Source organism: Bombyx mandarina, chromosome 01 (genome assembly GCF_030267445.1).
Source record: "Bombyx mandarina strain Sakado chromosome 01, ASM3026744v2".
Lineage (NCBI taxonomy): Eukaryota > Metazoa > Arthropoda > Insecta > Lepidoptera > Bombycidae > Bombyx > Bombyx mandarina.
In genome coordinates this window covers 2383895-2632582 of record NC_143208.1, presented here as the reverse complement: position 1 = coordinate 2632582, position 248688 = coordinate 2383895, and the positions used below count along the sequence as shown (strand labels likewise).

At 36.8% G+C, this 248688-nt stretch overlaps 8 protein-coding genes and 3 long non-coding RNA genes across 20 annotated transcripts; 5 read left to right on the top strand and 6 right to left on the bottom strand.

Moving 5' to 3' along the window:
• Positions 1-30222: 30222 nt before the first annotated feature.
• Positions 30223-65312, bottom strand: LanB2 (laminin subunit gamma-1). The gene is made up of 29 exons (XM_028179674.2): positions 65124-65312; positions 59625-59743; positions 59176-59324; positions 58940-59057; positions 57943-58126; positions 57206-57411; positions 56747-56850; positions 54287-54472; positions 51591-51816; positions 50386-50600; positions 49790-50004; positions 49305-49668; positions 48918-49103; positions 48324-48521; positions 47313-47482; positions 46579-46703; positions 45887-46042; positions 43495-43615; positions 42935-43119; positions 42212-42329; positions 41504-41745; positions 40797-41001; positions 39603-39840; positions 37995-38197; positions 37096-37177; positions 36264-36352; positions 33348-33477; positions 32368-32461; positions 30223-31537 (listed from the first exon to the last, which is right to left on the bottom strand). Exons 1-29 carry the CDS (start codon positions 65250-65252, stop codon positions 31387-31389), a joined length of 4908 nt encoding a protein of 1635 aa, XP_028035475.2. The 5' UTR covers positions 65253-65312; the 3' UTR covers positions 30223-31386.
• A 4179-nt stretch (positions 65313-69491) lies between these two features.
• Positions 69492-70858, top strand: LOC149503449 (uncharacterized). Of its 2 annotated transcripts, none has more exons than XR_016323018.1 (2): positions 69492-70338; positions 70448-70858. It is a non-coding gene; the product is annotated as an uncharacterized LOC149503449 (long non-coding RNA). The 2 variants fall into 2 exon arrangements; XR_016323016.1 differs by having other exon boundaries at positions 69492-70343.
• LOC149503448 (uncharacterized) lies at positions 70856-72454 on the bottom strand. 2 transcript variants are annotated; one of them, XR_016323015.1, is made up of 3 exons: positions 71888-72454; positions 71494-71645; positions 70856-71133 (listed from the first exon to the last, which is right to left on the bottom strand). It is a non-coding gene; the product is annotated as an uncharacterized LOC149503448 (long non-coding RNA). The 2 variants fall into 2 exon arrangements; XR_016323014.1 differs by lacking the exon at positions 71888-72454 and having other exon boundaries at positions 71494-71881.
• A 14086-nt stretch (positions 72455-86540) lies between these two features.
• Positions 86541-96311, top strand: Tmc (Transmembrane channel-like). The gene is made up of 12 exons (XM_028177697.2): positions 86541-86712; positions 88114-88285; positions 88793-88937; positions 90261-90365; positions 90963-91151; positions 91945-92177; positions 92493-92684; positions 92868-93116; positions 93198-94551; positions 94630-95226; positions 95296-95509; positions 95574-96311. Exons 1-12 carry the CDS (start codon positions 86631-86633, stop codon positions 96269-96271), a joined length of 4230 nt encoding a protein of 1409 aa, XP_028033498.2. The 5' UTR covers positions 86541-86630; the 3' UTR covers positions 96272-96311.
• A 1608-nt stretch (positions 96312-97919) lies between these two features.
• LanA (laminin subunit alpha) lies at positions 97920-166114 on the top strand. The gene is made up of 62 exons (XM_089727102.1): positions 97920-98156; positions 105975-106121; positions 112304-112431; positions 112657-112765; positions 113304-113474; positions 114493-114709; positions 115145-115354; positions 116270-116463; positions 116951-117026; positions 117751-117888; positions 118561-118672; positions 119597-119772; positions 120870-121046; positions 122652-122774; positions 123125-123283; positions 123994-124247; positions 124917-125053; positions 126367-126505; positions 127075-127263; positions 127950-128306; positions 129229-129381; positions 130120-130294; positions 130581-130741; positions 131783-131942; positions 132475-132708; positions 133257-133419; positions 134165-134327; positions 134827-134949; positions 139010-139184; positions 139846-139957; positions 140106-140297; positions 140730-140955; positions 141769-141896; positions 142783-142907; positions 143733-143906; positions 144605-144806; positions 145356-145435; positions 147748-147856; positions 147935-148295; positions 148361-148580; positions 149064-149173; positions 149438-149559; positions 149696-149969; positions 150224-150385; positions 151110-151297; positions 152089-152285; positions 152693-152826; positions 154509-154706; positions 154954-155102; positions 155508-155786; positions 155903-156116; positions 156269-156592; positions 157644-157827; positions 158025-158163; positions 160362-160594; positions 161607-161711; positions 162038-162259; positions 162708-162886; positions 163227-163466; positions 164070-164231; positions 164871-165102; positions 165598-166114. The coding sequence occupies exons 1-62, from the start codon at positions 97956-97958 to the stop codon at positions 165858-165860; spliced, it is 11160 nt and encodes a 3719-aa protein (XP_089583228.1). The 5' UTR covers positions 97920-97955; the 3' UTR covers positions 165861-166114.
• Positions 146210-159563, bottom strand: LOC114246654 (uncharacterized). Of its 3 annotated transcripts, XR_016323012.1 has the most exons (5): positions 159424-159438; positions 158774-159015; positions 155900-156053; positions 152116-155118; positions 146210-151295 (listed from the first exon to the last, which is right to left on the bottom strand). It is a non-coding gene; the product is annotated as an uncharacterized LOC114246654 (long non-coding RNA). The 3 variants fall into 3 exon arrangements; XR_003624837.2 differs by lacking the exon at positions 158774-159015 and having other exon boundaries at positions 159424-159563; XR_016323013.1 differs by lacking the exons at positions 158774-159015; positions 159424-159438 and adding an exon at positions 158091-158233.
• A 77-nt stretch (positions 166115-166191) lies between the features above and the next one.
• LOC114246531 (uncharacterized) lies at positions 166192-189316 on the bottom strand. Of its 3 annotated transcripts, none has more exons than XM_028179096.2 (11): positions 188917-189316; positions 183484-183603; positions 182621-182838; positions 179283-179491; positions 178713-178827; positions 177125-177339; positions 175871-176063; positions 173631-173717; positions 171306-171419; positions 169729-169920; positions 166192-169199 (listed from the first exon to the last, which is right to left on the bottom strand). In XM_028179096.2, exons 1-11 carry the CDS (start codon positions 188992-188994, stop codon positions 169190-169192), a joined length of 1551 nt encoding a protein of 516 aa, XP_028034897.2. In that variant the 5' UTR covers positions 188995-189316; the 3' UTR covers positions 166192-169189. The 3 variants fall into 3 exon arrangements, with proteins under 3 accessions (XP_028034897.2, XP_089583220.1, XP_028034906.2); XM_089727094.1 differs by lacking the exon at positions 188917-189316 and adding an exon at positions 184526-184883; XM_028179105.2 differs by lacking the exon at positions 173631-173717.
• Positions 189317-193058: 3742 nt separating this feature from the next.
• Deaf1 (deformed epidermal autoregulatory factor 1) lies at positions 193059-204046 on the top strand. 4 transcript variants are annotated; one of them, XM_028179154.2, is made up of 5 exons: positions 193059-193952; positions 194078-194317; positions 198445-198680; positions 198822-199016; positions 202742-204046. In XM_028179154.2, the coding sequence occupies exons 1-4, from the start codon at positions 193241-193243 to the stop codon at positions 199011-199013; spliced, it is 1380 nt and encodes a 459-aa protein (XP_028034955.2). In that variant the 5' UTR covers positions 193059-193240; the 3' UTR covers positions 199014-199016; positions 202742-204046. The 4 variants fall into 4 exon arrangements, with proteins under 4 accessions (XP_028034955.2, XP_089583215.1, XP_028034938.2 ...); XM_089727089.1 differs by having other exon boundaries at positions 193066-193952; positions 198448-198680; XM_028179137.2 differs by having other exon boundaries at positions 193066-193952; positions 198445-198686.
• Positions 204047-216231: 12185 nt separating this feature from the next.
• Positions 216232-219891, bottom strand: LOC114242163 (copia protein). The gene is made up of 2 exons (XM_089736055.1): positions 219559-219891; positions 216232-219461 (listed from the first exon to the last, which is right to left on the bottom strand). The coding sequence occupies exon 2, from the start codon at positions 219091-219093 to the stop codon at positions 216232-216234; it is 2862 nt and encodes a 953-aa protein (XP_089592181.1). The 5' UTR covers positions 219094-219461; positions 219559-219891.
• A 4217-nt stretch (positions 219892-224108) lies between these two features.
• On the bottom strand, positions 224109-231778 carry LOC114246583 (enkurin). The gene is made up of 4 exons (XM_028179179.2): positions 231540-231778; positions 228611-228898; positions 227111-227327; positions 224109-224313 (listed from the first exon to the last, which is right to left on the bottom strand). Exons 1-4 carry the CDS (start codon positions 231623-231625, stop codon positions 224143-224145), a joined length of 762 nt encoding a protein of 253 aa, XP_028034980.1. The 5' UTR covers positions 231626-231778; the 3' UTR covers positions 224109-224142.
• A 236-nt stretch (positions 231779-232014) lies between these two features.
• On the top strand, positions 232015-245282 carry LOC114246458 (pyruvate dehydrogenase phosphatase regulatory subunit, mitochondrial). Its single transcript, XM_028178979.2, is given in 17 exon segments — positions 232015-232386; positions 233077-233289; positions 233365-233528; positions 233630-233763; positions 233838-233940; positions 234045-234146; positions 234455-234627; positions 239107-239299; positions 239809-239958; positions 240290-240444; positions 241708-241856; positions 242966-243263; positions 243715-243894; positions 244192-244309; positions 244312-244391; positions 244811-244917; positions 245110-245282. Coding segments are annotated over 17 exon segments (2703 nt in total). The 5' UTR covers positions 232015-232135; the 3' UTR covers positions 245243-245282.
• The last annotated feature ends 3406 nt before the right edge of the window (positions 245283-248688 follow it).

The window sequence follows — 248688 nt, the reverse complement described above, 5'->3', positions numbered from 1 at the left end:
ACAAACAGCATGTAGATAAGCGATAAATACTTGTATTTCCCATCCAGCCAAATAATTCAACTAAACACAATGTTCGATGAACTTATCCTCATTTCGAACTATTTATTACTAGCGGCCCGCTCCGGCTTCGCTCGGGTCTTTAACAATAATTTCAAAATAAAAAATTATAATGCACACGCAATATTTTTTTTTTTTTTTAATTTTAATGAACCTTTATTTTCATTTAAATAATATTTGTTTTTATCTATTTTTTTATAATTTTTATATTATTATTAATTTTCTAATTTTCCTAACATTATTGGAACTTTAGTAAGAATCCGTAATTAAAAAAACTTCCAAACCGTGAACGAATTGTTCAAATCGGTTCAGTAGTTTCGGAGCCTATTCAATACAAACAAACAAATCTTTCCTCTTTATAATATTAGTATAGAAGTATAGATTTACAGTATTAGTATTATCGAGATAATTTTAGTGCCAAGTATTCAGGCCATTCTTCGTTTGCCTGGTCCGTATAATTGAGGGATTACTCTTACCGTAATGCCGCTGATGCTACTTCAGGAATGCGGCGCAGAGCTTCAGGCTACAGAGTGTTACTTGTGCACAGATATCTTTCATCAAACTTCCTAAATCATAGATAAGCTTTCGTATCCTTAATATGAAAGAAAATCCAATAACGGCGTGGGCTATTATTATTATTATTATTATGTATCATTATTTCAGTTTTTTTTTTATTGCTTAGATGGGTGGACGAGCTCACAGCACACCTGGTGTTAAGTGGTTACTGGAGCCCATAGACATCCACAACGTAAATGCGCCACCCACCTTGAGGTATAAGTTCTAAGGTCTCAAGTATAGTTACAACGGCTGCCCCACCCTTCAAACCGAAACGCATTACTGCTTCACGGCAGAAACAGGCAGGGTGGTGGTACCCACCCGCGCGGACTCACAAGAGGTCCTACCACCAGTAAAAATCAGTAAATAAACCATAACATTTTATTAATAAGTATTACTTATAATCTATATTAGTAACGTAAAAACCTAACCTAATGCTATTCACACGCCCACGCCATTAGCCTAGCACACTTCAGGTGTCGTGTCTGCGTTTTGACTTGACGCACTCCAGAGCTGATTCTAACTCGCTAATTGAACAATATCACGGCCTTACCGCAACTTAGAATTCAGAATTATATCAAGGAAAGAAGTCAGTCGAATCAAAATAGGCAAAGACCTCTCCATTTATTAACATATTAGTGTCAACTTTTTTGTCATACGATTACACCTAAATCTTATTTCCGATGGCAAAAGGGTAGTTGATCCGAAGCGTTGGCTATGCAATAAATTACATTTTAAATATTCCAATTTTGATAATATATCGAAAATATAAAAAAAGAGCTTGTCCAAAATTTCTATAAAAAAAAAAAACATTTTATATCGTCATTCGTTTAAATACGATACATATGTATATATGAATACAACAGAACATAAAATTCACTATGAAATATAAAATTCACTGTACCTAACTAAGTTGTTTTGGGCTTTATGGGGAATAGAAAATAAAAAGGGACAAGTTTCAACTCATGAAACAAAAACATAAAATACGTGATGTTTAAAGTTTGGACTTAAAAGCAAATAAACTTGTTACGTAAATAAACTTTACTGCCATCTTCAGAATTGAGTTTGTCCACATATCCATTATATTCATCCTTAGTAATGTTCTCTGTCATCTAAATATTTCTGCTTTGACAGCTTACACAGCTTTGTAATCTATACTAATATTATAAAGAGGAAAGATTTGTTTATTTGTTTGTATTGAATAGGCTCCGAAACTACTGAACCGATTGAAAAATTCTTTCACTGTTGAAAAGCTACGCTATCTCCGGGTGACATAGGCTATATTTATTATATTTTCAAAAAAATTAGGGATCCTCACTGAAACTCCAATAATGTAACCCAATGTGTAAAAAAATTACCTAAAATTCTTTACATCGCATGCGCTACTTCCTAAGCGAAGCCGGGGTAAATAATAAATCGGTAAACTATAGATTGTGTTTAACAACTCGATAAACTCTATATTGTGAATATGTTTCATAGCTGTTTCATCTCTTTTTTAACTCTTTGACTGCTGTGTAGGTCACCGATGCCTCCCGGTGGCGCACTGAAGTAATTATGTCGATCTCTGTTATTAAGGCGCTACGATTACTTTAGACTATCTAGTAGACTCTGGAAAAAACGAATTCGAAGATACTGAGAATGAATCTATTTCTAAGAGACCTAAAAGACTAAAACATTTGTGGATTGGTAAGAATGGAACGTATGAAAAGAGTGTGAAACGGAGCGTGAGAGAAAACCGAAAGAAAGAGAGAAGAGAATGACAGAGGAAAGGAAAATGGCGAAGACGGTTGAAAATAGAGAAAGACGTAATAAAAGTGTTAATTATTATTTATTACTTTATTAGAAGAATTTGGAACAGTGGAAGTTTTTTTATTTTATGCGCTGCGATTCCTATTCTACATACATTAAAAAGCAGACAAAGTTACACAATCCAGACGCGTTAGTAAGAGAAATCTACATACATAATTACTTCACTGCGCCACGTAGGGCACGGGGACCTATAAAGCAGTCGAATGGTTAAGAGACGCTTTTATCAGATCAATACGTTTGTTTGTGTGTCACGGAATTATTGAACGTCATTTTCGCCCACATCAAGACTTCCGATAAACTTAAAAATTTGCACATGTCTCATGGACCGATGAAACAATAACTTCAGTATCGACAGTTTAATTTTTTTTTTTTTTATCTTTGTTTGTCTGCAATCGGCTATATAGCCATAATCAGGTGTGTTCCAAGCAATTCGAGTTGTGGATGACATTGCATTAAATGTCATCAATTACAGCAGTAAATTAAATTTTTTTGGTCTAAATCTAACATTTGCCATCTCTGCCAACCACGGTCGATGTGCAGTATTTATCGTCGGGTAGGTACTGTAATTCTTTTGTCGGTGTGTTTAATAGTGAACTCTTCCTAAGCAGCCAGACCGATTTTGATGTAGTTTTTGTGTGTGCTCCAGTAGAATTTGACAATGTTTTAGATACACAATGCGGTATTGTAATAAAAACAAAAATCAATAAAATGCTCTTCAAAACGGTACGTATTGTTACAGTTTATTTAAAAAAGTTTGTAATTTATATCTGGATAAAAGAGCTGTGTGCAGGAGACAACGTCTGTCAGATCCCCTAGTTAATGTTTAATACAAAATGACCTTTCCACAAGCAAAGTAAGATGAAGAATCTCTCGAGTACGAAGTCTCTAAATAGATAGATAGTGGGATAATTTAATTGGGTAGCCGGGACTGTCCGACAATAAAATGTGTAGTCGGTAACCGCTCGAACACGGACTTACAACGTTATTTGCTTGTCTTGTAATTTATTTTCAGCACCTTAAATACGCAGGGAAGATAATGTATGGCTATATACTTGCAGTTTACTTGTTGATTTTAGAAGGAAATTCGTTACTCTCAAGATTGTAATGCTTACCTTAACTGTAGCTTAAACAGTGAATACGTAACATAGATTTGGGACTGCCGTCACAATATTGAACAGATTTATACCGCGTATTACAGGAATATGCGATATATATGCGATACTTTAAGACAAATCTTTTTTTGTATAGTAACTAGCGACATCTTGTAGCAGATGCCCCTAAACATATATGTTGTTAAAGCTAAGGCATTTAATTATTGTATATCTAAATACAGAAAATAAAAATTAAGAAACCATACAAGTCTTTATTTGTTACAGGCAAATTGACTAAATTTTATCAATTTGTGTTTTTTGAATGTTTACAAAATGCTTCTTTAAAATTACAGTACCATTTACAGGAGCGATGAGAAACTAATCGAAGTGAAGCCATCTAGTGGCCGACGCCCGTAAAAATTTTTGGTGAGTGCTTGAGTTGCTTATCTATAACTAATCTATAGCGTACAAAATAATAACGTCCGGCAGCAGAAATTTTGTAAAAAAACTGAGATAAACTACTGATCAACTTTGAAATTAACAAAACTGTGACCAAAACGAGAACATAGAATATTGTGAAACCGAACAAGTTACGTTCTAAGGACAGGTCAGTATTTTCCCAGGAGACGTGTGACGTATAGTCCAAGGCGGCACTAACTCAGACCGGTAACCGACTGCACGACACGATGCACGCGAATACTTGTGGAAGCCATTCCATTGGACCTACTTGAAGTGGGTGTTTTAATTGATTTTCAAACTGACGGTAGAGCGAACTGTGGGTCCACGTGGATTGGTTAATTTGCGTTCTATTTGTATAATACAAAACTTAGACCACATGTCTCAAGGTGGCTGTATTTAAGTTCCCTGTGCCATAGAGCCAAAAAAAGCCTCTGTCGTGGTCGTTTAGAAACAAACGATCAGTGACAAGTATCCTTGGTTAATTCGCGTTCTATTCGTATGATACAAAACTTAGACCTCAATGTGAGTTGGCTGTATACACGTTCTCTGTGCCATAGAGCCAAAAAAAAAACTCTGTCGTGGTCGTCTAGAACAAACGATCAGAGACAAGTGTCTTAACTTTTTTAACATATTTTTTTTGCTTATGTCAATTCTAATTGCATGAAGTTACAGTTTAAAATAACGTACCTATACAATGCAGTGTGTAAATATATAAATATTGTTCTAATATACACACAATCGAGTTTCACAATCAAAGTCTATTCGTATGTGAAACTAATTAATTTGCTTTTGTTTGTATTAAAATTCGATTGGGTAAGTGCCGTCGGCGTTTAACTTTTGTGTTTGTACACTCTTAATTCTACAGGGCAACGCAAATATTGATCGTACACGAGCAAATGTTGCACTGTACACAAATCCGCAATGTCATATCGATTGTAACCGAGCTTATACTCAATTAAAATTACATTTAAAAAAAAAAAGAACGAATTCAAAAATGATTATTGACTGATCCAATTAGTCTAATGCGCTTGATAAGTTTTACATCTGGGCATTCCGCACAGAAGTACACCGAAATTTAACATATATATATAAGTATATAACATTTAGCAAATTTTAATGTATTTCGCTATCCACGCAATGTAATTCAATTTTAAGAACAGTTGACGCGCGGCATGTCATTTTCAAAGTACGACGGTGTACATTTTGGTTAGCTTGAGCCTTGAGAGGCTATTTCAGCTTTACCGTAACATGTAGGTGAGCTCACGGAGCTCAAACCGGAAGGGTTGCTAACACTGGCCCTAGCAAGAGCAGTGCGTCACTGAATCTACCACCGGATCGAAAACGCAACCCACTGCGAAGATCCGGCGAGAAACTCAGTGGGCTGTGTTATGGGTTAATTCACTCGTCAAGTCCTTCGTCGCAAGCGACGGGTTCGACGAGGACGGTGACCGGATGGTTAGCTAAAGAATATTGTTTGCACGAGTAGGTATGTTAAGGTTGTGTTTTATTCCGACTTATGCTGCGAGAACTATCACTTTACACCCACTACAATTTCGAATGTAAAATAACAAGATTTATATTTATTAGCACGTTATTTTTATTTTCACTTGGAACTGATAATGAAAGCTAATATTAACAAAAGCATCGTTTAAAATCATAATTAGTATTTTAAGCCTATTTTTAGGCTAATGTTACACTGAATGATTTGACATGTTCACAAATATATTTTTTTCTTCTTGATATTGTCATTTAATATAAACCTGAAATCTATCAAAGTACGTCTATGAAGCCAATTTCGTATGGACACATACCACCTCCTGTGAAGAAATCCTGTGTTTCTATTTGACGGGTAAGGCCGAATAACTCCATTTGTTGTCCGGGAGCAAAAACGGATAGCGACACAACTAGAACATTCTCGACTATCCTGGAACACTGTGCCTGACATAGGTGATGTGAAACCAGTTCTATTCAAACCAAAGTGACGGACGAATCTCCTTGGTAAGACGAAATAGCGAATTGTGATAGTGAAGTCTACCTTAATTGTCGTAATAATTAAATTTAGTTTTAACTATTAATATAATACAGTAATCTATACAATACTAATCTTATACCTTTAAACGAGCAATTCTTGTATATATATATATATATAATCTGAATCTCGGAAACGGCTCCAGTGATTTTCATAAAATTTAGTATACAGGGGATTTCGGGGGCGATAAATCGATCTAGCTACGATTTATTTTCAGAAAATGTTGTTTTATTCGTGTTTTCAATAATCAACTCTTCCCGACATCTATTGGTGAATAATAATACTATTTTTCTTAATTGAGGGCAACTAACCGCTTTAAAGACACAACAAGATGGCGTTATAAAAAAAAAACCATCCTCTATTGTAATAATATTATACTAAATCATTAATAAATATATTAGTACATATTTCGGTGAAGAGCCTTTATTTATTCTGAACGCCAGCGCGTAACAGGACAAAAACTTTGGATCCGTACGTTAGAGTTGGCAACAAATCTTTCCAGATAATTTAACAGGAGATATATTTTATTCCTTATTATGGAGTTATTATGGAGATAGTATCGGAGTTTGTTTATAAAATTATCGATAGGTAGACCGTCACCAAGGTTTTGGTAATATGTAATAGTATATAATACATAGGATGTAATATTTAGTTTTACGTGAAGAATTAAAAAAAATTGATGTTGTTAATGAAGTGATTTAATTCAAATTCAAATTCAAATTCAAAATCATTTATTTCAACTTGGATGCCATCAAAAACACACTTGTTGAATGTCAAAATGTAAAAGAAAATGCTAACTCTACCACCGGTTCCAAAAAAAGCCACAGTCCTGAGAAGAACCGGCGAAACAAACTCAGCGGGCTTTTTTTTTTTTTTTTGTATTTTCTCAACTATTTTCTTTTTTTTTTTTTTAAACAAGAAAACATATTACAGTATACGAAAAAACAAGTCAAAAAAATACAATTCAAATAAATAATAATAATAATGAAAAATGAAAAGGCCAGGAGCGAACGCCTCATTCCCACGTAGTGCCATCTAGTAAAAAATCCTTAACTTTATAATATGCCTTGTTGCACAAACGTTCCTTGACAGTTTTCTTAAATCTATGAACAGGTAGTAGTTGAACGTTTTGTGGGATCTTGTTGAAAAGTTGTACACCCAGCCCCCTGAAAGAGTTGCTTATTTTCTTAATTCGAGCCGCCGGCAACGCAAGCCTATGTTTGTTCCTAGTGTTCACATTATGCAAATTATTATATTGATATATTAATTAACATCTCCGTATAATTACTTTTTCAGTTTTAACACGCTTTCAATAGCTTCGAAGAACTTCAAGACATCAAGATTAAGTAGAAAATGTAGCGCACGCATCAACACAGAACGCCAATGCAACAATTTTATTACTTAGTTCTAATAAAAGAAAATCAGCAAATAATAGAATTTATGTAATTATTGGTAGTAAAGTTTAAAACACTTATAAAACTTACTCAACTAAATATAATTAAAGGTACAAAAATAGATTCAATCACAGAAATAATCCTAATATTCCCAATGATAATTACCTAACGCATTCTTAGGTTTCATACTTCATTGATTCTTCCGCCTTTCATATGATTGACATCCATATTATGCCATAGACAATAAATGAGATCATAAAAATTTTCCATGTAAACTTAATAAATAAATTAGAAATCAATAAAACCTATTTCAATTTTCAAATAAAACCTCTTTACTTAAGTTTTTTTTTTTCATGAACACAACGTGTATAAATACTTCCTTAGACGAAGCCGGTACTGTTTAAACAAGTTGGGGTCGATCGGCTCCCTAATATCGGATGCGGAGGCTTGCATTGTACCACACAAACAATATTTGACTAATCTTGGATGTTAGCTCAGTGTTCTAATTGGATGTACCAATTGTTTGATTTGATTGAGTTTGCTAATGGCAACCAATTTGGCCTCGGGCTATGTGGTCCCGATCGCGTGTATGTGGGTAAAAATGTACTCGAGGGGTGAAAGGATTGGTTTGATTTAAGTGACATTTTTGCAACTTTACAGGAGAGTCATTTAAAGTTTAAAATTTTAGAAAAAATATCATCACAAAAAACATCTTCAGCTGTTTGAATGGGGTAAAAATATAGGAAGTTCAATTAAAAGCATCAAATTGTTGATACTAATGCCAAATAAAATGTGGCTTGTGATTGCAAAGATAAACGTCGCGTATTAAGCGAAATTTCGCTTAAACCAAATAGTCTATCATCACCCGACAATATTTAAGCTGAATACATTTTTAAGCGATTTTAAAGGCATAGCTGTTTTTCAGTTGGATTTGCTGCGGCCTGAAAATTGTCACGTACCCAATAGTTCTTGGATCGTAGTTTTTAAGCTATTGCATAGCTTTCGTCGCGCGCTTTGAGCGTGGCAACCGAATTAAGAAATTCCGTAACGAAAATAAAACCTAACACCCCCACTCCGCCTACTATGTAGCTCATGTTCAACACATTCGCACGTTGCGCTTGTGTAGTGTTTGTGAATAAGCGCGCGGCGTGACGTCGCACCGCATGCGCATCATGAAAATCTCCCCACCTCTCTTTCGCGCGGTCTAGCTTATGAGTGTGAAGGGGACAGTTCGCTTTTGTTAATGTTTATAAATATAACGTAGTCTTATTTTATTATTGTTTTAATATTTATAATTGCACAAGCTAATAAAAAATCTATGCAATAGCTTTACCGCGGCAGTTCCCGAGTGCCACACGTTTTTATTCTGAGTGATGGTATTCTAAGAGCATGCACGGGCTGGCGCTATGGCCCTATATGTTTCGGTCATAGAACAATAACGTGGTACTTTTTAACCGCTTATTTATCTGGTGTTAAGTGGTTATCGGAGCTTATAAACATCATAGCTTGAATGTCGCCATCCGCCTTCAAACATGAGTTCGAAGTCTTAATTGTATTAGATAAAAGCTGTTTCATATTTCAAAGCTTGTCCACTTCGAGGTCGTTATGGGTTATGGAGGCGCAAATCGCCCTACTATCAGTTAAACTTACAAGTTTAAGTCTGAAGCATAGGCGTTAATCCGCTATGTTAATCGGTTAATCCGGTATCCGGTTAATACGTCTCAAGGTGGACTCACGGTCTGTTGTCTATTGGCTTCGATAGCAATCAGACAGCTCAACATCAAGTATACCCTAAGCTCGACTGCTTGGACACAACTGTAAAAATACCAGATCAGGTAAGGAGATAAAATAATAAGAATAAAATAACCGTTGGTGGTAGTCTGTACCATGCGGTCCATGCCACCCACGATCGAATGAACACAGTGGAGGAACGTCACATGTGGTCGCAACCCTCAGTAGTGAACGATATAGAAGAAGAAGAAAGGATATAAAGGCGATTAGATTTTTATTAAATCCCATCGATTCTCTAAGCGAAATGATATATTTAACGTCATACCATATCAAAAAGGTGTTTAGGGCAATCCTAAACATAAAATGTCATATGATTGTTTTTAAATACGGGAACACACTAATAAGTATGGCAACACAGTTAGTTGCAGTTAGTTGCACGAAAATTCTGGACAGACGTGCACGTGTTGTACATCAAGAAATAAAAATCCTTCGCTCTGAATCTACTTTTTATTGAAGCTAGCACACAAAAATGCAGTCCACGCTCTAAACAAAATATACTAATAAACTTAAGTCATACGTCAAAGGGAAATTGTAAGCTGCGAGTGTTACTGTATAATGAATTTTATTTCATTTACGTAGCCTTGATGTTTAATTTAAATTTGAAACAAAGTAATGCACTTTCTAAGATTATCCTTTACGACAACTTAAGCACTAGCTTCTTTAGATTGAGTCTATCTAATAAAACTGTTCATTTTATTACGGTAATGGTAGTCTTCAAAGCGTGATAGAATGCGCGTGGGTAGTTTTCGTTGCGATTTACTATATTATTCTGAATTATTTTTTAATAAAAGAATAATAAGTGTCAAAATAATACAATCATGACCATTTGAAACGTAATTTATGAATGACTGGCAATAATAAATTCAATTCAATTTTATTTTAAATGTGGAATTCAACTTTCAAAATCAGTCATAATTGTCATATAAAGTGAAACTTTTTTTATTACATTGTTTCAAACTTTTCCGTCTGTGTGTTGCATGTCGCGTGACGGCCGGCCACGGAGTAGGGATAAAGTGAAACGCGCTCGTGAGAGCAGCCAAGGCCAATATGGCGGCGCCTATAGTTCGCAGCAGCTGACCGTGTAGTGTATAGACAATTACTCATTTGTGCCAGTGCTCCACGCTATTTTGTTTGTTTTTGTCAGTGTTTAATGTAAATGTTGTTTATCAGAGTTAAATGTCTATAATGTGAAAATAAGTTTCACTTTTACCGTGGTTTCATAAAACCACACAATCCGTTTTTTTGTTAATTAGTGTTTTGTTTTCACTACATTAGTATATTTTTCATGTAATAAATACAAGTAATTATGGAATAGGAGTTCCGTCGCTTTAGCCATTGATATATAAAAACGATAACCTATAAAAATTTATACATCAATGGCTCACAATATTAACGACGTGTACGGAGCGAACACTACAAACCGATGCACGACTTGTTTATTGAACGTTTCCGACACGGAGTCTAAAAATGAACGCCGTGGTCCGCCCAAAATCAAGTCAACAACGACGAATTAAAGGTGGTAATGGAAGCTGGCGACACTCAATCTACCGCTGAGTTTGCAGCAGCTTTCAACGTTAGCATCAAATAAAATTTTGGTCCATTTGCGTCTAATTGGCAAGACAAACAAACTTGATAAGTGGGTGCCGCACAAACTGAACGATCGCCAGTGCGTTTTTTTTTTTTCCTACCTAAGCTGATAGCCTTGAGGGACTATTTCAGCGTAACTAGTAGGTGAGCTCACGGGGCTCAAACCTGATGACGTTGCTAACACGAACCCTAGCAAGAGCCGTGCTTCGCAGAATCTACCACCGGATCGGAATCGCGACCCACTGAGAAGATCCGGCGAGAAACTCATTAGGCTGTTTCTGAGGGTTAATTTACTCGTCGAGCCCTTAGTCGCAAGCGACGGGTTCGACGAGATCGATGACCGGTGCTGGAGGTACCTAAAAGCACCGTTAGTACGTCGGGAGGAAGACCAGTGCGACGAACGCGTTAAGGTATGCAAGTTAACAGTGTGCTTAGTATTAGTTTTTAACGTTCTCGATAGCGTAAAAGTGAACTCAGATTTGTATGCAGTTGGAACAGCGCCCCTAGCGGCAAACGTAGGCAAACGTTCCAATTCCATACAAAATTGAGGTAACTTTTACGCGATCGAGAACTTTAAAAAACTCGCACTAACCACACAGATACGGAAACGAAGTGATTTTGAGCCTCGTTTTTATCACTTGCGATGAAAAATGAATTAATGTTGATAATGCTAAATTGTCATCATGCTGGTTAGACCCAATTTTTTTTCGGGGCGGGGGCCGAACCTCCTACGAGGTCCCCGCGCCTAGGGGGCTCGCTGGGTATGTGAAACTCAACGATCTGCAGGTGTTGAGAGCAGACCGCGGGCCCAAGGAATTTTAGGGCCCACCCACTAAACGACTCCCCTGCACTCTTACACCCGACGTCCGATCTCCGTCCGGGGTAAAAACCCGGTCAGAGTAGGGGGGTTACCGCGGTCAACACTACAACCAGACACGCGGATGTTGGTTAGACCCTAGCTTAGCAACTACGCAATGCCCAAAGCTGGATGAGAGAAGCCGAGAATCTTGCTCAGTGACGTGCAATTTAAGCAATAGAGGCCCATGTGAACTGCTATAGGCTGATGACAATGATGATGATGAATACCCCAAGTAATAACTTACTTATCAAATGGCACGAGCATGGCATGTGAACCTGTGCTAGAGAAACTGGCCACATTGCTAGAGAATCTCTAACTAACCTTGGTTAATAGCTCCTCCCCACTGCTCGTATACAACAACCCTCGACCTCATACGACGCAACCTATGGTCTTTACCACAGAGCTAGACTTGGTAGTTTTGCGTTATTATACTTATATGTGCAAAATTATAATTTTCGTAATTACTGGCGGTGGCACGTCTTGTAAGCCTGCAGTGGCTATTATCAGCACCCTGACTATTTCAGCCAAGAAGCAGTAATGCATTCCGATTTGGAGGATAGGGTAGCCATTTTACATTAAAAACAGAGATCTTAGAACTCAGTCTCAAGGTGAGCAGCGGCGTTTAAGTTGTTGATGTCTATGGGCACCATGGTGACCCCTTAACACTAGGTGGGCCGTGAGCTTGTCAAAAAATCTGAGCAATAAAAAATAAAAATTATTATAATTAAATAATTGAAAAATTACCAGAGATGCATCGATATCGTATGGCCATATTTCGGTATATATTTATTTTAACTTTCTATTGTATACTTAACTGCCACTTTATATGTAAAGACGTAATGTATTCTTCGCTTTTTACGTTTTTTGGCGACACAACAAGTGCTAAATATTTTCTAACGACTTCAATTAATTTACGTACCTCTTTAAAACTTAGACAACATCCCTGTGTGTCAGTTTTAAATATATTAAATCGTTCGGAAAGGCGAGCTGTAAGTAACGGCAGTACCCCATTTGGGACCGCTTTATAGCGTAATGAATAATACAACGAGTATTACCATTTGATTCACTTAAATCGTACGATTTTCGTTTAATCTATTGTACATTAATACACGTGAAGTAAAAACTTTGTGCCCCTTTTTATGAAAATTGCGCGGACGGAGGAGTATGAAATTTCCCACACTTATAGAGAATGTAGGGAACGAGTGCAGAATGGTAATATTTTTTTATAATTATACATAAAAAATACATCATATCAATAAAAAAAAATTACACACACTACCATCATATATTTAACACACAAAAACGCGCATACATGCCCTTTTGTTTATTGTTAAAGTCTTTGGTCCAATTGAGAATAGATATTAATATTGTTTGTCTTTAATATTACTTCTCTATAGGCCTTGGCGCAATTTGTGATTATAGAAGTAAAGTATTTGACAATAGAACCATAAAAATGTTCAAACTTATAATTTAATTTAATAATTATGATCGAACTTCGACTATTGGGCGACCACTACTGTTTATAATTACACAAATATTTACAGCTAAATTTGGGTATCTTGCATATCCAACCGCCTAAAAGCATGAAGCTGCCTCAGCGGGAATAGTAGCCAATATATTTCTGTTTGCTACATGTAAAAATTGCTGTACGTAAGATTCATAGCTCGACGCGTGTCTCCTTTTTGCCATTATTTGCGCATTTTTTTTTGGCTAGAATTAATCTTAATCGTAACCATCGTGCAGAAATAACAAAAAAAAGGTCTTCATTCCCCAGTACAGATACCGAAAAGAATATGGTGCATTCGAAGACACCTACACTCCGCATTGGGTCGAGACGGGTTGAAGAAGAAAATCTTAATGATACGTTATTGTTTTGTTCACTATTGAATAATTAAATAGAACATACAACATTTGGATTGGAGCCTGGCAAAACATATTTTTGTTAGGTATTAATTCTGCTCGACAGTCTCTGTGGTAGCTAAAGTGAATGCATCAATACTGGCTACAGTTGTAATATTGTCTACAGGTTTAACGTTCTTCCAATACAGTTGTGTGCGTGAGATGTATCGTAGTTAATAGAATTATATTTTTTAACTCGTTATAAAATCCAAGTTTTTATGTGTAAATAGTTGCAAACCTCTTTGAAGTATACGAAGCGTCTCAAAATAGTAAAACATAGCTACAGTACCTAGTTAAGTAGTAGAATAGCCTTAAGACAGTTAGTTCGAAAATGGCTTACTACACATATAGATATGTAGGTTCTATATTTTGTTGTGTATATAAACTCGAGTTAAGAAATAAAATTACATTGACATTACAATGATAAACTGGCCATATTTCACGATGTGTAGTGGCCGAAACGCAATGTATTTAACAATAATAATGATTTACTGGCTCCCAAGTCAGATTTAAGGTTCCCCAGGCGTGGTGGACGCCCCAAGCGGTTACAATTGATTTATTTATAGAACCCGGCTTCCAGTACCTGGTATGCCACTTAGTTGGCTAAACCGATTTTCATTTGATATTTCCTTTTGTTTACGTTAGGACGCCATGATCGATGATAGGTCTTTAAAGTATGATAAATTCACGCTCTATTTGTTACGTGTTAGCTGATACACAGCAAAACCTAAGTACGACTGTGTTCATTTTATTTTTATTACTTAAGTGGGTGGACGAGCTCACAGCCCACCTGGTGTTAAGTGGTTACTGGAGCCCATAGACATCTAATCAACGTAAATGCACCACTCACCTTGAGATATAAGCTCCAAGCTCTTAGTATAGTTACAACGGCTGCCGCCCCAACCTTCAAACCGAAACGCATTACTGCTCCACGGCAGAAATATGCAGGGTGATGGTACCTACCCGTGCGGAATAACAAGAGGTCCTACCACCAGTAAAGATTGAGATGAAGATCTTTTTTTTTAATGTGTTTGTTTATTTATTTATATCAAGACTATTTTTTTTTCAGTCCGCTCACGTCCACTGCTGGACATACGGCTCCCTCAAGGTTTGCCATTATAACCATAATAACACAAAAAATAATTAATAGATACTTAACATTAATAGTTCTAATGAGTTAGTGGCAAAAATAAACTTTCTTACTAAAACAATGGAAGCTCTAATATTTTAAACATTAACAGAATTAACCTATACCTTAAATAATCCAACATTATTTATAATTATTTTTTTCACATTTTCTTAGTAAACAAATTAAATAACAAAAATACTTATTTACTTCGTCTACTAAAGGTAACAACAAATAATATGGTTGCTTTAAAAAGAGTTGTAGATACTTTTATTAGTACTAGTTGTCCTTTACAATATCGACAGTCTTTAGTTTCACAAACAATTAGTGATGAACTTAACGGAGCTGTTACATCGATAGATCAATCGCGTACTTGACACGATCATTTATTATTAAAACCGAAACTCGTCATGAATAATATTATTAAATAAAGAATAAAACGTGTATTGAATTAACGGAAATTGACTAGTAATCCAATTTTAGAAATAAAAGCATTGTGTCCATATTGACAGCACTATTATTTTTCTGCAAAGCGAATTTTGGTGCATTTTTTTGATGGAATATGAATATCATTAGATCAATACAGTTTTCTTTATCTATAATTAAATTAAAAAACGTTTGTAGATTTTTATTTCTGAATAAATGTTAATCTTATTACGGTCTATTTATTACTTTTATTACCTCATTTATTACCTTTTATGGAACAAAAAAATAACAGTTAGCATGAACATGGATCGAGAAATAATAAAATATGTAGTTTAAAAACCAACATAACACGTTTAAATATCAAATCGAAGTAACAATTAATTTTTTTTTTTTTAAATCTTTCAGCCATGATTGGGATATTAGATTTCGTTTCTACCTCTTCGATATTCAAATGAAGTTATGAAATGGTTGTACTGTCATCGGTTCTTGATGCTAATTTTCAAGTTAAGCGGTACCTATTAAAGTCGGTAAAAATGCACAAAGATTTCATTACATACAAACAATCATCATATGCACATACCAAGCCCATAAAAGCAAGTTAAATTAAAACCGAAATGAGCGGGAAAAAACCATTTAGTGCTTTAACCAGGGCAGCCATTGCCACAGCCAATTGCGACAGTGAGGAATATTAATAGTTAGAATTTATTAGAAATAGTTTTTATTTGACATCAAATAGTGTAGTAACAGAAATGATTCATTCAGAGAATCTAGTCTTTAAATCGCAGTTCTGGAGTCTATCGACCGCGCCCAGCCTCCGGCCCTACGGTCATAAAACTTTCACGACCTTCCCTATTACCGGTTTTTTTGGTTCATGTGAATACTAAAGCGAGCTTTCCAGTGATTTCAGAACTTTGCCTACTTCGCGCCACGGTACTTTGTTTTGACTTAATAAAACTAAGAAAACCGTTTTATTTTTTAAACAAAATTCCAATTCTTAAATTACACATTTTACCTAAATGGCACGTGAGCGATAGTTGTGATTATATCCGCGGAACTTTCCGTGAGTATTGGTATTTTTAATTTTCACATGGTTCAAATAAAATCAAATCAAATAATTTTTTTTTTCAACATAAATGAAAGTATACACGACTTGTTAAACGTCAAAAAGAATTACCGCCAATTCACAAAAACTAGGCTCCGTCCTGAGAAGAAGTGGCAAGAAACTTAGCGGGCATGTTTTTTTTTAAATATTAGAATATTTTTTTAAAATATTAGATTTCTTTAAATATACATCAGGTTTCAGATGAGGTTCAGTATCTTCTGGAAGGTGTAACGAAATTGGTTCTTACAGTAACGAAACACTATTCCAACCCAGGTGAAACTATAGGTCTATAAAGTACAGAAGCCTGCACCTCCAGGCCGAGACCTTGAAGTACCAGGTTGTTCAATTTAACTCGTATGAAGGCCGTTTAGACTAGTGATAAACTTCACCTCAGGGATTGCTGGGAACCTCTGGGTCTGAGGAGTTGGGTTACCTCTGTATTTTGTATCGTGTCCGTGTTCCACGAGGAGTGAACTAAAGGATTTTGAAGTCTTCATGGCTTAAACGATAAGACTCTTAATGCATTCGTTTCATATTCTTCCTCGAATGGATTTTCAAGGAATCCTTCGCAGTAAGTGCACGTAACTACGCCGGCATGGTTATTGTCCATGTCGGACAAACGGTGACATCTTACCAAATGTCCCGTAGGCTCATCTATCGACCTTGAGGAATCTGTCGATATTTACTAGATTTTGTTGTTATCTACACTTCACTGATCTTGAATAAAACGTAAGTCATGTTGTATGCAGTGAAAGTAATATGTCCTGATATAAAAGGCCTGCTATATGCTCAGTGTATATATACATATATGAAAAGCTATAATCATTAAACCTAATTTTTTTTTAGGATTGACTATAAAATAATGAATTGAAAAAAAACATGTGTAAATGCAATGAATGTGTATAGAAAATCATCTGTGCCGATAACTTTCGCAAATGATGTTTAAATATTTCAATGTGGAACGGAATATGGACAAGAAGAGAAACCAGTAGAGTTATTTATTTATTGAGCGGAAATTTTAAAATTTCATTTATATACTCAACCAAAGAACCATTCAATTTCTTAATCCAATATCATAAACATTTCGGCATTACGAAAAAAAAAAAAACTGATTAAAAAGCCCAAAGTAATGAAACCGAGCATAAATTCGACAATTTTCGCACGAACGAACATCGTTCCCTACCTAATTTGAGGCTTTAAAAAAATTAATTAGTCCGTGCCTCATAGCTGAGACGAAGCAGGAAAATTTTAACGGCTCCCAACTGACAAGCTTTATTTTACGCGGCGTCTACTATTCCTATCTGCAGGCGTTAATACTTAACATTAAATAATGTAGGTACTAATAATTCATTCCACCATTAATTTTGTGGGCTTAAGAGAGGATAGCTTCTTATCTTCAATGTGTATTATGGGCATCCATAAACAACAATGTGTTCAGGTATTTAATTAATTCAATGCTATGAGATCTACAAACCAGACAAAGATTATAATTAATGGTTCTGAGTAATTTAGCGCCAATTGAACTTTTTTTTTTTTTCATTTAATCTATTGTCAAAATATTTATAAATGTCAAAATACTTTATTTAAACAGCTGTCTATATTCATTATGATTTATGATGACATTCTCCGATATCCCTGCTGCGATGGCGCGCCTTTTGTTTGAGGGTCGTGACCACCTCCATCGATGGCTTTGGTCTGCACGAAGTTGTGCTATCACATCCTGTCTTCGACTATTCAGAGAGCATCGTAGACGGTGGAATGAAGGGCAGTGCGAAACTGGTCAGACCAATGCATTCGACTGCGCCCCAGCGATATTTTCCTTCCACTTTGTCAGTAATCAATATACATATAATAATTATATAGGATGGAGCGCCTGGTGACGGCGTTGTTTTTAAAAATGATGACGTCCTTCTCTTCGTTGTTATCATTGCCTTCCACAGTGACAGTAAAACTTACTTTTCCAAATAATTCCGTTTATAGAATTTCACGTGTACAACAATAATAACAGAGAGCTCCACATCGTTCGGCTGCTCAAACCGGAATGTGTTGTGCGACAATAGCAACTCGTGTTTAAAGTAGAACAGTGGGGGTAGTTTGTTCTAGAGGTTAGTCTTTCAACAGTTACCTTTAACTAATCATAGTTAAGTAAATAGTAGTGCTGCACTGACATACATACATATTATTATATGATACGCTAAATAAAGTATTCAATCGGTCTAAAAGATGGAACATCATCTGGTGAGATAAATGGCCGAATCTCCATGGGCTCCAAAACGACCTAACATATGGTGTGCCGTGGCCCCGTTCACTCGAATATGACAGGGCTCTGAAACTGCGATACTCTAAGACAAATATTTGTTTGTATGCATAACTAGTGGCATCTTGTAGCGAATGCCCCTAAACATATATGTTGGTAAAGTTAAGTCATTTAATTATTGCATAGCTAAACAAAGAAAAAAAAACATACAAGTCTTTATTTGTTATAAAAAAATTACAAAATCCTTCATTAAAAATAAAACATAGGATAGGTAATATGCTTCTGCCATCTACAGGAGCAATGAGAAACTAATTGAAACGAAGCCATCTAGTAGCCGACGCCCGTAAACATTTTTGTTGAGTCCTTGAATTGCTCATCTATTACTAATTCATTTATGTGTATTATCTATGGCATATGAAACAAAAAAGTCAACAAACCCTGAAGTATGCGCAGTCGTGGGCCGGCCCATAAGACTGCTAAGTTTAATTACATAATGAAATCTGGATATGTTTATATTACCAACAATGCATAAGATTTTTGTAGTAAAGAATTAAATTTAAGAGAAAAAAACGCCACTAAATAGCCTGCAGCATTTCACAGCTCCAGTGAGAATCAACTCTAAACGTCATAAAAATGTTCGTAAAATGAACCGTCGAAAAGATTTTCATTCTGACAACTCGTCTATATATATTTTTTTCTTCTTTTTAATTGAACTTCTTACAAGTGGAGGGAAGTTTTTAATTAGTCACCCTGTACAATTTTCTGTTGGATAAAAAATGAATGCACACTTTCTTTTTCCTAAATTTTATGTGCTACAAGTAAACGCATATTATTATGTAAAAAAAAAACCATGTTTATTAAAGTATACAAATATGATTAAGTCATCATATATTTGAACATCCAATAGCACTCATTGTCCACTTAAATTATTAACTTTTCTTTCCGAGCAGGCGGCCAAACCTCCTTCGAGGTATCCGCGCCTAGGGGGCACGCGGAGTATTTGGGACTTGACTTGACTTAAATTAGCGAAAATAAACAGATGGTCTGTAATGGCACATATTGTTTTAGGCTCTTAAAGCACCATTAGGCTACCTAAAAGCCACCTATAGTTGTTATATCGACGTCAGAATATCAAACAAACTGCTTTTAATAACTTGACGGAATCGGACAAAGCAACGTAGCCATTCATTGTTCTTCAAATATAACAAGTTCACAGTAAGTAAGGCCATACAAATTTGTAAATCTATATCCAACCTGCAAAATGGTCAAGAGAAAATATATTTTCACCATACCATCTGAACCTACCTGATTTACCACTAAGTATTTTTTTACAAATTAATTACTGTAAGAACTGGGAACCCTCTTAAAATGTATCTATCTATCTATCTATCTATATATTAATTAAAGTCGATGTGTGTATGTGTGACTCTAAAACAGCTGGACAGATTTCAATGAAGTTTTCAGGATATAGTAATTTTTTTTCAGATTGGCCTAGCGTTTATTGCTGTGAGGGTTGGTAGCGATCAGATCAGAGATCGGCCAGCGAAACGGGCTATTCAGTTCTTACAATAACAAAACAATAGATTAAATGTAATAACATGAATCGTCAGTGATTTTGATCACATTTCGATCATTGTGCCAACGCTAAAAATGTTAAGGCTTTTAAAATAGTGTTCGCGCAATGTTCTTCAAATATCCCGTCATATTAGCTTTAAGATAAGTTAACGGGAATAGAGGAAGTTAGATAAGAAATGAAATGTAATTGCTACTAAATTAGAAATAGAGGCAGTAACCGGGGTAGTGACTTCCATACCTAATAGCTTTTATCATCATTCAATCATTCATCCAACAGAAATATTTACGTGCAACTTGATTTTTTTATTGTTTAAATTAATTCAGTATTATTTTAGCTGAAAAATGACGTTCTGAGTTATAACTGATTCGATGGTGCTATAGTTAGCGACCCTGACTCTTGCGTCAAGGGTCGTGGGTTCGATTCCCACATACCTATACATTTAAACGTATATAAGTACGTTTGTCAGTCTCAACAATAACACAGGGAACTCTAATTTGTGGTTGGGTGATACTGTGCCTGGTTTAAACTCAGTTATTTATTTATTTAATATTATTATTTATATTACGAAAAGCATATTAAAAAATACGTGCAAAGCCCAATTGTATTGCGAATCAACGATTGTACCGTATGGTTAAAACCACTTTTACAGTTTAATTTTAATTTTAAGTTGTTTACGTCGAAATATCGAAGACTTTACAGTTTTCCTTTTACAGTTTTTATGCGTCGACATCTGAATACTGTGCTAACTTCTGTCTACTTTTGCATAAAAATATTTCATGCGTAACTTGACTGTGTAAATGTAAATTTACTACACATTAATCTGTAAACAAAAGCAAATCATAGTCATTTAAAAAAGTTGAATTACGAGGGGACCTGATATCAGCTTTAAACAAAAGGCTTTAGAAAATGCAAGGCTCTTATGAGTATCTTATTAGAACGATTGTTTTGTTTGAAATTTAAAATATCTATCCAACATTTTTTTTTTTTAAAACATTATTGCTAGAAGGGCATTTCTAAACTGTATTATAACTCCCGTAAACAACTTCCATCCCAGAGCTGCAGTAAATTGAAAAAGCACTAAAAATATATTCACTTTAACGTACCTACTTTCACCAAGCTGTCTTCCTAGGATTTCCCACACAGCTTAAAAGGCCAAACCCGAAAGCTCTCCATCCAGCCCGCCCGAGGGCCACATCCATAATCTGATATAGGATTTCGGCCAATTTCACCTCACACTTAATTCGTTCAGGGAGTTAGTTTTGTACGAACGTAATTAAGGAAAGTTTTTGGATTAAGCGCCTTGTTTTTCCACTCGCAACGACCAGTTTATTTCGACCCCAGAGCCCGCTCCGCGCTACCTTAAAATTCGGACAGATGAAGAGGGGCCTGTTTTGTAATTAAAGCTCAAACGGGAGTGGGCGATGCTGCCAACATTTTTCGGCCACTTATTTAGTTTTAGTTTAGCGAGTCATTTCGAAAACTCGACGCCCCCAGACGGTGAGATATCAGGTAATTTCGTTGTTGTAAATTTGTTTTGTTGGCTCGTTTCCGCGGTGCTGAGTTTTGTCTTGTTAACCTAGATTTTTAACACGACTTTTTTCGTGGTAAAATTAAAGCAAAAGTTGTACGAACAAAATTAATATAACTATTTTGCTATTCGATCTAAAGTTGGGAGTTTATGTTAGATCTAATGAATCATTGTACGAGACGTATTTGTCTATAATAGAATATAATATACTCGCTTGAATTGAACTCATAATCTTTTTTTTTTGAAGCACAAGTTTTGAGAAGCAATTGTTGTATAAAAACAATCGCTATCACATCGACACAAGAACGTCTGTAAACGTTTATCTGGCCACCTTTAAGCGCAACAACAGAATGGAACCCCATTTACTTGTATGTATGTATGTATACAAAGGGTAGGGAAAAGCGTTACTTTTCAAAAAAAACAAAAGAAAATTCAGCGGAATGCTCGCCATAAATTGTACGACTCGCGGGACTACTACGTTTGCATACCACCCGACAATACTGTGACCATACGTTTTGTATAATATAAACTATGGAAATTTAGGAAATAGTAGATGATTTTCAAATTCCTTACGTTTTTTTATTAAAATTACTTACATGTTTTTTTTTTCTCATGTGACGTTTACTACACTTTGTATTTGTAATTGCTTCCGATCAAAACATGTTATTTGTCGACGTATGAATATTGTGGTAAGTTATAATGCGAATGATGACTCGCAAAAATCGAACAAAATACTATATTATTTTTTCTAAGCATGAAGACAAAAATTGTTTTTAATCTTTGACGTTTAGTTAATTTATTTGTCCCACTGGATAGGTAACCTGATATATATTATATTATGTAAGTTAAGTATACGTACAAACATATAGTTTGAATAGTATAATAAATACAGTCAGTACATTTAACTGATTACATAAAGGAAACTATAAATCAAATAAATTTTTTTGATTCAAGTTTATAACGGCTAAATAAACAAAATCTTTGTTAATAAGGTAAAGTTCGATGAGCAAACTTATCTATGATTAGTCTGTGCGAACTGATATATGTCAGAATATAATGTTAATTTGAAAATTATAAAATACGATTGAACTACTAAATTGTTTCTAATTATGCACGTCCTAACAGGTTATGGGCCCAGGACGTTTGCAGAAAGTGAAATAGAAATGATTTAACGATTAATTGTTTTAATAGGCGTAATCCGTTGTGTCAATTATTTCCTGATTTTTTGAAGTTGAAGAAACTACAAAATGACTTCTAATATTAAGATTGATCGACTTACGGGTGATAACTATGACACCTGGAAGATTCACATGCGAGCTATTCTGAAGAAGAATGATTTGTGGGAATACGTATCAGGAAAAATACCTAAACCAATACATTCAGATTCTAAATATTCTGAATGGAATAAAATGGACGGAAAAGCCGAATCGGACATATTATTAGCTGTCAGTCCGAGCGAGTTAATTGCACTGGATGGTTTAGACTCCTCTAAAGCAATATGGGACAAGTTGAAATCTATGTATGAGTCAAGCGGGCCAGCGCGAAAAGCGTCATTACTAAAGAGACTTGTATTAAACCGTATGCCAGAAGATGGAGACATACGAAAACATATTTCTGATTTTTTCGACTGTGTTAAAAAGCTTAAAGAAATCGGATTGATAGTGATAGATGAGTTGCTTGCTATTTTATTACTTTATAGTTTACCGGATTCGTTCTCAATGTTTCGAACAGCAATGGAATCGCGTGATGATTTACCATCAACTGATGTACTGAAAGTGAAGATTATCGAGGATTATGAAGGTCGGAAGAGTAAGATAATAGACCAGAGGGCTATGTTCGTCAAGCGTATCAACATTAAATCAAATGCCAACCCGAAGAAGAACTTCGAACAGCACACAAATAAAAACATTGAGTGCTATCGTTGCGGTCGTCTTGGGCATATGGCGAGAGAGTGCAGAACTAAAAACGTGAGTAAGCTTAAACAAAGCTCACATAAAGCAGAATGTAATAGTGATGATGAGCACAAGACAAATATGTTAGTAAGTACCACCAAAGAGGTGATGATAGCCGAGCAGAGAGCTCCTGTATGGTGTATTGACAGTGGATGTACGGGACATATGTGTAACAACAAACAATTGATTAAAGATTTTACTCGAGTTGATACAGACTTGAATTTGGCTAATGGTAAAACTACAAAAATTAGCGGCTCAGGAAAAGTCAGTATTATGGTAGACACAGGCAGCGAAAAGCGCCATGTTGATATTAAAAAAGTGTTCTACGTGTCGGATCTACGAACCAATTTATTATCAGTTGCGAAGATTACAGATCACGGGTTTGAAGTTCGCTTCAATAAAAAATATGCAATTGTCATAGATGACAATAATAAGGTTCATATGCGAGCGGATCGAGTTGGTAACTTATACCACGTTCGAATGAGCCAAGATGATGTCAATAATGTTGAAATGGTGAAAAAACCTATAGATATGTGGCACGAGCGCCTCGGCCATCTTAACGAGCGTGATTTGAAGGCAATGGCGAAAAATGGCCTTGTCCATGGCCTATCATTGAAGGACAACGAAAAATTGTCAGAGTGTGAAATATGTATAAGTGAAAAACAGACATGCACGCCTTTTTCTAAAGGAAGCGAAGATCGTACAAGTGAACTATTGGAGATCGTGCATACTGATGTGTGCGGACCAATGAGACAACAGTCTATGGGCGGTAAAAAGTATTTTGTCACGTTCATCGACGACAAATCAAGATGGTGTGAAGTATACTTTATTGCTAATAAAAGCGACGTACTTCAAGTTTTCAAAGATTACAAGGCTTACGTGGAAAAATTGACAGGAAAGAAGATAAAAAATCTACAATCCGATAACGGTCGAGAATACATTAACAAAGACTTTGATGATTTCTTGAAAAAAGAAGGAATAAGACGGAGGTTGACGGCACCTTATACGCCTCAGCAGAACGGGATTTCGGAGAGAAAGAACAGGACACTGCTAGAGATGGCCCGTTGTATGATGCGTCAGGCGGGAAGCCCTCCTGTTTTTTGGGCTGAAGCAATTAATACTGCTAATTACATAAGGAACCGGTGCCCAACTGCAGCTCTTGATGGTCAAATACCATTTACCCTGTGGAAAAGAAAGAAACCTACCGTAATCTACATGCGCTTGTTTGGATCGAAAGCGTATTATAAAAACAAAGGAACGCAGAAGGGAAAATTCGAATCAAGTTCAGAGCTTGGAATATTTATGGGCTATGATACTGAGTCTAAAGCTTACAGAATACATGATCCTAAGACTAGAAGGATCGTCATTTCTCGCGATGTGAAGTTTATGAACGAGACAGCATTCTGTCATGAGTATAAAGAAATACGAAATGATGAAGAAGAGAGTTTTGATGATTCGAAGATAGTCGTTGAATTGAAAGGACATGATCAGAAGAAGGAAGATCGAAAAACAAACCCCATGAGAGGGAGAGGAAGACCAAGGATAGTTCGTACTGGCTTAGTGGGAAGACCGCGCAAAGAGTATAAACCAGCTACTAACAGTACAGAGAGTGAAACTGAATCGGAGTATGAAGTAGATAATGAAGAAACGACAGCTGGAATTGCGATTATGGAACCTAAAACATGGAAAGAAATAGAAAAGACTGATGACGAACCTGAATGGCGAAGGGCTTTAGAAGACGAGTATTTGGCACAATTAAAGAATGTTACATGGGAAATAGTCCCACGACCGAAAAATAGAAAAGTGATTGGTAGCAGATTTGTATTTCAAACAAAGAATACAGGGAAGAAAGTACGGCTTGTTGCAAAGGGATGTTCTCAAAGGCCAGGGGAGGATTTTTCCGAAACCTTTTCTCCTGTTGTAAGGTCTTCATCTGTGAGACTCATAGCTGCAGTGTCAGCTGAGTTAGGATTAGAGATGCATCAAATGGATGTAGTAACAGCTTACTTGAATGGTACTCTCGAAGAAGATGTATTCATGGAAATACCAGATAAACTATCAGATGTCTTAGAAAGTGTACTAGCAAACCAAAATATTGGATCAAAAAGGAATATTATAAGAGATAAGAATATACTTCATACAGCTAAACGCTGGAACGAATCATTGAATGAGTGTGAGAATAATGTGTGTTTGTTAAAGAAGTCTTTGTATGGTTTACGTCAATCAGGATTACAGTGGCATAAAAAGTTAGTAGGAAGTTTGAAGAATATTGGTTTTGAAGCATTACCACAAGAACCTTGTGTGTTTGTTGCGCAAAGGGATGAAAAAATGATGTTAATTGCTATTTATGTAGATGACATTATCCTAGCTACTAATGATGAGGTGTGGTTGCATGATGTTAAGCGTCAGTTATCTAATTCCTTTGAAATGAAGGATATGGGCAAAATCAGTACTTGTTTGGGTATCGAATTTTCACGTGATAAGGAGCATAGAGTGTATTTAAAGCAAGGTGCGTATATAGATAAAGTATTAGAGCGTTATGGTATGAGTGATTGTAAACCTATATCAACACCTATGGATGTGAACGTTAAACTAGAAAAACCCAACAGTGTAAACAATGATGTTATGAGTCAGTACCCTTACCAGAACCTTATAGGTGCCCTTATGTATTTGGCTGTATCTACCAGACCGGATATAGCTTATACTGTAAATTATTTAAGCCAATTTAACACTAATTATGATGTACAGCATTGGAAGGCAGCTAAGCGAGTGTTGAGGTATTTGAAAGGTACATCAACTTTCGGCTTAATGTATGAAAGGACAGGTGTACCATTGTTTGGTGTAGTTGATGCAGACTGGGGTGCAAATACGATCGATCGAAGGTCATATTCCGGTTTTGCATTTATTTTAGCAGGTGCCCCAATTACCTGGGAAGCACGAAAACAGCGTACCGTTGCATTATCGAGCACAGAAGCCGAGTACTTGGCGCTTTCTGAAGCAACTAAGGAAGCTATGTATCTCAGAAATGTGGTAAATAATATTGGTGTAAAATGTGGTTGTGTGACATTATTTAATGACAACCAGGGTGCTATGAAGCTTGCACAGAGTAGAAGCTATCATTCTCGCACTAAGCATATTGATGTTAGACACAATTTTGTTCGAGATATGTGTGAACAGAGTGTGATTGATTTGAAATACTTGAGTACAGACAAAATGCCTGCTGATATTTTGACCAAGGGCTTGTGTGGGACGAAGCATTATGAATGCATGAACAATTTAGGAATAATGGAATAATCATAATTGTCTGTGATGTCTGTAGTTAAGAGCTCACGACTTTGAGGGGAGGTGTTAATAAGGTAAAGTTCGATGAGCAAACTTATCTATGATTAGTCTGTGCGAACTGATATATGTCAGAATATAATGTTAATTTGAAAATTATAAAATACGATTGAACTACTAAATTGTTTCTAATTATGCACGTCCTAACAATCTTCATCTAGTATTTCGATCTAATTTCACTTATTTTCAATTTTAAAATCATCGTAAATCATATTCACCCAACGTTCGTCAACAGAACACAGAGGTATAAAACTATACGTAACGCACACACGTGTCGCTGTTAGGGCCGCGCCGCACTAGCAGTCTTCCCCGCCCAGCCCCGTATACATGATTTCCCGTGGCACAGCCCTAGATGAGCTGGCACTTAAGACCGTATTGTTCCTTTGTTTTTAAGAACGTGAGCCGGTTTATAAAAATACACATTGAATATTTCGCGAATGTACGCCTGTCGTTTTGACTATGATATTTCTATGCCGAACGTTGAATTATTAAAAAATATTTTTTTTTTTTTTTAGTTTTCTACGACCTTCTGCTGCCTTGTAATCTAGTAATTAACAACACCATGTTAAAATCAAAAGATGAAATCAATAGGCGTATGAAATAATTAACTATGAAAAAGAGAATTAATTTAAATTTGTTAAAAGATTTTTTATTTTTTATTGCTTCGATGGGTGGACGAGCTCACAGCCCACCTGGTGTCAAGTGGTTACTGGAGCCCATAGACATCTACGACGTAAATGGGCCACCCACCTTGATATATAAGTTCTAAGGTCGCAGTATAGTTACAACGGCTGCCCTATCCTTCAAAACGAAACGCATTACTGCTTCACGGCAGAAATAGGCAGAGTGCTGGTACTTACCCGTGTCCGTGCAAGAGGTCCTGCCACCAGTAAAACCAGATTTCAGTGATGCAAGCGCTAGTTACACAGGAATTGTTGCTAGAAACGAAAGGCGACGCTCTATCGCTTTTCAACTAAGTTCATGTGCCATATCACGTAAAAAATATGTAGTATTAAAATATGTTACAAATCTCTGTGCAAAATTTCATACATATCTCTGAACACATTGACTGCCACGTAGGTCAAGCGTGCCCTACGCGGCGCACTGAAATAATCGTGTCGATTTCTGTTACTAAGCGCCTGGATTACCTATAATCGCCTTCTTTTGTATGTTAATGTGTCTTTTAGGTCACTTAGAAATAGATTCATTCTCGGTATCTTCAGATTCGTCTTTCCCAGAATCTACTAGAAATTCTGGCACCTTAGTAAGAAGATCGAAGATAGAAATCGACATAATTACTTCAGTGCGCCGCGTAGATCACCGGCGACCTACATTACAGTCAATAGAGTAAGATCCCAGGGCCCCCAGACGTCACGTATTTTCTGACGAACGAAATGTGGCCGATTGCGTAGTGTTAGTATGTACTAAGAACGCATGCCTACCTACTACCTTGCTTCGACGGCCAATTTTCAGGTACTCAAGGTACATAAAATCATTACCTACTTAACGTAAATTCTGAAAGCTGGCGTGATTGAGTAAAAAACATATTATACAGAATTTTAACATTTATTAAACTCGTATGAGTGTTAGACTTTAGATTGATCAATAGATGGTAAATTTTGTTTTCGATGTTAGAATGATTTAGAATTTAGAAATGAAAAAACATAAATAGATTGCATGAAGCGTGAAAAACTTACAAGGGTGTTAAGTGGTTATCGGAGTCCATGGATAAAGTCGTTTGACTGCTTCACAGAAGAAATACGCAAGATGTGATGAATGACGCGCTCACTATTCGTGAGTTCGTCATCATCTTTCGATCACACCACAACCCCACTTCCCGTAAAACAATTTGGCCACGGGCCTCTATGTGCAAGTGAACAATAAATAAAGCGTTTTACTATGTATAAAACATGGGTAAACAGTCTAATATGACCCCCAGTTTTGCATATCTGAAATCAGTGTTTCTCCATAAACTAATACATTTAGACGACTTCGTGTCTAAAAATCTCATTTATCAAGGAATTACCTTTTTCTCCTACCTACGCCGAAAGTTTTTTTTTTCCTCCTCCCGCTGTATAGGGAAGAAAGTGTAACTTACCTCCCGGGGTACAGACAAGTGCGCATGCGCGTTAGTGTCTACGTCTGCTCTCACGCACCTAAAACTCTCCGCCATTGTTGTGCTCGAGTAATTTACAATATTGTGCTTAGTGTAAAAGTGAAATAAACAAAAGGCAATAAAATTTAATAGTGAAGTATTAAACAAAGATGAGTCATTCATCAGTTCATCAGACAGTTCTTATTCAATTAGTAGTACATAGTTTATTTAAAAATTAAAAAACAGTTAAATATTTTTTTTATGAGTACGGGGAGGCGGGGATCCCCCGGCTCGGTACTCCACGAACTTTCGGCCTGGTAGGAGAAAAAATAGTATGTGCACCGCGGGAAAAAAATAGGACATCTCATCCACTTTTTTTTTCAATTTTAAACGCGGGAGTAAATATCCTACTTTTCTCCCTTGGTGCAAAATGTACCTACTATTTTTGACTTATCTAAAGGGTGGATGCCGGATTTGAAGTTGATGCTGTGGGCTTCAAGGACTTCTTGTTATCTAATGGACTGAGTTGTCTGCTTATCGGCAGGAATAAGAATAGTTAGGTATCATGTTCGAGAAAAACGAAGTTTTCTACAATTTTATAAACGCCACGGAAACATATTTTAGCTCCACTGAGACTCGAGTATGTTGGTGAGGGAATATAATTGAATATGCAATTTCGAAAAGGGCACATCTCTGAAAATGTAAAATGTTCAGGAAATGAAAAATACTGATTATTTTCTAAAGCAGTGTAAAATTTAGAATATTAACTTTTGAAATATATTTTAGTGTTAATTAGCGATTGAAAATTACTGGAATTATTATAAAATGGGTGTAGGTAAGCCTCAAAACTACGTGTATATGAAAAAATGTATTTGACAAAATATGCGATATGTGCCCTTTTCGAAATTGCATATTCAATTGAATACGTCAGAAGCGGTTCTAATAAAGTTGATTTAGTTTGAGTGACTTCGTGAAGGCCTTTGGCAGATTGGTCATAAATCGCACATTGCTTCTAACCCAACCTAAATACATTGCCAAACTCATTACTTAGATCTTTAATGTATTTATTATTATTTATTTATTTTTCTGTTGTTTCGTTTGTAGGCAGACGAGCATACGGCCCACCTCATGGGGAGTGGTTACCATCGCCCATGGACTTCAAAAACGCCAGGGGCAGAGCCAAGCCCCTGTCTACCGTAAACTTACTTTAAACACTGTTACATCACTGTAATTAATTTATCTATCATATATAAAAACTTGTCTAAATAAACTTCTAAAATAAAACATCAGACATAATCCATGTTATTTAATACAAATAAATAAGCTACAATAAAATTATTGTTATTTTACTCACAATTACATATCTACTTTAAGTAAATAAAAAATAATTACAAGAATAATATTGAAAAACACACGCACACGTCTCTTCTGTTTTCTTTGGTTAAAATTTATAAAAGAAATTAATTAAATTTAATAGATACTTTATTTCATTATAAAGAACTTAACGTAGACGTAAATTGTGGTCATTGTGATGAGAATATTTACAATACATACTCAACACAATCACGAAAATTTGTTAACATACCTCAATTTTCCATTCCATAGCTACTATTTATTTAAAGTTGGAATAAACTTGGCAATTATGGAACGCAATAGATATATTTCGGTACTACTAAAATATTTCAAACAAAAATCATTCAGATTTCATTGATTTCGTGATAAGTACATTTTATAGCAATATGTGTTCTCAAAAACGCGAATTACAATTTCATGTCTACTAATCGTTATTATCATTTATTGACTGTATTTATTAAATGGTTGTACGTTAATATCATTCATAATAATATATTATTTATTATATAGGTATCTTGAAATCTAAGTACAGAAATGCAAAGTATAAATGCAATATAAAAATACAGTTTAATTAGATTATGTTTGTTTTCAATAAATCTATCGTTATATTGATCCGTTTCAATCCAATATTCATATCAAAATTTGCACAACAAAGAAAAAAAATATTAAGAAAATTTATTGCTTCTTATTTATAATTAATAAGTTTCTAGCCTCATTTTTACATTTAAGTCTATTATATCTAAAGTAATTAAGGCACGTAAAGTGTGAGCAATGCTGGGTGAATCGTGGAATATTCTAGAGCATTCTAGAACATACGAAGGTTTCAATGATTAATGGAGAAATTTAAACTTTCACAAAAAAAAAATCGGTAAACTTGATATTCATTTATTCTCCTTACATAACAAATAGCCCCTTCGTATAAAACATAAGGAAAATTCGCGTAATGCACTCCATTTATCAGCGAATATCCTTAATCGTATTACAAGATGCAACTCGAAACTTTAGGATGGAACTCAATAAATACACAATCCATTATTTACAGATGATTATTGATGATTTAAAAAAAAAAGTCACACCCGTCGCAGTGCTCTGTTAATTCCATCTACCTATAATTGGCCGACCTGCTCGGTCCTTCGGTGGGCTCCAGTACGATCCGCTTGAAGCATCCATCTGGAAGCTGTTCAAGGATGCCCTTGACGTTCTCAACTTCAGACCGAAGGAGGTCGTGCTCGTCTTGATATTCTTTCATCCATCTGGAATTGTTGAACACAATAAATACGACTTTTTTTGTGTATTAATCAACATACTTAATTACTATCTATCGAGAAACTTGTTCAGGGTAGGGTCAATGGAAAGAGATCTCGTGGATGAACCCCCATGCGTTGAAAGACCTTACTGAAACCCCACTTAACGAGTACGTGCGCCGGGCCTCGGTTCGTGGACTATGGAAAACATCTGTCAAGGCTTTAATAAGCAAGAATTCCACATGACCACTACTGCTCTGCCAAGAGCAACCAATTATGATGATGATGACCTCATGAGCCATCCGGTATTCCACGGTTACAGAGCCCATGGACAAAACCTCCTAAAGTGGGACTGAGGTCTAAAAACGACTGCCCTTACTTCTAAAACACAATTTACATCGCAAGTTCATGAGGTAGTATTGTAGGTACTTACAATAAAAACTCACAATTCGTCCTACCCTCAATATTTACTTAACTTAGATACACTTAGAAGTTTTAGATACACTATTTTTCTATTAATTTTCAGGGATAGTACGAATTTAAGTATTTATTCGTTTGAAATTAACATAAATAGATTGTAAAATAAATTTACATTAAAAAATTTTATTGTACATTTCAATAAACAATTTTTCTTTTGAAATCTCATGTTATTGGAATTGGAAAAACTGAAGGAATATTTGATTCCCTATTATTTAGATAATAAATAGCCTTTAAGCTTAATAATCGTTTAGCTTTTAGAAGCTAGAAACAAATTATATGATAAAAACAACAATAATAAGCCACGATTAAAACTAAAAATCAGTGCCAGTACAGTTTTTTATATAATAAATACAATTTACCTCTGATGATTATTCTTGGCTTCTGTCAACGTTTTTATTTTCCCATCAAGATCTACACCTCTCAGTGCTTTTTCGGCACTGTCCAAGCTTTCCTCTGTAAAGAAATAATTCATAATTTAGATTAGATATTATGCACTTAATAAAACTTAACACATGACAAGGAAAATAAAAATAGGGTAAACTTTAAAATGAACATATAAAAGTGCTACAATTGACGACTCTATAGCGTAGAGCGATCTCCTCTCGGTAACCATATATGTTTCGGACAATGGACTGTATTTTGTGTTAGGTCGCTGGCCAGCGTCAATAAAACTTCATTTAGAAATAAGGCTTTTATTTCTTTTGGTACACAAGACACGTACTAAGTACGACCAGAGATTTTGTACAACTACTACGACTAGTGTTGCCATACTAGAAATTTTATATTTAAATTTAAAAAAATGTTATATTTATGATTGCCCTAAACTGCTGCAAAGCAAATATGATATTGCGTTATTATTATATTATTGATAGTGCAGCTTCACAACACGCCGCGCCGATGACAACAGTGATGCCAACTAATAAAGTCAATTTCTTCAGCCAGTAGAAGACGACATCCATTCCCAAAACAACTATTGCAAGGTTGTAACATTAATATTGATTCAGATTTTCAGTCTGTCTTCAAGGTTTGACACTATTGATTGATTGATTGACAATTTTTTTTTATTGCTTAGATAGGTGGACGAGCTCACAGCCCACCTGGTGTTAAGTGGTTACTGGAGCCCAGAGACATCTACAACGTAAATGCTGCAACCCACCTTGGGATTCTAAGGTATTAGTATAGTTACAACGGATGCCCCACCTTTCAAACTCAAACACATTACTGCTTCACGGCAGAAACGGACAGGGTGGTGGTACCTACCCGCGCGGACTCACAAAAGGTCCAGCCACCAGTAAAAAAATAATATTAGTTAGAATGGTGAATTAACTCCGATACATACTTAATCTGTCCAATGCTTCATCGTCGAGCGTTGGGAGATTCTGCAGCTCATCCATAATGACCTTCAGATCCTCAAGACCTTTGGTGACTTGTTTCTCAGCTTCCCGAGCGTCGATATTCGCCTGACCAACCTGTTTTTAAAATAAATTTAATCTATACATATAAAAATGAATTGGTGTTCGTTAGTTTCGCTAAAACTCGAGAACAGCTGGACCGATTTGGCTAATTTTGGTCTTGAATTATTTGTCGAAGTCCAGAGAAGGTTTAAAAGGTAGATAAATATAAAAATTCTCGGAATTAAATAAGGTTTAGGTCTTTTATTTATCGATTGAGGCACTACGAAGTCTGCCGGGTCAGCTAGTGTACAATAAATATAATTAGCAACCAACACTTGTAATTTAGACTGTCCAATACCTAATAACTTTGGATAACTTTTTAAAGTATTTTATCACGATAGTATGATATAAGTTAGTTAGTATGATATTAGTTAAGCTATTCTGTTTCCTACTATGTAATGAAATTTAATTTTTTGTCTTTTTTTAGGATATCACACATCACATTTCTCGGATTGAATTCTTTATTACGAATTCCATTAACAGGCCAACAAAACCACGCATTCGCTACAGACTTTCCTACGAGGGCTGCACTAAAAGTATCGGGAATGGAATATTTCCACTGTTCCTGTCATATTAAAATATTTTTAAGTGAAAACTCCTTGGTTTTAAAAATCGAATACCATTTATTTATTTAAAAAAAGATTCTCGGTCTTGTCACGAGGTTTTGTCAAACTTGTTTAGTCGTTGAGAAAATGGAATTGACCCGAGAAAATTCAAGAGCGATGATTTATTATGACTTTCGAAGTGGTTTAACACAAAAACAGTGTGTTGACCGGATGATTTCTGCATTTGGTGATGAAGCCCCATCCAAAACCACAATTTATCGCTGGTTTGCTGAGTTTCAACGTGGACGTGTCAAGCTCAGTGATGATCCCCGTCAAGGTCGTCCAAAAACTGCAGTCACCCAAGAAAACGTTGATGCTGTGCGTAAGCTGATTGAAGAAGATCGACATGTGACATACCGCGAAATTCAGGCAACTTTAGACATTGGCATGAGTCAAATACAAATAATCTTGCATGAACAATTAGGTGTAAAAAAGTTGTTTTCCCGGTGGATACCGCATTCGCTCTGTGAAGAGCAAAAAGCGGCTCGCGTTACTTGGTGCGTCAGAACTCTCAAAAGATTCCACGCAGGATCCTCAAATGCTGTATACAACATTGTATCAGGTGACGAATTCTCGATATACGCGTACGAACCCGAAACAAAAAACCAGTCACGAGTTTGGGTGTTCGAAAATGAGTTAAAGCCAACAAAAACTGTTCGTTCACGGAGTGTTGCAAAAAAAATGGTGGCCACGTTTGTCTCCAAAACCGGCCATGTTACGACTATTCCTCTTGAGGGACAAAGAACGGTTAATGCAGAATGGTATGCTAGCATTTGTTTGCCACAGGTCGTTTCTGAACTCCGTAAAGAGAACTGCAACCGCCGCATCATCCTCCATCACGACAATGCGAGTTCTCACATAGCGCACAGAACAAAAGAGTTTTTAGAGCAAGAAAACGTACAATTATTAGACCATCCGCCGTACAGCTCCGACCTAAGCCCTAATGATTTCTATACTTTCCCTAAACTAAAGAATAAATTGCGTGGACAGAGATTTTCATCACCTGAAGAAGCTGTGGACGCCTACAAAACGGCCATTTTGGAGACCCCAACTTCCGAATGGAATGGTTGCTTCAATGATTGGTTCCATCGTATGGAAAAATGTGTCAAATTTCGCGGAGAATACTTCGAAAAGCAATTTTCAGTGCCGCCTAGGTATACGTATAGGATATAAAGAAACCAATGAAACATAAATACAGCCCATTGCGTTTCTCGTCGTATCTTCTCAGCGGGTCGCGATTCCGATCGGTGGTAGATTCAGCTAAGCACTGCTCTTGCTAGGCCTAGTGTTAGCAATTCTCTCAAGTTGAGCCCGTGAGCTCACCTACCCAGCGAATAGGTAGGGGAAAAATACCTAAATAACAATAAGTATTTGCTACCATCGCTCCACCATCATTAGACACGAAATTAAAACCCCAGCTAAAATCTCTAAAAGTTTCAAGTGGAGTATGTAATTAGTTATTTAATTATTAATTTGTTTTGTATTTAAAAATTATAACATACCTAAAATGTTAGAACCCTGTCATCATACGACCGACTATTAGAACTAGGAGAATGTTTAAATAAAATTAACTATTATTGATATCATGGAACCTTCTGAGAATAGAAGAACACAACACTTTTATATTTTGCTACATTGGAACTTCACCCGGAATATAAGGGGTGAGATTCATAATACACAAGTCTTTGGAGGGTGCCTTTACCCAGACCGGGATTTCTTGTTAACTTATAATTATTTTAATATACGTAATTATATTACTAACATAATTTAAGCTAACTTGCTAACAAAAGTCATGTTTGTTGTTTAATGTAATACTAGATGATGACCGAGCTTTGCTCATTTTTTTTTTGATAACGCCATCTTGTTATGTCTTTAAAGCGGTTAGTTGCCCTCAATTAAGAAAAATAGTATTATTATTCGCCAATAGATGTCGGGAAGAGTCATAAAGTTGATTATCGATAAACACGAATAAAACAACATTTTCTGAAAATAAATCGTAGCTAGATCGATTTATCGCCCCCGAAATCCCCTGTATATTAAATTTTATGAAAATCGTTGGAGTCGTTTCCGAGATTCATATTATATATATATACAAGAATTGCTCGTTTAAAGGTATAAGATTATAATCCACTTAAGATTGTAAAACCAGAAATAAAAGTGTTATTATTATTATTATTTTATGTAATTTGTATGTACCTTCATTTTTGCGTCACGCGTTAGCTGCATGTTGTCGGCTGCTTTTTTCTCCAACTCCTCGATCTGTTTCTCCGTACCTCGCACACGAGCTGTTACGATAGAATCCAAATTTTATAACACATATTCGTATTCGTTAAACTACGCCGGGAAGCCAGATAATGAAACTGTCTTATAACAAACGTGAGACAATATAGATTTAAATATTATTTCCAAGCGCTAAGAGTTATTTTGTAAATTAAAATTCGTTTGATAGCTGAGAAAAGTACCATCAAGTTGCCCATTGTAGAGGAAATGGAGAATGTTTTAGTCCATCAAACCTATTTTTTCTGTTTCATGTTTAATTAATGACCCCGGCACAAATATTTTTACAATATTCGATGAGTTTAACGGGCCCCAATTCGTGATCGTTCATAGATTATGACAAGAATCGAATGCCTTCTAAAATTGCAAGGCTTATGACGGAGCTCATTTATGTTTGAAACATAATAAAGGAAAAGACGATTTCTTTGTGACGTTCAAAATATATAAAATCAGGTTTGAAGGACCATAGTGTATTTTTTGTGGTTAAATGATATATTTACAAAACTGTGAAATTTTGAAAGTTTTTCAGTAAGGCTTGAGAGTAAGTTAACTAAACTTCAAGCGGCAACCCTTTTTGAACTTTATTCGGAACTTAGTTAGGAGTAAGGTAAAAGGCAACGCAATATTTAAATTTATCTTCAACTTTCTCTATAATCATTATTTCTTAAATCTGAGCTACATATATATTTTTATTATATATCTATATTAGAATATTTCCAATTAATATTACATAACATTATTTAATACTTACTAATCAGTTTGTCTGACTCGTCTCTCAAGTTCACAGCTTTTGCTTTGGCAGCGGACGCTTTCTTCTTGATTTCGTGGGCGGCCTTTTAAAAACAAACAGAAAAACATGTATTTGTTTTAATTTATGACGTTTTGTTGCTTCGAATGTGTTGAATGTTCACTTTGAGACATGAGGAACGATTGTCTTTTTTAGGATGGAACCTTTACTGGCAGTTCGAAGGCCGTTCCAACTTCCAACTTCTGATGGTAGTACCTCTTGTGAGTCCGTACGGGTAGGTACCACTGTGCTATATTTATTTATGTTTATGTAGCCGTCCAAATATTGTGAGCGAGTATTAAACAAGTGATAGTGTTTTGTGGACACGTACTTTTATAAGGACAATACAGACAATACTGACGTGCTGTAGGCACACCACCACCCTGTCTATTTATGCCGTGGAGCAGTAATGCGTTTCGGTTTAAAGGGCGGCTCAGCCGTTGTGACGGCCGCTTAACATTACAATTTGAAGAGCCCGCTGAGGTTCTAGCTGGATCCTATTATCAAATCCCGATTCTGATCCGGCAGGACATGCATTCGATACGTGGCGTACAGCTGTTAGCAGATCCCTACCATCCATGATGAGCCCGTGCTCACTCACCTGTCCTTTACTTTTATTGCTTAGATGGGCGGACGAGCTCACAGCCCACCTGGTGTTAAATGGTTACTGGAGCCCATAGACATCTACAACGTAAATGCGCCATTCACCTTGAGATATGAGTTCTTAGGTCTCAGTATAGTTACCGCCGCTGCCCAGCCCTTCAAACCGAAACGCATTACTGCTTCACGGCAGAAATAGGCAAGGCGGTGGTACCTACCAGTGCGGACTCACAACAGGTCCTACCACCAGTAAAAGGCAATACCTCAGAAGCTTTGTCGGCATATTCCTTTTGCGCCTGCTGCGCCAAGTCCCTGGCCTCCTTGGCCTTGTCACTGGCGGCGACCAGCTCCTCGGTGATGCTGTTGATGCTCTCCTCGGCCGCCGCTACCTTCTCTTGGACAGCCGGCACGTCCATCGTGGCTTGGATCGCTTGCTTGTGCGACTCAGTCACTTGATCACTGAACTCTGTTCGTGAATGATATCGTAAAATCGTGACGGGTTTTTATAAAAAGGCAATTTATAATTAAAAGCCAGAGATCGTGTGCGAAGAATTTCGGATTCCAGCACGCGGAAAGTGGTAACCTATGGCTAAGCTGACGTAGATTAAAAGCTAACATTTCATTGTGTTTGTAAAATGATTACGAAGCTTATTAGCTGTTTTTGGTAGTCCAAGGTGGGTTTTGTCATAGTACTACGAATTTACGATAGATGGCGTACCTATGGTTTCAATAAATGTGTATGATAAATTAATTTAGCGTTAATCACACGAATACTACAATATAAAATAGATTTCTTTCGAGTAGATGCTGTTTCGATTTCGTAAAATTATTGTTTGTCATGCACACTTAAACTCTGACGTCACAATTCATTTTACGCCTAAATAAGTTATTTTCCAAATTCCCATGAAGGAGTACAGAGAGACGTATCATAAAACAAAATCATGTATTAAGATCCGGCTGCGACAAATCGACAATAGATGGAACATCGGAAACAAATTAGAACAGCGCCCCTAGCGGCAAACTAAGGGAAGCTGTTCCAACTCCATACAAATTTGAGTTAACTTATGCGATCGAGAAGTTACAAAACACGCACTAAGCACACTGGTAGTCGTAAAATAACTATAGTAGAATTATTTTGTCCGTGCAGTTTGGATCATAAATAATCTATTGAAGCTATTTCGCTCTCTATTCCACTCACGAGCCTTATAATATAAGGACGGGCATAGTGATGCGCATTATTGTTTTCGATAAGCGTTATCGATAGTGTATTTAGTTTTGTCATTTTGTGGGTTAGTGATAAAAATTAAAGAAAAAATCACTAATCGAACACTTACACCACATATCGCCGCAGCAAGTTAACGAGAACGGCAGAAATTAACACTTTGTAACCTTTCGGGATCTATTCTCATTTCAGTGAAAATTTTTAACACATTGTTGATGATAGCACGTGCTTGTGCTGGTATATTTTTGCCAACAAGCAAAATATTTAAATAAATTCTGCCGTTTTGGTACAAAACAAAGGAGTAGCCATTGTGTCACTAAAGAAACTCAGAGAGAGAATGCACAACATCACATTTCTCTTCAACATATGTACTATAATTTGCAGGTAGGTACAACAAATGACTCATAACATAACAATGTCTCACCACCCTTCGTATACCACCCCGCCGCCGTGTACCTGCCTTCGATGACTCATTTGTTTTTATCGATAATGGCGTTGCGCCCGCGCAACATGCTCACCGCCCTAGCCGGGCTATGTTTTATGACCCAAACTGCACGGACAAAATAATTCTACTATAGTCAGCCTGCCTTTTGACAATATTTGGAATAGAATGAAATACTGCAGAGCTGCAACCGATGCCGATATTTACCTTTCAAAGTCTTGTAAATCTCATTTGCAGCTGTCAACGTGGCTTTCGTGAGTTCCACGTCGTTCTTAGCTTGTGCCTGCAGCTCATCCAGCTTAGCGAGGAGATCGTTGAGCTCCTCCTGCCTGTCGTGACCTTGTTCCAGCAAGTCCCGACCGCGCCTTATGCCCTCCTCTAAATTGTGAAGGGTGTCTTCGTTCTCAGCTATCAAACGGTCCAGCTCTGCCGATTTCTCATCAATCTGTAACGAGAAGTGAGACATGCGCTAATTTTCAAAAGGTATTAAAGGTTTCATATTAGCCAATGCTCTAAGCCCAGTTATTTGGTGAGTTCTAAGGACTGTTGTCAAAGTATAATTTTTATAATCATTAAAACTGACCGACTGACTCGGTAGTTACCGGCCCTGACTGTTTGTGTCGTGGGTTCGATTCACGGATTCGCAAACATCCGTTTTTTTTTATTGCTTAGATGGATGGACGAGGTCACAGCCCACCTGATGTTATGTGGTTCCTGGAGCCCATAGACATCTACAAAGTAAATGCGCCACCCACTTTGAGATATAAGTTCTAAAGTCTCAGTATAGTTACAACGGCTGCCCCACCCTTCAAACCGAAACGCATTACTGCTTCACGGCAGAAATAGGCGGGGCGGTGGTACCTACCCGTGCGGACTCACAAGAGGTCCTACCACCAGTAATTACGCAAATTATAATTTTGCGGGTTTGATTTTTAGTACACGATGTTATTCCTTCACCGTGGAAGTCAATCGTGAACATTTCTTGAGTACGTATTTCATTAGAAAAATTGGTACCCGCCTGCGACATTCGAACACCGGTGCATCGCTACACACGAATGCACCGAACGTCTTATCCTTTAGCCACGATGACTGTATTTTATTAAAATAACTAGCGGTCCGCCCCGGCTTCGCTCCGGTGGCTGCCACCCTGCACGCGATATTTTAGGTAATTTTTTACACCTTGGCTTACATTATTGGAAATTAGTAAGGATTCCTAATATAATTCGAGTATATCCTATGTCACCCGGGGATAGTGTAGCTTGTCAAAAGTGAAAGAAATTTTCGAATTCAAGTCAATCGTGAAGAGTACCTCCGGGACCACTAGTATACATAAAGATTAATCAATCTCTGTTATCCATAACAAAGGGAATCCTAAATTGGGACTAAATGGTGTATTTATACCGTTCTATTCATCTCCATTGAGTCTTCGTGAAGCTTGTTGAGCTTGATGTCGGGCAGCAGCGTGGTGTTGACCTCCGCGTACAGACCTAAAGCTTCGTCATACACAGCTCTGGCTCTCTTTAAAGCTTGATCGGCAAGCTCTGTCATACTGTTCAGTTTTCCCGAAGCCGCATTCAGTTCGTTCGTTAGGATCTGAACCTCGTTACTGTGAATTCAAATTTAAAATATCATGTTTACCTACTTATTATGTATGGAGCCCATAGACATCTACAACGTAAATGCCGTGACCTACCTTGAGATTTGAGTTTACAGCACAACGGTTGTCCCACCCTTTAAGTCGAAACGCATTACTGCTTCACGGCAGAAATAGGCAGTTATGTATACATCTATACATATAAGTAAAATTGGAATATCTGTTTGTAATATTGAAATAACTAATTTTTAAAATACGCATATTAATGTAATATTATATACGCTACGGTACACCAAAATAACATTTTTCACAATTTTGTCGTCTGTCTTTTCAATCCGGCTAATCTCTGGAACGGCTGGACCGATTTTAACGAGACTTTCACTGATAGGTAGCTGATGATATAAGGAGTAACTAAGGCTACTTTTTTTAGACCAGCTTCACCCCGCGGCCTCACTGCGGGGAGAAGCTAGTTATATATCTGTTAGCATTCATACTGTTCATGTACCATTATTACCTGATATTGGCTTGTTTATTGATGCCATCTTTGGCGATCTTGTTTGCGACAAGCGAAGAGTTGAAGGCCTTGTCCGCTATGTCTCTGATGTTCCTTGCTTCGTTCTCTAACTTCTCAGCGAGGAGCCTGGACTCCTTGGCGAGCGCTGACATGTCCACGGACTGCTTGCCAAACTGGTCTGATCTGTTGCGTGCTTTCGCTAACGCTGCAGCTCCTTCCCCGTCCAAGTACTCCAGAGCGCTCTGTTTGAGGAGAGATGTACATTCTATGAATTGCCTTTGCTTGTAGCTTGTAAGGTTGTAGATGTATGGAATTAAGATTGTAAAAGTGAAACTGTATATAGCTTGGTAATACAATCATTGATATAAAAACAATCTTATTATTAATTCATTGCTTACGATGCATTATACCTATATCTATGAAGTAAATTAATTAAAACTTTATTACTAATATTAATAAATGTAACAGTCCTCTCGCCAAAAAAGTACTAATAGAAATTAGGTATATAAGATTTCGAAATGAAAATGGAAACTGTATCTTGGTTATATTGTGGGTGGAATTAATGGTATTTCAAACTTGGAAGCAGCTGAATTTTAGAGAGCAAAAACTCTTTTTATTTATTAAATTATCCAAGGTAACTGTAACAAAAGGTACCGAAAGATATATTTTTTTAAATTATAATTATTAAGTTAGTGAAAGATTTATTACATTGATTTCCTTCTGGGCGGCCTCTATAGTGCCCTCGGCTTTGGAAACATTTCCTTTGCTCTTCTCAACAGCTTCGTTGCCGTCAAAACTCTCGTCTTCAATTTTGAAGAGCATGTTTCTGAAAGAAAAAAAATATACATTTCAAAAACTTATTTTGAGCCACGGCTAGAAACATAAAGTGTTTTTAAATATAAGCATACTAGTATCATTCGTTGTAATGAATATAAACACCGATTACAACAAACCTGTAACTCAATCCATTGGCCTGTCCGAACAAGTTGGCCCCTACTAACGCTAATATAATGCGCCTAAGGCAGAACTTAGGGTTAGATATACCCAATTAGATATGCGGTTAGATATACCGTCTGAACCGGGAGCCTTGCGAGGATGTAGCTCTTTAATTTGTTCGCAGATGTGTCACGAACAACGCTCGGCCGAAAAAAGGCCTGGCGATTGAGTGGTCGACGAGCACGTCCGCACGTGAGGGGTGCTTCTATTAGAATGAAGCTTGTACGTGCAACTTAAATGAGGCTGGTATTTTCAGATAATTTGAGGCCAATGGAACACAGGCCAATGAGTAGTACGAGAGGTGACAGAATCACAAGATTTCTTTATTTTATGAAAAAAGGATTACTGTTGGCCCGAAGGCCTTTTCCAATCCAAACCAAAATCCACGTGAAGTCCCCTAAAGTAAGTTAGTTTTTTTGTATTCATTGTAAATACCTAATGTCGGCTAGTCTGTCAGCCAGTTCAGCCAAATTGTCGGTGAGGCTGGAGCCCCCTGTGTTGCCAAGGCCTATTTGCGCTTCCTGAGATAAACTCTCTATCTCGGCTCTGACACGCTGCAGTTCATTATCGAAGTCAGCGTTTTCCACCACCGTTGGAGCCTTTGATATTTTAGCCAAAATCTAAAAAATTAAAATTAAAATTAATTGTCTTCTGTTCTTAATTCGTTTGGTTTCAATCGACTTGTAAAGCTATGTACTACTATTACGCTTACTATTAAGTTTATAATACCATCAGTAGTATTTTTTATTTTATTTCTGACTAATACCCTCAAAACAGAACAGTCAGCAAGATTGTGGTGGTTTAGTATTGGTTTTGTATTTCTATCGCAAAGCAGTTATACGTGCCGATTCGAATGGTGAGATAGTCGTCATGAGGTCTATTGAGGATTAGGCCTCATGTCTCAAGAAGGGTTTCGAAATTTATTTATGAAATCTAGTAAATTATCGACACGGTACAAAATGCTTTAATGAAAATTTTAAACTATTTGTTTTTACCTCATCAAGCTCTTGCAGCTCACGTCTGTGCTGATTGACAGCATCGAGAACCAAATTGTAGCAAGGGGGACAGTCCTCACAACCCTGGCCGTCGAGACGACGCTTCTTATTCTCCATACATCTGAAATTTGCAACAATATACACTATGAATGTAGCTCAAAGATAATAAGGGGCGCCGTAGGGCATCCCGGAGCAGCCGGGGCCAAGGACAGATGCATATGTGACCTGATTGGTTCATCTTCGGTTCCCTGACTTTTAATTGTACGACGAAAACAATTTTTATTCTTAGCAACAAGTACCCACGATTTATATTGATTTAACTTATCGCAGTTCGGTGGGTATATTTTGGAACGATATTTTTTTAAGTTATACTTCTTTAGCGCGTTATGAAAAATTGATGAGAGTGAAAATTTACGATGCGTGCGCACCGTGACACAAAATTAACAGAATGAAGTTGCCCACTAAATCGGTCATTACAATACGACCGACGTAACTTGGCGAGTCTGAATATAGCCGCAGGTGAACTTTCGCGCATGTACACTCGTAAAAAAAAGTGTTATTAACATTCATTTTTTAGTAATATAAATGACAAAATTATTATTTAATATAATTCATACTAAATATTATTAAATTATTAACGTTAAATATTTATTATTAATTAATTAATATTTAAAAAAAAAATTAATAAAAATAAAGTATATCTTCTTACGCGCTTACAGAAATACACGCAGAATTTTGGTTTTATTACGTACCTACTATTTGTTCTAGTTTCATTTGTTATCTAGCAGACTATTGAATGATCTTGTCGTGTTAAAAAAGTGAAGTTCAATAGGGAGTGAGTGACCTCTCGCATCAAGCTTTGAAGTACAAAGTGTCGACATTCAATATTATTTTATTTCACTGCCATCTAGTGACGAACTGTTAAAGCATTTCGAAAACTTTTGATGCTATTTTTGTTTAAAATAATTTATAGAAGAGCTCTTACGTCGTATTGAATACAAGTTTAAATGAGGATTTGATGCAACATTTAATTCAAACCTACTATAATAGATGACTCTGCGACCCATTTTTTATTTATTTATTATAGCACCATCTAGTGAAAAGGATTTGACAGCTCTTACAAAATATATTTAGTGCATTTTATTTCAAATATTGAAATACAGCCACGCTCTCCTGCGGCTTATAGGTATAGGATTCCCCTAGAAAACCCAAAAAAAACATTAAAACAAAGCATATTTTGAAAATAAAATCAATTTAACCAAACCATTATCTAGCGATACCCCGTCATTCATTTGGCAAATTGATTTACCAGATTTTTTGTCTAATCGTTATAAATAGCTTTACAAACTAAACTTATGCTTATATTGTTTGGGATGGTATAGACACGTGATGAGACGAAATAACAATGAGGTTGTTAAGAGAATTTTAACTATGAATCTTTATAGTCGGATTTTTAATTAGACGAAGCCAGCTGACAGTAGCTAATGTCACTTTGTGAAATAATGTTGCTATATTTAAAGTAATAGTGATGCGTTCAGTTCTCGTTCAATCACATAAATGAACAATGAGTGTGAAGAGTTACTCATTAATTTCAAACTATAAAAGAATATTATTTATATTTTACAATAAAATTGTATTAAAGTGATCCAATATAATAATATGTTACTAGTAGTATGTAACTACAATCAGTTTTTTTTGTTTTCATTACCTATGTACCTATAATTGTTATATTTTATACATCTATAGTTTCAACTATATGATGCATTGGAAATAGGACAGTCTTACAAGCTTCCTCGCAATGTTTTTCTTAATGTTTAAAACACTCGGTATTCAGTACAGGTAGATACCATAGGAACATAATGTTTCGTCGAAAACTCGTTGGTATGTACAAAGCACGGCTAAAATTCGAACCCCGTGCCCGATATCGGCAGTTCGGCACACTAACTATTCACTAGACAATCGAGGCAATTTCATTAATTCAGGAGTTTTTTCAATCGTTCACTTTGTCACAACACTATTTTTATTTCATCAAAAACTGACAACACAGTAAACGTCAGTTTACTTCGTCTAATTAAAAATCCGACTATAGACTTTAGAGGAAGAATTAGACCTGAGTTGATGGATTGCGTGAAAGACGATATGTGTAAGATAGGAGTGAGCGAAGAAATGGTATATGATAGAGGAGTATGGAAGGAGAAAACATGTTGCGCTGACCCCAGAGCACTGATAATACACATTTCATTTCATACCAGAACAAACATAAATGCAATTTCTGTAGCCAGTAAACAATCTTTGACGACTCCACGTACAGTCCATTAGACCACCAGTTTGTTGACTAAATCCTAAACATTTTTAAGACCCCAATACTACTACTAATATTACTACTACTCACCTGTCACAGCGGCGTCCTTCAACGTTTTCCTGGCAGGTACACTGCCCGGAGACGTCGCACTGGTAGTTGGTGGAACCCCACTCATCACAGTCGCAACCCTTGCATCCCTCCACTGAGAAACCGTAGTGGTAGTCACGGCAGCGATCGCAGTGCTTCCTATTAACGCATAACTTGTAATGAAGGTTACGCACATATCTTGATTGTGTACAGCACGAAGACATTTAGACATGATATCGAAATGTCAATGGTTTAATTTGACGGTTTTTTTAGGGATTTTTTAGGGAAAGAGCTCGGAGAAGGTGAAGGAGAAGGTACCTTCTTTTCAAGTCTAGTAACAATGCGTACGCTAGTCGTGGAAGGGTCAATGATATATGAACACAAAATAATTGAGGAAACAGTCACGACTACTGACACTTGTCAGTATGTGTTTTTTTACGTAACTTTTAATTAATTATGCATTCATTTTCGTATTGTTTATTTCTAAACGCTTTTTATTTATTTTGTATTGCATTGTTAAGTGAAGAAGCTCACGGCTCGCTTGATATTGAATTTGACTTGAGACACGAGCTCAAAGATTCATTAGGTTTGCGCAATAGCTGTCGTACTCTTCGCCTTGGAGCAAACGATTCATCTCGGTGTGCAAATAGGCAAGACCGGACCTACCCGTTTCTTTATAGGCTTTATAGGCTCACCCATCGATTCCTGGTTTGCAGTAGCACTGCCCCGTGCGCGGATGACAGGTGCTGTTGTAAGAACCCTCGAGATTACAGTCGCAGGGCTTGCAGCCATCGCCGGAGAAGATGTTATAGTAGCCGTCCTGTTGCGTAATTGATAGCATAAGAAATCGTCGTGCCCTAAAGGATAAGACGTTCGGTGCATTCGTATCTAGCGATGGAACGGTATTCGAATCCCGCAGACGGGTACCAATTTTTGTAATGTAATACGTACTTAACAAATATTCACGATTGACTTCCACGGTGAAGGAATAACATAGTGTAATAAAAATCAAACCCGCAAAATTATAATTTGCGCAATTATTGGTGGTAGGACCTCTTGTGAATCCGCACGGGTAGGTACCACCACCCTGCCTATTTCTGCCGTGAAGCAGTAATGCGTTTCGGTTTGAAAGGTTACTGGAGCTCATAGATATCTACAGCGTAAATGCGCCACCCACCTTGAGATATAAGTTCTAAAGTCTCAAGTATAGTTATACAACGGCTGCCCCACCGTTCAAACCGAAACGCATTACAGCTTCACGGCAGAAATAGGCAGAGTGGTGGTACCTACCCGTGCGGACTGAAGAGGTCCTACCACAAATTCTCAAATTTTACCACAAAACGCTGTCAACTCTGAATTTATTTACAAACACAATGTTTATTGGACACAGCATACTCTTAAGGTTGCCGACAGCATCGCTCGTACTTACTTCACACTTATCGCAGTTTTTGCCGATAACGTGAGGTCGGCAGGTGCAGTATCCTGTAAGTCCGTCACATAGAGGAGGTCCCTCAGGACTCTCTACCGTCCCGCCTTCGTGACACTCGCAGGGCTGGCAATCGCCCTTCTGTTTAGGATCCAATGCGTCACCATAGTAACCTATAACAGAAAAATAATTAAATTAAAATAAACTCATTTGCTACCGTATTATTGTAAAATTAGATAGAAACTTTTAATCTACGAATTCACTCTAAAGATAAGTGATAAATTAATGAAATGATTATAATAGAGATGTGACATTAAAATATTCTGATCTTATTTATTAATCAGAAAAATATCGAAATTTCATGATACTTATTCAATGTGAATACTCGTAAATTCATCAAAACGAATAAAAATTTTGTGATGTAAGTAACAGTCACCACAGCTAATTTTTATGATTTACTTTACATTTATCATCCTACAAAAAGAGGTGGTAATTATTTTTTGTAAGTTATTTTAGATCCGATTGGTAGTGATATTTTATTAGTATTCTTTTCTTACTTTTTCCTAGAATTTTAAAATATTACGGACGGTTATAAATTTTTGTAGTCAAAATTTGCTTGATTTTATATATCTTTAACATACTATGTGTTTTTTTTTTACTTCCTGTTGTATTATCCTTAAGTGGTTATACTAGATTCTTCGAACAAGTAGGTGAGTTCACGGGGTTCTACTGACGACGTTGCTAACACTGGCCCTGGCAACAGCAGGGCTTCGCAGAATCTATCACCGGATCGGAAACGTGACCCACTGAGAAGATCCGGCGAGAAACTCAGTGGGCTGTGTCTGTGGGTTAATTTACTCACCGAGCCCTTCGACGTGTAATATGTGGTAATAAACAAGATAAGCAGGCAAGTTGTCAGAGGTCGCAGGGACACGTCAAATGTACGTTCAACACTAGACAAAAAGATTGAGTGACCTCTGTTCTAATCAATAAGCAAATCACTTGAATGCTCACCACTGAGGCATTTGTCGCAGTGCTGCCCGGCCGTGTTGTAGATGCACTTGAGACACTCCCCGGTGGTTCGGTTGCAGTTGCCGACAGCATTGAGGTCGACGTTCCCGTTACACTGACATTCCTCGCATTGCATCTGAGGCCCGAACTGCCCGTTAGGATCGCCGAAGTGCCCGTCGGCGCAAACCTCGCACCTCGGTCCTGTGAAACGATTTCCCATGAATATTCGAGAAACTTCCAGCACAATACCATGTAATTTGATTTTCAAATTGCTGTAACCAATTATTGAATTCAAATATGTTTTTTTTATTGCTTAGATATGTGGACGATCTCACGACTCACCTGTAGCTAAGTAATTGCCGGAGCCTATAGACATCTACAACGTAAATGTCGCCACTCACCTTGAGATATGATTTCTAAGATCTGTTTTTATAGTACAACGGCTGCCATACGCTTCAAACCGAATCGCATTACTGTTTCACGGCAAAAATAGGCAGGGTGGTGGTGGTACTTATCCGTGCGGACTTACAAGACGTCCTACAACCAGTAACCAGCTTACAAGCTCAGTTAAAACACTGTGCCTTTTAAAATCCTTACCAGCGTAACCGTCGGGACAGTCAGTGCACACGATGCTCTGGTCCATGAGTTGGATGCAACCACTGTCCTTCGGACAGGGACAAGGCTTGCAGTCGTCTGGAGTTCCAGCGATAGCATTCCCGTAGAAACCTTTCGCGCAGAGCTCACAGTTGCTACCAGTCGTGTTGTGCTTACAGATACAGAATCCTGAAAGATTAACCATTAATGACTCTTAAAGTATATATAAAACGAAATTATCATTCGACTACCGAAAACTAAGGTGCCTCTCTAATGAAGGTAGGTCCTAATAGGCAACAAAACAAAACACCAACGCGACGAAAAAGCAAAAAAAAAAGGGTAAGAATAATATAAATCGAAAAGAAGTGCAAATAAATGCCAATAACTCACCAGTCGCGGTGTCACAAATATGGGCATGTCCGTTACAATCGCAAGGTATGCAAGTCGAGTACGGTCCGCCGTTGGCAGGCTCGTGCTTGAACCCTGGTGCGCACTCTTCACAGTAGTCCCCAACATAGGCTTTGGGACACGAGCATTTCTCCACCCAGTTAGCTGGAGCCGCCCCTTTCTCCCTGCCAATCTTCGCCGTTTCCAACTTGAAGTTGATCAGGTACCCGACACCGCCTTTGTTGTATGTTCCCCTGATTTTGATTGCCGTCAAATTCTGAAGGATCGACATGAACTCATAGTTCGAAAGCGTCGGAGACCAGCCGTAGCGAGGGTCTTCCTGCAGTCTGAACGTATACTCTTGAGGCTAGAACAAGCGACACGAATACCTGAATAACAATTATTCGGAGAACATCAAAATAATCGCATTTGCCGCTTATTTGCTATTCGCACTCGCACCATCTTTCAATGAGAACTTTACTACTTACTTGATCAGTGGGTTCTGGATTGTTCTGTCCGTAAATGTTCATTGAAATAGAAGTCCGTGCGCCCTCGAGGATAATGTCCTGAGCAGATGGATAGCCACTATGTTCGCCTAATTTCAGCGAAAATTTCATATCGTGGTTGTACGATGGCCGCTGATCACCAAGGAATTGATTCGGCGCGAGGAAATAAACGATCTCAGTATTCTTTGACACGACCGCTGAAAAAAACACCCCCATTAAGGCTAATGCACCTAAGGTTTCTTCTTATTATTATTATTTACTAGGTGTACCCGTCCGGGCATTTAAAATTAACATTATTATTTCTCACCCCCACAAAGATTCTCATCATTAACGCCTCCGCAACTGGTGTAGGGAGTCCAACACTCATATAAATATTAGCCTATCCATTAAGTACATGTATTTTCTACATGGATACCCAGTTTTAAGTCAATCGGATGCACGGTTCAGTAGTTAAAACGGAACATCCGTAAAAACCACTGTAGATTTATATATATTAGTATAGATTAATCACAAATTGGTACCAAAACAGACAAATTCGTTTAAATTTTCAAAAATAAACCTAACAGACTAGCAATTACCTATATTCTGCGTATTAGCATTAAACTGCAATTGTGCCGGTTTGCCTGTTTCATCAACAGCATCCCACTTCTCCGAGTCTCGAATGAAATGAGCGCTGATATCGTGAACCTGGTATTTCGGAGCTGAACTGCACTGGGACGAATGGCCGAAGCAGAAGCAGGGTGTGCATCCAAACTCGTTCTGTAAATCTAGATTGAAGAAGCCGGGCTTGCACCTAGAATGATAGTGATTCTTGATTTACAAGTTGGGTCAAAGCTATTTTAAAATATTTATGAGGTGATTTATATAGTCCGATGAGTATTATAGTCTTATAGTGTAAGTTGACTTACAAAATAATATGTGCGTATTGTGTTGCTTTTGTTTTGTTGTAACTTAAATTTATAAATTTCTCTTCTTGTTCACTTTCTACTTAGGTATATGTGATTTTGATTGTGGAAACATAGTTGGTTGTTGTTTTAGCTATTTTTTTAAATATATATATTATATGTTTGTATTGTACTGTTTGTTTCCCAAATAAATAAATAAATAAAATAATCAGAAACAGGATCTACCATTTTAGTGCTTTCAAAGTTACAAGCACGCGATATGTTTGTAGTCAATCATTATACTTAAATACAATTTCCGTCACCTTTAGCTTGGTTCTATCTATCTATCAGCCCACAGACATCCACTGCTGGACATAGGTCTCCCCCAAGCCTCGCCACAACGACCGGTCCTGCGCTGCTTACATCCAGCGGATCCCCGCGAACCTCAACAATTCGTCAGTCATTTTGTACTGGTGGTAGAACCTCTTGTGAGTCCGCACGGGTAGGTATCACCACCCTGCCTATTTCGGCCGTGAAGCAGTAATGCGTTTCGGTTTGAAGGGTGGGGCAGCCGTTGTAACCATACTGAAACCTTAGAACTTATATCTCAAGGTGGGTGGCGCATTTACGTTGTAGATTTCTATGGGATCCAGTTATCACTTACCACCAGGTGGGATGTGAGCTCGTCCAGTCATCCACGCAAAAAAAAAAACTTGTAGGAGGCCTACCCATGCTACGTCTTCCAGTACGCGGTCGCCACTCAAGAACTTTTCAGCCCCAACGGCGATCCGTTCTACGAGCAATGTGTCCTGCCCACTGCCACTTCAACATTGCAATCCTTAGCCTAGTTCTTTGTAATTCGTAATCAAATAAGCAGGGTATATAAAAACAAGTCTTACTCCCGACAGCGTCTGCCCTCGACGTTCTGTTTGCACAGACAGACACCGGTCTGCGGGTCGCACTGGGGGGTGTTGCCGTACGACCCGGACTCGTTACACCCGCAAGGCTTGCATCCTTGGTTCGTGAACTCGTAATGATTCGGCGCACAGGCGTCACACTTGTCCCCTGTCACTCCGGGCTTGCATTGGCACTTGCCTTCCGCATTACATTGGAGGCTTCGAGAACCTAAGCAATGAATTGAACAAAATCTTATTTGATTGGTAAAAACGTCAAGAATCAGTCCCATAATGCAATGAAGAAAGCATTTTATTTAGCTAAATATAACATTCAATTAATGTTTATTTTGCGAAAAACTACCCTCTTAATCGATAACAATTAGTATATTTATCAAATTTTTTTTATTTATTTAGTTTACTTCAGATTTTGCATCCATATTACATTTATTAACATTTCATAAGTATAGCAGAATTAAATAAAAACAATAACTACAATTTCGGAAAGAGAAACAGTGGTAATAATAATAAAACAAAAAATAAAAATGAAAGTCAGAACTACCTTAACCTAATACTGGTTTGGACCATAGACCTATATAGTAGGGACACGACATATTGTTCTATACGTACAATTGCTTATATAAATAGCACCCATTTTGAAGGCACACACATAAACATATATCTATCTCGTTCTTACTCAGCACTTTAGCTCGCAGGAAAACAATATAACAGTATTTCAGTGCGTACATAAAATGAAACATGAATATACGTAAATGTCTCCGTCTCCGTCTAATGAGGCCGAAAATCCGCCATGTTTAGCGCGCCAAATGTCATTGTCACGTCAGTTCGGCCGTCTGTTTTGGGTTGTACATTATTTATTGACTTTGATATCGATTTAATATGATTGCTTATATAAAATTTCTAATTTTATCATGCTTAAAACATACAAAAATAATAATTAAAACATATTTTATAGGATCTCAAGAAGGTCGATGCCCCAAAACTATTATCTATATATATTTAAATTCATTATGGAGCCCTCATCCGAAACATAGATTATACACTTAATAATATATTTGAATCCGAAATATCGGACACCATTTTTCGGTCGGAATCTATTCATCATGACACTAATCATAAAAACCTCTTTAAAATATGTCATCAAAATATATTTAGACATTCTGTTTAGATATTTCGGGAAAAAGGCTACCGACAAAATCTCTTCGGAACTATTTAAATAAAATAGTTTTATTCCGCAGTGAGTAAAACACTATTGTAAATTCGTTAAATATTTAATAATTAAGTGATTTTAGAGAGGAAGTCATAAGGAATTACGTTTTTAATAATGAATAAATGTTCTGTAGGTGTTTTTTTTTCACGCGGTCCCTTGATAAGTTTAAAATTTGAATCACTGTCAAGTGAGAGTGATTCAAATGGTGCGGTGCACCTTCCTTGAGGTGCACTGCGGTAGTCTGTTACGGACTTTAGAGTCAGCAAAACAATTAAAATAGATTGTAATAGTTTAAGAAAAACACGTACTCAAAATACGATAACATTCAGCATGCTAAAAATGGGCCGATGGCACTGTACTTTTTTTTTTTTTATTGCTTAGATGGGTGGACGAGCTCACAGCCCACCTGGTGTTAAGTGGTTACTGGAGCCCATACACATCCACAACGTAAATGCGCCACCTACCTTGAGATACAAGTTCTAAAGTTTCCCGTATAGTTACAACGGCTGCCCCACCCTTCAAACCGAAACGCATTACTGCTTCACGGCAGAAATAGGCAGGGTGGTGGTACCCACCCGCGCGGACTCACAAGAGGTCCTACCACCAGTAATTACGCAAATTATAATTTTGCGGGTTTCATTTTTATTACACGATGTTATTCCTTCACCGTGGAAGTCAATCGTGAACATTTGTTGAGTACGTATTTCATTAGAAAAATTGGTACCCGCCTGCGGGATTCGAACGCCGGTGCATCGCTCAACACGAATGCACCGGACGTCTTATCCGTTAGGCCACGACGACTTATGTTTTGCGGCAAACGACAACTTTATAAAATCAGTGTAGCAAATTTAAAAAATCGTCATATCGTTTACTTGGAAAATTTGAAGCACGAACTCGTCTTAGATTTCATATAATATCTAAATCACATCATCTTTGCAAATAACAATATACTTAATTCCTATTAAAGTATAAATTCTACAAATACATTCATACTCAACAATATTTAAAATAAAATAAGCCAAGAACGTTTATCGATAAAACCTACTAACATTAAAATCTTCTGGGCAGCACTAAAACCGCCATGTTTTGTGGCCAGATGACGTCATAGTGGCACGAATTTTTTGTGACGTTTCATTTCCATAGGTTTCCTACTTCAGTGGTTTGGACCCAGAGTGTTCTTTCTTTCTTTCTCTCTCTCTCTCTCTCTCTCTCTCTCTCTCTCTCTCTCTCTCTCTCTCTCTCTCTCTCTCTCTCTCTCTCTCTCTCTCTCTCTCTCTCTCTCTCTCTCTCTCTCTCTCTCTCTCTCTCTCTCTCTCTATCTATCTATCTATTCGCGCATTCGCAAACATTCCCGACGCACCGCAGTAACGCGGCAGCCACACAATAATATGACGTTTTTATATTTATTTCACCAAATCTCTTACTTTTTACTATCAGTCCAATAACTAGTTGTTCTCATTAGAATGTTTACCGGTAGGGTTACAGTTGCAAGGCAAACAGATGTCTTCGGTACTCTGGTAGAAGTTCTCCCTGCACCTCTCGCAGTTGGGGCCGTCTCGGTTGTCACTGCACTCGAGACAGTGCCCTCCGTGTCCGGTCCTTTCGTACAACTCTTTGTCGAAGTAGCATTTGTTCGAGAAACCGTTGCAGTTGCACGCTGAGGGAGATTATCACACGTCACTTATATATGTAATAAATCTATAATAAATTATGATAAAACAAGTTTCACTTTTCAGCAAACCATATGCCCAAAATTTTATGTTTACGGTGTGCAAATTTAAACATTCTTATAACTAGGATGGCAAAAATTAAAATTGACATATCAAAAAAAAACAAATGGCGCCAAGTCGTCAAAACGCGAAAAAATATCTGCCTTTCAAAATTCAAGGTGATATATAGTATCGAATGTTTCAAATTATAATTAGTTTTAATAAAATTTATTCATATATATATCTAAGAATATAATCTCAAGAAACAGAGAAAAGACTACAGTCGCGTTCGTATAAAAATGATTGTGTGAATGAATGAATGCTATGTGATAGCTAGACGTAGAAGCCCATTTTCGAAAAAATTTCGGGCATTTTCCCGAGAATATAGCACCGTCATTTAATGAGTGTTAAATCAATAAAATTATTACATAGCGACCTCCAAATGAGCTACTAAATGTCATGAAAAAAAACTTTCAACTAAAAAAATATTTACAAAATTTTTATGTCTTATATAATCATACTATTTTTAACATCTACAATTGAAAACGTCTTGTAAAAATTACTCCAGATTTGGTTCTTTGTTAACGTATATACGATAGCGGTGCTGCATTGGTTCGATGGCATTAAAACGTCCATTACGTTCGCTCTTTGAAGGGATTCTCCTCCAGGAACCCCTATATATTTACGCTTTAAGCTGAACTAAGCAATTCGCAAAGAAAAACAAATTTCGCCATGCCAAACAATCGCATAATTAAACTTAAGCTTATTCAGAGTTTTAACTGTTTATTGATTGAAATAATACTACAAATATTATAAAAAATATATAAAATTATAAAAAAAGTTTTTTTTTTTTTATATATAGGCAATCAAAACATTTCTCAACAAACAAAGCAATAGCTATCACTAAAATACTAGCAAAGAGGGGAGAATTTACAAAATTCAAAACTTAAAGATAAGTGGAGAGGAAAATCGCTAAAAATGCACATTAACTTAATATTCCGTTAAACTTAAGGGGTAAGGACCACGACGTATCAACGCTCATGCAGTGAAGTATCTATGTTGCGGTGTGACTGAGTGAAAAATAACATTAAGACTTTTAATATTTACAATTACAAATGTACAAGTACAAATACGTAATAGATGCTAAACACCCTCACAAAAATCTATTCGTATTTAGCTAGAAAAATATTTAAGCGGGAAATAAAAGAACGTATATTTTTTAATAAACAGTAATGATTTGATAATCTTCGCATTTAAATAGCGAAATGGAAAACCGGTGGTGTCTTTTATTATTAATCATTGAAATTCGTAAAAGAAAGTTAAGGGTTATGAGAACGAGCCAATTATCATAATTTAATGAGTAACGACCATTAATTGTTCTTCATACAAGTCTAGGTAGGTAATTAAATTCATATCGATGTATTTAATTAACAAAATTGTGTATTCAAGTAACTAACGGTAGGCAGCGGCTTGGCTCTGCCCCTGGCATTGCTGAAGTCCATGGGCGACGGTAACCACTCACCATCAGGTGGGCCGTATGCTCGTCTGCCTACAAGGGCAATAAAAAAAAAAAAAAGAAAACTACCAACACTACGAGAAAAGTGACCTAAACTCAAACTACATTTTTTTAATGCAGCGATTTCATTATAGCATATTATTTTGGAATAAACCTACAAAAAAAAAGGTAATAAAAAAGTGGCATAACTAAAGCACTCCACAAAAACATACAGCAAAACAAATGTAATGATGTGAAGCAACATTATTCATCATTCAGATTTGTGAATCGGACGAATGAATGAATGATAGAATGAAAATTCTTTATTGCACAAAATGGGGTACAAAGGCGAACTTAACGCCATGCAGGCATTCTCATCCAGTTAACCCTCGTTGATGAAGTGAAAGATTGAAAAAGTTCGTAGCTGTGATGAAGTTAATACATGGCGATAATTTAAAGAACTAACATGAGTAAAATGAACACTAGGTTATAAATTACATTGCCAAAACAAATACATAGATACATACATACAAATATACATACAAAGATAAATAGATAAGAAATACAAATATCAAATAAAATAAATTATATAAACCACAACATACTAATACAAAACAATCAAGCTATCTGTGTTTTGAAAAAGAGATCATGTGCTTGGACATGGACGACTAATAAGTACTTTTATTTTATTTTTATTGCTTAGACGGGATTAACATTTGAGACTAACCCTTGCACTCATGCACGTTGGTAGATGAAGCACGTCCCCACGGCGCGTCATTATAGAAATCTAAGCAACGTTCACATTCGCGTCCAGCAGTGTTATGTTCGCATCTGGAAGCCAAATTTATACCAACTATATAATCGTTAAACAATTACTAATTATTTTTTTTTGCTTTGATGTGTGGACGAGCCTTGTGTTAAGTGGTTACTGGAACCCATAGACATTTACAACGTAGTTGCGCCACCCACCTTGAGATATAAGTTCTAAGGTCTCAAGTATAGTTCAATAAAGGATTAAGTAAATGTAACACCAAAAGAAGAAACTAACAAACGGTGACGTCATACAGGCGGCTGTTCGTAAGCCGAGCTAAATCCTTATGGAACATGAAAAAGAACCCACTTAATGTGGGATAAGGACAAGAAGAATAAATAGAAGAGAAATAAATAAACCATTTCTCCATCATACCGGCACGATCTGGTCTTTGTTCCGTCAGGCTGCTGTTGAGAATCGCACACTGATGCGTGGCCGTTGCATTTGCACCTGGCGCCCACAGCCACGTCAGCAATAGCGTACCAATACGATTGTAGGACCTGGACGTCCCCGAAGATCTCGTCACCGAAGGTATTGAGGCGGTCGAGGGAGATACGCAGGTCGGTCGCCGTCACCCAGTCCTGTGAATTGAAATACACAATGATGCCTTAATATCTCTTGTATCATCTAAGGCTGATTTTTTTTTAGTAAATATTATCATCTCAAGACTTTCTATAATTAAATCGGTAGATAAAATTTAAATATAACGGGTATTAATCAAATAAAAGATTCTTCTAAGAGATATTCTTGTAAATCTAATCGTTATTATATTTGGCATATAGCATAATATGCTATAATCAATAGATTTTGGTTATAGGTATTTTAAATGTCAGAGAGTAAGTTCAGATTTAAATGAGTTAAGATATACATTATTTATTCATCATTAGATACTGTATGTACACTTTTGCTGAACACTGATTTACAAGGTTATTTACAATATTTAATGCGACTATATTTGTTGACGCATTGTCTGCGACTGATTTCGTAATACATTGTAACCTTACTATATAGATGCATAATAAGCTTAGCTTACTCGTAGCTCCAGCCGGCACAGTTACATTAGAAAAATTTTCAACAATTTCGATTTAAAATTAGCATTTCAATAATTATACCTGTAATTCGGGACTGCTGTCGAACGTATATGCCGAAGGTCGTCCCTCCAGCGTCGAGAACGGCACGTTGCCTCCGGATAACGGAGATATATCTGAATATTCGCTGGTACAAAGGGCTCTAGTTTCCGCACCTAATTCAGCACTTTTTTGTTCTTCAACTCCGTAAGTTTCTCGACATGAGGCACTACAGAAATAAATACGCACTTTAAATTTGTTGTAAGTATTAACCAATTTGTATACAGAAACCTTGAACCTGAAGATTTTGTTTGTTTGAACTCGCTAATCTCAGGAACTACTGGTCCGACTTGAAAAATTCTTTCAGTATCAGATAGCTCATATATTGAGGAAGGCTATAGGCTCACGCATATAACATCACGCTAAGAATAATAGGGCTAATAGGACCAAAATCTGGGTATTTTTCCTTTTTGAGAGCTTAAGCTATATGTAGCTATACGCCAAAGTAACTATCCCACGCGGATGAAGTCGCGGGCAAAAGCTAGTTCTTAATAGTACTTATGCCCTTCTTTGTTATCTTGTCCCTCCAAAGTACCCTTTCTCCTGCCGCACCCTTATTTCCCTCTTTTTTTACTGGTGGGGCGTGTTGTGCAACAGCCTGAATACAACTATCCTATGTAAGCAGACATTCGTTCTCGTTTGAAGAGTGGGGCAAACTTATACTGTGCTGTATAAATTAACTTCACAAGCATTTAATGATTACACCAAATGGAAGTCAAATAGTTATATCCCTGTATCTTGCATAGAATAACAAAAATAGCGTTAATTTAATTTACTTACATTTACATTTTTAATCTATTGTCACACTGGCGAAATATGAAATATAATTAAGAAAATTCGATTAAGATCATTTCACAGATTCACCTCGAGTTACGGCTTCTTTTTGGGACTGGTAGTATAGTTTATATGAACATTTAATAATTTAAAAAGTGTACCTAACAATGAGACACAAGCTGAAACAAAACCTATTGATTTGATTTACCTGAAATATTGGAATGGCTCCCAAACTTTGTCTTCGTTAGTCTTCTTGTAAATTGCAAAACTTTGAGGTCGAGGCGAATAAAACACTATCCGGACATATGTAATATCATACGCTTTGCCTGTTGATAACGAAATAAATAATTTTTATTTTATTTTTTTTCTTTAGATTAGTAGTAACTTTCTAATTAAAATTTATTCATGATTAGTTTATATTTCCCGTAGAATTCGCAAACTTACCCAAATGTAGGGTCAAATTCACTTGATTAGGGTACTGGATGCCTTCCTTCATTGTCTCCGACTGCCACCAAGTCTGGTTGTCCTGCTCGTGATGAAGGTCGGTTAAGTAATAGCTGGAGAACTGTCCTGGTTGACAGTAGTCACAGGACCTGAAAAATTTCAAATAATTTTGACTCGCTCCGAAGTGAAAATCTCTCTCGCTCCAAATTTTATAGAACAAAAGAATATAGCTCAATAGTTTCATGAAAAAGATATGCCTTTAAAGTTACTTTAGAAAGCTTAACGGTTGCTTTCTTATTTGTTTAGCATTTGTAAATAGTTCAAGTTGACGCTGATGAGATATTTTAGAGCCAGCTCTGGTGTTCATCCGATCACCGTCCTCGCCGAACCGGTCGCTTGTGACGAAGGGCTCGACGAGTAAATTAACCCACAGACACAGCCCACCGTACCTTGTAGACGTCCCAGCTGATGTCTGTATACAGTATAACTTTACTCCGTTGTCTCCACAGGTGTTGGTCGCCTCCATCTGGACCAAATAGGCGGCGTTCTCGAACTCTGGTATGCATCTCTGTTTCAAAAGATAACTTGTAATTAATACGGTATCTTATGCATTTAGCCACTTCGACAAAGCGGCACGACACGAGAACCCTCTCATCGTTCCCGCGGACAGAATGGAAAGCAGTCGACGTCGCCCAAAACACGTCATTTCGGATCCTCCCGATCCACTAACGGTGCTTTTAGGTACGCCAAGCACCGGTCATAATTCTCGTCGAACCCGTCACTTGCGATGAAGGGCTCGACGAGTAAATTAACCCTCAGACACGGCCCACTGAGTTTCCCGCCGGATCTTCTCAGTGGGTCGCGTTTCCGATCCGGTGGTAGATTCTGCGAAGCACTGCTCTTGCTAACGCCAATGTTAGCAACACATCCGGCTTGAGCCCCGAGAGCTCACCTACCCGCTAGTGTAACGCTGATATCGCCTCTCAAGGCTATCTATCAGCATAGGTAGGAAAAAAAATGTATTTGATAAATAATAATTCGAAAACGTACATTTATTGTGTTAAGTCTCACATACGACACTTGAATGAATGCTTCGAATGAAAATATGCAAGATTCTCAATACTGCATGACGAATGTACTCAAACGAAGACATATCAATTATATAGGTATAAAAGACAATCCTATCGAATCAGCGAAAAGTATCAGCGATCTTATAAGAAAACAATGAATTAAAAAAAACTACTAAAAAACACGGTTTTATAGAAAATCCCAGTAAAAGATAGAAAATAAATTTATTGTAAAAAAATCGTGGGGTCCATGGTGTCAATAGTTATAAATATTTTATTGACAGATATGAGTAGAAGGATTAACATTTGGATAATTTATCTTAAAAAAAGCACTCCACGCTACTTTTACAATAAATTTATTATTTATTTTTTATTGAGTTTTCTATTAAAGTGTGTTTTTTAGTTTTTATTTAAGCTATTATATATTTTTTATTTTTTAGTTTAAGTAGCAATATATATAATTAATTATTCACATTCAAGCAAATACAATAGTTTCCAATTTGCTAAGTGAATAAAAGAAGGCACTGAAATAAATTTGTTGTTTTGACTGAAGGGCGCAAATAACGGATCTAACTGCTTATAAGTCATCAGCTCATCAGTCCTTGATAAGTATGCCAAATTTCAAGTTAATCCAACGTTTTGAAGGAGTTAAAATGATTTATAAAGATTACGTTACATACTAACCTACGTATGAAATTAATAAAAGCGCATTAGAAATAAACGCTTCTTTAGTTTCTTTTTGCATAGATCGATAAACAAGCTCACGGTCTATGTGATTTTAAGCGGTGACTGGAGTAGACCTCACAACGTTACAGCCGCCACGTCCCTTGAGACATAAGAATTCAGTTGTGCTGTCTTACCGGTCCTATTTCAGCTTTCGAGAAGTAAAGTTGGTCTACCTTTTGACAGAGATGGATAGGACGATGGATTGAAGGGATAACACTAAGCGCTCCCGACAGAAAATTTACAATTTACAAAATTAACAATTTAAATTGGGAGTCGATTATTTTTTAGGCAACTTTATTCTACAACTAATCAAGACCATTCATAATTTCCACGATGAAAGAATCACACGGTTGTAACTTTGCAAATTGTTTGAATTAGTGCTAGAATTTGCATACTAAAGATAGAGGCCAGGAAGAATAGCAAGAAAAAGGAGATCAATAATAATAGTAGAATGTTACAATCTCTTTTGTTGCAAGGAAATTCTCGATGAAAATTTTGTTAATCACATCTAAAATTTTACTGGTAGTAGGATCTCTTGTGAGTCCGCACGGGTAGACACCACTGCCTATTTCTGCCGTGAAACAGTAAGGCGTTTCGGTTTGAAGGGCGGGGCAGCCGTTGTACTGTTATAAGTGAGACCTTACAACTCATATCTCAAGGTCGGTGGCGGCCAGTAACCACTTAACACCAGGTGGGCCGTTAGCTCGTCCACCCAACTAAGCAATAAAGAAAAATGTATATCAACTACATATCCATCTATAAAATGATACTTCACGATTCATGTTATAAACAATATACCTATATGGATGATGAACTAAATACCTACATGTTGATAATAATCTATCAATCTATCTACTAATCATTTCGTATTGTAAGCACACGATGCATCGTATTGCTTGTAAAGAGTTCTGAGAATTTTTAAATTAACCTACGAACGAATAGAAATAGACAAGAAGTGTTCTTAGTATTCGCATTAGGTAGTGTTTATATGAAAAATAAATTGTCTTTGCAATCCTAATAGTGATTATAAAAAAAAAGTTTCTAATGTTATCATTAGAAGCATCATTGTAGCGTTTTCTTTGGGTTTTCGAGTCGTAGCTATAATTAAAATTTGTTTTACGATTGTCCGTGACCAGGAAAACCGTAAAGTGACCGAAACTTCGGAAATATAATGATGATTCTCGTCGATAATTCTCGTCGTCAGGTCGGAAGAGTTGGAACGTTTGCCTACGTTTTTCGCAAGGGGCGCTGTTCCAACTGCATACAAATTTGAGTTAACTTTTACGCTATCGAGAACGTTAAAAAACTCGCACTAAGCAAACAAGAGTATTCGTTTCCGTTGTTTTTTTTTTAAATGAAATGTCTTATTTTTAGTAAAGCGAAGGGTATCTACAGAACGTACAGCCAAGCATAACAACCGAGACTTGCGGACAGCCCCCCGACCGGTGTGAACGTCCTAACTAACGCAGCAACTAAATATAGAAGCACTATTTTGGCGGCAAAACTACCATCTGGAATTGACGAGAACGAGCTTCCTTGTTGTCGATGCGTTTTTATTACAACAACACGGATTAAGATATTGATTAGTAACAAGTATTAAATAAAGGAATGTTTAAGAAGGAAATGTTTAAATAAGTATGTTTCGAGTACCCTATGCTTTATCGCTTTGATTAAATTACATCTCGTCTTTCATATCCTTTGACTTTATTGATAGCAATAAGAACACTCACTAAAAATAGGGTCAACATTTTTAATTCACAACCTAGATTACGGTCAAATTTCATGTTCGGTATACATAGTTGGAAGAGGACTTGACGTAACGAAAAATTCATTACCTACCATTTATCAATATATTAATACGTAAAGAAAAAACTTTGAACCCCTTTTTACGAAAATTGCGCGGACGGAGGAGTATGAAATTTCCCACACTTATAAAGAATAATAGAGAAGGAGTGCAGAATGTTAATTATTTTTAATTATACACAAAAAATACATTAAATCAATAAAACAAACATAACACACACTACCCTGTATTTGACACACACACGCATGCATACTATTTGTTTATTGTCAATCTTTTCTTATTGCTTATAGTATGTGGTCAAATTGAGGATAGATTAATTATGGTTTGTCTTTATTAATATTTGTCTAAAGTGTAGTCTTGGCAAAATCTGTGATTAAAGAAGTATAAATAGTCTTTGACAACAGAATCATAACAGTGTACAACTTATAATTTCGATTAATTATAAGTTGTACGAATTTCGACTACTGGGGGACCACTGGTTTATCATTAAATGACGTCATCGTAGCCTTTTCCAAACGACTAGTTGGTCGTAGCCTAAGAGTTTCTGCGACAATTCTTCTATGAACGAGATTTGCAAAGAGTCTTGGGTGGTATGCAGCGACTTGATTGTGCCCCTGATTATCAGAGACACGATGACTGTTTTGCTTTTTATAAAAGCATTGCGATAGACCGCACACAGCCGATAGACGTATGCGTGGACGCATCTAGCAGCAAGACCGATGATTCCTATTAAAATATAGTACTTTAAATGGAACACACCTATGACGTAAATAAATTTCGTCTTCGCGATATCGCGCTTGCTTTATTAAAGACTGGAAACGTTAAATATTTCGAGTAACGTTCACGTAACGTTAAAAACTTTCATTTATCTCATTGGGTGGTCTCTGATATCGATATCCGCTTGATATTATATTATTATTGCGATCAATATATAATTGCTACAATCTGGTCAACTGACAAAAGACGTTATCGTCCCGCCCTAGACCCTAGATTAGTTTCTTTAGGTTAATTTTCGTTACTTCACAGCCAATCATAAAATAAAATTTATAGTAGAGGATTGAAAAGCAATTGTTAAAAATTAAAACAAATCCTAAAACGTAATCTTTCGCAATTTCGGACATTAATTATTCTACAGTGCGACAATTAAGTTCTCGTATAATTGTAACGGATGCGAACTGATAAGTGTTCCGTTGGCCTCCCGATAACGTCCACAAGCGAGGGAGTAAACGAACTCATTACATATCAATGGACTTACAAATATTTTTGATAACCTCCGCGATTATCAACCAAAAAATGTATGGATGGCAACAATAACTAAGTTTAAAATATTAAATGGTTATGGAGCGAAAAGTTACTCCGGCGATGGCGAATGAAAATGAAGCCTGCGGGTGCGCACAAGTAGATAATAAAGAAGACGTTGTGATATAAGCATACTTTTTTTTGTACGTTCTATAAAACAAACACCAAAGATGTGTTCACGAATCGAACTATTACGCGCCTAATTTGCGGGTTCAATCACTTTGCAGGGTAACTGCAGAGCCGCACTTGGGCAGCGGTGATTACAAATAAAATTCCCCGCGTCAATTTAATATCCTCGTGGCTGAAAATTTTAAATATTGAACGTAATACTGTTGATTCTTTTAATCAATACGAGTATATTATAATATTTTCCTCATAATGCTCATACTAGTTAAAACTTTTAACTAAAGTTGATGATAAAATATGATAAAATTGAACTAAAATGTTTACTTAATGTATAAATAATAATTATTCGTTTATATGTTAAAAAATTTGCTTGATATAAAATTCTCTATTTCTTTATATTATCTATTTCTCTATATTATTATAATATGCGGTTAAATTCTTGAATTTTAAATTTTAAATAAGCACAGTGCTTAACTTTTTCAGAAATTCAAATTGTGTATTTATAAATTAACCTATAACTTTTAAATTTAGTAAATGTACGTGCACTATTTAAAAGCATTGGAACGAAAAAATCAAAAGCGAACGATTACGTCACTTAAATAAAGCTCACCTGACAACTTTAACTAAAGCTCTATAAAATGCGTTAGTTACAGTAAAAGACTGGTCCAAAATCTAAGCCCTTAATTCAATTAGAAAGCAAAGAATACCTACTTAAACACATGATATATAAATCTAGATATCATTGGTTGATAGGCGTTTTACGTTATAACTATGAAATGATATACATAAGCTTGCATTCCGAGACTACAACGGAATCTGAGTTCGGCCGCGTTTGCCTCGAACCAAGTAAGACAGCAAACAAAAACAAACGCTTAGCACACGGAGCGACGACCACAAGTATAAATGTAAAAGCTCTGACCACTTACTTGAGGTTTTCCATCGGATTTATAACAAGAGGCTCGTTTAGAGCCGACCCTCGGCGTTTGGTAATAATTCTGAGCCACGGCTACGCTCAAGATACTGAGCAAATATGTGTAAATGAGCGGCCGCGCCATTTTGTCGGAGCGCGTGGAGTCGACGTCGATTCACACGCTCGTCGGCCAAGCACTAACGCTCCGAGCGTTTCACAACACTGGCGCAAAGAGTAAGTCAGCGCGCAGTAGGAGCTGTGCTCTCATTTGTCTCTCAGAAGCAAACGCTTCGTATAAACATACTGTAATTGCATTGTAAACCCTAGTTAAGGTTACGCTGAAATAGCCTCTCAAGACCCTCAGCTTAGGTAGGAAAAAAAACTGTTAACGTAATGAGATAGTACACTCACAGGGCGTTTATTGTGTTATAATAGGATTTATTACAAAACTTTATTGTTTTTTTTTAAACTATTAATGGAATACTTTATCGTGTGATTTAATTTATGTTTTGCAAAGGTTTTTTTCATTGCATAGATTGGTGGATGGACCCCATAGATATCTACAACGTAAATGCCGCCACCCATATTGAGATATGAGTTCTAAAGTCTCAGTAAAGTTAAAATGGTTGCCCCACCCTTCAAGCCGAAACGCATTACTGGCCGATTACTGAAATAGGCCGGATGGTGCTACCTAAAATTAAAAGCCTTACTTACGTTACGTTGCCTTCATTAATAATTATTAATTCGCGACGCTTGGTATATAAAATATGTTTGTGTTCAAAACGCATTTTACAACTATTAGCATACAATTTTCGAACAAAATTATATTAATGAAAGCTTAGAAATAATGAAACATGGATTTTTAAATAAAGCAATTAACGCAAATTAAAGCAAAAAATAATAAAAAAAATATTAAATAAAACAATGAACCCCCGATGAGCAGTGAGCTTGTTCACGCGTCTATGCCATAGAGTAGAATAATAATATGAAACGAAAATTCACATTTTAATTTGATTTGGTTATCACTAATTGAGTTTTAGTTTAAATAATTTTATTTTATAGGTAAATAAAAAAAGATCTATGATAATTTACCAAAGTTAATAATCGAAAGCCTTCGAGGGTTAAAAACACATTATTAAACATAAATAAATATATAAAAACAGCTTGTGCACCACCCAGAACACGATCATGAACGTTGGTAATGTACAAGAAACCTGTGAGGTCGAATTATGAAAGCACACAAACAACATAATTCTCAACCATAAGAAGAGTATTTGGATAGACGTTGCCTAACATGCAATATTATTACTAATGTTATTACTATTTCTATATATATTTAAAATCTTATTAATTATACAATATTTTTAAAATATATATTAAAATAACAATTTTCTAAATACACTTTATTAGAATAGATTGCCGCTGATGGCGGTGTCACAACACAATCCACCAATAGTTAAGACTCCAGAGTGAGAAACCTCCTCACAATACGCGCGATATCGAGGATAACTACTGCCTTCTCTATCAAGCCCCTAACCCACCTGGATAACGAAAGTTTGTTAAGGTTGTTCGAAACTTTGCCATTTCCTATTACTATTACTAATATTATTGCTAATATTATTCAAGTAACATAAGTAGATCAGTTATTTTGTTTTTAATTATGTTGCTCGAATTACACAGTCAGATCTGGATTTATTCTATGCCAGTCGGACAGACGTGGCCCCTTACCGACCTTTTTTTGTAGACAAACCTGAAAAGGCCTGCGCTTTTGTTTTCTGTTAGAACGCCAACTCGACTTTTCGACGAAAAAACCGACGAACCGTATAAAGGATCAGACATTTACAAATTATTATTTTTGTGTTAATCTGCCGCCTGTTTCGTTTATCGACTGTCAAAGATATAGTACAAGAACTGTTCTATTGAGGGGATTTTTATTTTCGTTGGCGACGGTGTGCTTAAAGCGATGATGCGTCACAGAATATTTTGTACATGACAAGAAAACGGTACTCACTGGCTTTGATAATGAGCAACTAAACTAAAAAAAAATATAATGAATTAAAATTAGAAAATTAATTTTCACGTGTTTTCATTATTTGGCGCACGGCTAATCTAGTATTAACTATTATTATATATTAGCTACTGACCATCGCTCTGCATAGTTATCACAGTGTGAACGAATCCTTGAGGTCGATGTTTCAATGTTGCATAACGACTTTCCACCGTTCAAATCGAAATGTATCGTGAGTGTCGGCAGCTTTAGGCATGGCGGTATCTAATGATACAAGTGCAGGAATTTTACATTATAATCGAAGTGTTCAACTATAGATGTTTGCCGGATGTGATTATAATAAATTCGTAATTTACTGATTAGCAATAAAACGTGAAAGAAAGTTATCTCTATTTGTTATAATGGAAACATTGTAACAAATGAGTATTACGTCTGGAACAACTCATATTGAGACTGGCACTTCAAAGTTGAACTGTCTACTAATGTACATACGTCATACTTAACGATTAATTGAAGTTTTATTTCAAACAACAGTGGTTGATTGAAGAATTCAACGAATGCGACAGAAGTTTATAATTGATGTCGCAAATACCTTTCTTTTTTGTTCTTTGTTGTTTTTTAGGAGGAAATCGCCGGACTTCCGCCCTCCACTGGGGATAGAGGGCGAAGCATGTCAGAGTCGAATTGACTAAAGAATCCTGTCGCTCAACAACCAACGTCCAAACCTCGCATGAGACAGAACTCATGAAGAGGCAAAGGGAGGAAAGTGAAGCGTTTAGTGCGGAGCACATCTCTCCCATTACTCTCCCCCTCGGGACGCCGGACTGGCGGTCGTCGGCGCCACGACCACCAAATTTATTCTGTTAAATTGCTTTTAAAATAATTTACGGAACAAAACCTATGCTGATTTATAAAACTTATAGCTGCTTTCCCATGGAAATAAATTTTTGAAATATATAATTTACATATAAGATTATGAGTGTATACATATAAGAACATATTGATCGAAACCAAAAAAATGTTTAGAGTAAAAGAAATGATGTATGAAGAAGTGGAAGAAGAAACCATATAATATTAGAAAAAAAGCTTAAAATTAGCTTAAAATTATTGTGAGCATGTGTTAATTAGTTACACGTGTACATTGTATCGAAAATAAATCGTGCTCTGTCGCATCCAGCGTGCGACTTCTATTTCTATATACACTAGTTCATGTTGCTATCCACTAGTTTATAAAATTGTTCAAATGAGGCATAAGCGCAGCTATTTAATGATCGTTTGTATTTACATGCGATAGGATAGCGACAGTTTCTATTTAGTGATATACAGGTGAGTGTGTCCACAAAATAACTATAATTATTCAACTAAAATCGATGTGTTGGTTAACAATAAAAAATATAGGAAATCGTTTTCTTCATTATACTCTTCGGGTCTAAAACATTGAATTGTATAGTTTAATTAAGATTAAGAAATAGTATTTATTACACGTGAATTAAGTTCTCATTATATTTTATATACATTTATTACAAACACATTAATTATAAAATATTTAAGATGATTGAAAAATGCTTTTTTCGGATTTTCAAATATAAACTTTCCAATACATATTTCAAATATATTACTGTTTTTTGAAAACACAAAATCTAAGTTAAACTTAATAATCAATGAATGCAAATTGACGAATAGAATATTTTTTTTACTTTATCAAACTACACTAATTTAGTTTTCCCGTAAATCGCAGTGCTATCTGTCGAATGTAGATTACTTCCTTTGCCTAGCGAGCACATGACTAAGCCTCTGTGTAACCGAGTGCATTAGGTCACGACTACACTTGTTTCATTCACACTCAAACATTCGTCTCTCTCGCACGGGAGCTTTGAGCTTCCCGTGACTTGTTCGACCTGATACAAAAGATCTTGCGACTATCCGGAAAAAAATACACACTGCTTAATAGATAAGCGAGGCTCCTGAAATATTTTATTGTAATGTTTTTTTTTTACCAAAAACAAAAGCGGCGTCAAACGTATTTGAGTTTATAATATCGGAGTGTTTTTATTGAAATTACAATTTAATCAGTTCAGTTTCAGTTTATCTCATTGTATTTTACTTGTAATGTCTATAACTCCTAATAATTGCTGCATTGCCTATTTATGTTTGTTTGTCGAAGTATTAGTCAAAAATTACTAGCTGAGCAAAATTTTAGTGACATCGAAGGAATATTTTTTTCGGTGATTAAATTTATCACAACTATTCACAACTATATATAGGTCTGCGCTAACTGCGTATAATTCTAATATCACAGTATCATGTATATTAATTACATTTCTAAGATTTAATTGTAGCTTAATGCATAGGTATATTATAGGCAGATATAGAGTCTACTTACGGCCGTTTTCAATAACGTATCTGAGTTTTCGGATAGATAGCTATCTCCGAATATCAGCAAGAGCGTATCTATCCTTAGTTTGCGTTTCACAATCACGGATAAGTGCTATCTCTCTTTAACCAACAGTAGATAGCTTCTTCCCTCCGATTTATCCGAGCCTCTTGATACGTTTCGTTCTACTACAAATACGAAACAACATCAGGATCAAGACTTATTTTATTTTATTCTAAATTATAACTATAATTTAACCAGCATATTGTAGACTATCATAAACACATTTGTTTATAACAAAAAGTAATAAAAACATATGTAGATTTTTTTAAATTGGACGTATTGCTATTTTTATCCTAGTCGAAATTATGAAACGAAACGTTTTGACAGTCCGTTTGCCAATAAGCAGTGATCAGTTTCATTTGTTTGTTTTTCTATTGTTTACCTACTATATTAGATGATGACTTACCTCCAAAACGCTTTAAAACTTTCGTTTATAATTCTAAGTGTGTTTATAATTAAAGAGCTACAGTGAAATAAAATGAATTCTGTAAGTATCTATGAACTACATTGATAATAATAATTTTACTTTGAAAACTTTGAGTTCAAGTTTAGAAAATATATCTTTTTCAGTCAAGAAAGGCAGCAGCCATGACAAAAGATGAGACGATGATTCTAGCAGAACTTGTGGCGGCGAAAAAACATTTCAATAATAAGGCAACAAATGCCACAAAAACCCTTGTAAATGATTTTAATTCGTCGATTCGTCGTTTCCCACGAACTCCATCGCAGCTTCGACTAAAATGGGAAAACTTAAAGAACGCTACGGCAACATAAGAAACAACCTTGGTAAGGTTAGTTTAATTAGTTGATTGTTTGTCTCTAATAACACATTGATAAACATGATTTTTTCTTCAGGTTGCCGTAGTATTTGAAATAATTATGCTCTTTGTTACAGGCTGGAGGTGGTAAGGATTGCAGATGAAATTTTGGATAAAGCATGCACATTGTTGTAGGTCACATATAATATTTTTAACACTTTTACAGCCAAGCGGAAACAAGATGGAAGAAAAGAAATGCAAGGCTAGCATAGGGACAATGCATTAGCAGAATATCTAATAGCAAAAAAGAGACTTGACTTGGAAAATAAAGAAAAGGAGATTGTTGTAGCAAAAGTTAAGTTATATTTAGATAATTTAAAAAAATAAAAATTACTTAAAAGGAATATTAAATTTCATAAATTAAGTAGGCAATAATAATTTTATGTTAGATAGTTTTTTAAGTATATGTACAAATTCTAAATTAAATATCTTGCATGTACTAACTACCATGTAATTATCATTTTGGAAAATAAAAAATAGTCAAATTATCTTTGGAGTTTATTTTATAAATTATCTTTGGAAGCAATTATTTATAAGTACATAGTTGTATTTCAGATGTAAGTTTTGAAAAATTGTTACGAACAATTATATTATTTTCCTGTAATGTATCTGCGACTGAAATTTCTGATTCTAATTCTTCTAAATTCATACTTCTGACGATATTATGCAGCATGGCAGCTATAATAACAGCTTGCATATTTTCTAGTTTTAATCTACTTTTCAATGATATACAGGGAGTCTTCTTTTACAAACACCAATGCATCTGAAAATTATACATTATTCGCTTAAATTATTTTACAATACAGTATAACAAGCTCTTAACTAAAAAAAACAGATTACCTCTCTATAGTATTTCTTGTTTTAATATGTGATTCATTTTAAATCGTTCCGATTGAGTATGTGGGTTAATTAATCACGTTAAAAGATAGGGTTGTGGGGATAGCCTCTATCGGCAAGCAAATAGCAATTTCCAAGTCCACCTTGTTATCAATGTTCTCTTGATATGTAGATAATTTATTATAATAGTGTAATATTAAATTCATATAAACACCTAAATATATAATATAAATAAATAAAAATATAATAATAATAATATAAATAAGGTAATATAAATAAGAAATACCTTTTCAATCGGAATGGTTAATTATAGTTGTATCATGAGTAGACCCAGGCCATCAAGCAACAACATTTTGAAACATCAATGATGCATTGCACACAAATTACACATTCAAAATACTCTTTTTCTATTTCTAAATTCCTCTCCTATATTTGAATCTGTAACACAAATATAAAATGTAGAGGTATCAGTGTGTAATAAGAATGAAGGTAAATAGCCTACCAGGTTATTGTATTAGTATATGAATGTCATTTAGGGCACCATGGGAATCCAGCAGTATTATAGAATTCCTGTTGAGTGTGATTTTGTAACACAACAAAAATTAGGTATAATTTTGCTATTGCTATAAACAAATATAAGTTGTAATAACGAGTACTTTTATAGTTAAAATTTATCTTACCTTTTTGACGTTACACTCAAATATGGTCTCATTAAATTAATCAATTCATTCACAACACCTTTGCTCAGAAATCTATAGTCAAATTCGTAATTATTGATCTTCGTCATGTAATTCAGACGATCTTTATTTTCCTAACCATATGATATCGGCCTCACTATCACTATCTGCATCACAATCCATTATCATTTGAAATAATTCCATATCACTATCATCACTGCTACAATATGCCAATATGAAGAGAAACAATTATTAAATTATAGCGATTTACTTTCGAAAGATAAACATGTAACCGGCCGATTTTGACAGATAAGCGAATGCCCATACTAGAGATAGCGCCGCCTACCGGAGAGTTACTTAAAACTCATATTGAAACGGAAGTAAGCACGATTTGTATGAGCGTTCTATCTTTAGCAGGCTATCCGTCCTCCCGACGATGGATAGATAAATCCGATAGGAACTGCTGCCCGTCGATAGGTTATTGGAACGTAAGTAAGGACAAAAATATAGATTTGTCTATCTTTAGTAACCGAAACTAGGGATAGATAGGTTATTGAAAACGGCCGTTAGAGACATAGTTTTGTGTTCCACGTTGTATGCAATTCTATGTCTATACAAAGAAATAAAATTGGAGTGTCTGTTTGTAGTAATAAAATAACCACTTTTTACTAAATTCGTAAGTAGGTATGTATTTATTTTATTTTTTTAAAAAGAATCACACCACGTTAACTGGTCCCGTGCTAAGTTCGCAAAGAACTTGTGTTAGGGTAAAAGATAACGGAAATAAATGTAAGAATTTTATTATACACATACATATTATATATATAATATACATCCATAACCCTGGAAAATACATTATATATCTATCATACAAACATCTTCCCTTGGCGGGATTCGAACCCGCGACCCCCTTGTGTAGTGACCATGTCACTTACCACTGCACCAGACGGTCGTTAAATGTATACAAAGTACATATACCAAAAAACATTTTTTTTTTGTCTGTATGTCTGTTTGTCTGTCTGTCAGTTTGTTCCGGCTAATCGCTGGAACGGCTGGACCGATTTTAACGGGACTTTCACTGATAGGTAGCTGATGTTATAAGGAGTAACTTAGGTTATTTTTAGACTAGCTTCGCCCCGCAGCGTTACCCGCGGTACGACAATAACCGCGGGTAACATCGCGGGACTCAGCAAGTATTACATAAAAACAAAATCAGTTCTAATCATAACCTTCAATAACTGCCCTTCAAATTTATCACTACGTTTTTTCAGTAATCGTCAACTACAAAATGATTATTAAATTACCGAATTTATAGTATTTGACTATTGCGTGATGTTTTTTAATTATTATTTATATTAGTTTAAATTTTGGTATTATTCTTATTGCATTGCCTATACACACACACACACACACACACACACACACACATATATATTTATATATATAATGAAGGTTTTGATTAGAACTAATTTTGTTTTTATCTAATACAGAATTGCGTACAACGATTACTGTTAGGTTTTTATTAGAACATCTATAACACATTCTGTAGTATCACAATACAATAGCGTTTCGTACCCTGAGATATGACGTGGACGATTCAACTGTTACCTTTCAACTTGAAAATAGAATTGTGCACACATTTGTTCTTCCTCTATCGTCTGGGAACATGTGCTAAGTACGTGCGTACCTAGATGTGGAATCTGCCAGAATAGCTCAGAACGAAATAGTTGCATAACTCTAAACGAATTATTATTATTCGTCGAAAGATTTTTTTTATATATTTATATTATTTAATACAAAAGGCCTCTAAATATAAACAAAGGTGTTCTTTTAATTTTACCGGAGCCTTCAGAATTGAACTTTTTTTTTCTTTTTTTTCTACCTTTTCGCTGGTAGCCTAAGGGGCTATTCCAGCTACGCCCGGACGGGGTAGGTGAGCTCACGGGCTCAACCTGAGAGAATTTGCTAACACTAGCCCCAGGAAGAGTAGTGCATCGCTGCTTCCGGTGCTACCACCGGTTCGAAATCGCGACTCAGTGAGAAGATCCGGCGAGAAACTCAGTAGGCTGTGTCTATAGCTTAGTTCGCTCGTCGAACTCTTCGTCATAATCGACGAGTTCGACGAGCAAGTACCTGAAAGCACCAAGAGTGAATCCGGGGAACCGACAAGATATGTATTATGTTTCGGGCGACGATGACTTTGCGTTGCCCCATCGCGGTCGTATAAGGGAATCGAACCTCAAGATGTAATAGCCGCTACCTTTTCCTCGAGACACGAAATTGAATTCTCAATTTTCTTGTAACTGTAACGAATATATCATATTTTTAACTACCCAAAACCATATCAATCTAAAACCATATCTTATGTATGAAAGTAAGTAATATTATGAATCAACTAGCCGTATGTACTCGCCTACTTCGCTGGGCATTTAAAATTAACATTATTATGTATTGTCATTATTATTAGGGAGGCCAAGACTCATATAAATATTAGCCTCTCCATTAAGTACATGTATTTTCTACATGGATACCAAGTTTCAAGTCAATCGGATGCATGGTTCAGTAGTCATAACGGAACATCCGTAAAAACCACTGTAGATTTGTATATTAGTATAGATATGTCATTCTAAACAAATATTTATTATATCAAAAAAGATACACAAGTCTGTGTGCTAATTATTATTGTCTAAGCAAAATTCATTAAACATTAACCGAAAACGTGGTCTGCAGATGTTTAGATTACGTAATTCTAAAACTAGTGTTTTTTTTAATAGCTAAGCTGGGCAATCGAGGAGAACTCAGAGCTCATGTGATTTTTAGCGGATTTTGGACCCTATTGCCTTCGCAATTTGAATGTCGCTGCTCAACTTGAAACTCGATGTCGAAATCACATATGTATAGTATAACGAGTGTACCATCCTTTAAGCCTTAAACCCATTCTCACGGATCGCTTGGAACCTCTAGGTCTGCGGAAGGACTTTATTTCTCTCTACATTTTGTACAATTTGTTCCATAGGAAGTGCTCTGAGGAATTGCTTGAGATGATCCTATCATCTCGTTTTTACTACATCTCGAGTTCATCCATATTACCTATAGCCACTGCGTCCATCCAAATCCGGCGTTGTAATGAGCTCTCCTCCATGATATTTCCCGAGCGCAATGACATGTCTTTCTTCAGACGAGGCTTGTGGAAAGTACTTAACGGTAGGCAGCGGCTTGACTCTTCCCCTGGCATTTCTGACGTCCATGCGCGGCGGTAGCCATTCACCATCAGGTGGGCCGTATGCTCGTCTGCAAGGGCACAGGGGAATGGCAATACAAGGGCAATAAAAAAAAGCTACAAAGCATAATTACTCCGAATATATGACAGCGGGATACTCATGCGGGTTCGAAATCCAAATACGCCTATATCATAATATCGATACACACGTTAGCTTTTTATGCTTGAGAGATTACTGGTGGCCCGGAAGCCTTTTCAGTTTCACTAGGACAAGTGGGCAAGCAAAGGCTGTGCCAAGAGGGGTGGGATTTGCTAACAGTTGCCCGAGCGCCTCTAAGAAGACCTAACAACTCAAGAGCAGCTGCTTCGCGAATGAATCTACTACCGGATCGGAAACTCGGCGGACTAACGCATGAGGTAGCTTGCACGTCGAACTCTTTGCCGAGTTCTACGAGTAACGTTAGCTACTAACGAACTAACATAAGAAACTAACTCAATATATCTATTAAAATATTCTAAAGCGCGCAGTTTTAGCCATTCCTCTTTTAATGATTTCATTAAACACAATCTCCGTTCTCGAGAAAGTTAAAACAAAAGATTAAAGTGTTAACGTCAACAGAGGTCCTTGAACCCGATTATCAGCTCGTGGCACCCGAAAATACTTCCGTCCTATCTATATTTAGGAACATCATCAAAAGATACAGTTTTATGTATGTAGGTCTTAATTCGATAAAATTCTCGGGAATTCATTCTCACGTGATTAGCAGACGTATCTTTATCGCTGCGTTCTGATCGGGCTGAATTCGATTACAAACAAAAATTAACCGCCTTGCTTAGCTCTTAAGGAATATAATAGGAAATCAGTAGTTAATGAAAATGCATTTTCAACTGTTTGTCTTGTCGATTCGAGGAAATATTTACTTTGCAATTGTACTTGTGCTTGTTGGACAACGAAAGTGGCGGATGAAAGGCGATTGCATGCAGCAGAGATGCGAATGTTGCGATGGATGTGTGGAGTAACGAGAATGGATAGAATACGGAATGAATATGTTAGAGGAAGTCTGAAAGTGGCACCTGTGACAGAGAAGCTGAGGAGTACACGTTTGGGTTGGTATGGACATGTGATGAGACGGAATGAAAATGAGGTTGTTAAGAGAGTGTTAACTATGAATGTGGAAGGATTTAGAGGAAGAGGTAGACCTAAGAAGAAATGGATGGATTGTGTGAAAGACGATATGGGTAGGAGGGGAGTGAGCGAAGAAATGGTATATGATAGAAGAGTATGGAAGGAGAAAACATGTTGCGCCGACCCCAGGTGACTGGGAGAAGGGCAGGATAATGATGATTTACTTTGCAATTGTCCGGTGCTTATTCGTCCACGGTATCTAACAGGAGTCTTAATAGGCGCCTGCTTTAAAACCTAGGTATTTAAAGTTGATTTTAAAGTTTCTAGACGCAAACCAGATTTTAATTCGATCTAAGTGGATAGAGCTGTAAGTTGAGCCGCGTCGTCTCACCCCTTTTAACAGCCGCCGCGCATTTTCCACTCACTAATTACTACTGGACCTGTTGCTAAACTGCCACAACTCAGGAAATCACAAAATTTTCGTTGTTTTTGTCTTCGGATTACATGTGAGAATACTCGGGGTATTAAGTTGTTGAACTGAATTGAACACAAAAGAAAAGACTATTGTGTATTTAAAATAAATAAATAAAACATACTCCCCGTACATATTGACAATACGGCACATTTACGTAAGTCTCATTAGGAAGGCCCAAATTTATTTGTGATGTGATTTTGTGTAGCGGATATCATGAACAGAATTTCTTTAAAGAACACGTCAATATTTTACCGAAATAGGTAATAATATATGAGAGAAAAGCATAGGTGCATGAATGGAAAAAGAGGACATTTTGCGCCGACCCACATGATGTCAGATAAGGACCAGAAGACGAATAAGGAATAAACATTTTACTGTCTATATAGCGACATGCAAAGCTACATCTAAAAACGATCAAACTTAGTTTCCTTTTAACAACAGAGTAAGTAAATGTTATTTCAACCTTCACAGAAATACGTCCTCGATTTAATGAATAATCTACAACAAAAAGGATTGTATTACACGCCACGTTAATCAAATTAATAGTTCGGATAATTCGTGATATTATCACGGTATGGTCCCCGAGGTACGAGCCTCCTTGTATAAAACGCGACAATTCGAATTATTGTAGTTGTGCTGTTCTCCCTGAGGGTGTAGTCACACGCGACTGCCATTCAGCTCTCAGCACCAGTTGCTGTGGCAGTTTGGATGTGTCCACCGGTCCTGACACACCATGGACGCTAAGGTATTCCTAACTAGTTAATAAAGTGACAAGTTAATAGGCAAAAACTTAATGGGACTTGTTTTGAATTTTGAAATCGTAATCAGCTTCCTGTTCTTTTAAGCAAATCTACTACTGTCTTCATTGATAGCCGAAATTCTAATATACAGATTATCGGAATACAATTTTATACATTGTTTTAATGTGACAATTCATCGGAGGGATGTTCGCGTGACTTAATGAAAAAATAAAAAATAAACGATGCAATACAACAATTTTTCGTTTTTATATAATACATCACAGGCGTCCTTAAAATTATTATACAATGCTGTTTAAGTATTTCAAAGGCACCCTTTTATTGGTGAATTTAGTCGAAGATAAAATAATTTCGGGTAAACGTTATCTTTACTCAGACACGCTATTTTTTACAGTTTTTAAAGACAGCAAACACGGAAGTAAACGCTGTGAATAATAATAATAATCCTAATAATAATATAAAGTTAGTATTCCATGAACAAATATGCCGATTTTTTTTTTATTGCCTAGGTGTGTGGACGAGCTCACAGCCCACCCGGTGTTAAGTGGTTACTGGAACCCATAGACATCTACAACGTAAACGCGCCACACACCTCGAGATAGAAGTTCTAAGGTCTCAGTATAGTTACAACGGCTGCCCCACCCTTCAAACTGAAACGCATTACTGCTTCACGGCAGAAATAGGCGGGGCGGTGGTACCTACCCGTGCGGACTCACAAGAGGTCCTACCACCAGTAATAACAACGATTGTATTATCAGTTGGGTATTAATAAACTAACAGTATTTAAACCGACAAAACTAAAAGGTACCGTATACCTTAGTGCGCTCTTTTTCTTAAGTTTCACTGACTGCTGTTGATTAAGCCGTATTGATGGTTTTGAATAAAATTTATTTAGTTGCTATGTAAATATCAACTTTGTTTCACTTAATCCTTATGAAGATTTTCCATTACAGGGCAAAGAGCGTGGTATTCTGAAGCTGGAGGCTCGGCCGAAGCTCTCAGGCGAAGCCAAAATGGAGTTGACACCAATGGTAATTCCATTACATTATTTTTTCATAGTACAAATTGCGTATTTAATTGAGTTAACAATAAACATGTACGAGTATGATTCTCAACTAATATTTCAATTAGGAATAACAATCTGGCCTGCCCGATAATTCAGGACTTTTAACAAACAAATTTAGGCTACGATCTTTCTTCACTCTTCTATCTTCTATCTACTATCTTTAATCACTTACAGCTTTTATTTATTTTAATTGATGATATTTAAATGGTAATTTTAATAATATATACATGATTCTATGTACATTTATGGAGTGGCTTTTGAAATGAACGATTTTAATTAATGATTAATAAGAGAGATGCCGTGTCTGGATCTCGTAACGTGAGCATTGGCGGGAAGATATGCTCAACAAACATATTAATAACCACAAGCCCACTGAGGTTCTCGCCGGATCTTCTCAATAGGTCGCGATTCCAATCCGGTGGTAGGTTCAGCGAAGCACTGCTCTTGCTAGGGCTAGTGTTGGCAAATTCTCTCAGGTTGAGCCCGTGAGCTCACCTACCCATCCGCGCGTGGCTGGAATAGCCCCCTAAACTGCCGGCGAATAGGTAGGGAAAATAAAATAATTCATCGACAATCCGCCGAAAAGAGAACTTCTTTTTTCTCCACCTTATCCCACCAGGTGGGATAAGGTCGTGCCGACAACTATTTATTCTCTTCCGTTCTCTTCTATCAGCCGTCATCTCAACACTCACTCCTCTTTCTCTCATGTCGTCATTCACACGAATGAACGACTTATGAATACTTAACATGATCCAAGACTGCATGTATCTTGATACACTTTGACTGGAGTTTTCATTCCTTATTCACAAAAATTTAGTTTTGTGACTCCTTGATAAGACACGCCCCAACAAACCATCACTGACGCAGGATGATGACCACGTTGTACCTTTCCGACCACTTGAGTAGCTTCTTTATAACTGTGAGCGTACACTTTATCACTTTGCTTATTGTAGTGTTCTTCAATCGTGAACATTTTTTCATTGGTAAAGTGGATATTTCTGTGCCTTTCACCTGCGTATAGCGACAGAAGGCGTGTTGATCGATCCACTCTTTTTAATTGTAAAGATTGATTTACCTGTATATCGACGATAAGCATCGAGCTTCGGGTCTTGTTTTATAAAACGCGACAGAGTTCTAGCAGAAATCTTCGTTTCTCGCGATAACATTTTTTACTTCCTGATGGGGTTTCGACGAATTCTAGCTTTATCAGCATTAACAGTCTTTGTAGTTCTAACAACGCGCGGCCGCCCCGATCTTTTCTGATCTTCGACAGACGAAGTGTTGTTACATCTGTTGATAGTACGATATATGAACATCCAGCTGATAATAAGCTTTTGAAGTGTCTGAAATATGACCGACGGCTCCATACCCACTTTGTGCAAGGCGATCACTGTAATCCTATTTTCTTTAACGCCCCTTTTCATATTGTAATCTGATAATGAACACCAAGAAATATTTGAAACGGCGCGAAATCGAAAGAAGTTTTTAAAATAATATACGTTTTCCAAATTCAAAATATAAATAAAAGTTGAAAAAAAAATTTTTTTTATGTAGCAGTATTTATGACGATTCTAGTTATTTACGTAATATATTTTGGGGCAATAAAATTGAAAGAATAAAGAAGAAGAAGAAAAAAGTTGTGACCTCGACATAAGATAAGACTCATTCAGCTTATTGTATCTGCTAGCTCTTTTAAGCTTACAACACGTGAGCCAATGCGTCTATCAACTCTAATGAGAATTCAAGATACATACGTCATCTCACTACCTAAAATTACCGATACACAATTACCGAATCGCTTAAGCAAACACTGTGTTTTCGGGGCTGGTGTTATTTTTTTAAATCATAATGCATTAATTACGAGCCAATAGGCGCGGCGGGGTGCCGCTAATTGACGAAATGTAACACTAGCTTTACGTAACCTGAAAATTGAATGACCTTTAGCAATGGGTACGTACAGAATCATATTTTATTAGGTACATACATATCGACGCTTGAAAGGCAAACGTGACTAAGCGACAATAACTGCTTTGTATATAAATGATAGGCAATAACCATATTCGATGCGCAAAAAATATATATTTCTAGGTCTATTAAATTTATTTCAATCCTACAGCTAGATTCGTTAAAATAGATTTTTTTTCAGGTATTTCAACTTTAATTTATTCTACTGTAAAGTTCACGCATTGCCGCTTAGTCACGTTTGCCTTTCAAGCGTCGATATACATTTTCCTTGATCTAGATCGGTACAAGTAAAACGTACAGAGCAAACAAAAAAATATACATACATATATTATGAAGATAAATAATTTTAATTTGCATTACTCTTAAAGAGAAATTGCAATGGGAAATATGTATAATACGTAAATGAATTAAAGACTTTCTATCTATTGTGGATGTGAAATAATATTATCTTTTTTTTACAACTTTCAAAATTGTCAAACATAATTACTTTGTAGTTATGAACTCGTTAAATTCAAATCATTATATGTATTACTTATATTACTTTCTTTTTTTTTTTTTTAAAACACTTCTGGTTATAGTAAGCATCTGAAATGTCGCGAAATAAAAACGAGATTTATTTAAAATTGATTATGGGCGAATATTATAGAAAAGTCAGTAGGTAAGTAGTTAGATACCCTAGCCGAAAGCCGAATCATAGACGAAAGGCAAACTTCAACTTCTAAACTAGGCCAACTCTCCTTCTGAAGCCAGGCTCGCCTCACAGTTGATAGTCACCCCGTTAGTTAGCTCAGACAAATTCTGACATTCAAATTAGATTAATTTAGGATTTTGAAAGTTTTAAATAATTTGTTTAATCTATCGACCCTATGCGCGCTTATTATTAACCAATCTCATTACCAACAATTCAGTTACGTATAAGTGAAAATTTGTCATATGATCTCTAGTTTACGAATATGTACCTATATATTAAGTATTTATTGCTACAGATCTGCCAAATTCATAAATATACGAAAATAATAGACGAACATAAGGCCCGCTTGATAATGAGCGTTCGCTAATGTTAATGGACATTAGGAATGCCATAGGCAAAGCCAAACGTCTTCCCACCGAAGCTTGCAAAAAAGCTTGGTAAAACATAAATAATTATGATCGATCGTATTTAATGATGACATTTAAGGAATCAGTAACACAACAGTAAAAACAACAAATTTTGTTTTCAGAAAAAAATTACGTTTTTAAATTTAAAGTTGGCAAGCCGCTAACCTTTTTTTAATTAATATAAATAACGTTTAAGTTATTTAAAACAAGATAAATTTGTAGAAATCTGTCGTTAATTAAAATGCTGCAACCTAACGCTGGGGGTGGAGTGCTAATCACGAAATGAGTGCATAGGGATGTCGCACGCACCAAATAAAAATTTAAATCCACTGAATTTCTTTTACATTTATTACGCTATAAAAGTATTAACATTATAAAGAAACGAAACCTATTACGTACATGTATTTGCATTTGGGGAAAAGTTTATTTAAAAAAATATAATGATTTTCCTGCCCTTTCTATTTAGGATTAGGATTTCCTCAGTAATTTTATCAAGAAATCTATCCATGGCTCGTTTCGGTGAAATAAAACACGAAAATATATGTCGGTGGTTGGGTTCAACATATCAGCACGAATTCAGAGAATTTAACCAGGCGAGTGCTCGGAATCACTTTAATAATTTCAGCAGGCACTCTCATACAAAATAAATAAATAATAATAGTAAAAATCCGCTGAATGTATGCTGCGCAAGACCGGTTATCGTGTGAGAGGCTCGACGAGTGAAGTAACCCACAGACACAGCCCACTGAGTTTCTCACCGGATCTTCTCAGTAGGTTGCGTTCCGATCCGGTGGTAAATTCTGCGAAGGAAATTCATTTGACCAATGCTTGAGGTACCTAAAAGCACCATTAATGGATCGGGAGGAACCGAAATGACTTGCTTAGGGCGACATCGACTGTTTACCATTCGATCCACAGGGTCGGGTACGAAAACGCATAAAAAATCTAGTGTCCTCACCAATTAAGTGAGTGAATAGAAATTTTAGGAACTATCGCTAGACAGCAACTTAGCTGTGCTTCTAACATCGCTGACGTCCATGTGCGACGGTAACCAATTACCATTAAATAAATCTTATGTTCGTCTCGTTCAGTGGGAATAATTTTTTTTTTTTTTTCGTTTTCATAATTTATGAATTATATTTAATTTTTAATACGCTCTTATTAGCTTCAGATGTATGTATATATGTTTGTAACGGAATCTTTGAACATGATTTTGACCCTGAACTTTTGACCCCGATTTTGAACTCGAAATTTGGTATACTTATTAAGAAACAATGAAGATACCAAATTAAAAAAAAAAATTATAAAAGTGAAATTCAACTAAAAAATGAAAAATAAATAATAGTTTAAAAAACTAACAAAATACGCTTTTATAGAAAATCCAACTAAAAAATAGAAAATAAATTTGAATTAAAAATAGTGTAAGAAAAAAATATTTTATTGTAAAAAAGCGTGGGGTGCATGGTATAAGTTAAAATATTATATTAATATAGTAAATAAAATAAAATAATAAAATATTATATTATTTAATATTCAAAATTTTCTTTACTGTCAACCCTGTCTGTTCCTTCAAGTTAATCAGCGTCAAAGTCACTGAATCTCTATGTCGATGACGTCTTGTCACGACATTCCAATGCTATTGAAGATTCTAATTTAATTTTCAATTCAAAAACAACACGTTTCAACATGGGGCCGTCCATTTTATGCCCTCATTCATGTTGTCGTGTAATAACCTTTTACGAGTAATATCAAGTAACGCACCTTTCTATCTGGACGTCTATGCCGAAGAAAATTATTATATTAATAATTTATGTATCTTAATTGGTGCTAGATTTATAACCTCACACCTATAGGTACCACGATCCTGCTTGATTCCGTTTCGGTTCCCACTGCGAAGCAGTTACGTGTTCCGGATTAAAGGGTAGGATAGTCGTTATATAATTCAATCCAGACTTTAATCTCAAGATGGGCGGTGATATTTCATAACATGTTGTTAACTTAGGTTTCTGGTAACTAGCTACCAAAAGAAATTCCGTGGGCTCATTCACTCATCTAAGCAATACAGTATTCTATAGCGGTAGACCCATCCTTCAAACCTCAATCCATGATTCTTATTTGCCTTTTTTAATATTTGCTGGTGGTAGGACGTCTTGTGAGTCCGCACGGGTAGGTACCACCACTCTGCTTATTTCTGCCGTGAAGTAGTAATGCGTTTCAGTTTGAAGGGTGGGGTAGCCGTTGTAACTATACTGAGACCTTAGAACTCATATCTCAAGGTTGATGACGCCATTTAGGTAGTAGATGTCTATGGGCTCCGGTAATCATTTAACACCAGGTGGGCTGTGAGCTCGTCCAACCATAAAAGCAATAAAAAATAAAAAAAATCTTAACCACATGACATTAGCATTTAGGGGTTATTCTGGCTTCGCCTTGATAAGTAAGTAGGTGATGAGCTCCTGGAGCTCAGCTTAAATAAGATGCTAACCAGTCCATACCAATCCCATTAAATTTAAAATTTTCTACAAACATTAATTAGCGCTAGTGACTAAGAGTAGCATTGTCTGCAACAATATTTAAAATTTCCCATTCGAATCACAGCAACATAACAAAATATTACGCATTTAATGAAAATAATCAAAGAATTACACGAAATAGCTTTTATTGGCACGAGTCAGGACAAAGATGAACGTTTCGCGTGAATAAGTCTATTATATCATTAGGTAATATGAATTACAGAAGCGCACGCGGACAGCTAATTTGACTGTCTCTAAAAAAAATTTCAGAGACACGTTTCGTTTTTTTTTTTTTTTATATTGGATATTTTTTTTAGCAACGTGTTAAATACTGTACTATGTAATGTAAATACTATGTATCTATTATTTCAAGTAAGATAGATATGCCGGCTAAAGGCTGTGCTGCCTTTATTCGAGATCACGAAATTAACGGCAATTTTGTGGTCTTTGTCATCTCACTTATCATCCCATTTTCGTAAGGAAGAACTTTAAAAAAAAAAGTTTGCGTTCTTAAATATTAATAGTGTACATGGTATGAATTTTAGTTTTCTAAAATCATAAAATTAAATTAATATTTAGATAAACAATTTGAATAAATCAATTTTGATAAGAAAATCATAAAAAGATAGCCAGATTCTGAGACTTTAAAAAAATTGAAAACGTTATACCTAAACTGGCCATGATAAAGTAAATATGAATACATTATTTTAAAAGAAAAAAATATGTATCCTTCGTACTGCGTCAACACATCCAGTTGATTTGATATGCGACCCTGGACTGGGACCAATAAAAAAATAAGTCAAAATGAAAATTAAAACTTTTTTCAAACTAACATACTGGCCACAGATTAAAAATCAGTATAATAGAAATGTATAAAACCTGCTCTGAAAAATTAACTTTTTTATCTGTGCCTTAAAATCAAATTATGTTTTTAAAAATAAAACTGTCCATTTCAATCAATTTCGACCGCGTCTGTACGAAAGTTGAAGTTATTTCTTACCGCACCTCCCAATAACAAGCCGCCCTGTATATTAATTTACGATCCTAAGGCTCACCTCATAATAACCGCTATAAAAACATATTTTTTATCGTAGCCCGGAATATGAAACATATTTATAACTAGGCTATTTAGTTCGAAATGTCATTAAACAATTATCTTGTAAAAGTACAATGATAATTAGGAATTCTTAATTCAAATGTGACAGTTGTAATAGATTATTTTTTTCTTTTGATGACGGGATGCAATGCGTGACAAAAATCAGTTTGTATTAAGTTCAGTTCGCAAAGCACCTGATCGGTGTCGTAAATCGCTTAATTTATTGTGTGGTGTGCGGCGAGCCTTGTTTGACTTCAGTCGATACTTGATAAGCCATAGCACAGTCTGATTGCTGTTCCCCCGATCACAGGACGGACAGGATCGGTCAGTGCTCACGAAAATATATATTTTTTTACATAGAAAAAAAATCTTAGAATATTAGTTGATAGTTTCAAATAATAATAAAAAAATTGGTTTCTCCGAAAAAGAAATTCTTAATATTCGAATTGTTATGCAGTCCTGAATTTTTTTTAATTTTCACGGAGGTATCGTATCAAAAAATTCCCTTGGCTCCAATTGCTAATTTTCCATTCAAGGAATCCATCCAATCCGATTAAAGTGTTAATTCGTAGCATTCGTAATCACATAAATTGCTAGTTTTGGTGCTTATTTAGGAAATGGAAACACGCAATATAAAAACGTACAGTGGTAATTAAAATCTGACATCAAAAATAAATGGAAATAATTACGGTCCTTTGAAAATTTCTTTAAGTAATGAAAGTTAAATTGAACAAACAAAAACATTAGTGTATTATTCGCCGCGGGGTGTCTTGTGTCATCATTATTATTAATTAGACCTGCTAGAAAAATATAGAAAAAACCCATGTGCTTCAGAAATGTCACTTTAAAGACTCAAACACCCAAGCTAGACGATTAATTTTAAATTTTAAATTATTAAAACAAGGCCCGGTAATGTAATAAATTAAATAAGAATTTATTTCAATCTGATAGAAACTATCTGATCTGATCTGAATGATCTGAAGAATCTGATACAGGTTATTGATGTCTTTACTCTGTTTTTATTAATTTATTTAATAACGACTCATACAGATCGTCTACTTAATTTTATGCTTCTAATCATTTTTCTGTGAGTAGATACCAAGGATCTTGACAATATTTCTCAGTAATTACTACACTTTATAAATTTTTGTCCAGAAAAATCCAACAATGGTTTAAATAAATAAATACATAATGATAATAATATTTTTTAATACATATTTTATTTTATAGAATGAACTAGATAGAATAGATTACATGTATAGAACAATTATCAGGTAAAAAACGCAATACTTAACTATATTTAGTTATGTAAGTTGTAATAACTGTTTACATTCTACGGATTACTTTTCAGGTTTCGTCTGATCATCCTCCGACCTCGCCGCAGCCTTCAATAGACCGGTTATCGGTGACGTGGGCGGACCCTGGTAACATGACATCCTCGGGAGTTAACCTATTCCATCTGCCCTCAGAGACACCCATCACTGAGGTTAGGTTTTCGCCAACAGGTGGAGGTGAGTATAATGAGTTATCAAATGATGTTTCAAATCCTGCCTTATATTTTTTAGTCCTTATTTAGTATAGATTGTTTCGAAAAGTCTTGTTAACCTGACTCTTTGCTATATGAGCCTTGATGTTTAAGCAGTTGTTTTGATGGTTTAAATAAAGAAAATAAATATTAGCACTACATTGAAGACTATAAAATGGTTACTGTTTTTTTTTAATTTCATCCTCCCATTTCGTTTTAAGTATGGCTTTTACTGTCTCATAAACTATAATGCGGTTTATTATGAGAGCATCGTAATTGTTAAAAATTATAGACTGGGAATATAATTAGCGATGTTCGAAGGAAAGGGATAAGCTGCCGTCGGACTTGTTTATTACCGCGGCTCGATCAAAGAAACGCTGCATATTACCTACATCTTTGAAAATATTACAAGCTGTTCATATAGCACGATAGCTTGATTTAAAAAAAAAACGGTATTTTTGAGACAGTTAATGTCGATTCCTTTCGTACTTAACCCTAACCCTCAATTTCCCGCGTATTTATCTGTGTTTAACAAAGTACACTTATTGAAGATTTTTGCCTCTATTATTTTATTAATTTTTTTATTAAATTTTCAAGTTCATTTTCGAGCTTTCATTATTTTGTTTTAAGTACAATTCTATGCTTTAAAGTAAATCTTTCATTCAGAAGAATGAGACGGATATTTTAATGCATTATGGTTTTTTTTAACGTAGCAAATGTAAATTCATTCCCGTGGCATTGCTTAAAGTAGACTTTCACGAAGAAAAATACTATTATGATCATATATTACTGCACTAACCCATGTAATGAAATACTTACATTGAAAACATCAGTTCAGAATACACAAAAACTCATATACTGAAGAAAAATATATCAAACAAAGAAAAATGAAAATGCAATGCAATTTGGCCAATTTCATTTGCACTGTTATTACTATTGTTTTTTAAACTTTTCACAATACATTCACATTTAATAAATATTTTATAGTGCCTTCTTTAAATCACATCACATTTATATTTGAATGTGTTTCCGTTTTGTTCCTGGAGGCCTTATTTTTCACTTAAAAACTCGACCGACTAAAATTCTTTGACAAACTGTCAGTATTTGTCGCAATTGTGCTCTAAGCCAGACTTGAATTTATTATTTATTGAAGAATTCGCGTCTGCTCAGGCTTTTTGATTTATGAAATCTGTGATGGAGAATTTATAGATATATTTCTAGAATGTATAGCCGTTACTATTATTATTATTTATTATTATTATTACTTTGAAAGTGATTTTGTGTAACAATTTAACAAATTCTATAGTGTAAATTTCACATAATTGAACAAGGCCTTTATCGTCTGTGTGTTTATCAAGCAACATAACGTCTAAACTGTCTCTCACAGACGGCTCTGATGATGAGACTTATTCCGCGAGCCTGAGCGCAGTACTACGGCAGCGCCGCGCCAGCGTGAGGAGGTCACGTAAGGGTCGCACCAGGAGACCATCGTCACCATTCATGAACGACGAGAGCAGGCCGCGGCGACGGTCTTCTGTTTTCACCACCAGCTCTGGGGAGTAAGGGAATTCTGATTGCGTCTCGCACAACAATTTAAGACCCTCATAATGGAATTTTACAGTTTTTTTCTTCTTTTTTTTTATTCCTTAGATGGGTGGACGAGCTCACAGCCCACCTGTTGTTAAGTGGTTACTGAAGCCCATAGACATCCACAACGTAAACATCCTTTACTGGTGGTAGGACCTCTTGTGAGTCCGCACGGGTAGGTACCACTACCCCGACTATTTCTGCCGTGAAGCAGTAATGCGTTTCGGTTTGAAGTAAAAAGGACGTGGAAAAACAAAGCTGATATTTTTATAAACAATTTTCAATTTCTACAACTAACATAACTTGAAAAAATATACTCTGGTGCTCTTAAAGCAATAGTTGCTAATGCGAATCTTCCGGATGAATCGTTACCACAAATAAGTTTTCACATCCAACAACTATATCTTCACTACTTGCTTCTAGGCATAAACTCACTCTATCGGTATATTATAATAGTAAAAATATTTTTTCTATCCCAGCACGGCTATTTCTATGGAAGAAGTGCAGCAAACGATCGTAACCCAGGAGCAGATCTTCGAGAACATTCATCTGCATAAAGAAGTGTTAGGCTCGGTGAAGCAACAACCATTGGGCATGAGACGAAAACTTAAGATTGTACACCAGGTATCCCTTAGTTTACTGGCCTCCGCTATTTAAGGCCAATCAGCGCAAAAGTATGACGTATAATGGAATTTATTTAAAATATAATAAATTTGGATGCAAAACCGGCCTATCCATAGTTTCACCCATAGATAACAGCTAGTTTTGTAAACATTATTTTTCCGCGTATTCTTTTTTTGCCAACTCAAATTCATTCAAACCTGATTGCCTACATACTAACTACGGTAAGCTTTTTTTTTCCACAGGAGAAAATCGCCGGATCCCCACCCGCGCGGCAGGTGGGGTATGTGGGAGTTGAACCTCACTAAAAACTCCTGCCGCTCACAACCGGCGCCCTACCTCGGACCGGGCCGGTGCCCAGTCGGGGCTATTGAAACGGCGGGACAGGGTTGACGCAGAGCACATTACATCCATCCCACCGTCCCACGGACGCCGGACCGGTGGCCGCCAGCGACACGACCACCGGTTCCCTCGTTCAGCGGGCCGAGAGCCCGCTTTGATGGCGCCGCGTTACACCTTCCCCCAGAGCGGTCGGGGGAACGCGGTCTACCATCACCCGGCTTCCTATTGCGGGTGGGCGTGCAAAGCACGCCACCCCACGTCTGGGTCTCTCCCCGCACAAAACGGGTGGGACCCCTAGCTCTTAGGGGGCCAGGTCACGGATACGACCCCGGTCCCGACCCCCTGCTCGGCGGCGGCGCGTTTCTGCGTAGTGAGGAGAGCTTTCCCTCACTCGCCCCGCCGCCTCCTTCTGCGAGATGGTGCACTCGCAGAAGTCGAGCATAGCCTTCCATGACTCATCGCTGCCAAGCATCGACGCCACGACGCCAGGCAGCGACAAGTCAAGTCCTATCTTTGCGACCAGGACACGGCGCTGCACCTCCCAAGCGGGGCAGACAGCGAGCGTATGCTCCGCCGTGTCCAGGTCGTGTCCACAATGGTGACACCTCGTCGTCGGCTCGGCCCCTATCCGGCGCAGGTACTTCCCGAAGCATCCGTGCCCGGTCAGCACCTGCACCAGACGAAAGGTGAGACGGCCCTCGCCACGATTCACCCAGTCATCAAAGGCCGGGTAAACCGCCTCGACGGTCCGTAGCCCCCACGTGGGGTTGGCCAATCGCCTCGACCACGACTCGAGCACGGACCGCCGAGAATGGGCCTTCCGCGCCCGCAACTATGGTAAGCTTAGGCCACTTTTGCGCTGCCGGCCTCGTTTGTACATACTCTGAAACTTAGATTGGAACAAATCTGGAAATTTTACTAGTTCAAGCTGACTTTCTTCGTTTGTTTTAATATTAATCATTTGAAGTCGTGCCCTCATTTTAGGCTAAAACGTACATCAAACGACACGAAGGCCAACTTCAGGAGCGTTTGGCGCAGTCCAAGTGTACAAAGGATATTTACGCCAGGTTCAATATACTTATGGCTGCGGTGAGTTATAGAAATTTGAAAAATTGATATTAAAGAAATTACAGTGATATTAGGAATACAAAATTTTGGGTAGATTTAAGTCCACAAAATTATTTTTAGGAACTTTGGGAGTGACTTTAAAGCAATTTTAAAACAAATGTTAGTAGGTCATCATATGAGCCTGCATGCATAGGTGGTATACCACCCTGCCTACTTCTGAATAAATTCGTGAATCATTAATGCGTTGCAGCTTGAAGGGTGAAGCAGTCGCTCTACTGTAAAAACTAAGACTTAGAACTCAGGTCTCAAGGTGATTGGCAGCATTTAGATTGTTGATATTATGATATATGGTTACCACTTAACGCAAGGTCACCTGAGTGCGAGTTCGTCTATCGATAACAAAAAAATACCTTTTAATATAAAGACTAAATTTGTATGCCGTTGGAATTGTTGCATTCGTTACTGCTAGGGGTTCCAACTACATGCAAATGTGAGTTAACTTTTACGTTATCGAGAACAAAAAAAAAACTCGCACTAAGAACATTGTAGCCTCTTCCACTATAATAGTGGAGATAACTTTATTAGAACAAGACCGTTCTTGCGTTTGTTTACTTTTAGAAATGGCAACAAGTGAAACGTGAAGCCGCAAATACTTCGAATCTACTAATTCCCTGGGAATTACGGATCAAAGAAATCGAATCGCATTTTGGTTCGGTGGTCGCATCATACTTCACGTTCCTCCGCTGGTTGTTTTGGGTTAACCTTGTCATCGGATTCATTCTGCTCGTCTTTGTTATAGTCCCAGAGGTAGGTTCCGTTATCTCCTTGTTTATGTCGCGAATCAAAATATCTGTTTGCTTAGTACGGTGCTTAAATTTATTACATAAATCCGGTAGCTGAATCAATATGTCAGAAAATAAAGCAATACACTACGAAATATATCTATCAAGAATTGTAAAGACACAGACGGACATATGGAATTGCAATTTTATCTGGTTTTGAATGCAAGCAAACGTTTAACACATTTAATGCCAACTACGCGGCGTCCTAAAGGATCGGGAGGCCGAACACACGACGCGACGCCGTGGCATGATCAATTTGTTAAAATTAATAGCGCGAACCCTAATCCAACATTTGATATTATAAGATCGGTACTTTATGTTTATGACCATGTACTTCATGCAAAGTTATCGCAGCGGTACTGGTTTTATCGTAAAAAAAGTAAATTTTTACCAGAATCTAATGAGCACTATAATCTATATCTATAATTTATAGTAAATTTTACATATAGCCCAATAACAGCATTACACACCAGTTTTTTTGTTGATGCTTAGATGTGTGGACGAGCTCACAGCCCACCTGGTGTTAAGTGGTTACTGGAGTCCATAAACATCTACAACGTACCTAAATGCGCCACCCACCTTGAAATATAGTTCTAAGGTATCAGCATAGTTACAACGGCTACTCCACCCTTCAAACCGAAACGCATTGCTGCTTCACGGTAGAAATAGGTGGGGCTGTGGTACCTACCCGTGCGGGCTAATAAGAGGTCCTACCACCAGTAAATAGTAAGGAGTTACAAATCGCCATATTCTTCTAGTATCTAACAGCCGATCCTCTGCAAGACGGCGAAAGGAAGATAATAATGGAGGACGAAATACGCAATTCTACGAAGCTGTTGACCCTTTGGGAGTTCGAAGGTGTACTGAAATACTCTCCAATATTCTACGGCTATTACAGCAACCTGGAACGACCACAGTACAGGATGCCGCTCGCCTATTTCCTGACCGGCCTCGTTGTTTACATTTATAGCTTCGTCGCTATTCTTAGAAAGTGAGTTCGAAATCAACCGTTGTTGTACAAGTTTCAATAATTCTAAATCATGCGACACGATAATTTGAATGGTTCCAAAAAAAAAGCATTGAAACTAAAATTCCTGAAAAAAAAAACGGGACTAAGACAAAAATTCAATTTCGTAATATAGTTAAATGATGATTTAATAAATAAAAAGTAGGTCGCAAATCCATATAACCTTTGAAGGGAGTAGCGGGCAGTGTATATAAACGAAACAACTGCAATAGATCTCCAACTATTTTCTCACCTACCCATATATAATATTTAAAAAAAACATTATTGCATGTTTTTTAGAATGGCAGAAAATTCTCGAATGTCTAAATTATCAGAGAAAGAAGACGAATGCATATTCTCGTGGAAGCTATTCACTGGATGGGATTTCATGATAGGCAACACAGAGACAGCACACAATCGCATAGCATCGATCATACTCGGTTTCAAAGAAGCGTTACTTGAAGAAGCTGAGAAGAAGAAAGACTTGCGAAAGTAAGAAACATAAGCTGAGTAACAACTAGTTTTTAACTTGCTTTTACGAACTCTAGATCAGTCTCTTTCGTGAGCATAACTGTATTTATATTTGAGCACTATCACTGACACTATAACTGACTTTCAAAGAAAAATGAAAATATTTATTTATATTAAATAACTCGTGCCTGAATTCGGTTGTAGCTGGCGCATTATATCTCTTCGTGTCTTCGTCAATCTGTGTGTGATCATCCTACTTGCTGTGTCTGCATACGCGGTAGTCTATGTTGTGACGGGCTCTGATAACAACCAGAAAGTTCGCAGCTGGTGGTGCGAGAATAAGACCACGATAGTCGTCACTGGTATCTCGATTACGTTTCCGGTTTTCTTCGAGCTACTTGGTTTCTTGGAGCATTACCACCCGAGGAAGCAGCTCAGGTTACAATTGGCAAGGTTAAAACTTATCGTCATTGTCACTTATCATGATTGCACACCTAGTTAACAATATTTTAAATTATTAATTTTCCTTTCCAGAATAATGCTGCTTAATTTGCTGAATTTGTATTCTTTGATTTTTGCCTTGTTCAACAAAATCGATGGCATGAGCAAAGATCTAGACTCCTTACAGCCGAAGTTGGACATGAATGCGACAGCTTTTCCCGAAATACTACTGAATATGACTGAAGTATTAGCCACCAATATGCCTAGCGAATGCTTTGAAGAAAGAATTATATGTGGCTCATGTAATATGGAGATAACGTTTCAATTTAGTATAATGAATGACACAGATTCGCCGTTGCACATATACAAAAGTAAAACCAAAGCTACTAGACAAGAGCGTGCAATAATATTAAAAAATATATATGCAAATGAAAACGAAAGCATTAAAGATGAAACTGCCATAGACGAAGCAGATGCTGAATATTCGACAGAATCACAATTTTCGAGTTCTGCTACAGAAAACGAATATTCCATTTCAACCGACATGCAGAATGGATCCGAAACAACGGTACTCGAGAGTATATTATTACATAGAAAACAACTACAAAATTTACATAAAATAATACTAATGATACCACCGGTTGTAGTCAATAAGCCAAATCAAACTTCAGATATCGATTACAATGAATATGAGGAAGCAAACTCGGAATCATCTTCAGTTGAGAACATGAAAACAATAACAGATACCGTGAGTACTGAATCGTTTCTCTCGTCAACAGAAAGCTTAGAAACGGAAATTACAAAAGAAATTAAAACTATAGATTTCGAAACAACTACATCGACATCTATTACAAGTGACGTGACATATGACCCGAGTACCGATTCAGAACTAACACCAAGCACACCCGATGGAATTACCGACACAACAACAAGCTTTGATGATGTAACATCAAGTACATTAGATTTTAGTAGTAAAGATATGTCGGGCATCATCACAGAGAGCGTGGAGGTTGATACTACTACTCAAGTAAAGAAATTAATTGACGATTTTACAACTAATATATACATATCAACTGAACCATTCACACCTACAGAAATAAGCGAAACAACAACATATAAGGATGTAGAAAACGTCTATGTATATCCTAACATTGATATGGTTTTCAACTGCACAGTCAATTGTGGAGGTCTTAACGTTACTCAAGTCACCTATATATCTAACTTTACGATAGTAGAGAGAATTTGTTACGTAACCAAATGCCAATATAGTACGCTAAACTATTTGCGAGACAATCAGATTAATATGACCATCGTAGACATGGTGTATACCGATCAAAACAATAGAAAGGTTTATAACTTGACAAAGGACACAAAAAAGAAATTATTGAAACTGTGTTGGGAAACCATGTTCGGACAAGAACTCGTTAAATTAACTATGATGGATTTAGTGAGTAATTTTACAAATTGGACTTTAATTTTTATATCAAAAAGAAAAAAAGTTCAAGCTTTTATTTTACTATTTCAGGTATTTGTACTTTTGAGTGCTTTATTTATGGACTTCTTTCGGGCACTGTTTGTGCGATATATGAATCGCTGCTGGTGCTGGGATTTGGAGAAAAAGTTTCCGGAGTATGGGGACTTTAAGATCGCCGAGAATATTTTACATTTAATAAATAATCAAGGAATGGTTTGGATGGGAATGTTCTTTTCACCCGGTCTTGTGGTTCTGAACGTAGTAAAATTGATGATCATGATGTACTTACGTTCGTGGGCTGTTATGACCTGCAATGTGCCCCACGAAGTCGTATTCAGAGTTTCAAAGAGCAACAATTTCTATTTGGCCTTACTGTTAACCATGTTGTTTCTTTGTGTTCTACCAGTCGGCTACGCTATTGTTTGGGTGAAACCGTCTTGGCATTGTGGGCCTTTCTCTGAATATGATAGGATTTCCGAAATCCTAACCAAAAAAATAAAAAAAAAGCTACCAACTACATTAAACTTTGCATTACAATATATAGCATCTCCAGCAATCGTCATACCTTTATTGGTTCTCTTAATTCTTATAATTTATTACTTGATATCGCTAACTAACTCTTTGAGGGAAGCCAATAACGATTTAAAGGCAAGTTCATATCTATTCACATAAATTTGTAAGTTTTTAACGGCTTTTATTAAGTTTAAAAATTCACAGATTCAACTTCGCCGTGAACGAACCGAGGAGCGAAGAAAAATGTTCCAACTGGCCGATACAAGAAGACGCGCTGGGTCATCAGCAATGGATAATACTCCTTTTGCTCGATGGAAGAAGGCTCTACCGTCATTGCCATTTAGCAAATCCATCGATTCCGACGATCGTAAAGCATCAACTGGCGATGAGATTATTCTACCTTCGAAGAAAAAGAAAGGTATAAATATATATTTTTTTTATATTTTTTTTTTTTATATTTTCTAATAAAATGTAAGTTTCAGGTGGAATCTTTGCGAAAATCGTTGGAATGGCTTTAGATAAAAAAGTTGACGTAGAAGCAGTATTTGAAGTAGATAATATGTCGCCATCTCTTAACAATGCCGATGACGAAACAGATACAGACTTTCATGAAACATTACCCAAAGAAGTATTGAAAGCAAAAGATATAACCATAGTTGCACACTATGACAAAGCAAAAGAAAATATTGTACTAGCTAAGCAAAATGATAGTGAAGAAAACAAAACAACTGTTAACGGGAAATCGTTGAAAGTAAAAAATGATAATAAAACAGAAAAGAAAGCCGTATTCGAAAAGCAAATGAAAGATCCTCAGTACGGAGATATTGAAAAACCTGAGGATGGTAAAGCTCCAGAACCCTATCCTAAGCAAATTGTTGCACAACGCGAGGATATGAGGATTTGTAAGAAACAAACATCAGAATCGAGTACGAAGTCAAAACAATCTGATTCCATTGGATCTGTAATACCAGTCATAACCATAAGTACCACTGAAAGTGATGAAGAAACACTATCTAAAATAGAAAAAATTGAGGAAAAAGAAAAGGACAAAAAACCGAATAAAAACAACACCGACTTGAAGTCACTCAGAAGGCAGAGTAGCGTTGATAGTATACAAGAAATTAAGATCCCAAAAGAGAAAAAACAAGAAGAAGGACATAAATTTCAGTACTCGCTGTGAATGTAGAACTTACGTTAACTAAGTTACAAATATTATACTTTATTTAATCACAAATGCTCTTTTATTTTATGAATAAATATAGTAAAATATACATCGATATATAGAGAGAAAAATAAGAAGAGTTCTTAGTTGCCTTATTACAATATCTAGTAGAGCAAACGCAAACGTAATATCTGACGAATAACGATATCGCACGACTGAATGGCGTCAAAACGGCATGGGGACTCCCCACACACCCATCAGTTTGTGTGTGCAGTACATATTCTAAACTCATAAGCCTCTTTGAGGCATAACTTTTCCCCATCATGGGGGGCATAGTTCGACATCCTCGTTCATTATAATCGTGTCCAACATCCAAATATCTCTTGAAACATCCCCCAATAAACGTGCTACCATTACATTTGGTTCTATATTTTCTCATTAAATACTTTTCGCTCTCGTCGCCTCTTTCAAAGATGTCGAAGCACGTTTCGTTACTTAGTCCAGTGTTGTTCATACCGCAAGTATAACATCTGGCAGTACTATTTGCTCTTCTAAGAAAAGCGGCAACGGGTAACGCGCGTGCCTCGAATTTTGCACGACTTATTTCGGTATTTCTGTTAATAGATTCTGGTATCGTTATTTTCAAAAAATTCATGTCCGCTTCTGGCAGCGTGGTTGCTTTTGATAATTCATAGTCCGTATGAGCTATTTTAAAGTTTCTTTGTTTGAAATGATAAAAATCGTTTACCGTTTCTAGTCCTGTTTTGTGTCCGTAATCAGGATTTTCGAAGATTTCATGTATTTTGTGACTGCGTGTCGGAAAATATGATCGCAATGTTTTTTTTTTATTTAAAAAATATGCAGATACTGATTCGCTTGACGCTATAGTCGGTCGATATACTAATATTTCACTATTATTATCGTAATTTATTCTAACTTCCGAAACGAATGACGAATGTATCCCTTGCGTCGGTCGAAATAATAATATTTCTTTCGTCAAACGACTCTCAATACCATTCGAGTACGTATAATTTCTATATCTGCTTTGAAAATCTGAAGGCAACAAAATTTTACGTGGCGATTGATCCCAAAATTGATTTAAATTGTAATGCTCGAAGAATTTTGTTTGTGGTTTTTCTGCTTCGGTATTAGACCATTCAGGAGAAATACTGGTTAAAATTTGATCGTAAGCCGAGTTCTTCCGAAATTCTTCGTCTTCGTAATCCTGAGAAAGAACTTCACTGGTTGCAGAATAATGATGAGGGTTCTTCAGCCGCGACAGTAAAGATAAATGAGAAATCTGAACGTTATAACTAATTTGTATAAGTACAAATAATATAAGTTTCATTTTGTTCCGGAAAAAAGTTAATAATTGAATATTATTTGATTAAAATATTTATATTAACAAAAGAAAACAAACATGTAAACATGTCAAAGACAAAATTTCAGATAGACCATAGATAATCTAATTATTATCGAGAATCAAAAAACAATTTGTTTCTTAATAATAAACTTTTTACCTCAACAATTTCTATTACGGTCGTAATATTTCAATCGGACTCAGCGCGAACTTAAAATGAAACGACTGAACTCGCCCTGGTTGATAAAGATCCACCCTTTGCGCGTCAAGCTACGAGCGAACTTTGGTTACATGGATAGCCGAGCGCCCGCGCATTCGGCGCGAGGACGCCACGCGGGCAACATGGCGTCTGTTGCCGCGCTCCTGTTTCTATTATTCTTCCTCCACGTGACTCGATCCGAGATCCTGACCCCGCCGTACTTTAATTTGGCTCAGGGGAAGAAGATTGTGGCCACGGCGACATGCGGAGACGAGGGACCCGAGTGGTACTGCAAGTTGGTCGGCGTTATTGCAGATCACGACGAGCGCGTGATACAGGGACAGGTAATGTTTACGTTTTTGTCTCCTTGTTTGTGTGTGCGGATGAATGGATGAGTAGATTTTGTTAACACAGATCAAAGACAAATGCTATTCGCTTGAATTATTTGGAAGAATTCAATGTTAAAGACTCCTTTAAATTATATTTACTTTTAAAGTATGCAACTAAATATTTTATTTTATCGCTATTTCATTTCAAGTAATTATCGTTTTTCCACCTTTTAATAATACTTATTATATATATTATGTTGTTAATTTAAATCTGTATTATTAATGTATAAAAAACATAAATCGATGGAGACATGTAGGCTGGCTTTCTCTTGTTTAGCACAAACGAAATGTCAAAAGTTCGTTCCCCGACGAGGATAAAGCTTGTTTTCGACTTTATACCTGTTCTTAACCTTTTTAGTTTCTATTAGCTGGATCATTAATATGCGTCTTTATTCGTATTGATCTATATGGTTGGAAGGGATCCAGCTTTTCTGCCGTACCCGAGATGCGATAACCACTTACAGCCCGATGCTCCTTGGCATGGTCGTAGTGTATTTATGTATTATAATTTAACAATTTGTAATATTATTTCAATCAAAAATATTGAATAATTGAATTTAAATTGAATATGAAATGAATTTAAATTGTTGACCCTTCGGACATTGGCCTTTAGTAGGTACATGCGTATTAATAAATTCTAACAATTTAATGTAAGCAATTGTCGCGTGCAATGGTATGCGAGTGTCTTATTACATTACGAAGAATTTTAAAATTTAATGCTAGTTAAATTTTTATTAAATATCTTGTGTCTATTTTAAGATATTTTATTTTGCGAAATCATAAATTTTGTAAAAACACTATCAACACATACATACATTTTTAGGACATTGAATTAAATGCTAATCCTTAATTCATTTTACGTTTATAATAATCATTTTATTGAATGCTATTATATAGTAGTGAATAGTAATTGCTAAGCCATCCGTAAACTTTTTTTTTATGAGTGAGGGATTACTGGTGGCACGAATGCCTCTCCAGTTTCACCAGGATAGGTGGGCTAGCAGAGGCTCAGCCAGGAGTTGTGCGATTTGCTAACAGCTGTCCGAGCGCCTCCAAAGGAGACCTAACAACTGAAGGGCAGCTGCTTCGCGAATGAATCTACTACCGGATCGCGACCCGCTAAGAAGATCCCGGCGAGAAACTCAGAGGGCTGATGCTTAGGTTAGGTTGCACGTCGAACTCTTTGCCGAGTTCGACGAGTAAGCCGTAAAACTATTGTGATGTCACATGTACATACAAATGTGTCGGTAGCGTACTGTGAGTCTGAACTGGTAGGTACCACAACCCCTCGTAATGCTCGCCGAACCTCGCCGTGAAGCAGTCCGTTGTTGCAATTTAAAGAATTCCACATCCATTATAGAATACAATTAAGACCAGAGCCTCGTGTCTATATAGTTGGTGTTGTTAAGTCCACGGAACTCGGCAACTACAATTTTTTTCCCTACCTATCCGCTGGAAGCCTAAGGGGCTATTCCAGATACGCGCAGACGGATAGATGAGCTAACGGACTCAACCTGAGAGAATTTGCTAACTAACACTAACTCTAGCAAGAGCAGGCTTCACACCTACCACCCGATCAGAATAGTAATCCACTGAGAAGATCCAGCGAAAAACTCAGTGGGCTCGGTAACCACGTAATACCAATTTCATTCATGACAAAAATCAAAATATAAACTAATAGCTGTACCCATCCGCTTCGCTGGGCATTTAAAATTAACATTATTATTACTCACCTCCACAAAGATTCTCATCATTAACGCCCCCGCAACTGGTGTAGGGAGTCCAACACTCTCATAAATATTAGCCTATCCATTAAGTACAAGTAAGTTTTCTACGTGGACACCAAGTTTTAAGTCAATCGGATGCATTCAGTAGTTATAACGGAACATACGTAAAAATCACTATAGATCTATATATGTATTAAGTATAAATATGACTGTATCTAGCATATTTGGAAAAAAAGGATTAAAAGATTATATTATCGGCGATGATCTTAAAAAGATCAACTAACTGTTTTGCTACGCAAGTTTAGATAAACATAAAACATAGTGGCACTTTCCTAATTCTAACCTGAAGCCGTTTATGAGAACGCAGTTCACTGATGAACCATGAGCTTAATACTTAAATGTAGTACATGATCGTCATAGCAGAACGATATTTCTCACGGAATTTTATCGAAGGCTTTCTGTCCCCCGTGAGTTTGATTACATCACAAAAAATATATCTATACGTGAGATACGATAGTAGAAGTCAAAAAAAAAAACTACTTTGATATAAAACAAAAAAATTACTAAAACGCTGATACCTACTAAACATATAATCGTAATATTAGTTCGAAACAAAATCGATTAATTGCTCAAAATTTTTGCATTAAAAGACTGAGTAAAATTGTGGAAGAAAATAAACATCAAGATTTACTAATGTATCCGTTCTCACGCCCAAAATCGCAGGTTCGAGAATACTTATATGAGACTGTCGTATTTTATATGAATTGAGTTCTAGAGAGTGTAAACTTGCCTCTGCCTATTCGTGATAGGGAAGATCGAGGTAGAGACCCCGCGGGCGCAGTCCAACAAGGTGGTTTGATCAAATCCGCACCACACTAAAGATCCCATTCCACGAAGTCCTTCATGCGGCCAATGATCGGAGGCGCTGGAGGGACAGTACTAGAAGTAAAGTCCTGTCGAAATATGATGGTCACGACCCTCAGCAGTAAGGAGACGACGCGAGGAGTGAGACATACCTAATGCCTGACAGCGAGACTGCAAACAAGCAAGAAAAGTTCACAAAATTCGTATTATCATTAAAAATAATTACAAATCGTAAATTGCTTCAGAGGCATCGAACCCGTTATCGGCGGGATGGTGAGCCAACAGGACGCGAGATAATGTTATCAGCTATCTGGGCCAGCCACTGATGTAGGCACGTTCCGCGTCATCTCTGAACCCGAAAATCAAACAATTTAAAAGCGTATTTCTTTTTTTTAGCTAAATCGTTACTCGCAGAGATAACCATATATCTGAGCGACATTGTCGTTATTTATTTTGACCTCACAAAAATCTATAAACTTATTTAATTTAAAATTGATTATGTTAATTTCAAAAAAGAAAAAAATCGCGATATGCACTAAACTCATAATCGTAGTGAATCCAAGCTCAATGATATGATTCTATTACTACCTATCTGGAATCACCAGCTCTGTGATAACAAAATATACTTTTAGGATGCATTACCGTCAGTTTAGATGTGAATGAAACATTAATTCAAAGTCGCATTACGATTAAACATAACTTTAGGAAAGATAACGGTGTAAACCAAATAAAGAAACGGTTGTAATGAAAAAAAAAAAACAATTCCATTCATACATTCATATATTCACACAATGATTTCACAAATGACATCACGTTTCAAAAAAAAAACCATCTACCACAATTAAAAATGGTTTCAACTATGATCCTGTTTGGACAAAGTTAAAATGTGCTAGACAATAATGTCAAATAGACAAACAAAATATATTATAATAAACAACGAAGGACGCAGGTACCTTACATATAGAAAAAAGTATTATAAACGAGCGATTTTTTACTGGTGGTAGGACCTCTTGTGAGTCCGCACAGGTAACTACCACCACCCCGCCTATTTTCTGCCGTGAAGCAGTAATGCGTTTCGGTTTGAAGGGTGGGGCAGCCGTTGTAACTATACTTGAGACCTTAAAACTTATATCTCAAGTTGGTTGGCGCCTTAGAGTATACATGGTTTATGTATACTCTAAGGTTGGCGCATTTACATTGTGGATGTCTATGTGCTCCAGTGACCACTTAACACCAGGTGGGTTGTGAGCTCGTCCACCCATCTAAGCAATAAAAAAAAGAAAAAAAAAGATATTTCTTAGTTAACGCGATCGAAGCCCCGTGCGAAACCTTGTATTTCACAAGAACATTAAACTCATTAAACACTGTCGGTAGTTGTCCGTAACGGTCGTCGTTAATAACTGATAAAGTCTGTAGCGAACTGGAACAAATGCCCTTTGACCTTATTATCGCGTCATGAATGAATTGCATCAAAAAGTATTTAACATTAAAATTCGACACTTTTTTCTGTAGATTAAATCCACATTTGTCAGTAGGATCGAACAAACAAACAATTAGTCGAAATTAAGTGGCTAACAAATACTGATAGTGCATTAGGTTCACTGATTAACAATACGATCAAACATATCTTAGTTTAGTTTCGACAATTTGTACTGAAAGCTATTTATAAAGTTCGCAAGTGGGGTTCAATATCTGCAGGCAATAAATGCTCCATTTCAAAATGATGAAATTAATATTTTATAGCAAAGCAGCTCTGACCTTTACTCAACGACGCACCAACATACTCTTCACAAATTCCTATATGCCTACAGTGTGTCGCGATTCTGATCCGGTGGTAGATTCTGCGAAACACTTATCTTGCTAGGGTAGATGTTAGCAACGTATCTCAGACTGAGCCCCGTGAGCTCGCTTCTCTCTACCAGTTAGGGAGAAACTAGAATAGACCCCAAGGCTATTTACTACTGGTATTTAGGTAAGAAAACAAATAACAGCTTACTCATGAGAAGCTATGCATGAAAACACAACCTGTATGTCTTGTAATCTATCACTGGATTGGTATCGCGGCCGACCGATAAGATCCGGCGAGAAACTGAGAGACTGTGGGTGTGAATTAAGTTTCACTTCGAATTCTTAAAATCACCCACAGTGGATCGAGACGATCTGAAATGGCATGTTTAACTATGACGGCTGTGCGTTGCCCCATCGTCTGGGTTGGGAATGTAGCTTGAAGCAACCACGATAACAGTATTCATGAGCAGGACCTACAAGTGTTATTAGATTTGGCGACGCCAGCACAGCGGTCTCCTGAGCTTAAAGCGTGGTAGATCAAATTTCTCTTTAGGATCTAACACTGATAGGTGCTTTCGCGGAAAAAGTGGAAAGATACTTACATTGTACAGTGTAATTGGGCCCCCGTATATTGATAACAAGACGAATTATTGCCAAATAAATTATCCATCTCGAAATTTTTGAAGATGTTTCCACCGTAACAATTTTTCTCCCTCATAATTTAACATCTTTACTAATTAACCATTTTTGTGTTCTAAGCACACCGTTTCTAGGAATATCGGCAATAAACGATTTTAGTTTTTGTGGACATGTGGCGGCCACATGCGTTCGCGCATCCCATCTAAACGTCCCTTTGTTTCTAAGCCGACTCGGACAAAGGCTTCCATAAAAACACTCCTAAAAGTTCGTATAGTTTAAACCAGGTTTAAACGTTAACTTTAACAAGACTTATGGCATAAGCAGTTAAACCATGATATTATTACCTCCTACATAGTAAGCTTGTTCCTCGATAAACTGGTCTATAACTCTGCACTTCGAAAACACCCCACCGTGGTCGAATAGCCAATCGGCCAAGGTAAATTTACAATGAATAAAATAATAAACACGTCAGTAACCGTTAGCACAAGCTAAATTTGAATCTCACTGACTTATGACCTATAGTTCGGATATTATCGATAAAAGGTGTGTGGATTGAACTCAGCAGGACGTTAGCTAGTGTTCCAAAACCAAAAGCTAACGAATTTAATATTTTAAAGTTTACGAATTCAACTGCCTTAAGTTTGAGTTTATCTAGTGCGACGAAAACATATACCAGACAATAATAATAATTAGTATATCCAGACCATAAATACCAAACAAGTAACAAAGATTCTAACTCCGCACGAGAATCCTATCATCCCAAACAAAAATAAACTAGCACGATGTAACATGGATGGAAAACAGGAAATTGAAGAAAGGCCCAGGATCTACAGAAATTTAACAAATAGGTTCAGATTTCTATACATATATTTATTTTTCCCCTGCAAAACGTAATATACCATTATATCTAGGCTCGGAATATGTTTTTGTCCCATTCGGTGTCCACCCTTGGTCCGTGGGGTCCTAACGCTATAAGGCTTTTTTAAGGAAATAGCAAAAAGGTTAGTTGACATCACAGGAGACCGAAGATCTGGCAGCTACCTTGGACAAAGAATTAGTCTAGCTATTCGAAGGGGGAACGCAGCCAGTATCTTCGGAACCTTGCCTAAAGGGACTCCTTTTAATAATATATTTTAGTTATTAAATTATTGTTATTATTTATTTAATATTATTTTAATATTATTAATTTAGTATTTAATTATTTGTTATAACGCCATATTTGATTTTACTTTGAAAATTTCATATACCATTTGGAATTTAAGTTGTGAAGAAATCGTGGAACTTCGCAAGTTCATGTCACATGTTTTACAAGTCCTCTTTTTTTCACTTGAGAACAGACAGCCGTAAAACTCTGAAAGCCATAAAGACGTTGTGAAAGACCGAATTTATTTTGTGAATGCTATGTTATATGAGCATGCGGCCTTTGTGAGAAAGGTTTAGAAGACAGAATGGATTCCGGCTTTGTTTTATTGAACGATTCTTTAGTTATTGCGAATGACCTTAAAGAACACGATACCTTTGATGTCGCAAACAAGAAAACATCTGTATATTTAAGCCTAATCCTACTGACATTGTATGGGCCAGTCGTTCGCCAAACACTGACCTCTTAAGTCGATTGTACCATCTTCCTTAAAAAAATTTTTACAAGGCATTGGCTCATCTCAAAGCACTTTTTCTATTAAGACAGAAGCTCGATACGATAGTCCAGTTATCTAGACCAACTAGACCTAACTTAGCTCACGTCGCAATCAACCACCATTATCGCCTTAGACACATCTTCACAGATCCTTTTAATCCAGTCTCGGGGTGGTTGAACCCTACCACTACTAACGCGGATTACATAACCGACCCAGCCTAAGGGGCAAAGTAGAGCCGCCGTCGTCCTAAGCATTTCTCATCGAACCTATTCTCGGTGCGTTTAGGTTCTCCAAGCACCGGTCACTGTCTAACTCGTCGAGAGTTACGAGTTAATTTAAACCCACTGAGCTTCTGGCCGGATCTTCTCAGTGGATCGCGATTCCGATCCGATGGTAGATTCAGCGAAGCACTGCTCTTGATAAGTATAGTGTTAGCAAATATCTGGTATCATCATCAGCCTATAGCAGTCCACTGCTGGACATAGGCCTCTCCAATTGTTCACCACTGAGCACTCACTGGATGAAAAAAGCCGAGGATCGTGCCCAGTGGCGAATATCTGGTATATCTTGATATACCTTTATGTATATATAAAACACATAAAGCTACCAATGATTAGGTAGAAGATAAAACAAACAAAAAAACATTAGGAGCAACCAATGCGTAGGTTATCTTACTCGCTGAAGTCATCGAAGAGTTCAAAGTGACGCTTAGCCCATGGCATTACTCGCGGGCTTGCTGCTTTTAAGCAGATAGGCCTCCTTCTGGGGCGCCCGGATCGCTAAAAATCCTCCCCCTCGAACTCACCCACTTAAGTGGTAACGCTCCGAGCCACAACACTTCCATATCAAAAACTAAAAGGTTTTATTTTATTATATCAATAATTTCAAATAAAGTAGGCAACACAGCTAAAGCTAATTTCAAATACAGTTTTATTGCACCAAATATTTATTATGTACATAAATAAAGTATTAACTCATTGTCATAACTACAATTAAAGATGAATTGTGAATTTTAAAAAATAGTTATCTGGTTATATAATTGTTAATATCCGTGATCTTATTTATTGGTATGCTGAGCATGAATGTTTGTGTACTGACCAAGCCGTATTCGCCCTCAGGTTTGCGACATTTGTGATGCGAACAACGAAGCCAAGAAGCATCCCCCGGAGTACGCGGTTGACGACCGCCGGACCTGGTGGCAGTCGCCTCCACTATCGCGCGGCATGAAGTACAACGAAGTCAATCTTACCATTGACCTTGGACAGGTAAACACTATTGGCATTTTTCATGATTAAACATTGAAGATACTTATCGCATTGACAACGAATGAACATATTTTACAATAACGTCACAATAGTTGCTGCAATGACAACAAATGGCCATACCTCTGAGATTTAATCCGAAATCCTTTTTTTACTATCGCACCGCCCACAACTGCAACATATTGCATCCATTATCTAGGAGAAAACTGCGTCCATCCACAGTGCGTTTCAAAAGATCTTTATCACCACGTGTCGTTGTGCTTTGAAATTAACAGAGCACTATGCTGTATCTAAAGTATCCGAGGTATTAAGGACATTCTTCGGCGGCAGGCCGCGGTTTAGCTGTACCCATGGCTTTGCTTGCGTCCATGCACGTGGAACATACGCTTGTGTCTCTTCAAAACTATTTATAAACTATATGTTTGTGTGTGACACAATACAACACAACTTCAACACAAACCTGAATATTCTATCCTTGTATATACTGTCCTTCTAATATTATTTCGAGACTGAAACAGCGTTTTTAATAAAAATATATATACCCGATCCTGTGGACCGAAGATAAACAGTCGACGTCGCCCTAAACACGTCATTTCGGATCCTCCCGATCCACTGACGGTGCTTTTAAGTACCTCAAGCAGTGGTCAACGTTCTAGTCAAAACTGTCGCCGAAGGGCTTGACTAGTAAATTAACCCACAGACACAGACCACTGAGTTTCTCGCCGGATCTTCTCAGTGGGTTGCGTTTCCGATCCGGTGGTAGATTCTGGGAAGCACTGTTCTTGCTAGAGCCAGTGCTAGCAACACTCCTGGCTTGAGGCCCGTGAGTTCATCTACACGTCAAGGCGAAGCGGAAATAGCCTCTCAAGGCTCAGCATAGGTAGGGAAAAGAAAAAAAAAGAAAAAAGTTAAATAAAGAATGATAGAGATATACAAGTTAGACCTATAGATCATAGACGGTAGGAGTGAAATTTTATGGCGCTGTCTTTTTTGGTCTATGAACGAGTGCGTCTCCGCACGGTATCCTCAGTGTGCCAGAAATAGTTGGTGATGGTGCATTGACCCCTATTCGGACAACTAACGCTGCAAGGATGATAAAATTTATTTTAGAACTACTAAAACGGTGCATGCTGCTTCGAATACCAAACGGAAAATGAAATTGGTTTAATATATTTTCGAATCCTCGTCGGCCCTGGACAAGCTAACCGACAATACTCGCCGTTTGTCTAACATTTTAGAAATGAATTGAGATGCTTAAAGGATGCAGTTCTAGCGTGGGACAGTAAAAATGGAGACTTCAACCTTAGGCTTCAAACTGGATGCCACCATTGGAGTCGCCTGTGATATATATGGTTTATGAGGCGACATGATCTCTATGGACCCAATAACCAATTTAAGCTACGTGACCTGAGACCCTGTTGATCACGTAGGGTAATAAAAAAGTTCATTTCTTTATTTTTCAAACCTGAGGCTTACTATTAAAATCCAAAAAATTCAATTTAATAATCACTCAATCCAAATTAAGCAATCGCAGCGAACAAACAGTAGTACGTATTATTAAATTTGTCTTGCAATAATATACATAGACAATGTGTATGCATTACAATGCATACAAACGAAACATAGTATACTTCGCACGTATTTCGTAACATTATAAACGCATACAGAACAGTTCTTTCTCGGAATTGCAATTATCTATATTATCGACCATTAGCATGTTCAGTCATTGATCTCTAAAATCTGAGAAAGAAGTGTGAAATAATACATTGGGTGGCAAAAAATGCAACAAAGAGTTCGACATCATAATAATATTATTTTATCAATAGAACCACTGAGAAGTAAGAATTTAGAACCTGTACCTACACAGATAAATAAAAAAAAAAAAAACAAATTTAAATTTCGAACTTTAAACGAACCCATTTTGTATTAAATATTTTATGCGCCATTTATATTAAATAATCACAAAATCGTGTTTTCCATGTATAATATTTAAAAAATACATATTATATCATCGTTTAGAAAAGTAAGTACTAGTTGTAGTTAGCAGCCTACAGAAATATTCGAATAATTGTTGCTTGTCCTGTAAATAAAAAATTAACTCATATGTATCAAGTTCATTAAAACAATGTTTGGTCTTTATAGAAATCAATGCGTTGCGAAATATGACACATATCTTTTAAGTATTGTTTTATACATTAAAGACGTGTAAAGCTTTGCTATAAAGAACTAAATTTTATTCAAAATTAACATTTAACTTTATGTATACATAATATGTATTTTTCTTTTCTTTTTATTCGCTGGTAGTGGGGCTATTATTCCAGCTAAGCATGGGCGGGTGAGCCCACGGTTTAAACTGAGAGAATTGGTAACCCTGACCTTAGCAAGGGCAGTGCTTCGCTGAATCTACCACTGGATCGTAATCGCGATCCACTGAGAAAATTCGGGCAAAAACTCAATGGGTGGAAAAAAGCATTGAAGATATTATCTAATGCGAATCGCGAATGGTACTAGTTCTGTTTTGCGTAATTTATTTAGTGTGACATCAAAGTGCCAATCTAATTTTATACGGCTTACCAACCAAACCATCTGTTCATCTTTGCGGTTGCCTGCCTGCCTTTTTAAATCTCTAAAGCCGGATAGTATGAACTCGGTGACTGTGGGTGAACTCAGCTCCGATGGCAGGAGATGCGATTGTAAAAATGAAATGACCAGATCGTCTAAAACAATTCCATTGATTCCCCATTGGACATACGATTGCTGACTCTAATATGATCAAGGAGATTCGTACTAAAAAAGTAGGAAACACCATGTATCCTGTAATTATTTGATGAGACCAATTGTTTTAGTATAGAACAGGACTTTAGATTGTAGGCACTAAGATTGCTTTTTTTTAAATTCGTAATAGCCTATGAAATCAATTTTATTAAACTGAAATCTAAATTTATTAGAAAATGAGCTAGAATCAATAATAAAAAAAAAATGTAGTTCCGTAGTTAGTAATGGTAGTAGAAAAGGTTCCTGGTTAATTTGAAAAAGATTACAAACCAAATAGAATACAAAACAAAATATAAATACGAAAATATTATAGTAAATTTATATTGTAAGGCCGTACACAGAGGTACCATCTACCTATGCCTAATTCTGACGAAGAAATTATGTTTTGTTTTCAAGGACAGCTGCTATAAAATACAATTGAGCTTTATGTCTCAAGAGGATTCACGATATTACATTAGTAAGCTCCGGTAGCTATATAAGTAGAGAGGCAAAGAACACCCTAGGCGACGCCGCGACCGGGCAAAGCAAAGCCGCCTTCGCCCAAAACATGTCTTGTCAATTCCCCAGATCAAGTCTCACTGCTTTTAGTCTCCTCAAGCACCGGTCACCCTCCTCATTGAAATAGTCGACTCAGAACAAAGAATTCGACGGGCGTACTAGCCCATAGACACAACCCACTGCGTTTCTTGCCGGAACCTTTCACTGAGTCGCGATTCCGACGGTAGTAGATTCAGCGAAGCGCTGCTCATGCTAGGGCTAGTGTTTCCAATTCTCTCAGGTCGAGCCCGTCAGCTCACCTACCGGTCCGGGAGAAGTAGGATTAGGGGTTGGCTACAACAATTCGTTAGGGAAAAAAAAGCAAGAAATTTAATTACCTAGAAGAGAAATAACTAAGAAAAAGATTGAAATATAACATTAAGATAGCCGCGTGCTAGAAAAAAATGTAGCTAAATTTGCACATAATAAGCGTAGTATGTCAAAGGAATGGAATCCAGTATTAAATGGGAAAAACATTGACCGTTGCACCACACAATAGACGATGCTAAATGTATTTAAAAAAGCTTGAGTGATTTAACAGTATTCATGTTTTATATGTACGTTAAGCACAAAAGCAAATCGCGATTGCGAACATTTCAAGAACATGTCTGAAACGTTCACTTTTACGAGTATTTTTTTCAGTTAAATGAGACATTACAATGATAATGAGTCAAACAAACAAAAACCAAGTGAAACAAAAACCTTTTTTTTTATTGCTTAGATTTGTGGACTAGCTCACAGCCCACCTGGTGTTAAGTGGTTACTGGAGCCCATAGACATCTACAATGTAAATGCGCCCCACACCTTGAGATATAAGTTCTAAGGTCTCAGTATAGTTACAACGGCTGCCCCACCTTTCAAACCGAAACGCATTACTGCTTAACGGCAGAAATAGCCGGAGTGGTGGTACCTACCCGTGCGGACTCATAAGAGGTCCTACCATCAGTAACAATGAGAACTTCAATGTCACGCCTCAACTTGGTGTTTAGGTTGTTGCGAATAGGAAGTCCCTGTAATCGCATTAATCGCCCACGCTTATGCGGATCGTGTGCTCCAATTCGGAAACCAACATTACTTCAATATGAAAAGAATCATATTTGCAGCGCTTCAATAAATTGCCGAAATGATATAGGAGTGGTTTTGTCCTGTCAGCTTCACTTCTTTTCTTCTACTTGCTCTTATTCCACATCATATGAGGTCAGCGCAGTATGTACTCTTATCATGCTGCATAAGGATTTGACAGTTGGAGTTTGACAACCGGTCATCTACCTGAGATCAACCTCCAGCCTTGGGTTACATGTCCAGTGGTATATCCATTTCAACGTTCCATAGGGAGGGATATTCTCTGTATCTTTTGCTGGTGTTTCATTTAGTACATCCGTTTCTGCTCCTACGATTTGTATTTCAGTATTACAAGCATTTACACAAAAAAAATGAATTTTCAAATACCAATAAGATTAATATTTATATATATCACATTATATTCGTTTTTCATAATATACGGAAGAACTTATCAGCTTGACTGATGCTTATAAATTCGGAGAAGATCTGAATAAATAGGACAGACTTGTATTGAAAATAACTCGAATACAAAGGCAGATTGTCTAAATTGAGATGTGAACTATAGAATTTAATTTTTTTTATCTCAATTTCAAATCATCATAGTTTTACAAACGATTTGAAATGTACAAAGAAGAATCAGTAAGAAATTCGGGGCTTTCTCTTTTCCAATACTGGCTATACATCGCTGCACGCCATCTAGAATATCTAGGAAGCATTCTTGAAACAAGGGTTTTATTTATTTATTATTTAAACAATTATTTGGTATCGTCACTAATCTTATCTTATACCTTTAAACGAGCAATTCTTGTATATTCATTTATATATAATCTGAAGCTCAGAAACGACTCCAACGATTTTCATAAAATTTAGTATACAGGGGATTTCGGGGGCGATAAATCGATCTAGCTACGATGTATTTTCAGAAAATGTTGTTTTATTCGTGTTTTCAATAATCAACTTTATCGATAATCAACTTTATGGCTCTTCCCGACATCTATTGGCGAATAATAATACTATTTTTCTTAATTGAGGGCAACTAACACCTTTAAAGACATAACAAGATGGCGTTCTCAAAAAAAAATCTAGTTTTATTGATCACAGTCGATGAAGTGCAGTCATATATCATGATCGAGCCTATAAATAAACATAGCCATTTCATTGGACGTGTCATAAAAATGTTTGTCTAATATGCCGTTACGGTTACGACAGGACGAAGTGGGTGTTGATAGCGGGCCATCGATAGCACGAAGTCGTTGTAAAGGCGAGGTCACAGGTCTATGAGATTACATTATCTCTTACAATAATAGATCGTTTCTAATAAAAAATATATATAGGAACATCAAAATTTACGATCGCCCTGGAATTAATATTACAAGGAGTTGTAAATGTTGTCGCTGTTAGGAATGTTTTATGGTGATTGCATCGCATTTATTCCAGTATTTACCAATATAAATATTTCCTTTACATAGCGTGCCGTACTTAAAATGAACCACAATGAGAATGAGGATTTTTTTTATCTCAACGTACTATTCTATATTATTAATAAAACCACAACTAAGAATAAGAAGAAGAAAATATTTCTCAATGTAATTTTCTATATTATTAATTAAATGTATGCATTACCAAGCCATTCCAAATGTATGCATTCCACTTGGAATGTATTTTAATACATTCAAACAGACGTACATACATAAAATACACACACGCATAGCAAACGTGAGTTATGCTATCAACATATCCTTTAAACTTTTCTTGAGTATTTAATAATTTCATTTAATTAAGGTATTCTGTATAAAGATGAATGTTCACAGGAATTCCACGTGGCGTACGTCTTCGTGAAGATGGGAAACTCACCTCGCCCTGAACTCTGGGTGCTTGAGAAATCGACTGACTACGGAAAAACATTTAAGCCTTGGCAGTATTTCTCTGATTCTCCACAGTAAGTACTGTTACTGTATTTTTTTTTATCAGCCCATGGACGTCCACTGCTGGACATAGGCCTCCCCCAAGCCTCGCCACAAAAAAAACCCAACATGGCTGACACAAATAAAACTGTTACTGTATAATTGGCATTATTGTCTGTGATCCAATTTACGAGTCCATGAACGAACGAATTCATTAAATACTTTTAAATTACTCAAACATTCACTATTATTTTCTACAGAGATTGCGAGAGATACTTCGGTAAGGAAAGCCTGCAGCCAATTACGAAAGACGATTCTGTAATTTGCAGCACTGAATACTCGAAAATTGTACCCCTCGAGGATGGTGAGGTAAGAGAATTATCACAAACGCCTCCCAGAATATTTTTAAGGTTCATTAATACATTTATATTACATGTTTTTTTTAAGGAATTTTATGACCTAGTAACTAAGGCCTTTAAGTCATGTCTTATTTTAATTTATATTCTTATTTTTATGAAAAATGATAAAACGAAGTGAAATGAGATGATATGGGATGAAATATAATCTCAGTAAAATGGTGGTCATTTACTGAGATTTTTTCAGTGGACTTTTTGGAGGATCCGGAGAAGTTACGTCCAGCGGCTTAGTTTCATTTTCCAACATTTGTGCACTTTCACAGTTAATAAACCGCCGTTATTACACATTTAAACCCAAAGAAACTCTAAATAGACAAAATAAAACAAATCACACAACTTCACTCCTCGTGTTCCCGCCATAAAGTCCTTATATTACATGTGCAAACTGACAACCACAGATAATATTATAGAATACGTACGAAAGTATACCTAATTATTAAGCCTCTTTAAAGTTTACCATTGAAAATTTTAATTGAAATTCTCATCCACAGATACCTATATCTTTATTGAACGATCGCCCTTCGTCGAATATGTACTTCAATTCGTCGGTGCTGCAAGAGTGGACGAGAGCAACCAACGTTAGGCTACGACTGCTTCGAACCAAGAACTTGCTGGGACATCTTATGTCTGTGGCTCGACAAGATCCTACAGTCACCAGACGAGTGAGTCTAAGCCGCATGTGTTCAAGTACCAGTTTTTCCAAACAACGCTTTTTAAATTATTTTCAAAGACTGCAACACTTTTTTTTTCTAACTACAGCTTAGCTATAGCTATAGCTCTGAGAGGCTATGTCAGCATAACCTAACAAGTCAGTGAGCTCACGGGCCTCAAACCTGACGACGTTGCTAACACTAACCCTAGCAAGGGCAGTGCTTCGCAGAATCTACCACCGGATCAGAAACGCGACTCACTGAGAAGATCCGGCGAGAAACTCAATGGGCTGTGTCTGTGGGTTAATTTACTCGCCGAGCCTTTGGTCGCAAGTGACGAGTTCGACGAGAACGGTGACCGGACAAACACTACTGACGAGTGTTTTAAAGGAAAATATTTAAAATTAACATACTATATTATTTAATTAGCGTCGTGCCTTCCTATCTATTTAAATTAAGTAAAATTACAGTTGAAGTCAGCGATAAAAATGTATTAGTAATTTTTTTATTATTATAATCACTTCAATAGTCTTTATCGGTTGCATGACGTAAATACATAACTAAACGTGGCACTATAGTACGGTTACAATTGACGTAATCAAATAAAAAAAATAAGGTCGGTGTACCTTTTGCTAAAATCGTTTCATGTGGATTATTGTATAGATATTTGAAATATAATATTTTGTCAATAGAATATTATATTAAGCACTGGTATTTTAAGAAATATCTCGAATATTAATTCATATAATATTGATCGTAAATAAATTATTGATACATTAGGACTTAGACTATGCCTGACTTGTAACGTCATGGCGAACAAAACCCTTCACATCACCATTCCGACTATTTTATTTCAGTCCAATAAATACCTTATGGTTGGATTACTAGATTATATTAAACATCATCTTATATTACTAAACTTAACTTGATCTTATGTCAAGAGGTCATTACCCTCAATGAATGGGAAATTAATAAAAAAAATTAAAACGCAACAAACATCTCGAAATAATCCACCCGTGTTTCCGTACAGTACTTCTACAGTATCAAGGACATCAGTATCGGGGGCAGGTGCATGTGCAACGGCCACGCCGACACGTGCGAGCCGGCCGATCCTGCTGGGAACCTCAACATCCTGGTGTGTCGGTGTCAGCACAACACGTGCGGTCCTCAGTGCAACAAGTGCTGCTCCGGCTTCGAGCAGAAGAAGTGGAGGATCTCGCAGAACTGGGACAGGTTTTCTTGCGAGCGTGAGTATTGCAACCTATTTATATTGCTTATAGAAAAAACATTTAATTCTGACAAGCAGATATCGCACCCTGTAATAATATAATTTTTTCTTACACAATTTTTAATTCAAATTTATTAAGATTTATTTTCTATTTTTTATTGGGATTTTCTATAAAAGCGTATTTTTTAGTGTTTTTTAAACTATTATTTATTTTTCATTTTTTAGTTGAATTTCAATTTTATCTAATTTTTTTTCTATTTTTTTTTAATATTGAATTGTCATCGGTCCTTAATAAGTATGCCATATTTCGAGTTAATCCGACGTTTTGAACGGGGTCAAAATCATGTTCAAAGATTCCGTTACAAACATACATAGTCTTGAAGCTAATAAAAGCGTATTAAAAATATATTTGTAAATCGCTTGCTCCATATTTCATTTGTAAATTCCGTATCAGCCTGCAACTGCCACAACCACACGACCGAGTGCACGTACGATCCCGAAATCGATGAGAAACGCCTCTCGTTGGACATCCACGGGAGGTACGAAGGTGGTGGAAAATGTCAGAACTGTCAACACAACACCGAGGGTATCAACTGCAACAAGTGCAGACCGACGTACTACAGACCCTATGGAAAGAGATGGGACGAGCTTGACGTTTGCCAACGTGAGTACTAATCTCTTATTTCCATTAGTCCATTAGAATCTTGCCCACTGAGTTTCTCGCCGGATCTTCTAAGTGGGGCGCGTTTTTGATCCGGTGGTAGATTCTGCGAAGCACTGCTCTTGCTAGGGCCAGTGTAAACAACACTTCCGGTTTGAGCCCCGTAAGCTCACTTCACGTTAGGACCAAGCTGAAATAGCCTCTCAAGGCTATCAACATAGATAGAAAAAAAAAGACAATTTAATAATGCCAATAGTAAGAAGTCATAAGAAGACGACCCCCCGAATTTTCTTCGCCCTTTCTCACAAGAACTGCGACTCTTGATAACCCATCATAGAATTTGTTATTTGGTATCTATCTATATCATTTTAGGGCATCATTGTTATCAAATTTTCTTCAAAGCTTGCTATTGTACGCCGAACTAAAATATATTGTTAACAGGTTGCTAAACAACAAAACAATATATAGGTACTTTGATTACATGAACAATAGCAACAATGCACCTACTTACACTAAAACCGCAAATAACTTTTTCCGTTACCATTACATTCGTACAAAATATTATTTCTTTTTGCTTCGACAATTAATTACTTTCCTTCAAACGACTTTGACGGGCAGATAGGTAGAGAGGCGTTAAGTAGCTACTTTACTGTTCCCCTACAACTGCTGATGTCCATGAGCGACGTTAATCACTCACCACCAGACCGTACGCTCCTCTGCACAAAAAAAAACCTCGAATAGCACAAGTAAGATATCATCATCATCATCTTAGGCCTTACAGCCCAGGGTGGGCCTTAGCCTGGTCCAGTATGTCTCTCCAGACTGCTCTGTTCAGGGCTTTCTCCTTCCAATTCCTGACACCGATAACTTTGAGGTCGCAAGATAGTAATGAAATAAATAATTGCATTAATCCTCCAGCGTGTCAGTGCGACCCCCATTTCTCGACCGGTAACTGCGAGGAGGAATCCGGTAGATGCGAGTGTCGACCAGAGTTCCAGCCCCCTGACTGTAGTTCCTGCGCGTACGGGTACTTCGACTATCCTAACTGCAAGCCTTGCACGTGTAATTTGAACGGAACAGAAGGAGAGCACTGCACGCCCACAGACGGACTGGTGAGCTACAGAGGAACTAATTCAACAAACAATTAATGTCATAAGGCAGAATCTATATATTATGAGGTAAAAACTTTGTACCCCTTTTTACGAAAATAGCGCGGACGAAGGAGTATGAAATTTCCTACACTTATAGAGAATATAGAGGAGTGCTAATTTTTTTTTTAATTATGCTATGATGATTAAATTATGCTATCAATATAAAAGTAAAACATACCTTTCGACTCAGTACTGTATTAAGTACAGTAAGTACACTTTTAATATGTTTTAGAATCGATACAGCAGTTCAAGACAGATAAATTGAAAATACAAATAGATTGTAACGAATTTTCACTGGCAATAGACTTTTTTTTATTTGTTTAATAAATATCGTTGAAAAATTGATAAAGTAATGAAAGTAATTTATATTGAACGAAAAAAATGAGAAACTTCTAGAAAATATCCAATATAATGTGAAGTTTCCAATAACTATTACAAATCTCTGCAGTGTCCATGCAAATACAACTACGCTGGGAAGTCTTGTGAGATTTGCGAAGACGGCTACTATTCACCGGAATGCAAAAGTGAGTAACCAAAATATGTTTATACTCTCAGTGCTTAAGCAAGAATCGATGTTAACGTAAATTACTTAAAACAAAAATCGTAATAGCACGATTGAGGTACTTATCACTTTTGTTGGTTCCCCGATAGACATCGTTGCACTCTCAATTGTTATATCGAGGGGTGTAAAGGCTATTTGTTTTAAGCGAAATTTCGCTTAATACGCGATATTTATCTTTTACACAGTTTTTTTCTTTCTTTTTTATTCCTTAGACGGGTGGACGAACACACAGCCCACCTGGTGTTAAGTAGTTACTGGAGCCCATAGACATCTACAACGTAAATGCGCCACCCACCTTGAGATATAAGTTCTAAGGTCTCAAGTATAGTTACAACGGCTGCCCCACCCTTCAAACCGAAACGCATTACTGCTTCACGGCAGAAATAGGCAGGGTGGTGGTACCTACCCGCGCGGACTCAGAAGAGGTCCTACCACGAGTAAATATGAAACTTCAATTAAGTTTACTCCATTCAAATAGCTGAAGAAGTTCTTTTTTCATGATATTTTTTCTCCAGCTTTAAATGGCTCTCCTGTAAAGTTGCAAATGTGTCGTTTAAGTCCAATAGTCTTTCACCTCTCGATACGACAGCTGTTCAAAGATCCTGATTGTTGATTTAAATTTCTTGATGATCAATGCCGAACGTGGTCCGCGAATGAACAATACGGGTACGTTAATGTTTCCGCAGACTGCGAGTGCAACACCGTCGGCTCGGTTTCGTACGTTTGCGACAAGCTGACCGGGGACTGCACGTGCAAGAGCAAGTACAGCGGCAGGACATGCAACCAGTGCCAGGCCGGCTACTACAACTATCCCACTTGCAAACGTGAGTTAAAATTGTACGCACTTTAAACATAAACAGGCTTTACAGATTCAATCTGGAGTTACCTTTATAGAGGGAAGGACTTGAACCACAAAATCCATAAAAATACCAGGCCGGGCGTCGGATAAAGGGGTTGCTAACTACTCTATCACAAACCCCAATATCTGACCTAGGCGACGGGGCAACACAAAACCGCCGTCGCCCGAAACATGTCTTGTTGGATGCCCCGGATCTACTCTTGGTACTTTTAGACTCTTCAAGCACCGGTCATCGTCCTCATCAAAGCATTCGACGAGCGAAGTAACCCGTAAACATAATCCACTGAGTTTCTCGTGGAATCTTCTGAGTGGATCGCGATTACGATCCGGCGGTAGATTATGCGAAGCATTGGGGAAGGCCTATTTCCAGCAGTGGGCAGATAAAGGCTGATGATGATGATGATGATGACTGCTCTAGGGTTAGTATTAGCAAATTCACTCAGGTTGAGTCCGTGAACTCGCCTACCCGTAGCTGGAATAGCCTCTTTGGGTACCAGCCAATAGGTAGGGATAAAATGATATCCACGACCCTTTTTTATCAGTAATTAAAGTTTTATAGTAGGATTACATAGCACTCGCCCAAGAAATGTTTGTTTGAACGATCATAGCTAAAATTTTATCATTTTTTTTAAACTAGCTTGCAACTGCGATACAAGCGGAACTGAACCCAGCATTTGCGATGACGTCAGTGGACAGTGTATCTGCAAAGCCGGCTTCGGAGGACCTAGATGCGACCAGTGTTTGTCAGGGTGAGATCATACAGATTAATTATACATTTTTGAATAAATCGACGAAAACCCACCGAGGAGGTAAAATTGCTCAGTACACCAACGCAGCGACGGTCCGAACGTAATAGTCAATAAAGATGCCACAAACTAGAAAATTATCCTTAGCCTTAGAAATCATCATCCTTAGCCTGATAGAAAAGAACTGTGCTTTTAAACTGAAATATCATATTTTTACGGCCATTGGTGTCTCTACCTTTTGACTTAATTTGCTAGATGTCATTGTAATGTCTTATATAACTGTCATAGCTGTCGTACTGTGGTTGCTCTTACAGTTGGGATCTTCTACCTCAACAAATAAAAAAACATTAAATGCACGTTACAGTCTTACGACCACAAATAAAAAATCTTTCACGGCCACATTACAAATACTATCATTTAACGGGTTGTTACTGCGGTTTTTTTCCCGAGATTTCGGCAGAATCGGAAACTTATTAACAGTAAAAATTGTGATTTAATAATTGCTTTGGGGACAAGTTTGGCGGGAACGCGAGGAGTGAAGTTGTGTGATTAGTTTTATTTTGTCTATTTAGTGTTTCTTTGGGTTTAAATATGTAATAACGGGGGTTTACTACCTGTTTAGTAACTGTGAAAGTGCACAAATGCGGGAAAATGGAACAAAGCCGCTAAACATAACTTCTCGGGATCCTCCAAAAAGTCTCAGTAAATGACCACCATTTTACTGAGATCATATTTCATTCCATATCATCTCATTTCATTTCATGCCAATTGATTAAGTTTCCTTCGTTTATTATTATTCATTAACTGTAAATAATTAAAACGGCGAATTATAAAAATCTTATTACTTGACGCTGGCTAATGCATAAACCGTGCCGGAGCCAAAAACGAAAGAAGAAGAATGATTGCCTTTAAAATGAACGACTACAGGTATTACATGCAAGTGCTCGGTCGGGAGCGACAATGCGTGCCCTGTAATTGCGACCCAACAGGCTCCACGTCGACCAGTTGCTCAGCTGACGGGAAATGCAACTGCTTGACCAACTTCGGTGGCGCTCAGTGTGACCAGTGCTCTCCTGGCTACTACAAATACCCCGATTGTTTATGTGAGTATAACACAATGAACAAACTTAATGCTCTCAGTGCTGGTTTGAGAGGTTTACAGGACAGAGTTCGCGTCTTAAAATTCCATTATAGGTATTTTTCCATATACTATTTTCATCCGCAATAACTACAATAAATACGTTGAGTTTAATTATTTGAAATTAAAGTAATGATTATTTATGAGTGCAGGAAATTGACATAGACACTATGATGTGACTGCTTATTAAAGTCTTTAAGCTTCAGATCGGAATGCATTTTTGAAGTTGTCGTGGCCTAAATGATAAAACGCTCGGTGCATTCGTGTCGAGCGATGTACCGGTGTTCGAATCCTGCAGGCATGTAGCAATTTTTCTAATGAAATACGTACTCAACAAATGTTCACGAATGACTTCCACGGTTAAGGAATAACATCGTGTAATAAAAACCAAACCCCGAAAATTATAATTTGCGTAAATACTGGTGGTAGGATGTCTAGTGAGTCCGCGCGGGTAGGTACCATCACCCTGCCTATTTCTGCCGTAAAGCAGTAATGCGTTTCGGTTTGAAGGATGGGACAGCCGTTGTAACTATACTGAGACCTTAGCACTTATATCTCAAGGTGGGTGGCGCATTTACGCTTTAGATGTCTCTGGGCTCCAGTAGCCACTTAACAACCAGGTGGGCTGTGAGCTCGTCCACAAATCTAAGCAATAAAAAAAATACATGTGTGCAATTCACACGTGGTAGAAGTGAAACCTTTAAAAATTAAAATACAATTATCCTAAATGTCTAAGTATATGTAAAATTGTGTCATTAGTAAATAATTGTAAATCGTCTTTTATACTATGAGGTAGCGCCCTCTGTGAATTGATATTTTAACTTCACGTATAATTATAAATTAAAATTCACCACAAGAGGTTTCATACGCACGTTAGTATTAAAAAATCTCATAGATGGCGGTGTATTAAAAAAGCACTATGGACTTATTTTTTCGTTTCATCGAGCTTGAAATCACCATTCCAAAGAATTTTCAATTAAAAAAAAAACTGACACTGACTTCTCTATCTCAAATCCTAAAACCTAATAAAATTAACTTGAGCAATACATTCCCGGCGTGCAGCGTGCAACTGCGACGTGTCCGGCTCGATCGGGTCCACGTGCGACGACAACGGACTCTGCCACTGCAAGTCGAACTTCGACGGAGCCAAATGCGACACGTGCCGGGAGCAGTTCTACAACTACCCGGCCTGCGAGGAGTGCAACTGCGACCCGAGAGGGGTCACGGCCAGCTTCGCGGGTAAAGTGTGCTTCGCAAATAAAAACAACCCTAGAAATGTCGTGAGAGAGAGAGAGAGTATTCTGTATTGTACACCAAAAAACAAATAAACAGTGCGATACATTAAATACAAAAAACCATCAGGTGGACAAGAATCATTTGGAAACGAACTACGCGCGGTGTACATATATGTACACATACATATACACATACATACATATATCCGTAAATATACATACAATTCATACACAATGTAATATAATAATAATTATTAAAATCAATCGTGATCAATTTTTAAATGGCAAACTACGTGCTTATCGCTTCTCGGCCTTTTGGCTAAGATCAAAGCGCAGTATCTATACTGGTGGTAGGACCTCTTGTGAGTCCTCATGGATAGGTACCACCACCCTGCCTATTTCTGCCGTGAAGCAATAATGCGTTTCGGTTTGAAGGGTGGGGCAGCCGTTATAACTATACTGAGACCTTAGAACTTATTTCTAGGTGGGTGGTGCATTTACGTTGTAAATGTTTAAGGGCTCCAGTAATCACTTAACACCAGGTGGGCTGTGAGCTCGTTCACCCATCTAAGCAATAAAAAAAAGAAATAATTAATATTTAATACGTAGAACGAAAATACTATATTTTATTATTCTGAAACAAATAGATATCGCGACCTAAATTAAACAAAACAATCTTAAACTAGTACTATTGATATTAGTTCAGTCCGACCACCGGTTAAGGAAATGTTGCCATTAAGTTAAGGTATTAGGTACTATCGGGTATATCGGGTATTATAATAAAATGTTCTTATGTTCTTCTTAGGAATATCGCCAGTAACAATTTTACTAAGTTTCATCACAATCCGAATGAATGATTTAACGCGCATCGGTCAACACACCATTTAAATTGCAATTTCTTTAAATTACTAATTTTAAGTACAAAAATAATTCGTAAATTAATTAAATATTTCGAAAGTAATTATCAACAATTGAATTAATTTTTAAATCTTAATTTCAGTTGAAATATCCGGTCTACAAATGGCGACGAATGTTTCAACTGTTAAACAACTCATAATAATTTCATCAATTAATTTTAGGTTTTATTCTAACGCAAAACACATTCCAAAAATCATAACACTAATTAATAACTAAACACAATCAATTTATTCGACACAATGATTGATTTTATAATCGGAACAATTAATTTGTCAATTATCATGGACTTGCGTCGACATATATATATGTATATATTTTAATATATGGTTCCAACGCCTTAGACATTAATTTTGCCAATGTCACAGTATAAAATAAAAATAACCGGTACTTAGAAAACAGCTTGGTATGTATGATTGTTTTGTAACGGAATTTTTGAATGTCATTTTTAGCGATTTCAACACGTCCGATTAATTTGAAAATTAGCACACGAATAATGCACTGATTATTTTAACCGATTAAAACCGTTTACCGATAATTTGAACCGGCAATAATCGTTTTGTAACTGCGGCCTAATTACCGGTATCAATAGGATATGAAAAAGGTTGAAATTACTTATCAGTTCGGTTCGCTATTTAGGCGTGTTTTTTTTAGTTTTATACTACATATATGTATGTATTATTATTTACTCTAGGTTGTGGCTCCGTCCCTGCCGGGGAACTGTGTCAGTGCAAAGATCGAGTCCAGGGTCGAATCTGCAACGACTGCAAACCTCTGTATTGGAATCTTCAAGAATATAACCCTTTTGGATGTGAACGTAAGATTCAAAATTCAAAGAGATAATTTTCAGATATTCTATTTTTGAAATCTTTTCAATTCATAGTTTTTTATTTATTGTACACTACTTACAATAAATTGTTTAAACATTATAGTAGTAATGATATTTCAATATGGCCGTCTTAGCGGCGTGTACCTAATTTTTTTATTTTTTATAAATTACTTGTCTAAGTGAATATGTATTGGCAATACGTAATGGTAATTATTCAATAAAATAGAACATAACTTAGTATCATACAGGCCATACAGAAAAATAAAGATGTCATTCTATTCTATATTTAAAAAAAAACATGTTTTTTTAATATTAAATTCGATTATTATCTTCTTTAGAGTGTAATTGCAATCTCGCGGGCACATTGAACAGTATCGGCGCTTGCAACACCAAATCCGGCCAATGTGTGTGCAAGCAACACGTCGGGGAACGTCAGTGTGACCAATGCCTGGACGGTTTCTACCGACTACAGACCAACGACGTCTTCGGATGCACTGGCTAGTACAGTTATTCACTATTTGCTTATTAATACTAAAGTTTGTTTGTAGATTTTATATTCTTTCACCAATGAAATATCTTTCAATGTGCGGTATCTTTGCTCTCATATCCGTGCATACAGTTTCTTAAAATTTCTTCAGATTTCGCGAGTCGCACACATAACTAAAGCTATTTTAATAGTTTTCAATTATTTACACTTTTCTTGTTCGATCACGACGCATCACTGAATTTTCTTGATGGAGATTTATTTATGAAGTTTATGAAATCATACTTCGAAACTAGTAACGATAATGTCATGTTCACTAACTGACTATTAAAATATGCGTTTAAGAAATTTTAGATTTTGTCAGCTTGCAATGGAAAGCGTACAAAACTCTACGCTCAGCAATGAAATACCGTTCCAATTGAATTGCAACTAAGCTATGCGTGAAACGTAATTAAGTCAAATTAAATAAGCCAGTCCACCGATAGCTTTGTACAATTTACATTTCTGCTGAGGTTATTACCGTTCCTATTATGGTCCTGAAACCATTTATGTCAATATGTCCTATTAAAACGACAAATATCCCAGGTGCTTGTAGCTTGTTGTAACTGTTACATATTTGTGATTTCAACAATAATTAAATGTAAAACCATGGTTTTCATATGTCGAGCTAAGTTTATTTAAAGCTATTATAACATCATTTTCACCCACCCACACGTCGAACAGAATGCGATTGCGACATCGGCGGCTCAATCGACAACAACTGCGACAAGACGACCGGACAGTGCCACTGTCACTCCAGGGTCGAAGGCAGACGCTGTGACCAGCCCATCCGTGCCCACTACTTCCCCACTCTCCACCAGTTCCAATACGAAGTAGAGGACGGAGTCACCCAATCCGGTCCTGTTCGATACAGGAATTCCGAAGAGGTCTTCCCCGGATATTCCTGGAAAGGATATGTTGTGTTCTCTTTACTTCAGGTCAGAATTTAATTCGATTTAATTAATCACATTTATTTCAAATATCGACTCGTCCTGGCCTATAGGATAAGATGCCTGGTACATTCGTATCGAGGAATGCTACTGTGGTGGTGTTCGAATCCTGCGGCAGGTACCAATGATCCAATGGAACATGCTCGGTCGGTCAATAAGCATCCTGTCTATTCCTGGCATGACGCAGTCACGAATACCAACTGGAATGACATGCAGTTATAGATTCAATTGGAGACTGCGATTACATGACTCTCAAAGTGGCATTCACATTATGATATCGACCACCCAAAGGGCTGTTGGCTCGTTCAGCCGCCTATGCAAAAACAAGTATTTCCCATTCTCATTGTCGACTAACACAAGCTTATCTAGTTGCGATATGACTAAGTAATCGTAAGTTTACATAGAAGTAAATGATGGTCAATGGGTATGAGAGATATAAATTGGTTTTCTTAAAGTATAAATGAGGGTCGTAAGGTTCACCTCCAGCATCGAGTTTCAACAATATTCATTCATTTATTTATTTCGATAGAAAAAAAAGAAAAGATCCCAAACGTGGAACACTCATGCGCACATATATAAGTTACATGACACGAGACGCTCTCGCGTTTCAATTGCCCTATACTAGTGTGTACATACAATTCTTGTTATGTCTTTCAGAACGAAGTCATTAACATTATCCAAATAACAAAGTCTTCGCTGTACCGCATGGTGCTAAAGTACGCTAATCCGCTGCGAGACCCCGTCGTCGCCAACATCGTCATCACTCCGGAGAGCGTCGTGGATATCCAACAGAAGTAAGACATAAAAATATGGATAGCCCTAATCAAGTGTTGCCAATTTTCTTAAACATTAGCTTTTAATTTGTTTAAGAATTGTTACTATAACTATTACCATCATACCTCAGGCTAGAGGAGTAAAGTTTATCCATATTACAACCTCTGCGTTCATTGACAGTACGTTTCCAGAGATATTTTTGCCACATACCATCCTAGCTTATAATAATTATAAATATTTGTTCCAAACATAAATTCCAATCTTTAAAAATAAAGACCAATAACTAAAAAAAATAACGATACTCGGAAAAGGAGCAGTGGCTTCGCTGTGCCTCTGTTATTGTTGATGATCATGAGCCACAATAACCACTTACCAACAAGTGGGCCCTACGCGCGTCTCACAAAAATGTAAAAAAATATGTATGTCATGTCGTCAATTGTATGTCGTCGTGGCCTAAAGGATAAGATGTCCGGTGCATTTGTGTTGAGCGATGCACCGGTGCTCTCGGTGAATCTCAGGCGGGTACCAATTTTTCTAATGAAATACGTACTCAACAAATGTTCACGATTGACTTCCACGGTGAAGGAATTGCATCGTGTAATAAAAATTAAACCCGCAAAATTATAATTTGCGTAATTACTGGTGGTAGGACCTCTTGTGACTCTCTATGGGTAGGTACCACCACCCTGCCTATTTCTGCCGTGAAGCAGTAATGCGTTTGAGCTTGAAGGGTGGGGCAGCCGTTGTAACTATACTTGAGACCTTAGAACTTATACCGGTCACCGTCCTCGTCGAACCCGTCGCTTGCGACGAAGGGCTCGACGAGCGAACTAACCCATAGACACAGCCCACTGAGTTTCTCGCCGGATCTTCTTAGTGGCTGGCGTTTCCGATCCGGTGGTAGATTCTGCGAAGCACTGCTCTTGCTAGGGTCAGTGTTAGCAACTCCGGTTGAGCCCCGTGAGCTCACCTACAAACGTTAGGGCGAAGCTGAAATAGCCTCTTAGCCTCTCAAGGCTATCAGCATAGGTAGGAAAAAAAAAACAACTTATATCTCAAGGTGGAGCATTTACATTGCAGATCTATGGGCTCCAGTAACCACTTAACACCAGGTGGGCTGTGAGCTCGTCCACTCATTCAAGCAATAAAAAATATAAAAAAAAACTACAAAATAATTGCAGAGCTTGCAATAACTTTGTTCGTGTTAATAGTTGAAATTCAGCATTTACATTGTGTAGTTAGTTACATTTTCTAAAGTCGAGAATTGAGATTTTTATTATTTATAACCAAATTTAGAACCGGGCGGATATTAAAGGTTAAACTTTCGTCCAAGGTTCAACGTCTATTTGCGTCCAACGGTCCTACCGCAACTAGTCACCGTGGCCGGCGATAAAGGCGTCACTCCTGCTCCCTTCGTAATGAACCCTGGCAACTGGACGGTCACCATCAAAACGAACAAAGAAATCATGATTGTAAGTTTGTATGTTGTTATGTGCTAGTTGTATTATCGTTGTAAATCAACTAAAGAGACTTAATCATCTAAGGTCCATATTTTCGGTGCAAATCTGGTTATACAACTTGACTTTTAGATGCGGAGCCTCAGTTTCGGAGTGGCATACAAGCCGATTTTTATTTCTTTATTCTTTATTGTACACACAGTTAATATTACAGTAATTGCGATAAGATATAAAAATGGCGAGCTTAACTCAACAATTGAGTTTTCTACCAGCTAACCGTTCTTAACGAAAGAAAGCTTTAAATGAGTGGGTAGAAGAACACAATCTAATCAATTTACAATTTACAATCTAAACAATAATAAAAATAAAAATAAACAATTTGTTACTAATTAAATCTTAGCACGACTTACTACATTACACCATCCAGACAGGAAACGAATTCAGAAATTTAATCTGAAGGTGAAAAGTTTCAAAAATGTATGTCACATCGACAAACAACGGCCAAACAATTTGAGATTAAAAATGTAGCCAGTATAAAGTGACTTGGACTTTTTGTTTTTAATTAAACCTTTTTTTCCCTACAGGATTACTTCGTTCTTATCCCAGAAGCGTATTATGAAGCAACGATTCTAACCAAAATGGTCGATAAGCCTTGTATTGTGGGCGACAAGAAACTATGCAGACAATTTGCGTATCCAAGCCTTAGTGGAAAATCAACGGCTGACGTAACCAGCCTTGTCACCTCTGTGGACTCGTTCATCGATGATCCTGTTGTAAGTATCAGGGAATATACTAGACGCAACGTGCGGAATATTGGTAGCCCAGGCTTTCTGGTCAAAAGTCTGTAAGAAACCCCCGAAGGTACACCGTTGATGAAGTGAAGAGAGGCTTAGTGTTTATGCCAGTGGCGGATTAAAGGTCCAGAGCGCCCTAGGCAATCACTTTATCGGCGCCCCTGTACCGGCCATAAATGGCCATCATAATACTATAAATTTTAACTAGTTGTTTTTGCAATTACGATGACGTTGTATCATCAAACCCTAGACTTTAGTAGACCAGGATCCTTGTACTTACGCTAATGCGTGAATGAAATATGACGTTATAACTGTGAAGAAATCAAGAGGGACGACAGCAGATTTAGAGTATAGATCAGCATTTAGTTCTTAATCGTCCATATGTTATTTTCTTTATTTATTTAAAAATCCGACTCTGGTTTATGCTAAGGATGTTCTGAGATCTTCGACTGAGTTTCTGATTGGTGGATCGACAGTCCGAATGTTGTGTTGAGAAATTGTATCATTTACACAGTATCTTCAAAGCTCTTCCAGTCCAATTTTGGTCTATCCTATTGCCCAACAAAAAATACAAATTTCAGATTTTGACTTTTCTTGTGCCATGTCAATAAATCCATACACTATTCATTCGAAACGTGTCAAATTAATTACATTTAATATTACAGCAATTATCTGAACTAAAAGTTGAACCAAATACGATCCCGATTCTGCGAACTACTCTTCAATACAACATGAGAATAGAAAAACCGGGTCAATATGTCCTCCTGGTTGAATACGTGACCCCGGCGGCCAGGAACCAGGACCTCAACACCGGAAACTCTACTTACTCTTCGGTCGTGAAGACTCCTGTCACTATTAAGTTCCAGTCAGGGCCTGATGATCAACATTTAGTCGAAACAGATGGGATCATCAACTTCAATGATTGTCCGTACACGGCGCCCTGTAGACAAGTGATGGTGGATGACTACTCCAGGATCCAATTTGTTACCGTAACCGATCCAAATAATGTCGTGTTTCTATTGGTAAGTAGAAACTGATGTTAGAATTGAATCATAGTGATTTATATAATTATATTCAGCTGTGTGCTTAGTGCGAGTTCTTTAACGTTCTCGATAGCGTAAAAGTTAACTCGAATTTGTATGGAGTTGGAACATTTTGTTGACGTTGTTCCAACTGCGTACAAATTTGAGTTAACTTTTACGCTATCGAGAACGTTAAAAGACTCGCACTAAGCACACTGAGCTGCGAATACACTACTACAAGTGACTACACTTTTAGTCAATCGTAAGACGCGGAGGGAATTCCATAGAGAAGTGGGTCATTTATAGATGAGTCCTGTAGAAACTAGACTATACAAATACCAACATAGAGACACCGTAATGCATGCATCAGATGCAATATGCCTGGTGGCTTATTCGAAATAGTCCTAGGGTAGCCCGCTGGTACATGTCCCGAGCGCTATGACATGTCCTTCTTCAAACGAGGCTTGTGGAGAGTATTAAGCGGTAGGCAGCGGCTTGGCTCTGCGCCTGGCATTGCTGAAGTCCATGGGCGACGGTAACCACTCACCATCAGGTGGGCCGTATGCTCGTCTGCCTACAAGGGCAATAAAAAAAAAAAAAAAAAAACATAGGGCCCTCAAAGGTTACCTCCTCTTGACTCTGTCCTGCGCGTGCTCCTTGACATCACTCCAGGTCAGGTAGACAGTCTTCATATCGCTCTCTACGGTGCGTTGCTTCTTATTCAAATGTTTTAGAATTTCACGAAATGTAATGCACATCAAAAACCCCTAACTTATCAAACGAATATTGATAATGTTAGCATAAGTTAACAATAATCACAAAGTTATCACGGCCGTTTCGGGAGATCTTTGCCCTTCGAGAACTTTTTCGTTACACCCTGTATACACCTTTTTTTTTTTAATTACAACCGTTCTTTTAACAGGACCAACCAGATACGGAAGCCGCTATCAAATTAGTGGTCGCGATACCGCAGGCCGAGTGGCATCTGGACTATCTAACTCCCCGACCGTACTGCTTGAGGAGAAACGGACGCTGCGATCCCGCCGTCTTCAACGCAGTTGTCGATGCTAAAAAGGTGACTACAATATTTGCAGTACTTATTAAACATACAATATTTTATAAGATTAAATATAAATAAACCGGTGGTAGGACGTCTTGTGAGTCCGCACGGGTAGGTAGCACCACCCCGCCTATTTCAGACTTGAAGCAGTAACCACTTAACACCAGGTGGGCCGTGAGCTCGTCCACTTATCTAAGCAATAAAAAATATAAAAATAAATCAATAAATTAACTGCGTGTCTTTAAAAAATTAAGTCAGCTGCATTGATTTTCTGCATGTAAAAACCAAGATTTGTAATAAATTCATATTATGATTTGTGTTAATTCTAGAGTTTCTTGAATACTGATTAGTCTATTAGAAAATAATAGTTTTGTTGTTTTTTTGACTTCTTCGTGATCTAAACGAGTTTTTACCATCGCGGCAGTTGAAGACTATAAGCGAAATAGATATGTTACAATAAATAATATATATGTTTAAATACATAATAATTAAAAGAACGTTAATCTGAATCTTAATCTAAAAATAAACCTTAGTAAGTTCTTTGATCCGCCTAGCATATTAACATTTCATTGCGTGCTCATCATTTGTTTTTCTTATATGATTATTATTTTCATTTTCTTTTAATACATTATTTATACTATATATTTCTTCTCTATTATAGTGGTGGTATGCATATTATTGAAAATTACATACATTTTATCAGCCTCAAATACTATATATTTCAAGGATTCTGTTTCATTTTTTTGTACATAGGTGGAGTTTGAATCGGGAACCGGCGGCGACCGTGAGACGAGACCTCAAATATTAAATAACTCAACGACCGTTGTATATTTACCAACGCAATCCGAACCTGTCATTTTGGAGGGCAAGGTTTCCGCGCCCGGAGAATATCTGTTCATGGTGCACTATTACCAACCAGATCACCCTGGTAAGTTTCGTAATTAGAAAAAAAGACTTATGTCACCCACAATAAAGTTCTGATTTCCATTTGTTATCATTTTGGAGGGAAAGGCTTCCACGCTCGGAGAATATCTGTTCATGGTGCACTATTACCAACCAAATCAACGTGGTACGTTTCGTAATTAGAAAAAATACTTATGTCACCCGTAATAAAGTTCAAATTTCCATTTGTGATAACAACAAAGTTAAAGCTCACTTTAAAATTTTGTTTCAAACATGGTTTTTGTGTCGCTAACAATTCTTTCACCGTATAGAAAGCACCATGGAAGTGACGGTGAACACGGACGGTCAAAAGCAAGAGACAAGCCTGCCGATACAGCACTGCCCCTCCAACTCAGGATGCAGGGCTCTTCTCAGGAAACCAGATACCAGCACCAGTTTTCTTGTAAACGAAAACTTCACATTGGTATTCAAGGTTCGTTTCATCAGTCATTCGCGTTTTACTGAGTTAGCACAACCACGCTAAGTTAGCATATTGCTTCGAAACTCAAAGCTCAACGTTCTAACAATTAAATATTGGTAAGTTCTAAAATAACTTGAAATAATAACTGGGAACTAATCACGAAAAGACATCTGGCCCCTGATTAGGATAACCAGAAACTGACATACAGACTTATATAACTTGGAATATAAACATATATAGATAATGAACACCCAGACAAAGAGCAAACAAGCCTGATTTTTGCCCGATGTGGGAATCGAACCCACGACCCTCGACATAACAGTCAGGGACGCTAAATACTGGACCACCGAGTCAGTTCAGAACACATTTATATTATTTGATATACAATATTTTCTAGGGGTCCAGAGCTAAATATCCTTACAATTTCGTCCCGTCAGTCTGTATGACACGACCATACTCTGAGACTAACAGGACACTGGGTGAATTTTAAATAAAACATTAACGGAACCTTTATAGTAAATTAAAACAACATAGGAATAAGAAAAGAAAAAAAAAGATTATTGGTTAAATAAAGCAATTGAACAAAGCTACTGCTTTGATAGTGAGGATTATTTATTTATTTCAAATCTTTCGTCAAAAGTGTCAGGGTGTCGCAAACCTTTCAAGGATTCAATAGAATGATCCGAAAATGTAACTACATATTATGTATTATCCGAAGAAAATTCTGGACGGCACTAGAAAAATCAGAGTGAAACTTAAATACAGTAATCAAACTATAATTAATTACTAGCGGACCTGACAGACGTTGTCCTGCAAAAATTCATTCAAGTCGATCCAGCCGTCTATTTGTAGTATAGATAAATAACCTAGATACCGACTGCAGCGCCATCTGCCGGGCTGATTTGTAATTCTAAACCATCCGGGGCGCCACCCAAACGCATACAAAAAAACTAGCCGTTTAGGAGTAAGTGATTGACACACGCACAGAAGAAATATATATATAAAGATAATAAAATACGTACGAATTTTACAAACGAAATGCCTTTCCACCAGGGTAACACCAGTAAAGGGGTCTGGTTGGACTATGTCCTGGTAATAGAGGCTTCCGACTTCACCGACGCAGTCCTCACCGAAGCAAACATCTTGGACTACACCAGGGAGTTTATAGAAAAATGTGCAAGCTACAATTATTACATCAGCCCCAATGAAACTGGTAAGTTTTACGGATAGCTTTATACGTATAAATGTGTGCATTTATTTATTTATTTATAATTTATTTTTATTTATTTATTTATAAAGAAATAAATAAATATAATTTATTATATATATTTATAATTATTATGTTTACATAATAATTGTAAATAGACATGCTTTAACAACCGACTACAAATAGAAAAAAAAAAAGAAATTCCAAAACAAAATAATATACCCTAAAAACAGATATCATCGAAATCGGTTAGCGTGATATTGAGTTATTCATTTATTTGTCGCGCACGTACTCAATGCAAATTGAAGACTTATATGGTTTTCTCATGGATACCATTATTAGAACTGGACTAAATTGAAATGGGACCACACGAAAAGCGTCAGCTTTCTAATAAATAAAAAAGGCTGAATCCTATACATTTATGTGTTTGTGTCTCTATGAACTTATTTTTTCGTTTCATCGAGTTTGAAACCACAACGATTCTAAAGAAGTTTCACTTCAAAATGTAACAAAACAAAATGAGTGATTCTCTTGTCAGGTCTGTGTCGTGAAGCGATGTTCTCGATAACGTCGGAATACAACAGCGGCGCCAGACCTTGCCTCTGCGACTTCATGGGCTCGACCGAGCTGGAGTGCAACACGTTCGGCGGACAATGTCCCTGCAAGCCAAACGTCATCGGCAGGACGTGCAGCGCCTGTCGGACCGGGTACTACGGGTTCCCGAACTGCCGCCCGTGCCACTGCCCCTCCACGGCCATATGTGACGACAACGGTAACATCGGATTATCATTTTTCTGTGTCTAGAAATAAATTTTATTTTACCTTACAGAATTACAAGACTCATTTACAGAATTAACTATACTGAGACCTTGAATTTGTATCTCAAGGTGAGTAGCGCATTTACGTTGTGGATGTCTATGGGCTCCAGTAACCACTTAAGACCAGGTGGGCATTGTACAACGCACAATAATACACAAGAAAGACCGCGACCACTCCGCTTTTTTTTCCTACCTAAGCTGGTGGTTTTAAGAAACCATTTCAGTGTAGCCTTAACGAGTAGGTGAGCTCACGGGGCTCAAACCTGAGTTCGTTACTAACACTAACCCTAGCAGGAGCAGTGCTTCGCAAAATCTACCACCGGATCGGACACAACCTACTAAGAAAATCCGGCGAGAAACTCAGTGGGCTGTCTGTGGGTTAATTTACTCGCCGAGCCCTTCGACGAGATCGATGACCGGTTCACTCCGCCAAGAGCTCAAATGACTAAGAACTCTATTTGAGTTTACCCAATTCACGAATCGACACTTATTTTGTTTAAAGGCATGTGCATCTGCCCTAAGAACGTGGAGGGCGAGAACTGCGATCGCTGCAAACCGTACACGTTCAATTTCGACGTGCAGCGCGGCTGCGACGACTGCAACTGCAACCCGCTCGGCGTCGTCGGTAACCAGCTACAGTGCGAAGCCGACAGCGGGAAATGCGCGTCAGTACTAGTACCTCCATCCGAAATACAATAACGGGAAATTAATTCATCACTAAATAGTATAAAACAAAGTCGCTTTCTCTGTCCCTATATCCCTACGTATGCTTAAATCTTTAAAACTACGCAACGGATTTTGATGCGGTTTTTTTTAATAGATAAAGTGATTAAAGAGGAAGGTTTAAATGTATAATAACATCCATTAAACAGTAGAGAAATACTGTTGTCAATAATAAATTACAGTTCCCTAAGCGAAGCGAGGGCGGGTCGCTAGTTCATAATAAATTCGGAATTGCTTGAGATGACACCATCATCTCGTTTTTACCATCGCACCACCCGCCACCGAAGTAGAGTTCATCCATACTACCTGGAGCCACTGCGGTCATCCACAGTGCGTTTCCAGAGATCTTTTTTGCCACGTACCATCCGGCTATGGAATGAGCTCCCCTCCACGGTGTTTCCCGAGCGCTATGACATGTCCTTCTTCAAACGAGGCTTGTGGAGAGTATTAAGCGGTAGGCAGCGGCTTGGCTCTACTCCTGGCATTGCTGACGTCCATGGGTGAGGATAACCACTCAACATCAGGTGGACCGTATGCTCGTCTGCTTACTAGGGCAACTAAAAAAAATTAACTACAAAAATAAAAAATCCTTTTTTTGAAATCATTATATACAGACAACATAAACAACATATTTGTATAATATAGTAGTATGTATAACTCGTTTACATTGTATATAAAACTTCTCAGGTGTCGCGAGAACGTCCGGGGACGCGTGTGTGACCATTGCGTGCCTGGACACTACGCGTTCCCTGACTGCTACCAGTGCACCTGCAATCGACACGGTACAACGTATGACGTGTGCGATCAGAACACAGCGCAGTGCTACTGCAAGACCAACGTCCGAGGACAGGTCCGATGTTACGATACATTTAAACTCCTGAAATTATTTCGATATTATACACTGGTGGTAGGACGTCTTGTGAGCCCGCACGGGTAGGTACCACCACGCTGTAAATTTCTGCCGTGAAGCAGTAATGCGTTTCGGTTTGAAGGGTGGGGCAGCCGTTGTAACTATACTGAGACCTTAGAACTTATATCTCAAGGTGGGTATCGGCATTTGTAGATGTCTATGTGCTCCGATAACCGCTTAACACTAGATGAGCCGTGAGCTCGTACACAACCTAAATGCCGACACTTATCTTGAGATATTATGTGTTCTAAGGTCTCAGTATAGCTACAACGGCTGCCTCTCTCTTCAGACCGAAAAGCATTACTGCTTCACGGTAGAAATAGGCAGGACAGTTGTACCTACCCGTGCGGACTCACAAGACGTCCTACCACCAGTATATCGTTGAAAACATTGAATACATGGCAATATCTTCCCTAAAATAACTAAATATACCTCGCAGGCTTGTGACACTTGCAAGGAGGAATATTTCAATCTTCAAGACGACAACCCGGACGGATGCACGAAATGTTTCTGCTTTGGGAAAACCACACGATGTTCTAGCTCGTACTACACTTGGGCCGCTGTGAGTATGCTTTCGTATATACGGATTAAGTTTTACTACTGATTTTAAGGTTTATTTATCATTTGAAAACGTTTTTAATGGACTCACAAAAACTAATTTAATTTACAGTATTTATAATAATTTTTTAATCCTTGCTTGTCAAAATCTTCTTTTAATGAGATTCTTTTTTAATACGCTTTTATTAGCTTCAGACGTATGTATGTTAGTATATAACGGAATCTTTGAACATGATTTTGACCCCCTTCAAAACGTCAGATTAACTCGAAATTTAGTATACTTATTAAGAACCCATGACAATTAAATATTTAAGAAAAAAATTGAAAAATCGAAATTCAACTAAAAATGAAAAATAAATAATAGTTTAAAAAACTAACCAAGTACGCTTTTATAGAAAATCCAACTAAAAAATAGAAAATAAATTTTAATAAATTTGAATTACAAATAGTGTAAGAAAAAATGATTTTATTGTAAAAAAAACGTGAGGTGCATGGTATCAGTAGTTATAAATATTTTATTATTATTATTAACACTTTATTTCAGTTTTTTTTTTTAAAACCATAACATTTTATTAGTAATAATTACTTATAATCTATGTTAGTAACTTAAAAAAAAAAATCTAACACATAACTATCATTATATACATTTTATACCTTTTTTTTTTTTTTTCTCCTTCCAAGTGCCTACTGCAAAGGCTATTGATCAGCAGTCCCTCGATCTTGCTCGATACGATTCTCAAAAGACTGTTGCCACTGTCACCAACTCGACGCAATAACGATGCACTTCTCTTCCGCATTATTGCAAAGAAGTCATCGGTGCGAGATGTCGCAAACATTGTGGATGCACTACAAAAGCGCGGCAGTGACAACATCATCCTAAACGCATTATTATATTGGACACGTAGGGCATTGTAAGCTCTCCGCGTGTATGTGGTCCACAGACTACTGGCGTAAAAATTCTGGCAATAAGCTTTAAAAATTGTAAGTTTGACATAGCTATCGCAACCAGTAAATCTGCGGGCCAGCATATTGCATCTTACTATCAACGCCCTACGCTCCCTATCTATATCACAATCATCCGTACCATCCTCTATTACCCAGTGACCGAGGTACTTGAAGCGTTTGACTTGTGTAAGCGTTGCGCCCGCTAGCCAGATTGGAGGTACGTTCTCGTAAGTTTTGTTCTGCGCTTTGAACACTAGCAGTTCACTCTTCTTGGCATTGTACCTCAGCCCGTGGGACTCAGCATAGTTCTCACAAATTTTTAAAAGTTTCCTGAGTGCACTCATAGATGGACTCAGCAATACCATATCGTCTGCATAACTAATATTGTTAAAAGAAACTCCATCGATCATGCAGCCGACACCCGCACTACTGAGCTCATCGATGAGCTTATTCATATATATACTAAATAGCAAAGGTGAGGTTAGACCCCCCTGCCTCACACCACATTCTAAACGGTACGCATCAGAGTGCGCACCGGCCCATCTCACACTATTATTTTGATTGCCATACCAATACTGAAAAATTTTAATTAATTCAGGCGGCAGCTTTACTTCCCTAGCTAACTTATTCCATAGTAAATCATATCGAACAAGATCAAAAGCCCTGGACAGATCTAGGAAACATGCGTATACAGGTGTATTCCTCCCAGTATAATACTGCACAGTACTCTTAAGTGTCATTATCGCAGTATCAGTCGATAACCCATTCCTAAAACCAAACTGCCTATCATTAAGATGCACTTGTTTATTTAGGCAACTATTTAGTAAGCTATCCAAAATTTTAGCTGCAATTGTGGCCAAAGAAATCGGCCTGTAGTTATTGATGTTTGACAGATCACCTGTTTTGTTCTTAGGAATGGGCGTGACTATAGTCTTCATCATTTCCGCCGGGAGATAAGAGATAATAATTTTATGATATGAGTAGAAGAGTTATTTCGATAATATCCTGAAAGCACCCCGCGCTTTTTTACAAAAAAATCATTTTTTCTTACACTATTTTCAATTCACATTTATTGAAATTTAATAATAATGTACAAGTGTAAATATTGTGCTGCTTGCCCGTAATTGTATTACCTATCGTGCTTTATTTTATTTTCTTTGTTGTTTCGTTGTAGGCTGCGAACAGGTTGTTATTACTTGTGTGTGCTTATGTATGTTTTGTATTCGGGTTCACCATTTACTTTACTTTTTTTTTTTTGTTTTCGTTTTTTTTTTTATAATAGTTTATACCGCTTTCTAAGTCTACACGCGTACCTAGCCTTCATTCCCGCAATGAACCAAAAGGAAACGGAGGCTACAGAAAATCAGCGTTATTCGTTTTATCGACTTTGAACAGCATTAGCTGAGCTACCTCCTTCTGCCTTTTTCTTTTTTTCTTTTCTTTTTATTTTTTATTTTATTTAGTGTGAAAGACAATAAATGATTTTATTATTATTATTATTACGTAGAAAGTTTTTATTCTCGAATTTTTATGAATTTCGGTAAATACTAAAAACCACGGGCCTAAGCCAAGTGGAGTTGAGTTATTATTATTAATGTAAACTTGATGAGTATAAATCAGCGGCTGTAAAAATATTATCAGCGTCGTCTGCTTATACGCCCACTGTGTGGTAGAATCTTCAACAAGAACATAGATTTTTTAAGTCACACGAGAACTCACCGCCGACAAAATCCAATAAGCAATGGAACAAGAAAAATATACAGGTTAATTATCAAATATGCACATTTTTTTTCCATTTGAATACTGTTAATATCCTATGGTGGATGGAATAGATTCCGAAAATTTTAAGACTCAAGCTGGTGTTCGACAGGGATGTATTCTCTCCCCTCTTTTGTTTAATATCTACACCGAATACATAATGCGGATGGTTTTAGAAAACTGGGACAAAGGTGTTTCAATTGGAGGTCGACTGATATCAAACCTTAGATATGCAGACGATACTACTCTTTTTGCAACGTCACAAGCCGACGTAGAACGGTTTCTTTCGCTTCTGGAAATAACTAGTTCCGACTTTGGCCTTGCTATAAACCGCGATAAAACTAAAGTGATGGTGGTGGATCGTAAGAATAACAATCGATCTGATTTACACGAAATAGCAAATTGCGAAGTTGTCCAGAGTTACATCTACCTGGGATCCACAATCACAAATACTGGAAGTTGCGAAGAAGAAATTAAAAGACGTTGTGCCGTGACACGATCAGCCGTGGAAAAGCTCACAAAAATATGGAAAGATCGCCGTATAACTAAAAACACCAAAGTTCGCTTAATGAGGTGCTTAATATTTCCTATTTTCCTATATGGAGCAGAAACATGGACGATCCATCAAAAATGTCGTAAAAAGATTGACGCCCTTGAGATGTGGTGCTGGAGACGCTTGCTGAGGGTAAAATGGACTGCTCACCGCACTAATGTATCCATCCTCAAAGAGCTCCAAATCAAACAAAGGCTTTCGTCGATTGTGCAATTGCGAATCCTTAATATGTTTGGACATATCATTCGTAATGAAAGGTCATTGAAACGTTTAGTGGTTCAAGGAAGAGTAGACGGTCAACGCTCTCGCGGCCGATCACCCACAAGGTGGACAGACTTGGTTAAGTTTTCTACGAAGTGTTCCCTTACTGAGTGTACACGTACCGCCACAAATAGAGATAGATGGAGAAGCCTCTCAAAAGCCGCAACCAAATATTAAGACTTACGTAACCACGACCACTCCGCCAGGAGTGAACGACTGAGAAGAAGAATATCCTATTATTATATCTATTATATTTATATTCGTGTTAAGGGTAAACTATCCAACAGTTAAATAAACTGTACTTATACTAAATATCGGCATGTCTTGTCGGCAGCGGCTTGACTTTGGCCCTAGACGGGTGACGGTAACTGCTCATCATCAGATGGACCGTATGGTTGTCTGCCAACAAGAACAATAAAAAAATTACATTCATAAAATTATATAAAAAAATATTTCATAATGAATATCTAATCTTTCTGAATTTAAAATTCATAGTACCAATAACTGAGAAGTGAAAATAATAGTACGATTTATCCGTCGTTCACAGATTGATGAAATGGTAGATTGGTATCCAGTGGATGTATTAATTAACAATACTATAGAGTTGTACCCACACCCGGATCTGCCTGAGCTCACCAATGTAACGGTGCTTACTGTCGGCCTCAACGATGGCGTGACAAATGGAAAAGTTGCATACTTTGGAGCCCCAGAATATTATTTAGGTGAGTATTATTAAACGTCACCACTCCATTGCCAGGTTTGTTCATGAAAATCTTCTAAACGAAGTACACGGCACAGCGTGTGCTCTACGTGTATAGAAGTTATCGTTATCATTATTAATAATCCGGTCACCGTCCTCGTCGAACCCGTCGCCTGCGACGAAGGACTCGATGAGCGAATTAACCCACAGACACAGCCCACTGAGTTTCTCGCCGGATCTTCTCAGTGGGTCGCGTTTCCGATCCGGTGGTAGATTCTGCGAAGCACTACTCTTGCTAGGGTCAGTGTTAGCAACTCTCCAGTTTGAGCCCCGTGAGCTCACCTACACACGCTAGGGTAAGCTGAAATAGCCTCTCAAGGCTCAGCATAGGTAGGAAATAAAAAATAAAAAAATATTTCGCATTAACACTACTTGTATAGCACAATCAAAGAGTCGTTTTAAGGAACATGCATTTTGCACGCGATGATTACATTTTGAAGATTATAACGACGAAAGAAAGATCTTCCACCGAGCGGGTGATATTGCTCGGTAGACCGACAGTCCGAATGTTGTTGTTCGAAACTTGTAAGATTATCTTGAAAATGTCGTCAAATATCTTGCGTTCTGTAATGGCTACCGCTACTTCTATTCTGTTTTTCTAACGTTCTATTGTTGTTCTTCAGGTAAACGTCTGACCTCATACGGAGGCTACCTCACGTATATGGTACATTACACAACTAGAGGCGACGGTGACGCTGTGGCCGCTCCTGACGTCATCATCGCTGGACCAAACGGGTTAGTTTACTAACTTATTGTCGATCCCAGTGTACTTGATTACCGGCCAATTGTCATCCGTCCGTAGACACCAAAATTCAAATTTGATTACATAATTTTTCGAAAGCTCGACCTGCCTAATTAATCATTCCGCAATCAATTATCTCAGGTATTTAGTCCACAACAGCGTTGAACAGCCTCCCGTGGGGATGCCCTGGACGCATTCCGTGAAGCTATCCGAAGAGGAATTCAGTACCTTGGACGGCGCACCTGTCACCAGGGACCAGTTCATGCACGCCTTAGTAAACATCTCGGGCTTGTACATACGAGCTTCGTATTGGGAATACTCGATTGAAACAAGGTAAATGACGATGACGTCATCTACTTTCGGTAACAATTTAAAAAAAAAACAGTTTTGAAGTTATACTTCTTTAAGCGCGTTATGAAAAATTGATGAGAGTGAAATATTACGATGCGTGCGCACCGTGACACAAAATGAACAGAATGAAGTTGCTCACTAAATCGCTCATTACAATACGACCGACGTAACTTGGCGAGTCTGAATATAGCCGCAGGTGAACTTTCCGAACCGTACCGAGAATTACCGAATTTATACGATGTCAAGAAAAGGGATGTCCAATATGCGAGGATGTTGTTTAATCGATTTTTTTTCAAATTGATTAATATTTAAATAAATAAAAAAAAGAAATAAATTTAATAAAAATAAAGTATAACTTCTTACGCGCGTACATAAGTACACGCACCCTTTTTTTAATAGTCTTCTAATCTACAGCCTATCAAACGTGGTGCTAGAGATCGGCGTAGACTATTATATGGGCGATGAGCTGGTGGTCCGCCGCGCGACATCCGTCGAAGAGTGCCAGTGTCCGAGGGCCTACCGCGGTCTGTCCTGCGAACAATGTGCGGAAGGACACTACCGCCTGCCCTCCGGCTTCTGTGTCCCCTGCCAGTGCAACGGACACTCTGAGCAGTGCGATGTCAATACCGGGATATGTCTGGTACGTTGGTAATGTGCTATCGAGCGCTTTTTTGTTTGTTTTGACGGTCATCAATATGGCTCACACTAAACTTTGAAGTCCGGAGACGTCACAGATCATTTAGAGATCACAGATCATCATAACAAACGAATTGTACAAATACATTTTTACTTATTTTTCCGTGCGTCACGATACATACCGACTAGATTCATCATAGTCTGCAGAACATTGATGTGATGTTGTTTTAAAATTACTTTTAATTGCTATTAAAATTAAAATTACCCAAACTAAATAAGGCACATTTTAATTAATTTCTTTAAATGTATTTACAGTGTTCATTTGGTCAACAAATAATTGACAAGATGTTGAATCTTCTTTGTAAAGCATTTCGGAGAATTTTCCGTAGTCATGGTAATAAGGTCTGGTTTATTGTTCGTCATGAGCTCAGGTATAAGACCTGTAGGACCATGCCATACCCTACCATATAAGACTATAGTTTCAGAGATTAATATATTTTTTAATTTAATTTAAGGTAAGTGGGTACTGGAGCCCGTGGATATCTCCAACGTAAATGCCGCCACCCACCTGAAGATATGAGTTCTAAGGTCTCAGTATAGTTACAACGGCTACCCCACCCTTCAAACCGAAACGTTTTACTGCTTTAAGGTAGAAATAGGCAGGGTGGTGGTACCTATCCGTGCGGACTCATAAGAGGACCTGCCACCAATGAATATATCAAAGCCCCTTGACTTTACAACGTGAAGGTCGATTCGATTAGATTGTTAGCGCAATTTTTTCGGACTTAAACATTTCCGGTTATAACATCTCCCGTAGAACTGCGCGGACAACACTATCGGTGATCACTGTGAGTTCTGCATATCCGGTTACCATGGCGACGCGACAGTGGGAACTCCGCGGGACTGTCTCATCTGTGCATGCCCGATGCCTTACCCTTCCAATAAGTATGATTTCGTCACAATAATTATTTTCATAGTTTAAAATCCGCAATATTAAAATTGTGATTGTGATTAGACTCTGCGACATGGAAGCCGCCACCGACCTTGGTACACGAATTCTATATATCTTAGAGTATCTTAACTATGAATCATAGCCATAGAAGATCATAACCTATGACCTATGATCTTCTCAATGTTCAAACCCATTTATATGCTACTATCTCTTATGCATATCTTTACAAATCACCAAGACCAGACTCATGTCTTGTAAAATGCAGGTCTTAGAGATTTATTTAAGTTGTTAAATTTACCAAGTTGAATAGATATGTAAGGGAAAAGCGTCTGTCAATTGTTAAGTTTAAAAACTGGTCGTTTTAGTAATATCATGTCTCGTGCATCTGCAATGTATAGTGAAGGTAGATGAATCTACTATTTATTTATTTTTATATTTACTTTTAATTAACTGCTTAATTGTATTATTACGATCGCGATTAGTATTATTTTATTGGGAAGAGCATTTGTTCTGAGATCAATTCCTATTGTCAATCAGAGACAGAAGACATTAGTATTATCTAGCATAACTTATAACTGGAAACATATCACGCACTTAGTTTTAATCAATCAAAACTAAAACAAAAAAAAAACGGTACCATCCGTCCCAAAATTAGGATTCTCTGTGTTGTGGATACCAGATACTATTTATATACGTCTCAGTGTTTACCTACATAGATAATAAACACCCAGAAAAAGAGCAAACAAATCTATTCATCACACGAACGTTTGCCCGACGTGGGAACCGAACCCACGACTCTCGGTTCAACAGTCAGAACCGCTAACTACTGCACAACCGAGTCGATCAGTCAGTAGCTAGTTTTACATTTTGTTTAAACAGTTTCGCCCTGAGCTGTGACCTGAGCGAGAACGGATCTCTGATCTCGTGTAACTGTCAGCCTGGCTACGGGGGCGCTCGCTGCGAGTATTGCGCAGCCGGATACTACGGCATCCCCGAAGACACTGGTGAGATACACTTTAATAATTAAAGTTATTTAAAGTTTTTTAATCACACGCGATGTCATTGAAATTGCACCCGAGTCAAGTGCTATTTGAAGTATGGGAACTTGAAAACAAATGAAAATGAATTTTTCATTTTGAAAACAAATGACAATGAATTAAGTCGTCGTGGCCTAAAGGACAAGACGTCCGGTGCATTCGTATCTAGCGATGCACCGGTGTTCGAATCCCGTAGGCGGGTACCAATTTTTCTAATGAAATATGTACATAACAAATGTTCACGATTGACTTCCACGGTGAAGGAATAACATCGTGTAATAAAAATCAAACCCGAAAATTTTTAATTTGCTTAATTACTGGTGGTAGGACTTCTTGGAATCCGCACGGGTAGGTGCCACCACCCTGCCTATTTCTGCCGTAAAGCACTAATGCGTTTCGGTTTGAAGGGTAGGGCAGCCGTTGTAACTATACTGAGACTTTTGAAATCATATCTCAAGTTGGGCTTTAGGCGGCATTTACGTTGTAGATGTCTATGGGCTCCAGTGACCACTGAACACCAGTTGGGCTGGTGAGCTCCTCCACCCGTCTAAGCAATAAAAAATAAATTTGTTTTCAAGTTCTTTGTTCATTGCGTTTTTATCGTGCTAGTATCATCGATGACTTCACCTTTTGCTACATGTACCTACGTAGGTCTAATTAAATCCATTATTTTATTTAGCGGTTCCATTGCGTCTCTGTTTGTTAATTCTAGATTGATTTAAGTTTCTATTTCGTAGTCGATTTTATTTTCACTCTGACAACAAAATTCTAAAGTATCAGATCTTCACACAGGCGACTACTGCAAGCCTTGCAACTGCTCTGGTAACATCAACCCCCAAGATCCGGGTTCCTGTGACAGCATCAACGGCGATTGCCTCAAGTGCGTCAATAACACCGCCGGAGCCGCGTGCAATCTTTGCGCTCCAGGCTTTTACGGAGATGCTATCTTCTCTAAAAACTGCACAGGTACATTTTAATGGCAATCACTTTAACCGTTTTTATTTAAAATTATAATATATTTTTCCTTTTACAGCTTCCACGATTATCACAAGAGTAGATACCAAATAATCATATTGAATTGATATCTTGTGCGGTAAAAAAATTATTGATATTTTCTCAATTACCAACTTCAGTGTTTTTTTAAATGTGGATCTTATAAGCAATTTCTTTTTGGATATTTTTTTCCTCATAAGTGTGGTATGACAAATGATCTACACAAATTTTTCAATTGTTTCCCAACTAAATCTCTGCTTGTTACTTGTTTGTCCGAAATTTTAATATTTCTAAATGCATCACAGCAATAAAAAATTTGGCGCTTAAATTAAAACCATACCACTAAAATTAAACTATATAACTATTCACCTCCGAAACCTTTATTAATTTTACTGTCAGCATATTCCTATCCACCAAATTCTAGAATTTAATTTAAAATTACGAATTTAAATTACATTTAGGTACTAGCTGGAAACGTACTCTCAGTTTCGGCCACACACCTATCGTCCTATTAAAGACTGGTCTCATTAACATTAACATCACATTTATAGACTACACAACAGCAACACTCTAATACCGTATTGGCAATCATATTATATTTTGGCGTTTAGTTTATACGTAGGTCGACCGAACCAAAGAATCTGCTCCCTAAAACCCCCATTGTCGTCTAGCTTGCATATGCGACGAATTTGGCATGGCGGACTGCGACTCAACCACGGGGACGTGTGTATGCAGACCTGGGGTCATTGGGGAGAAGTGCGATCGCTGTGCTCCGGACCACTGGGGTCTGAACACTGGACTAGGGTGCACTCCTTGTAACTGCGGCATCGCCTCTGAGTCGACACAGTGTGATGACGATAACGGGCAGTGCAGGTATGGTTTCCTCTGTTTTTATTTTTATTTTCTTTGTAGGCATACAAACATACCGCTCACCTGATGTGAAACTGCATGTTTAATTCGTAAGCGTACTGCACGTGCTGTATTTAAGCTGATAGTTTTGCTATCTAAGTTTTACCGTTACTGAAACTACCAATACCGTAATGAGTAACTTTCAGGGGCACATCTAATTCCTGTAACAAGAGTAAATTTAAATTCTAGTCTACGTTTAAAATATGTAGGTTCTAGAAAATTCTAAATTCGGTTACCAATAGAATTAGGCCTACTTATTGCTTATGAGATTTCTTCCTTAGTTTATTTAATATCATATTAAAATATATATTTGTTGGTAAAGATTAGTAATCGTAAAGTTGAAGTTTAGTAAGACAATTGTAATTTGTTCCACTGGTTCTTTGTATGTACTATTTTTACAGTACCCTCAAAACACGATTAAAAATATTTTAAATGTACCGTATTGTAATATTGACGTCATTATGTAAAATATAGGTAAGACAATGTTAAAATACATCTTCGCCTTCGTAACAGATGCGCTAAAGGAGTAACAGGCAAGCAGTGTGACCAATGCGCGGCTGGATTTTGGAACTACACCAAAGACGGATGCGATCGTAAGTGTTAAATAAATACTTCCAAATATATTGGTTACCAGTTAACACTATTGTTTAACAGTTTTTCACAAACGTAGAAGTAAAATATAGGTAGGCATCTAGGCTGCTTCATACCAGACTGTCTCAATGGTGCAGTAATTAGCACCCCTGACTGTTCCGACGGTCGTGGGTTCGGTTCCCACATCGGGCAAACATTCATGTGATGAACAGGTTTGTTTGCTTTTGTCTGAGTGTTTATTACCTATATACTCGTATGTATACATATCTTTAAACGAATATAAGTGTATATGCCAGTCTCTGGTACACAGGGAATTTTAATTTGGGCTCAGACGAGCGTGCGTGATTTATTCCAAGTTTTTTATTATTAATTATATGCCACTCTGAAAATCAAGGATAATGTTCAGTAGTATACATTCTGAACCTGATGATGAGGAAATTAAAACCACGTTTCTCAATGTTCAACTGGCAGAAGTGACCAGTCTTTCGCAAAAATACTTTATTCAATACACTACCTATCGTAGAAGGGTTACGGCTTTATTTTTTCATGTCCCAGTTCATACGTGCGCATGGTAATCGCTTTCAACTTTTTTCTTGGTGCTTCTTGAGATTTATCATCTTACTGATGGAAGGGCGTCTTATGAGTCCTCACGGGTAGGTACCACCACCCTGCCTATTTCCGCCGCGAAGCATTTTCAGTTTAATAGTTGAGGTAGCCAAACAAAATAGAGGAAAATAAGGGTAAAGGTTGGGATAGTAGTACAATAAAAGACAGAATCCGTTTTAAAATTATTTATTTCAACATTGTTTTTTTGTTTTTTTTGTTGAAATTTTTTCTTTTAATATATTATAAAAAATCAATCTACCACCGGTTCGGAAAACTACGCCCCGTCCTGAGAAGAACCGGCGTAAGAAACTCAGCGGGCTTATCTTTATTCTTTATATGTTTCATTCTCTTTCTCTTTGTTTTTATCTTTTTTTTTTTTTTCAATATTGATTTTAACATTTTACACAGATAATGTACACAAGTTTATCATATTACATAAATAGTGTTACATTGCTGGCGTTTTCTTTACAATTACATATTTCACCTTTATAGTTAGTTTTAGTTAAAAGTGTATGTTGTTATATTAAAATATAAGTGACGTAATATGTTTAGTTGAATTCAGAATTAAAACAAGAATTATTTTTTTAATATTTATGTATGGTTGTACTCTGTCTTTTGTTTCGTGGGCATTTAAATATATTTATTTATACTATAGATTTAGTTTTATTTAAGTAAAAATGCAACACTGTTGTTTTAAGTATTTTTCATATATTTTTATTGTTTTTTTGGACGTATTATTAATAAGCATATAATATTATGTACATTTATATATTTTGAAATTGAAATTAAATTTTTTGTCGACTATATTTATATTCTTTATTTGTTTTATTTTTATTTTCTGAATATATGCGTTTTTGATTGAATTATATTACATATACACAATATATGTTTAATTATTTATGTATGCATTTGTTTGATTTTCAGATTTATAATTTAACATGTTATTTTTTATTTCATTTGGTATTTTGATAATTTTAGTACTTAAATAAAATTATACATATTATAAATTTTTAAATATATTATTCTATTGTTCAATATTATTTTATACATATTTTTTTGTTTTTTATTTTATTTTTCTTGCCGTGGAAATAATATATAACAATTATTCTTTTAATTAATATATCGACAAAGTTTTACAAAACAATATTTTATTATTTTTAATTGCCCACCTTGCTTGAGAAACGAATTTTAAATTTTTTTCTTCCCTCTTTTCTAACATATTTATATATTTTTTTAATTCGATTACAAAAATTCTAATACCCGATTTGAAAGTTTATGCCATGTCCTGATAAAAACCGTCTCGGGAATTTTACATTCTTATTTTGTGGTTTTTTATTGTTACTTTAGTGTTCAATTTTTACTTTAACTTTTTTAAATTAACATAACGAACGTATCCGCATATTTTAATAGTTTCTGTTTAATGGCGATCAGGTTACCTCGTCTAAATTGTAACCGACGCCAATTTTATTCACAACCTAAACATGCTCCGATAATATACGTCAATATAAATAGATAAATAAATAAATATATACATAATAAAATATATAACAGTGCAGTGCTGTATCATATGAAAAATACATGCGAATAATAAGTAATAAACACGAATATTATATGTGCTGGAAAATATACTACACAGATAACGTAATATTAATATTATATATATACACTAAGTGTAGTACTGAAAAAAATGTAAAATGCTCGTTTTCAGATTGTAACTGCAATACGGGGTATTCAGTTGGCTTTATGTGTAACGCCACCGGGCAGTGTGAGTGCTTGCCGGGAGTCATAGGAGAGAAGTGTGATCGGTGTCCAGAAAGGTAAAAAAAAAAACTGTATAGCCTATAACTTTTAGGTATGACTAATGCTCTCTAAATTCGTTTTGCAATTCGCTACAGGTGGGTTTTGATTCCGCAAGAAGGATGCCTCGAATGCGACTCGTGTACAGATGCCCTAATATTCTCGGTCGAAGATTTAAGCGCGCTACTCGCTAATGAAACAATGGACTTTAAGGTAATATACCGTGAGTCTTTTTTTTTTTATCACGCCTCTAATTTTCTTTTGGGATCCGCTAATGAGTTTCCACGTTTGCGACAGGACAAGGCGGACTCGTTCTTCACGACGCAACGCCTCAACTACATATCCAATCAAACCGAACTGCTTCGTCCAAAAGTCGCGCAATTGAAGACCGTCGATATAGGCGAAGTCACATCGTCTATCAAGACCTTGGAAACCAGTGCTAAGAACCTACTCAGATCGGTGAGTTTACTTAATACTTTTTTTTTTTATAATGATATATTTAAATTTCATTTTAATGTATGCAGGCGGAATTTGCGGCGACTGACAGCGACAAACAAATAAGTCGCGCCGCGAAACTAGCGGAAGACGCGGAGAGGACATTAGCAGCGGTCAGGGAGAGCGCGCGGGAGGCCACCGAAGTCGTCAAGCACGTGGCCGACCTGGCCACCGGACTCGAACTCAGCCAGCAGCCGAAGGTCGACAGTGCACTAACTGAAGCGAGGCAGATAAGAGATGACATCGCCGGTAAGTTCTGATGATGCGACTCTAAAGCGAAAATCGTATCGAGTAATTTCCTTTGGCCTCCGAGACTGATACAAAACAAAATTTATTGTAATCCGCCAAAAAAAATTTTCCAATGAAACAGGACTTTCACGTGTTTTTTAATGATTAAATCTATATTCCGCTTGCATCAGAAAATTTCAATGCACTAGCACAGTTAACTGGACTTATTTAAATGGACTTCTAATTTCGTACGCCTAGATTATCTGTGGTGACAACGGAATAAAAAAAATTAAAAAAAAAACGAGAAGCATTCTAAACGCGCACAACTAATCAGTCAAAATCATTACATTTGTATGTGCAGTAAAAGTGCAACATTCGTATATCGGCCACCTAACCATGTAATCGAGGCTTTTGATTGATTGTGAATGCAAACTAAACGTGTGAACATTTCAATCGATGAAGTTTAGTGTAATTTTGTAATTGTTAGCGCTCTTTTCCTGATAGACAAAGACTTGGTGCCAAAGAAACAACAAGCAGAAGCTGTATTCCTGAACACGACCACGCAAATCGAACGTATGAACTTTTTCGTGCAACCGGTCAACGAACAAGCCAAGGCAAGTTCCCATCGCCCCGATCTTGTCCTAATTCAGAACTCAAACTAACATTAAGAGCTGTTTTGTTGCATTCGATGCTAAGCCTCTGAGTGATCTAGCAATAGTGAAACGAAACGTCACGTTTCAATGAACCGCCAAACTAAATGCGTATGTATACTCTGTAACATCTAGGCAACGGGCAACTAACTAATCTAGGCATAACGCTAAATATTACGAAAATAAATCATAACCATGTGAAGTAAATCTAGTTGTGTTTTTGTACAGAAATTCGAGTCGCTCGTTAACGCGACCCGCGAGCTCAAAGACAAGCTAGACGATATGCTGGAGTACACCGATCTGGCGCAGCACACTGCCCACACTGCAGAGGAGCTAAACACTAAAAACAGGTTCGATTTTCGACTTAATCATTAACAATTATTACTTAATTCCGGTTATCAATTACAATAACTTTGATCTCCGGGGAAGAAAAAAAAAAACTATCCGACAATCATCCGACTGAGCCGTGTACTCGATGGTTTATAGGTTATCGAAATTCGGCAACAAAGTGAACTCTGTTACGAAACTGAACACGGCGGCGATGGGGGATCTCATCGACGCGGCGTACGACATCGGCAACGCGACGTACAACAACATGGCGGTCGGCGCGAGGCTGGCGGGCGCGGGTCGAGCGGCGGCGGACCTCGACGCCGCCAACCGGGACGTCGCCGACCGGCTCGACGCCCTCACCGGAGAACTGCCGCAGTTCGAACACCTAACGTCCGAGGCTACGCACCACGCCACCATGCTCAGGAGGAGGGTAAATATCGGCGCGTTTTCATACATCACCGTCCGCGGTCATGCAATTATCACTAATCGAATACCGTTCAACTAAGTGCGGTCGGATAGTGTAAATCAGGTACCTGTAATGGGCACTTGAAACGTGACTCGGAAAAATATCGAATTAATAGGAAAGCGTTGATTTGCGGATGTGTGACGCGTGTGGTGTGTTTTGTGGTCTCGTGTAGCGTGAGCTATGTCAGGGGTTCGGTAAGGAGTTTCATTGTTGTGTAGGCGGATAGCCTGCGCGAACTAGCCGAGCGGGAGAACAACAACAGCCGCACTCAACACGCTTACACCGCGGCGTCGGCGTACTCCTCCATCTACCAGGAGATCAACAAGGCGAAGGAGGCAGCTAAAGAAGCGGAGGATGCTGTGGCTAACGTTACCAAACTCGTGAGTTGCACTATTATTTGTATTACGAACGGACACCGGCGCCCTCGAATACCCGTTCTGTATTTGGACGCTTCGGAAATTGTAAAAAAAGAACGTGTAAAAGATTAAGAGATTACGATTCTTCAGTGAATACCTATTAATAAAAAAAAAAGTAGAGTAGTAAAAAAAATATTTTAATTAATTAGTTTTGTCGTTAAGTATATAGTTTTTTTTTGTTCCCCGTTCCTTTTCCGGTATTCTATTCGAAAGAATTCATTCCTTCTTCTGTCACCATTCCGACCAGCCTGTAGAGCTTTATTATGTGACTTTATACCGTCAATAACTTTTCAGGCTCCACGCTAAGACGTTTCGTGTGCGCGGGAACCAGGCATACATAACTAACGGAACAATGCATATTTTTTTTTTAATGAATTATATATTTACTAACGATCACGCCACGTTAACTGGTCCCGTGCTAAGTTCGTAAAGAACTTGTGTTACAGATACTAGATAACGGAAATGAATGTAAGGTTTTTATTATACACATACATATATATATAAATAATATACATCCATAACCCTGGAAAAGACATTTTATATTTATCATACAAATATCTTCCTTTGGCGGGATTCGAACCCGCGACCCCCTTGTGTAGTGACCATGTCACTTACCACTACACCAGACGACGCTATCGGAGACTTCGACCGTTAAATATGAGATTAGTACGTATTCAATGTTCCGTAGAATCGTATTCTGGACGAGCGCGTACGTCCGGCCCGCGAGCGATCCTCGTCGCTGCTGGCGGACGCCACCAAGGCCCAACACGCCGTCGACCAAAAGCTCCTACCCAACCTCACCGCCACCGAGGAGGTGCTCAGAAAGATCCGAGACCACTTGAGCAGGGCCGACGATGACGACAACGCTATACAACTGTAAGTAACACCTGACTCAGTCAAACGATTATCCTAATAGTTTTTTTTTTTTGCACAAATTTCGTCAGCCGTTTTCTTTGAATCGGGCCTTTAGTTTCTCGCTAAACGCTTAAACGGCCCTTTTGAATTTATTTTTTAAATATTCGAGAACTATCGTTTGCCTAGCTACTACATCACACAACATTTACTACCTGTAAAAACTTAAGAATATATACAGCGGTCATGTTAGTTATCGGATGCTCCTAATCTGTGCATTGTGGTTTTGTTGTTAAACAAAAAAGCCGAGTGTGTTGGTTCCTAATGGATATTGATAGTGTGGAAAGATGTACCTACTTTGAAGACTAGAGAAAAAAAAAAGTGTTATATATAATTTTGTCTACTTACCACTTTGATTAAAATATAATACAATAGAGACTTGTAACCTCAAGTGTAAATGCAGCATGCACGTTCCATATATAGACTACTTATTATGTAACTGAATGTGTCTGTATCTATCTACTGAGTATTAAAATGTTATACTTATAAAACACACATAAATACTTTTTTTTCTACACAATTATTTAAATCTTCTATATATTCACACACATAACCACAAAAAGCATGTTCCAAAAAAAACATTTGGGCTAGGTTATGATTACACCTAACCCTAAATATTGATTTCTTTGGGTTTCGAACCTATCCATATTAAGTGTTTCATACGAAAACGGCTGACGTTTCATTGTACATATTAAAACATACACTTTCTCAGAATATACAAATATTTAACAAAAATAATACTTCGCTTCGCACAGTTCGCTTCCGCCATTAACAACGGTTACCTTAGAAGAAGAGACGAACAAAGCAGACAGAGTAAATGCAACGATCGGAACCACCTTCAGCGTCATGTCACATCTAGGACCCGAGCTCGCGACCAGCAAGGACTGGGCTCAGACCCTGCCCAAGCTGGCTGACGAGGGCCAGAAAATGACTTCGAATGTTGAGAGCCACCGTAAGTTTGACAACAGCGTGACTTCTTCAACAACGACTCGCACAGTAGAAAGGACAATTGTTTTCTTGGCCGGCCGTGACCTAACTGGGTGGGACTTCCTCCCGACCGATACAAATACAGTGTCACAGAAAAAAAAAACAAATGTTATTTTTGATTATTGTGCGAATGCAAACATGCTTGAAGACATCTTGTTACAACATTCTCTTCTTTTCTTTTTTGTTTCTTTTTTTGTTAACATTTTATAACAATATCATTGTTTTTTTTTTTTTTTTTTCGAACATAACATAAATCCACGTTATTGTTTTGCACCAGCCTACATCGAGTACCGTGGTCCCTGGCGCACTCAAATTATTATATTACTCACAGAACATTTATTTATACAATGTTTTTTTTTTTTTCGGTAACAGTTAAAAACATCAATGACATGGAGCCGCAAATCTCGTCATCGTATCACACCGTGAAGATGCGTCAAGAAGATTTGGAGAGACGACGTCGAGACGCAGACGAGAAACTTCAAAAACTTAAGGACTTAGTCGAACAGGTACTCGTGCAGAGTCTGGTATTATTACCAAGGCCTACGTAATGTTTTAGACAAGTTTCTGCCAATGTTTGCTAGTCTATTCGGTCTCGTAAAAACTATTTGCTTTTTTTCTTTTTTTTTTTTTACTCTTATCCAATGCCAGAAGTATGCCAACTTAGGGTGGATTTTTGCTAGCCCGTGGACCATATTTATGTTTCGCTTAGTACTCACGAAGGTTTTAAAATGATCGCGGTTGCGTATATTTTTTATCGAATATGACTAAGATGGTCCTCCTCGATTTCTTAGATATTTATTTCACGCATTAATTCCATTTCAGTAAATAGGCATGTAGCATTTTTAGCATTTTAGCTTTAATGAATATCGTATTCCGAATTTAGTTTGATATACCGCGACCACTTATCGTTTTTTGATTTATCTACTTGTGATTACACAAACATAATTTTTTTTTTTTCAATATGGCCATATTGCATTGACTGACAAAGTGAGAATTACTCTAATGTGCCTAATAGGAACCCCCTTTCTATGTTTTTTAGAAATTTGTTGAACCTAATTATTTCAATTCATTAAATAATCTTGTAATTTTTTTTTGTTTTAATGAATATCATATTCCGAATTTAGTTTGCTCTACCGCGACCACTTATTGTTTATTGGTTTATCTACTGTGACTACACCGTCATATTTTTGTTCAATTTTTTTTTCATGTTTACCATATTGGATTGACCGATAAACTGAGATTTATCCCCCCTTTCCGTGTTTCTTAGATATTTGCTTAACGCATTAATTCCAATTCAGTAAATAGGCAGGTAACATTTTTTTGTAATTTTATGGAATAACACATTCTGAATTTAGTTTGTTCTACCGCGACCACTTATTGTTTGTTGGTTTATCTACTTGTGATTACACATACATACTTTTTTTCAATTTAAATGTTTTCTTTGACCATATTGGATTTACCGACAAAACAAGATTTACTCTAATATGCTTAAGAGGATTCCTCCTTCCCCTGTTTCTTAGAAATTTGTTCAACCCAATCATTTCAATTCATTAAATAGGCTTGTGTTTTTTTTGTTTTTTGTTTTAATGAATATCGTATTCCGAATTTAGTTTGCTCTACCGCGACCATTTATTGTTTATTGGTTTATCTACTGTGATTACACAATCGTATTTTTATAAAAAAAAAATTCATGTTTACCATATTGGATTTACCGATAAACTCAGATTTATTCTAATATGCCTAAGAGGATCCCCCCTTTCCGTGTTTCTTAGAAATTTGTATAACGAATTAATTCCAATTCAATAAATAGGCAGGTAACATTTTTAGTTATAATGAATATCGTATTCTTGAATTTAGTTTGTTTTACCGCGACCGAATAGAAATTACTTATAATTTTTTATTTACATATTAATTTTGTTGAGTCGGAGTTTGTGCTACGGTGACCAAAAGTTAATTGACTAGCTTTTTGTTGATTTATTCATTCTATATTTTTTAATCTATAATAATTTACAGATCGCGTATTTTGTAATAATGATGCATGGTAATTTTCATGATAAGACATTCATATTTATGATTACGCGGTTTTGTATTTTTTTTACTTGTTTTTGTAAGTTCACGCTTCCCACCTACCTCACCTAGTTTCGAAAGAAATTTCATTACAAAATTAACGCTTCTCTCTTAACCCCAGGCGCGTACGGTAGCTAATCGCATTCAAGTTGGAGTGACGTTTGATCGGTGGTCGACATTGCAACCCCGCCTACCGGATACGGTCGATGAGATGTCAACCTCCACGCACGTGTCGGCATACTTCCGAACAAAGGAAAAGGATGGCTTCATTCTGTACCTCGGCAACCCTAAGGGAACCATGCTGAGGAGAACCAAATCGGTATGTCTTAAAATCATAATATTCTTACACTATTAACAACATAACAATGATTTGTTCGATATTACAGCATACAATAAACTTATAACGCACTCATGAGTACACGCACTAAATATAACCGGCACTATATAACACACAAACTCACACTCACTACGTAACACGCGCACATCATATCAACACACACTCACACATGTAACGCACTCACAACACTTCAACACAATTTCTAATATTTCACACTACCGTTTTTTAGGACGACTACATGGTGATCGGCATTCAGAACGGATACCCGTATGTAGTGATGGACATCGGGGACAGCTCCGAACCTGGCCAGGATCCGGCGAGGGTCTCCATTGACAAGATGGTCGCCGACAACCGCTGGTACCAAGTCATCGTTGACAGGTAACTCCACAGAACCCTATTATCAAAAATACCTTTGAAAATCCTTTGTGAAGGATCCTCTCTTGAAATCGAAAATAATAAAATATTAATTTACCATATTCCAAATAGCTTGATATAAAACGTGTGAGTCCGCAGTGTAAATCGTATTAAACTCTGACATCAATCTGGTGCACACGTTGCTAGTTTTCCTAGCTTTATTGCTGAATTATATGATTATAAATTGTAACTTATAACAAAGCAACAAGTTTGTTATTGACACTCTAGTTTTGTACAACTTACAATGCGTTTCACAAAAGAAATAAATAAAATTATTACACACAACAGGAAATTTTCAGTCTAGCCTATGAACCAGTTCCCTTAGTCGCGCGTCTACTGGTTTTTTTTCTAAGACTAATTAATGTGCAGATTGGGTCGTCGAGTAAAACTCTCAATCCGCGAGAGCCTGGACAATGGAACGGATACTATCCACTCCAAGGAGGCTGACTTACCCGGGCATCATACTATCTTCAACCTTGACAAAGAAAAGTCCAAGTTGTACGTGGGCGGAGTGCCTTCCGATGCCAAACTCCAGGGTATTAGTTTTCCAGCCTTCGAAGGCCAAATAGAAGAGCTGATGATTGGAGATACCCCAGTTGGGTTATGGAACTTCGTCAGTGCCAATAAATTGAAGGGAGCTAGGCAGAGGTAAGTACAGAATACTGTTTTCAAACCCCATCAATTCAAACCCATTTAGAACACTATAGTTAGTACCTTACAATTTACTTATTATTATAAATCTTATATAAAAATTATTTTACCAGGGATAAATTGATCTCCTCGCAGTCTGGCCCTCAAGAGTACAGGTTCGATGGCCGTGGATATGCGACGATGGCTGGCCGAGGTTATTTGACGCCTCAATCTAATCAAGTGCTTCTCTTCTTCCGCACGTACGCTCCGAACGGCTTGATATACCTGGTCGGGGAAGGAGGATATTTCTTCTCATTACTGATGCAAGATGGAAGGGTTTACTTGCAGGTATTTTTATTTCATAATTATTGTAAAATTTAAATATTTTTCTTCATTTAATTACGTATTGTTTGTAGCCCCCTCCGCATTGACTCATTGTAACCCCGCTTCGCATTGACAGAGAATTTCGTTTGTTAAAATAAAATCATTATTGTTCTAAGGTGTCATTAGGCAACACAGAGGATTTGATAATAGTTGGCACAACCCGAGCATACAATGATGGTAAATGGCATAAATTGGACGCTCGCCGGTTCCTTGCAAAGTGCTCTCTGACCGTGGACAACGAGGTACTCAAAGCGGAGTCCAATTCGCCCAGCGCCGACATACCGAACTTAGACACTATGAACTTCGGAGGGAACAACAAAGGAATACTGCAAGTGCCGGATCGAGGCTTCGACGGTTGTATGAGGCAGATCAGCATCAACGGAGTGAACCTGGATCTCAGTGAGAATCTAGAATCGATCGGCATGGCGTATGGATGCCAGGTGAGCTTTATAGAATTGAAGCCTTTGATTGCTGTAACGATCAAAGAAATACTTGAAGTTACAACCCAATATATTTAGACTTTGGAACGAAGTTCCTTATCGCGCGTTGTGAAAGGGGGCTAGACGGAAAAAATTCTTACGAAAAGTTGTCACGACACTTTTTAGATCCGTCATTCTGACCAATCAACTTGTAGGCGCTTATCGCGTGACATTGCTCGTATTCGATTGGTCCGCGTAATGAGTACAGTTTCTCGAGATAGCGTTTCAACAATAGTAATTTAGTTCATAGTATTGTTTTTTTCTTCTTCATAATGCCGTAATTTATTATTATAACTTAAAAAAAAAATTACAATTCCTTCACTAATTAATCGAAAGGAACTTCGTTCCATCCGGGTGTCCCTTGACACCTCTGAAGTTTTTATTATGAATAAGTTAAAATTAGAACGCACTTTGTACGGCATAAGTCTACCTTACTGAGGCTTCTCCGGATGGAAGGAGCGGAACATCTGCCCATTACTCCTTTACGCACTAGCTATCTGCGCACAAGATATTTGCGCATACTTGATCTGCGCACAATATATTTGCGCACATTTTCTCTGCGCACAAGAGCATTTGCGCATATCGAAGAAATCAGAAGTTAGAGCAGCCATTTTGTTTCAGTACAAATAAAGAAATATACGGTCTAAAAGAAATGATATCACATCACTCACAATCAGATCGCAAACTCACTATTAACTATAACACTGCATTTGACATAAAATCTCAATTATTATAGTTACATTTAAAAATGTCCGAGCTCTCTAGCTTTTGATAACGAATATTATTAGTACATTTAGTTTGATAAAAAGAAAGTATTGTTTTTGTTACATCCATTTTTGTTAGAGTTCCGTCGACTATCTTAGCGCGACGCCTTAATAAAATTTTAGTTCCGAATAATCGATCAGATGAAAACAAAGGAATCGATATTCAAAATCATAATTTTGAATGCCTAGTGACCACATGGTGGTGACACTATGAGCACGTTTCAGTACAGCAACAAACCGTCTTTCAGTTCGCTTCGTTGGTGTCGTTCAACGGTACTGACAGCTACCTTCGCTTCGTCGACGTGACCAGCGAGAACCCGCAGCTGACCCTCAAGTTCAAGACCGCAAAACCTAACGGACTACTATTCGTCTACGTCAGCAGGACACAGACCGCGATAATGCCCGACAGCATATCTCTATCGCTCGTAAACGGTCCGTACTATTTACTTTTAGATTTTGCTTCATTTGAATTTATAAAACATTTTAGACCTACTATTAAGGACCGCTTCCACTAAATTGGTTTTTATTTTAATTTTAATATATCACGGACCCAAAACGAATGTATTGTAATGAAACTGGAATTGAACGGGTTCGTTCACTGAATATTCGTTTATATCGTTTTTATACAGGCAAACTCGTTGTTGTGAGTCAAAGGGAACAACTCGACACTGGATTAAACACGTATAACGACTCACAATGGCACGTGTTGACGGTGACGCACAACACTAGCGCCCTCAAACTAGTAGTCGACGACTTCGATTACTTCAGGTGGGTAAGATTCGAAATAACGGAACTCGTTTCAGAGAACTCAGAATGTTTTATAAAAAAAACTTAACGGGGCTGAGTGGTCTAGATGTTTCGGCGGCCATTTTGTGCAGCACGGGTCAACCTAGGTTTGAACTCGCCCGAGTGCGGGGGGGGGGGGCGCAAGTGCATCTGCGCACACCTATGCGCACAAATCATTGATTTTATCCGAACACTGCATTTACTCAAAATATATTGAAATTTACTAATAATTAAAGTAAAAAAAAAACACGGAGTTTCTTGAAACTTATTATTTTTGTGAGTTATTGTTTTTTTTTTTTAATTTTCCTTCCAGACTTTTATTATTAGTAAAACAATTCACGCTATATTATTATTTATTATAATGTAAAGGATGGCCACATTTTTCGTGCGCGCGCTCCTTGAAAGCGAGTTCTTATGCCGGTAAACAAATCACGTAACACGTATATTAGTCCCGATTATCGCCTAAACGATTTTATTTTGCCCACAAAATTTTGTTAATTCGTTTCACTATCAAAAACAAAAAAAAAAACTTCCATCATTTCCAATTGTTAATTTATTTAAATAAACCAGTTAATGTTATTAGGGCACCTACCTTGTGTGCTTGCAGTTGCAGATCGAAACCAATGAATCGAAAATATAATTCGTCGATGTAGAATGTACGTCTAATCCCACGTGTCAAATGCGATACTTTATGCGGTGCAACGGCGAATCGAAATGTCGATTGCGTTGCACATCTCTCGAGCTAAGATGAGACAGACGGGTGCAGGACGAGGCTGGGGCGTGTTACCCCCATCCCTCGCTCATAAATCAACTCGCGCATCCTTATCGATCCGTCTGCGAAACCCAGACGCTAATATGTACTTATTGTGAACCCCTTTATATTTATACACACATCTATCAGCAATTTGTTGGATTTTCGATGAATTACGTCGAAATTTAAACGTTAAAAGTATATTTTAGACTACCACAAACACTCTATTTTAAATAAAATAAAAAGAAGAAAAGAAAACACTGACAACGTGTAAATTTATCAGAGATATAATGGTTGAGCTCGAGTGATGAGTGATTTAAATCAATAGATGTTTCCTATGCAGGATACTATGTATAATAGTATGAGAATGAAACGGTTAAAAAAAGAATTGTTGCAAATAAAAACTGGATGCACGCAAAAAATGATGTCTATCAATTAATGAGAAGTTTTACAACAGCTTGAATTGAATTTATGATTTTGAAAAGACTTACCTTCTCAAGGCGTCGGTCTTCGAAGCAACGTAGCAGCAGTGTAGCTCGCGCCCGGTCCTGAAGAAAATTGATTCGGAATCAGGGCACCTAGGCTGGGCACTAGGCGTCTAAGTCTGTGTTGCCATTACAAAAATGATTGCGTTCGGATATTCATTCATTGGTGTCGAATTTCATTTGGATAGGTGACTTTGTATTCACTTTTCGTAAATATCATACCTAAAATTGCGTATACACTAAAAGGGATTAAAAACATGGTAGTGTGTGTAATGTTTTTCTTAATAATTAAATAAATCAATTATTGATCTATTGTATTTTTTGTGCTTAATTAAAAAAAATATATTAATACTCTGCACTCCTTCTCTATATTATTTACTAGACCGCTCCGGCTCCGCTCGGGTCTTTAACAAAAATTTCAAGGATATCTGACGTTGTTTTATTTTTTTAAATTGCGGCATAACTTTATTAGTTAGACATATTATTATGCTGTCGTAGCACTTTTTGTAAATAATAATGTGTTCTACAAAGTTGTAGTACATTATTATATTCTATCATGAATAGTTATTGCAGGGCATGCGACGTAAAGAATATTTATGGTAATTTTTTTACATCTTGGGTTACATTATTGGAGTTTTAGTAAGGATCCCTATTTTTTTTTCAAAAAAGATTATAGCCTATGTCCCTCGGGAATAGTGTAGCTTCCAAACAGTTAAAGAATTTTTCAAATCGGTTCAGTAGTTTCGGAGCCTATTCAATACAAACAAACAAATCTTTCCTCTTTATAATATTAGCATAGATAAGTGTGAGAAATTTCATACTGCTCCGACCGCGGAATTTTTGTAAAAAGGGGTACCCATTTTTGCTTCACGTATTAATATTATTATATAGATATAAAAAAAATCGCGTGAATCTACAAATTGAATTTTTATTCACGTCCTCAGTACGGACACCGCGCCGCCACCGCTCCACATACTTGACGGGGTTCTCTTCATCGGCGGCGTGCAGCCGGGCTACGTGGTGAGTGGCTCGCTCGGCAGCAAAGTCCCGTTCACGGGCTGCATAGGCGACGCCACAATCAACGGGCAGGTCCTCAACCTGCTGGAGCCGTTCAGCAATAACAGCGTCACGTTCGGAAGGTGCGGCACGACGATCACCACGGGTGGCGTCAATCCAGGTGGGTATCGATTGAACTAACCACAAATTTAATTTAGGTCTGTCGTTCCGATAATTCATCGAACTCTCTTCTTTAGCTTGTGTCAACCTTTAATGTAGTATTCGTATGCACTCCGTTCTTTTCGGTCTCTTGCCTTTCGCGTCCAATCCTTACCAACCTTACCAGTTATTTTCGTCGGTCGGTCCACTAAATTGGTATTCATCAAACTATGTTTTCGTGAATCAGTAAATTAAACTCAACTCGACTGAATGTAATAAAGTAAAGTTTAAATCACATTATTCATGCAATATATTTTTTGTATTTATTGAGTTAATTAAATATTTTGTGTAAAAACAGTAAAAAAGATTAGTAGCAAACCAACATTCGTTTGCAGGAAGGGGACTGAATTCCCTCTTCGTCAACGCGAAGTTTTTTTTAATCATCTACCTCTCAGACTTTTATAAACAGATCATATCATATAATTTGAAGTCGTCGTGGCTTAAAGGATAAGACGTCCGGTGCATTCGTATCGAGCGATGCACTGGTGTTCGAATCTCGCTGGCGGGTACCAATTTTTCTAATGAAATACGTACTCAACAAATGTTCACGACTGACTTCCACGGTGAAGGAATAACATCGTGCAATAAAAATCAAACCCGCAAAATTATAATTTGCGTAATTACTGGTGGTAGGACCTCTTGTGAGTCCGCACGGGTAGGTATCACCGCCCCGCCTATTTCTGCCGTGAAGCAGTAATGCGTTTCGGTTTGAAGGGTGGGGCAGCCGTTGTAACTATACTGAGACCTTAGAACTTATATCTCAAGGTGTGTGGCGCATTTACGTTGTAGATGTCTATGGGCTCCAGTAACCACTTAGCAGCAGGTGGGCTGTGAGCTCGTCCACACATATAAGCAATAAAAAAAAAATATATCATATAAACAGATTTATTTTCTAAATTTTTTTAGTTTAGCCACTTCAGTTCTAAAGGTGCGATATATTTTATGATTTTTGACAACTGTGTACCGTCATACAGACAAGGTGACTTGGTCGATACCAACGTCGCCTGATGTCCTGCCGATGCCTGAACCGGCGCCCGTCTCCCCTGTCAATGCATTACCAGAAACAACCACAGCAAAAGGTTATAATGAAAATATTTTTTTGTCCATTATTTGGAATCATTTAAATTGTGAAACTTAATTATTCCCTTGCCACCAAAATCGAACGATAATTATTGTAGAAATATTTTATTTTTCTTTTAATTTATTCTATTTGTCATAAACTAACTTAAAATGTAACTCGGCTATGTTGTTCTAAATTCTTAAGCATCTTATCCAACCTCAGTGGTATATGTCCAATAAAAGACAAAATAAATAAATCATAAAACAAAAAATCTGTTGTGCCGACAAATCTGTAACTGTACCACCGTAAGATACGCTACCTTTAAAATCCATCCACAACTCGCAGTGAAACTAAGGAATGGGCCGATCTCACCACTACCACCGCTGCCAACACTCGCACCACCGGAGCAGACGACCAGGGCTCCAGTAACTCGAGCGCCCATCACTGCACCACCCACTCCACCTACCACTACCACCAAACGACCGGCACCCAAACCAGAGTCAGGCTGTGCTTTGGCCTATGACCCACACTACAGCCTAGGAGACCCCAATGAAGGCTATAGATTTGGTATGTGTTTAAACATGTTTGTTTTTCTGTTTGTATGGCTATCCAGTACATTATCATATCAGCTGGGGACCAAGTCAAGTAAATTCAAGTAAATTTTACTATCTAACTTGGTTATATTATCTTGCTTATGTTTTAACAGTTATAAATTGTATGTGTTATATAAGTTGTGTTAATGAGATGATTCCATTATTACTTAATATGAAGGTTTGAACGAATTCTACAAGATATTTACTGTTATGATGAAAAAACAACCTAAAATACTTAGATACTAACTAAAATATTCTAAGGAATCCTAAATATTTAATGAATCCAATCATGAAAATAAGTTTTTAGTGGCCATACTCTGCTTTTTTTAAAATAATTGTATTGCCTATATCCTTTGTTAAATTGTTCCTAAATAAATTATTATTTTTAAATAAATAATTAAGGGAAAACCAAATCGGTGCAGGTTCACGTAACGTGAGTCGTATTGAGTACGCGAAGCTCCCCGGTCGACAACTGGAAGGGTTCGACCTCACAATATCGTTCCGCACCTTCGACAAGCAAGGCGGCGTCATATTCTACGCCGAGTCAGCACACGATAAGAACCCCGTGCAGTTCTTAGCGTTCTTCATGAGGGACGCCAAGGTGAGGAGAACACGAAAACAAAACATTAAGTACATAGTGTATCCAAAGCACGGATTAGGCGGGAATTTAATTTTTTTCGCGCCAATCTTATGTCACTTTTGACACAAGTGTTTATTGTCTATGGTTCGAAGGCTATATGGGCCTAGATCCCCTTGTCTTCCCTAGTAAGGAAAAATTGTACCAAAAAAAAAAGTCAATGGTTCGTGCCTAGATGTTCTCTATAAAATTGTCATTAATAGAGGCTAACTCAAAGCAAAGTAAATTTAATAAAAGAAACAATAACATATATTTTCGTCACAAGTCAAATAACTCGGTCTTTAATTATTACAATGATTTCCAGCTCCATTACATGTTCAACTGCGGCGGTGAGACGGGCGTAATATCCTCGACGCATACTTACAACGACATAGACTGGCACACGGTGACTCTGACACGGAACGGAGGTCACGGTAAACTGGCCGTCGACTCTGAAATGGTCGGGGAAACCAGTGTTACATGTAACACGCCTCTATCGCTAGCGCCACCTTACTATTACGGAGGCTTGCGATACGTTAACGACAGAATTTCGAAGATCTTCGACGTGAGTTAATTATTTCATTCAAAAACATTAATGTTAGATTTTTAATGTCAAAATGTGATATTTAATTTGTATTTATTTAATTTTAATGTCATTACTCTCAAATATATTATAGCTTTTTTTTTATTTCACCCGAATTAATACACGGTCGGCATATTTATGTTCAATTGCAATATAACAGACTTTCATGTGTCTATTAATATTTTATTCAACAACATAAACTAACAACAATATTCATACACAACACAGCTTATGTCGGCTTAGAATAGCACTGAGAGATTCTCTCTCTCTCTGCAGAATAGGGAGTGTCTTACCAGCGCTTGCAGTCATCCTCTGACATTTATTGGTGATGTTTTGTTGGTCCCACTGCCTTGCCTATTTCTGACGGAAAGCGGCTTAATGCGCGAGATAGCCAGCCAAGGATGGCTGTATTCGCGTTGTGATTTCTTTGGATTCCTGTAACTTAACACAAATACAAAAAATCTGTAAACATCACCCTAAAGATTTCCACGCCATTTCTAAAAGTATATTGGTACATGAATGGAGATCTTTCTAGATTCTCCAACAAGTAATTTTTTGTGCCTTTCAATTTTTGTTTTCTTCCAGAACTTCTACCAGCCGTTTATGGGCTGCCTCAAGGGACTTCTCATGAACGGTCAACAAGTGACTCGTATTGGCAACGCTGTGAACGCCTTGCGATGCGTCGATAACGTCGAAGACGGCGTCTACTTCGAAGCATCGAACAATACACACAGCAACTATTTGAAGGTAAGGATCCGGGTAGCATTTCACTAAAAAACTACCAATTGTTCTTTAATAATTTCAAAATTATTTGATTTTTAAAAATTGTGTGCGAATTAAAAAATATACGCTCATGAATTTTGTTGTACTTTGAATTCTGTTAAAGAATCTGTACGTAGGCCGTGTTGCGAAGTGGCCAGGAAACCGTGTATGGTATAGTACAAGCTGACAAAGCAAAACAGCAATGTACATAACACAAGCAATGTACCACGTACAGACTATATGTTTAAATTGATATCGTTACGGGACGAAAACAACCTTCGACGTCCGACAAACGATTCGTAATTCAAAAGTACCGGTAACCGTACTCGTTGAACTTGACAAAGAGGTCGACGTGCAACCTAACCCATGCATCAGCTCGCTGAGTTTCTCACCGGATCTTCTCAGCGGGTCGCGATTCACGAAGCAGTTGGTCTTGAGTTGTTAGGTCTCCTTCGGAGGCGATCGGGCAGCTGTTAGTAAATCCCACCCCTCCTGGCTGAGCCTTTGCTCGCCCACCTGACCTGATGAAACTGGAAAGGCCTTCGGGCCACAAGTATCAATCAATCATAAAAAAATAATTCAAAAGTACCCGCGTACGTTTATTCACGACCTGAAACTCCCCAGTTGCTAGAGAACTTCAAAGTTGGGGACGAGGTGTCTATATCAATGGAGGTACGTCCCCGTAACACCACGGGGCTGCTGCTCAGCGTCCACGGGAAGAAGGACTACATGGTGCTTGAGCTGCTCGACAGCGAAGTGGTCGCGAACGTCGAGAACGGAAACGGACCGTTCCGCGCTACGTACAAACTCAGCAACAAACATTACCTGTGCGACGGAAACTGGCACAAGATTCACGGTGAGTTTAGAGTTTACATATAGCATAGAACCAGTACGAACCAGTAGTCTCCGGAACGCCACTACCGACCATTGTGTATAAGGTTGAAGTTTCACTAACGTTACAATAATCATCCGTCATGCGTTACGATTATGTTATTATATCATAAAGATATAGAGAAAAAATCAGATTTCGAACTCGTGTCTCAAGGAAGGCTATCATTTTGTGGCTTCTAAGAGCTCCGATCGCTCTTTTCTGAAATCTTCTACAATATGATAATTATTAAAAAAATATCTAACACCTTTTTTACGCTTTGCTCATTCATACGTCTTAGCCATCTTCCATTTCTCTCTCATTCTATCTGCCATTCTCTTTTCCCTTTTTTACCGTTTTTACCGTTTTCTCTGACTCACATCTTAACGCTCGGTTCCACACTCTCTTCATACGTTCCATTATTACCAATCTTACATCTAATAATACTTTTTTAAATAAATCTTCATGAAATTCGTCTGACAGTCGTGAAATCTCTGTACGTGGTCTCGGTGGGTGTCGACGGTCACTTCTCGAAGCCCGGGATCGGCGCGTACACATCGACGGACACGCATTCCGCGCTGTACATCGGCGGTCACGAGCGCCCGATACACAAGGTGCGAGGGGTTCACTCTCGGAGGGGCTTCACGGGATGCGTGAGGAACATTGTGGTTGGAGAGACGCCGGTCAAGGTCCCTAACTCCGCCGTGGGCCGCGGAGCTCACGTGGGCGTCTGCCCCCAGGACTAACTTCACAACACTCAAACTTAAACCAGACCAGACAAAGAAAACGTTTACGACAATCAGATCATTTTTGTCTGCGTTCACAACCAAAACAAGCAATGTATCACGAACAGCAATGTATTTATATGAATAAATTTCTGAAAAATAATAAATTACAAAAAGTTAAATTATTGAATTATTGAAATTAATTGTAAAAGTTTTATACATATCAATTCCGTTTGATAATGTTTTGTGCTTAACCAAATACATTACTAACAACAGATCCGACTTTTATTGTAAACATTTGAATCGAAAAAATGTGATTAGAAATTAATTAACTGCAAATGAAACTCTTCAATGAAAATAAACAAATAATTTTATTAAGACAATTCTCACAAAAATATGGAATGATCGAAGCCTATAATTTATCAACTAATCGATACTAAATAGGACAGTTTAGACTAACATTTTATCAACTAAAGACATAATAAAATATTGCACGAATTCCAAACTAATTTATACTACAATAGGAAGCGGAAAGTATACTATAGTACGGATGACAACACCTTTAATTATCAAAACCGTTCTCAGTTTATCGATTTAACACGAAAAAATATATTTGTAAATGAAAACAGAATTGATTGAATCGATATAGAATTATAATCGATTTCCATTCATCGTCACTATAACAAACTTTTTTAATTATGGCAATGAGAGCCCGATCATGTCATTATAACAAACAGAACATTTAAACTGAATAAAACATGTATAACACTACTAAATTCTATTAATTTACTACACAAATATTATTTCGTGTTAATCAAACAACGACACCGAAATCTAGAACCGCTCCTATTTAATATTAATACTATACGGATAATAATCCGTTCGTATGAATCCCGATAAGCTTAAATTACGAACGTCAAAATTCACGACGACAAAATATCTCCTTAAAACTAACTTAGTGCTATTTTTATTTTTGATCAGGCAGTGCTATGTTTTCATTTGTTCGTGTACAAGTTACTTATTTAATCACAATTCAGATTGTAAAGTTAAAATTAAATCTGAAGTCAAAAGGTGACATGGAAACAATCTTTTTTTTAATCCGAAACATTTTTTTTAAAGAAACGGAGTCCAAATCGTGGAGCCATAAAATCAAATAAATTTTGCTCAAATCGAAAATGATTAAGTTCGTGTGATGATATTGTTATTATTATTGTACAATCGAGTCATTTTCTATTAATATAAGTCGACGAAAATCTACAAAATTCTAATATACTCTTAAAATGTTTAGCAAAAATGTTACTTTCATCAACCGGAATCATAAATGCTATCAAATAAAATCGATTATCAAAGATTGAAAAGTTACTTTCTTTACCAAACACCTAAACTATAACAACATGAAAACCTATTGTTTATTTATTTAACTTGTAATATGTGTATATAATGTTTCTTATCGCCTTCTAAAAATCGACATTCATGGGTTGAACGCAGCTCTGAAAGACTTCGAAGAAGATCACTAATTATTTTAGATAAATGGCGGCAAATGGGAGCCAGTCAATCACACTCGGTTACACATGAACCCAGTAAACACAAACATCCAATCATTAAAATATCTCGACAATTTTGATTTTGTAAATATCGATGAGTTAATAATGAATCAATAATCGAATCATTTATTCTTAGCACTAATAAACTAATAGCATTTACTATAAGTTAAAAGGAAGCCTGGAAGGAAGCATACTTCGTTTAACATAATGGTTTAGAAAAACTTCATGAATCCACAAAATATACGGTGTCTTCGTTATTTAGGGAATTGATATCGACATCGCGATGCACAGCACTAGTTTTAGAATGTTTCTCTTATAATTATTTGGGAGTAACGATAAAAGGAAGATCTTACACCGAGCGGGTGATAGCTCGGTAGAACGACTGTCCATGTTTTTTTTTTTGGAAGGAGCTTTTACAAAGCCCCGAAGGCTTTTCTAGTTTCACCGGGACATGTGGGTGAGCACGAGCTCAACCAGGAAGGATGGGATTTGCTAACAGCGCAAGGGCAGCTGCTTCGCGAATGAATCTACCACCGGATGGAAATCGCGACCCGCTGAGAAGATCCGGTGAGAAACTCAGCAGGCTGATGTATGGGCTAAGTTTCACATCAAACTCGTTAGAGTATGTTTAGGACCATCCTAATGTTATTGGTCGGAACTTGTATATAGTTAAAAATGTCATTGGCAACATTCAGATAACTGTCAAATATCTTGCGTTCTAAGATGGCTGCCCGCTACAACACTTATTCGCTTCAGGGTTTGAAGCAGAAACTTATTCGTTAATCAGTTACGTATTTGGTGTGCAATATTTTACTGATCACCGAAATTAAAACGAATGAAAATAAATTAATTTCCCAGAAATTTCTGCGATGCTATAAGTACATCCCTACCGTCGACCTACTCTCTACCTGTACGTAAAATTCGATGTAGGAAGGTCTCTACAAATAATAGATCTACCTTTAAATTTTGAACGTGCATGAATAATATCATTATATTTTAAAAATAATATTAAACAAACTGGGTGGACACGATGGACATAAACTTTAAATTTATAATCGAAATCGATAGCTACATTAAAATTTGTACTGGAAGTTGATCCGAATTCGATTCAAATAATTTTAAAAATTTACTCGCAAGTAAATCGTTCGATTTGAATTATATAAAAAAAAATAAAGACAACATTAAAAAGTTCAATAATCGTTTACAACATTATAATTATCGACTAGATTGAGACGGAATTTGGGAACTAAAAGTCTTATTGAGTGATTGACTTTTAGAATTCTACTAAATGACACGGCACGTCAGACCTAATTCGTGAATGATTCAACTAGGAGTCAAAGTTGAAACCAAAAACATTCCAGGCTAAATGTCTACTATTCAATGTTGCGTTACGTATTAAAAACTCGTTGGCGTAATTCAGCCAGACCAACTACAAAAAAAAAAAAATTGCTTATTAATTAAAATGAGATCGAAACGTCCTTTCAGACAAACAATAATCGTTAACGGCACGTTTGATACGCATAACTAACCACTAACGTTTTAAACTAACTAACAATAGAACGCACTAGTACATAAACGCTAAAATATTTATCGAAAAATAATCAGATTTGATAAATATATATATACTGGAAATGGCTTCGTCGCTTGTTTGTCCATCGAATGGAAGGCTTCGCGACTCGATTGAGCTCACCCGTTACATATATAGCAAAAGCCATTTCTTTATTATAATACTGAGAGATCATACTAAATCACTAATCAATACAAAATAATTGATAATTGAATTCTTGAGCAGAGCGCCATCCCGATTTAAATGACACTGAAAAATAATTAATTATAAAGTTAAATTACAGCCTATTTCCATCGTTGATAATATTATATGTTAGAGCGCTCTTGGTTGGTAAGTATTTCAGAAAAAAAAAATATTGCTCATAAGGGTGGACGATCTCACAGCCCACCTGGTGTTAAGTGGTTACTGGAACCCATAGACATCTACGACGTAAATGCGCCACCCACCTTGAGATATAAGTTCTAAGGTCTCTCAGTGTAATTACAACGGTTGCCCCACCCTTCAAACCGAAACGCATTACTGCTTCACGGCAGAAACAGGCGGGGTGGTGGCACCTACGCGTGCGGACTTACAAGACGTCCTACCACCAGTTAACTTGTTAAGTTTATGATGGGCAGTGGCTTAGTTCCGCCCCTCGCATTGCTGACGTCCATGGGCGACGGTCACCATTTACCATCAGGTGGGCCGTATGCTCATTGGTCTACAAGGGCAATAAAAAAAAGTTCAATATCAAGCAGGATTGTCTTCTATATTGAATATCTAGACCCGGGATACATACATTTTAGCGGTTTTCTTGTTGCTCTTCTGATACATGGGTCCCCTGGCCAGGCCGGCCGGCCCGTTGGCTGTTCCCGAAGGTCCGCGGGCCAGGGTCTGCTGGGTGACGTCACGGTACTCCGGACCCTCGACGCGCACTGCATTACCAGCGCGATACTCTGGGTTGGGGCCATTCCAGGGCATGTAATCCTCGCTGTCGAAGCACGTTAACATATGAAAATCGATTGAAGAATGTATATAACTATAACTATACTTGAGACCTTAGAACTTCTATCTCAAGGTGGGTAGCGCATTTACGTCGTAGATGTCTATGGACTCTGGTGATCACTAAACACCAAGTGAGCAGGTGGGTAGCTTCACTCATTCATCTTAGCAATAAAAACTATTGTGGCGGTAGCCATCATACAACACTAGATACCATTTGAGACTTTTTGGCGGGAACGCGAGGAGTGAAGTTGTGTGATTTGTTTTATTTTGTCTATTTAGTGTTTCTTCGGATTTAAATGTGTAATAATGGTGGTTTATTAGCCGTTTAATATCTGTGAAAGTGCACAAATGTGGGAAAATGAAACAAAGTCGCTGGATGTAACTTCTCGGGATCCTCCAAAAAGTCCACTGAAAAAATCTTAGTAAATGACCACCATTTTACTGAGATTAGATTTCATCTCATATCATCTCATTTAATTTCACCCCAGTTGATTAATGTCTCAAATTAATCATTTTTATTTCATTTCACTCCATAATATCATTTTTTATAAAATTAAGAATATACATTAAAATAAGACATGACTTAAAGGTCTCAGCTACCAGGTCATAAAATCTCTAAAAAAAAAAGATACCATTTGACAGATGCCTGAATCTCGCTTACGACATTTTCAAGATAAGTTTGCATATATGAGTCGACTATTATCAAAGCCGGCTTACTCTCAGACACAGCCCACTGAGTTTCTCGCCGGATCTTCTCAGTGGGTCGCGTTTCCGATCCGGTGGTAGATTCTGCGAAGCACGACTCTTGCTAGGGTTCGTGTTAGCAACATCGTCAGGTTTGAGCCCCGTGAGCTCACCTACTAAAGTTAGGGTTACGCTGATATAGCCTCTCAAGGCTCTCAGCTTAGGTAGGAAAAAAAAAAAAAAAAAAAAAAAAAAAGCCGGCAATGTGACTTTTGGACAATTATTGGTAAATCAGAAAAACGAATTATTGACTTTGTATTTTATTGGCAGTCACAAAACTCTTCTGAACGACATCTTAGATAAATAACAGGTTAAGTTAATACTTTATTTAATGCAGGTTTTGAACCGTATTCTTTGAAGGAGACGATTATATTCAAATCAATCTGTATTGCCATATCAATAACATTTTTTTGTCCAAATGCACAGATTGCCACCTTTGATAATAGACGACTCATATACAAGTTCCGAACAACAACATTCGGACCGTCGCACCTCGGTCTACCGAGCAATATCGCTCGGTTGTATATTTGACGACGGAAGGAAGATCTTTCGCATCTGTCAAATACCTAGTGTTGTATGATGGCCACACTATCATATACGGTTAAAATTATTTCATTACAAACGTACAGCAAAAGACTCTCTCTGGGACCACGGCGCAACGTTGGGTTGGGCCCATTTGCTTGCGAACAATACGGCGACTTGTATTTAGTCTCGGCTCCGTTATTAGTCTTCAGTATTGGCCTGCAACACGAATATTCATTTTTTTTAAAACACGGCAAAAAAGCAATTATTCCAATCATTACAAAAAAACTTATCTGTTAACGCGCGAATTTCATTAAGTCGTTTTTACCTCCAATACAACATGTTTCGGCCAAAACAAAAAAACTAAAACTTTGGTCAAATAAAATTCTTAAAGTAAATTAAACAAATTCAATTAATAATAAAATAAATAGGAAAATTGTTGCATTACGTCATTAAAGCAAAATTCCAATATTTGATAATAGAAAAAAGAAATATATATATATATATATATATATATATATATATATATATATATATATATATATATATATATAAATATATACTAACAATAATTATTTTTTTAAAACTAATCACGTTTAACAGGTACTCCACGTTCGTATAAAGAATGAAACCAACAGATAAAAATAAATGTCAATAATTGCATGCATTCAATTATAAGCTATGGTGATGGTTATCCATTCGTTAGTTGATCCAATGAACACAATATGTGTTAAGTTACATTAAAAAGGTTAGGAATTCGTTTAAAAATTTCCTACGATTTATCCTTACATTTATCTAATTTAATCAAAGGATTTATCCTAATGTATAACACAAAACATTTATCTACATAATTCAATTTTATAAACATAAAATTCAATTGTGTAAATTGATATTTACAAAATTGAATTTGATAATTCAATTTCTATTGCAAGGTTAAAATTATTTAAATAATCTTTAAAAATTAAGAAAACTAAAAACAAAAAAGGGAGAAAACGCAAAAGTAACAACAAGCAAAGTTTGTATCATGTGAAAAATATTGTATAATATGCTAAAATAATAATAATCAGCGCTCAAACTAAGCTATATAATGTGGTGTTATGATAATTTTTTTACATGCATTCAGTTTTAGAAAATCACACTATTATTATTACATTAATCTCATAAACTACACATACATACATTATTTTATAAATTTTTCTAAATAACTAATTTATAATGAAGGACGCACAGTGAATACGGTATCTAAACATCATAATACATATTTATTAAAACGACAAACGAGTTTGACAAATTGAATTATCTAATACATTATTTTTATATTTGCTAAGCAACACTTATATTGTACGACCTTTAGATACGGCTTTAGATATGGCTGGCACAAGTAGACCTTTTTTTTTTATATTTTTGTTCGTTCTAACAGAACAGCGAAATTGTTCCACCGACTTCAACGAAACTTCTTCTTAGAGCCTTTTATTGGCGTTAAAAAATATTATTTATCACTTCTCGCTAGAACCAATACATAAGTTGTTTTTTTTTATCTTGCATAATCACTGGTAATCTAAAAGGCTATTCCAACTTCACGCGGCCAGATAGGTGAGTTTGCGGTCTCAACCTCAGAGAATTTGCTAACATGACCCTAGCAAGAGCAGTGCTTCGCAGAATCTACCACCGGATCGGATACGCGACCCATTGATGGGATCCGAAGAGAAACACCGTGGGCTGTGTCTGTGGGTTAATTAACTCGACGAACCCTTCATCGCAAGCGACGGGTTCGACGAGAACGATGACCGGTGCTTGAGGAACCATTAGTGGATCAGGAGGATCCGAAATGATGTGGTTAGGACGACGTCGACTGTTTACCATTCGGTCTGCAGGATAACTAAACTATAAGCACATCTCTATTTTTCTTCCTACTGTAAACCAATATACGGTGTGTGTTTAACACGTGCTCAATTCGACAACAACTAATTATACGTTCGCTTAAAAAAAGCGTAATTTAAAAACAAAACCAAAAACTTTTATTTACGCGCTTAAAACGTTGCTTACTCATGACGTTCCCTATATCTCACCACAACACAAATATTGCGAACTACACTAACTATATATAGACTATAAGCACTAATCCTATCACATATCCTTTCCAAACATCGAACCTTCAATTTAAACTAGTTTCCCTACCCTTTCCACACTAGTAGTCGCAAATACACAAACCGTGCGAGCCACAATAAAAAAAAATGACTATAAGCATTTCGTATTTTTGGCTGTTAACGTTTTAACACGTCTGACTACGACCTAGAGAGTCTAAGAGATGGGTTTTGTCTAAACGTGACCCTGATTAGGGGATGATATGTACATAAATCTATACGTATAACATTGAGATCCAGAATCGCACGCGCATGCACACACACACACACACAGAGCGGGACATACTTAAGTTTCTCGGTCCATATCTTGAGACGTCGTGAGGCCTGCACGGGCGCCGGTTGACTCGGCTCGTAATCGAAGACCACACTCGAACTGATTTACGGAATGCATGAGTGATGATAGCTTAATGGCCTCTGAGGTCTTGTCATTTGTTTTTATAGTTACATATAGCTTATATTAGCTCGCTCTAGTACAACGGTCGGGGAACTTTTTTAATTATTATCCCAAAATATTTTTATGTAAGTTGATATTACCCCATAGCGAAGAACAAAAAAAAACGAAATCCTTTCTTTTTAGCATCTTTCATATTATAGCCCCCATGATAATTAAAAAAATATATTAATTTTTCGTTTCGTTTCATTTCGTTTCATCGAGTTTGAAATCACAACGATTCTAAAGAAGTTTCACTTCAATATATACTTTTTACTCACAAAAGTTTCATTTTTACCCCCAAAATTTCATTTTACCCCATTTGGGGTAATTTACCCCGTTTCCTCGACCGCTGCTTTAATACAACGCTTACAATCGTAAGCTATCGTATAATTATTGTTATGGTATTCTACTGTATGTATTATGTTAATAAAGTTTGACAGGTGTTATTGATGCTGACAGTGGAGCGTTTGAGATTCTGCGATTATTGAATTGTACCGTGTCAACAACGACCTCATCGACCACTGTTCAAAACAACCGTGATGTGTATTAGTGTTGTGAATATATCAGTAAGTATTTCTTAAATATGGTCTCAATTTTAATGTGTATGATTTCGATAATTATATCGAAATGTGAAAGTCTATTTGGTTTAAGCGACGTTTTTGCAATTTTACCGGAGAACAAAACAATTATTCAGATATTTGAATGGAGAATATTGTACTTTTAGGTTAGGAATATTATGTTCTTTTTTTTATAATAAATTTGAATGGAGTAAACTTAACTGAAGTTCAATTAAAAACTGTACTGTCGATGCTAATAATACCAAATAAAACGCACCTTTAATTACAAAGATAAATGTCGCGTATTAAGTGAACTAAATAGCATTTCACCCCTAGTAGGTATGTCACTCAGTTCGTAGAGATTTAAAATTTAATATTAATAATTCGTAGTGTTAGTACGTGATCATCGATACCGACGTATCCACAACACTAAACGACAAGCTAAAAAGCAATTGGACCAAATAATTTATTAGGGATAGTGTAAAATTTAGGGAGTGTGTGCTAAATTTTTTTCCAGCAAATCAAAATATTTCCTTAGAAATTATTTTGAATTTGAAACGTGACGTTTATTTAGCAGTAACCGTAGGTCAATCCGGATTAAAAGCAATAAAGTAATTTACAGAAAACCATGGGATGCCACGAAATATTTATTTAGGGGCGTGACATTATTAATATTTGACTTACATATATGTATGAACGTTGGTGTTTCAATATAAAAACGACACATGATTTGCGGTAAGCTCTGTTAAGTTTCCGCTGACGCACACATCCAAATATCATAATCAAAAGTTCAAAAAAAACACAACCAGTTCTGAAAGTGAACAAGAATCTATTTAATAGACGAACGTTGAGATAACAATGAAATATTTCGGCTTGGCTAATTCAAAGCCAAATCGATTGATATATTAATTTCGTTTCGTACTATTCTGAAAAGAGTTATTTAGTTATTTAGAACGGGCCCTAAAACTGTAGAGTGCATTTATTTTTAAAACTGTATTAAATACAAATTTTTGTATTAAAAATATTTACAACAATACGTATCTATATGTGACTCCAAATCAATGACATTAAAATTTTCGTCTAGTTTGATTATTTGTTTGTTTAATCAAATTTTGTTCACATTTCAATCTATGTGATCATCACCCAGTACAACTTCATTCATACTACGAATTTCAAATTTACTTTTGAAGAATAAAAAAAGGGTGCGTGTACTTATGTAAAAAATCGATTAAACAACATCCTCAAACACGCATATTGGACATCCCTTTTCTTGACATTGTATAAATTCGGTGATTCTCGGTACGGTTCGGAAAGTTCACCCGCGGCTATATTCAGACTCGCCAACTTACGTCGGTCGTATGTAATGAGCGATTTAGTGGGCAACTTCATTCTGTTAATTTTGTGTTAATTCGTAAAATTTCACTCTCATCAATTTTTCATAACGCGCCTAAAGAAGTATAACTTCATAAAAAAAACTTTCAGAACTGGTATACTAGTGTAGGTAATACTAAGTATGACATTTCCTTGTACACTCACTCTCGTCTTGTGTCCGGTACGAATCGACGCGGCATCTGCACTTCGGGAGCCCTCGCCTGATGAGTGGCCTCTTCCTTGGACACGGTGGACAGTATGTGGTGAGCTCTATCCTCGTTGAAGTCGACGCTCTCGAGCGCGATAATAATTAAGCGCTCAGGGATCCAGGGATACTTCAACTCGAACTGCCTTTTCACTACAGCGGGAGATATATACGATTTATGAGGCATTCTCATTGTATATCTCGTCCTAAACTATATTTTAGAGCAGGGGTCGGCAACGCGACGCCCCCGATCGATTTTAATGCGCTCTCGCTGGACTAATGTAAATGTATGAGAGCCAGAGCGACTTACTTACTCTTGTCAAACGGCGATATACAGCAAGTAGTCAGTTGAACTTAGTATTATGCATAGATTAGCAGTTTGCTAACCTTGAGCGTATCTAATGACACGCACGTATTTTTTGTTACTGTGTGATCGTATTCCGAATAGACCACGCGTAGACCGTGCATTTAAAACTACCCAGTAATCCGAAATCATTATTTTCTTTCAATACCAAACAAAGCTTAATGAATCACATTTAGATAATTGTTTAAGGACTGGGATCTCTAAATATATCCCCAATTATAAGAAATTAGCTGAAAATATGGACACCCAATTTTCACACTGAATTATATGTATCATTATGTATGACACCAACAAAATTAAGTTATAAACATTTTTTAATGCCTATTGATACCTGTTGACTATCTGTAAAATATGCGCCCTCGGTGTATTTCAAATTTAGTATTGCGCCCTTAAAGACTCTTTTAGGAAATACGATAGCAATGACGTCATATAATATCCATACTACGGGAAACGAATACTATAATTTACAAACTAAACCTATTTATTTGTTTATTGACATATAATTTTACTTTTGGCCCTAAATTCATGATACACAGCGACATCTTGTGATATTTGCAATGAAAAAAAATATGTATTACATCGGAGTTGAGTTACAAATTGATTTCCTTTACAAAATCTTTAATATTTCATCTCCTTTTTAGTCAACGATTATTTTTGATGTGCATTTATAGACTATTCTATAATTTAAAAGTTTAAAAAAAAAATTACAAGGTTTGGAGACTAATATTTTTTTTCCGTCTTGGACCTTCATCTATCTATTATACTAGAGTACTAATACGTATTAGGTAGTATTAATATATTATCAAGTATTCGATACAATTTACATAACGCATTCGACTAGTTCACTTACAGAGCTGCTTCTCTTCGTTTGTCTTCATGATGACCACTTTCTTGATCGGCTGCGGCGTTGGGATATCTTTCTTCTTCTGCTGGGCCGAGATGTCTTTCTTGACGTAGCCCAGCCCGATCAGTTCCTCGCTGGCCTTCTGGACGTTATTATCTTTGTTGGCGAGTACGTCGATGATGATGGTCTCGTCCGCTTTCGGGAACACGCTCTTCAAGTATCTAACATTAAACCATATAGAAGCTTTATTGTACAGCAAAAAAAAAAACTCACACAAATGCAAAACACTTTTTTTACAATAAAATCCACGCTCTTTTTACAATAAAATCATTTTTTCTTACACTATTTTTAATTCAAATTTATTACAATTTATTTTCTATTTTTTAGTTGGATTTTCTATAAAAGCGTATTTTGTTAGTTTTTTTAAACTATTATTTATTTTTCATTTTTTGGTAGAATTTAAATTTTTTCAGTTGTTTTTAATATTGAATTGTCATCGGTCCTTAATAAGAAGAATACCAAATTTCGAGTTAATCCGAAATCATGTTCATCATGGTCAAAATCATGTTCAAAGATTGCGTTACATACTAACATACATACGTCTGAAGCTAATAAAAGCGTATTAAAAAGTACAATGGGCAGTCTCTTCCAGACAACCACCAGGCGGACAAAAATAATTTCAGGGAAGAAATTAATTCTTTATAAATACACAACTATATATTAACATCATTAACATAACATTAACCCGTCAATATGATGAAAATGTGATAAGACTATTTTTATTATTAAATAATGTAATGTAATACATTTTATGTACATTATTTATTACATTATTTTCTTTATTGTGATTATTTATTTAATTCTTGGTCGTGAAGTGAAACGTTTACAACAATTGATATACATGGAGACTTTAACGTGTTCATATAAATTCAAGTTCACAATTACTTTGCAGTAAACGCAATCAGAAACGTGGTACCGACCCGCGTGAGATCATAATGTACAATTAGTCTTACTATCCACTTTCCTGTATAAATATTTAAACAATACGATCATCCTACTTTCATTCTTACAAACATTATTCATTTTTAATACGTTTAAAAAACAAACAAAAGTATTGTAAGTTTTCTTAGGTGGGCGTTTTAGAACTAGCGACATCTAGTAACGGTCCACTGCGACTATCGCTAACTGTATGAGAAACACTGATCTCTTGGAACCACTCACACGACTGTACCATATTTCATCGTGACCTGATAAACATTCGTATGTCGTAACACTCTTGTCAGAGCGGTCGTGGTCGTCATTCAGTATCATTGCTGTGGGCAGATGCTATGCGCATCACGAGCAATCGCCACTCCTCCCGGTTCGAGGTGAGTCTGGTACACTCATGTAAACAGCCGCCAACGCCCGACTTGACCTGGTCGGTCCATCGCATGGGCAACCTTCCACGCGGACTGGTGCCTTCTACTTTGTCCTGAACGACAAGGCGCTCTATGCAGTCATTTCCTCGCCGGGAGACATGTCCAAAAAATGATAGTATGCGTCCATGCATACATATTTTTATTTTATTATGTATATATAATTCGTTCTTTCATACTTAAGCTTCATCTTCGGAGAGGGGTGACGCGCGGGTTGACTCTCCCTATCGAAGTTTCTCGCGGTTCCATAGTAGCTCGATGCGCCAGATCCTGGGCGAAGAAGGGACGGTGAACCTGTCGATATTGTCGATAGCAAATTGATAAAAAAAAAAACAATTAAGCTTTTAGTTTTGGTTTCTGTAGTTTGCAGTTTTCAAGCTATGTTTACCTTTTATGAAACTAATAACACACACTGCCCGAGGACATAGACATAGACATTGGTTTTTTTATTATTATAGCTAAGATGAGTGTACTAGCTCACAGTCCAACTGGTGTTAAGAGGTCAACAGTGCCCATAGCATCAACAACGTAAGCATCGCCACGGACCTCGAGACATGAGTTCTAAATCTCAGTTTTGACAGTACAAAGGCTGCCCCACCCTTCAAACAGAAACGCATTACTGCTTCACGGCAGAAATAGGCAGGGTGGGGTCAGCTACCCGTGAGGCCCCACAAGATCCCTCTACCATATTAACATGTTACTGAAACGTTATTTTTCCCTGAAGAGATCAATTACAGGCTCATACTCACCCTGCGGCGTCCCCGTCATCGGCGTATAATGACTCGAGCCGTGGAGCGAGCCGGATATGCCCTTGGCGAACTGCATCGCGTTACAAAGGCTGGTTGCGTTCCGCTGTAGTCGGGCCCCCGGCGGGGACAAAGCGTGCGGCCCCGGGGTCACTAGGGGGTGCTTCTCGACTTGCAGAGCGCTGATCACGACAGCTTCGCGATTGTAGTATCTGGAATCGGCAAAATGTATATACAACATTAATATACCATCCAGGTAAGCAAGCGATATTAATAGGGTTTTAGTTTTTAGCAACGAGCTCACGGCCCACCTGGTGTTAAGCGATTACCGGAGCCCATGGACATCTACAACGTAAATGCGCCACCCACCTTGAGGTATAAATTCTAAGGTCTCAGTATAGTTACAACGGCTGCCCCACCCTTCAAACCGAAGCGCATTACTGCTTCACGGCAGAAATAGGCAGGGTGGTGGAACCTACCAGCGCGGACCGACAAGAGGTCCTACCACCAGTAATTACGCAAATTATATAATAATTTTGCGGGTTTGATTTTTATTACACGAATACATTTAACATATAACACAAATAACATTTTATTTCAGCAATTTATATATATAGGCGCAAACGCCACTATTGGCAATAATTAACATAATATATAGTTTATTCTATGTTATTATTTATTTCTCAACGCAAGCTTCTCTCATTAGGAAGATGAAACTGCTACTCTACCTTAATTAATGTTTATTAGGTAGACACTGTTTTTATGTGAAAATGTTCAGTATATGTTTAATGTTTATATTATTGTTTAAAAACATAAATGACTGTAATTAATTAAATAAATAATTAAATATTAATAAACCATAAATGTTCATGTAAAATAATAAATTATATTATAATTAACATTAATAATTTTATTAAGTATTGTAACTGCAGTAATTACAATAATAAATTATATTATAATAAACATTAATAATTTGATTAAGTATTGTAAAAATTGCAGTAGGTAATTGTTATGCAAATCTTGTTGTTGGGGCCAAATATTTTCAGGCTGGATAATAATAATGTTATAGTTTATATTAGTCAAAAGTAATTTATGTAAAATAAGTTAATGTCCGAGTCATGTAAAAAAAACTAAAATATGTACTAGTATTGTGAATATTAAGCTATAATGTAATTTGTAAATTGTTTCGCAGTAATTACATTTGTTTGTATAAAAGAAGTTGTATTGCTACAACCATCACAAAATGGCTAATTGTGTAAAAACTAAGACGTGGCTTTTTGTAATAAACAAGTAATGTTAACGTTATATAGAATTGTATTGTATTTTCATTGTAATAGATCTTATGTGTAAATACCCTAGCGTATCGCCAACATATACGTATATTGCATTTACGGAGCTGGGATATTCATTTGAGTATTACTATTGAATCGTTTACAAAATTTGTTTTATTCAACGTGCTCATCTCGCTTGATGGTCTTGAGTATCTCCAGAGTTTGAAGAATAACGAGGGTACTTTTGGGCAGCGAAGCTTATTATCAAGGGAAGATTCCCCGAGTTGAGCATAATGCAGAAATTATGTTCATTTCGTTTTATTTTCTATCATCTCGTTAAATGTGCGATTCCGTATTTTAGAAGAATAAATCAAATACACGTTGAAAGGCCAAAGAAGCGTGCCCTAAATAAAGAGATTGATTCAAAGGTATTGTGTTCTCAAGTTTGTTCTCTTCTTGGATGTTTCTTTTTGCAACAGAAGGTATGATTACTCGTAACATTTTAAATTTTGCTATAAATACAAATGATATAGAGAACAATATAAGGTAATCTATATATTAATAGGTGAAGCGAAAACTTTGTACCCCTTTTTACGAAAATTGCGCCGTCGGCGTCGTAGGAGTATAAAATTTCCCACACTTATACTAATAGCCTTTAGAAGCTATTTCAGATTCATCATATGGTGTAGATGAGCTCACGGGGCTCAAACCAGAAGTGTTGCTAACACTGGCCCTAGTAAAAGCAGTGCTTCGCAGAATCTTCCACCGGATCGGAAACGCGACCCACTGAGAAGCCCCGGCGAGAAACTCAGCTAGCTGTATCTAAGGGTTCATTTACTCGTCGAGCCCTTCGTCGGAAGCGACGGGTTCGGCGAGGACGGTGACCGGTGCTTGAGGTACCCTAAAAGAACCGTTAATGGATCGGGAGGATCTAATGACGTGATTAGGGCGACGTCGACTGCTTACCATTCGATTTGACACACACACACGCATATATACTCTTTTGTTTATCGTTAAAGTCTGTGGTCAAATTAAGAATACTAGAGGTCCTGCAGTAGTCGAAATTCGACCATAATTAATTGGAATTGTAAGTTTGTACACTATTATGATTGTATTTTATACTTCTATAATCACAAATTTCGTCAAGACTGCACTATAAAAAATATTAACAAAGACAAACAATATATAATCTATTCTCAATTTGACAACAGACGTCAAGAACAAAAGTTTGACAATAAATAGTATGCATGCGTGTGTGCGTCAAATACATGGTATGTAGTGTGTGTAATGTTTTCTTTATTGATTTAATGTATCTTTTATGCATTATTTAAAAAAAATATTAGCATTGTGCACTTCTTCTCTATACTCTCTATAAGTGTGGAAAAATTCATACTCTTCCGTTCGCGCAATTTTCGTAAAAAGGGATACAAAGTTTTTGCTTCACGTATTAATATATAGATAATAAATTGTTTGTTTTTAATATTATTTGTCTATAGTGTATTTAGCCTTGTCGAAATCTGTGATCAAAGAAGTATTTGAAATCTTTGACAATAGAACCAATAATAAAGTTCAAACTTAAAAGTTAAAATTATTAAAGTCGAATTTGAACTAATGGGATAATAAAAACCGTGAACACCATTGTATGTGTAGCGTGCAGCACTGGCACATCAAGTCGCACACGGGCATCTTCGGGCGCGATCGGAATTCCCGAATGCGCAGGTGTCAGGTGTCACTATAATATATGTCAGTCGACAAGATTCGCGCGCCAATTTGAAGTCTAACTTAACATAAATATTTTCGTAAATTATTATCACTAGTATCACCTAGTGCCTAGCTTCGTTTTCTATTAAAATTATAACACTGTACACTACCAAAACATGATGAGTGTTTAAATTATAAAATAATGTTATTCACTGATTTATTTTTAGTGCAAATTTCCCGCTAAGAGGTGAGTAAATAACAAACCACGTATGTACTCAGTCTCGAAGCCAGGACGTGTTAGATGAATAGACGCCATGACGAATTAGAAACTAATTCACACTATGCAAGGATTGAAACAAAACAGCTTACTTCTTCAGCAAGATCTTGATGTGCGTCTCGCTGACGGTCGGGAACATGGCGCTGATCTTGGCCACCAAAGAGTCCGTGTCAGAGTTGAGCGTCAAAGAGTCTTGAAACTTCTCGTTCAGATGAGACACCCGGCCTGGTATCGGGCTGCCTCTCGGTGTGAGGCACAAAGCCCTGCCCAGCACAGGACTCTCTTGCGGCGTAGCAAAAGTACGAGCGTCCTGTACATAAAAGCCAGTTTATATTTTAGGTTAGATTACATTAACAGATTTTTTTTTCTATTGCTGAAGAACCTAGGCACATGGTTCGCTTGACGGTCTCTCATGGCCGTTAGAAATCCTGGGGAGAGCCAAGCCGCGGTCTACTGCAACTTAAATCAAAGAAGATATTGAAGTGGTACTAAAGACACATTATAACAATAACAAGACAAACGCAACACAATTTTCTCAAACTTAATCCACTTGTCGTCGTCGTGGCCAAAAGGATAAGACGTCCGGTGCATTCGTATGTAGCAATGCACCGGTGTTCGAATCCCGCAGGCAGGTACCAAATTTTCTAATGAAATACGTACTTAACAAATGTTCACGATTGACGGAATAACAACGTATAATAAAAAACAAACCCGCAAAATTATAATTTGCGTAATTACTAGTGGTAGGACCTCTTGTGAGTCCGCACGGGTTGGTACCAACGCCCCGCCTATTTCTGCCGTGAAGCAGTAATGCGTTTCCGTTTGAAGGGTGTGTGGCGCATTTACGTTGTAGATGTCTATTGGCTCCAGTAACCACTTAACGCCAGGTGGGCTGTGAGCTAGTCCACACTACTCCACACATCAAAGCAATAAAAAAAAATTAAAGTTAACTTACCAGATGAGGTTTGAGCCCTTTAGGGTGGAACAGTTTCGGACTGCTCTGGGCCTGAAAGGCGTGCTGCAGCCTGACTGGCGAGGGATAAGGGTGCACATGGTAAGGTGACCCGTGCGTCGTCTGTTCATTCCGAACGGTACAGACATGGCGGACAAACAATACTGTGAACAACCGTGCGAGCGAAATTAACATTACACACTAAATCTGCATGTGCATCTTGTACGGATCGCATTGTAACTGCATTAATTCCGCTAATGTCAGTAATGCTTCTTCTATTAGTCGATCTTATACGAGCTGACGTCACGTCAAATACGGACTTAACCGGTTATCAAAAGCATTCCTCAAAACGTCAACATTAAGTTTCGATTCAAAACTATATACTAGTACAAAAAACAAATCCCATTATTATACCGAACACCATTGCGGTGTTATCAAATCAATTGTAATTTAGTTTCTTCTTTCTTACTTGACTTACTTCTTTTCTTACTTGGCTGTAATGCTCTAGAAGACAATCGTTATTTTTACTTTACCGGCGACTATGGAGGCAATGACCGCTGCGAAGCGCTGCATGGTTAAAATTAATGTAATATTACATTTTAAACGAAATACAATAAACAACATCGTGCAATTTTATTCTAACAATTATTTTATTTTATTAACATCGAGCAAACATCTAAACAAAATATTACATTCATTACGTTTAAATTTATTTATTATTAAAGAAAAAAGGTAACTATCTCCAGCAGAGCCTCTTTTTTGTGTTATGAATATTAAAATGAAAAACTTCGATCCAAATCTGTATCAATTGTAATCAATTATACAGAGAATCGCGGGCGAAACAACTTATTTAATATAGAACTAACACAAATACTTCAACGCCATTACGCTTGACATCCAGTCGAGTACCTACAATAAATAAAATGCAACAGTTTTGTATAATGCAATACCGCTTTTCAAGAACTACAAGGATCAAATCTTTAAATAGTCTCATCGAAATTTATTAACTTGCTGAAACATGTATATTAAGAAAATATTATCTCACATTATTATATCTGTATTGTCCAAATTGATGATGCATGGTGACTTGATTTATGGGAACAACACCGGACGCCGGAAGAGAACTGCAGACGCGGGCAACTAAAGCCTAAAATCGATCGAACCCCCCTTCGTACCCGCTCAAAGTGCATCTATCCCGTGTCCTAGCCATCCGGGAGTGGCAAAAATAGCCCAGTTTAACAGGTCAACTTGTGACCTCGTTTACGATGATTACATAATTAATACATAATATATATTATATAATAATATATTTAAAAATATATCACATAAAAATATCATAAATAAAAAATAAATTAGACTCCTATATGTTTAAATAAATTTAATGTTACCTTTATTTTTATTAATAAATATATATATACTTGATTTTCATAACGTCTTTGTTTACGATGCAATAACAAATTCTTCGAAAAAAAAAACCCTAGTTTAGTTACGAATAAATAAAAAATAGGTACAAAATAAATAAATCTTTCGTTTTTTCAAGTGAGATTTTGTTATCCGTTAATTATTGTCTTACTTTTTAATGCTAACTGCTTTAAGAACGCATTCATCAAGGAACAAATACGAAATAAGTGTAGCGCCGATCGCGTCTTCATATTTCTATGGTGTAAAACATATTTTCTCTCAAAAATTCTCTAAATTACGTATTTTTTTAACTGGCTTAACTTAATAACTACCGGTAATGAAAATTCAACTTCTTCCATGAATGCGGTATCGGTACAGTACATTTGGATGTCGCAGATATTTTCAAAATATGCGTTCGAAGTTAATTTGATGGGCTAACTCCCCTTGGACGAATTACCGCGTCTCTTGTGGATTCTTCGAGTCTGAGCAAATAACTCTGGATTTTAATGATTAAAGAAAGCAAGAAATACAAATACATTTTTTTTAACTGATTTGTGTTTTTTATTTTTTTATTTGTGATATCACTCTTGTCAGAGCGGTTGGTGATCATTCTGTATCATTACATTGTGGGCAGATAGGGTAATCGCCACTTCTCCCGGTTCGTGGGGAGCCCGGTACACTCATGTGAACAATCGCATACTGTCGACTTGACTTGATCCATCCATCGCACGGACAACCTATTGTTATTGCTTTTCCTAAACTCTTCGTAAAATCACAATTTGTAATCTATTTTTGCAAAAAAGAAAAAAGAGGATTTCATACGAATTTGTGGTTTTTCGTTGTTCTCGAGGTCTCGGCTTCTCGCCCATAATTAATTTAAAAGCAATCCTTTCAACAAATCATACCCTAAAATTTGTCGCACATATGTATTACTAAAATACATTTGAGATAATTACAGTTCAGATGTCATTCAGGTTCAAATTGGAAAGGTGATTTCGTGAGTTTCCAACCTTTGCTTATCTGATGTTTTAATAGTTGAGCTGAACGATGCTAAGCAGGGTATTGCATGGGAATAATTAAAATTATATTTTAATATATTTATTATTATGTAGTTTACTTAGCTCTACAGCAACAGAAACTATTACTAATTTTATTAGTTAGACAAACATATTTAACTATCTTTTTTGCTAGTTATTATTAAAATTCATGATTGATCTATAAATAAACTAAAGTTATAAAAATATAACCAGTCAACTTTTTAACCACAGGATACACCACAGACACACAAACCTGCTTTATTTTGAAAATGCCGAATTGCTAAAAATATTTTTGACCAACTATTTGGAAATGGAGACTAATCAGAGATATAAACTGTGTTTAATTGAAATTAAAAATTAACTAAAGTCATTAGTGGTAATCGAAATAGGCATTATAAAATAGGTACAAAAATGTATTTATATCTGTAATTTTATTATATACATTGATACAGTAAAACAATAGTGACTATAAGATGATTTTAGCTGGTGTAAAATAGACCAAATTAGAAAAAAAAATTTGTATAATCAATAGGAGGCCTATATCAGAAAACTATATCAGAAAATAATCTCAGAATAAAAATCGACTGAATCAGTGGTGCAGTTGTTAGCACCCCGCTCGTGCAGATAGTCATGGGTTCAACTCTCACATCGGCCAAACATTCATGTGAGGAACTGATTTGTTTTCGTCTGGGTGTTTCTTATCTATATATATTTTATGTTACGTATGTATATATCAGTCTCTGGTACTCAAAATACAAGGAATATTAATTTGGGGCCAGATAACTGTATGTGATTTGTTCCCACTTATTATTTATATATATATAAAACTTAATAGATGTTCGTTAGTCTCGCTAAAACTCAAGAATGGCTGAACCGATCTGGCTAATTTTGGTCTTGAATTATTCGTGGAAGTCCAGAGAAGGTTTAAAAGGTAGATAAATATAAAAATGCTCAGAATTAAATAAAAACAACAATTTTGTTTTAACTTTGATGTGTCCCACGTCCGTCGGATTCCTTTTGTTTGTTTTAAGTTTATTTTATACTAAAGTTTAGTTTAGTTTAGTTATTTTATTTATCGATTAAGGCACTACGAAGTCTGCCGGGTCAGCTAGTTTATTTATATTTATTATATCAAAGTATCCTCAAATATCACTTTACCTTTCTATATATTAATACGTGAAGCAAAAACTTTGTATCCCTTTTTACGAAAATTGCGCGGACGGAGGAGTATGAAATTTTCCACACTTATAGAAAATATAGAGAAGAAATGCACAATGCTAATATTTTTTTAAAATAATGCATAAAAGACACATTAAATCAATAAAGAAAATATTACACACACTACATACCATGTATTTGACGCACACACGCATGCATACTATTTATTGTCAAGCTTTTGTTCTTGACGTCTGTGGTCAAACTGAGAATAGATTAAAGATTGTTTGTCTTTTTATATTAATATTTTTTTATAGAGTAGCCTTGGCAAAATTTGTGATTATAGAAGTATAAAATACAGTCATAATAGTGTACAAACTTACAATTCCAATTAATTATAGTCGAATTTCGACGACTGCGGGATCTCTAGTAATCTTAATTTACTTAAGTACAATATTAGAAAGAAGGTTATTTTTATTTGAGATATACAGATAGCTCATGACCTACCTGAAATATGAGATTGAAGTCCCTTTGACGACAATCAGGACTATAGCTTACAACTACAAACATACCAAATAGTATTGGTAGTTGTTCAAGATAGCTCACAGTATATTAATCTATAACTAAATAATTTTTTAGTTTTTTTTAGTTATATTTTATTATTTTATTCATTTTAAAATTATTCAATTCAATGTTCTCTGCCCTTAAATTCTTGATTGCAAAAATAATTAACAGCTACCATTTCTTGATGTGCAATTTATAATAGTGAATACCAAAACCCACCACAAAACATCATTATTTTATAATAGCTGTCCCAGCTTTCAAGCCAGATCAGATGACTGATTTGTGGCAGAGATAGACAATATGTGTGGGCTTATTGTTTGGGTTATACATAATTGGTGATAGGACATATATGAGCCTATCTGGATAAGATCCACCATCTTGTATATTTCTGCCACAATTGTCAAATGTTCCTGATTGATGGATATAACAGCCTTTCCTACAATGGAGACCTAAAACCCCATGGCTCTTATAACTATTTAATATACAGCAGAACAGGAGGTCACCCTCATTCAGTTAAGATTACATTTTCTAATCCATGAGCCATTACAATGTGTAAATAGAAACATGTATATATATATAAATATATAAATAGACTGATAGAATAAATATATTTACAAATAGACTGTTAAGATAAGCTTAATAGAGAATCATAATGTAGGTTAGAGTCTAAGATAAGAATATAAGACTTGTTCAATCAATAGCAAATATTGGTTAAGATTTGAAGTATCCGTTAATTATATTTGGTCACATTAAGTACTTAGTATTTTTAAAACAGTAAAAGAGGCTATTTTTGCTAATAATATTGTTTCTTTGTTAAATTTGTTTTCATTTGAAAACCAGTCCGATAGCAACGGGGCGACGCAAAGCCACCCTCGCCTGAAACATGTCTTGATGGATCCCTCAGATTCACTCTCGGTGGTTTTAGACCCCTATGGCACCAATCAATGTCATAGTCAAACTCGAGTTCGACATGCAAACTAACCATAGACATAGCCCACTGAATTTGTTGCCGGATCTCCTCAGTGGGTCGCGATTCCGATCCGGTAGTAGATTCTGCGAAGCACTGCTCTTTCCAGGGCTAGTATTAACAAACTCTCTCTCTGAGCCCGTGTACTCACCTACCCGTCCGCGCGTAGCTGGTCTAGCCTCCTAAGCTACCAGCGAATAGGTATAGAAAATATGTGAGAACTTAAGCTAACTTTAGAACAATTAGTAATTAACAAGTTAGTAAATGCTTTACACATTTAATGTATTTATTAGTCTATTAAAACATATTCACCTGTGGTTGTATGCAGTCTAACGCGATATGATGAGCAGCATTCTGCAGAGTCTTGTGTTTAGATTTGTTCTCCTCCATAATTTGACCTATACAAGGCTCACAGTTAAGACATAAGTATCACAGAAATTGCTGAGGAAAATCTTGCTATCTTAATAATTGGCAACGTATGGAAGATACATGGTATTATAACACGACAATCAGCATATATGTTTATTAAAAACAACCCGTGAATTATTTATTTTTTATGATCCATTTGGAAATTTGCAGGTTTGTTTTCGTTGTTTTGATGAAACAAGAAACCCGAAGAATATAAATACACACGGCACGGACGTAGTACAAATTCATAATATTTACTATGTTATCGTTTCATTCGAAGTACTATTTCATTTAGTCGCTTAATAATACGAGCAAGAAATCAATACCGACCTGCCATAGATTATTAAAAAATGCTTAAAGCATTAGGTACAACAAGTACAAGTACAAGTGCAAGTTTGAACTTTCCTAGAAGTATTTTAATATGACACTGTTCAACATTGTTGCTTGAATGTAATATTAAATTATCATCTTCAGCGTGACACCAGGTAATCGCTTCTTTTCCAATGTACTATCATATAAACTGATAGAGTGGAATGCATCCCTATTCCCCGAAACCAAGCCACTGCCTTTAACCAAGAAATCTACAGATCACGTATGTGTACGTGATTATATCTACAAATCAGTTTTTCCTTTTCCCTTGAACCATTATTTAGTTTTGAAAAAGCCTGAGCTTTAATTTCCGTTTGTGGTATTTCCTTATCCCTTTTCTAAAATCTTCTTCTTTATCCGAGGTTCAAGCCTTAAGGGCAATTTTTTTTTTTTTTTTTTTTTTTTTCCTCCTACCTATGCTGATAGCCTTGAGAGGCTATTTCAGCTTCACCCTAACGTGTGTAGGTGAGCTCACGGGGCTCAAACCGGAGAGTTGCTAACACTGACCCTAGCAAGAGCAGTGCTTCGCAGAATCTACCACCGGATCGGAAACGCGACCCACTGAGAAGATCCGGCGAGAAACTCAGTGGGCTGTGTCTAGGGGTTAATTCGCTCGTCGAGCCCTTCGTCGCAAGCGACGGGTTCGACGAGGACGGTGACCGGTGCTTGTGGTGCCTAAAAGCACCGTTAATGGATCGGGAGGATCCGTAATGACGTGCTTTGGGCGACGTCGACTGTTTACCATTCGGTCTACAGGATCGGGTATGTAGTTTCCAGCGGCCACGACAAAAGGGTTCTCATGTCGTGCCGCCTTCTCGAAATGGCGCAATGATGCCGACTGTAGATACTTACTGACAGAGTCGAGCTCCAGGTCATCGTGGAGATCCACGTTCCTCAGGAACCATGGTGCTCCGACGGCTATCCTGCAGAATCGGGATTGAATAACCTGGAGGGGCTTCAAGTTGGTGCGGGCTGCGTGAGCGAACACTACGCTTGCATACGTCATAACGGGGCGTATGCAAGTTTTGTAGAGAGTTACCTTATTACGGAGGGACAGTTTGCTTCGCTTGCAGAGCATAGGGTAGAGACGTCCTAATATGAAGGCGGCACGGTCGCGTACCGTTTTAATATGTGGACGGAATGTCATCCCTCTGTCGAGGGTGACGCCTAGGTATTTGACTTGCGAGGCCCACGGTATGGGCTGGCCAAAGAGAGTGACGGGGCTAACGGCGGAGGTGTTTGCGCGCCTATTAGGGAGTGGGATGCTCGAAGTGGTATTCGGAGGGCGACCCCTTTTGAAGAGCACCGCTGTGCTTCTCGTGGGGTTGATGTCGATGCGCCACTTCCGGAACCACTGTCCCATGGTGGCTACTGCGATCTGGAGTCGCCGATGAAGCAGCGACATCTTCCTACACGAGTAGTAGATAGCCGTGTCATCGGCGAAGAGCGCTAGATGGGTCTCCGGAGACCGGGGTATATCATTGATATACAAACTAAATAATAACGGGGAGAGCGCGGAGCCTTGCGGGACTCCGGCAGTCAGTTGACGGGGACGAGAACGAGTTCCCTCTACTCGATATCGAAACGAACGGTTCGACAAGAAGTCTCGTATGATGAGCACAAGTCTGTCTGGCACTCCCATGTTGTACAGTTTGTAAATTAAACCGTTGTGCCAGACTTTGTCGAACGCCTTCGCGATGTCGAAGAAGAGGGCGCCGGTCGGGATTTGTTTACGCCTATTTAGTCCTATCAGGATGTGCTCCGTGAGGCGGTGCACTTGTTGTACGCACGAGTGTTTAGAGCGGAATCCGAACTGTTCGTCTATGAGAATTTTGTTCGCGGTAACAAAATCCCAGAGGCGTTTCCTAAGGAGCCGTTCGTAAATTTTTCCTATCGTCGGGAGGAGACTAATCGGACGGTAACTAGATGTTTCGTTTGTCGGTTTGCCCGGCTTATGTATACCGATAACGTCCGCTTCTTTCCACACCGCGGGAAAGATGCAGTGCGTCATAGCGGCATTTAAAATTGTAGCCAACATTGCTATCAGTTGGACTGGCAAGAGTTTTAGCGCGCGGTTGCGAATGCCGTCGGAGCCGGATGCCTTCCTAGGTTGGAGATTGTGGATCGCGTCTCTAACTTCGTCAGTGGTAATGGGGGGTAACGCGTCCGAGGGCGGCAGGGAAGCTCTGCGCTCGACCTCCCTGTCGACTAACTCGGTGTGTTCGGGGTCCGCGTGTTGAGTGCTGGTGGTGCACTGCTCTTGCAGTGCATCGGCCAGCAGCTCAGCCTTGTCATCGTCATCGAATGCCGGTGGTTGGCCTGAAGGGCGTACGAGGGGAGGCATAGTAGCGGTAGTTTCGGATTTGAGAGTCCTAGCTAGTCGCCAGTATGCTTGGTGGGAGGGCGCGAGTTGTTCTAAATAACTATGCCAATTATCGTTACGCGCGTCGCTTAGGCGGGAGTGGACTTCGCGTTGTAGACGACGCATCCGAATCCGGTTTGAATGCGTGGGAAGCCGATCGTAGGCCCGGATTGCCGCGTTTCCTAACTCTTAAGAGATTCCTAAGTTCGGAGGATAGTCTGATGCGGTGGAAGCTGTCCTCCACATCGACTTCTTTTGAAGATCTAATAATCGCGGAAGAGATGTGATCGGTAATGATGTTTATGGATTCGACGGTGTCCTCGGGGGATAGATTCGAATCCGGGCCGTAAGGGAGGATTGGCGGAGCGGCTTCGGCTAGGCACGTGCCCAGCTTATTCCAATCCACCATGGTCCTCGTAACAGTGACTGGGTTGTGAGGGCGACCGAGCTGCATAAGGACAGGTCGGTGGTCTGAGTCGAGCTCTGACAGTGCTTCGATGGAACGTAAGCGCAGAGTTACGTTCCTATAACGGCAATCAAAGGTGCTATACGCCCTCTCATTCACGACCACGTGACTTATATTATCACGTACTCTTTATTGTAATTTTATTTCTAAATACGTAAACAAAAAACACTCAATATTACTCTTACCATACCAAGAATGTGCTTCAATCATCATCACCAACGATCGTCGTATCATATTGATACCTTTATAATTACATGTGCAACATGTGTCTCAAAAACTATTAATAGGTATTGTGCATATTGAAATATTGTCAAGTAACCTGTTGGTGTATGACTGGCTTTATGTCTCTTAGTTTAAATATAGTTTTTTCTGTATATACCTATCTACATTATGAAAAGTTATATTTATAAATTTAAGGCAGGATTGATTTATTATCAAATAGGAACATCAACTAAAATGCTATTTACGCAATAAGATAAATTCAAGTGAAGTATGTACATAGTTTCAATTTTAGAATACGTAAATACATTAATGCAAATTTCTACTTTGTTGATAATATAAATGTTTTCAATCGTACATATTGAATTTTCAATGTCTGTTTACGAGTTTTTTTACTGGAGATTACAAATATGATCCTTATTTACATCAAATTATTTAATCTAATACTTATTATTGTTTACTGCTCCTTGAACCACTACAGAGGAAGACTATATGCATCATGTAACCTTCACAATCATAATATTTCACATATGTTAAAACAAAATAGATAATTTAATTAGTATGTAATATTTTGAGATTATTAGCATTTCGGATGATATTTGATAAATTTTAAATTTGCCGCTTTTACTTAGTTACGAGAAGTTACGTGAAATGAAATGTTTCTATTTCGATTTAATTATGGCGGACGATGATTGAACGATAGCATATCTTTTATTTTGTAGGAACGAATTAAAGTAAATAAACGTTAATGTAATTGTCGGAAACAGTCCAACACCGTGAAGGTGTAGTGCCGGGGTGGGCGGATACAAGATATGGCCGAGAATAGAAGTTCGGACAACGTCGTCATGCCGGACATTACCGAAGTATCCGAAGCCGATCCATTGTCGACGACGACCGAGCACGACAACGAGCGGGTGGAGGGCACGTCTGTGTTGTCTACCACCATCAAAAACACCCGGCTGTCCAATGATTCTAACGGAGTTGTGACTGTACCAGTCTCGTTGCCAGTTGGGACGCTCATCGCGGGTACCACCTTCAACGTGATCACGTCAGACCATTTGCCGCATTTCAAGCCAATGATCTGCGTTGACAATGGTTTTATTTCGGGTGGGCCAGTGAGCGATGAGTTAAAAGCAACACACATCGTCATCCAGAACCCTCCTTCTCCTACTCGAACTAATTGCGAGGATGTGGTGGTAGCTGCGCCTGCGCCGCGATCGATGAGTGCACGATCATGGACGGAGACTGCGAACATGCCAGTGCTGCCGGTACGCTGTAAAAATACATCAGCAGAGCTCCACAAAAATAAATTCGGTTCAGGGGGCAGAGGCAGGTGTATCAAATACGGCATAGAGTGGTACACTCCTAGTGAGTTCGAAGCTCTATGTGGCAGAGCCTCTAGCAAAGATTGGAAGAGGTCTATAAGGTTTGGTGGAAGAAGTATTCAAGCTCTCATTGATGAGGGTATTTTGACTCCACATGCTACAAGCTGCACTTGCGGAGCTTGCTGTGATGATCAATCTGGTAAGTAATGCATGTTAAGTATGCTACAATTGAATATATTTTAAATGCTAAATTGCTGTGAATTTTTGAGCAGTAGTTTTATTAGTATTATTGTGATTATAAACCTGTAATAATGAAATCTACAGCCATGGGACCAGTGAGACTATTCACTCCATATAAAAGAAAGCGAAAGGAAGAAAGAAGTGAGAAGAAACCAAAAATTAAAAGAGAAAGCAGCATTGGAGAGAGTGAAGTGGATAACATACACCAGAGCAGTGAGAATAGTCACTCAAAAGAAGCTTGGCAGAGCATCGCTGAGGGTTTGGAAACTACTACCGATTACCAGATACTGGGGAACCCTGAAATCAAGACTGACCCCCCTCCAAGTAAATATTTTTATATCATAAATATTTATATGTTGAATTACTAGCCTTTGCTGGCTATTACAGCATTCAAAATAAGATTAGAAAACAAAAAAGCTAACTAGGATATTTTTCATTCTTTTGTATTAGAGCACATATTAGATCTTAGAGGCATGGGTGACACTAATTTAGATCTCTTTACTGTGACAAATACTTTGCAATAACTTTGCTAAATGTTGCAAATTGCGACCACTTGCGAATGGAAATAATTATTATAACATTAAATATTTTACTGATTAGTGACTGTATAAAATAAAATTTTAAATGAAATGGACAGTTTACAAATTGAAATGTTCATAACCAAAACAAACAAAATTATATATACTCATTCAAATAGAGCATGCATTATGTATGTACTAGTGTTGATGTTACTAAGACAATTTATGCCTCATTTAAATGATAATAATAGTCAATTTAAACATTAATGCAAAGAATTGATATTTACATATTTTTTTTCACAAGTCTAGGATTAGGTGTCTCTTTGTTGTTTGAATTGATTGACAATTTAATGTATATTTTTTGAATAAACAGCTTTTGTAAAGTTCAAGAATTTACATTGTTTTCTGTAGGCTATCAAAAATACAAGCTAAGCTATCATTAATTAAAATTCTGTTTGCAATGCAAAGAAATGGCAAAGGCAATGGAAACCATATACTTAAGCGAATTTTAAAAACAATTTTAACAAGTTATCAACTATGGCATTTAGTAGATGATCATACCATTTAGATCATCTTAAAAGCTCTGTATAACCTAGTTATACACTACTGCTGCACCATCTCAACATTCAGCATGTGTGTGCCAAGCGTAATGCCATTATATCATCCTCTTATTGCTCATGCCTGACTTTTAAATATTTTCTCCTCCATCTGCACAGAGGACTTCTTTGTAATAATAGTTCATTATCGGTCAAGTGGCCAGTGATTTCTTTTGTTGTTATTATCCTACTGTTATTTAACTTAACTACTGTTATGCTGGCAAGTAATTTGAGTTTTATTTATATTAGGGTCAGTGTCTATTGACTTAGGTAAATTAATAAAAAAATGTTACAATAGAGATGTCATTCCTGTAAATATAATGAGTTCAGATTTATTGAATTTTGTGTGAACGAAAATGATTACCTACTTCATTTCCCCTTTAATCAACTACCCTTAATATACCGTAAGGTGATTCTGTTTATCAATTAACATAAATAATTGCACTTCAAGTTATTGTCACCAATGCTTGCAGTATGGCTTTTTGTTTAAATATATTTCAATTTTGCATTCGCTTACTGTGGCCAGCTGTGTTTAGCTGTAGTTATTGGATTCTGGTGTAATCTTTACCAGTGCATGTACATTAATTTATGTTTAGTTTATTGATGTGTATATTCAAGTCTTCTGACTTTATTTAAAAAAATCCGTTTCATATTAGCATGATCACAATAAAAGACGAGTTTTCAGACTTCCTTATCATCTACAAAATTTGACTTCCCTATCTCAAAATTCTTAGGACTCCCTGTAGTAGATTAGCAGCACCATTGTGATGAATGATGTCTTTTTTACGTAATTTCTTTTAATTACTGAAAATTGACTCTTCCTCGCTTCGGTTTCCTCAATACTGAGGGTCGTAACTACCTTCTCACAACAAGAGTTTATTGTGGATCACTCTATGCCATTTGTTCTTATCTCCCGCTGAGTGTAGAGCATATCGTGAAATGTGGTGTTGCAGATCTGGTCAGTCCAAAGTCGACTTTGCCAGTAACTATTAGCTTCTCCCAGTTACTGTCATCCTTTTTGGCAATGTGTGGCCAAAGTATTCCAGATCTCTACATAGCCAGATGTTAGAAAGCCTCATTTGTATTTGGACTTCTTGGAGGATTGACATATTGATTTGACGTGCTCTTCAGGTTATCCCTAGCGTCTTTCGCCAACACCACATCTGAAATGCATCAATAAGTGTCGCGATCAGCTTTTTTCAAGGTCCAGGTCTCTGTCAGTATAGGGACATGGAGAACACTAAAGTGTGTACAAGATTGCTCTTGGTTTTCAGAGAGATGTTTTAATTGTTTTAGACTGTTAGAATAAGTAGACTGTGAACTATGCTAGGAATGTTTCATTCTAAGGATATTTACTAGAATATTTTATAGTTCCTTTATGGATATCAAGTTGTGTGTATCATGTGTCTATCTGATTCTGAACATTGTCGTCATTGTTTTGAAAGTACCTGTGCATACATATAATGTTTCGTTTTGCTGCCTCAATTTTCCTGACTAAAACGTCATTCTAATAAAGATACCGGAACATTTCCAACTTCCAACGCTTTGATTTAAATTATTAACTCCTTGGTCACATCTAAACTAAAGTCAATAATGATGTATTATAGGTAAAAGAGGAAGCTCACTATACTCTTAATCATCTGCTGAGTTAGCAGCAGGTTCCAACATTAACAATAAAACGACATTGCATCAAATTGGCCATCTAATAAAAATAAGTAGTGCTGCATGAGTTGAAAGCTGTGCTTATTCGATGCTTGTCATTGGTTTTATAGGGTCCAGTCTTCTGAGCCACAGCAAGATGGGAAAGATCAGTGTTCGAGCGATATGTAGTTTTGTTCATCTGTTTACGTTGTTGTTTTGGAAGTAATTACGAAGGGAAAGTCTCCCACCGAATGGGTGATATTGCTCGGTAGACCAGCGGTCCGAATGTTGATGTCCAGAACTTCTATATGCAAGCTTATCTTTAAACTGTTGTAAGCAAGATTCAGGCATCTGTCAAATATTTTGCGTTCCATGACGGCTATCCGCCACACTGTCTTCAACTATACTATTCAACTGGGCAGGTCATGGCAACTACTATGCGTGAACGAGTTTCTATTATAGTTTGCAATTACTCTTGTACTTAATAAAGAGACAAGGAACATAAACTCTTCCACAGCTTCGTATTTCTATAATATACTAGTCTTTTTGTGATCTTAATTGCCAGTCCCGTCTCCTCATTGACAATATAGACAACTCTAAAGATCGGCCATTTCATTTTTAAAAGATGCAAACATGGTAGTGTCAGCATAGCGGAAGTTAGATATACTCGCTCCCGATTTTGCGCATTATGAATACTCCGTAAAAATTGAAGGTATGGGACAGCAGATATCATAATCACCTGTCACACTCCTTTTTGAAATTGGAAGGAGCTCGATCTAGCGTTCCCCAACCTAATGGTGCCGTATCTAACCTCGTACAGATTTCTAATTAGGATCATAATATGTATGCTCTGACATTCTTGACATTTTTAAGATATCCCATAATTGTTGCTATTACATATAGTCAATGTTTTCTTTTTGTGTTAGTCGACAAAATACAAAATCACTGGTATGTTGAACTCTTAAAACTTTTCAGCTATTGATTCGTCTGGTATTCCCTGGTCTCCTTCCTAACTTGTTCTTGAGGTATTTGCCAGTCTAGAAATGATCTGAGGTAGTTGTTAATGATTAGCAGTAAGATTTTGCTAGTATGCGATATTACCGATTATACCTAAAGGCACTAATAGTTTAAAAACGAGATGATGATTCTTTCTATTAAAATAAACACATAGAGAGGTGAAAGGCTATTTGGTTTAAACGACATTCTTGCAGCTTTACAAGAGAGCCATTTAACATTTAAAATTTGGAAAAAATAACAACAAACAAACTTCTTGAGCTTCTTGAATGTAGTAAATATAATTGAAGTCAATTAAAAACATTGAATTGTTGATACTAATACCAATAAAATGGATCTTTAATTACAGAGATCAATGTCGCTTAAACTAAAATGCCTTTCGCCTCTCGATATGTATGTGTAAACATCGATGTCACTAGTATATATAGTATAGCGTTAATGCGTTGACTATCTGGATTTATAGTCTGCGAAATTTTCCTTTCCTGTAACAGAAAAGCTGTTTAAACCATCTTGAAAGCGATGGCATATTTTGATTGCACCATTGTACTAATTTTCCTTTTAAGCGAAATTCTTACAAGAGATTATAATCTATAAGCTAAGACTATAATGCGATTAATATAGCAAATATCCATTTCAGATCAGATTATAGTCATAGTACCATGAAGTTATTCTCATTTCTTAGCAGATGTACCAGACATGAGCGCTGTTTTAAAACGTCTAGATGACATCAGTGAAACCCTAGTGAGGCTGTCCACGGAACTGAAGCAATGTGTAGAAGATGTTAGACGGGTCAGTGCTCGACAACTAGAGCGCTTGGAGCAGGAGCGGACGTCAGCCCTACTCACTGCCAGTGTCGATGATCAGGTTGATCCTGAGCAAGTATTATTGCATAATGTTGAAGATACAGAATCTAAGAAGGTACAGGTAGATATTATTATCTATTATCTTGATTATTCAAATTTCTGTAATAAATTCATTTTTTCTATAAATTATTTTTAAATTTTGACCGAAAAGAAAATTGGATAAAATTTTATTAAATAAAATTTTCTTACTTTACAGTGCGCTAATTGCAACCGTGAAGCATCAGCAGAATGTTCTTTATGCAGGCGTACACCATATTGTTCCACATATTGTCAGAAGAAGGACTGGGCTTCACATCAGATTGAGTGCCTACGATCGGTGCCAGCAATACATACTGATGCACAACAGCACCAATCAATAATGCTGATTGTTGAAAGCCAGCACCAATAGAAGGTATTTTGTATTTATTATTATAATTACTGTTGAAGGTTGTCTGACATTCTAGAGCAGTGATATGGAACTAATGTGCCACAGCACTTATACGTGTTGACCGAAATAGACAGCTACATTGCACAGAGCAATTTGTAAATTAAAATATGAAAACAGGTTAGGAAAACATTACTAAGAACACATTTATAGATACGCCTGCATGGGTAAGTGAGCTCACGGGCTCAACCTCAGAGAATTTGCTAGCACTAGTCCTACCATGAGTAGTGCTTCGCAGAATTCGTATCGGGTTCGCGATCTACTGAGAATAACCGGCGAGAAACTCAGTTGGCTGTTTCTGTGGGTTAGTTCGCTGGTCGAATTCTTCATCGTGATCGATGAGTTCGACGAGGGCAGTGACCGGTGCTTGAGAGGCTTAAAAGCACCGAAAGTGAATTCGGGGGTCCGACAAGACATGTTTCGGGCGACGGTGGCTTTGCGTTGCCACAAAGAGACAAATTACTTCGCTTGCAGATCATGGGATAGAGTCGACAGAGTAGGATTGCGGCTCGGTCGTGTACTGACTTAATCTGGGGCCCGAATGTCATCCCTCTATCGAGGGTGACGTCTAGGTACTTAGCTTTCGAAGTCCACGGTATGGGCTGGCCAAAGATTTTAATGGCGAGAATGTAGTTACCGCGCCTAATTGGTGATGAGGTACTAGCAGCAGTGTTGGGATGGCGACCCCTTTTGAAGAGTACGGCTGTGCTTTTCGTGGGGTTGATGTCAATGCGCCACTTCCACAACCATTGTCCTAAATTGGTGGCCGCTATCTGGAGTGCGCATGAAAAACATCTTCCTACTCGAGTAGTAAATAGCCGTATCCTCGGCGAAAAGGGCTAACTGACTCCGGCCAAGATATTTCGCAGGCGAGAGCGAGTTCCCTCGACTCGATACCGAAACGAACGGTTCGACAAGAAGTCTCGCATAATGAACACGAGACTGTCTGGCAGGCCCACGTTATTCAGTTTATAAATTAACCCGTTATGTCAGACTGTCGAACACCACCGCGATATTGAAGAAGAGGGCTCCCGTGGGGACGGGTCTGCCTTTATTAGCCCTACTAGGATGTGCTCCGTAAGACGGTGCACTTGCTGAATGCCCGAGTGTTTCGTGCGGAATCTGAATTGTTCATCGATCAGGATGCCTTTCGAGGTTATGAAGTCCCAGATGCGTTTGCGAAATAATAACTCGTACAATTTGCCTATCACTGGGAGGAGGCTGATCGGGCGGTAGCTCGCGGGATCATTTTTAGGTTTACCAGGTTTGTGTATGGCAATAACGTCCGCTTCTTTCCAGACCGCGGGAAAGATGCAATTCGTCATAGCGGCATTTACGAGTAAAATAGAAACCAAAATCAGTTGGGTGGGTAATTTTTTTAAAACGCGGTTGTGGATTCCATCCGAGCCTGGAGCTTTCCGTGGTTGTATGTTCGGGATTTCTTCTTTTACTTCGTCAATCGTAACAGGGGGTAACGTGTCCGCGGGTGACTGGGAATCCCTGTCCGCTAACTCGGTGTGTTCGGGGTCCACGATTTGAGAACTGGTGGTGCACTGCTCTTGCAGTTCATCGGCCAATAACTGCCTTTTCATCGTCATCGAAAGCTGAGGGTATTTTCCGGTTTGAGGGTCCTAGCTAGTAGCCAGTATGCTTGGTGAGAGGGCGCGAGTTCTTCTAAATAACTTTTCCGCCTTATATTTCGGACTTCGTCTAGGCGAGATTTGATATCCACTGTAGACGACGCATCTGTATCCAGTTTGATCATTTTCATATTATGTAAAAAAACAAGTATTTGTAAGCAAAATCATCTGATGTTCATTTAATTAAAAAGAGGAGAGTGTGCTATTAGTACTGTAAAACAATATCAGTGAAATGGCTGCTACGTTTGCATGATCATAATATTGTTTTTCATAAAATTTTACATCACCAATCCGCACCTTGGGATTGTATGAACTCGATTCAGTATTTCCATTTTTTAAAGTCCTTGAATCGATTGTGGGCCATTGGCATCAGCAATATCTTATGATTCCGGCCATACTGAACCATTAACATCGTTCGATAGCTCAACCATAACCGTTTGTCTAGCCTCATTTCCGGAAAAGTAAGATGCAATGATCCCTCCAGATAAAAAACCGCACTAAACAGTCCCCTGTTGAGGGTAGGGGCCTTTTTAACAATAATCTGGACTCTGGGTTTTCCAATCTCTAAATGCGACGGTTCTGATTGCTCATATAGCCTCCAAGGTAAAAATGGGCCTCATGACCCCAGAGATTATTCGATTAATTGATTGAAATTTATGGATTGAACTTTAAAGCCTTAAGACTCAAGTTATTTTAAATGCAATGTAATGTCGTTTAAGGAATGCCCAATTCCAAAAATTGATGAAACAAGGCCAATCCTGTGTTTTCCTCACACTATGGTCTACAACAGCACTATTCTCATTGTTTTTGAACGACGAGCACGAGCTCAAATCTTCAAGTCTCAACAGCTCAAAATTTTTCACTAATTCCACAATTGCTGGCCGAGAAGGTGCTACGACCCAGAATGGTTTAGTTTTGCAAACCTTAATCGCGGTTATACCATTTGTTGTAATTAATTTTAATAACTTCAATGCGTTGTTGAAGTGTACGTCGTTCCATTTTATTGGTGGCGTAGTTTTTACCAGTTTTAGTTAATACACTTATATTTAAGATACATGCGCAATCTCCAATTTTTTTTGCTTTAGTTGGGCAGGTTTTTTCGTGTCATCTGTCAAGGAGTGATTTGTTTTTTTTTTCGGGCTTTGTGCCGAACTCCCCGTGCCTAGGGGGCGCGCAGGGTATGTAGGATTTGACGATCTACAGATGTTGGGAGCAGACCGCGGGCCCAAGGAATTTTAGGGCCCTACCGCACTAGAGGGCGCGCGGGCTATGTGGGACTTGACGATCTGCAAGGTGTTGAGAGCAGACCGCGGACCCATGGAATTCTACCGCACTAAACGACTCCCCTGCACTCTTACACTCGACGTCTCCGTCCAGGGTCAGAACCCGGTCAGAGTAAGGGGGTTCCCGCGGTCAACACTACAACCAGACACGCGGCGCCACCTCCAGGACGCCCGACCGACGGATTTTTCGAGGCGATAGTCGACGACCAACGACGCCGGTCTCCGCGGTACGGTGGCCTTACCCGGCCGCCCGGGCGATGCCGCTGGTGTTCCGGGATACCCCGCTGGGCCAGAACCAGCCTGCCGGGCCGAAACACGATACACCGCCGACCGGGCTGCTCTTCTACAGTATGTTCGGCGACGACAGCGACGACGACAATGCGGACCGCATCAAAGGCCGCAGCCGCCGACGCGTCGTTCCGTCCTCCTGGTGCCAGTGCACTAAAGTTACGGTAGCGTGCGGTGCAGCCTCAACCCGCTTAGGTCACTCCGTGACCATCACCGGGAGGAGACTGCCTCCTCACAGGGGCCGGAGCTGGACAAACGCCCTCCTCCGAACCCCGGTAGCTTAACTCGTGACAACTGTTAAAATAGCGGGCTATTCAAAACGAAACGTCTTATTGGAGATATAGATATATTTAAGATATTTGAACATTTTTGAACATTTTTTATTTTGAGAATTCCTCTTATAGACTGTAACCATTGCATGAATTCGTATTTAAATTTTTTATTATCTCCATTTATGTTAATATTATATTTTTCTTTTCAGGCAAAATTAAGTCATCCTTGAGCAATAAGATGATTTCTTTGAAAAACCTAAATTGCGGTCAACGGGAAGATCACATTATATTTGGAGAATTTTTTTGACCCGACGTGAACTTAAACAAACATTCTGATAGTGATAAAATCAACATTTAACAAAATCTGTTTTGATCTTGAAGTAACTGAAACAAAGATAAAAGTTGTGTGTGTGTCGATAAAAAAGCAATGTATTGTAACATTCATTTTGATAGGAATTTCCAGTCAATTCTAGCATAACCAATAGCCAGTACATTAAGTATTGTAACATAAATACCTCATTCACCACTTAGAGAATGTTAAATTATACCAGTGTTATTGTTACCGCCGACGCTAATGCTATTATGGCCTCCAGTGACCACCCTAACACATTGACCGTCATAAAAAAATTGAGTATTTTCATTCAGACCACGGTACTCACCAGTGAGCCTTATCTTACTGAACCATTCGGGCCATGAGGATCATCTGTAGGCCGCGTGAGGGTTCCAACGTAAACGCTTCCTACAGGCTAAAGATTGCAGCTATAAAGCAAAACGCGTATGAAAGTGAGCCACGTGGCCCTTTAGCAGAACCCAACGACGTGGTTTTCAAATCCAATATAAACTTTAAAAATATCTTAAAAACACATTTATAAAAATTATCGCGTTTTATATTTTATAATATAATGAACATTTCAAGTTGATAAAAATTACTGTTTCCCTGATTTTGGCCTGGCCCAAATGGTATAGCAGGTTGCAAAGCGTTTAGCGTGTTAACTGCTAACAGCAATGGGTGGACCAAGCCCAATGGCGTTAGTGCACAAACACTATTATCGACCTTTCATTGATGCGTACGGAATTAAAATAATTATGTAATTATTGTAAAATTAATTATTATGTAATATTATTCCTAAGTTCAGAGCCAGGGTTGAGTATAACTAATGCCATGCTCTTTTCTTGTAATATTTTGTGATAAATGAAGTAAGAATTTATCTTAATCTTTATGTTTGAGGGGCTTGTTAAATATTTGCTCAACGCTTATAAACTACGAAATCAATTTGAGACTCATGACAAACATCATACTCTTAGTACTAAATTAATGCTTTATAATTCACAATGTCATTGTTTTCTATATTTTTATAATTAATTATCTTTTATTTTAATGGGAATTATCTTTAAATGCTTCTTCTTAATCTGGAACTTTCATCACATAGAAGGAAGTTAAAAAAATGAAAAATCACAAAGAGAACTCTTGTATATTTAAACAATTAAGTTGAGTAAAATAACATTTAATGTAAGCCATAATTATTTGACTCTTTGGTCTTCTTAAATTTATTTGTATAGGTTTTTATGAGTTAAAGCAAGATTTTAAAATCCGACTTGTGATCGTGAATATAAGACGTCTTTTCTTTTAGTTAAATGGTCATATTATGATGTTTATGAAATAAGTACTCAGTAGCAACACATATCATATACCTTAGAAATCAATAATAAAACAAACTTGGATATGAGTCGACTATTATCAAAGGCGGCAATCTGACTTTTGGACAATGATTGGTAAATCAGAAAAACGAATTATTGACTTTGTATTCCATTGGCAGTCACAAAACTCTTCGGAACGACATCTTAGATAAATAACAGGTTAACTATTAACCTTTATTTAATGCAGGTTTTGAACCGTATTCTTTGAAGGAGACGATTATATTCAAATAAATCTGTATTGACATATCAATAAATTTTTTTTGTCCAAATGCACAGATTGCCGCCTTTGATAATAGACGACTCATATATTGTCTACTTTTGTTCATAACAATGAAGAGTAAAATTATTATTTTAAGTTCCAAAATTTTTTTTATATTGTTCAGAGTAAACATTAATTGAATTCGACTCGAAAATATGATTCTGTGAAAAAACGTTTGTGTGTAAATTAGGTTATATATTATGTAATGGAAGTTCGTCGAAGCATTTACTAATGTCTTCCAATTGTGTATGTACTATTAATGTAGTAGAATTGTAAATCACTTTTTTTCTTTGAAATTTTCAAAGCCAATTACTCATTACCGCCTTAACTGAACTGCATAATGCATTCCTCAGAGATAGATATCACATACCACCATAATCGATTTTTCTCAAGAATAATGTTAACCATAAGTGATTCACTTTTATTCAGCTTTTTTTTTAAGTCAGGTTTGCAAATATTTTGTTCAGATCTGGTTCTTAACTTATATGAAATTTAAACTAATAACAGAAAGTATTTTTTTTTTAAAATACAGCTGAGTATTACTTACAATAATTTGAAACAATATATCCATTTTTGTGATTAATATTTAGCAAGGAAACGGTATTTTAAATTTTATTTTCTCGTCGCTTCGATAACATCCAATAACTGTCGTAGACGTTTTGTAGAATTGTTAAGTACAGTTAAGTTTTAACTCTGAGAACTTGCATGAATGCAGAAAAAAAATCCAGTGTATCTTATTTCGAAACTACATCAGTGGTCGGCAACTTAAGGCCCTTTGACTCCCCAGCCACGGCTCTTCCGCGAAATGCTTAATTCAGGTACGGAATTTGTACGGATTAGGTAAAAATTTTCAAAATTTAGGGTTTTAAAAATATATGTTAAAAAAATGGAACTTTGAATAAGTTTTAATTGTGTTATTATGTTCACTAGGCTAGAGTTTTCTGTCAACTTCATCATTATGTATTTTCATTATCATTCGCCTCTGTAAATTTCTCAATCTGTTTCCGTCGTGGACATTCCGTACATTAGTGCATTGGCTTCCCATAGCAGACTTGATGTAGTCCGCAGGTTTGGCCTGGTTCTCTTTATCTTAAGCTTTTTGTTGTCCTCTCCGCTTGACATGACCGACCGTAGATATTGTATAGCAGCTAGATAGATAGGAAGATTCCTAACCTTCTAACCGAAACAATTGACTGCTTCGTCAGAATGGTGCCACTTATCTAGCGGTGCCGACTTGTAATAAATACGCCCTACTACTAATGGAGAGACTCTTAGTGAGAGGTAAAGTGAATGGAAGACGATTCAGAGGTCGGAGCCAAAAAACATGGAGTAACCAGGTGTCCGAACATCTAGATACGAGACTGAGCCACGGACTTCACTGTGCTACAGACCGACATAAGTGGCTATAAATTACAAAAAAGCTCCGTAATGAGCGATCGACTGAAGGATGAGGAGGATTATTAGTGACTAGCTGTACTCGTCCGTTTCGCTGGGCATTTAAAATTAACATTATTATTTATTGTCATTTATTGTTATTAGGGAGTCCAACGCTCATATAAACATTAGCCTATCCATTAAGTACGTGTATTTTCTACATGGATACCAATTTTCAAGTCAATCGGATGCATGGTTCAGTGTTTATAACGGAACATCCGTAAAAACCACTCTTGATTTATATATTAGTATGGATATGGATTATTATTATATTGAATTAATGAATAGCCTTTTATTCAGATCCATATTACGAGTACAATTATATAATCTAGACTTTTATTTGGATTTTACTTAGTTTCTGTACATCTGTTTGTAAATCGACAAAGGCCTCCTCCGACTGCGACGTATATTTTTGTTTCTTTGTAGTTATTTCTCTGTGTTGTTGGAGGGTTGTGGTCTTTATCCCCCACGAGGACCAGTCAGCTTGAGGGAAAACGTGTTTCTTCTGTAAGTTTCTTTTCGTAGTTTGTTTGGATTTTCCGTTTACCGGTTCATTGCTATTGTTTATTGGGTGTAGGCCGTGTAGGTTTGCTGGTAAAAGAGTTAGTACTGGGTCTCATTACATCGAAGGCATTTATCCTGCTAACTTTGGCAGAGTATAGTGTGCTGTTTTCTGGGTTGACATTAGGAAGGTGACGGTGAGATAGTTGGTTTCCTTTTCCGTTTCTTAGTTTTATTTTATTTTATTGCTTAGATGGGTGGACGAGCTCACAGCCCACCTGGTGTTAAGTGGTTACTGGATCCCATAGACGTCTACAACGTAAATGCGCCACCCACCTTGAGATAAGTTCTAAGGTCTCAGTATAGTTACAACGGCTGCCCCACCCTTCAAACAGAAACACATTACTGCTTCACGGCAGAAATAGGCAGGGTGGGGGTACCTACACGCGCGGACTCACGAGAGGTCCTACCACCAGTTACTTTCCACGTTACTTTTATTATATTAGTGGGTTAGATTTTATTCCTTTATCTTGACAGTTTTGCACAAGCCACAAGTATCCATACTCACTTGATATGATTAGGGGCGTTTGTTAGGCTTTTGGCCAAATGTGATCCTAACTCAAATTTAATTCAATAATATCATTTATTTTAACTTAAATGAACTCATAAATAAATTCTGACATCGGTTCCTAGAAGACTGAATATGGAAGTGAAATTGACGAAAACAACGGTACCGGCCCTGTCTATTTTAAATACAATAAACTGCAAAATTTCCATTTAGTTAAAAACCAAGCGTCCTGCGTCTTCGTCAATTGTATTTGATTTTATCTTGTACGTTGTGGAACGAAGTTTAGTGTGTTAACTTCTAAATACAAAAACCACACTAGCTCGAAGTCAATTTTTATGCCAAGATAGTGTCTCTGAGCAATTGTCTTACGAAATCGAATACGACACATTTGGAACAGCAAAAAAAAGGCGATTTAATTTTTTTTTTATTACTTTGTATGTAGACGAGCATACGGTCCACCTGATGGTGAGTGGTTACCGTCGCCCATGGACTTCAGCAATGCCAAGGGCAGAACCAAGCCGCTGAGTACTATCAATTTTATTTTAATTGGTCATCCAGTACTTGTAAAGACACGGGTTGATAACATTCCATTTTGAAAAAAAATCACATTACCTTTTTTTTATTTCTGTCGTACCTACTCGTGTTTTAAATGTTATCACGAAATCCGAATTGTTGATTTTAGTTGTTAAAAAAAACAACTGAAATATATTATAGCGACTAATAAAGATAGTGATATATGGTGAGGAATTTGTTCACGTTTGGCTGGATCACGTGTCACCACAGGCTGGGTCTGTGGGATGCAAAACATCTGCCTGACTACGCGTTTTCTGGTCGCCTCTCTGTGTACCTACCTATTGTTTCCTTATCGATTTGGAATTATTAAACATTTTAATTTAGCAAAATGTACCGTTGTTATTGATGCCATATCCCACAGAAGGTTTTATTCGCTAAAGCAATTGAGAGCGAGACTCGATAAAATATTTGAAGACTATAACGGCTTCGTTTTGTGGTAATTAATTTTCTTCCTAAAAGGGGCGATGTCTGGATATTGCGGTGAACGAAGAGGAGAACTTTCTGTGGTAGCTCCTCTAGTTTGGTCATAAGCAAACATGTCGTGTGGGTCGACCTAAACGAACAAATTCGCTTATAGTATATAACAAACTTTGTTGAATGGCGAACTTTTATAACGAACGTTCGATTTTTCGTACAGACTAGTGAAGGTATAGTTAAAAACACCATATTGTACCGATTTCGTAACGTAATGTAGAATTCGACAAATTATACACTCTACCCAGTTCACGGCGTATTTACTTACCGAGGGATCCTTTGTTTCAATTTGAATTGTATTGAATTATTTTGTTACTTTAATTCTATGAACCGTGTCGTGGTTTAGGTTGTAACTTCTTGCGAATAAATTCTTTACACAAAGGTTTCAGAGCTATCGCCTTTCATTAATTGTTTTTTCACACGTAGACGGATATGGCGAATGTCATTAACAATTACAGTGAATCCGTGTGCTTAGTGCGAGTTTTTTAACGTTCTCGTTAACGTAAAAGCTAGCTCATATTTGTATGGATTGGGATCGTTTGCCTACGTTTGCCGCTAGGGGCGCTGTTCCAACTGCATACAAAATTGGCTTAACTTTTACTCTATCGAGAACGTTAAACAACTCGTACTAAGCACACCGATCGAGGATCGAACCACATGGCACAGCAGCTACTCACTAACCACTGCATCTTTATCTATTTCAAGGGTTAGTGTTAACACGTTAGTGTTCCAGTAGTGGTACCACTGGTACCTACTACTCGGACTAAGTAGCACCAAACATACCTTTTAGATTTTATTCGGAGTTCAGGAATTTCAAGTGAGACATCATTATATTTTACTGCATTGTACTTGCGGGGTCAGCTTATTGGGATTCGATTATTGTAATATCTTAATATGGACTGTCAATGTTTGTAAATAATGCGAGATTATTTTATTCATCCAACTAACGCATTTACGAGGTACGAATAATCGAGAGTTTACTCTGTAATTTCTCGTTAGTCAGAAAAACAAATCAAACGACTTTGAATATCTAGCAATGATTAATTTCGGAGAATTACAGAGACAGATATTCTAATAGAGGCGTTAAAATATAATTTAAAAAAATATTGCAAAGTAATCGTTATAATTTGATTAACATTTTCTACTTTTCTTCAATTGCGCGGCGGATTCGTTTAATATATTATTATATTGATCTTTGCATAATATTATCTAAATCAAACTGCCCAATTAAATCTCGAATTTTCTTTGTTATGAAACAAAAGTATGAAAATGTCTTTGAAAATGTACTTGTCTTTTCATACTTCATACCAGTAAAACATCCTGAAAAGTTTTTACATGATTTGAAAATTCTGGTAACAATCAAGCATAATTAATTGAATTGATTTCTATGTCTAAGTACATTTCGCATATACGGTGCTATAAAGTCACTTATGCAATATTTGTTAACACTGAACAGTGTGCTTAGTGCGAGTTTTTTAACGTTCTCGATAGCGTAAAAGTTAGCTCATATGTGTACGGAGTTCGCCTACGTTTGCCGCTAGGGGCGCTGTTCCAACTGCATACAAATTCGAGTTAATTTTTACGCTATTCAGAACGTTAAAAAAGTCGCACTAACCACCCTGAGTATGAGAAAATACATTTTTTAATAGTTATTAGTGAGACGAGAGAGATGTTTGCTTTTATTGATGGAGTTTAAAGTTGTAGTTTAAATATTATCATTTTATTTCTATAGCTTAGCAAATCTATGTGTAGAATTATATAATAGGAAGTTGAATTTTCCAATGTTTCTCCTGAAAAATTACATAATTTGCATAAGTGACGTTATCGCACCGTATATGTGCGATGTTTTTAAGCAATTTATATTGTGTTCCGTGTTCAATTTATATGTGTATAATAAACCATTTTATTAATATGTTCAGTATTTAAACGCATTCTATGCGTATCTTGTAGTATTCTTGTCCGTACCTCAATTGCAACATGTGGAAAATATTTTGTCAGTTTATATTTTATCAAGTACAGACTGGCTTAAACTCGAGTTTTAAAGCGACGTTTAACAAAAATGTGGTGAATGTTTTCCTTAAAATAAACGGCTGCGATAATTTTGGGTGTGACGTGTAACTTGCACCTGGCTAGTGTGTATGCAAGAATGTGCAATTATGTACGAGTATATAATACGAACTTTTAAATTGTTCTTTACTGGTGGTAGGACCTCTTAAGAGTCCACGCGGGTAGGTACCACCACCCTACTTATTTTTGCCGTGAAGCAGTAATGCGTTTCGGTTTGAAGGGTGGGGCAGCCGTTGTAACTATACTTGAGACTTTCGAACTTATATCTCAAGGTGGGTGGCGTATTTACGTTGTAGATGTCTATGGGCTCCAGTAACCACTTAACACCAGGTGGGCTGTGAGCTAGTCCACCCATCTAAGCAATAAAAAAAAAAAAGTGGTACTTATCAGGATTTGAATTATCAACTGATTAAATCGTATTTCTAAACTTCCTTCAAATATCGCTTAGTGTTATGTGTACAGAATTAAGAATACAGTACATTAAAACTATCTTCTATCAGTAGTATCTTGTATTGTTCACAAAACATTTTGCTTTCGTATAATATATTTTTATTAAATGACCTTAATGAATGCATAATAATATATAGTCCAGAATGAGACTACAAGCATTCGAGCTGAAAACATTTTAACGTGTAGTATAATTTATAATAATTGTATATTAAATTTAAGATGTGTTTTCTGAGTGTTGTACGTTTTTAGAATAAATAATATAAGGTACATATTGTCTGATGTAGTCTGATAATCAAGCAGATGTTAATTGAGAATTAGGAACCAACCCACTTTTTTTTGCTGACTGATGAAACATGGACATTACAGTCGAAATTACGAAATTCTACATGCAATTGCATGTTTCGCGTTCTACTGAAGATGCTTATGCGCTCGGTAGACTGGTTATACGAATACTCAAAATTGTCAGATGTTAATAGTGTATTGATAATGTCATTACCCGGTCTGCTTTTCATGGTAATTCTTGACATACTGGTCATAGTATAGTTCTGGACTCACTATGTAGAAACGAGCTCAGCCTACCCTTGATTTAATATTTTTGGTCCAATCCTACATCTCTAGAAGTAAAATGTATCAATTTATTGAAAAAAAAATTAAACGAAACAATTAAGAAATATTATGTGATTGTCCATACTTTTAAATTCAGCTACTTTAATTGTTTTTTAGTTTTAACATTTTGGTAATTTGGTTTCTTTCTGCATCATAACATCCTGCTATTTTAAAATATGGTATAAAATACAAGCTTCTATTATTTTTACTTATGATAACATTTGTATTTTCTTTTCGTTTCAATTGTGAATAAATATAAAGTAAAGGTATAATAATAATAAAGTTTAATTAAATACAAATGTAATTAGAATGCTGTATCATAGATACGTGAACAGTACTTATTAATTCAACGCTTTGTAGATACAATTTACTTAAATACTACATATGTACAATATTATCTACCATATACAAGAGTATATTTTACACATATTCGGCTTAAATATAAAAATTAGTACGTTAATATTAAGGCTCTCAAATAAATAATTTTATATTCGCCATCGACGGTACTGTCTTAGACCTTTGTAGGTATTATTCGTGTAGTGATATTAGATGTGTTGTTTCGGCTTGAGTATTTTACAGCGTACGTGGATGATGTGTGCAGTTTTGGTGCAAAAAATTAATATTTACGGTATGCTCTTGATTGGGATGAAAAGTATAAATCGAACTGATAAGTAAACAGAAAAGTGAGTAACGAATTTTTATGAAACATTTCGAATTTTTGTCATCGAAATTTCTTTTAGACGTCTTTGTTCCGTTGCTGTAGGATTTAGGGGTACGATTTTCTACTGCGCAACTCCGTAACAACTGCATTGCGAACGGATGGATAAAAAAAGGCACTCCCCTTTCAAAGTACGGGTGGCGCCCGGGAACCAAATGTATAATGAAGTCGGGAGCTATATGCAACTCGATGCAGCTCTGTATTGATTCGTCTGAGGCGAGGCTGCGTTGCGCAGTGCAAGTCTGGCGGCGCGCCTGTATTCAGAACAAAGGATATTACATTGTACCTACTTCCCGACACGTGCCATTTGAAGGCTATGTAGGTAACGACTTCTCATAACATTTACGTTTTATCAGTCACAGTTATTTTATGAATATTCTTACACATATCGCCACGATGTTTATTTATTTATTTATTACACTTCATGTAAAATTTACATTGGCGGACTTAATGCCTAAGGCATTCTCTACCAGTCAACCAAAGGTAGTGCAAAGTAAATAGTGGTAGGTGCAATGAAATTTATATTAAGTTACGAATACATACGCAAAAAAAGTAATACATATACATACATACATACATATAGTACATGTTTAATATAGTAAAGTAAATTAATTTATCCCCAACCATGTTCTTCATGCAAACGAACAAAGAAAAATCATGTGCATATATTTATATACATGGTTACTTTAAAACAGTAGATTAATGTCTCTTGTTACTTTCGAATAACACGTGCCCAACATCCTCCGTTTTTGTCTGTAAATGAACAAAGATGAACGAATACTTGTGGATATGGTTTTTAGCCCTGCCGAAACTTTATTCTTAATTATTACTAACACGATACCTACATAAGTCATTACATAAAACCGTATGTCTTCTTCATTAGATTTTATATTACGTACGTGATGTAAAATATTGTGTAATTTTATTATTAAATAGTTACCATTGCGTTTGAACGTACGAGAAAAATGTACTTCCATTACCAAATATTAAATGTAAATTGTTTAGGTTTTTAAAATATCGTTATTTTTTACTACCGAAGCTCGACTCATCAGGGCTATTTGTTTACTCTTTATTGTTAAATGATTTCACGTTAGGAAACAGTCTTGGAGCTCATTTGATTGAATTAATTAGTTAATATTTTTTAGGATTTCATCATTACTTTGAATTTTTAATCATTACTTTGAATTGATTGGAATATATTTGATTGGAACACTTTTTTCTCATAGTTCATAGTTTTCATTATATTTCATTCATAATAAATAGTATCGGTATTAAAATAATATGAATTGTGTTTAGTACAGAATTAATATTTTTTTAATTTGTGAATTGGTTGGCTCTGGTGTCGAACGCAGAGAAATCTGTTAAATGAAAGCTTTTTGATGAACTTGTTCCATTTAAAGATCGATGAGTGTTTTAGAAAAACTGATTCTAAATCATTCATCGATCGATGATTTTATATTTATTTCAAAAATTAGTTTCGTATATCTCAAAGCAGACACGAAGCTTATCACGTGTTATATAATTTCAATTTATATTTTTGACATGAATTGCATTTTTTGTATTTGATTCTTTTATTAATCAGAATTGTTTTTTTTTTAATATGAATTATAAATTTATTATCAGTTACATCCATATCACATACGAGCTTCGAGTACAATCGTGGGTAAATAAATAATTATTTTACCTAAATTAAATAAATTGTTGAAAAACATACTATTCCCTTTGTTTTTATTGGGCTGTTGTTGTAAATAAATAAAACATTCATGTTTTTAGGCAACATATTGTTTCTACATTTATTTTGCCCTGTTCTCGATTCCTTTTCATTTTCATATACCTATTCCTAGTGTATTCGTAAGGCGGTGTAACTACTCACGCACCGCACCCACCATCCGGCTATGGAATGAGCTCCCCTCCACGGTGTGCTCTATGCGCTATGACATGTCCTTCTTCAAACGAGGCTTATGGAGAGTATTAAGCGGTAGGCAGCGGCTTGGCTCTGCCCCTGGCATTGCTGAAGTCCATGAGCGACGGTAACCACTCACCATCGGGTGGGCCGTATGCTCGTCTGCATACAAGGAAAAAAAAAAGAAAAAAACGGCGTACTAGCTCACACCAAGTGTCGAATGATAACTTCAATGATTTGATAATTATGTCATAGTGGCAATTGATTGTGATACTAGACAGTGAATGATAGATAATATAATGATAATTTATAATTATATATTAATAAAGAATCCATCTATTTCGTGACGTAAACTGGTGTATTTAATCAGAATGTTGTGATAGCTGTTGGACGGTTATATTTGAGGGGATTGGGTCTTTAGGTGATGAGGGGCTATTTAAAAACACAACTGCTTCATTATAATTATATTGCAGATTGCTTGAACACTTTTACACCATTATACAATTATTATCTTTATATTTTTTATATAACTATTACATGTTTGTCTTGCCGTGTCTAGATGAGAAGTTACTGACATTTTCTTACGAGAATACAATGATCTGTTTTTTAAAACATTTAAAATAATTCCAATATTCGAAATCTAATCAAGTGTCAAGTGTTGCCTGCCATTACATTTAATATACAAACTCCAACACACCCCCTCAACACTTGCACACATTTTTCTCCGTCTATAATTTAATACCAAAAAGAATAACGCTAACCTGACCATAAATTAACTACTTTCCATACATACCTTAAAACCTCACAACCACTTACATTCCGTTACTTCCACTTAATCCCTCAATTCAACCAACAACTATTCATTCAACCTTTCAAACTTAATACCATCTTTAATGTCGCTACTTTTAATCCTTTCTTACTCCAACTCCAATTTGATCATACATGTACTCTCATTCAACCACACAACCATTCAACCTTAACTTCCCTCTTGACTCATTATATAAAACAATGACTATAATAGTCTTTAACTCCTTCTTGACTCCCTACATAAACTCTTCAAGTTTATTTAAAACTTTTAACGCCTTCTCAACCTCTTAAATAACCTTAAACGCCTTCTCAACCTCTAATAACCTTAAACGCCTTCTCAACCTCTTTAATAACCTTAAACGCTTTCTCGACTCTAACCTTTAACTCCTTCTCGACTCTAACCTTTAACTCCTTCTCGACTCTAACCTTTAACTCCTTCTCGACTCTAACCTTTAACTCCTTCTCGACTCTAACCTTTAACTCCTTCTCGACTCTAACCTTTAACTCCTTCTCGACTCTAACCTTTAACTCCTTCTCGACTCTAACCTTTAACTCCTTCTCGACTCTAACCTTTAACTCCTTCTCGACTCTAACCTTTAACTCCTTCTCGACTCTAACCTTTAACTCCTTCTCGACTCTAACCTTTAACTCCTTCTCGACTCTAACCTTTAACTCCTTCTCGACTCTAACCTTTAACTCCTTCTCGACTCTAACCTTTAACTCCTTCTCGACTCTAACCTTTAACTCCTTCTCGACTCTAACCTTTAACTCCTTCTCGACTCTAACCTTTAACTCCTTCTCGACTCTAACCTTTAACTCCTTCTCGACTCTAACCTTTAACTCCTTCTCGACTCTAACCTTTAACTCCTTCTCGACTCTAACCTTTAACTCCTTCTCGACTCTAACCTTTAACTCCTTCTCGACTCTAACCTTTAACTCCTTCTCGACTCTAACCTTTAACTCCTACTCGACTCTTTTACCTTTAACTCCTACTCAACTCTTTTACCTTTAACTCCTACTCGACTCTTTTACCTTTAACTCCTACTCGACTCTTTTACCTTTAACTCCTACTCGACTCTTTTACCTTTAAACTCCTTTATCTCCACTCACAAACGACAACATAACATAACAAATAACCTCAGATAGCTTTATTCAACATTCGAACTCAAATATAACTTTTCATTTCCATAACAACCTTTCATTATCTTAATATCTTTCACTTATTAAATTTTCTCACTTTCTTTTACTTATTAACTATTCAATCATTTTAATATAAGAACTAAAACCAAAATAATAAAGTAAAATTCCTAACATCTATTATAACAACAATAAAACAAAACTATAAAAGAGACTCAAAAGGATATTAAAAAACGACTGTAAATATTTTTGTATCAATAATGTGTACTTTTTCCACGGCTAGACTATCTATTTTATTTATAGTACCTTAATTGTTTATGTCGGTGGAAAGAGAGCACCCCCTTAATTTTTGAATTATCCTTGTCTCTTTTTAGTTATATAAACTGTTGTATAAAACATTGAAATTCCCCTATAAAACTTACAAACTAACAAAAAAAAAAAAAAACCCATTTCCCCCGAAACACAATAAGTTCACTTTTGAAAAATTAATATACTCCTATCTCACTATGACACTAGTTTCTTCTGACAGCTTTCAAACTTTATCCTGGGTAAACTTTTCGTTAGAATATCCGCAATCTGTGACCCAGTTGGACAGTATTTAACTTTAATCTGGTTTTCATCAATCTTTTCTTTAAGGTAGTAATATTTGACATCAATGTGTTTGCTTCTTTTATTCATAATTCCTTTCTTCATAAGCCAAATCGCAGATTGGTTGTCAACTCGCATTTCAATATCCAAATTTTCATTCGTAATTTCTTTTACCAGGTCTCTAATATATAGCAGTTCCTTACAGCATTCTGTAGCAGCAATATACTCAGCTTCAGTGCTCGAAAGTGCCACAACTGATTGTTTTCTTGAGCTCCATGCAATTGGTCCACCATTCATCCAGATCACAAAACCAGAAGTACTTCGTCTCGTGTCAGGATCACCAGCGAAATCAGAATCACAAAAACCTCTCAATATATTGTCACCTTTACTGTAATGAATACCTTTTTCTTTTGAACTTTTAATAAACCTCAAAATATTTTTAACATTGTTTGAATCATTTAAATTTGGACTGTTTTGATGCCTTGAACAATAGCCTACGTGAAAACTAATGTCAGGTCTTGTTTTGTTTGAGAGATAAAGCAGAGAACCTACCATTTCTCTATATTCTTCATGCATTTTCTTATCGACTTTGCCTGATGGATGTTGCTCCACCAAAATACTCGGGTAGTTGCAATCTCTCACATTGTTCATATTAAATTTTTCTAATAATTTCTCCGAATATTTTTGTTGATGTAATTTAATACCACTCTTTTCTGTCTCGATGTCTAAACCAATATAATTAGATACTTTCTCAGAAACCCTTAAATCGAATTCTTTTTTCAATTTATTTATAATTTCCTCTAAATCTTTCAAATTTTCGCCGATTATTATTCCGTCATCTACATAAATTCCTAAATAGATTCTTTTATTTTCTGTCATATCTAAAATGAATATACATTTATTTAATTTCAATTGTCTGAAACCAATTTCTGATAAAAATTCTGTAAAACGTATATTCCACATTAGGGGAGCCTGTTTTAAACCATATAAGCTTTTATTTAATTTGCATACTTTGCCCTCACAGTTATTGTAGCCTTTTGGAACCTTCATATATATTGTTTCCTTTAAATTTCCATGGAGAAACGCAGTCTTAATATCAAATTGTTTTAATTTTAACCCTTTATCAGCTGCAATGGACAATAAAATTCTCAAAGAAGTAGTGTCTATAACCGGACTATATGTTTCATCATAATCTATTTTATATTTTTGTTGAAAACCTCTAGCAACAAGTCTAGCTTTATATCTTCCGTCAGCTTTTACAGAAAAAATCCATTTACTTGTAACCAATTTTCTTCCTTCTGCCTCCTTCTTGTCAACTAAAGACCATGTATTATTTTCTTTTAAAGAATCCATTTCTTCTTTAATAGCTTTTAACCAGTTTTCTTTTTCTTTTGATTCAATTGCTTCCTCGAACGTCAATAAAGAGAATTCTCCATCTTCCATTATGAAATCTTTGTATCTGTCTGGTGGTCTTCTGTTCCGCTTCGGTCTTCCAGTTCTTGTATTTTCTAAAACTTGTTCATTAATTCCCTCAGTATTTTCACTGTCAAGAAATTCTTCTCTTTCATCCATATCATCATTACTTCTTAAAGTCTCCACCAGATTTTCATTTGTTAATGGGCTATCATTTGTTCCATTTTCATTTGTTTTATTTGAATTTCTTCCGCTGTCATTTGTTTCGCTGTCATTTGTTTCACCTTCAATTGTTTCATCTTCATTTATTTCACTAAATATATCTGTTTCTTCAATATTTATGATTCTTCCTCTTTCTACTCGATTTTCATTTCTTCCTCTATTATTTTGCCTTATAACAACATCTTCTCGAACTTCATTAACTCCATTACTATTATTTCCTCTAAAATCACCTTCTCGAACTTCTCTGACTTCATCATCTGCACGATTATTTTCATTTGTGTTATTTCTATTAGTGTTCTCCCTTTCATCACCCCAAAGCCCATTAATTACTTCATTATCTTCTAAGTATCCACCTAGAATTCCTTGTTCTCCCTCATTAATTCTTACATCCCTTGCTCTTATAATTTTTTGTTCATCTTCAACCCAAATTTTGTAACCGTTTCTAACGTAGCCAACCAGAATACCCTTTTTACAACGATCATCAAGCTTTTTTAGTCCAGAATTTATTTTAAAATATGTAGTTGAGCCAAATCTTCGAATATTTGAAACATCTGGTTTTATTCCAAACCACAATTCCGCAGGAGTTTTATTTTTTCCTTTTGTTGGACATCGGTTTAATAAGAAGCTAGCTGTTAGTAATGCTTCTTCCCAGAGATATTTGGGTACAGCTCCATCCAAAAGCAAGGCTCTCGTTTTCTCCATAAGAGTACGGTTCAGTCGCTCTGCTTTACCGTTCAATTGCGGTGTGTATGGAATAGTTAAGTCCAGGACTATTCCTTTATTTTGACACCACGATATTAGACTATTGTTTGAATATTCAGTCCCATTATCACACCTAATCTTTTTTACTTTCAATCTAAAATGATTCTCCGCCAAAAATATAAATTGTTTTATTTTATCAAACACATCATTTTTGGACGATAAAAGGTAAACCGCGGAAAAATGAGTAAAATCATCCAGAAAGGTGACAAAATATTTATGGTTGTCCCAAGTGGGTAATTCAATTGGACCGCAAAGATCGGTATGAACAATCTCTAAAGGAGATTTCGCTGCTATCCTTTCTTTTCCAAACGGATGTCTACACATTTTAGCCCTAACACAAATCTCACAAAAATTGTCCGAAAAATCTCCCTTAATTTTCATCCCCTTTAAAAATTTTGAAAAACGTTGTACTCCAGCAGCGTGACCAAAACGACGGTGCCATAAATCGCAGCTTTCAGTTATATGCACTTCTTTCTTAAACTGAACTCTTATCTGAACTTCATATAAACCAATTTTATTTTTAATTCCAGTTAAAATAACCTTTCCTAATTTTTTAATAATAACTTTATCATTTTCGAAAATTGCGGTGGCTCCATTGTCTGTTAAACAGCTCACTGAAATTAGGTTTCTAGATATTCCTGGTACATAAAGAACATTCTCGAATTTCCCGAAATCTGTATTAATATATCCGACCGCTGTTGCAACTAAATTTTCTTTATTTGCGCATTTAATTTCTACTTCTATGTCTTCTGTAAAATTTATGAATTCTTTACTTGAAAACATATGTGACGATGCTCCAGAATCAAATATAGCATTTATTTTAATAAATTTTGAATTACCACTTACCGAATTATATGTTCTACAAAATTGCTTTATATGCCCTTTCTTACTACACCTGGTACATATTTTGTTTCTATAGCACTCATCCGTACTATGTCCTGACTTGCCGCAGAGGTCGCATTTTTTATTTTTACAGAATCTTGCGATGTGCCCTGGTTTGTTGCAGATGAAACATCTCTTTTCGTTTCCTTTTAAAATTTCTCGGGCTTCTATGATAGAGTCTTCTTTGATGAATTCCAATTCATTTTTAATTCTTCGGGTTAATTCTGCTAAATTTTTCTTTTCTACGTCTATATTGTTCCAAATTGATTTGAAAGTATAAAATTTTTCCGGTAATAAATTTAAAATTTTGTGCATAAATGTTTGTTCTGAAATTTTGTTCTCTATACTAGTGATTTCAAACTTTATTTTTTGTAATTTATTTATATCTTCTAATATGTTTCCTGAATATTGCATCTCGAAAAAATTCATTACGTGTTTTATATCTTGTCCTTGTATATTATAATCATACATAAAATCAAATTTTTGAGAAATTTCTATAATTGTTTCCAAATTAATTACATAATGTAAATATTTTTCTTCAATATAACTAAATATTATAAATTTCCCCTTATTTTCCAATTTTTCCTCATTTTTACCGTCTATTTTTATACCCTTTGTATCCAGCAATAATTTAATTAGCATTCTCCAAGCTTTATAATTATCCTTATTTGTGAAAGGTTTTATCTTTATTGAATCCATGTTTGGTTGCTATGAATATTCGTATATAAACAGTTTGGTTTCCACGGTTATATTGTCGTCTTTTAAACAGCAAAATATAATAAATATTACCTTTTAAATTTGTTCTGGGCCCATAACCTGTTGGACGGTTATATTTGAGGGGATTGGGTCTTTAGGTGATGAGGGGCTATTTAAAAATACAACTGCTTCATTATAATTATATTGCAGATTGCTTGAACACTTTTACACCATTATACAATTATTATCTTTATATTTTTTATATAACTATTACATGTTTGTCTTGCCGTGTCTAGATGAGAAGTTACTGACATTTTCTTACGAGAATACAATGATCTGTTTTTTAAAACATTTAAAATAATTCCAATATTCGAAATCTAATCAAGTGTCAAGTGTTGCCTGCCATTACATTTAATATACAAACTCCAACAATAGCAAATGATAAAAGCCATCATAAACATTTTGCAAAATTCACAGTTGCCCGTACGCCAGCCAAAAAACCTCTTTTGTTTTGTCCACGGTGTTTGAAACTGACTTTATAAGAGAACATCGCTTCTACCCTGTGTATATATCCCGTTGCGTGATCAGACAGTAAAATAAACTGAATGAAATGTAATAATGAAATAATAGCCGTGGCTCAGTTGTGCTTTATTGATAAAATACGGTTGTAAATGGAGTAGCTGGCATTTCTTTCGCCATTAACCTGAAACAAAAAACAGGGTTCTTGGCTGGTTTACGGGCAACCGTGAATTTTGCAATGCGTATGATGGCTTTTATGATTTGCTATTACAACGTTCTGATTTAATACATCAGTTTACATCACCAACTAGATGGATTCTTTGTTAATATATATATAAAATTATAAACTGACGACACTGGTACTTAGCAGACTTTGAAAAGCTGTCAAAATAAGGGTTGACCCTTCTTTTATTCTTCCATTTACACGATGTTCCTTCAAGGTAAAATTTGTTTGTGAATGTACCCACATAGTCATCGAACATAGAAATGCATGAATGGATGCGCATGATAATACAAATTTTGAAGTCTCCTGATCGATAGTGATACTAGTATCATTCCTGGATAGTGAAGAGTACTTGGAATCAATTGAGCTATCTTATCCTACTACACGGAGAGGCTACGCATGTCGTTCTTAAAACAAGGTTTGAATAGAGTTCTTAACGGGACCGCTGTTCTTCTAGGATTACCAGTAAATACCAAATGGGATGAACGTGACGCGATGTAACGATTGCAATAAAACATAGCTGTTATGTTGAACACAGATAGAACAAGATACACCCGTCCGTGCGAAGCTCAATAGCCTTATAATAGGCTACCAGCGAATAGCTAGGCAAAAAAAAACAAGATCAAACTTAACTATAACTATAAAAGTAGCTGTACTGATACCTTAGAATTCATATCTCAATGTGGGTGGCGGCATTTGCGTTGTAGATGGTATGACGTCTATGCAAATTGTTCTGAGCAGAGTCGTACTTAGGGGCGTAGTATCTAAGATTTACGTGGGAACTTTCTATAGTATGAGAGATCAAAGAGAATAACGCTCAAAACGTATTCTAACTTATTCCCATAACCAAATTCCCTAATTACTTATAGTGTAACCATGCGTTTTGTTTTTTGTTCGAATCTCCTAACTGTAACTACTTGAGATCGTAGAACTTTTACCTCAAAGTGGGTGGCGCAGTTACGTTGTAGATCTCTATGGGCTCCAGTAACCACTTAAAACCAGGTGGGCTGTGAGCTAGTCCACTTATGTAAGCAATAAAATTAAAAAAAAAACGGTACTTCTAGGTTTCCTTAATGCTCAATTTGAGAATCGCAGATAGACTGCGAGTATTGACGTTTCATCGTCCCCCACAGGGGAAATACTTTGTGCGCATACGCGAAATAGCACCTACTGTTGTGAGCGTAGGTAGATTGAAAACGTCTGGAGTGTTCCATCAACGTATCTAGTATGCTTATGTACATATATTCATCGAGCACATGATTAAAATTCAAATTAGCCTCGCGTAGAATTACAGACTGCTAGGCTGATGGAAAAGCGATTGAAGTGGAAATTTGATTTCGATGCCATCACCGTTTCACAGCTTAAGGTCTAAGTGAAAGGTATTTCAGGATATTACGGTTTCATTTAGAATGTACTGTTTATGGTTTTCTTGTTCGTAGATGGGTGGACTAACTCACAGCCCACCTGGTGTTAAGTGGTTACTGGAGCCCATAGACATCTACAACAAAAATGCGCCCCCCACATTGAGACAAAGCTCTAAGGTCTCTCAGTATGGTTACAACGGCTGCCCTACACTTTAAACTGAGACGCATTACTGCTTCACGGCAGAAATAGGTGGGGTGGTGGTATCTACCCGTGCGGACTCACAAGAGGTCCTACCACCAGTAATTATATTACTGCTTCGGATATTTTGAATTATTTACGGTTTTTGTGATTACCTTAGTAGAATTAGTCAGTAGGTACCTAATCATATCGACGACCTGAGTGAATGTGAGAAACGACGTTATTGGTATTATCTTAACAAATAAGCTAATTCAATCACATTCGTATTCTTTTTATAGCAATTGATATATTTCTAATTGGTATTTTTTAGCTATCTAACTCCTACTGAGACTACCTAGTGGTGTGTGGCTAGAGATATTAATTTCTTAAGGAACAACTACCTACAAGTTTCAGGTTCCAAACTTCCATCAGGTTTTCTAGCATCAAATTGCAACAATGTATTGCGATCAATACTATGGGCGTTGGTCTGTTTGAGTTCTAGAAATATCCACTGCGTGCGTCTAGGGTGTGGCTTCATGATACTCATTACTTAGAGGTATGATAGCCTAGCTCGAATATACTAAAACCGATTGTGTAGTCTACAAATACCTGTTGAAAAATAAAACTATTACTATTTTCTATATTATATTTTTGTTATTTGGTTATTTAGGAATTTCGATCACTGGACGAAATTATTTAAAATGAGCAGACGAGCTCTCTGCTCACGCGATCTTGGTCGTTACCGGGGCTCATAGATATCACAAAACGAATGCTATAAAAACTTAAAATTGGTACCTCAATTAAAATTTCCATTACGACTATATCTCGTGTTATTGTTAATACATTATTAAGTATCTACAGTCGGCGTCGATGCGCCACTTCGATAAAGCGGCACGACACGAGAACCCTCTCATCGTGGCCGCCGGTAACTACATTCCCGATCCTGCGGACAGAATGGAAAGCAGTCGACGTCGCCCAAAACACGTCATCTCGGATCCTCCCGATCCACTAACGGTGCTTTTAGGTACTTCAAGCACCGGTCACCGTTCTCGTCGAACCCGTCGCTTGCGACGAAGGGCTCGACGAGTAAATTAACTCTCAGACACAGCCCACTGAGTTTCTCGCCGGATCTTCTCAGTGGGTCGCGTTTCCGATCCGGTGGTAGATTCTGCGAAGCACGGCTCTTGCTAGGGTTCGTGTTAGCAACGTCATCAGGTTTGAGCCCCGTGAGCTCACCTACAAAAGTTAGGGTTACGCTGAAATAGCCACTAGGGCTATCAGCTTAGGTAGGAAAAAAAAAAAAAAAAACATTATTTCAAACACGTCGAATACTTTACAGTTTTCGTGGTCATACTTAAGGTATCCAAGTTTGAAATTTTTATTAAAGTCTGCCCCAACCTTCGATCCTGAATACTCGGCTGATTCGCGGAAGAAATAAGTAGGACATTTTTACTTACGCAAGCAGATCTCAGAATACACTCTACGTTTGTAGCATGATTGAAGGTGTTAAAATAAATCAAATGCGTAGCTTTTTTATTTATTTCTAAATTTTTTATTAAAAATTGCATTCACTCGTAAATGTAGATATAAGGATTGCTCTCGACCAAAGCGATGTCTTTCTCGAGCTGCTTGAGTTCTTGTTCCATTTTTGTTTTGCGTAAAATTTTCGGTATCGTATCGGTCAGCATCGGCAACTGAAGAAACGCTTTTTGCATCAGCTCCCAGTTGTTCTTCAAATCCTGAACAATAATAAATAGTGAATAAATAAATAAAGCGTGCACTTTATCACATCGTATTTTTTCGTTGGCAGTCGATCATTAAAAAATATATAATACTAGCTGTACCCGCCCGCTTCGCTGCGCATTTAGAATTAACATTATTATTTATTGTCTTTATTATTAGAGAGTCCAACACTCATATAAATATTAACCTATCCATTAAGTACATGTATTTTCAACATGGATACCAAGTTTCAAGTCAATCAGATGCATGGTTCAGTAGTTATAACGGAACATCCGTAAAAACCACTGTAGATTTGTATATTAGTATTTATAGATCTAGATAATATACAAAATACATAATATACAAAATTCTGGCAAACTTGAAAGAGGTCCGAAATGCAACAATCTTTGCCGTTGACCTCATCCTTACGTCGTTCTCCTCATTATTGAGGGTCGTGACTCCCTCGCTGCATCAATTTCTCTTGTACGATTGTTCTCCATCTGACAGTTGCCGTTGACAGTTAAATATAATCTATAAATTTTCATCGTCTTGCCTTAAATCGTATATGATATACCATCAAGTCTTATGTTCGAACTCGTGTTTCGGGACAGAAATTAGTTTTTATTATAATACAAATACTATAAGTAGGTATTCAATTGGTTCTTGCAACAATTTTTAGCGCTACTAAATTCCGAATATTTCAATATTGAAAGCAATCATAAACACGGACAGACTGATGGTAGGATGTTAGGAACAGACATATACATATTATATCGACATTTTTAAAACTTTCCAGGAGAGCCATTTAAAGTATAAAATTTGGATAAATATCATGAAAAAAAAACTTCCTCGGCTAATTGAATGGAGTAAGCTTAGTTGAAGTTCAATTTAAAACATCGGACTATCGATGCTAATTCCAAATAAAACGCATCTTTAATTACAAAAATATATGTCGCGTATTAAGCGAAATGTCGCTTAAACCACTCGATATGTATGTATGTCTACCATCTTTTTAGTCCGTTTTTGCCGCTTCCTCTTTGTGTCACTAATTTGTACACGATTTGTATATACCGAGGTGAGAACCCGTTAAATTATAATATTATATAATTTTCATAATGTGGATGATCTCAAAAGTTTAATGCAATTCGTAGTGGTGCCTATGCGTTTTAAGTATATTTCCAGTCTAGTCAAGCAGCAAAGAAACTGCGAAGAAATTTCACAAAGAAATTTAAATTTATTAACATTTACATTAACATTACAACACGAAAATGAATAAAAACGTCCTTGTCAGGTCTTTATTTTGGTTAGGATTGTCTTGATCGTCACGGCTTTAAATAACAATAAATTTGATTTATATACACATTAGATCTTTAATGAAGAAAAATACCGTCAAGATAAGCGAGTGCATATGAAAATATAAAGTCATCATTACTTGTTATCATTAGTGTCGTTACTGGAACAAGCGAGAGTAATTCTCAGTAAAGAACGCCCAAGTTTTCGGTGTAGAGTTTCAATAAAGGATGCAGAACAATCAACGTGCAATGTATATGCACATATTTACTGCTTACTGTTTTGAAAGTATGTATTTTTTTTTTATTGCTTAGATGTGTGGACGAGCTCACAGCCCACCTGGTGTTAAGTGGTTACTGGAGCCCATAGACATCTACAGCTTAAATGCGCCACACACCTTGAGATATAAGTTCTAAGATCTCAGTATAGTTACAACGGCTGCCCCACCCTTCAAACCGAAACGCATTATTGCTTCACGGCAGAAATAGGCGGGGCGGTGGTACCTACCCGTGCGGACTCACAAGAGGTCCTACCACCAGTATGTACTTCTAAACCGAATTTTACCTCGTATTTATAAAATCCCAAAAGCAAGACTTAGTTAATTTTACGGCTATTTAGAGACCATGGTTAGTATAACGATAGTCCTACCCTTCGAACCGCTACACATACTTCGTGGTAAAAATAGATTGGGCCACGGTGCCGTCTTAGGGCGTACTGCCAGTGAGGCTTTTATATTTTTGACTCCTTTACGAAAATTGTTCGTGAGTTCATCTTAACTCTGGCGCACACCATTCCTTAATGAGATTGGTCTGTTGGGTATTATAACAAAATGTAGTTGCGGTAAAAAAAATAAAAAATTGATGCGTGGACGATCTCACGGCCCACCTGATCTAAAGTGGTTACCGGAGCCCATAAGCATTTACAATGTAAATGCCACCCACCTTGAGACATGAGTTCTAAGGTTTTAACAGTACAACGGCTGCCCCGCCCTTCAAACCGAAACGCATTACTGCTTCACGGCATAAATAGGCAGGGTGGTGGTACCTACCCGTGCGGACTCACAAGAGGTCCTACCACCAATAATTACGCAAATTATAATTTTGCGGGTTTGATTTTTATTACACGATGTTATTCTTTCATCGTGGAAGTCAATCGTTAACATGTGTTATGTACGTAGGTATTTCATTAGAAAAATTGGTACCCGCCTGCGGGATTTGAACACCGTTGCATCGCTAGATAGAAATGCACCGAACGTGCTTAAGCCACGACGACTTTAAAATACTGTTATATGTTGTATAATTATACTACTGTCATGGCTAAGCTCGCGGAGAAGTTTTTTAATCTGAAATCTTATCGATGACTTTATGATTTAACTCAGCAATATTATGTTTTTCTGTTTTCTAATTATTATTTAATGCGGCTTACCATAGACACTGAATTATTGCAAACCGAATATCAATGGCGGTTATACCTATTTAAGCCTCTCGCTCTTTTGATCGATGAAGTAACTTTCTATTACGATACCTTCAACAGCTTCTGCCTTTCCTCCTCGCTGATAAGCTTGCACAAGCTCTCCTTGTTCTGATCAGCGAGCCTGATCTCTTCGAGAGCCTTCTGGATTTTTCTGTTACGCCTTACTAAATATTCTGGAACTCGACCAAAATCCGGTCTGAGGCAATACTCGGGGACTTCGCCTGAACCCTTAATTTTCTTGATGTGCCCATCTCTTGTGTCAACTAGCCTGTTGAATAGAAATTATGGAAGCGTATTAATCTTCCAGAAAATGAACACATGGTTATTGAAATAAATCAAAAAACAATAGTATTAGCATTTTTAAGTGTTAAATGTTGGATAATAGGCTACTTCGGTAAAACATCTTTTAGCCAACTCTGGTATATTAATAGGCAGTAAAAACTGCATGCAACAACAAGGGGTGTCTCGATTAAGGACTTCTGATTCCTTATCTTTATCACTGCTATAAAATTGGAGCAATAATAATTAATAAGGGTTGTAGCAATTTGTTGAATCCCTTCTATAGTAAGGTTTATCTGTTTTAGCGAATTTTGATATAAGGAAATAGTAGCACCAGAGGCCATTAAATCTATTGTTTTTTAAATTTGCTATGTTTCTAACTGAACATAACGTGTGAATACCAATCGAAAGCCCGTTTGCTGTAGGTATCTAATCATTATCTAATCGTCGTGACGTTAAGGATAAAATACCGAGTATACTCGTGTATGGCCTATGCCAAAATGTCGAAACTAATGTTACTGATGTGTACTTAAAACCAGTTTCTCGAACGACTTCCATGATTAAAGATTAAAATCGCAAGACTAAAGAAAAATAAAAACGGCAAAAACATATAATTTTGCAAAGCCCTTATAAAATACAACTTAAACATTGACTTCGGCATTCATGTGATATATAGTTTATAGCTTCCGCTAATCATTTAACACCTGGACAGAGGGCGCGTTCACCTGTCTATGCTAGGTAAAAAAAAAAATGTTACCTACCAACTATGTAGATTTGCGGCTCCACTTGCAAAGTTGAACCGTGTATAGAGTCCACTTAAAATTGAGAATAACTCTTAGCCGTTTCAGAATTTCTGTGTATCGTATGTTTTTGGTATTCATTACATGTTATACATAGCACCAAGTACAATGTTAATACATTTACAAGTTATGAAAAAAAAAAAAAACGATGGAAGCCCAAAATTATTATTTTTACTTTCGCGCTTTTAAAGGCCGGAAAATCTATTTTTAAACTGCACCTTTAACACAGGCTAGAGGTTAAATTTTTAATTTCATTTGTAATACATTCGTTAAAATCACTATTAAGACTAAAGTAAAACGCACGAGTAAATTTTCAGAGTATTCGTGCTTTATGGAGATTCGTGCTCTCTTCGGATAAGGTGTAGATGAGAATGTGATGGCGCCAGCCCTGATAATTCTAGGAATAGTTACAAAATAGGTACACCACATTAGGAGTAATTGTTAATTTAGTTATAACCCAACAATTACGCACCGTGGCTCCACCGGTTTGGCTTTAGTTTTTATAGCTTTCTTAATATTCAGAATTTTGAAGTTCTTCTGCGGTTTCTCCTCTTTTTTCCCGGGTGGCGGTCTTCTCGGCACGGGAGGAAGATTGCCACCGACGCACTGGTGATCTGTGCATTTAACAGGCTGCCCAATGCCTTCTCCCTTTTTGAGGAATTGCTCTGGAGGCTTAACCGGAGTCTCAGCATAGCCGAACGTACGACGGAGCTTCGGTTTCTTTGTCTCTTTTAACTCTTTCTCTAATTTTGATTCGTACCTGGTAGCGTAAAATATTAATTTAATAGTCATCATAAGAAATAATTATTTCTACAATGTGAAATAAAAGAGTTATTATGACACATAAAGGATAATAGATTAAGAGCAATAAACTTTATTTAATAAGTAATAAGCTTTCAATAATGTAAGCAACTCTTTTCGAATAAAAAAGTCCCTCGCAGTGTACCTACCTAGTGCGTTATGCTTTTTTTTTGTAATTCGTGCTTCGTGGAAATAATCATGATGTTATCATCGCCATTCCACAAATGAAGCATAATTAATTACTTTCCCCTAGAACTAAAGTCGCCTAGATATATCTACTGCTACGATTTCTAGAATATTTCATCGAACCATAATACCATTTAACCATGAAACCAGAAAAGCAGAAATGAAAATTCTTCCAGTGTTCCCGGAGTCAAGGCTAGATTATTTTTTCTTACTTTTTAATTAAATAGCTGTTACTCTTATTAGTACTCTTTTTTAATAAGTAATCTTTAGTTTATTTTATTATAAATTATCATTAAACAATAATGTATTTTTTTAATTATAAAAATATAGCTTTTTTCTGCTCGTTACAGCGGTTCGCAAAAAATATTTAAGTACCTACCGTCTATCATCCGATTTATATTATTGGAGTTACAAAGTAATTTTTTTGAGACAAAGGCATACAGTAAAGTACGATATACTTAAATTTAATTTGCCTACGGATCATTAAAAAAACATCGTTACAAACTACATATTCCTACAGTTTATTTATGTGTAGAAATATTTTAACTAAATAAATTTTAACATAAACTGCAACGAGTCAACAAAGTGATGCAAATTTGAATGCCAAACGGGGTTACAACTGTTTATATTAAAACATAAAACTTTCCATGAACCGCCAAATATAAACCGCTTTAAAATACCACGAGATCGTGCTTTAAGCACGTCAAAACAAAACCATTCAAAATTCAGATAGGTCTAATTTTTTAACGAGCACGATTTCTTTGTTCTCGACCACACCCATCGTCATATAGCTTGTTGTTATGTATAGAATCGTTCTGTCGGGGCGACACGTCTCGCCACCCCAGATTTATTGATCCCGACGATCGGTGATGGTTTCCCGGGCCGAGCGTCGCCGTTGCTATATTGATTTCATCCCCAGGTATCTTTCTAGACGTTACCATGGCAGCCGCCCCCTAGTTAATTCGGGGTTTGGCGAGACGCCTCATATACCTAATATAGTTATGTTTAAAAAGCGGCTAGACGTTAAGTGTAGCTATACTTGTGCATTTCAGGATCCGTTGTTAGTTATGGTTCGATTCACAGCTTATTCTCTTGGGAAACGTCAATGTTTATTTATTTAATGCTCTATAAAAATGCTGTGAAACAGCTCAACGAGTAATACGTAGTAATTGGAGCATACAGACGTCATAACTTCAATACCGAGAACCGCTTGCATACATGAGATTAAAGTCTCATTTATAATGTATAAAAGTTGTTCCGCCCTTCAATCCAGATCGTATGCCCTTTTTACGGCAGGAATAGGCAAGATGGTGGTTCCTATTCGCCGGAATTACAATACGTCATACCACAAGTAGAACGTCAAGGATGCAACGGTTTCAATAGTATTGGTACAACCGATATCCTATTACTTCGAACTGAAACGTACAATCTTTTTGCGATATAATAACGTGGGGTAAATACCTATACCAATCAGTGGGGACTCATAAAATGTCGTAACTTAAGCATTATGTTCATTTTAAATTATTGTTACTATGCTTTTGAAACAAAACCTGCATAAATCGTCATTTCGAACTCTGTCACAATTGATCACTATCAAACTGAAACGGCTCAATTTTACTAGTTTTAATTTCAGATCGGTTGAGCTTAATGGAAAATGTAAAATCAAAAAAATGCCAAATGCAAAGTTAAGCTATTACGTGCCTTGAAGTACGTACATTCGAAAAGTATAAAAATTCACATAAAATCCTTTTTAATTTACCTACTAAAAGACGTGTCATTTTCCTTTAATGAAAAACTGTAAATTTTCATAAGGCTTTTGAAGGTGCACTTGTTTTGTGCATCAAAGAACGACAAACAAATACCTACATTTCATAGATCACAAAAAATTAAAAACGATATTATTATGGCCCGATTAGTTTTGCGATTCAGTCTATTTCCTGTATTTAATGAGATAACGACGATAATGCTAGAAACAGTAGACAGTAATGTCTAAACACCAATCAGTCCTGGTAGATTTATCTAATCTATTATGCGTTATTGAATTCTACTAGTTCTAATTCGACTCCGACTCGAAGGAAGATGTATTCGCGTAGCAGCTGTCTCTAAGCTATTAGGCCTCCCTCGGAGGCAGTCGAATAATTGTTAGCAATCTCCTCTCGGCTGAAGCCCCGTGTTCGCCAGAGAAGCTAGGAGGCTGAAAAGCCTTCGGGGCATCAGCAAACCCCAGAATAGAAATCCCAGAAATAATAAGGAAAAATGAGGTTGGAGTTTTAACCATATTATGTACATGAGGGCTTGTGAACCTAGCATACTACGAGTAAAAAGACGAGTAAAAAGATTTCATCTAGAATCGGCTGTAATTATCAGCAACTTAATATTTTAAGCAACATAAATAATAACAACTTGTAAACTACCTGGGTGTCTTTGGAGGCTCAGGCGGAGGTTTATCGAGGATTGTATAAATAACTTCGTTATGGTGTACTATTTCTACCAAGGACATACTAAAATATAGAAATAATCTATAAAAACCTCTGACTGGGGAAGTTAATCAACAAAACTATTTGCGTCGTCATAGAAACTGTCTTGTAGTAGTTATAACTTATGGTGCTCGTTACGAAATCTATACGGAATTTGGGTTAAGAGAGAATTTAACCTTTTTGTCATAGATAGCTGAAATCAAGCAATATAAAACAGAAACATAGATTCTCTGATAAAAATATATATACTTTAAATTATTGTAATACTAACATATAGGGCGTTAACGTTTTTGAATTTAGCGCTATTTCAGCGTTCTATCATTGGTCGGGCTTGTTCGTACTCCTTCGGATAATCAATATCACAGCTTTGTAAAATTCTGTTCTGGCAATACAATGTCTACCTACATTGTCAGCTTAAAGTCAAAACAAATGTCATTTAATTTACTTTTTGCGGATATTTTTAGAAATTTTACTTATTTTTCCATGTACTCTCGTGAATAAGGGTTGTATAATATATTGCAACTAAAAAAAACATGTTGGGAGGCTGTCTGAAAGGTGGCATTGACAAGTGTAATTTGTATAGAGTTGCCGGTGTCCTCAATAGGCGGTTTTCGAGCCGCTTAGATGCATTGGACTACGAAGAAAAATTAGAAGATTGCTTGTCAGTACTACCATCCAAAGCAAAGGTGGTAATATGCGGCGGGGGTGTGATGGGGGCGGCTGTCGCGTACCACCTGGCCAACCGGGGGTGGGGTGACAGAACCGTAGTCGTCGAGAAAGAAAAGTAAGTACCTATGCATCTCCCTCTGAACCTAGCCAGTCGCTTGCGGATTCCATGTCCGCGCAGCTTCAGTTCAATAACCTAGGAAGTAATTAGATATAGCTAGCACTAGCTTCCTATGATGCAGTAGATCAATAAATATGCAGGCAAAGCTCAGAAGGGCTTCAGCCTCCATGGCTGGAGGTCCTCTCCACATTTTAGTTTAACACTTGAGTTCTAAATTTCAAAGTGAAATAGTAGATTATTTTAAAGTATTTTAATTTAGTTTAATCTTCTTATATTGTGAAGGTAAGTAAAGATTTTCGTTATTTTTTCATTTATGTTGCATCTCCGCCCTTTTTAGTCTCCAATTATTGATTTTTGCTCAACTCTGTTTAATTTAGTCATAAGATATATAGAAAAGCTTGGGATTGATTTTAACAAACCTTTTTAAGACCTTTCTCATATCCTCCAATTATCCACTTTTTTGTTCTTTGTTGAGTTTTTATATTTTTTTTATTTAAAATTCCTACAATTTTTTTCTTTAATATACCTCAAAAACATTATGTTACCCATGTATTTTCTGGTCTTCCACTTTAAAAAATATGAGGATGGGTGTGGTCAATGCAACATTATATTGATTTTTATACTACACATTTTTTAATTTGTTATACACAAGTGACAGTTATTAAATATTGTTTTATATTGTTTTAGAGTGGGTGCAGGGAGTCGCTGGCATTCATCAGGCCTTGTTGGAGCATTCAAGCCAACACTTGCTCAGGTGAGGCTTGCCCAGTCCTCAATTAGGCTTCTTAAGGAGCTTGAGGCTCGTGGTAGGCCCACAGGGTGGAAACAATGTGGTTCACTATTATTGGCAAGAACAAGAGACCGCATGACTGTTTACAGAAGAATGAAAAGTCAGTCTGTGTAAGTACAGTTTAAAGTATACTTCAAGCCTTTGTTATCTACCTACATGAATCAATTTATTAAACCTGCCTATAGATCGTGGAGCATAGATTGTGACTTAGTTACACCAAAGAAATGTCATGAATTATTTCCAATGCTGAATGTTGAAGATGTGCTTGGAGGCCTGTGGATTCCAGGTGATGGTGTAGGAGACCCGCATTTGCTCTGTATGTCTCTTATGAGAGAAGCAATTGATAAAGGTGAGTAAACATTTTTTTTTTATAATTTTTAAGGAATTAAATATGAATAGTTATTTCAATATTGCAATTTATGTACGTACTTTAGAAAAGTTTAATTTTAGGTGTGGGTGTGATGGAAGATTGTTCCGTGACAGCTGTGCTATCGAAAGACGACAAAGTGTCTGGAGTGGAAACTACAAATGGTGCAATTGAGTGTGATTACTTTATCAACTGTGCGGGCTTTTGGGCTAGACAGGTAGGTGGTGAAACAGTGCAACAATTCATAGTTAGATGTCAACAATTGAAATAAATTGCTTTTTTTGTAACCAGGTCGGACAGTTGGCACGACCGCAGGTGAAGGTACCCTTACTACCATGTGAACATTACTATTTGCATACCAAGCCCATTGATAATCTTGATCCAATGACTCCAGGTAAAATATAATTTGAACAGTAGTAGAAAATATCAAACATTAATTCTTAAATAGCTTATTATTAAGTTAATGTACATACTGGATTCATCTTATATATTTTTCAGTCATCCGAGACCCAGATGGTTATATATATCTTCGAGAAAGAGATGGATGCATTTTAGCAGGTGGATTCGAACCAATTGCGAAACCTGTTTATGAAGAAGAAAGTATGTTTAAGATAATGTATTTTTATTATTATAACAAATAAAGAGAAAATACCCTTATCCCTTCCTGGCTATAAAAATATGCTTTTCCAATAATAACACAGATGGTAAATGTTGTAGTTAATTAATGTAAGTTAAATATGTTTAATTGTAAGATTATGTATGTCTTATATATTATTCACGTCCCATGACTCTTGTATTTTCCCAAAATAAAGGTATCCCATTTTTTTTTTAATCCCAAATTCCTAGAAATTTCAATTTTACTTTCAAGAATCCCTTTTAATTTTATTTTTCCTTACTTCCTTAATTAGTTGAGAACGCGTCACAACGTTGTTTGCCTGAAGACTGGGATCACTTCCACGTGTTGCTGCAGGAGTTGCTGCAACGGGTGCCCGGTCTGAACCAGGCCGTCCTCCACAAGCTGTGCAACGGACTAGAGGCATTCTCTCCTGATTGCAAGTGGATCGTTGGAGAAGCACCAGAGGTAAGTGATTAGTTAGTATATTTTAGCTTTTCCTAAAACAGCGGTCGGGGAACTTTTTAATTATTACCCCAAAATACTTTTGTGTAAGTTGATATTACCCCATGGGAAAGAACAAAAAAAAACTAAATTGCTTCTTTTTAGTATCTTTCATATTATAAGCCCCCGTGATAATTTTAAAAGAAAACAATATCTAAAAATTTAACGATTCTAAAGAAGTTTCACTTCAATATTATATACTTTTTACTCACAAAAGTTTCATTTTTACCCCCCAAACTTTCATTTTACCCCATTTGGGGTAATTTACCCCAGTTCCCCGACCGCTGCCTTAGAAATATAGACAGGAAAATTTTAAACAAATATACATTATGAGTACCATAAAATGATAGTCATGTAAAATGAACACCCCTAAGCCACGAGTTATAATTACAGGGTACTCTCTAAAATGTAACCCATCTAATGTCCATGAAAACGTCACGTAATGTGTGACGTCACAAGCTAGGTCTCGATCAGCATGGGGCTCTCAAATATTTGTTAACGCTTAAAGATCTTCCAGCTTGATCCGCCCAGATTCTGGTGCTGCCAATAATGTTAGGCAGAGCTTACATTATCTCGTCCTTGAAGTACTAGATACTTTACCTTCAATATTCCACTCGTTAAATCGATTTGAAATTTCAAATTGAAATTATTTTCTTGCTTATTTTTGTGCACAAGCTCACGGCCCACCTGGCGCTTAGTGGTTACCGAAGCTCATAAGAATCCACAATGTAAATACAGTCACTCCTCATCAGACATAACTCTCAGTTTTGTAGTCACAACGGCCGCCCCGTGGCAGAAATAGGCAGGGTGCTGGTACCTACCCGTGTGAGCCTCACAGTCCTACCACCAGTAATTACGCAAATTATAATATTTACGGACTTGATATTTATTAGTCGTTCGTGACTATTTGATAAGTAGTAGGTACTTAGGTCACTAGGTAGGTATTTTAATAGAGAAATTGGTAGCTATGGAATGTGGGATTCGAACACCAACCAACAAAGTTGCATCGCTCGATACGTATGCACAAGACGTCTTCTCCTTTAGGCGACGACGACTTAAAAACTTTATAGCTTGATTGATATCCCTGCATTTATTCTCACGGCAAAGCATTCCTTCAAAATACGATGAATAAACCCCCCAATCGTGAGAATAGTTTGATAGAGAGACAGCAAAAAAAACCCGTTGTGTCTTTTAAACTACATAATTGTACTAGCTTTTTATCAAATGAAAATATTGAAATTTTTAAATGTAACGTGGTATTGTTTCAAAAATTACACAATATTTTGACAACAAATAAAATAAGATATTGAATAGAAATTTTCCCTTCTTGGTTATCGTCAAAAGAAATCGAAATCGTTTTATCACAATGTAGGTTTTTTTTGTAACTGAATAAGAAATATTAAAACTAAGTATATATAAGTCTGTGCAAAACTTTTTCCTTCGAAGTGTTTCCGAATGAAACGAGGCTTAATTGAACCAAAAAGCGCATCCACTTGATGTTTAAAACAGTTTTTTGGTTGTTAAGTTCCATTTTATTTGTAGACAAGCAGCAACATTTTCTTTACTTTAAATAAATACTTAGAAGAGATAGAAGTCCAAAGTCCAAGATCGAGTATGAAGACGAATAGTGCCGTTGATGGCCCGAAATTCCGAATTTTAGCTTTATTAATGCTAAATTCGGTCTTTCGGGCATATCAAAGGCACCGGCAAAACATCGTCGGAACATTCACCAGCTACGATTGAAGAGTGCACTTCTAGCAAGAACCATCTAATATAGTTTTTCGTTTGAAATTAAACGCTTAGAATTGATTTCCGAAGAAGCCCGAACGTGTCCACGATTTAACACATGTATGGTTCAAGGATTAAGGATCTAAGAAGAGCGAAACAGCAAAATGGAAAACTACCCTTATGAAAATCTTCGCTCAAATCATAGAAGTTAATTTTCTTGTGCGCTTACCAACTATGCGCTCGCGCATTTTCGAGTCCAGCTCCAGCTGGAACAGCGGCTTAGGAAAATGTATGGGCGTGTCTGAAATTTAACTTAACAACAAGATTTGATGAATAAAAAAAACTATTGATAAAATAGAAAAAAAACCTTTTTGATCTATATTTATTTATTTAAAAATCGTTTGTATTAGTTTCTAGTAGGCTGTTTAAGAAAATAACGCTAATATCATAGAACACGGTTTTTTACTAGTGGTAGGAGCTCTTGTGAGTCCGCACGGGTAGGTACCACCACTCTGCCTATTTTTGCCGTGAAGCAGTAATGCGTTTCGGTTTGAAGGGCGGGGCAGCCGTTGTAACTATACTGAGACCTTAGAACTCATATCTCAAGGTGGGTGGCGGTATTTACGTTGTAGATGTCTATAGGCTCCAGTAACTACTTAACACCAGGTGGACTGTGAGCTCGTCCAACCATCTACGCAATAAAAAATAAAAAACACACGAAGGCTTATGAATCAGATTTACACAAAAGAATCTTAAAATAGAAATTAAGTTCAGTGCAACAAAATCCCTTTGGATTTCTCGTTGTAACACGTTTTAGATGACGCTTACATTGTTGAGGGAAAGCAATTTAAATAAATGAATAGTAAGTTATTGGGAGCAAATCACGCACCGTTATCCGACCCCAATCTAGGGTTCCCTGTGTTATGGCTACCAGAAACCGACTAACATATTAATATACGTTTAAATATATACATACACTAGCTGTACCCGTCCGCTTCGCTGGGCATTTAAAATTAACATTATTATTTCTCACCCCCACAAAGATTCTCATCATTAACGCCCCCGCAACTGGTGTAGGGAGTCCAACACTCATATAAACATTAGCCTATCCATTAAGTACATGTATTTTCTACATGGATATAAAGTTTGAAGTCAATCGGGTGCAAGATTCAGTAGTTATAACGAAACATCCGTAAAAACCACTCTAGATTTATATATTATTATAGATAAACAACGCCCAGGTAAAGAGCAATGAAACCTGTTCATCACACGATTGTTTGCCCGATGTGGGAACGGAACTCGTGACCCTCGGCGCAATAGTTAAGGGAGCTAGCTTCTGAACCACCAAGTCAGTCAGTTTGCATCGTGCAAAAGACTTGGCGAAGTCTAAGAAACCCTTAACATGTTTTTTTGTATGTCGTCTCTGCAATTTTCACTGTATACTTTGATCTGAATGTAAAAGGCGTGACGCACGCCGAAGATACTATAATATTCTATCTTAACATACAATATCGTTCGCAATACATTTTGTATGAACTATCATGCATGGTTAAGATAATAAATATTTGATAGTTCATACAAAATGTATAGCGAGCGATATTGTATGCTAAAATTAAATATTATAGTATCTTCGCCGTGTGTCACGCCGTTAAGCATCGAAAATGATATCTCATACTACTTGGAACAAAAAAATATTTTATAACATAAGTACTTACATAGTTTATAAGTTAAATGTTGTATATAGTAATTGGATAATTATTATTAAGGATTATTGGTAAATTGTACTAATCAGAAAGCATAGTTTTGGTTAGAATATGTCGCGGCTGCTAATATAGAACATTTGATAAATAATTAATGATAATCGCTACAGAACACAAAGGTAAAAAAAACCTAAATATACCTATTACCTTCTACAAGAAGCGTAATATTATTCGGCAGAAAATAGTTATTTTAATTTAAACCGAATTGATGTATAAAAAAGAAGTGAGAAATTTTTCAAAATGAAGCAAATTGTTTGTATTTTTGATGAAGAGAAATGATACATTTTGAAAAAAAATGCTTTAATCTTACTTTCACTTGGGAATGTATAATTAAACTTGTAGAAAAAAGTCGTGCACTACAGATAGTAATTGCGTCATTTTAATTTAGAATCTCTTCAATTGTCCGATGAAAATATTAAAATAATATTAATAATTATCATCATTGTATTGTTCTTTATAATGTGCTTAGTTTTATAAAGTATATACGTAATGGTTTTTGCAAGCTCTAATAGTTGGAATTCTAGTTGTTTCCGTTTCTGTCTCGCTCTGGCCATCACGGTTTCGAACATTTCTGCTGATTCGTTGTTTGTTTGTAAGACGACAACTCTGTGGGAACATTATAATACCATTTATGATGTGTACGTACTTTCTTTTTCAACGTGGACGCGCGGAGTCTACTTGTCTCGTATATTTAAAGAACTTTTTTGTTAAAGAAACAAAGTTTTTGTTAAAGATTTTTCGTATAGTAATTAATCTGCCATATTCGACTTCGGATTCGACTGTGTCGGTCCACCTCTTGCGTCGTCTTCGTATGGGTTTTAGGCCACCACGTGGTGTGAGTACTAATGATATAAATCATAAAAATCCAGAGGAAATCTCAGATACTCTAGTTTCAAACAGTCGCTCGGTGAAGGTGGTGGTTTTTCCGATTTCGCTATCAGAACGACGCTTTCAGATGTTGAATTACCACGTGGCGGCCGGCATGAAGACTGTGGGCATATCCGCTGCCGGTGGCGTCGCTGAGGCGACGGTTGACGAGATCATCGACGGCTACAGCAAGTACGATATGCATGAGTTGGGCGTCAATCGTTTCCTTGGACTGCACAACAACAAGAGATTCCTTAGAGACCGCGTTAAGGAGGTTCCAGGTTTGTAAATTAATATCTTAGAATAGGATCTTAGGTATGATAATAGTAAATTCAGATAGTTTCTATTCCGTTTTGGAAAGTCGAGTAGCCCGCTGGGTTTCTCGGGATCTTCTCAGCGGGTCGCGATTCCGATCTGGTCGTAAATTCATTCGCGAAGCAGCTATTCTTCAGTTGTTACGTCTCCTTTGGAGGCGCTCAGGTAGCTGTTAGCTAATTCCACCTCTCCTGGCTGAGCCCTTGCTCAGCCCTTGCTCGCCCACCTGCCCTGGTGAAACTAGAAAGGGTCACTAGTAATCTTTCAATCATAAAAAAACTCGAGTTCTTTATAATTCACTATTATGTTCGGTGATTAGGGTGGGGTTGGGGTGCTAGTACCGTAGTGAGTCAGTAACACATTTGTGGATACGTGGAAACAGCTTGCAGTTTTTATGGCCATACAGTGAAATATTTTACCTAATTACGTTCGTGAAATAGACAATAATAGTAAAGATATTGTACATTATCTATAGGCGTTCATTACGGCCTTCCGTATCCGTTCTACGAATTCGAGACTGGTCGTAACTTGCGCTTGTCTCCCATCTACCCGACGCTGAGAGACAACGGAGCAGTCTTCGGTCAGGTCATGGGCTACGAGAGACCAACGTGGTTCGAGACCGTAGGTAAAGTATAATTAGTGTACACGATGGCCTTATAAAAACCAAATAACGTATATTGAAACTACTGAACTTAATCAGCATTAAGCTCACTACCAAGTTTTTAGCAACTACCCAGCAGAAGGTAATAGGAAAAAAAGAAGAACCTAGAGTAAACAAACGATATTTTTTTGCAAACCTAATCACAAGTAATTGTTGTTTTGGTCATTTCAAATATATCTTTGACCCGTAATGTAAAGCAAACAAAAAAAATACATCAATGTACTCGTTAGTGCAACATAAAAAACGGACGACGCCTTCGGTCCTTGAATACGATCGAATTGTCTTTCCGAATTAGAGAATGAGAGCGAGAAACCGCGTCCGTTCAAGATAGCGCACACGAGAACTTTCGGGAAGCCGCCCTGGTTCGACGCCGTGCAGCGCGAGTACTGGGCGTGCCGGGAGCGGGTCGGCCTCTCCGACTACTCCTCCTTCACCAAGATAGACATACAGGTAGGTAACATTGCGATGGTAGATCCTGCGAAGCACGGCTCTTGCTAGGGTTAGTGTTAGCTACGTCGTCAGGCTTGAGCCCCGTGAGCTTACCTCCTAGTTAAGGTTATGCTGAAATAGCCTCTCAAAGCTCTCATCTTAGGTAGGAAAAAAAAGCATCATTGCTGTCGTATTAGAAGTTTCACTTCAAATTATAAAAATCAATGCTAAATTAACAGCAAAATAATTTAAATAATAATTATAAATATTATTAACTTATTAAAAACGTTATACGTGCGCGCGCTCTATATAATAAAATTGCGCAATAATCGGTATTCCGACGCTCCGCACTTTATACTCATAATAGCAGATAAAAGCACTTAAAATAAGACGTTTGAGTTTCTCATATGAATTTTTCTAAATTCGAAGATAAGGGAAATTAGCTATTTTATAAATACACAGTACTGTCCCCTATAAAGAAATGCTTACGGCCCTATGCTGTGGCGGAACATTTTATTGAATCCGAATATCATTGGGATTAATATATGAAAAAAATTGATATTAGCCAAGCCCCAATTGAGATATTTCCATGATTGAATCGAAAAAAATAAATCAATTTGTCTTACTAATCATGATTTCGATATTATTTTATATAGGCGTTTTAATATGTAATACATTTTCAATACGTAAATGAATATGAAAGGTACTTTTCCAATACAGTACTACATTTATTAATTAATACTGAAAAGATCGATAAGAACTCGTGCATGCGCATGCGCAATTCGTATCGCGATTAAAATGTAAATACAATGAATTACGGCTGCACATGACTTATATCAAAGTTTGTTTAATTTTCATTTCATATTATAATGACAAAAGACATCCGAACTTTAATAATAATAATAATATGGAAAGTTCTAAAAATTTATATTACTTTTGATAATCTTCATTTAAATTAAAACAATAATTGAATGATACTCAATGTTATTTGTACATAGTTTTGTATATGATCCATCTCAGTTAACTCGTAATTTATTTTGGCCTCAAATGACGTCACTCGTAATATTGTTGCCTTCAGTCGAACTCTGTAAAATTTGCGTGGAATTTTGCTGAATAAAAGTCTATTTTACAACTCAAAAATCGAATTTCGTCGTAATTTTTTGTAACTATCTTACATCTAGTAATGTTTATATAAACGGTAAGCAATAATTTAGTTACCAGACCACCAAAGATGTGTAAAGCTCTATGCTAGACTCTTCATCTTTTTTATCATTTTCTTAACAGTCTCAAGGTCGCGAGGTGGTGGAACTCCTGCAGTATCTCTGTTCGAACGACGTGGACGTTCCCGTCGGGAGTATCATTCACACTGGAATGCAGAACGAGCGAGGGGGTTACGAGAATGACTGCAGCCTGGCTAGGATATCGGAGAACCAGTGAGGCTGTGTTTTTATTGTATCGTAAATGGATGGATGAGGTCAAGCCCTTTAGGTTACATACCACATAGGTGCCGCGTATACATTGAAATATAATTTCAATGTCTCGAGTTGTGTTGGGATAACGATTCTTCAAACGAGACCATTGTTTGTTCGCAACGTGACTAATTCTCGAGAAGGTTCTATGACTCCGCCTCAGACACCGCTCACTGAGTTTCTCGCCGGATCTTCTCAGTGGGTCGCGTTTCCGATCCGGTGGTAGATTCTGCGAAGCACGGCTCTTGCTAGGGTTCGTGTTAGCAACGTCATCAAGTTTGAGCCCCGTGAGCTCACCTATTAGTTAAGGCGACGCTGATATGGCCTCTCAAGGCTATCAGCTTAGGTAGGAAAAAAATGAAGAATAGAAGTCAATTTTTAAACAACCAAAATTATTAATTTGGGTTTTTTATTTCTCTTACAATCATCGAAAAGGTTAATGTTTGATAACCCACACGTAAAGATAGACGTATTTAATTTTGTCTTGCAACAAATTTCGATTATGTACCTATTTATCAAGTTGAAATCTCGTCAGCGTCGTTGTGGCTTGGAACACGATGAAACGGAAATGTCACTTGAAAAGCGACACTAAAAAGAGACATCTATAGGATTTAGCATGAAAGAAAATGAGACAGAGTGTGTCGGCGTTACGCCAGGGTTTTCACACATGAGATCTATTACAATGAAAAAACAATACAATTCTATAAAACGTTAACATTACTTGTTTATTACAAAAAGCCACGTCTTAGTTTTTACACAATTAGCCATTTTGTGATGACTGTAACAACTACAACTTTTTTTATACATACAAATATAATTACTGCGAAACAATTAACAAAATATTAATATTCAATTATTTATAGTCATTTGTGGTCTTCTTTGGACTTCTACAAATAATTCATGACAAAAATTAGCCAAACCGGTCAAGCCGTTCTCGAGTTTTAGCGAGACTAACGAACCGCAATTCATTTTTATATACATATACATAGATAGTGGCGTTTGCCCCCATAAGCAGGTACTTCGGAAGATTTTCGCGTCTGCATTGTCTTTTTAATGCCCGTGTTCCGTTTTAGTTACATGATGATAGCTCCGACGATCCAGCAGACGCGCTGCAAGGTGTGGCTGAAGCGACACCTGCCCAGCAATGGGTCGGTGACCCTCGCCGATGTGACGTCGATGTACACCGCCATCTGCGTCATGGGTCCGTTCACGAGGAGTTTGCTATCCGAACTGACCGACACCGACCTGTCGCCTTCGAACTTTCCGTTCTTCACGTTCAAGGAGATCGACGTCGGACTAGCCAATGGGATACGGGCGATGAATCTGACGCACACCGGAGAGCTGGGATATGTGCTCTACATACCTAACGAGGTGAGTGGGCTGGTAACACTGTTTTTTACCAAAAAGTGCAAATTAAAACTCTATTTAACACTCAGTACACTTACAGAGCACTTTACGATTCATAGTTCACTTCTTGTTTCACATCGAGTAAATCCGATTACTAACTTCGTGCCATCTCTGCAACGCTTTTATAGTTGATATGACATCTCTAGATTTATCGAGAACATTCTGGGCAAGTCGAGTAGTTTCGATGTGTGTTTCCGCTATCTGACAATAGATGGCGTTGTACGTGCCAAGCGTTCTCGATGCTACTAGTTCATTTGATATTCGTTACTGCTGTTGGGCGATAGATGGCGTTACTCTTACCGGCGTAACATACTTATTTCTGCCGTGGAACCGCACTCGCGGTGGCGTCGTTTATTTTGGATCAAGAAGGCTCACGAATTAGACGGGAGCTCAAAGAAACTGGTTTGGTTTTTAGTTTGCTCTCCACGTGTACAATCGCCTGATGACTGTGGGTGAGAAGTACGGGATAAGCCACGTCGGTTATTATGCGTCGCGTGCGCTACGCGTCGAAAAGTTCTTCGCTTTTTGGGGCCAGGATCTCGATACGATGACGACTCCTCTAGAATGTGGACGCACGTGGCGTGTCAAATTTGACGTGAGTACATTCGTTGAGTCGAATTTAATCGTAACTGACTGATTAATTTAATAATTAAATTATAAGTTTGAACATTATTATGGTTCTACTGTCAAAGACTAGTATAATTCTATAATCACAGATTTACCCAAGACTAGACTACGAAAAATAATCTTCTGCACTCTTTCTCTATAAGTGTGGTAAATTTCATCTTTGTCCATCCACGCAATTTTCTTGAAAAGGGGTACAATGTTTTTGATTCGCGTAATACTAAAAGAGTAGTAGCTGATATCATTATTGCATTTTCGTCCTTAACAGAAAGACATAAAGTTCATCGGTCGGGATGCCCTCCTGAAGCAGCGGGAGGACGGTATCCGACGTCAATATGTCCAATTGTTGTTGACCGACCACGACCACGAGCTGGACCTTTGGTCGTGGGCGGGGAGCCGATATATAGAGACGGGAACTATTGTGGTCAGACAACCACCACCAGTTACGGATTCACATTCAAGAAACAGGTTCGTGATTTTAACGAGTCTCATTGTTCTAGGAGGTAAAATAAATGTATTTTTGAAGTGAAACTTCTTTAGAATCGTGATTTCAAACTCGATGAAACGAAATGAAACGAAACGAAAAAATAAGTGTGCCGCGATTGGCTTGCCGATGATGCTCCGAGCGGCGCCGACAAATCACGAAGCGCTCCACGCGGTCTAAGATATAAGTTCTAAGGTCACCGTTTTTACAGTACAACAGCTGCCCCACCCTTTAAAACCAAGACGCATTACTGCTTCACGGCAGAAATTGGCAGGGTGGTGGTATCTATCCGCGCGGATTCAGAAGACGTTCTACCACCAGTCTCAACGCCTCCTGGAACCGCTTAACACTATAGTAAGAAAGCTACTTCATTTGATATAATAAAAAATGAGATTGTTTTCAGGTATGCCTTGGTTTCGTCGAGAAACGCGATAAGGACGGTGTTACGCAGAAAGTTGACAACGATTACGTTCTGAGCGGCCATTATGAGATCGACATAGCCGGGATAAGGTTAGTAAATATATTGTACAACAAAAACTACGCTATCGATATATATATGTTTATTGATTTTGTTAGCAGACGAGCATACGGCCCACTTGTTGTGTGTTAAGCCTCGTTTGAAGGAGGATATATGATAGCGCCGTGGAGGGGAGCTCATTCCATTTTTTTTATTATTGAGAATAAAGCCGTTTTTCTGTATAGGTACGCGGCAAAAGTGAATCTGCACTCTCCGAACTTACCAACGAAGTATCCCGACAAGGAACGCGACGTCTACCAGGCAACGAGGAAACTGCACGAGCCCCAGCAGTTCCTCGGCCGGCATTACCAGCCGTAAAACTGTATCCAGCCGAACTGGAATGCTGAACTTTGACAAGGAATTCAAAATGCTTGCAATCTAAGATAACAAACAGTATAAAATTAATAGTAGTAATACCTAATTATATAGATATAATATAGCTTCTTCATAGTTACATTTATTCCTCGATTAAGTATAAAAGTAATCGATTTTCGCTATTAGTAAATATTTTCATGAACATAAATGTCTGTCTAACTAAAGAGGAGACCAAAAAAGGAATGAAAATTTGAAATATTTCTAAATGTTGCCTAATTCTTTTTTCTTTTTTTTAAATTATTTTTTACTTTTTAATTATTATTTTTACATTTGTTTTAATTTCACTCGATCATCATCACATTACTTTAATCATTTTAACATCAATTATCCTATTGCATAAGTGATTAAAAACGAAAAAAAAAACATTTCTAAAAATGTTATCCTTTATTAGTTAGTAAACTTAGTTTTTTTTCTTTATTATCATCATTTTTTTTATATTATATTTTTTTAAAGAGTTAAACTCTGTTAGTTTGTAGTTACTTTAAAAGAATAATAATCAAAACACACCATAAATGCTCAAAAAACTTAAAATATAGTCGATACATATAGGCTTATAGCGCCCAGGATGTAATTAAAGGTTGTCTAAAGGTAAATGACAGTTTAGATTGTAAGTACGTAATTATTCTAAATAGATTTAATTAATTAGTAGTTAATAATAGTAATCTACTATTTCACTTTGAACAACAACAAAAAAGAACTAATTATAATTTCCTTCTATTTTTAATGAGAGTTTCAATATAGTGCAGTAAGAGGCAGATACTGTAGTAGTATATTGTTCTTTAATGTATTTTTTGTTTTACATTTTTTTCTCTCTGAGAATCTCATTTGTTTTTATGAATTATACAAATGAAATTTTTTATAATTAAGATTAATATTAATTTCGTGGCGTCGCTATATAAAAGTCCTATGTAGCGGAATCGAAATTTTCATTTATTTCGTTTTATGGTCGACGATGAGGAGGAAATCTGCCTTCGATTAGGATTTTAGTACTCGTATTTAGTATGTTGCTTGCTCGTGGCGTATTTAATGTTTCGAGGGTCACGGATTCGAAGTCACGAACCGATGTCTATGCGGTTTTGTCTTCCAAAAACGTTCAGAACATATTCGTTGGTAATTCGATGAGATTTGCAACAAAACGAGCGTGCGACTTTAAGGGCAACAAGAAATACCAGTTTCGCTGTGAACATCGATAATTTCATGCAGCAAACTTTTTTTTTTAAGCTAACTTAGGGTTTTCATGTAGTTATATTTACTTTCACGTAGTTCGGAGGTATCGAATACTGAATCCGAATGGTGATTAATCTTATAATTTGATAGGTAGTTGTTCTGGTTGGAGAAGAAGCATTATAGCGTGATCCTCCTGACTAACTTTATACAGGGGGTTCACTTTTGTTTCTCATATTAATCTTGTTAAATATTAATTTGGGTGTTTAATTTGTTTGTTGACGCTTTCCAATCGGTGTCGACTAGGGTGACTTTTAAAAATTAGTATTATTTCGTATTATTTTTCTTAAATGTTTTTTTTTTTTTTAAATATAAAGTTACCCACTTAGAATATTTAAGATCGCTGAGCTGAACTGTTTTCAAATGGTGCCTTGATTCGAATTTTCTTTTCACTATCGTTTGTTTGTTTGGAGCCTTGAATTGTTTTTACAAGGTCAGACGTGAGTGGGATGTGAACGGTTTTTAACTTGGGACGGCGTTATACAATATACGTGCACGCTGCTAGCACTTTTAATCGGGTGTAAAACATTCTACTCAATACATTCGGCAGATTCGAAAACGTTTATCGTTCGGTTTAGAATTAAATATGTTTTTGTTTTTCGTTTATTTTAAGAAAATTTTAAGCTGCTTTCAGCTTATGATGGTGCCTTAATTCGATTGTGTTCTTAATATTCGTTTGTTTCGGTTTAAAAAAAGGATTTTGACGTTCGGTTTTTTAAACTTTGTTTTTCAGAAGAGTTTTATATAGTTAATGCATCGAGAGAAGTTTTTTTTTTTATATTATTATCTTATACTAAACGATACTCATTCAAAAACAAACACATAAGTATCGGTTTATTTCTATTATTTAAAATCAACGTTTCTCCTTCAACACATAAGTTCAAGTTGTAGTTCATAAATTATAATTCACTTACAGTACTTCATTGAGCTTACGTTCTCTCGGTGTATTTGTTGATTCGGGTCGTTTGAAATTAGTGTTTAATATTCCGTAAACGTAACCCTTAAAACAATATGCGTAAATATGCATAGAATATTTGAGACAAGTAAAAAAATGTTGTTCATTGTCTGCAGAATAGACAATTCGAAGTCAACAAAACTAAAGAAAGGTGATGCAATTGTATTTGATAAGTTTAAAATATTTAAAAAATGTCGTCAATGTTAAAAATGCAAAATAATATTCAAGACTAATTTAAAAAGATCCGTGAGTCGGTAGAGCGTTTAGGTGGGAGGATCTTGGTGCGGGGTCCGACTGGCTAGTTACCACCACCTTGCCTGTTTCTATCGCAAGACAATATGAATGTTGTTTAATTGCGTTACGACGGGCAAGGGATCCAGTTTTCACGGGCACCAGAGGAATAATACCGTAGTCCTCAAGGTGACGCATCTTCATTTGCAGATGCTATTGTGATGCAGTAATCTACTTAAGACCAGGTGGTTATTTGCACTAATATGTCACCCATTAGCAGACGGCTGGTTGATTCTATCACACTCATCGTTAATAACCAGGTGTAATTTTCATGAAGTCACCGCATGTTATCTCTCATATCTTCTCTATTTTAATGTTCAAGTTACATTTCTTGATACTCATAAATACCATCATTCCATAATCTTCACTATTCTCGACCTTTATCTTACTAAGGATAACTTTCGTCATAGAATCCTCTTTAAAATGTTAAACAAAAACTATTGTTGATTGCAAACGAACTCTTTGGTTCTTTAGACAATCAATCGATAATGTGTGATGAATTTAATTGTCTTGTCTGTATATGTTTGGCTGCTTCCAATCTGGATGAACGGAGGGTGTGGGAATGCAGGGGGTGATTGGAAGGCACGCGTTGTTTAGTTAGATCCCTGTCTGACTATTGCGCTTTTCTTCGTTTTTTTGCTACAAATTACTCTGTTATGGTTTGCGTGAACTCGAAGTTACTAGTATGACAAATCTCGTTAAAATTGAACGAAATTGTGGGAAACGTTAACTTGCAAGATCTGAGAGTGGTTTTTTTTTAGAGCTGTAACGGTTTCAGGGGCACTCGATTTGAGGCGAAACTCGAACAATGAATACCCATGATACATAACCTCTCGGTTCTCTGTTTCTTCATAGTTTCGTAGTTTTATTTAAACTGTGTCGATAATGTACTTGAGCGACTCTGACCCGGGGTACGAGA

What these genes read in the sequence shown, in the direction of transcription:
- LanB2 (XM_028179674.2), bottom strand. Translation starts at nt 65,252, where the DNA reads ATGGCGCGGCCGCTCATTTACACATATTTGCTCAGTATCTTGAGCGTA. An exon ending in AATCCGATGGAAAACCTCAA is followed by an intron (nt 59,744 to 65,123) that starts GTAAGTGGTCAG and finishes CTTTTGAAACAG; the next exon opens with AGATGCATACCAGAGTTCGA. An exon ending in GAATTTGACCCTACATTTGG is followed by an intron (nt 59,058 to 59,175) that starts GTAAGTTTGCGA and finishes CGTTATCAACAG; the next exon opens with GCAAAGCGTATGATATTACA.
- LanA (XM_089727102.1), top strand. Translation starts at nt 97,956, where the DNA reads ATGGCGTCTGTTGCCGCGCTCCTGTTTCTATTATTCTTCCTCCACGTG. An exon ending in CTTCTCTAAAAACTGCACAG is followed by an intron (nt 143,907 to 144,604) that starts GTACATTTTAAT and finishes ATTGTCGTCTAG; the next exon opens with CTTGCATATGCGACGAATTT. An exon ending in TGGCTAACGTTACCAAACTC is followed by an intron (nt 150,386 to 151,109) that starts GTGAGTTGCACT and finishes AATGTTCCGTAG; the next exon opens with AATCGTATTCTGGACGAGCG.
- Deaf1 (XM_028179137.2), top strand. Translation starts at nt 193,241, where the DNA reads ATGGCCGAGAATAGAAGTTCGGACAACGTCGTCATGCCGGACATTACC. An exon ending in TTGCTGTGATGATCAATCTG is followed by an intron (nt 193,953 to 194,077) that starts GTAAGTAATGCA and finishes TGAAATCTACAG; the next exon opens with CCATGGGACCAGTGAGACTA. An exon ending in CAAGACTGACCCCCCTCCAA is followed by an intron (nt 194,318 to 198,444) that starts GTAAATATTTTT and finishes CTCATTTCTTAG; the next exon opens with CAGATGTACCAGACATGAGC.
- LOC114246583 (XM_028179179.2), bottom strand. Translation starts at nt 231,625, where the DNA reads ATGTCCTTGGTAGAAATAGTACACCATAACGAAGTTATTTATACAATC. An exon ending in GAGCCTCCAAAGACACCCAG is followed by an intron (nt 228,899 to 231,539) that starts GTAGTTTACAAG and finishes TTACGCTACCAG; the next exon opens with GTACGAATCAAAATTAGAGA. An exon ending in AAAGGCAGAAGCTGTTGAAG is followed by an intron (nt 224,314 to 227,110) that starts GTATCGTAATAG and finishes ATTATTGTTCAG; the next exon opens with GATTTGAAGAACAACTGGGA.
- LOC114242163 (XM_089736055.1), bottom strand. Translation starts at nt 219,093, where the DNA reads ATGAAAATTAAGGGAGATTTTTCGGACAATTTTTGTGAGATTTGTGTT.
- LOC114246531 (XM_028179096.2), bottom strand. Translation starts at nt 188,994, where the DNA reads ATGGAGGAGAACAAATCTAAACACAAGACTCTGCAGAATGCTGCTCAT. An exon ending in TAGACTGCATACAACCACAG is followed by an intron (nt 183,604 to 188,916) that starts GTGAATATGTTT and finishes CGGAATGAACAG; the next exon opens with ACGACGCACGGGTCACCTTA. An exon ending in TCTCCGAAGATGAAGCTTAA is followed by an intron (nt 177,340 to 178,712) that starts GTATGAAAGAAC and finishes GTTTAATGTTAG; the next exon opens with ATACTTGAAGAGCGTGTTCC.
- Tmc (XM_028177697.2), top strand. Translation starts at nt 86,631, where the DNA reads ATGACATCCTCGGGAGTTAACCTATTCCATCTGCCCTCAGAGACACCC. An exon ending in TCTTTGTTATAGTCCCAGAG is followed by an intron (nt 91,152 to 91,944) that starts GTAGGTTCCGTT and finishes ATATTCTTCTAG; the next exon opens with TATCTAACAGCCGATCCTCT. An exon ending in TTCGTCGCTATTCTTAGAAA is followed by an intron (nt 92,178 to 92,492) that starts GTGAGTTCGAAA and finishes CATGTTTTTTAG; the next exon opens with AATGGCAGAAAATTCTCGAA.